This window comes from Conger conger, chromosome 2 (genome assembly GCF_963514075.1).
Source record: "Conger conger chromosome 2, fConCon1.1, whole genome shotgun sequence".
NCBI lineage: Eukaryota > Metazoa > Chordata > Actinopteri > Anguilliformes > Congridae > Conger > Conger conger.
This window is the reverse complement of record NC_083761.1, coordinates 59,020,409-59,308,766: the sequence shown is the minus strand read 5'-3', so window position 1 is coordinate 59,308,766 and position 288,358 is coordinate 59,020,409. Positions and strand designations below refer to the sequence as shown.

Below are 288,358 nucleotides of genomic sequence, written 5' to 3'. Positions count from 1 at the left end.
TCTGCATTGTTTGGATCAATTGTTCCAAGCAAATTAACTCAATTTTATTTACCCTGAGGTTATGAATGGTGTGTTAACAGTTTGTATGTTTTGTGTTTATACCTAGTGAATGGTGTGCAAATTGAGTTCTGGTCATAAAGACTTGAGCTCATTATATTGACACTTGTGCTTCCTAAATGAGCACATAATGTAACAGCAAGAACTTTGTATGTAGAGTTTTGCAAAATGGGGAATTGTGTTTATAATCTTGAGAAATTTCCTTTTGGCATCTGATGGATTGGTTTTAGTGTGTGAGACTTTAAAAAAAATCTTTTCACCATTTCACCACACTGCAAGGACAATAACTGTCTGTATTATGGCTCTACGAATGATGGTTTACGAGGGTTCCATGCACACCATCTTTCCATTAAATTAGATTTAACAAGTATTATTATTATTATTATTATTATTATTATTATTATTTCTTTATTAAATCACAGCTTCATTTTATAATAACAATAATATATCTCTTCTTTCAGAAAAGTCCCCCTCCCCCACCCACTATTTCTGTCTTGGGAATGCATTCTGCCTTCTCTATAAAGGTTAAGAGACCTCCTGAATTCTCTAACATTCTTGGCAGGTTATTTTTTTAAGGCTGAAGAATATTTATACTTGTCTCTCATTTTTACTTTGAGTAGTAGGAGTATAGTTCCACAAATTGAAAAATTTCCACACAGAATGCATTTTCACTGTGAGTGTCTTTATTCAAGCAGCTGCTGGTCCTATTTCCCAAATGTGGTCTGACTCATCGTGACTTGCTTAAATGTGATTACCACAATTATTGCTTCTCGGTTTCCATTAGAATGGTAATAGAATCTAATGTGCATTATGGGATAATTATCTGTGGTCAAAATAAACCAGTATCAATTACACCAATTCACATATAAGTGGACATTAAGTAACCAGTTAATAAACGTGAATGAATAGCTGTTAATAACAATATAACTTTGATTGATCATTCTCAATTCTTGGGCCATGTACACATGCTGTAGAGAACCAGTTTTTTGTTGCAAGAAACTTGCAATTGTAATTCGACTCATGAGCAATCTATTGTTAAATGATAATGTTAAAATAAAAAATGGTCGGTTATTAATAAAACTCTATTTTGTCTCTTTGAGCTCTTTCTGTCTGAAGCTTGCATGTTGTCTGTATGCCCATGTGGGTTTCCTCTGGGTACTCCAGTTTCCTCCTGCAATCCAAAGGCATATAGGTTAGGCTACTTGCGGGTTGTTCCAAACAATTGATTTTGATAAACTTTATGTGATATTATTTTTCAGCCTCATAATGGCTGCCGTGATTGGCACATTAGTGGTCTTCATGTTCATAAATGGCAAAAACAGACACCAAAGGCATTCAAAAGCCAAGAATCTAGACTAGATGCAGTAAGATGTATACACATGTTCTACTACTGCCAAAATATTTAAAGACTGCACTTCTGTCTCATAGTCATCTGTTGATCTTTAGTCAAATGCCTTAAGTATTGAACATATGAAGCAAATGTAATTCTACCTATAATTTTGGAGGGCACTGTACACCCTAGGAGCTGAAAGTCCAATAATATTTAACTTGATATGAAATGATGATGTTAATTACAAACAATGGTTGACTGTCTTGATGCTCTCCTTCAATCCCTGATGTGACTAGCCTGCCACTACATGAAGAATTTCACAGCCATGATTGTACAACCAGGAGTGTGGCCTTTCTATCTAGATGATAATGTGATGTCTGGTATTTCTTGGGTGATAAGAGTTGTATCCATCGTGGAACTGTCTGGGTTGTCTGATTTGTGCATGGACCAATGAAGCAGATCCATGTGCCTGCAAAAAACAGCAGTCAGTACACCCATGTTTTATGCTGGCAGCCATGCTGTGCTGCAGAGATCAACTAAATGTATCACCATCGCCTTCACATTAATGGGACTGGACCAGGCAGATATAGGCCCCTTATGAAGCCGCCTCCAACATCAATGCAGGATGTATTCCAGTAAATCAGGAAAAATACAAGACAATTACTGTTTATTGCTTTTTAGAGAGCCTGTGTGTGGGTCACAGTCAGTAAATCAGTTTTGTCCATGGAATATACAGACTTTAAAAGGCACACGCGGTGCAAATTACAATATAAGAAAATAAAATCCCTTTATCGCAATATTTCAGATGAAAAGTGCAAGAAGGATTCCTATGTGTATTCTCTTAAGGTTTAAGGTTTATTTTGTTCATATATACAACGTTAATAATTACCAAAGCAGTAGCCACAAGTTCACAATTACAACTGCACCCCAATTTGATAGTTGAAATGACATTGAAAACATTAGGATAAACCTGAATTTATTGTAAAAATGCATTTTAGAAGGATGTAAGTATTCAGGCCTCATTATACTTTCCAGTGATTTTACAATAGCCATTTCCAGTCTTTCTGGTGGGTCAGTTTAACATTGCTGTTTGAAGTGATTTAGATTTTTCAATTTGTTTTACAATTTACTGTTCTTCACATATTAATGGATGTAGGAGGTCACCTTTAGTTATTTTCCTATAATCCAAGACAAAGAATAACTCAGACATACCTCTACCCCAAATCACACAGATCCAAATCTAAACTATAACTAGGTACCATGTCACAATAATCTATCATGTTTCAATTATTTTTTTTTGAGCATACATTTAAGAAGACATGGATCAACTTAATCACACTTTTTTTTCATATGAGTGTGCCACATCAGATTCAACAAAAGCTTGTAACTTCAGAAAACTGTCCTAAATCACTGTGGAAACATTTTGAATCCCACCAGTAAATGAGTGCGCATTCATGAAAATTGAGAAATAGCATAATTGATGCCCCAAAAATGCCATATAAGGCTTATTTTAAGAAAAATAACAGATTGGTAAAAAAGAAGAAAAAAAAACTTTTTTTTTATTTTGCAGTGTCATCAGTGTTATTTAGCAGTGGAATGAAGGGACCTACAAAAGCCACTGTATGGTAAAAAATGCTATTAATGCAGTTCCACCTGATGTTCATACCGTCACTGTAATTAAGAAGAAATTATTCAATATGAAAATGTCTTCATCATCAGTTCACTGAAAATATTTTACATGGCTAAAATGAATAGTTGACAAGTCATTACCAATAAGCCACCCATCTCCATGAAGCCTCCCAATGTCACTATTTTGCAGCAAAAATTAGTTGTGCAATCTTCCAGGGCATTGAGCAACTGGAAGGTTGTATTTTGCATCGGGTATAATTTGAACATTAATGTAGTCATACTGTTGTGGTTGCGGAAGGGGAATTGGAAAGGCAAAGGCACTTTAATGTGTAAGCTACATGTGTAGGCTACAGTCTATTGCTCCTATAATGTTTGGCAATCCAGCGATGGCAGGAAAGGCACTCTTAATACTGTATGGGAATCTGATGTACCCGAGTGAGAGTCTGATAAGGGCTTTGATGACTGAGGGGAGTGACACTAATATCATTCATTAGTCAATGAAGTAGTGACATTAGTCAAAAACTTAGGTTAGGAAAACAGCAGAGTGTATATGACTTGTACAACAACCTTCGTACCTAAGAAAAAATATGAGAAAATTGGTTGAATGCACCAAGTTCTCTTAAATCACTCATACAAGCCATCTAAGAACAAATCTCTTCATACGTGTGGATCTAGCATAAGCCCCAATGTCTTTAGCACTGACACAGTTCCTCGTCTCACATTTAAAGGGGTGTTTCCAGATTCAGAATTGGAAGCGTCATGTAAATATAAAAAAAGACTTCATCATGACACAAAGGCATTCTGACCCCTAGGAACCAGACTCTAAAACATTCTCCAGCTAGCTGAAGAGAATAAATGTGATGATGAAAGAAGATCATAGTGAAGCTAGTGGTTAAGCCCCTGGGCCCAATGGACTTTGGAAAGTCGTTGGTTTCCAGAGAGCTCATTTCTAACAAAGAGCAATGAAAAAGAAGCTCCGTCATAAGCTTCAGAGATGCTACAGCACCTAGAATAATTTGTTACTTTCACAAATCCATCAGGGGAAAAGTCAAGGTTTTACAAACCATGTGTCACGGTTCCTGCTATATATAGGCCGGCGAGGCGAATGCAGTTTTGAACCACGATTACCACCCAGGGATTGACATCACAATCAGCAAATATGGGCTCCAAATTAAACCTCCAGTCCCTTACTGCAACACCTGTCTCTGTGGGGATTTGCCTGCAGCAGCAGCCTCCCCAGTCATCAGCAAAGTTGGATGCCTCTAGCAGGAACCACATCTTCCTCCACTGGAATGCTTTGATGTTAAGCCTGGAATGCAATGGCTTTTGAGCCAAATGTTTCCTAGCGTTTGAGCTTCATCTCTCGTGTTTCCACACAGAGCAGGAAAAAATTGCCTCCATTATCTCCCTGCTGCCTGGAAAAGCTCTCGCTTGGGACACTGCAACCTGGAATCAACAAGGTCCTGTTTGTTGAAGTTTGGGATGTATTTGTGGGAAAAGAGCCATTTCTCTCCATGGAAGAAGAGAGAGACCCCGATCTGTTCGTGGTTCCACCTGAGTTTTGGGACCTTGGGGAGGTATTCAGTAAGGAGAAGGAGTAACCTGGTCGATTGATTTCCTATCTGGCACCTTTCCCCAGAGGGCAAATTTTCTCTGTGTCACTCCAGCAATAGAGAATATACATAAAGGAAGCAGTGGATGCCGGTCCTATCTGGCCGTCTATCTTCCCCTGCTGGTGACAGGTTCTTTTTTGTCAAGAAGGAAGATGCGATGCTTCACCTGTGCATTGATTATGGGGGCCTAAAAAATAATTGTACAGAACCGTTATCCTTTGTCATTGATGAACTTGTCGACGTCTAAAATTATTGTTGCGTTCGTGTCAGGAGGTGAGCCTGATGAACCGCTGGCTTGGTAAGAGTACTTTTCTTTATCGGTAATTGGGAGCACGCGTGTGTATTTGGACTGGGGTAATTGGTCTCCTCAGCTCCGCCCGGTTGATGATCTTGCACAGCTGGGAATAAAAGAGCAGAGTTTATAGCAGTCTGGGTTTGGGCAGCCAGAGGAAAACAGGCTTAGATCCACGTAATCTTAATCAGGATTTTGAAGTTTAGTTTTACTTTATTTCGGATGTGTTTGACTTTTGTTTTTTTCTACTTTCGCTTTGTTTGCTTTTTGCTTTGGGATAAATCCCACAGGGGGATTTCCATTAGGAGTGTGCGACTGTGAGTGGCAGTGGGGACTGCAGACCTAGGACTGTGTGGGCAGCCAATTGAGGAGAGGGACAGTGGTTATGGCTGCGGTAATCACAAGCGGCTGCCGATTCATTAACTGTTTTTATTGGTAATTGGAAAAAAAACTCTTACCTTATTCCTGTGACCTGGTTATTCATGGTGGATGGATTCCTGTACCTGTGGTGGTGGTGGGGGGTGTGACTGAGGTGAGGTTAGGAAGGCTAACATTGTGATTTGTAATATAATCCATATCGACGTTAAGTACCTTTAATGTTAACTGATCGCATTAAGCAAAGGCTTAATTGGATTATTAATAGCATCAAAGCTATCTAGGATTCCCTGGTTGGGCAAGTTAGCTACATTGGGTTTCATGCACACTACTAATTGGAAACATTTCGGACATCACAATTGCGGCCTCAAAACCACCAATACCAAAATCAATGTATAAGTAATCTCTTTGGACATAATATAAGCATTTTAAAATCATGGCTTTGAGTGCACAGGGTCTTTAATAGAAAAATAAGCTTTTCTGATCATTCATGTGTCTGGACAAAATATATTTGGAGAGATCTGGGGACACTTCTTTTGGAAAACTAATGTGGAATTTGAATGCCTGATGATATCTTTACCAAATTCTGTACACAAGTTCACATCAAGTTTGTGCACAAATATAAAGTAGATTTGGGTTGGTTTCTGACTTGTTACTTGAGATATCCAGTGCTAAACTCTAAAAAAATTATATTTTGTAATTGTTTTGTATTTTAGTGTATATTTTGCATACACTATATTGTTCTGTCTCAAATTTGTTATTATTTTTGTGGCATAAGACTCTTCCTTAATTTTAGTCTTCAATTATGTGTGTAGAGTAAATCGTTTTTTAGATATTAACACTTTTATAGGACTAGTACAAAATAGGTGGAAATTGGCTTCTAGGGGGTCAAAGTGGAAAGGCTTAAACCTGGTGATTGTCACATTCTGTAGCTGAGCAGAAATATGATGTGAGCAATCTGGAACTTCTGGCAATGAAGTTGACATTGGAAGACTGATTACAATAACCTTGCATACTATACAAAATGTCAAAAGGCTTGGTGCTCAGCAGGCCAGATGGGCTTTGTTTTTCAGACGTTTTTAACTTTGTGATTTCTTATGGGCCTGGTTCCAAGAACGTGAAGACGTGACGGTTTGATCCTGTCACAAAGGACCAAGTGCCTGAGCCCATCATCACAGAATCCCACATTGTTGCTCATATTATGAAACTGCTCCTATATTGAAACTGTAGTCAAACAGGTGCAGCAACAGGAATCAGATCTGCGAGAGGGTTCTGTTAATGCTCTCTTTATCCCGAGTTCTGGCAGGTCCCAAGTGATCATTCTAGTGTACATAGGGCTGTGGCATTTCTAAAAATAAAGTTTTGTTAGCCATCCCTAAGAGATGCCTCTTTTGTGTCCAGTTGTGTCCTGGGTCAGCCTCCCACTGGTCTCATTGTTATTGTGGACTGTTTCCAAAGCTACAAATTTTTGGGCTGTAAGCTCCCTTTGGCTGGTGAGACTGCTCAGTCAATTATCAGCATATTTTCTGCATCCATGGTCTAGCTTTAAATGTTTCCAATAGAGGGCCTGCATTCATTTAATGATTTTGGAAAACGTTTTCAATTTCATTGAGGCTTCCGTCAATTTGTCCTCCAGTTATCATCCTCAGTCAGATGGACAGACTGAACAGATTAATAAGGAGCTTGAGACTTTTTTGTAATGTGTTGCTTCTGATAACCCTCATCTTGGTGTCAGTTATTACACTGTAGGTGGAAACCTGGCAAATTAAATATAACTAAATATAACAAAATGTAAGGTTATTACTTTTAAAGTAATATAACAGGATTACTTTATGGGTGGTACAAAATTGCTCAATTTGAAAGACTTGGGGGTAATAGTTGATCAAAGGTTCTAGTCAATGTGTGATAGCAGTAAAAAAGGCCAACAGGTTGCTAGGATACATAGCCAAGAGTATTGAGTATAAATCTAAGAAAGTTATACAATACTATTGTTAGACCACACTTAAATTACTGTGTGCAATTCTGGGCACTATAAGAAAGATATAGAAGCGCTGGAAAAGGTTCAGAGAAGGCAACCAGATTGATTCCATGTATAAAAGATAAAAGTTATGAGGATAGACTTAAGTGCTTAATCTCTTTAAGCTTAGTAAAAAGAGATTTAGGGGTATTTGATTGAGGCATTTAAATTCATTAAAAGGGATTAACAAAGTGAACTACAGGCGATTATTCAGGGTGAGTTCGGTTAGCAGAATGAGACGGCACAAATCGAAATTGGTAAAGAATAAATTCCACACAGACATTAGGAAGGATTTGTTCACACAGAGAGTGGTCAATGTGTGTAATAGCTTGCCAGGCCATGTAGTGAAGGCAGAAACACTGGGGTTGTTCAAGACCAGGCTTGATACGGTGCTCGATAATCTTTAGCTTTTAGGCAAACTAAGCGTTAGGTACAGTTAGTGGTAGGAAAAGGTGGGCATTGCTGGGCTGAATGGCATGTTCTCGCCATTATGTTATGTTATGTTATCACAGCAACCCACATTGTTGCTCCTATTAGATGGGAGCCCTTTCAATTGGGCCCTGAATGCCGGGAAGTATCCCCTGACTCTGATCCAAGTAACGTTACCTCTGGCTCAAGCCTGAATGGGATCATAATTACTGATCAGGATCAGCAATTATGTCTTCTACACACTCATCAGAATCAGAGCCATCTGAGTCATTGAATCTCTTTTGATTCATTCAGACTCAAACGTTTCAGTGCTGTCCATTTCTGTTATATTTTCAACCTGAATGTATAATAGCACAGGTGTTAGTGGGTGAACACTTGTTTGTCTGCTTTTTGTGTGTCTTTTGATGATTCCTTGAAATATTTTCAATATTAGATAAGAAGTGTATATTTTATTTTTTACTTTTGTAGGGTGTTGCTATAGTAACTTGCATTCTTTTCTTATGTTGTAGATTTGAGGATGATGTGTACATGGGCAGATTAGAAGATAGTATGAAAGGAACCAGTATCATTTTAAATAAAATAGATTGTGGAGAATGTTTCAAATTAGGACCTTGTTGGATAATCCAAAGGAGGTTAATACTATGTCTCTATGAAAAGAATCATCTCAAACAAGGTGTTTGATTTATTGTGGTACAATGAAGCATCAGCTGTTCTGATTCACATTATTATGTCATCATTCTTGAAAGAATATCGCAGACACTGTCATTGTAAGTGTGAAAGTAGAGCTTCAAATTGATAGTGTTTGCAGATTGTGATATGCCTTTTTAACACAGGCGATTAAAATTAAAAAAGAAATAAGCATTACAATTTGAACAGATGAATACCAAAAATCCTTGATCAAGTGTGTTGATAATCAGGCACAAATTGTGTGGCAGCGTAACACAATTTGATAAGTTGAATGGACCAGTAGCTTGTAACTAATGTTATGTTTGAATGGCATAACCAATGTTTAGCCGGCTACCTTGCTAATGAGGAAGCCAAGATAGGTAAATAAACATTTAAAAATTCAAGGCTTGGTTTGATTGGTTCTTTTCTCATTGGTAATTAGTGCTACTGATGGGCTAGACTGTCTTCACAACCAACTCCCAGGTGAAGGGAGGGTGGAAAACAAACAATTCTGCAAAGGCAGACAAATCCCACAACCTCTCGAGGATAGTCATGGTGACGGTGATGAAGACGAGGATGATAAAGAAGAAACAGCTGTTTAGCAGGTGACAGCTGTTTAGCAGGTAGTCCACCCCCTAAAAGCAATCCAGTATATGGGTACATATAATTCTGCATTTAAGTTAACTTTGCCAGCAGTTGTAAGTAAGTGGTATAGCACTCACCTGTGCGTGAATAATCCTGTTTGTGTGCTGCAATCTCCCCTATCACAAATTCCTGAGAATTTGCCTAAATAACTCATGCAGCACAACGTATAGCGTAAAAAGGCCACCACATACCAACATGAAAACATCATCCCGACGGTGAAGTACGGTGGCGGGTGGCTGCTTTGCTACCTCGGGGCCTGGACATATTGCCATTATCGAGGGGGAAATTAATTAGCAAGTTTATCAAGGTATTCTACAGATTAATGTCTGGCTGTCCACCAGCTGAAACTCAGAAGAAGTTGGGTGATGAAGCAGGACAATGACCCTAAGCATCAAAGTAAATATACTACAGTGGGTTCAAAAAAGAAAATGTGGCTTTTGGAATGGCCCAGTCAAAGCCCAGACCTTAACCCAATATAGATGCTGTGGTAAGACCTCCAGAGCTGTTCACGTCATACATCCTAAGAATATGGCTAAACTGAAGCAGTTCTGTAAGGAACAATGGTTCAGAATTCCTCATGAACGTTGTACAGGTCTGATCTGCAGCTACGAGAAACTCTTATTCATGTTTTTTTCTGCCAAAGGAAGTTCGACCAGTTATGAAATTCAAGGGTTCACTTACTTTTTCCACCAGCACTGTGAATCTGTAATGGGTGTGTTCAATGAAGACATGACAGATTATAATTCTCTGTGTGTTATTAGCTTCAGTACATTATGTTTGTCTATACTTGGGACTTAGATTTATGCAGAAAACCAGGAAATTCCAAAGGGTTCACATACTTTTTCTTGCCACTGTACATAACTAGCACAATAGTTAAATAGTATGATGAAATTATTAAGTGTATGTAAAAGTAGATATTGGTGTAAATAAGCGATTGATTGTTGTCAGGACTTGCTTGGCTTTGTGGATCAACTTTGTTGAATTGATGCTTCACTTCCAACAGGAGATGGGAATACTGGAGGAACCAGGAAATGTAAAATATGGCTATACATTTATTAAACAATGTATTTTTTTCTTTAATCATAGAAGGTGTATAATTATATTGAAGGTTGAAATGTCATATCTTACCCCTGTATGGAAATAAAATATGGGCTTTTAATAAGGCCCAGAGGGAATGCTGGGTCTTCAAAGGATTTAGGCTCCTATTTGTTCTCTAGATGGCAGTGATGTACTTCTATTGAAAATGCAGTGAGCGCTGCAATTCAGAAGGAGGCTTGTATTTGTATTTCAGAAGCACTTGCAGCCATTAATAAGTCTCTGTTGCATTAATTGTCAACTGAATGGCTAAACTACACTAGTAATATTTTATTACATACACATTTTAATTGTAAATGTGTACAACAAGCGGTATGCTTTCCCTTGATTCTTAGTCAGAGTGACAAAAATGAAATGCTTTATCCAACAGGGGTTCATGAGAAACAATGGTTAAGATGAAATGTTTTTCATGTAAGCAGGATACTGATAATATTCCAGGAGTTGTATGGGAATGATCAATGTGTAAACAATTCAGCTGATCTTTGATGGAATCACTGCCCATTTAATGGTTGCACCTGCCATGCAAGGTGTCCTCCTTCCATGTACGGCATGTTCACTCACACAGATTTTCAATAATATTCCAGTCTGGGGACTGTGATGGCCATTCCAAAACCTTCATCCATCTTTGTTGGAGGTACTTCATGGTTGATTTTGAGGTATACTAGGGAGCATTGTCTTGCCGGAATACCCAACCTCTCGTCAACTTCAATGGCTGGACTGACCTTTGAACATTAGCCACTAGAATTTCTTGATATTTGGTGGAATCCATTCTTCCTTCCACTCGCACAATATTTCTTGTACCCCAGCTGCCACACAACTCCAAAGCATAATGGATCCACCTCCATGCTTCACAGTTGGCAAAGTATTCTTCTCTACAAAGGCTTCACCCTTTTTTCTTCAAACATACCTTCTTTGGTGGTGGCCAAAAATATTTTGGTTTTATCAATCCAAAGCACATTGTTCCAAAAGGCTTCAGGCTTCTCAAGGTTTTCTTTTGCATATTTCAGACACTTAATTTTGTGTTGAGGTCATTCTTTCTGACAACTCTACCATGTAGGTCTTTGTTGCTTAAAGTATGTTGTATTGTTTCCTGTGAACAGCTAGACCTGTGTTTGCTACTCTTTTTTGCAGCTCTTTTGCATTGATGTGTGGGTTCTTCTGAGCATTTCTCACCAGGTCTCGGGCCATTCTATAAGAAATCTTTCTTGGTCTTCCAGACCTTGCCTTGACTTCAACTGTTTCATTTATCTTCTATGTTCTAATAATGTTTCTCACAGTGGAAATAGGTCATTTGAAATATTGAGAGTTTTTATAGCCGTCAAACGGAAATTAACAATTCTTCATTCTGAAATCCTTGGACAACTGTTTAGAAGAACCCATAGTTATTAACACCGGACAGCCACTACAATTGGAGTTACTTCATAATAGTTCAGCCTTGGAATTTTACTCAGCTGACTCATCGAAGCCCTAACCAGTAAATCACCTGGGTCTGGGCTTTAGTAATCATCTTTTTTAAAAGTAACAAGGAATAATCCAAAACGGGTTCCCAAACTGTGGAACAGGGCCCTTTTCCTTTTTTATAATTTAGAAACAGTAAAACATGAAAATAGAAAGCAATCTTGCTTCAGAATTTGCAGAACGGTCTCCTGTTTAACTCTGTACAATTTGCTTAAGGTTTGCTTTCGATCATACAGATTCATTGTAACAGACATTTAAACCAGGGGCTCCCAAATTTTTGCACCCCACTGTGCTTTTTCTGCTCCTTGCTGCTGGGGTGATGTCACTTCCTGCATGTAGCAGACTTTTCACACTACACCCACCCCCACTAAACTCCCACACATCCACAGCCAACAGATTTATATCAGTCTTCATTTTTCAATTCATGGTACTTTTGAAACAGAAGTAGGCTCACTGTGGATTTCAAACCTCTATCAAGAGATATCTCGTTGAGCTAAAAACCTTATGGACACTTACTGTGGACTATTATTAGATCACCCTGATCCCCCTTCCCTCTCCATGCAATCATACACATAATATCTATATATTTTACAGGTTTTTACACTGTACATGCTAAAAAAGCATGGACAGAAGTAATGGGCCTCATTCAAAAACATTTTCATATTCTTATCATAAATGTCTCATCTTTTTCATACAAGTGTGCCATGTTGGATTCAACAAATGCACCTAACTTCACAAAACTGTCCTAAATGAATATGTTTGTTATAGTACAGTATATACATAGGGCAAGAGTGGAACTTTAGCCACCCAGGCTAGTCCAGTAAACAGTTTACTAGCCCAGATGCATTTTCACAAGCTCAAAATATGCACTTTAATTTTAAAGCATAAAGACATTAGACATCAAATTCATGTCAATATAAATAACCAATGTTTAGTGTAATATATTTTCAGTAACCAAACTGCAGTGCAGTGTGCTCCCAACTTCTATGATTTTCCCATCAAGTTTCTCGGGAGATTGTCAAAAACGTGGGAGTAATCTTAGTCATGTTAACATCTTTAGTTTTACCAGATGACGTTATATGGCTGTGACAGTGTGAACTGTCCAAAAAGTTATTTGGTTTTACCATTATTTTAGCATGTCATGATTGGTACAAGCCACACAAAAGGTATGTTACAAACATCATAAGTGTCTACCGTGTCCATGACAATGTCTGCTGGAATCGGAATACATCATTTTTATTTGAAAACATGCAAATAATATTGCAAATAATGAAGTTTTCACCACTGGGACCGCATTAGCTAATATTGACTGATAAACGAAATAGACATAGCTTGCAGGTAGCTATAGCAAGTAGCTATATTGAAATAGTTGGATATCCAATGCAGGAGAAATTGAAGATAAAGTTAAAAAATATATAAACAGCAGTTGCTAAGCACACATTGCAAAGCCATGTGTTTACGTGGAGTATGATTAAGGTGGCTGGTATCCACTGATGTGGGGGCAGTTTGGCCTCTTTTATTATTTTATTATTATCATTATTATGGATATTGGTGTTATTATTATAGTAGTATTATGCCTATATTACTAGTATTATTAAACTATTAGTTACAATAATTATCAGGACTCATATCAAGGGCTAGGCCCACTTTAATCGTGTGAGGGCAAGTGTGATGTAACAGTTGAACAGCAGCAATTAATGAACAAGAACAAAGGACGAGGTTTCATTAGTTTTTGGCAAAACATAATAATATGATGGACTTTTGATAAACTTTTTCTTTTTTCTCTTAAACAGTTCACTAAAATACATTTCTGAAAACATTTGCTGTGAGAAATAAGCAAGGCAGTTGCTGAGTTGCTGAATCTTGATTCATATTTGATCTGACTAGTTTTAAAGTTTAATCCGAGCTCTGTATACCAGGTGAGCTGCGCTGACATGCACTCCAAGGCTCTTGTTTACATGAGTTGTATGACAAGTCAGGACCACTTGTAACTGTTGCTCTTACCTAAAGAAAAAATTCAAAATTAGAGAAAATTGATGAATGCGGCAAGTTCTCTTGAATCACCCATTTTAAGCGATTTAAGAACAAATATGTTTGTACGAGTGCTTCTTGCATGAGAACCAAATAAAAAAATGCAGGATACTCTTCTACCTAAAACATGCTCTCAAACAATATAAAACATCCCAACTAGGTCAATGCATCTGCAGCTTATAAATAGAATACAGTATAAGAGAAAGGATATTTTAAATTTTAATGTTTATTTTTTTTACCACCATACATGCAGGTACTTCTGTTTATTTTTATTCCCATCCTCACAAAAGCACTCAAGCTTGTTAAATCCACATTCTTATCTCTTTCTAGCACAAAAATAGAAGTCAACTCTAGTGAGAGCTGCAGAGCACACTTAGAACTGGCAGAAAAATACAGCAAGGTGATATTGCCATTCAGTCCAGCACACACAATACAGCACCATAAAGTAGAGACTCAGGCTGTGCAGTTAGGCATGTTCAGAAGGCCAAGATACCGCCATGTTGCAAACCAACAATTCACATTCTACTGAACCACATACCGAGCCAATGATGTTCAGCCTATTTGTTTCTTCCTAGTGGCATTTCCTAATTTAGAATGAGGGGGTGAATCATACAATGGCCACCAAATGTATGGTAATGGGAGAGTGAAATTTGTAATTTTCATGAACAATGTGCTTTTGTCTGCTTAACTGCTGCTCACTGGATGTTTTTTGTTTTTTGCACCATTCTCTGCAAACTCAAGAGACAGTGTATGGAAATCACAGGAGATCAGCAGTTACTGAGATACTCAAACATCCTGTCTGGCACCAACAATCATTTCACAGTCAAAGTCACTTAGAGCACATTCCCCCCCCCCCATTCTGACATTTGGTCTGAACAACAGCTGAACCTCTTGACCATGTCTGCATGCTTTTATGCATTTAGTTGCTGCCACATGATTGGCTGGTTCCAAATTTGCATAAACAAGCTGGTGTACAGTTCTGCCAAATGAAGTTTGTTTTCCCTCCTTATTTATTCAGCTCTGCTTTTGATCGTATGATTCCTCCAAAGCTGTGAAATGCTGACAGCGGTAGGTACAGAACAATCTATTGGTTTTAGACCACATACTGGATAGTGGTCTAAAAATATTTTAAATATACAAAGTTTTCTCTTGTCAACATTAGCTGGTGATGTCAGGCTGGAGTTCAATCGGCGACAAACAATCACAGTGGATACTGGCAATGGCATGGTTGTGGTCACAGGCGAAGGCTTTGTACACAAAATAGCAATCCAAGTTTAAGGTATAGAATCGGCGTTCAGAAATCAGAAGTTTACTCATCCCGAAACAGGTCGATGCACGGAGTAGACAGTCAGGTGAACGATTGAAAGAATGCAAAAGACACAATCTAGAAAAGTAATGGTGCGGGAATTATGCAGGTGAAATGAATGAATGGAGTGAGGGGTATGGAGCGGGAGTTCAGACAAAACATGACATGAACCCGACAACGCCAAATAGAAAGCAACACGGGGTGTGACAATGGTAATGAAACACAGGTGAGACAATTAATGAGGTGAGAACTACGGAACAGGCAGTAACATAGAAGTGCATGACCTGAAACAGAAAATGCCAAATAGGGAGAAACACGGGATGTGACAGATGATACAAAACTTTTTTTGAGAATTACAAACAGTGGTGACAAAATGTAAAGTCCTAACCTACAGCTCAGTATCCTTTAAACAAAAGTCGGTGGTTGACATTTTGCACAGTAAACTACAAACTTCAACCACAAGAAATAAATGGACAATCTGTGGGTGTGCTGGATACTTTTACATTCTTGGAACCATTATCACAAAGTTGAATGTGAACAACATTTTGGTCATTAAAAAAGCACCCCAAAGATTGTGTTTCCTATGACAGAATGACTCACTCCTACATAGCTGTCATGGAAAGTGTTTGCACCATTTTGATCATAGTGTGGCGAGGCAATACTAGGCAGCAAGAGGGGAAACTGCTTAAAAGAATGGTTCACACAGCCTCTAAAATGATCTGTCACAATTTACTGTCTGTTGCTACAATTTATTCTTGCCTTATCCACCACAAAGCTCTGAAAATATCCAACAATTACTCCCATCCAGCTAACTTTCTCTTCCCATCTAGCTTGTGGCAAAACTCACGAGTAGCAAAGCAGCATATTTCCATTACAGCATTTACCCTGAGGACAACACATCTTTTCTCACCTTACAGTATATCAATCAAATTTTTCCAGGTATGGTGTATTTATTTATTTATTTATTTATTTCTGTATTACCATGGCTAACAATAGTTGCACAGTGCAGTAGCATGGACAGTGGTACAATTTATTTTATTTTGCCGCTGTACTCCAGCACATTGGATTTGAAATGAAACAATGGACATGAACAATGACTTTATATATATAATTAAAGTGCAGACTATCACCTTAAATTTGGATGAAAATACATACCTTTTATAGATAGTCCCCTTTTTTTGCAAAAGTGCAGGTACACCAATGAGCCAAAACATTATGACCACTCGCAGATGAAGTGAATAATGCAGAGCTAGTTCGGGAAGACACCTTAAGAAGCGTCGGCCCCTCACATGATGCTTACATCTAATTGGAGGGGCTGTATAAAGCACTAACCTTACCTGTTCAGGCCCTTGCTCATTTTGTGATGAGGTATGCTGTGCTGCCTGCTAGCTGCTGCTGCATTGCTTGAATTGCCCTGCTCTGGAAATAATGCAAAAACTACCCTGCTGCCTGGCTCATCCTGCTGCACTGCTTGTTTTGGTATGCTGTCACTTATGCTGCCATTGCTAGATTCCTAAATCATGCCCTTTTGCTCTCCCACCACCATCCCTGCATCCACCTGTGAGCTCTGCTTCCCAAGAGCTCCATGAGTTATAGTCACTCCCTGCTGTTTTGGTTGGCGAAAGTTTGCAATTACATTAAACCTCAATAAATGTTGCTTAATTCATTGTTGTCTGACTGAACTTGGCAGAAGGAAGTGTGCTTTGAATACAGCAGTTTGAGAATATCTTTAATGAGTCTTTTCTCCTTAAATTCTGACCTCTGTGTGTTACCAAATTAGATTAATGGGGAAACTCTGAGGACAGCCGGCAGCAGCAGAGGTATAGCTACCTACTATTGTGTTTTGTCAGTCAATGTGGAAGCTTTGCTGCCTTTAGCTTGTTCAGATGTTCCTTGCAGTGTTTTTTGGGCTCTACTAATAGACCTCTTACTTGTAATTTTGAGAAATAAACAAAATACTCTAACCTGATTTAGCAGATTATGATATTTTTGGTAGCTTTATTTTATCCAGCTCTGCATTTTGTTTTTGTTTTATTTTTTAAGAACCGCACAGATATGAATTTTCATTTTCTCATCAGACTAGGATGCGGCCTTCTGCAACTAATGAGTACCTTGATAAGATGTTTTAAAAGTAAGTTTAATTCAAATCCAAACACATGAAGTCCCCATTATGTCATTGTACAAACATATTCTGAAACTAATGGAAAAATATCAAATATGCACTATATGGGTCATGAATAAAAAATGGTCTACGGCAATTGTTTCATTTTCATTATTTATTTGGGCAGTGAGCTTCAGTTATATATTCTTGAAGCCCTGTTACTGAGGTGCGTTTAGAATAAATACAGCAGAACTGGGACATTTAAATGAAACCCTTTCAGGTAACTGCCAAACAAATCAAGAATTACTTGTAATTATAATGACATTCTGTACATGATGTAATGTTTAGTACCCTTTCTATCACCCTCAAATGGTCAAGCCTTAATTTCTGCCCCAATGATTATAGCAAATAAGGTTTTAAGTCACATTTACCTGACTAATCATAAAATTTGCAGTTAACACTTAAGTAACACTTTTTTACATGATGTGGTAAGCACCACATATACTGTAAATTTGATAAAAATGATCGCAGCTGGTGGAAACCCTAAGTCACTCCGGAAAATGACTTCATATGTGATGTCACAGCAGGAACACACACAGCTCTGTTGTATAGCTTTAATTTGAAAATATGACAGAAATTGACAGCATTTAAATATTTTATTCTGATTCAAATAAAATTTTCAATTACTCTGATGCCTCGGATTCTAATGAGTCAAAAGAACACATAATTGTTGATCCTGATATGGCAATAAGCAACAGGGCATGTCAAGTATAGGACGAGCTAATGTCAGGATTCGCAGCAACTTCTCCCTGCAACTCCCCACCACAGGTACAGGAATCCACCCACCACAAACAATCAGGACACAGGGATGAGGTAAGCAGTCTTTATTACAATTTTGGATAAAAACTGTCCATGGACAGGCAGCCGCCCTGCTCTGACCTCCCCTCCTGTCTATATTACTCCCCTGCTCGTGTGGTGGCCCCACCCAATTGACCCCAGGACGCGTGAGCCAAGCCCCGGGAGAGGGACTTTGCCACACTGCACCTCAATCCACTACACCACACACTGGTAAGTTACTCTGAAGACTGTTGTGCGTGAAATCAGCAGTTTCTGAGATACTCAAACCACCCTGTCCGGCACCATCTTAGGCCTTTGTAATCACTTCACACGCGCTTTATTTCTTACTTTTCTGTGAGTGATTTTGATCTTTATGTGTGTGTATATGTGTGTATATGTGTGTATGTATAAGCTACTGGATGCCTAAAATTTCCCTCGGGATGAATAAAGTATTTATCTATCTATCTATTCCACGGTCAAAGTCACTTAGATCACATTTCTTCCCTATTCTGACATTTGGTCTGAAAAACAGCTCAACCTCTTGACCATGTCTGCATTATTTCATGCATTAACACGCTGGTGTACAGTTCTACCTAATAAAGTGATCACTGACTGCAGATGCACTTCTGAGTACATGTCAGTGGGGGAGGAATCAGCCAGCCAGCTCCGGTGTATAACTGGAGTTGGCCTAACAGACCATGGCAAAGAATTCACTTGGACTTTCTCATAGCTATTCTCATTGGCCTGAAGTTGGCTTGCGTCCAGAACCACGACTGAGAAGACCATAGAGGTGTTCAGGGGATACTTTGCTACAGTATTTGGGGCTTCCACATAAGGTAGTGTCTGGTAATGGACATCAATTCATTTCTAGTGAATTTCAGACATTCTCGAAAAGCGAAAAACATTAGGAGTTCTGCTAGGAGTATCTTCCAGCTTCTAATGGAACTGCAGAACACTTACTGTTCGAGAAGCACACCACAGTCCACCACAAGGAAAGCTCCAGTAGAGTTATTCATAAAACGTGAATTCAGAACCAGATTGTCGTCAAACCTAGCTTTACTGAGGTCATGCGGCAGAAGCAGGAAGCCCAGCAGGCAAAACATGCCGACAGCATGTTAGACACTTCCAGCCAAAACAAGCGTTGGTTCAGAACAACAGGGGAGGGGAAGGTGTTAATTGGCGACCAGGTATTATTGTGAAAGTACTGGGTCATGTTACATACTTAGTGAAAGGGTAAGGACGTTTTTACAAGAAACATGTAAATCAACTCATCAGTACTGAAATGTCCACCAATGTGTTAAATGACATTTTTTCTCATTGTGATGTAACTGATATGGAGGTGTTTTCAAGTCACGATCACTTGCCAGTGTGTCAGGATATGAAAATTGTGATGAACTTTACCGTACTGTGAATGAACAACAGCCAGAGTTAAATGCTCCAATTCTCACAGCAAGCCAGGAGTCTGTTGAGAGACCCCAGCCGTAGCTTAAGCCACCTGATAGGTTAAATCTGTTGAAAGCTAGTTTCTTCTCTTACAGTACGGTACAAAAACAAAACTAAAGAGTTACTGTGAGAAACTGGTTTCAGATTTCAGGGAGAACTGGCATGTTTGTAACACAATGTGAACGTGTTTAATACATTTTGAGTTTTGTATTATTTAGCGCTTTTTTGAAGGGCTTCAGCCCCTGTTTTTTTTAGCCCCCCCCTAAAAATATCCACGGTTTTTGTGTGATCTGTCCTGGAGGTTGACTCACTCACAACGGCTGTTTTTCAATTGGTTGTTTATTATCTCTATGGCTGCACGGCAAAACTGACAAAATATTTGGGCTCCAGACTGTGACTAAAAGGTTGCATTTTACGATACATTTTCTTGGGGTTGCAAATTTATTTTTTTAAAGGTCACACTGGCGAGAGCTAATGTAAAAGAGTTCATGTAAACCCGTCATTGCTTTTACCTTTATCGAGTAGATACAGTACATGACACATTCCAAGAAACCTACTCTTTAAAGGGTTAATTGTGAACCTCATAAAAGCAAGACATTTTACTAACATATGGAGAGGAAGCAAAGTAAACATTCAAAAAAGTGACCAAGTGCAACAATATCTGCCTGGTACACTACATAAAAATGAATTCAATATATTCTGCATCCATACACACAAAACAACAATGGATCAATAGGTTTTTTTAAATCCATTATGGTCTTTTTTATGGAGACCAACAACAAAGCTCTCTTGTTCCCTCTGTCAGCAGGGCACAAAAGAGCTTTGAGTGGTGGATCAATGCCATACACAATTTTACCAAAGCATTTTTGAGTGTAAACATTCCATTGATAACCCCAGATTATTTGCCATTCTCTTTGAAAAAGTCATGCAATTAATTGCTAAGGCAAAACTATGTGACACAGGCTGTTAATGCACAAAAAGGAAATATATAAAGGAACTGGACAAGTCAGACAGTAGACAGCATGTCTGTGCTCACAGATGAGTCAACAGATGGCACAGACAAGCCACTTCCCCAAAGTTGACAAAGTCATGGGAGCTGTTAAAAGGGGTTTTAAGCATTATGCAACCATAACGTACATCGCACTACGCTCTGCTAAGGAATGAAATAACAGAGCAAGGTTCAAACCTAGGATAAAATTCACACATCAGCCATGCAAAACGAGATGGGACAATTGGTATCATTTCCAGTACCTCTATTTATTTTCCAGACCTGTTCACCTGAAGAAGGACATCCTACAAAATACTGCTGAGCTGGTACAGCTCAGGGATGTGCTGTGTGATAAGGGTTTAGGGGCACAGCTCACATTATTAATTATTATCATACATTAAATATACTTGCATTTTTAGATCTTCATATGATTTAGCATCTAAAAAATGAACACTAATCACAGGCTCAGCAGACACAGTGTAGTCAAAACATAATGGGAAGCTGTGAGAAACATTATTTACAACCATAATCCACTACAAAAGAAACCATGTTTTGCTCAACAAGTGTGCACATTCCTTGAGGCTGTTAGGATTTTCAACTAATGCACACTTGACTTGACAAACTCCCACTGGAATCGATTCCTGGATTTGACGAGGACTGTTCTTCCAAACTTGTAAATTACAAATTATTTGCATAGGAAAACAGCACTACAAAGCCACTGGAGTTTTGGGGCAGAGGCAATGATATTTTTCCAAATGCTGTACAGAAAGCAAAATTATACTTTGCTTTCTTTTGGGGGGGCATATAACACAGCATAGTAAAATATGCTACTGCCACATGTCTGTGGTTCTAATAACCACACTGAATACAGCATGCAAAAGTGTGGGAACATTGCTGTCAATCATCATTAAGTGGCAATTGACCCATTAATGTGGATGACTGGGGAGATGTAATGTGATAATTGTCTATCAAAGAAGGCTCTTCTGACCTCATGCTGAGGGATGAATGAAAATCAGGTGAGAAAACTGCTTTCGAAAAGCTGACCCTTATCATACAGTGCACAAAATCATTAGATATTAAAATAAACAGCTGTACAAATTAGAAAACATAAAAGTACAAACAAGTTGCTGCTAATTGAACATATTTGAATGTGTGTGGCTACCTTTCATCTGCACCTGGCTTTCATCTTGTGTTGTTAAGCTTTGCAGCAGACACATTTTAATAATTTAAATCACAAAAGGAACCAGGGCATCTTAAGACTAAAGTGCAGTTACGAAGAGAATTGCAAGTGCTTTTTAAACTTGCATTTCCCCATCGGTTTTACCGGATTGTTATAAACCATTTCTGACTTATAAGCCACTTCTGACTAGATATTGTCAGGTTCTGTGTTTTTCATTGTCAGTTTTGTCTGAGTGGTTGGCATTTCCGTGTATTCATTCCCTCTGTACTTATCGTAGTCTGTTTCCTGGTTGTTCCTTTCATTCATTTCATCTGTGTCTCGTTTTATGTCTCCGCCTTTCCATTCCTTATATGTACTTCCTTCCTGTCAACTGTCATTGTTCCCATCTGTCTTATTTTAATTGTAGTTAGTTACATGTATTTAAACCCCTTTGTTTCTGTCTTTTGTTTCCAGATTGTTATGTGTCCCGACCATAGTCTCCAGCTTTATTTTATTTATTTCTGCTACAACTGCTTTTTGTCCTAGACTTCCGCTTCTTGATTTATCCTTCTGTTGTTTTGACCTGTAGTTTCTCGACCCGGTTTGGCTTATCAACTTTTGTTTCTGGATTCTGTTTTTGTTTGGACTGCCCAATTTGTTATTGACCCTTTGCCTGTGATTTTGACTTTGTTTTGGATTGTCCCTGATCTGTCTGTTTGCTGGTGCACTGACCCTCTGCTCAGACTCTCATTTATGAACTGCCTGATCTCAGTTCATTCTGTTTGCTGGCTATCGACCTTCGCCTGTATACTCTGCTCCAAGATAATAAAGACTTTGAACTTACTCCTGTGGTATTGCTACTGGGTCTATTGTTCTGGGATCCTGACAAGATCTCATAATACATAAGTATGCAGTGCCATTTTCAAAAAACATTTCTAATTTCTTCAGGAAAATATTGCATGCAGGCTACTTTGAATACTCAAATGTGTTAATAAGTAACTCTCCCAAACATTGTGGCCTGACTTGCCTTTTAATGAAACCCTATTTCAATTAGTTTTAGAAATGTTTATTAAAGTGGGAATCTATGATTTTTTCATATGAACAAATACCATATTGATACACAGTTCCACTGGCATTTCACTAACAAGACCCTTTGTGTTCTTTAATTTCACGTCTATACACTCAGTGATCACTTTATTACATGGACCAGTACACCAGATTGTTAATGAAAATATTGAATCTGCCAATAATGCAAACATGATCAAGAAGTTCAGTTGTTTTTCAGACCAAATGTTAGACTGCAGTGGGTAGCACTGCCGTCTCACAGCAAGAAGGTCCTGGGTTAGAATCCCGGTCGGCTGGGGCTTCTCTGTGTGGAGTTTGCATGTTCTCCCCGTGTTTGCGTGGGTTTCCTCCGGGTACTCCGGTTTCCTCCCACAGTTCAAAGACATGCAGGTTAGGCTGATTGGAGAGTCTAAATTACTCATAGGTATGAGTGTGTGAGTGAATGGTGTGTGTGCCCTGCGATGGACTGGCGACCTGTCCAGGGTATATTCCTGCCTTTCGCCCAATCTATGCTGGGATAGGCTCCAGCCCCCACGGTGACCCTGTTCAGGATTAGTGGGTTAGGATAATGATTGAATGAATGAATGTTGTAATGGGAAGGAAATGTGATCCAAGTGACTTTGACCACGGAATGATTGTTGGTGCCAGAAAGGGTGATTTAAGTATCTCAGAAACTGCTGATCTCCTGGGATTTTCAGAGTCTCTAGAGTTTGTAGAAAATGGTGCGAAAAACAAAAAACATCCAGTGAGCAGCAGTTCTGCTGGCAGAAACGCATTGTTTTGTTATTGAAATATCTTGGTACGTGTTCATGATCATGCCATCAATCTTAACAGGTACTCCAGGCCCTGTAGAATATTTCATATTTAAAAACAATAAAGACCATATTTCAAAATGCATGGGATCTAATCTATCATAAGTAACTACAGTAAAAGCCAAAGTCGGGCTTTACAGTAGCTTTTAATGCCAGCGTCTATACATACAAGCTAAAATACATACAGTTCATACTTGTATGACACTGGAATACCAATCATTATCCACGCAACTACTACATACTGTAATGTAACCTAACAAGACATTCAAAATGAATGACATTCACGGGTGTTCACGGGTGTTACAGCACTTGAGTTGTCCCAATTAAAACTTGTTATTTCTAAGACTAAACACAGTGTGAAATGCTCTTTAAAATGCTGGTATGTATGTCCCCAAGCCTCCACAGGGTTTTTCCCCTTTGAGTTATCGTACGGCTAAAGGCCCCAAGGCATTTTGGACCTGTTAAAGGAAACTTGGGAGGAGAGTCCAAGCCAAAGTAAAAATGAAATTCAATACGTGATGGACCTGTGAGGAAAGCTACACTCACTCAGTCAAATTGCACGTGAACATTTGCTCCAGGCTCAACATCAGAAACATCAGGACCTTTTGAGGTTACACGGCATATAGGGGCAGTAGACTACTTGTTTATTTGGATATAGGAGGACCCTGTCAGAGCTATCTCAATTTATTAAAATTGTGCAGAGAGGTACACCCTGCCTTGTTAGCCACGCCGGAGGTCGTGTCAGATGAGCTGGGACCGGATTGGTTGGGCACAACAATTTTTTTGACACTGGATTTAACCAAGGGCTACTGGCAGATCCTCCATAGTCCCTTGGCTCCCAAAATATTTTTTTTCCAATTCGGATTACACCAATTCGTCACGCTTCCATTCAGTCTCAATGGAGCTCCAGTGACCTTCCAGTGTCTGATGGAACTGCATGCTGCATACGCCACTGCCTATCTGGATGACAGTATCATCCAGTAATTTGCAGCATTTGCGAGCCCCCTCCCAAAGACACTGCGAAGGGCAGAGCTCACTGCAAACCCAGGGAACTGTGCAATTGGACAGAGGGAAGTGAGGTAATTCCTGGGGCTAGTGAATTACTATCGACTTCTCTAAACCTTTCATATACATCAGCCACAAGCTCAGACCATGTCCCGGTCCAGTGGCTCCAGCGGATGAAGGACACCAATGCCAGGATTAGGCAGTGTTATCTTGCCCTCCGGTCATTCCACTTCCGGGTAAGCCATCGGCCAAGGTCTGCAAACGCCTGTACCAATTCCCGGGAAGCTGAGGGGGTTTTGTCAAGCTGAATGTACCCCGGCTGGTTTCTGATGGGGGAGGTGTGTGGCAAGGGCATGGTTTGCTGGAAGGAAGCTGGGCAATCCAAGGACCATGCCTACTGGTTAAGTAGGCACACACCTGGACTACGTTTCAAATTAGTCGAGGCTGTTAAATGTGTGCTCTTTTCTGCAGTAGGTGTCTGAAACTGGGGAACCACAGAGGAGAGAGCTGTTGTTTGGAGTTGAAAAGCAACAGAATGAAAGCCTCAGAGTGAAAGTTTGCTCCTGCTCTCGCTCCCTTCCGTGCTCCTGTGAAACTGAATGAAACGCTGGTGAAATCCAGACTTTTAGTATCACCCTGTTCCAAGCTCGTCTATCTTCTCAGGGGTGTCATGACATTTATGTTTTTATGTTTCTTTTTTTAAGGGCATGTTATGAACAGCATCTGTATGTATTTAGAATGTGTACTTTGAGTCTTGCATTAATAACTTTAACTAGTGCTTTAGTGATGTTGCATCTTTACCTACTGGTCTGGGAATGTCGTTATCTAGGGTAGGCATTACTTATTTTAATCAAGCGAGCCCAAGTATGTCTCTCCTATATTTTAACTTCCCTGGAGTTACTGCTAAATTAATGTAATGTCACTTCAGTGTCTAACTATTTATATTGGCTGGTATGAACTTATATAATTGCCATCTTGAACTACAATTTTATAATTTGCAGGCCTTAGACATAGGCCTTGATACATTTTTACTTGTTAAAATCACTGTGTGGCAGAATGTGAAATATTTATTGGACACAGTTCAATAATTACATTTCAGAATTTAAAGGCTTGGAAACTTTAAACTTTAGGCTTTACATACAGCTTAGTTGCCAGTGAAGAACTGTATTCTAGATTTATGGAAAGACTGTAACAATACACTTTAAGAAATGTGCATGAGTTATTATAATAGATGTCTCGGCTGGGCCGTGAGGCTGAACAATGTTAATAACTGGCTCTGAGAACTGGGAACCTGTGGCTTTACTACAATGAATGGTCAAGGTTTCTGTAATATTGTACCCTGCAATTATTTTGGTTTGACCAACATTAAGGTTTTCATCTGCAGTGTGTATTATCAATATTCATATTCCTAAATTCATGCACTGGCCCATCCTCAACAGAAAGCAATAGAAGAAGGTTCTGAAAGCTGTTTTCAGCTTCTCTAATGGATGGAGCAAGTTGAGGCTGAAATGATTAAGAGTAAAATTTAAGGAGGTTTATTGAAAACATATGATGTGGTCGAATGAGTGTGAAGCGATTTCTTTGTGGCAAGGAGCCAGGTCACTGCAGAGAGGAAAATAAAGGACACAATAGAACCCTTCCCAGAAGCACTTACTGAAGTACTTAAAGTTAAAATAAGCGGTTAATTTAAGAGTCATTTATAACAAAAGACTGCCACTGCATTCTAAGATAATTCCGCTTTATGTCAGGTCATACTGAAACTATCACCATCCTGTGATATGAACTGCTAGGTCTAGAATTGATAAAAATGATATTAATAGTTTTAGTATAGTTGAGAGATACATAAATGCTTACTGACAGAGCACAGTCATTCCTTTTGTATTCATTTAACAGATTTGAAACATTAAAGACCGACCATTCCTTCAGTATTTTTCATTAGATTTTTCTTTTCCTTCTTTTAAGGAAATTATATTAAATATCACGTGTAAGTTTATTTATAATATAGGTACATTTTCCAGAAGTATGTCTGTTAAATTGTCTTGTTTGTGGGAAAATCTGGAGTATCATGCTATAACTGTCAAATGTTTTTATTTTGTCAGCAATAGAGAGGATGGTCACCACTTGTAGCACCTGAATGTTTCCTGTGACCTGAGGGTTGACCTGTTTTCTGACATGCACTGAGCACCTGTTTTCTCCCTGCACAAGAATATGCACTCTGGATTATATTGATAAGCAGTTGTATTTGTGTTTAATAAATAAAAAAAATCATTTTATTTAGTGGCTGAGATGTTGATTGGTGGAAAGCATTAGGAAAGTTCAAATGTTGGCTTGTCACATTCCCTTCCAGCAAATATAAATGTTGACACCAATGATACCTCTTCAGTCCACACAACAGTAATTTTTGTAATGTTAGTATGTTGTTTTGCTTCATATGCATGTTCTTCCATTACAGCAGATTACAGCAGATCAGCAGATTGCTCCCAAATTACCTTGATTCCTGATTTCTCTTTAATAGCTGAGGAGCTCAACGGAAATGCCTAAATCTACTTATCTCCGTTCTAACAAATTGGTACCATGGCCTTTTTCGGGTACTGACCACCCTGAATTCGGATGGCAGTATTTCCACATTAAAGTTAATGGTTTAAAACCAACAGATTAACATTTGACTACTAAAATATTGTTAAAATATCTCTAGTAATACTGTAATATTTTATACAGCAGGATTTCACACCCAGAAATGATACCATACATTGGCAACAATCTTATTAAAACATACTAGCCTTATTAACCCCAAAGTTGAAAGCAGATTTATTTTCACTGGCTACAAATGAGCTGGAGGTTTCCTTCTGGGATTGGGATTCAATCTCTCTCTACACATCACCAGAGGTGATTTTGACTCGACTTGTCACAATTCTCCTTTGTTCTTTCCAACATTCTGCATGCCCAATGTGTAGAATACAAATAAATAATATATTAATATTATATATTATATATTATATTATATATTATATAATATTAAAATAATTATGCACAAAATAATTGCTATTGCATGAAGTATAAGCAGCTGGCACCATATAGTAAACATGGTTACCTATTTCTGAGAACAAAATGGCAAAATACTATTAGCATATGTGTACTGATTTTTACTGAAGACAAAACTAAAAAGAATGAGACTGCTGAGGACAGTGGTCTCACCGGATAAATCGTTAGCACTCCTACAAGTGACCATACCTTCAACTGTTTTGTTAGGGAGTTGATAGACTACTGTTTGGATAATAGAGAACAATCTGCCAAATTGCATTGTGGAGACAATAGTTCTAAACAGGACATGTAAGTTTTTATAGGTTGAATATTAGTGGAACAGCAACCATCCAACATTTAAGATGAGACTCCTTCTCCTCTGCATATCAATCACTGTCAATCGGCCAGATCAGGACCTGGAGGTGGAATAGATTATAGAACAATCTATTTGATTAATGACTGATGATTGTCTGGTATGTGGCAAGTTCAATCCTGAAATTGATGATGAGGTGCAGTTTTTTTATTTCCTGTGCCTTGTGAACAGCAAGCTTATTTTCCAGGGGAAAGGTCCCCTTTTTAAGGCTACAGCCCTGCACATCATAACAAACTGAAATGAGAGGCAGTATAGTGAGGAAGAGCATGGCTTTCACTGAAGGAGCAGGAGAGCAGTAAATGAAAGTAAACAGAAGAATATGGGTGGCTGTGGAAATCTGACTTGACCAGCTGGTGCGGGGAGGGCAGGTCTGGCAAGCTGTTGAGACAAATTTGCACCACTGTGAAGGAGCATATAGATCGTAAAACCCTTTTTGCTTATGTAATATCACTTATGTAATTATTACTGCAACATAATCAGGCTGCAACGTGTCAGTAGAGACTCACTTTTTACCCTGTTCAAAGAAATGTGTAAAGGAGACTGTCCGAGAAACAAAAATAAGTTTGAATAAATAAACATACAAAAATATGCTTACATGTTGAGCATTTTCCTGTGTTAAGGATGGTATCGGCAGTTGATGTTGCAATTTTTTGCTCTGCCCCCCTAAAGTCATGACCTGCACTCTGCCCCAAATGACAGAAATATTAGAGGTTCCATATCGTGTATTTATTTTATTTTAGGTCTAGATATCCAGTTTTGGAGGTTTTAAGTTCCATTAAATTTCCATTCTCCAACGCCTCGAGCTTACCAAAAACAGAGGTAGTGACTGTCTTTAAGGCTCATTGACATCAATGAACCTCTGTTCTAATAAGCTGGCTAGCTCCAACTAACTGAAGGCTGCCTGTGCCAAGCGCCTGGATTTGTTCTGTTCTGAAGCAAACAAGCGTATCATTGCGATGTCACTACTTAACGGAATTTCAAACAGGTTGTTTAAATTCACATTTTCTTCATACAAATTGTGTGGATTTATATTGGGACTGTCATACTTTCAACAGCGATTTTATAACACATTAAACTCCTTTATAATCCACATAACAAGAATATGGGACCTTTAAAGTGAAACTGAATTCAGTTTTACTTCCAAAACAATGCATGTTCTACAAGCCATTATATACTATCAATATGACAAACCTTTCAGCTTCATGGGTACATCTACTACTAGAAAAAATAAAATAAAAACTATAGCCTCTGAGATAGCAATAGCTACAATAGAATGTAGCCTATAGCATACACTATTAATTAAAATATTTGTGGCAAGCTACTTCTTTGAAATCAGTATTGTCCTCTTTTCTGATATGCAAAGATTGCTGGGAAATATTCCTGTGAATGTTTTTTTGTCCAATGTCAAGTCTCTATTTTTAATAATGTGATGATGCGTAATGTAATTAACTCATTTTGGTGGTGAACATCAGCTTGTTAGGAAGGAAGAGGAGTAAGCCACAACAAAGCAAATTTGAAACACAAAAGCGAAACCCTGGAGAAAATGGACCAGCAGAAAAGGTAGCAAAGTTATCAAATGCGGATAATATGATTTTAATGGAGAACCTGACTCAACCGTGACAAAAGTGACTGTGGTCACTAACTAATATTACAGCAGGCTACAGTAACCTTACCTTTAGAGCTGGGGTCACCAACCCTGGAGATAAACTGCCCTGTTGGTTTTCACTCCAACCTCAGCAAAGCATACCTCATTCAACAGCTAAAGATCCTGTTGAGCTGCTAGTCAGTAGAATCAGGTCTGCCAAATAGTAGATCTCCAGAAACAGGTTTGGTGACCACTGCTTTATCTCGCTAGCTAACATCTACCTTCGCTGATGAGGTGTTATTCCACTGCTAACTGGATGATGGCTGTCACAATTGTACTGTTACATCGAGAGCCAAAACCAAAGAGTGAGTAAAACTATGTGCTTTTTAAATTGCGAATGATGGGGCATCATGTTGGTATAATTTTAGGCTTGAGCATATTAACCATGCATTGCCCCCTGTAGCTTTTGACTGTTTTAGGACAGTGATGTCAAGGCTGTGGATTTTATTGTGAGATTAATGTTATATTAGTGCAAGCTAAATTAGTAAGGATAACTTGTTTTGGTTCAGCAGTTTTTATCTGCCTACAGCACAGCAATACGCTACTTGCTAGCTATATCCTTAGGTACGCCCCTACAGTTTACACTGTAATCTCACGTTCATCATTTTATTTCAAATCCAATGTGCTGGAATACAACCACACTGTGCCCCCTAAAATCTGTGACTGCCCCCCCCTCAATCAGAGCAGCCTAGAACCATAGCTGGTGCAGCGATGTTGTGTCTGAGGAAAAGTATTGTGTTTGATTTGCACTTTGTTGTACGTCGCTCTGGATAAGAGCGTCTGCTAAATGCCACGTAATGTAATGTAATGTATTTTCAAAAGATCATCAGACCCTACAAACAGCACTATTGTAAGTGGGCACCACAAATTATTTGCTTGCTTCAGACCCATATGGAGACCAGTGCATTATTCTTTCAGGAGCCCTGGCTGGGGTTCCTGGCTACTCCCCTGCCTACAAACCAGCCAAACATGCCCGTTCTGTAACCTGTACCTGGCCACAGTCAGCAATGCATTAGAATTGCATTCCAGGCACTGTGAATTGTTGTCTTAGCTGGATATGCCTCCTGAAAGCCTGATCCAGATCTCAATTTTAAAAACATTTCGTAATATTTCAGCAAGTTGCTTAGATCTGAATGTTCTCGTAAAATCCAGCTGTACAAGTGGCAGTGTTTGGAGCAATGAAATGACAAAATTGCAGTGTATGTACAGTATACACATGCACACACATGCATACATTTATTGATTTAGATCCTATAAAAAATACATCAGGTAGATGTAATTCAATGGGGATTGTCAGGAAAAACAATGACTTCATGGTATTTACAGCAAACCAACTTACAAAAAAGGGTAGACTCATGATACAGGTAAAGACTTTGGCTATAGACCAAATCAAACCTGCCCACAATGACACGATTATTCTAGATTATAGACCAAGAGGGTATAAATAGCTGGGAGAAACAATGATCATTCGAAAAATAGTTTTATATTTTTTTACAGCTCATCATTTTGAGATTTTCCCCTCTTATGTTTCCCCCCTCTTTTAACTCTAGTGAGATTAGTTTATGAAGTTCTCATTTTCATGAGAAATAAAAAGCAGCAATTTAAATCATTAGAATCCTCCATTAGATGTATTTCAATGCTCCTTCATGAACCCCAAAGCTTTACCTGGGGCTGTGACTAAAGATGTAATCTTCTGTCCAAGGTGCAGGATGCCTCATTTCTGGGATGAAGCTTCAGAAGACAGCTTTTACAACCCACACTTAGCCAATCCTCCCAAACTGCTCAGTGGTTGCACCATCTCTGCCTCCTACACACTGTGCCTTCTCACCTTCTCCCGTTACAGGATTTAATCAGCAAGTGTACAACACATACATTATACTCTGTCTATTCTGACAGAAAGAAATAGTTTCTCCTTCATATTGTATCTGTGAAACCACAGTGTTCTGAGGACAACATACTGTATTTCACACACACACACACACACACACACACACACACACACACACACACACACACAGACACGCACACAATGTTCTGCGGAGTGTTACAGATTAAACCCTCACTGCTTTTATTGCATTATTTTAATAGATTCACTATCTATCAATTACCTTCAAGTGTTCCTTTTTTTTGTTTTATGGCCAAGCGCTGTTGTTTCTCTCCATAGCCAAGTAGGATTCTAAATTATATTGTTGAGTATTTCTGGGCTCTAGCATCCATGGACATCCTCCCACAGCTAAGCAGCCATTAGCTGTATGCAAGTGTGGGAGCGGGTTAATAATGCAGAATCTCTTTTATGATTTCTATTTCGGGAAATGTAACATCATACCATGAAATACCAATAGGCAGAAAATTTACATGAAATCTCAGTAACAGTCTTTCCACATGATAGCAGAACAGTTGCCAGGCAGAAAGCAGAGACAAGGTGATTCATAAAAAATGCTTAAAATGATGTCAATGCATAAGGAATAATTTTTATTTTAATCCTTTCTTGTTTTCAGCCATGGTTTTGGTAAATTTAGAGTCTTGTCATACACAGGGATGCATGCAAAATAAACAGAACTTGCAATGAGAATTATATAAAAAGACCTCCAAAACCTCAAAATATAGCTTTTCCCAATGTATTGGACCCGCTACATTTATTAAAGTGGTATAATGTGTCAAATTATGAATTATGGAACCTGCTAACGACATTGAATTGTCGATCAGATAATTAGCTTTTTATGTTAAACTGAAAGTGATAGCAGTTGTACCTGCCTTGTTTTAACATTTTTGCAGGAAATTTCACTCCACTCCTCCTTGCTGTTGCATAAGAAGCCCTGTGCAACAGCAAGGACTAGCGAGTACAATGAACCACTTTGAAATTCTAGTACAGAGGCAATCAGGCCTGTCTTCTGTCACTTACACAGCCATGCAGCTTAACCTCACCTGAAGGAATAATGTATTGTCCCTTACTTGCCAGTGAACAAAAATGAACAGTTTCCACCAAGCTTGGAAAACAATTTCTAAACATTCACAGTTAGTTGTTACCTGACTTTGACAAGATATAAACGTTATTTTTCAACATGACATGTTTAGCGGAGCGTGCTTTATTAATGATTCAATAGAATCAACCAAAGTCTTACATTTTTCAGATAAAAAGGAAATATTTCTCCAAAATGCAACCACCCTCGGCAAAAAATGGCAGCCATTTTCCTATAATTGGTGTTAAGGTTAGAGAACACATTTGGAGGGACGCCTTACTATTCCCCTGCAGAACTTTTCTATATCATTGATATCTTTGGGTTTGCGCTGATGGCCTGCCCTCTTCAGGTCAGAGTACAGGCTTTTGATGGCATTTCATTCGGCAGACTGAAATGACCATTGCAGAACATGGATGTTGTTTTCACTTAACCATTTCTGTGTGAATTTTGATGTATGTTTGAAGTCATTGTACTGATTGAAAATTCACCTATGACCAAGTCTCAGCTTCCTAGTGACCAGAATTTACCAAGGGCTCTCTTCATGCCACTCCTCCAAAGAGTTAGTTGGGGTTTTTTTTTCTCTTTTATTGTTCTTTTTCAGACTGTGTGACTATGTGACTTGAAGATGCAACAAATCTAAGACATTTTTAAACTGGCTCTTCCATTGAAAATAAGCAAAACTTGAACCTTAATACCTCACTCGTTTCAAAAACCAATCTCAATGCCATTTTGCAGGTCTACTGCAATGGCAACAGGCTTGGTTTTGGTTGTGCTATTTCTGTGTTATGGACACCCCTAAAAATGAGCACTTATGGATAACCAACGGATCCTGACACAAGACCACTCATTCTGTTTGAAATTCAGAAATATACATGGTTTTTCTCATTTTATAATTGAACATTTTATTACATTTGAATTCAACCTCACATTTCTACATTTCGACAATGAATGGTCCACAGACTTAACATGGGGAGACACAATGCTATCATGCTAATCTAAAGTTCTAAATGAATATGAGACTGTCATGTTCAGCGACATTATCACGTGCAGTTGGTAGCCATATGACATTACATAGCACACAGACAGTAGGCTAGCAGCAGCAGTCTCACTTTCCAAGGTGGCAAGCAAGCACTCAATTTGTGAAAATATCTTGGATACAGTAAAGCAAAGGTGGCAAAAAATAGACCAGCTAGGTCAGCATACATAAACAGGAAACATACAGCTAAATCGGCAGCTATGTTAATTTATTAGGTTAGCCATAAACACCAACAAAGTGAGTTCACCAGGCTAGCCAGCTAGCTGTAGTTGCACAGAACAAATGCAGTGACAGTGTTAATGCCAGCTAGTTAACTAGGTAGCCAATAGTTTGACTTTTAAAAGTAGTTTGGAATCTACTCCTCACTAGCTAGCTGACATGGGGTATTTCTCATTACACATGAGAGAACATGCAATCTCCCTAGCAAGATAATAGTATGCAAAGACCATATTTCCACCTACTTTGTACTAGTCCTATATCATATTGCCTGTCAATATCTCAAAACCTATTTACTGCACAAACATGGTTGAAGACTTAAATTAAAGAACAAATGTACATCAGAGCATTTACATGCAGTGTACGCAACATATATGTTCATGAGTTTGCATTATGAACCCCCTGAAATGGCCCAAAATTGCTGCTAGAACTACTGTAGCTTGTCGATTGCTCATTTAGAATGCAAGCCATAGTAATACACCTGGTGGTGAACGTGCATTCATCATTTCAGCTTCATAAAAAAATCAGTTATACGTTCATAATTTTTTGTAAACGTTTACAACTCAGTTCTGGTTAACCGGTTAACCATTTAAACGTTAAGTCACAAAAAATAATTTGTGTATCCGTTGTTACATTCTGATTGGTAGAACAGGATAGGTCATCCCCACCTCAATAATAATCTACGATCACTGCAATAATACATCATGCAAAATTTACAGAATTTAAATTTCTGAATGAAATTTAGTTTTTACATCCATAACAGCTGGTCGTATTGGCTGCCCCATGCCACAAAAATGGTCACATTTTATAGACACAAACTGGGATGGCACATTCACAAGATAAACAGAAGGTATGTAAGTTGGCCAAATGGTCTCAAGCTATCACCTTATTTTTTAATGAGCAAAAATAATTCAAATTCAACATGGGAACTATTTTTCATGGATCCCGGGACACCTGTATTAAAGAATTCTGCCCAATTTTATCAGACTGACAACACATATGGATGTCCGGAGTATGCTTTATTCTGTGTGACTAAATCTAGCAGAAAGCCTTTCAGGGGCATGCAGACTGATGACTGGAGCCCTGACAGCATGAAAGGCTGTTGCAGCTAATCCATCAGTGTTAGCCCTGTATATGGAACAGGTGTAGACTGTCCATGAAGGGCACTGTCCCACTCCACACTGCCAAAACGGAGTCCCATCTAATATCCCTCTACAAATGCACACATTTTTGTAAATTCTACAAAATGTACATGGAGGGTTTTGGCATTATTTTGTTCAGTTGTTTTTCTCAGATAAAATATGCATTATGTACAACTGTACCATCAAGAGCTGAAACATGATATCAACAGTGAGAGCTCAGGCACGTTTAGGAAATAATAATGCCAGTGAGGAAGTAGCATTTAAAGCATGCCACTGCACATTTTAGTATTCTGTATTCAAATTACGTTAATGTAGCTGTCTCCTCAAGCATTTGGAATGACATTCAGTGCAGAACATCAAGCTATTGTGCATATTAATTGATATTTGATTTCTTCATATATTCTTCAGATCTTTTAGAATCACCATTTATGTAATTTCCACGGATCATTGATACAATCAAACAAGCAAGACCATAATCACAGAATCCCAAATATCAATGATAATGTTAATGTCAATTTCACATTTATAAGATAGCCATAGGTTTAATGTAGAGAAAGAACAGATGCTGCCACAGGAAACATGTTGTGTATAATGACAAAACAGGGCACCCAAGGCATCCTAGAATAAAAATGGAAAACAAGCCAGTTTTGATCTGTATTTTCAGATACCAATGACAGAAAGGAAGGCCATTTCTTTTATAATGACTGTAATCTTTTTGCTGAACACTAGATGAGGCTGCTTCTGCTATTTTCAGTCTGAATGCAAGTGAAACAATAAGCTGCATGGTGTGTTCTGGATGGTGTAAGGATAAAGCCATTACTTGTTTCATACAAGGACAATAAAGGCAGCTCTCAAGCTCAATGGCTCCCCATGACTTTAAACGGAAAAAATACATTATTAGGCACCAAAGACAATTAGCCCATGGCAGAAAAGCTCTCAGCCTGTTTTGCTCACACTCACCAAATGATTATGATGAAATTACATAAGATTCTTCACATGATATCCAAAACCATCCATGTCTGAGAAATAGGGATGTTTGTTTATTTATTTATAAACAGAGTTGCATAGTATATCTAATCTTATAACTTTAAAATATGAAAAGAAATAGTAATGGTGAAATGATACTAACCAAAATATATTGAATTGCCATTCCCATAATGTCTGTAGGTGACTATGCAATGCCATGTTTCTGCCATCATGCAATTTTAGATGTCATATAATTGAAATGTCATATATAAACATTTACTATTATTTAGTCCATACTTCGGATGGACAATACATTTGCTGTCCCTTATGAAAAAATCTGCAAAAAACCATGTGTTCAACAATTCAAAACAGGCAGTGGTATACATTAATTTTATCACAGCTAAGGGGGTTATGACCAGGGGCATTGTAGTATATATATATTGGCTATATATATTGGTTGAGAGACTGAATCAAAAACTACAAACAAAACAAAAATACAAAAAAAACTGGAGGCTCTCAAACTGAAACCCCTCTCCTCCCCTTACCAAGTTGCAAATGGTTTAATCTGCCCTGCATGCAGTATTTGTCTGGAATGTGGGTAATGACAGCTGATGCTGGAGCCATGTGTTAGTGTACGCAATGATGCTTTTCCCCAAGAAGGCAAAATCGGGGAGCTAAAAAAAGAAAGGGAGATTAGGAAAATTCTTATTTCAGGAGAAAGTTGAGCCGATACAGTATGGAACACATTTGTTGGCTAAATGGTTTTAAGTCATCAAGGGTCCAAGGTATCAAATGAGCCTAAAACCATCATGCTGCTGCAGTAGATACTAATTGTTTCTCCTGACAAATTTTCCTGTTAAAGTGAATCGAAAAAATATTCAGGAGAAACAATTCTTGTCGTATGTACTGCATATCTGACAGCAGCGCAGTGTTTAAAGGTACAATAAGTAAGGTTTTTGAGTTAAAACATTGTTACAAGACCATTGTAAATCCCTTTCTATCATTGGAAAAAGCCTGTGTTTATAGTCCTTAAATTCGGGTTTCAAAGTGTACATTTGTCGGGCCGTCACTCTGTATTAAAACATTGTACAGCTGTACAACAATTCAAGCTCATTGGTTGAAAATGGGTTCTACCTGCCACAGCCAATTGTGTTTGGGCTTTTTCTTGTGTAGCTGCCAAAATTGCACTCCAGACAAGCGATCACTGATGCTCTGTATACTATTGCTTAGTATCCAAGTGAAGACTACATATCTATTTCTAAAACTATACCAGTTTGTTATCGGTCGCAACAAGCAAATGAGTTATAGTTTGCTTGCCGAATTTACAAATATCCACTTACGATAAAATATAGGCGATACGAACATAGTCACGATTGCACAAGCATTGTGCTTCAGGTGGATATTTGTAAATTCGGGAAGCTAACTAGTAATAGCTAATAGCTGGTATTGTTTTTTAACTAGATAAGCAATAGTATACAGAGTTTCAGTGATCGCTTGTCTAGAGTGCAATTTTGGCTGCTACACGTTCCTTTTATCTCTTTACGTGTTCAATTATCCGTGTTCAGCTAAACCTCTATTTCTCTCAAACTGTAAGTTACAGTTGCATCATTTATGGTGGACTATCATATCTGAGTTATATAGCCAGCTAGTTACATAGTTGCTTGTTCAGGCAAAATTCACCTGTTCAAAGTCACCTGTTCGGCGAACATTTTCTTACGAGAACACTATGAAAAGACTGTTTCCAAAACAGTGCACAAAAGCACTGAACTGTATAATAACGGTTTATATTGCACATTATGTACATAGACTGTGGGAAGCTTAAATAGTGTTGTGGTTGTTTGTTGTTGTCCGAAATTGTACCTTTAAGGCTCATTAGATACCTCGGACTCTTGATGACTTAAAACCATTTAGCCAACAAATGTGTTCCATACTGTATCAGCTTTGACCATGCATGAATTGTTTTATTTCAAACAGAGAAAATAAAATATTAAATCAGAAAAATGAATTGTAGTGTAGCTTTTAAATGTAAGTTAGGGAGGACAAGAACTAAGTGCTAGTGTGCTGTTAGCCTTTACCGAACCCTATATGAGGTTACTACATTACATTACATTATTACATTATTGGCATTTGGCAGACGCTCTTATCCAGAGCGACGTACAACAAAGTGCATACCCATAACCAGGGATAAGTTCGCTGAAAGACCCTAGAGGGAAGTACAATTTCAACTGCTACCTGTACAACAAAGATAAGGACGAGGGCCCTTTTTTTTTTTGTGAGAACAAAGAAACAAACAGCAAAAGTGACCAAAGTTAACTATCCAAACACTGCTTACCTAGCCAACTAAAAATTCCGATACACAAAGCAAGTCACAGAGACAACAATTAAGGTTCACAGGGAGGTAGGGAGGGATGGGGAGAGGTGCTGCTTGAAGAGGTGTGTCTTCAGCTTGCGCTTGAAGGTGGGGAGAGTTTCTACAGTTCTGACCTCAACGGGGAGTTCGTTCCACCACCGTGGAGCCAGAACAGACAGTAGTCGTGAGCGTGATGTGGAGGTTCGGAGAGGGGGAGGTGCCAAGCGGCCTGTGGAGGCTGAGCGAAGAGGTCTGGCAGGGGTGTAGGGTCTGATGATTTTTTGTAGAAAAGCTGGGGAAGACCCCTTAACTGCTTGGAAGGCTAGCACCAATGTTTTGAATTTGATGCGAGCCATGACTGGCAGCCAGTGGAGGGAAGTAAGCAGGGGGGTGACGTGTGAGTATTTGGGAAGGTTGAAGACCAGACAAGCTGCTGCATTCTGGATGAGTTGGAGGGGTCTGATGGCAGACGCTGGGAGGCCAGCCAAGAGGGAATTGCAGTAGTCCAGGCGGGACAGAACCATCGCTTGGACCAGGAGCTGGGTCGAGTAGGGGGTGAGAAAAGGGCGGATTCTCCGTATGTTGTATAGGAAGAACCTGCATGACCGGGTCACCGCCACAATGTTCTCGGAGAGGGACAGTCTGCTGTCCATCACCACGCCGAGGTTCCTTGCACTGGGTGACGGCGTGAGTGTGGTATCCCCTAGGGAAATGGAGAGATCCAGATGGGGAGAGGTTTTAGCAGGGATGAATGTCATTTCAGTCTTGCCTGGGTTGAGCTTTAGATGGTGGTTGTCCATCCATGTCCCTCAGGCAAGCAGAGATACGGGCTGAAACCTGCGTATCAGACGGCGGGAACGAGACGAAGAGTTGGGTATCGTCCGTGTAGCAGTGGTAGGATAGCCCATGTGCAGTGATCACAGGGCCAAGGGAGCGAGTGTAAAGAGAAAAAAGAAGCGGGCCTAGGACTGAGCCCTGGGGAACTCCTGTGACGAGGGGCCGAGGTGTCGATACCGAACCAGCCCAGGCAACCTGGAAGGAGCGACCAGAGAGGTAGGACTCAATCCAGTCCAGGGCTGTGCCACAGATGCCTGTTGCTGACAGGGCAGACAGGAGGATGGAGTGATCCACAGTGTCGAAGGCAGCAGAGAGATCTAGAAGAATGAGGACAGAGGAGAGGGAGGCTGCTCGTGCGGCATGGAGTGACTCACTGACGGAGAGGAGCGCAGTCTCTGTCGAGTGGCCCGATCTGAAGCCAGACTGATGGGGGTCTAGCAGGTTGTTGTTAGAAAAGAAAGAAGAAAGTTGAGTAGAAGCAGCTCGTTCTATAGTTTTAGAAAGGAAAGGAAGAAGAGATACCGGGCGGTAGTTCTGGATGATGGAGGGATCCAGAGTAGGCTTTTTTAGCAGCGGAGTGATGTGGGCCCTCTTGGAGGATGCCGGAAAACAGCCGGAAGACAGGGAGGAGTTGACAAGGGAGGTGACAAATGGGAGAATGTCAGGTGTGATAGTTTGGAGAAGAGAAGAGGGGATAGGGTCAAGGGCACAGGTTGTAGGGCGGTGGCAGAGCAGGAGTTGAGAAACATCAGAGTCTGTAAGGGGGGAGAAAGTGGAAAAGGAAGGGATAGGCCTAGAGGGGGGGAAGGGCACAGTGAGGGGGGCGGTGGTTGTAAAGGATCTGCGGATGACTGTGACCTTCTCATTGAAAAAATCAGCAAAGTCATCAGCAGCGAAGGAGGACTGAGGAGGAGGAGGCGGTGCATTGAGGAGAGAGGAGAAAATAGAGAAAAGTTTCCGGGGGTTAGAACCGGAGTTCTGAATTTGTGTTTGAAAGTATATTGCTTTGGCGGCAGTGACAGCGGAAGAGAATGCCGCCAGGAGAGACTGGTAAGTCGTGAGGTCTGAAGCGTCTCTGGATTTCCCCCACTTCCTCTCCGCTGCACGGAGGCTGGCCCTGGAGGTACTGGGAGGGGATGTGCGAGGTGGCTTTGAGACAGGCGGACAGAGAGAGTCAAAGGCGGAGGAGAGAGATGAAAGGAGGGTGGCAGATGCAGAGTTAGTGGGGAGTTTGAAGAAGGATTCAAGAGGGGGGAGTGAGGCGATGACGGTGCTGGCGAAGGAAGAGGGTGAGAGGGAGTGGAGGTTACGGCGGGCTGAGGAAGTGTGGGTGGGAGGAGGGGGAGGAGGATGGGGAGGAAGAGGGAGTGAGAATGAGATGAAGTGGTGATCAGATGTGTGCAGAGGGGTAACCGTGAAATCGGAGCATGAGCAGTTCCTCACAAAGACAAGGTTTAGGACATTGCCCGCCTTGTGGGTTGGAGGAGAGTGTTGCAGGGAGAGGCCGAAGGAGTGGATTAGCGGTAGGAAGGCAGCAGCCTGGGAGGCTTCTAGGTGGATGTTGAAGTCTCCAAGGAGAATCAGTGGGGTGCCATCGTCAGGGAAGGAGCTGAGAAGGGTGATGTAGCTAGCATAAACCAATAATGCCAACCCATACAATTTTAAGGGCAATTGGTCAGTTGAACAATATAAATGGAAGCATTCGATTACGGTCAACGGCACCAAAGATTTCCATCACACCATCCATAAATTACAAAAGTCAGTAGTTAGCTGGAACTTTGAAGTTTTAAGGGTAAGATATAATTAGTATCCAGCTAAAATACTGACTTGGCTGGACTTTGGAAACTAGCTAGCATCTCTTCAGCAGCTTTTGCGGATACAAAAGTTTTATATGTAAAGCTAGCACGAGTTTCACATCATTTGGAGGCTAGCCAGCTTGTCAGTAGTTACATGTAGACTAGCTAATGACTACAATCTTTTGTGGCTGCTATGAATAAATTTTATAAATCATCGCACTTATGATTTATAACCCAGCTAGATTAAAATAATTATCGGCGGGTTCCTGTGAAGAGGAAACGACAATAATTTCAAATAGTAATTTAATTATTGGATCAAGTTCAGTAGCTCAAGTCTCCAGCTCGTCCTGGAGGTTACATGACTAAATTTTGTTGCAGTTAGCTAACATTAGCTGTTTTTCTCAAAAACATGTAAAGGGGACATAACTGGCTTGATATTTATAAAGATAAATATCATTAGAACACATACAATCTCCTGTATATAAATCTCCTCTATAAAAAAAAGTGTTTTGGATCAAAAAGATCAAGGGAGCTATTGTGCGGCTGAGAAAAAAAATTAAATCAGCTGAGCATAGGTATACCGAAACAAACAATTTGGAAGAAGGAGTGAGAGTATTTTCCCTGCTTAATTTGAATAAATCATTAAAATGTAATATTAATTATATATATATATATATATATATGTGTGTGTGTATGTGTGTGTGTGTGTTTATGGTAATTTTTCTAATTTTATTGTCTTCAAGAGTACTAAACCTTTATCGAAGGTTGTGTTGATCGTAGAGTTGAAGGACATTTGTGTTTAATGTTTTTGGGGAATGACCCTCAGACAACCCAGTTGATTTGTTCCTACCACTCGCCAAAGTAAACCTATAGACAATTGGGGCCCACAGCAGTTTTCTTTCCAGGGGCCTGGAATTCCTAGCTACACCCTGGTTGACGTCAGGTCAATTAACGGCCCTTAGCTGTGATAAGATGACAATGTGCCACTGCCTTTCATGAGTTATTGCTTAAGTATACAGTTCATCCGTAAGGTTGAATGTTGGCTAAATACATAGCTAACCGGAGTACCCAGACTAGAAAATTGAGTCAGTTTACAATTTGTCTACTTGGCTTTCCAAAATATTTGACTAATTAGCATGTTAAAAAAGCGTACATACTTCAGAAACCGAATGCTCTGTGATAAAAAAAAATGCATTTGTAGTTACTCCTGTTCTCATGAACTTGTTAACTCAATTACATATAAATTAGGCCTACATGTAAATGCTAATGGTTCATAATAGCATCGTAGTATTAGTAGTAGTAGTGTTAGTTTTGTTCATGACAGATTTTGTTGATCATAAGCAATTATTCCTCCCCCAATTCACTTTCCAGTTTACCAGCTCTCCCAAACCAAAATGAATGAGAACAATGTTGTATTTGTATCTGTTTTCATTCATAGTATGTAATGTTCGAGTATTTCAACAATATTTCAGTTAAGGTCTCAGAAGCACAATACTAAAGAATCTTTTGTGAAAGATGCAATCTGAGTAGGTTGCTACATTATTGCTCTTACAGTACTGCAGCCAGAGGACATTTGTCAGAGTCAGCCAATGAACATGAGTCAGTGACACTACATAAATATGCCCCAAGCACCCCTTTACTAATTTAGAGATAAAATGAGAAAAAATGAAAATTATATGAAAGACATGAGTACAATATCGATGGATCTTAGTTTCTTAGTTTTATTTCTTTTGAGTCTTCGCTTGTGCTCATCCCTCTTACTACTCAGAACAAGAGCTTTTCTTTGTCTCAAGGTCACCTTCATTCATATGGCCATTTGGGAGAAAAACATCCCAGATACACCTGACTTAAGCCATCTGGTCATGTCAGAGACCTTAAGTAATCACAACTGGACATTGTAAAATACAGTCTCAACACAGAATTGCATCAAAAAGAGCACTGAAATAACAACTGAACAAATTATGTTTTTAATGAAGAAGCCAATGTAATTTTGCTATGCTGCCATCCCCCCAACCAAGAAAAAGTTTGAACTTCTTTATCATTTCAATTTCATTGAGGTAGACATCACACATATCACTCAAAATACTGATTTTACGAGCAAGTAGAGGCACTCAGCCACAGGTTGTAAAACTTTGTCAAGCAAGCAAAAATGAATTCCACACAACTTGAGAACAGAAAGGTGCTCCACACTATAATGTCCATACATGTCCCTCCCATATCATTTTAACATACCATTTCAGCGACTTCACAGTGGTTTTTTGGGTTGTTTTTAATCAAGAAAAGTTAATATTTCAAGCACTGTATATGGGAACACTAAACTGAAACACCATCAAATGTGCAATTAGCTTAATAATGTGTGACATGCTTTTAATCAAGAGCAATTATATCAAATTATGTACTAATTCTAATTTGTTCGGCGTGGATGAATCACAATGTATTACAGACATATTGAATATTTATTACAATAATTTACAGATAGTTTAGTTTTTGTGATTTTGAACCACTGGGGTAATTTGTCCTTTGCATTTGACCCATAAGGAACAGACCAAATACAGTCTTGAGTCCAGTGGCTCGGTCAAGGGCAATGGCAGGAGTAAACCTAACCTGATATTCAGCATACCTGGAAACATTTAGGTTTTAAAATATGGACACTTAAGTGCCATAGAATAGGAAATTAGTTAAATGGGCAAGATTAAAATGATCAGTGATTCAATTAAACCTCTTAAAACCTTTTAAAACCAATAGTCTTAAAAAGGAAGACCATAAATAGGCAATCTACTTGACCAGTATTGACCATTTATTGAAAATGTCAGCTAATCAGAAAATTGTGAATTACACCAGTGATGTGATGGTTCTGGCAAATCAACCCTGATTGCAAAGTCATTTAAAGCACCATGACAAAGATATAAAAATAATGTAAATAAAACATGACATGCCAAAGAAGACGTATTGCTAGATTCCACAATCTGATATCACAAACCGTATATATAATTTGGCGAAAAATCTTTTAGTTTGTACATTTTTAATTCTATTAATAAGTTCCCACCAGTGGTGATAAATGCAATATTTTAAAGTAACTTTGCAGTGTTTTATTCATAAAGAATACTACTTCCTCTCATAATGCAGTCAAGCAGTCGCTGCATGGAGTGAATAATTGATCTTAGAGCCGTCAATGGGCCTAGTAACGTTGCACGTAGAAGCTGTCCCTTAAGCAACCACCTGAGGGATAGTTCGGGAAACACGCCTAGAAAAGTAACTTTAGTAAGGTATACCTTTCGAGTCTTCATAAAACGCTAGGAGACGCCGTTATCGGGAAACGCGGCCCTGATGGATACAAGTCTTAGTTCTCATTAATGAAATACTTCCCCAAACAAGCTATGTCGGTAGTTATGTTATAGTGAGCAAGAATACACCCTCAGTAGAAAGCTTTGTTATGGTGTAAATGGTGTTGTTTGCTTAAATGTCTGGTGTTGTTAGAAAGCTTAACCTCTCTTTAATGGTCTGTAAAAGTCAAAATGTGCCTTTGGGTCAAAGTTGCTTGTCTTACTCATATGATGTCAAGTGTGCACAATTCTCTGCTCTCAACATCTCCGTAAACTTGACAATGCAATGAATTAAGAATCATTCTGCTATTGCAACCCTGGCGATGTGCATATTGCATTAAGTTTGCATCGCAATAACAATAAAAAATGAATACACTGTGCAGCCCTTAATGAAATTGAGTCATTCATACCTAGAAACAGACCAGGCCTTGCATCCCATCTGTTCACCAGGGAATTTATCACAAAGGTCAATGTTAGCCATGTGTAATGGTGCCTGTCCCTTTGTCTATTTGAGGGAATTGTGTACCGTCAGTCCTCATGGCTAACCTAGGCTACAGCATCTAGTGACAAGGGCTAAAGGCCCTTGGACAAGGGCACCATGGACTATGTACCAAAAGCAAATCCATTTAAGCAGCATAGTATGGTAACACTGATTGTGACTGGGTATCCTGTCTATACTGTCCATCTCTCCTAAAGCTTAAAAAGTATTTTTTGCACGTTTGCAGCAAAAATGCAATTTAGGTGGGAAAACCTATTTAATTTAAATCAGCTATGTAGATGAGAAATATTTTTTTATTTTTGCTCCCTGGCATCAATTAATTATTTTAATTTATGCCTTGAAACACAACATTTCATCACTGACTTTCTAATAGGGTCAGCCTTCATCCCACCATTCAGCTTTTAATAGCCCTGGCAGGCCGCAATTCAGATTGAACTGGGTAGTGTCAGAAATGAGGTGCTACATAAAACTGACCCATAGCAGAGAGTTGGAGTGATTTGCAGGTCTGCTGGTCTGGGCCATCCGTCCACACTGCAGCAGGTGCCTGCAGCCAAAGTGCCAGATGACGGGCAGGCTGCTACATCCATCAGTCTTGAAAGCAGACCAACCTACATGTCCATCTTTGCACAAATTAACCCCTGTTTTATTGGCAAATTGGCAGTGTCCTCACCTCACCCACAACTTTAGGAGGGGTGCGCAAACAGCTGGCAGGTACATATCCCTACAGCCAAAAGAGTTATTTGCCTTTCCTGTTCCTTCATCAGCAGACAAAATATTTGCAGTAAAACATATTGAAGATGGATGATGGCAGATGTCCAGTTTCCTTCCGTCTCAGTAAGCAGATATTTCTGAAAGAAAAAAAAAAAATTGACTACACATTTTACATTTACATTTTAGTAATTTAGCAGACGCTTTTAATCCAAAGCGACTTACAAGTGCATAGGTTCTTCAACAAGTTATAATATAAATTTTGGCGACTCTAAATCGTGAAAGGCTACAGATAAATGATCTACAGACCCAGTTTTTATTTTGTGTGTATCAGTCTGAAAGGGCATATTAAGCAAACAGACCGTCCAATTTTTGTTTTATATTGTACAGACCTCACTGAATGTACCTCCTATCTATAATACAATCCTATTTTAAAATAACTGGTGAAATAATAGGATAACTTTTCAGAATCTGCATTTTTAATATTTGCTTTCACTATACAAATATACAGTAGTCAATGTAGGAGAGTAAGGAGAGAATGCACTCTTGTGTGCTCAGAGACCTATTATTTGCATAAATTAGTTTATTCATTAGTTCAGAACCTTATGTATATACATGAGGTCTTAAAACAGTATGACTGATCTGGCGCAAGATTAATGAATGAGGTCAAGTGTAGTCGATGTATGAAGAAGGAAGAAGATGGGGAGGATTGTGAGCATTATTTTAATCTTTTTGTATTTATTGTTTTGGTTCATTACCTCTAGCAACAGTGTCTTTAATGACCTTGGCCTCCACATTGAAAATTTATAGAGGGGATAGGAAAAGCATGAATCTGTCTATGGTATTATTATGCAAATAAATGATATTTGATATAATTATGATGGCTTAATTATATTTCCCTTCATACAGAAAATAACACAGAAACATGCACTAAATATAGCAGTTCTCAGTCCTAACAAGGAAAATGGAGATTACCAGTGTATACACAAAATGTAATTAGTACTTTAGTCAGTTTTACAGGAGTAATACACAAAAATATGCAAGTAGACAACACATGTTAAATAGATAAATCATATCATGCATAAAATTAGGACCTGACATTGTTTTTTGTTTAAAAAAAGGTTAGCCAGATTACATAAATAGCTACTACTCCAAGTAGCCTTTTCTTAATATAGTGAACAGAGAGGAGACTGTTTATGACCACAGTGCTGCTGCAGCTTTTGATTTGGACCAATTCCTCCTGATAACTCTCGTCGGACTGTGGCTTCAGCAATGCAGCGGGGCGCATCGGGCAGGACTAGCTGGCTGAAGGAAAGACGGACCTGAGGAGATAAACTGTAGATTTCTGTGAGACCAGCCATGGCTTTAGTGTATATCAGTTTGGAAAGCTGTGCACCTCAGTGGAAAGCAACCAGGAGAAATGGAGCATGGTGCCTTAAGGGCTAGACAGCTGTTTGCAAGTCATTAGTCATCTCTGAAAATTATACTGTAGGTGTTTTGCCTTAACCCTTTCTCTCCGACTTCTACTTTGAGGCTTTATAACTCCGGAGGTGAGCAACAGAGAGACTTGAAAAATGGCTTAAATGAAGCAAGACACTTGCACCATTTAAAATACTAATACTAATTTAGTTTAGTTATACACCTAAATTATGAAAATAAAGTGCTGCAAATACAAACCAATGGGGAAAAGGAAAAAAAAAGTTGTTTATTTTGCAATGAAATACTGAGAGTTCCAAATGTAAAACAGGTGAACATATACATTTCCTGAATCATAAACTCCTTGAACACAAGGGTGCACATTCTGAGGGTGATATGTGGAATTTCTTAAGGTCTATGGAGCAAAATGTCAAGCAATCTTTTCTCAGTTACAGGGGTTATTTTCTCTCCCGATACCATTGTGTTTCAATTAATACATTTATTTCTAAAACTTTAAATAAATTGTACATAGCTACATTACATTTACATTTACATTTTAGTCATTTGGCAGACGCTTTTAATCCAAAGCGACTTACAAGCGCATAGGTTCTACCATAAGTCAGAGCATCACATCCAGAAACTAGCAAAATACACAGGAAATGCTGTTCTAAACATAGCTGTCATCAGAAGTGCATTTTTTTTTTTTTTTTTTGGGGGGGGGTTAGACAAGGATAGGGATATCAGAAAGGAGGGGCAGGGGAAATCAGGAGGGAGGACTAAGGTAGAGTTTGAAAAGGTGGGTTTTGAGTCTGCGTCGAAAATAGGGGGAGGGATTCTGCTGTTCTGACAGTGGCAGGCAAGTCATTCCACCACTGAGGAACCAGAACGGAAAACAGGCGTGAACGTGCAGCTCGACCGCCAGGTGCACGTAGAGAGGGAACCGTAAGGCGACCAGAGCTGGCAGACCGGAGTGGTCTAGCTGGGGAGTAGGGAGTGATCAGGGATTGTATGTAAGGTGGGGCAGTCCCCTTAGCAGCCTGAAATGCCAACACTAGGGCCTTGAAACGGATGCGTGCGGCAATAGGAAGCCAGTGGAGGCCAATGAGAAGCGGCCTATGGCAAGTTAACCATGCTCTAATTGTGATAATGACAAAGAACATAATCCAAATACCGGAAATGGCCGAAATCCAGGCAGACAGGTAAATCCACGGAAATCCAAAACAGAACCAAAGCAGAACCAATACCACACGTGAAGGAAAGGAAAGCAGAATCTATAACCAGGGACAGGAATGTACAGGGTACAGGTACAGGATAAGACGAACTAGCAACAAGAACTGAAAAGGGCAGGCTTACAAAACTAACGAGCACACAATGAGTAACAGGTGAAAAGAATGAACAGGCAGAACAGAATGGACTATGGAAAGACAACAGGGACCAAATGCATAGGAAACAGAAAAATGTTAGGAAGGGGAGTGAATACACAGAAAACACAACGGCAAAAGGGCACGGATGTGACAACCTTCATCTTACACCACATAACCGCACGGCTTTGCAGTGTGTGGTGAGCAGCTGCTGTTTATATATATTTTTTGTTTATATGCCATTTCCTGCATTTGGATATCCGACAATTCAATAAAGTTCAATATAGCTAAATATACAACGAATACAACAACAATAGATGGCTCTGTGTGTAGCAGAGCCAGATAATTGTCTGAATTGTTAGCAGCAAGCTAGCTACATGTCTATTTCCTTTATCAGGCAATGTCAGCTAATACATTTTCCATTTTATCCAAAGTGCCGTACAATTGATGCTTCTCATTCACCCATTCATGCACACACTCACACACCAATGGCGATTGGCTACCATGCAAGGCACCAACCAGCTCGTCAGGGGCACTTGGGCGTCAGGTGTCTTGCTCAGGGACACTTCGACCCACCCAGGGCAGGATCAAACTGTATTACGAAAGATGTATTCCGACCTAGCAGACATTGTAATGGACATCCATGATATTTGTAAGATACCTTTAGTGAGGCTTTCACTGATAACAATATGCTAAAATAAAGGTAAAACCACAGAATTGTTCTTGTACACTTCACACAGTTGCAGCCATATAACATCATCTTGTCAAACCAAAGAGTAGAGGAGATTCGAGTACTCATTTTATTCTTCAGAGTACGAGCAGTTGGATCAATATCCATGATGATCGAAGATCGTTTTATGCATTTATTTTTTCATTGGGTGCATTACGTTGGTAAATGGGGTTATGCAACTTTAAGAGTGGGAATCATGGGTGTTGTATTTTTTTTTTTTTTGTGTTCTGATTGGTTCATGGTATGTGTTTGGCTGCTGGGAATGGTTACTCCAGAGTTTGTTGTCACTTTAAAAACATGGTCTCAGAGAAAAGCGGATAGCAGAACAGGGCCTTGAGTATTTACTCTTGACTAAATTCAGACTTGATTCACATACAGCAAGCCATGCAATCTGTGTAAGCAGTGTGTTGTGCATTTTATCCTGTTCTCATATCATGATAGGTGGGAGAAATTTATTTAATGTACAAAATCAAATATTTGTTCTGATCAATGTTTGTTCTCAATTATTATCAGTGGACTAATAATTCACATCATGAAGGAATGACATAATTTAACAGGGCAGAATGGCATTTCAATAAAATAGTTCTAATTAAGTTTAATCTAAATGCGATATTTCAAGAGCCATTGTCCTCATTACTTTGCCTTCCAGTATTTGATTACATGGTCTATAATGAATCTATTTCAATTAAATTAACATAAACATGAAATAATATCCTACCTCTATTGTTCTGTGACCCATGCAAAATTTGAGGTATTCAGAATATGGTCAGCACTCTCCCTCATTATAATTATAGTATAATAATGTACAGTAATACGTTTTTGTGTTAATCTGCTAAAGCATTTACCAAAATAACACAAAGCAGGTGTAATTGAACTCCATTTGGCTTTTCTTATTCATTGCCACAGTCTTGACTCTGAATAGTCTTTGAGATGATGCATTCCTAAGTGATCTGTAAGGTGATGAACAATTTGTCACTTAAGACTAACCACACCAAGTAAATGTATTGATTATGTACATTTTGTATGTTGTATTATGTTGTATTATGGAATATTTGTATGCATTATATTGTAAGTAGGGATGGGAGATATACAGTGCAGTCAATTTCTGTTCTTTGGCACTGTACTCCAGCACATTGGATTTAAAATGAAACAATGAATATGCGGGTTAAAGTGCAGACTGTAACCTTTTATTTGAAGGTGTTAGCATCCATATTCGTATACATCAATTTGTATACATAGTCCCCCCTTTTTATAGGATCAAAAGTAATCAGACAGTTGGCTTCTCTGCTGTTTCTTATTAGTCAGGTGTATTCAATCACTTCCTTACCAATATAAGAAAGCTTTCAGTATCTACATTGATTCCAAGCTTGCTTAATTGCCTTTGGAGTCTGTTATTGGTGTTTGTCAACATGAGAACCAGAGTTGTGCCAGAGACAGTCAAGGATGCCATTATCAGGCAGAGAAAAAAGAATGAAAGACAGAAACCAAACAATACCAAAAATAAACTGATTGGTACATAATTAAGAAGAGAGCACCCATCAATGAGAAATTATTACTGTGGGTTTTCTTTTCCACTAATGTTATCTGGCATTGACTTCCTATACTATATATTACCTCTAAACCTGGGTTCTGAAAAGGCTTTTTGTACTCATTTGTCTCAAAGATTGGAAACTGTTTCCAAATAATGATTTGGATCATTATGCAAAGTGGCAGTGTAACTACTAGAGCACACATTTCATGTCATGCTGAAAATATTTTCAAGAGCGGAAATGGTCACTAGTCCTCAGACTTAGAGAAAATAAATAAAAATTCCTAAAAGCAAACAGTATAAATGCATATTAAAAACCTTTGGTAACTACTGCAGTTTCTTGCAATGACCTCTACCCAGTTATATTAGCATTATCTAGCTAAAATAAAAAGTTTCATATATAAAGATTAAAAATAGTAAACACTGAATGAACTAGGCGGCACGGATGGTGCAGTGGGTAGCACTGCCGCCTCACAGCAAGGATGTCCTGGGTTCGAATCCCCGTCGGCCGGGGCCTCTCTGTGGGGAGTTTGTATGTTCTCCCCGTGTTTGCGTGGGTTCCCTCCGGGTACTCCGGTTTCTTCCCACAGTCCAAAGACATGCAGGTTAGGCTGATTGGAGAGTCTAAATTGCCCGTAGGTAGTGTGTGTGTGTGTGTGTGTGTGTGTGAGTGTGTGAGTGTATGGTGTGTGCCCTGCGATGGACTGGCGACCTGTCCAGGGTGTATTTCTGCCTTTCGCCCAATGTATGCTGGGATAGGCTCCAGCGACCCTGTTCAGGATAAGCGGGTTCAGATAATGGATGGATGGATGAATGAACTAGAAGTGGACTTGTTAGCTAGAAAATACATTTTGATATGGCATGCAACGTTAAAACGTGTAATAATGTGTGTATTCAGAGATCATACTAATCTAAGCTTTTTTAGTAGAAATAAAAATATATTATTTTTTAACGCACATGCCCACATGCATGCACGCAAACGCACACAAGTGAATTAAGTTATCTATGTATGTCATAGGTTATCATACAGTATTTTAACCGAACTGAGCATTTCTGGGATATTCTGGAACAATGGCTTAGACCTGGAACAATGTTTTCCAATTCCTTAACAAAGTTTGAGTTGGCCAACTTTCTCATGGAAAAGGCGTGACATATTTCTCCTGCAGAATTAAAAATGCTGCACGAGAACTCTGTTACCACACATCCAAGCCACACATAAATGCCCAACACCCAAGTGACCTTACATCTTAGAACTACACTATAGATGATTTGTGCCCTGAAACCTCCTTTAATGATGTGGATGATTTTTATACACCTGCTGTCTGGGAACATTTCCAGTGTCTCATGCGGTCTACCGTAGCTGGTACCCCTTTTGTATCAGATTGGAAGATTTATGAACAGAACCAGCTACAATATTTTATCTGTGCTCATTCTAAGCATAGACCTGCAGCCATTTGCTAAACAAATGGATGGCCTTTAAAATGACTTCTGTTGAAAGAAAGAATTTATAGAGTGCAGATGGTTGTGAGTTGAGGCCTGCAGCCAGTTATAGCATCAGATGGATTTCAATTTTAATGAAGACCCTGGTGGGGATGAGTGCTGACAGACTACTCCGTTAAGACTCTTTCCTCTGTTTTAACCATACGGTGCTATGAGCCCAAACAGTTTCTCAGTTGCTTACAGTATCACTTTTCAGGTGATATTATGCAATACAGTAAATAACGGCAGCATTGTGAGACAGATTTGCTAAAGATTAAGCTCAAATCCCTTCAATTAGATCTAATGCAGTTCATAACAAAACATTTAGATGTTTTTACATGAAAGGCATGCTATGGCTAGGAGTTGATATTGTATATTTTATGTAAGGCATTTAAAACGTGTGTGGGGAGTATATGACAATATGTAAAAATGCACAGCAATTTCTTTGAGCAGAAAATAAAATGAGAAAAAGGCAAGTATGAACAGGACAATTCAAACAGGATGGGAGAGTGAGGCCATCCTCACGCCTACCCAGTGAGTAGAGCATCGACAGTGCAAACCAAACTGGTTTCAGATGGAAAAGACGGAAACATATTCTCTCCCACTGAAAATAAAACAAAAATAATAATTAAAAAAAAACATAAAAATGAACAATTTTACTGTATGTCATTGCATTTCAGATTACCTTGTCATTTCCACCCTGATAAAGTGCATACAAGTACACATGCCTTCATGTTTGCTAAGTGTGAATGAGAGCATAATAAAGCAGCCACTGAGCTTTCCATTCTCACAACCCAATGTCACAGCAGGAAGATTGTTATCTGAGGGGTCAGACTCAAATAATTCAACAATGACATCCAGGTCAGGGCACATAAGATAACAGTCCTGTCTTCTCCTACATTTCTCCCTCAGAATATGACATGTTCTTTATATTCTTCAGAATTTGCTGTGACTCTTGATGTCATCTTAATGTTTACTACCTGTAAACAAAAAAAAGCTGTTCTCCCAGCTTATGCCATCAAGCCCCTGCAGCTGGCCCAGAATGCTGCAGCCAGCCTGCTCACCAGTCGGCTCATGTCACCCCACTCCTCATTGGCCTCCACTGGCTTCCTATTGCCACACGCATCCGCTTCAAGGTACTAGTGTTGCCATTCCAGGCTGCTAAGGGGACTGCCCCCACTTTACATCCAATCTTAAATTTCTCCCTACTCCCCTGCAAGACCACTCCAGTCTGCCAGCTCTGGTCGCCTTGTGGTTCCCTCACTATGAGCACCAGGCGGTGGAATAACTTGCCTACCACTGTCAGCAGAATCCCTCCCTATATTTTGACATAGACTAAAAACACCTTTTCAGACTATACCTTAGTCCTCCCCCCTGAGAGATATTGCACCTACGATGGCTATTGTTTTTTTGTTTAGAACAGCTCTTCATGTGTGTTTTGCTAGTTATGGATTTGATGCTTTTAACTTGTGGGAGAACCTATGCTCTTGTAAATCGCTTTGGATTAAAAGCGTCTGCCAAATGACAAAAATGTAAATGTACTACCTAGCTAAATCCTTTTATCCATGTATTTGGCTAAAACATGACTCAGCTATATAACTAAAGACATTATGCATGTAAACAGGATGTGTATTGTGTCCTTTATTCATTTTATATGTTGATGAAGATCTGTTTGAAGTATTTAGTTGTACTGAAGGCTCCTTCACTCAACATATATCTGACCCACTCTATCATAATCAGTGGGAGGTCGTGATAGCCAGTTTCACAAAAATCTGTTTCATTTTTGCCTATTTTGGGCTTTCATCTTAATTTTGTAGAACAATACATTGCCTTTCATAATCTGCATGTCTTAATGCCAAATTCAGAGTAAAATTATTGTTTTTAAGCTTTTAAACGGCAGAGGTCAAAGTGAATGTAGCACCAAAGTTGTGCATTGTTTGGAGGTTAGCCAGCTTCACAATCACATCAGCTGCTTTCGCAGCTACCAGCTAATGTATTCAGTTACATTCTGATTTTGCTCAAGAAATGTCTTCGCTTTCATGATCTGTATGTTTTAATGTCAAATTCAAACTAAAATTATAGTTGTGATATTGTAAATGTAAGATGGCTATCACTGGCTTTCTTTTCAACTACTGAGAGTTTTGGGTATCTCAGAAACTGCTGATCTTCTGGGATTTTCACGCACACTAGTCTTTAGAGTTTGAAAAATAAAATCCAGTGAGCAGCAGTTTTGCAGACTGGTCAAAGCTGACAGGATGGTGACAGTAACACAAATAACCACACAACAGCGGTATGCAGAAGAGCATCTCTGAACACACAACACATCATAACTCTTAAGTGGATAGGCTACAGCAGTAGAAGCAGTAGAAGCAGTATAAATACCTAATAAAGTGCTCGGTGAGTGTAGATTCTAGTTACATGCAGACCATTCACCTAAAATAATCTGAGTAAGTTGGGAGGATAATGTATTCATAATGAGGTAGCTAGCATAAACTCTTCTTCTGTTACTGGCTCAGTTCTGCTTCTGCCACTCACCCATTTATCTTCATTTGGTCTCTTTTCCCATGTAAATGTAAATGTGGATGTAAATAGATCAATGAAACAATGTGAAGTTGAAAATACCACTCTGTTATATCTGTTTCAACGGGAGCAGTGCATGTCTCTTGACTGCCTATATCTATTTCATAGTAAATGAAAGGTAATAAAGGGAGATGCACCTCTGCACAGATCCAGCAGTTACTTGGCATGCTACCAGCATCCCCCGTACTGCTGAATGGCAGCTTTGATCGACACTTCATTATTAAAACCATGTTACCAAGCTGGCAAAGGACAGGTTGTCCTTTATGTAGAAATTATCTTCTGCAAACCTGGTTTCACAACAAATTTAGAAATTGGGATCTGAAAACTGCATCAGCATTTGGTTTTAGGGTGATAAATAGAAAGACCCTTCTTAGACTTCAGAGAGATGTGGAGTGAGGAAAAAGTAGATACAAAATTACTCCACTCAGAAATTTCTCATGCAATATAAATCACAATCACAAAATGCTGCTATGCAGGTTAAGATTAATTTAAATGGGGTTGATGTCTTCCTGTTATGGTGTGCTGGTGTTTTGAGAACACATAGTTAAGGAGAACATGTGACTAGTGTAGGTTGCGTGAAAAATAAGTACAGTGCATACCTTCTTACATGTTGCTTTTTCATTAGCATAAACCATATTTTGATGCCTGACCTCCAACAAATTATATTTTATCTTCCAGTAGATATGGAGTGGGCAGAAATGCAAAGAGTAATATAAAATGTTGGAAATGTAATATAAAGCACCTGAGAAGTTCATGAAATCATATTCGAAGTGGCATCAAAAATGGTCCTGATAATAGATATATAGATAATTATCCTGATAATAGATATATAGTAGGAAACATAACTATGGAAGTATTGTGTAAAAAAGGAAAGAGTAAACACTGCAAAAAAAATATTTTGTTGGAAATAAGGAATCCATGTAATTTCTACCCTTTAAAAGTATTTTACAACAGATTATGCAGTGAATTTATTTCAACAGCAAACAGGCTTGAGTTAATACTTTAAGCAGTTTATTGGTGGCAGAAACCTTGAATATTTCTCAAAATTTGTACAAGACAGTATAAGACAGAGAGAAAAAGGCCCTCATGTCTGCAGCATGACTATGTAACAAACACTCATTACATTACTTTTCAGCCTTTTTCCAATATGTGAATGAATCATAACTACTGCACAGTGGCTTCATTTGATGTTTTGACTTTGCGGCAAGAATGCTTATGGCCGGGAAATAATATTTCCAAGATCTCGACAGTTGGGGGCTTGGGGGCAGCTGCATTGCATTTTGGCCTGTAACAGGTGGAGCAGTCATTTTAGTATTGTAGCAAGATTACCCATAATCCATCGTGGTGTAGGGTTTGTTTTCACACAACCACCGCCAGGTGACAAAATTTGAGCACGCTACGGTTGTCATGAGCCCACCCCTGCTGGCATGATGTAACAGAGACTTTTGTTGTGCATGTTATTCATCCCGCTCTGATAGGCCTACTGCCTTGTAGGCTAAGTGCTCTTTGTTTTTTGTTTTTTAATTGCCTACCATTAAAACACTTTTCTTGAAAGATCTGGGTTTCAGTGAAATTATCGTCATTTTATGCATGGTAGCTCAGTAGCTAACCTACAATGTGACTAGAGTGTTAACCATGTGTTTTACACACAGATTCGTAAAACAAATTACACAGCAGAGCTACGTTCTATTCTGGTCTGAATTTCCCGGTTGTGTCTAACAGGTAACCCTCGTGTTGAATCTCTCTTAAGATTTGCAGACAAAGACCAAAATACATGTTACTTATGTAATTTTCAAATGCTGATAAATTAAGCACTGATAAGGTGAAACAGCAATTAGCCAAGGGAATCAAGCACACATGGAGAGCCATAGCATTAACCATTTTTATTTTATTACTGTTATGTTTGCTAGCTAACAGTTTTCTTAATAATTAAATAAGATTAACATTCACCTGTGTTTATTTTGTTTTTGTAACTTCAGCAAATGTGCCAACTAGTTTTTATCACAGATGTTCAAAAACCCAAAAAGATGGACATCTTTCCATTTGTTGTAATAAAATCTCAGTATGCTACATAACCTTCCCTTAGGGTAGAGATTTAAACCTTAGTCTTTCAACCTTAGCTACTACCTTTCCCAAAAGTGTGATCGCTACTTTTATCACAATGAGGTTTGTTTTGTTTGCTCTTGGCAATCTCTTAGAAAATCATTTAAATTTGTCAAACAACATGACAGCAGCTCAGTAACATCCCGCCAATGTTTGACAGCAGCTAAAACACATTGAAGATCTGACAAGGCTTGGTAGCAGCAAACATGCAGGCGTGAACTCACAAGAAGGTTTAGGCACAACCAAATTTCCCAGTTGAAAATCCCAACTTCTGGCCTCCAAGAATTCCAGGTGCATAACAGAAAAAGTAAAGAATGTGGCAAGTGTATACCCACTTAAACTGTCTACATTCTGAACTGACACAAGGACAGAAATATACCAGTAACTGGAATTACTTGTTAACTGGAATTAGTGTGTCCATATTTAAAGCCTGTCACTATGGTGTATTTTCCTTCAGTGAGACACAATTCCTTTTGAGGGAGAGAAACCTAACCAGCATTGTCAGATGGAAAATGTATAATAATCGTAGGTGTATATGTGGTTGTTAAAATGATGGTTTTTAAAGAAAATGATTGTACATAGTCAAATGAAGAGACCATGTGTAAATATGTGCTAAATGTCAAAGCAATCATTTTGTAATGTTTTTACAATATTTACCTTGGTGCAAAATGCTATTTGTGCACCAATCACAACTAGCAGGCAAGGTACTAATTGTTCATTGTCTGTATACAGTGCAATAGCGATCGCTGATTTAGACTAAAAATATAAACAAAAAATGTCAGCCTGCCTTCTGTTCTTTATTTTAATGACGATAGACCTGCTTGATGAGTGCACGATCTGGCATTCTAGGGTTTGGATCCATCCATCCATTATCTGAACCCGCTTATCCTGAACAGGGTCGCAGGGAGCCTACCCAGCATACATTGGGCGAAAGGCAGGAATACACCCTGGACAGGTCGCCAGTCCATCACAGGGCACACACACCATTCACTCACACATTCATACCTACGGCCAATTTAGACTCTCCAATCAGCCTAACATGCATGTCTTTGGACTGTGGGAGGAAACCGGAGTACCCGGAGGAAACCCACGCAGACACGGGGAGAACATGCAAACTCCGCACAGAGAGGCCCCGGCCGACGGGGATTCGAACCCAGGACCTCCTTGCTGTGAGGTGGCAGTGCTACCCACTGCACCATCCGTGCCGCCAGTAATTAAATTAATTTTTAAAAATTACTTTGTGTGCACCTTGATACACAGCTCCGTACATGCAGATTTTCCAACCCCCTATTCTAACTTTAATCATTAGGTTAGGCTCAGGCAGTAAGAGCAGTCGTCTGGCAGTCGGAGGGTTGCTGGTTCGATCCCCCGCCCGGGCTGTGTCGAAGTGTCCCTGAGCACGACACCTAACCCCCAAATGCTCCTGACGGGCTGGTTGGCGCCTTGCATGGCAGCCAATCGCCGTTGGTGTGTGAGTGTGTGTGTGTGTGTATGAATGGGAGAGTGAGAAGCATCAATTGTACAGCACTTTGGATAAAGGTGCTATATAAACTGATCCTGAACATCATTAGTTGTGAAATGTCAGTTATCGCACAGAATATTTATAAATATTTCTAGTTTACTGTATCTAGATAGATAGTAGGCTACCTTTGGACGGGTTCATAGACCGGTCTTGAAACTTATTTGCCTATATTACAAATACAACACTCTGCTGCCCCCCTGCTGTCGGACATTAAGTATTTCAGATGGCGGAAGATTGCTCACATTTGCCACCTGGTGGTGGTTGTGTGAACAAGTAGTTTCTGTGGAAAAACAAAAAAAATATATGCCAATTTGCCGGTACCTGGCAAATCTCCTGAGGCAAAACGCAAATGAAACCCATTGAACAGCTACAAAAAAATTTTTTTCCATACAATGTTGTATTAATGTTGGGAACACCAATTTTGAAACAAATGTTGCATTGTTAATTTAGCTTAATTTATCATTTGAATTAAATTTAGCATTACAGCAGTGAACACATCTTTTATGACAGCAAAAATTTGGTGACAACTTGTGTTTTCCACAGTACTTCAGCTTTGCCAGTTAAGTCACCTTTTAATTGAACATGTGAAGTTAATTCATACAAACCAGCAATTAGAGCATTAGCATAACTAGTTTTGCAACCCTGTCAGATCCCATCAATGGCACTAGGAACATACAAGTGAAGAGCAAACAGGTCAGCTCTCCTCTCCAGTCATCATCCCCTTCAAAATCAATAGTCAATCCTCTCTCATCACTGTTGCAAGCCTGTCTATGTCACAGTCACTGGGCACACATTTCACAGTGCGGCTATCCCAGGAAACTCCTGTGATACATTCACATCTAACCCTCAACACATGCTCAGAATTTCTCATTCTATCACCTTAAACTCCACTTGGATCCTGCCTTTTGTGACAGTGAAATGTACTGTACCCAATTGCCAGGTTTTTATGCTTGAATGGATTGGTAACCTGTTGGTATATACGGACACACCAGTGTGCCCACTGTTTCATCAAATACTTGATAAAAATAGATTTGATATACACATTAGTCACTGTTCAAAAAAGTTACTGTATTTGCAGTTTCCTTGAAGACATTTTTGACCACAGAGTTGCCATAGTAACCTGAAAATAACTACAAACATGATGCCACATATTCAGATAGATACAAGTACTATTGATCTATGCAAGTACATGCTACAATTTTAGGAAGGTACCTTGCACATAATTATATGTAGACATTTACATGTATTTGTTTGTTATCAGGCGGCACGGATGGTGCAGTAGGTAGCGCTGCTGCCTCACAGCAAGGAGGTCCTGGGTTTGAATCCCGGTCGACTGGGGCCTCTCTGTGTGGAGTTTGCATGTTCTCCCCATGTTTGCGTGGGTTTCCTCTGGGTACTCCGGTTTCCTCCCACAGTCCAAAGACATGCAGGTTAGGCTGATTGGAGAGTCAATAGGTATGAGTGTGTGAGTGAATGGTGTGCCCTGCGATGGACTGGCGACCTGTCGAGGGTGTATTCCTGCCTTTCGCCCAATGTATGCTGGGATAGGCTCCAGCCCCCCTGTGACCCTGTTCAGGATAAGCGGGTTAGGATAATGAATGAATGAATGAATTAATGTTTGTTATCATTGAAATTAATTAAATTGCAGTTTTCAGCATCTGAGACTAATTCCAGGGCAAAGAAAAATGAGTCCCAAGTGAGATTAAAAAATTGGTCTTGAGTCTAGTGTCAAGTACTATTAGTGGAGCTCATGGTGGTCAGGTACAAGTGGCTTCAAAGACGGTACAGTGGTGTTTAAGACGGTAAAACCTAGTGGTATTCCATCAAGCACTGATATGTGCTAATAAGAATATGGGTGTAACTGAATTCATTATTTTATGTACAGTTTGTCATTTGAATGCCTTACTTGCATTTAAAGCTTTTACAAGGACCAGGACACTCAATAGGGCTAGTACAGCCTTCAATAGAGCGAACAAGGTCATCCACTCCCCAGAATATATAAACCCTTGAGGCTTCTGTGGCACAAGGTCTGCACAGCAATTTTAAAATCATGAGAACCCTTGTTCTCAAATTAAAAGGTAGAAATTCCCACTTTGAATGACCTTCACATTTTATTCTGAAAATGTGTGGCAACAACCGCATCTAGCAATCAAGCAATCACTACTAAGAGGTAGGAAATGTGTAACAATATTTCAAGGCAAATAGTATTAGTTCTGCTGTTTTAGTTACAACTAATAAAATGGTCACACTTTACAATAAGGTTCATGAATTGGCATGAACTAATTTAGTTGTTAACATGAATGAATAATGGACAAATACATTAATTAACCCCTTTAAGTATCACCCCTTAGCAGAAATTAAAATGATTTGCAAATATAAATGAAATTACTTATGAATTAAATAATTAGGAATTTTTTTATAGCACAAATTACCTTTATTTGCAAATATTCAGTCAGCAAATTTATGAATGGTATTATCTGTCATCAGACATATCCAAGCTTCTAAGCGAGGGTTCATATTCACCATCTAACCCTGAACTAAACATTTGGGGTGTAATTTGTTGAAAAAAATTATAAACAACGAATGAATGGTGCGAATCAAAAGAAATGCCGCTGAGAGCATGGACTACTGTAGGAAAACTACGAAACAGGCGCCCCTTGAAATGCTTGAGCGATAGCTAACACCTCTGCCAGACGGGTGAGTAGACTCGTTTCATGCTTAGAAAGGCTCAACAACGCCCAGAATCGACAGATAAACTTGTCTATAGCTGGTGTTTACTCGTCCGTGACTGAAAAAAACACATTCGGTAAAAACGTATATACTCGTCTCCGCCGGGGAAGGAGTTAAACTTGCAAACTATGCTTCCAACTGTATCTCTAGGAACATTCAATACTTTTGCTATTTTTGTATCCTTTTCCTTGTTTGTGCAAGGCAATGATCTCTTCTCTGAACTTTTTAGACAATTCTTTTGACTTTTGAATCAAACCTCACTCTCAACAAACCCCTAGCCAGTCCAGGTATTTATGTGTTTTATCTCAAGCACACCTGAACTAATTAGTTGCACCAGGTGTGCTTGAAACAGGGGGTTGGGTAATTTTGATTAGTTGCATCAGGTGTGCTTGAGACAGGGGGTAGCATAATTTTGAGACAGGGGGTTGAATAATTCTGAGACTGCAGTAGTGATTAAAAGTAGCATTTTGTGTTGAATGTGGATAAAAACCCTTGTAATATTTTGTAATATTATGTTTCATTGAACTACTTAAACAGTTCTTGTGTAATTTGTTTATTGCAAACAGCTGAGAAATTGTATCTTTTGCCAATAAACCTAATGTGCAATGGGGGTTGAATAATTTTGATTGCAACTGTACAGATTATTGTGGCTGGTGCACTTCGAAACACAATGCAGCCACAGCCAAAACACTGGACAAATCCCCTTTCAAATTTCATGACAATATCACCAGAAATGAGCGTACTGCATTATGTTTTTCTAAGCCATGTCTCTGCGGTTTTCCAAAAAGGTCATTTGTAGACTCCAAAAGAACACTTGGAAACTAAATGATATTATGGGTCTGATGACGTGTAAAATTTTGCTTACTAAAGTATGCAATACAATACATTAACAGAGCTGTACAAATTAAGTTCTCAGTAGTAGTTCATTAACAGCTACATTAGTTCATGCCAATTCATGGAACCTTATTGTAAAGTCTTACCAATAAAATGAATGGCCCTAATTGCAATAAGGATTTTTTTTTAATATACTTCACTTTTTAATTTCTTCTGAATTATTTTGTTCCATTTTGTTTTCACAATATTGGCAATACCTTCATACAAGAAAGCTTGGTATAGTGAACAAAGAAACAAATGTTATCTGATGGAACAATACTTTCACCAGAGCAAGGCAGTATCAGCGTAGATGCACTGCTGTAACTGAGCTTGCTGACTCATATAATACATTGATGACAGATGCACAAACAGATGCACAATGACAGATGCACAAACTCACAAGTGGGACACTCAGAAACACAAGCTTATTGATTAAATTATTGTGGGCAAGAGAGGTCATTGGTTCAATACAGCAATGATTGCTAGACCCAATTCTAATGTTGAACTTGACTTGTGATTCAAATAACATCATTAACCACTTTCACTGGGGTTCACTGAGTTTTCTGTTACCAATGATGTATTTACATTAGACAGAGGTGTGTTCTACACATGCTGTACAGTACCGTGAAATGTGTTTTCCCCCTTCCTGATTTCCTCTATTTTTTGCATATTTGACACACTGAACACTCTCAGAAAAAAGGGTACAGCAGAGTACATTTTTGTCCTTTAAGGAACAGACCTGAAAGGTACAATACTGTTATTTTTGGTAGAAATAAGTACATTTTACAAAAAAAAAGGAACAAATTAATGGCAAGGGGTACAATCTTATGTACCTTTTTGTATCTTTTTTTCAGAGAGTTTATCAGCTCTTTAGACTAAATGTAATATTAGGCAAAGGGAGCCTGAGTAAACACAGAACACTTTTCTTGAAATCATCATTTCATTTATTAAACCACCAACCTTCCAGGTCCCAGTCGTATACCTTAGCCACTACACTACAGCCATGTATGGCATTAACAATATCTATTCTTATACAGCAGTGCTCCTTTGTTAGTCTTAATGCACTTAACTTCCTCTTTAACTTTCCATTTCCTATGACAGTATCGAAAGAAACACTTGGGATTACATTTTGCACTTGTGCAATTTGCCTTTCAAATAGCCTTTTGGCTAACCTTAGATATTTTTTTACCTTAAAGCATATTGCAATATTCAGCTTTATTGCTCTCAGTACTGTCCTTTTTATACATCTTATACAGTTTATAATTTTTTTTGCAAATGCTTTATTCATCCGCTTTGGAGACTGTTTTGACATTTTTGTTAAAAGTCTCAAGAGCACCTGTAAAACACCCTGTAAAATACCACCCTATTTGATATCCAAAAGCATTAAGCTTTAGGGGGGTAGGTACACCCAATGAAATGTGATAACATGAGGCTGTGATGCTGTGCTTGACCTGCTAGTGGCTGTTATACTGTAAGCATCACAGGCAATAACACAATCTGCATTTGGAAAAGCTACAATCTGTCATTTGGTTTTTTTATCTGATTCTAATCTAATGCACTTCTGGGATCACATCTCCCAGGAACAATCTGACATGTTGACTCTTCAAATATATGAACCCAGAGGGTGTAGTGTTACTGTGGGCACACAGTATTGTGGGTTTATCGTATTGGCAGTGCATAGTATGTGGGTTTCTGTCAGTTGACCACATAGTAGTACTTCTGACAGTACAGCTGTATTTTAGAAAAAAAATCATTATTTTGCAATAAGGGTTGATTCAAATGGAAGTAACCTGTTTAATCCAGGAGGCAGAATGATATATTCTAACAATTTAAAATTCATAAAGCATTTATAAGAATCACAATAGCATTCCATTCCAATTACATACAGTCATGATGCTGTTATACCAAGGACCACTGAGTATATTCACTAATGCATCTAGAGCTCTTCAAAACACAATCATTACAACCATACCGAACAATACATACGCATGAACTTTAACAGTACCTGGGAAAGAACTGACATGAGAATCACAGAGCTAAGAACAGTGCATACATTTTTTTCAATTGAAAACCAATTTGTTTTTACATTATACATACATAAATATTTGACGGAAGCATTACTGTGTAACCAGTGAGATTGTTTTGCTGGGTTGTCATGTTTACCCGTCAGGTTAGCAATCATTAATATCACTGTCTCCTTCTATCTGCATTGTGGGTACTGGCAGGCCGGTGCTCCTCGCCAACTTCAGATTATTGTAGCTGTATGCTGTGCTTCCCTTTTAGTGATCATTGCAATAACCAAAGTAGATTAACTCAAGTTTCTGTCAACATTGGCATATTCCCCTGTTACTGCTTGTAGTCGCTCTTTAATTGTCTTTAGCTGGCCTGAACTCAAGGTTTCCTTTTTGTTTTGGTGCCTACCACCTGCCCAATGTGTGTTTAAGTTAAAAAGAATTACACCTTTTCTTTGATTTTATAATTGATCTTTCTTTATACCAAGATAACTATTTAAACAAAGGTATTGAGCAGGGGAAAAAACGATTTCCCTGGGCATATATCCCAAGGTGGGATCATTTTCCTAGTTCTGGATGTGATGCTTTGACTTATGGTAGAACCTATGCACTTGTAAATCGCTTTGGATTAAAAGCGTCTGCCAAATGACAAAAATGTAAATGTAAAATGTATTTAGTAATTAGGTTCCTTCTCTATATGCTTTATGTGTTACACTTGGTTTTCGGTGTTCGCTGCGTTATTTTCTTGTAAGTTGATATACTAACTCAGAAACTTACAAACCTACAACCATCCTGTCCTGTACACTAACCACAATCACTTAATAAAATATGGTTCCTCTAAGAGTATTAGTGTCACATGGTTATGTATTGTTAAATTCTGTCTCCTTCCTAATTTGCTGTTCGGTTCTGTCTGACCCAATACAGAGAGGGGAACATCTCTTCACTCTTGCTTTCATCAAATTTCAAAATATACAAGCACTGTTCCGAAAACCTATGGGAAATAACAGAAGGTCTTATCCAGGAAATTGAAAAGATGTTTTAGCCCTCATTCCTTTGTTATCTTCTGTGAACAATATACCTTTCCTTCAGATAATTCAATCAGAAGGAAATAAAAAAGGTAGCGTATTGTATCACCACCTGATATTGTTTGTCGCATTTTCTGGTGGCCAATAAAACTATTTGGCAGGACACTGTTTTAAAATGCTAGCAAACTGTATCATATAATTTCATATGAACTTGACATCCCTGAAGTCTGGGTCTTTTGTCAGAAAGAAGACTTCAAGCCTTTGATTCCAGCAATTTCAGGAAAGAGAGTCTGAAGTCGGAACAAGCCACTGCACGACTTATTCGCTAGGAACTGGAGTAGTCGGAACTAATCATTGCATAACTCTTGTTCTTGTTCGCGGGGGTCAGAACAAGGATACAGCCTTGTGAAAAAATGTGCTCCAACACATCCAGGTTTCTGAAGACTGATTAAGAGTCAGCCCATTTTTATATATTTCCAGAAAAGGTATAATTTTACAAAACAATATAACAGTACAGGCTGTATTACACAGAATTTCACACACTGTAATGTAAGCATTATACATTATATTTCTATTCCCCACGTATAGAACATTTAGTCGTATTGAATTTAATTTCCACCCACTTCTGGATTCTGTTTACGTCTTCTTGGATTACTTTAGTAGATTCAAAACTGTTAGCCAAATTTAACTAAAGTACTTTCAATGCCCACTTCCCACAATACCCTGCTCCGATAAGGTCCCTCCTACTACTACTCTTTTTTGTTCTATCCCGTAGCTAGTTCTGAAATTGCTCCTATAATTCCTACATCCTCATTTTGATAATGAGTTTTTCCATGCGGTACCTTATCAAATGCTTTTTTGGTATATTTTCAATAACCTAAGCCCTGCTATCAACAAAACACTTAGTAGCTTCCTGAAAGAATGCCAAAATGCAAAATTCAAGAAATATTTCCAGTTTGTCCCTAATGATAGATTCCAGTATTTTACATGTGATGCAAGAAAATACTTGCCAGTGGTTTAAAAATTTCACTTAACTCTTTGTTTGTAACCAATACTGATCAGAGACACTCTTACTTGGGCTCATTGAGTTCAAAAGAGCCTTTACAAAACGTAGATAATAGCGTTTCTATGTACCAGTAATGTTGTAGTATAGTATACAACAGTGAAACAGACAACACTGATAATTCCTCCAGAAAAATAGTAAGCAATAGACATTCGGTCAACGCTTCTCTGAGTTCACATTTTTAAAACCACAAATATGCAAAATGGTGAAAGGTAATGCGAAAAGGTAACAATCGCTGAAGCAAAATGTAAGCAGTGTACCCTGGTGACCATTAGTGTATAATCATATAGTTTTTAATTAGTATGTCAGTTTCAGAGGGTATGACCCTTTTCTCAGCATGGTGTCTATCTAAACCCGGCCCCTGGCCCAGTCCCTCCCACATACACTCCCACAGGCTTGGAGGGAGGTCAGCATACTGCAGCACACTCCGCAGCTAGCAAAAAGCTAAACTTTTAGCTCTATTCACAGGAAAGTGGTATGTGTTACTTTATTCCTCAGATGTATTTACCTCCTCAGAATTCTCCAAATGTCTCACTGAGATGTTTTTCTGGCTCAAATCTGCTTGGTGAATGTACACTCAGTGACCACTTTATTAAATAGACCTGTACACCAGCTCATTAATGCAAGTATCTGTGACGAGGAGGTGCGGAGAGCCAAGCGCGACTACGGGTGATCCTAAGTAAGCGAACACACGGAAGTGTCCGCCACCAAGACCCCGGGGGAATAGCCGAGACCGTGGTACAATAGGAGGCAGCTCCGAACAAATAAGAGCCCCAAATAACGGCTCAAAAAATAAAGCTACCCATCAAAACCAGGGCGAAGAAATAACAACAAAAAACAGAGTGCATAAACGTGAGCACTCAACCCCGAACCAGGCACCGAAAATAAAACACCAGGAGTCGCAACTCTGGAAAACTTAGAAATAAAAGTACATAACCGGGACACAGTCCCTTACAGCACGGCTCAGAAAGAACCGATACCCAGCACAATACCCGACTCAACTACCAGAGTCTACCGTGTGCTATACCAGCTTGGGTGACAGAGCGTAAGTGTACACCGAAGCAAAGACCAATGGAAAATGAGGGCTTTAAATACTCTCCAGAGGTAGGTACCTGGCTGGCACTAATGACTACCAGGTGAAGGTAATAAAGCACCCCCCCTGGTGGCCACAGCTGGTACTCCCTCCCAACCCTGACAGTATCTAATCAGCCAGTCATGTGTCAATGCATAAAACCATCCATACATGGTCAAGAGGCTCAGTTGATTATCTCAGAAACTGCTGATCTTCTGGGATTTTCATGCAAATGTAGCCTAGTCACTTTTAATACAAGACTTTCACAAAAAATATGAACAATGTGCTAGAAAAGTAAACGTTAAATATCCAAGCAGTGACCTGGGGGGCTATGTCTATTTTACACCATCAATTCGACAAACGTATCGCTTCATGGTTGATTACTTTTTACCTAAGCAATTACAGTAGATTCTGAACATGTCAAACGTGCTGAAAATGTAGGCTAGTTTGCCTTTTACAAACATTATTAATGAAGTCATCTTCGGTGTCCTATTTTATTTGTCTTCTTTTCTGATAATATGCTAAGATTGCTGGGATACCTGCTTGTTTATGTTGTCTGTTTTTTTGTGAAGGTTTTAGCTTGTTCAAACTAAAAGAAGAAGAAGAAGGAAATAGATGGCACCAACGATGGTACTGCAAAGCGAAAATGCATGAAAAGAAGATCGATCTCTAGAGAAAACTGATCTGTTGAAAAGGTAGCTTAGTTGTCAAAGAGATACAGCAATCAAAACCATGGCAAAACTTATACAGAACTAAAGTAGTAACATGCTTAACAGAAGGCACTTGGGGTGAGCGAGTAGTGCATTACTCATATCCGTTAAACCAATTAAATTACTTGTATCCGTGTCCGTTACTCATACTCAGAAGTGGGTGTGACATAACCCAAAAGTAGACATGACGTAACCTGGAAGTCCCCCATACTACATTGCGATTTGCAGTACATTAAAACCAAGACTTTCACCTGAAGCTGAACTACTACAGTTTTGCACTCTGTTATGCAGGTAAATCTGTGATAAATCTTTATCTGGTTAATCTTTTATTTTTAGTCATTATTATTGTGACAGTTAGTGTTCTTGTTGGCAATTTCCTTAAATTGTTCGGAAAGTTGCTTTCAATTTCTTTGCTGGGTGACGGTCACATTGGGTAAGCTGGGAACCCTTATCAAGGAACCACAAGCTGTGTGTATCTGCCAATATGATAAAACTGCTTGCTGTTGCTGGCGTTAATAGACAATGTGTTCTATTCTAAATCTGAAATCTGAAATCAGATTAGTCTCGTTAACAAGGCGCTTCTGCCTGCACAACTGCTGCTCAATGAATGTTTTTTTGTTTTTTGCACCATTCTCTGCAAACTCTAGAAACTATTGTGTGTGAAAATCACATTTCTCCCCAATTTCTTCCAAATTCTGACATTTGGTCTGGAAAATAGCTGGACCTTTTAAACGAGCTGGTGAGCAGGTCTACCTAATAAAGTGATCACTGAGTGTATAACTTGTCTTACTAAACTGAACTGAGCAATTTCCTTTAGAGGGGAGAAATGTCTAAACATTGCATGTGACTTTCTCCTTGGTTATTTGCATGTCCCACATATTGAACTTCATTTTTAGGCTAATGACGCAGCCAGCCTAAATACTAATACAGTACATCTTTCATATTGAGCACAACCAAATTATGTTAAATTATCTAGGGAGGAGATAGCTAATGTACTTAATGCATGTAACATGCAGAAACTGGCACAAATTGGAGGCACTAAGATAGATGCTCAATTATGTTGGTATGAACCAATACATAATCCATTTGACTGTTTAAATATGATCATGTCAATTGATTGGTATAGTGATATCTTGTGGCAAATTGGCATTTTTGGGGGGCACTCTCTCTCAATCTGTCAAATTACTTTTATAAGTGTCAATTAGTTAGGCCAGAACACAGTAATGTGGGAGAACCATCATCCGGAAATGTGGCCAATTCAAGATGGTAACAAGCCATGCTGTACTCAAATACTCAAATAATAGTATCTGTTTGAAATCTCAGAACAGTGATTTTCATGAGTTTCTGAACATATTGTACATGAATATGTGGAGCTCTATACCACCACCATGCATTTTGATTGGGCGAATGTTTTAGATAATGGCTATACATCTTAGTTATGCTCTCTAAGATTTGATTAAAGGTTGCAAGGGGCTACTTCAAGCCACCCAACTACCATTATACTTTCATCAAATCTTATAATCTTATACATTCACAAATTACTTAAATTACACACAGTGCCACAACTATAATTAGACTGGGTTGTGTATTTACTTGTTGTGTTCTGTATGACCCTTGAAAAGCATCAGGGATAAATGGCAATTTAATATAATAATCATCTCAAGCACCTTCTTTGAAAGCTGAAAATTTCTAGGGAAAACATGTGAAAAAGGAAAAATGCAAAAAGGACTTATTTAGGAGGGAGAAACAAACATAAACTGGGGTTTCCCTGGTTTAAACTGTATAACACATTATAATATGCAAAGATGTGTGAGGCAAAACAGCGACTTATAATGACAATGGAGCACATTTCAAAGTCACTGGATTACAACATACAGAATCCTGATGGAATGAGAAATTCCATAATTCCATAAATATTGTGATACGTTCCTTACATCCTTTACTGTACCTCAAGCTTGTCAAAAATGTCAATATTTTTGGCCAACCAACCAACCAACAATGAAACGTGGTTGACCACTTTACTGTTCTGTTTATTTCCTGTTCTGTTTTATAGCCTCACATCTCTAACAAAATCATGTCTGGTAAGGGCCTGCAGAAACATCTCAGCACAAGATCTTTGTCCTAAATTACAGTACACCATGCATTTACCTCAGTCCCATGTGAATTACTGTTGCCTGTTTGGTCATTGATAAGTAATTCAAGGCAATAAATAAAATCTATCACTAGTATTTCCTAGTCCTATTCAACCCCATGTCACCTTTGCATGCATTAACCTTTCTTCCATTGTGTTGTGGAACAATGTCATGAGAGGCAGAGAGAAGGAATTCCAAGTGGCACAAATCCTCCTCCACAATAATGCAGGCACATGATCTGGTGTTTGTTCCCAAAGCTGCTGGCCTAGAATGTTTAATGTATTCCATCTCAGCAGTGGAATGATCTCATTGTGTCAAAGTACGGGCTTTGAGTAATCACTCTGAAACAAAGGTGCATGAGCTCTGTGCAAAATGTGGCTCTGTACTATTTTTGTCCCACAATTTCCTTCTTATGGTCCTCAAACTTTTATGTCCTTAAACTCATTGCATACATGTTGTTGCTAGCTTTGGTCCTGAACAGAACTAGTGCAGTATATTTTTTGACAGATCAGACATTAGGAAATGCATATGAATTTTGTTTGAAAGAACATCTGAAATTGTCCAGGGGCTCACAAATGTTAATCGTAATAAGTGATTATTGAATGGGTGCAGTAAATGAATAGAGCTTTACCATAATGCAATGATTCTTAACCCCACCAGCAATACGGGATCATGTTCAGGCAGAGGGAAAGAGTTTTGTTGAATTATCACAGATCATTACAGAATCACTGTAATTTACTGCGATGCGTACCCCTGTGCAGTCATATAATTGCTGTGCTTGTTTAGTAAAGGCCAAGATATATTTAAAATGGTAAATGGTTGGCATTTATATAGCCTTCATCCAATGTGCTGTACAATTGATGCTTCTCATTCACCCATTCATGCACATACTCACACATCAATGGCGATTGGCTGCCATGCAAGGCACCAACCAGCTCGTCAACCAGCATTTGGGGGTTAGGTGTCTTGCTCAGGGACACCTGAGCCAATGTCGCCCCCAATGATTAATGCCCTTGAAAATATGAGTGTTGCTTCTCTTATGACTTTTTTCACATTTATTAATTCATGTAAATGTGTTGCAAAGTACATAGATGTTTTAAAATCTGATATGAACAGCACTGGGATGGCCAGTGTCCCGGGACATACCAACACATTCGCGCCCATGGGTTTTTTCCCCCAATTGTGCTTGACATCGGTTGCAGGTTGCCATCAATAAGCCACTGATTACACAAATGTATCATATTTGGAATCAAGTTTATAAGTTAGAATCATGCCACTTCAGTCAGATTTCTTAAATTGAGTCGGGACGATAAATGAATACAGACACACTGTTGGTGGCATTAGGATGGTCCAATTGTGGAAATTTTGTCACTGTAACAGGGAAAGCATTATAGAGTTTTAGCCTAGAAATGCAGAACCTGACTTTTTACGAACTGAAATCCCATCGTATTTAGTGTTTAGCTATGTATTTAAACCATGAAAAACATATTATGAATCCAGATTCAATGCTACATAGTTTGCTTATATTTAGCTTTCGTTGCTCTATTTTTTAGGGAGCAGTACACCGGAAGTATTATTCCCGATACATCAGCTTTACCTCCCTATAGCCATTACAGAATGGTAATATGCTGTGTATATCCATTAGCATGGACAGTTAAGAGATAATCAGTTATTGAATAAAACATACACTCCACTTGTAGAATGTTCATCAATAGCCTGTGGCAATAATTAGCGTCTCTTCTTCTGATTGTTTACTTTGCATTTTATAGAAGATTTTTAATACTGTAAGTAAAAAAACGGAATTACAAAAAATTATTGTTAATGGTAGTGCTTCAGTTCATTAAGGGAAATGGTGAATTTACTGTGACAAATACATTAATTAATGACAGAAAGAAATTAAAACTAAACCAAATCAATTATGGCACTTAAATTGGCAATAACCTCAAGGGCCTGAAAACATTTTTTTAATTATCTTACCTTTTTTAATTCTCCTGCTGTGTGAATCAGACTGTGTGATGTTCTGAGTTATTATGTAATTACAACTTTGTGAGGCAAATTGAGCTGGTTTTGCGTTGCACTACTGTAGAATTCATGTATATCTGGAGGCCACAGCTAGAATAAATCATAGGCCACAAGAGCAGCCAGTTTCTTAAAATAACTCTTCACACTCACTTGGGTATCACTCCATGCAGTGGCAACACCAAACTCCCCAATTTGAAGCTGTGCCGGGCAAAAGGCAAGGAGACAGAAGAGGGCTGCTTACTGTAGGGACTCTGGGAGGCGAAGGACAAGCTCTTCAGGCCATAGACTGTAAATCTTGTTATGTTTTCACAGGCTTCAGGCTCAGCTGAAAAGATTTTGCCAATAGTTTTAGTACCACAACATCTTTCCATGCAGATCAGCAAAATCGCAATGAATGAAAAGCCAGCTTAGACAATTATAGCTCACAAAAAGGCAGAAATGTATCACGATGATATGTTTATACTCTGCATACATTATTGCCTACCTCACATACCTTACATACCTCATTGCAATCTGACAGTATACGAAAACAAAATTGATGAGCCAACCTGAATGAAATACATTTGGCAAAGAAATGCTAATTCAGTAGAGATAATTATAACCAGTAAAATATTTTAATGAATGATTTATAATTTTATGTACGGTACTCCTTTGCGGTACAAAAGCATCTGCTAAATGTCTAAATATACAGCATAATTTAAATCTATCCAAATAGGATAATGTAGTTAAATACACTAAATGCATCAGTGGGCAACAAGAGCAAAAACCGGACTCATTTTGCTTGTGGCAGGGTGGGTTTGAGATGGCCAGGGTTCCTTGGGTTATAGCCATATTAGCTCCTGGCAGTAATGACAAGCACCCACTGACTACTCTCTTCATTGTTATTTTACATGCCGAAAAATACATACAATGGGTAAGGTTTCAGCTGGAACTTGCACATAATGTACTTTTGATGTTGCTTGATTATGTGCCATACAGTACAAACATTTGAAAATTATCAGGAGAGGGAGATTAACTTTGCTATCGATAACATGTGCTGCAGTCCTGAGTCAAATAAAATATGTTTTTGCATATTTAAATACATATTTTGAGTATTTTCAAATACATTTACACATTAAAGGAGCACTGTCACGCTTTTTTCAGTTGAGCTTATTTGGATTAAATGCTTAAATTATGTGTGTAGGCATTTTTAAAATCACCGTCAGTGTAGCGGTTTCCTAAATATGGGGCAAAACTAGATGTGTTTGGCTTGGACGTGTTTCTCAGAAGGTAACGGGCGCTCAAACTCTACCCTTGAATGCAGAGAACTGGTTTATGGATGGCCACCCATCCAGGCAACACTCCCAGAAAATACGGTAATATTATCATACAAATATCACGGAACTTACCTTGGCTAGCCTGAGCGATATGAGTGCTCTGTGACTGTATATAATTTTTAAATCTTGCTTTAATGCATAACAATTTTACACTTTGTCGAGGACCCGGCCCTAGGCCCCTCTGATGAGAGATTGACAGGGATGGGTTAGGAAGGAATGCATTGTTAACCCCTCGCACACACCATTGAGGTGGTAGCAAGAACGCCCATAAGAGGAAAAATATGTGGTTCAGAGATAATGAGCAGCCATACTTGTCAGTAGAGGAGTCTGAAGTCGGGGGACTTAGATTTAGGGTTTTAAGGAGCAAGGTTAAAGTTCTGACTGAGGCCATGCATAGAATGAGTTCCAGCAACTTGGTGATGCTAAATGAAGTTGAGTGTGTACCTTTTTTTTTTTTTTTTTTTACAAATGGCACCCCATAATAAGCAGGAAAAAATTGCATTCTATATTTTTTCTTAGTATTTAAAAAATGTTTTTAGCTGGGATATTCATTGAGCTCTGGGCATTCTTAGTTGTTTAATCCTACTACTACTGCAAATTTGCTCAATTCTAATATTTCTAGCATGATCATATAGATACAAATTGAACCCTTAAAGACTACATCAACTTACCAAGTAGCATACCACAGTTGGTAGCTAGAATACCCCGAGTACTACAATAATAGTCGCATCCGTATGTTAAGGGAGATGTAGATTGCATCTGCCCATGAGGGGTTAACAGGTTGGCTAGATAGGTCGGCTAATATTACCGTTTTCGTATTCATGTTAATCCAGCTGTTATATGAGCAAACAGTCTATGTGAATGTAGGGTAGGGGCAGGGTGGAGGGCCAGTAGCGACTGAGGTTCGACCCTTGAAGGCGAACTCACAATACAGAAAGTGGTATACAACAATAAGACCTTCTCCCGGGACACAGAGAGGAACAGAAACTAACCCGTAGGCGGTAATTGGAAAGAACAGAAATTAAGCCCAAAAAACGGCTGTAGATAATAAAAACAACCCTCAGAAAACTGGGCGAATACACAAACCAAATATAGTGCTGGGAAGTGAGTACTGTGAGTAATAATAGTGAATCTCCCAAATAAAAGTACAACTTAGCAAAAACCACTAGGCACAAAACAAAAACCCATGAGGCGCAGCTCAGGAGGAAAAACACAAACTAAAATACAATACCGGGGACAACGTCCCTCTACCATTGGCTCACACGAGCTCCAAACAAAAAGGAAGAAATGAAAACCTTTCAGGAAGGCGTCGGTGAACCAACACCACAACCGAGCGCCTTCCTTACCTATGTTTTGGTAGTCTCAGAGAGTTCTGATAAGTAAACCAACACCGTACCTGACTCTACCAGTACAGCGTCTACCTGGTGTCTTACTGGCTTTGTGCAAGTGCGAACGTTGAACACAAAAGCACTGAAGGGAGTCAGCACTGGCTTTAAATACTCTTGGGGAAGGTAATTCCCCAGGAGTTAATGAGGAACAGGTGGAACTAATGATCCTCGGCCCTCTGGTGGACCCACCGGGTACTACCTCCCACCATGACAGTGAAACCAATTGAGAGGTTAGTCGGTACAATATTTACAAATATTAATGCAAAACAAGCTATAATGCTTAGGTTATTTAATGGCAAGCAAGCTTTGGTACAAAAATGAATGAATGATAAGGCTGTAGCATACGTTATTGATGAGCAATCTTTAGTAGAGAATGGACGGCTGTAAAATTAGAAAACATTGGTACAAATATGAATGAATAATAAGGCTAAGTTGCCTCTTTTTTTGTAGATGAGGCTTTGTATTTTGGCCTCCGTAGGAAGAATCGAGTCACTGGTCACTTGGTTGTGTCCTCCCGATGAAAAAATGAAACCTCCACCCATGCCCAGGCCAATGCGTAATTAGCTGTAGCATCAGCCAAGGTTCACTCAGCCAGGTTCCAAGTCTCATCACTCTCTAAAGGGCCCTGCTGGTTGATCTGACTCCTGCGGTCTGCTTGCTAAGACTGCATGTGAAGTGTCTTTCCCCAGCTTATGACAGTGCAGGCTTGGCTTACAGGCTCTTACTAGGACTATTTCAATTTGGGTTGGATGTTACATGCAAGTTATTAAGCTAACAATATTGATGGAATATTAACCCCTTAGTGGCCATGGTACCCGTGCCCTGAGATTGCTCAACTCATTCAGTCAGTGTGTAATGTTTCTGTATTTGTCCTGTATGTATTCATGTTTATTCTTGTTGATTATTCATTTTTCATAGATCATTGGTTAGTGTTTTCCAATACAGTTCTCATTTGTCTTCCCCTGTTATGTCTGCATCTGAATGTTTACCAGCCAAGTCACTCCCCTGTCTGCGTGTCCCACTATGTTTACGGTATTTTCAGGTTTTCAAGAAATTCCTTCCCAACTTGCGATTCTTACTTCCTGCTTTTTCTTGGTAGTTAAATGTTGTAAAGCACGATTCTTACTAACTACTACTAATCTGGGTTTGGTACAGTACTAATCCGATTAATACACTTGTCTAACTAACTAACTAACTAACAATCACTTTTATTGGGTAGTTTAGAAATATTCACGTAACTAACTCACTAACGCAATCTCTTAGTATTTCTGCACTGTTCTGTAACTCCGCCTCCCTATGCTATCCCTGATTACTCGTTTAGTTTCAGCGAAGTGTTCGCACCTGTCTCTAACTTTCACTACGTCTTCAAGCTATGCAAATGTCTACTCCCTAACCCAGAGCCGTATGTTTTACATGTTGGTTACGTGCATCCAGTCCGCGTTTTCGTCTCCCCTCTATGATTAGGTTACTACCCCATTATGTTTCCCCACCTGTTGTCTATTTGTTTAGCCCACCTTTTCCCCAGCCCTGCCTAGATTGTTACCTTCCCTCATGTATTTAAACCTCAGTCTCTGCATTGTTCCTTGTCAGAACGTTGATCAGTCTTAGTGCCGAATACGTCGTAAGCCTAATTCTTGAGATTCTTGATAGACACCCCTTTGCCTTTTGATTTCCGAGCCTGCCTTGCCCTTTTGTTTTGTTTGCCTTTCTGCTTTTCTGGTTTTTGACATTCTGCTTTGTTTTCCGGTTTCGATTTTTGCCTTCGCCCTTCTGTACTTCAGCCTTTTGATTTTCTCCCCCCTCGCCTGTTTTCGACTATTCTTTTGCCTTTCGTTTTTGTCATTGTATTGGATCTCCTGGCTACGATTTCGGACTAATAAACAACGATTTTGGATTATCCTGTGGTCTGCATTTGGGTTCTCAGAGCCGTACATAACACAGTACTCCTGCAACAAAATGATGTGTTCTAGCTTTATTAGGAGCTGATACAGGACAGCTATGCCAAGCACCCCCTTCCCACTTTCATCTGCAACTAGTGTGACACATTGGACCTTAGCATCTATCTGAGAGCTCATAAAAATATTCTCCCTGCACCAAAAACTCGTGTTCCATCATAGGAATATGATACATGTGTATTCCGTGATAGCAACAAAATAAGTAAATAAATAAATGCCTTCTTACATGTCATGAGGAGAAGTATTATGTGCAAATTGTTGACCAGTACAATGTACACTATGCTGCAATACTTTCCTTTATAAAGCTTTTTTACCGCTCATAGATTTGTGCAGTAATTTAAGATCAATAAAATTCAGTGGACCTTCTGTGGTTCATCACTCTCTCAACAAAATGAATTAATCTTTCAGGTTACCATGTCCCTATGTCAGGAATAATGAAAAGCACCACTGCTACAGTAAAGACATCAAATGAAACAGAAAAAACATGGTGAGTGCAATGAAGTGGAGGAAACTGCTTGTCTGCCTTGAGGAGAATGTTTTCTTTTTATTTAATACTGTATGCCTTCTTTTTTAAAAGACAGAATCACCACTTTGCCTGCAGGGAAATGGCAGATGGCAGATGTTTTATCTCTGATAAATAGAATGAATTAGATGCATTATATCTATACTGTAGGATGAAAAAAGTGCTAGAAATTATGACAGTGCTTTCTTATGGCTGATCTTATTAGATATTAATGTAGGCTTTCCACTATGTGCAAAGAATTTGTATACTACAACAATGCAATTCAGTACATTAGATGAGAGATATTTCAAATTCTCTGCGAACAGTGGAAATCCCATTGAACCCAATGGGGTACTGTTTAATGTATGTTGCTTTAACAGTCCATGATAATTTAGTGTATATTGTGCAAATGTTGTCATTAATGAACTTCAGGCTTCACAAATGTGAATTATCATCTTGTATAACTGTGCATACCTACTCTGCTATGAAGGAAAGACGAATTGCATACCAAAAACAGGATCATACCCCTTATATAACAGGAAGTGTTTCAGTACAGCACTGTCCTTTGCAGAATCACGTAACAGATGACAACTGATGAAAGTATGGATCCCCCAAAGTTAAAAAAAATGTCTTGTGTGCGCGACAGATAAATTAAATATTTAAAATTTCAGGGGCTCTGTACAAAGTAATATTTCTCAAACTCTCCTAAGGTAACCGATGTTGTTTTTAGTAGCAAATCAAACATAGCCAGAGTGGCCAAAATGAGAGGAAGCCTGGCAGATATTTGAAGATAAATTCATAAGAAGACTATGATTTACTTGCTGTCTTACTGCAACCTCACTGATACATTAAATTAGATTATTTGTCATGACATCCCAGTGCATGCGACAGTGGCCACGAATGGAGCTGTCAGCAAGTCAAAGTCAAATCTAAAAATATATAGCCTCTTTATTACAATTCTGCATTCAACTATGTGAATTAGAAGTAAGTGGTAAACCTCTCAGGACATTTTATGAACACTATGGAAATATTTGATAGTGAATTACAGTGCAGTCTGTGTTTGGACAGTGGTACAATTTTTTCTTTTCTTTTGGCTCTGTATTTCCTATTTCAGCAGGGTAGCTTGTGTGCTTTAATTAGAATGGCAAAACATTATTTGTAGCTTATACCCTGGCATGGAAAAATAACCAACCACCGAGGGCAAATACAGAATTCTAATTTGCTGAGAAGTGTCACTTGGGTGTGCATTAATTTCGTATAACCTTGCTAACAAGAACAGATTGAACAGGTGTGTAGAATCTTTTCACAGCTAAATTATCCAACAAATATTAATGCATCCAACATACTATGCAATGCATTTCTACTTCATGCAAGTGGTCCAGTTATCATAGCCCACCTGATGACAAAAATATGTTACTATAGGCTACGTATTGTTACATTTCACATTGTCGGAACGATAACCATGGGAGATGTTTCAAACGTAATGTAACCAAGTGTTTTAACTTGGGGAGTAATAATAAAATAACGTACAACACATGAGTGGGTGAGGAGGTTACTTGAGCTTATTTGGATTAAATGCTTAAATTATGTGTATAGGCATTTTTTAAATCAACATCAGCATAGCCTTTTTCTAGATATGGGGTAAAACTTCTCAAAACAAACACGTCCAGTGAGGTCACTGGACGTGTTTGGCTTGAATCTCCAGCCTGTGTTACCCACAAGGTAATGGGGGTTCAAACACCCTTGAATGCAGAGACTGGTTTATGGACAGCCTGGGAGTGACACTCCCAGGAAAATATGGTAACGTTAGCATACAAATATCACGGAACCTAAGTTGGCTAGCCTGAGCGATAAGATAACAGAGGAAATCAGGAAGTAGGCAAATACTTTTTCAAAGCACTATACCTTTAAAGTGCATTCCTAAAATTTGATTGATGTACTTTGTTTGTTGTATGTGTGAGGTCCAATCTATGTGCATTTGCACCAAAGCTGATAGATCTTTTAATGAGAGGAGAAAAAAGCGGTTCCTCTGAGCAGTTAATAGACATATAGCTGACAGCTCAGACATTGCAATGAGATCAGCTTGCAGGCCAGATTGTTTCTTCTTCCCTCATTCCTCACTCTGCCTGCATGCATTAGCGCAGGTTACAATCAGATGACCCTCCAAGGACTGAGCTAATCACCCTGATGGCAGTAATCAGCCCTCGCTACTCCATTAGATCTGGACCCAGCACACCCAGTGGCTTGGAACACACTCTGGCCTGTCAGACCTGCGCCAGCACAACACCACTGAAAAGGGAACCGTTTCTCTAACTGCACCCAGCAATGAGGACGTATGAGGAGGAAGTGGGACACGCACAGAGACAATATACATCTAGTATATACATACATCCTACCTGTGCACTTTCACCATCCTAGAATATTTGGATTTTTGTCTTTTCTCATTCTCATTTCTCATCTCCCGATATCCCCTCTGTGTCAAACTGAAAGGCATGTACACTGTAGGTGTGGTTAATTTCTTTTTAATTCTGTCCCTTTTTCATAAACAAAATATATTCATATACAGTAGCTAGCTATATCAGGATGTTCAATTGGTATAAATTGTATATAGCGTAACACTATTTCCATAGAATGTTCCTCAGGGGGTGCCAGTAGTTTTTAAAATTTGGAATTAAAAACAAAAAGATTTGAATGAAATGTTAAAGTGTTATTTAAAACGTGGGATTATATGGGATGCCGTATATAAGCCAATGGGTGGCCACACTGCTACCTTTTTGTCACGTTTCAGGTCTGTCTTGCCATGTTTTATGTTTATTCATGTTGTCTTAGTCACGTAGTGTCTTATCATGTATTATGTTAGTCTAGGTTCGTCATGTTGTTTAGTTATGTTTTGTTACGATTTATTTTCTTGTCATGTTTAGTTATGTCTCGTTACGATTTATTTTCTTGTCATGTCTAGTTATGTTTTCGTACGATTATATTCCTGGTTATGTTTAGTGGTTATCGTCTTAGTTTCGGTTTGTGTTATGTTTTGATGCATGTTTATTGTTACGTTAACTGGTCACGGTTTATGCATACACTTGTTTTTCCGCAAACCTTGCGTTCCGCCTTTTCTCTCTCTCTCCTTCTGTCATTCACTCCCTAATTGTTTCTATTTGTCTTTTTACTAAAACTACTAACGCTAGATCAGGATTGGGTAGAAACTAACAAACGAATCATGTGTTCATGTTACCTTACGTTTCTCGTGCATGTCATTTACTAATTTACTAATGCTAGGGCAGGATAGGTTTATTACTAACGATTACTAATCTCCTTGTTAAACTTGTCATCCATCGCACCTGTTTTCCATTTCCTTGCTACGCTCTAACTAATTGTCTACACCTGTCTACACCCGCATTTATAGCCCAGTCGCGCTACTGTTCACTGCGAAATTGGCTGCCTCTAGTTTTACTACGCAACTCTTGAGCATTATTTTCTGATTGATTCACGTTAAGATCCAAGCCTGTTTTACCGACCATCGTTATTGATTTCTGTTTCGTTGACCATTGTTTGTTTTTGACCACGTCCTCGCCTACCGTCTTTGTACTTTTGCCTCGCTGATTGTTTTATGGTTTCGACTTCCGCATCGCCCTCGACTACGACTCTGCCTGCCGTCCGCCTGTACATCTGCCCTGCTGACAGCTCTCCTGCTACCGGACCTCCCTGCACGTTTACCGACTACGAGTTTGCCTCTTCCCTCGGCACCGTGCTGTTTGTTTGTTTAATATTTGTTTGGCTGGATCTACGTATGGACATTGCTTGTTTTGACTACGCTCCTGGGATTCGTCCCGAATAAAGCCCTGACGGGACTTTATCTAACCTTTGTTTCTGAGTCGTGCAACCCCCACGCACCCGTCTCAGAACAATTTCGCCAGAATGGACCCTGCTGACTCAACCGCCATGTTCTACGCACTCCAGGAACAAGGCGCCATTGTCCAGCAACACTCGCAAGGAATCTCCAAACTTCGTCTGGAGATTCGTGAGCTGTGTGCGGAGATAAGGAGACTCGCCATCGCGGTCCAGCCACACCCACTGGAGGAACCTGCCAACCCGCCTGCACCTCTACCCTCCCACCCCATGGGAACCTGGCAATTCCGGGAGCCACAACAACCCCCCCCGGAGAGGTTCGGCGGAGAACCGGAGAGATGTAAGGCATTCCTGCTCCAGTGCGACTTTGTGTTCAGGCAGCAACCTCAGACCTACAACAGCGATGACCGCCGGATCGGCTACGTGATGGGATTACTCAAGGGGAGAGCCTTGGACTGGGCGACAGCTGTGTGGTCCAGGGGTTCATTCCCTCCCCGGTACCCGGAGTTTGCCGAGGAGATCCGCAAGGTTTTCCAGCATGCATCCAGTGACCAAGAGCCATCCCAACGTCTGATCGCCCTTCGCCAAGGCAGGAAAACTGCGGCGGACCATTCTATCGAGTTCCGTACTCTCGCGGCAGCCACCAGCTGGAATGATGCAGCGTTGGCTAACCTGTTCCTGGCCAGCCTGAGTGAAACTCTCCAGGACGAGTTGGCGCGACAGGAACCTATTACTGAGTTCGACCCACTCGTCCGTGCCACCATCCGTTTGGACAACCGTTCCAGACAACGCCGGACTGAGAGACTGGCCCCACCCGGCCAGCCGTACCCCAGGCGAGTTCCAAGTTCCTGACCTGAGGAGAATCAAACCGAAGGACTCGAACCCTTGGACCTGTCCCGTGCCGGTATGAAGATCTCAACCGAGGAACGGGCACGTCGGAGAGCTACCGGTTCCTGTTTCTATTGTGGGAGGCTGGGACACACCCAGGTCCAGTGCACCTTCCGATCCAAGAGATCTGTCGAGGTAAGAGCGCTCGACAGACATGAAGGGTCTGCCAGGAACGATCATCGTCCCTCACTTTCTGCTATGTTGATTCTCCCCGACAGAACTATCCAGGTTAATGCGTTGGTGGATTCCGGAGCTGACGCTAACCTCATCGATGAAAGAATGGCCATGGAACTGGACATCCCCACCCTCCCACTACCCCATCCCGAGAATGCTCGGTCTTTGGATGGAAAGACCTTTTGCCGCATGACGCACATCACCAAACCCATCCAACTGATCATTTCTGGGAACCATCATGAGATGATTCAGTTCCGCGTCATCAGGTCCCCTAATGATCAGCTCATTTTGGGATTACCCTGGCTCCAGAGACACAACCCCACCATTGACTGGAGTTCATGCCTGATTCAAGCCTGGAGTCATGAGTGTCACCAATCCTGTCTTCGATCCGCTCCTGCACCAGCAGAGGGTGCACCCAACCCACCACAAATCCCCAAGCCCACCCTGGAGAAGGTGCCCACCCCTTACCATGACCTTGGCACGGTCTTCTCCAAGACACAGGCACAGACGTTTCCCCCTCATCGACCCTACGACTGCGCCATCGAGCTGCTACCCAGTTCCACACTCCCCTCAAGCCGGCTATACAATGTCTCCAGACCTGAAAGGGAGTCCATGGAGAAATACATCCGGGACTGCCTAGCCAATGGACTGATTCGCCCATTCTCCTCACCTGTGGGCGCCGGATTCTTCTTCGTACAAAAGAAGGATGGCTCCTTGCGTCCCTGCATTGACTACAGAGAGCTAAACAACATTACGGTAAAGAACAAATACGCTCTGCCCTTGATGGACTCCGCCTTTCATCCCCTACATGATGCCACCATTTTCACCAAGTTGGACCTACGCAATGCCTACCACCTGGTTCGTATCCGAGAGGGTGATGAGTGGAAGACCGCCTTCAATACCTCCCTTGGACACTTTGAGTACCTGGTCATGCCATTCGGCCTCACCAATGCACCTGCCGTTTTCCAGGCACTAGTGAATGATGTTCTTCGGGACTTACTGGGCCGCTACGTATTTGTTTACCTGGACGACATCCTTATCTACTCCACCAATGCCAAGAAACATGAAACACACGTCAGGCAAGTTCTCCAGAGACTGTTGGAGAACAAACTGTTCATTAAGGCGGAGAAGTGTGTCTTCCACACAGACACGGTCGAGTTCCTGGGCTTCATCCTGGAGAAGGGACAGATCAGGGCGGATCCCAAGAAGATTCAGGCGGTCACTGACTGGCCTACGCCTTCCACTAGGAAACAACTTCAACGCTTCTTGGGATTCGCCAACTTTTACCGCAGATTTATTAGATCCTACAGTCAAGTGGTCTCCCCCCTCACCAAGCTCAGGTCTACTGCCATGCCTTTCCGTTGGGGTCCCGAGGCGGAGGGGGCATTCGTCAAGATTAAGAGACTCTTCTCCTCCGCTCCTATCCTGGTGCACCCCGATCCCACTCGCCAGTTTGTGGTGGAGACTGATGCTTCCAACACTGGGGTGGGAGCCGTGCTTTCGCAAGTTTCTTCCTCTGACAATCGGCTGCACCCTTGCGCCTTCCTCTCCAAGAAGCTCTCACCAGCAGAGAGGAATTACGACGTAGGGAACCGAGAACTTTTAGCAGTCAAATTGGCTCTGGAGGAGTGGAGGCACTGGCTGGAGGGATCTGAGAAGTCTTTTATCGTCTGGACCGACCATAAGAACTTGGCATACCTCCAGACGGCCAAGAGACTGAACTCACGCCAAGCTAGATGGGCGTTGTTCTTCGGAAGGTTCAACTTCACTCTCACGTACCGCCCGGAGTCTAAGAATGTCAAACCAGATGCCCTGTCCTGACAATTCGACACCTGTCCTGAGCGTGAGGCGCCTGAGAACATCCTCCCGGGTTCCTGCATCATTGCTTCCGTAACCTGGAAGATTGAGGCGGTGATCCAGAGGGCTCTACGGGAGGAACCCGATCCCACGTCCAACCCGGGAACACGTCTCTACGTTCCCTCTGCTGCCCAGACACCGGTGCTCCAATGGGCTCACTCGTCCCTCCTGTCCTGCCATCCCGGCTTTACCCGCACCTTGGCGGTGCTTAAACGAAAGTTCTGGTGGAGCTCCATCATCCCTGACACCAGGCGCTTCATCAAGGCTTGCACCACCTGTGCCAGAAGCAAGGCCTCCCACCAAGCCCCTGCTGGTCTACTCCAACCGCTGCCCATGCCCAGCCGACCCTGGAGCCACATTGGGGTGGACTTTGTTACCGGACTTCCCCCTTCCGAAGGTAACACCACCATCCTCACCGTGGTGGATCGTTTTAACAAGGCAGCCCACTTCATCCCCCTACCTGGATTACCCACCTCCCAAGAGACCGCGGACGTACTGATAAAGGAGGTGTTCCGCATCCACGGAATCCCCTCAGACATTGTATCCGACCGGGGCCCACAATTCATTTCCCAAGTGTGGAAAGCCTTCTGCCTGGCCCTCGGTGCCACGGCCAGCCTCTCATCCGGCTATCACCCCCAGTCCAATGGGCAAACCGAGAGGGCCAACCAGGATTTGGGAGCCGCACTTCGTTGTGTCTCAAACCAGAATCCGGCTTCATGGAGCAAGATGCTCACCTGGGTGGAGTATGCGCACAACACCCTGCCCTGCGCCGCTACCGGAAAATCTCCCTTCGAGATCTCTCTTGGCTACCAACCTCCACTGTTTCCTGACCAGGAAGCCGAGATCGCCGTTCCCTCCCTCGCCACCCACATGAAGCGCTGCGCTAAGATCTGGAGGGATGCCAAGGCCGCGCTTTTATGCACGGCAGACCGTAATCGGCGCTTCGCGGATCGACACCGCACACCAGCTCCAGCCTACAAACCAGGTGACTCCGTTTGGCTGTCCACTAAGGACATTCCCCTCCAAGCCACCTCTCACAAACTGCAACCCCACTTCATTGGTCCCTTTAAGATCCACAGCATTATTAACCCATCCTCTGTTAAACTGTCACTCCCTGCTTCACTTAAAATTCACCCCACATTCCACGTTTCATGTATTAAGCCTGTATCCTCTCACCCCATTTGTCCCCCCGATCCCCCACCCCCTCCCCCCCGCATCATTGATAACCACCCTGCATTCACTGGGAAAAAGCTTTTGAACATTCGTAAGAGGGGCCGTGGTGTGCAATATCTGGTTGACTGGGAGGGCTATGGCCCTGAGGAGCGTTCCTGGGTAGCTCCCAGTCTCATCCTAGATAAGACATTGATCAGAGACTTCCATCGTGACCACCCTGATAAATTCCAAGGACCGCCAGGAGTCGGTTGTTAAGGGGGGGGTCCTGTCACGTTTCAGGTCTGTCTTGCCATGTTTTATGTTTATTCATGTTGTCTTAGTCACGTAGTGTCTTATCATGTATTATGTTAGTCTAGGTTCGTCATGTTGTTTAGTTATGTTTTGTTACGATTTATTTTCTTGTCATGTTTAGTTATGTCTCGTTACGATTTATTTTCTTGTCATGTCTAGTTATGTTTTCGTACGATTATATTCCTGGTTATGTTTAGTGGTTATCATCTTAGTTTCGGTTTGTGTTATGTTTTGATGCATGTTTATTGTTACGTTAACTGGTCACGGTTTATGCATACACTTTTACATGTTTTTCCGCAAACCTTGCGTTCCGCCTTTTCTCTCTCTCTCCTTCTGTCATTCACTCCCTAATTGTTTCTATTTGTCTATTTACTAAAACTACTAACGCTAGATCAGGATTGGGTAGAAACTAACAAACTAATCATGTGTTCATGTTACCTTACGTTTCTCGTGCATGTCATTTACTAATTTACTAATGCTAGGGCAGGATAGGTTTATTACTAACGATTACTAATCTCCTTGTTAAACTTGTCATCCATCGCACCTGTTTTCCATTTCCTTGCTACGCTCTAACTAATTGTCTACACCTGTCTACACCCGCATTTATAGCCCAGTCGCGCTACTGTTCACTGCGAAATTGGCTGCCTCTAGTTTTACTACGCAACTCTTGAGCATTATTTTCTGATTGATTCACGTTAAGATCCAAGCCTGTTTTACCGACCATCGTTATTGATTTCTGTTCCGTTGACCATTGTTTGTTTTTGACCACATCCTCGCCTACCGTCTTTGTACTTTTGCCTCGCTGATTGTTTTATGGTTTCGACTTCCGCATCGCCCTTGACTACGACTCTGCCTGCCGTCCGCCTGTACATCTGCCCCGCTGACAGCTCTCCTGCTACCGGACCTCCCTGCACGTTTACCGACTACGAGTTTGCCTCTTCCCTCGGCACCGTGCTGTTTGTTTGTTTAATATTTGTTTGGCTGGATCTACGTGTATGGACATTGCTTGTTTTGACTACGCTCCTCGGATTCGTCCCGAATAAAGCCCTGACGGGACTTTATCTAACCTTTGTTTCTGAGTCGTGCATTTTGGGTCCAACCCCCACGCACCCGTCTCACTTTTTGGCGAACAAATTTTGGGCCTCTCTTCATGCCTGTTGAATCAATGAGCAGCTAGCCAATAAATCTCTTGCAACATATGGATAGTTATTTGATACCACACCATTACTTGGGTGTATCACAATGTCTTGCACATAAACAGTGTCAGTGCTTTAGGAAGGGTTATTTGGCTTCTCTCCATAGGGAAACCTGTTTTATTTATTGATGGAATCCTCCATGGCAGCTGTGAAATGTTCTGAGATTGAACAATTTTGCTGTACAAAGATCCCTTGAATTAGAGAGGGTTCCTCTGTGGTGGGATACAAGAGCCTTTTGGAATCCTTTCTGTGGAGACACAGCATGCCATTGAACAATTTTGCACTTTGGATGATATTGAAATTTCGGGGGTCCATTAATATCATATAGCATGGTATATACAAATATTGACTGTTATTTCAATGGTTTTTTCAACTGGGTGTAGGTATTCTCAAGTTTGCAGAGTCACTGAATGCACTGTGTCGGAGATTCTGAACTCTTAAGGTTTTTAATTAGTGTGTCAGTCCTTGGGGTTGTAGTATCATACAGCTCTCAAGTGCCCTTTTTCTCAAACAGTGGTACTCAAAATGACTAATTGTGCTGATGCAATAAGAGAGGGTGGTTGAGGCCACTTCTAATTTTAGAAGGCGCATACAATTAATTATTCAAGACTGTGTGGGGAAAACACAATTTGTAACTGCAATGCATATCGCTGTGTGAGAACTGCTAATATTGTTGTTATTAGACTGTTAAAACCTCAAACCAAGCAGAGCCAGCATAGCTCAAATAACACCATTTATTTCTCTCAGAAATGCACTTGCTGAATTAGAGAGGTGTTCTGTTTTTTTCCCATTTTTTGTTTTGGGGCTGGTTTTAAATCATCCAGATTATCAGCATTATCTGTCCCCTCTTTGCAAAATCACACATGTATGGACCAGGGGCTTGTTTCATGAAAGCGATTTGCGAGGATATTCACTTGCTTATCAAAACACAAATCAACCTGCAGTGACTACATAGCTCTCGATTTCCTCTGATAGTGCCGATAGGCTTCAGAAACGAATACAGTGTATTCTATACTTTCATTATTTTTAAACCATTTACTTCTGGAAAGTGCAAAGAAGATGCATTTAAAATACTCTCTAATCTCTGGGATTTTGTTCTGAAAAAGTCGCCGACTTTAGGTATATTTTTCTAAACATATTTATTGTTAGGGTTGACAGCTCCGAGCAACCATCATGGAAACAGATGGAAAAAGATTTTTAAAGTAAATGATGACATGACAGGGACCTAAGTCACAGAAAGCCACAATGGGCAGCTGGCCCAGAGACCCCAGATCTCTGGCTGGCCCAGATCTTTTAATTACGTAATCTTGGTGCACCCTTTTCAGAACATTCAGAAAACAGTAGTTGATGGAAACACACACTGATTTGCTAAATCTTTTGCTGAATTTTCAGAAATTTGCTCAACCTTGGCTCAACAATTGGATGGAAATTACTGTCACTGTGTCCTTGTACATGTGTTCAAAGCGGTTTAGCAAGGTTCTTGGTTGGAGTTCCCTTGGTAATGTCATAGTTTTACCACATGTTAGTTATTACAAGAACAAGCAACTTAGGAATAATCATATAAACAATAAATACATTTCAAATACATTTTCATGTCCATTTCTGATACATGTCAAATTGTCCGTTTTATATATTCAGAAATGCATTTCAAATGTATGCGAAAATGTATTTTCAATGCATTCATCAAACATGTTTCTAAACCATATTCCTTTTTTAAATGTAATGCAAATACATTTTTAATATATATTTCACAATACATGTTACAGTACAAGCATTTGCATTGCATTTTGAAATACAAATTGAATACTATTCAGAAGAATAGTTTTCTACTGCAACTGGTCTTTTTTGACAGTGTGAAGTGGTAGCCAACTCGGACTTGGCATAGATGTTTGCTTTCCGTACACGGGTAGAACCTACCTCATATGAAATGCATGAGCGTTTCAGTAAGGTTAGTCAGTCAGTAAGGGACAAAGCTGATTCTTTGCCGGCCCTGCAGGGTCCTTTTCATACACACAGAAACTCAATCCTCTACACTGAGGAGCTTCAGATCACCAAATATTTGAGAGGGGCAATTTTTAATAAAAATATGTCTCAAGAAAAAACATTTTTTAAAAGAAATCAAATATTATTATCTTGCCGAAACATGTGTATCATTCAGGCTTCTTTTCATGCAGCTGTTTGTCTTGTCCTCTGATTAATAGAATAAAATTTTTTTTTGAATGTTCATCACTCGGTATTTTTTATTTGAGAGTGATAGCTCTCCTGTTAGTGTCATGACATAATCATCTGAGATTGCACGTGCTTTTTATTTCAAATGTGTATTCTTTTTTTTAACAACACAAGTGTTACTTAGTACCCAATATAACTGGGTGGATAGTGCTTGGGCTCAATCACATTCTTGCAAATACAAGCACAAGCCTAAAAATAGAGTATGTGACAAGAGGTATTCATCTCCCCACTCTGGTACAGTCTGTGCTTGGTGTCGCAGACATTGTCTGGATGCACGGGTCAGTTCAGCAACAGTGCAGTTTCTATTTAACAAGCCCTTTGGGGGGATGGAGTCTACATTGATAAAGTGAATTCTGCTGTTGCTATGGGTCATTATTGGAGGTTCAATCAATGTATGGGGAAATTGATTTGACAGTGACCTGGATCTTCACCAAACCTCATGCTGAGGCAGCAGGCAAACTTGTTAGGTGTATGACTGTGACAACACCAAGTTGTCTGCAGGGAAAAGGCTACGTCTTGCTGAATCAACAAACAGGCAAAGTGTGATCTTCTGCATTGTCAGTTTCATGTAGCAAATTAAAGCTTTACTCTTACTGGCAGTGATCAACAGTTTGCGGTCTAGAATAACTAATCAAGGATTAGGGAACTTAAAACAAGGCTACTTATCCATGTTTGACAGACTTTTACAGTCTTCAAAATGATATCTAAAGATTTTCATCAAAAACTGTTCATCAGCCTAATTCATAGTTTATATGGGTTTACCCATGTAAGTTTAAAATGGTACTTGACCACCCTCTGTTGCCTCAGTTTCAGAAACAATAGAGCATAAACCACGTGTGCAAACCTGACTATTCCTCCATGCAGAATCATTGATATCCTTGGGTTTGGGCTTATGGATTTGTTGTGTGTTCACAAATGCTCTTCTGTATACCACTGTTCTAATGTGTGGTTATTTGCATTCCAGTCATCTTCCTGTCAGCTTTGACCAGTCTTGCCATTCTCCTCTAATGTCTCTCATTGACAAAGCATTTCTGTCTGCAGAACTGCTGCTAACTGGATTTATTTTGCACCATTCTCTGCAAAATCTAGAGACTAGTGTGCGTGAAAATCCCAGGAGATCAGCAGTTTTTGAGATATTCAAACGACCGTCTGCCACCAACAATCGTTCCACAATCAAAGTCAATTAGATCACATTTTGTGAACATTAACTGAAGCGCCTGACCTATATGTACATGCTTGTATGCATTGCACTTTTGCCACACAATTGGCTGATGAGATAAGCGCATGAATAAGCAGGTGTAATAAAGTAAAAATGTTCCTAATAAAGTGCTCGCTAAGTCTGGAGACTGGATAACCATTAAAGAAGATGGACGGTACTTTCAATGAACTGTTTCTGTGTGGATTTTGATGTATGTTGGAAGGCCTTGGGGCTAATGCAAGAACATTTTTGCATTCTTATCGTAAATTTCTTGTACATTTTCTTTCATACGGAGGGCTCGTACGAGTGTGCCACATCGGATTCAACAAACGATACAGACTTTTCAGCTTTTCATGATTAAGCAAACTCCTGATGATGAAAAAGGGCACTACTGCCCCCCTACAATAAGAACCTGCAAGTATTTCAGACCGCTGAGGAGTAGAGTGCTCACATATAGCACCTGGTGGTTGTGCAAACAACAAAAACCCAACAATGGACTACACTGGACTACCGACAATCAAGGGCTGGTTTCTGTGGATCTTTGCCTGCCAACATCTGACTGTTTATTATTGGTCCTTATAATCTGCAGCATTCTGCGCAGAGGCTGTTGTGTTAGGGTTAGTGTGGCAAGTATTATTGAATATTTTACACAAAATGTTCCATATCAAGGGAGTTTTATTAGGTGCTCATATTTCATACAGAAGCTCATCCAATATATGCCTTGAGAAGATTATTTTAATAAAGTGATTGGAACATTAGAAATTCTATGGGTTCCCACTCCTTGTTTTTATCGCCAAAAAAGGCCTTAAATACATTTGTCCCCTTACACATAAAGCTGAAGGGTTAATCCATTTACCACATTTGAATAATTTATAATAACCTGAAGTACGTATTATGTAACTGTAAAAAAGTTTTAGTGCTACTTTTTTTTCCATTGCTATACAAAAATACTCACATTGGTAAATGTTTTTCCTCCCAGTGACATGTAAAATATTGAACTAAGCTGTTGATCCAATTGAACCATGGGTGTTTTCGAAGGGAAGGTGCACAAAAGAACACAGCAGGAAATTAAGCTTGGTGCCTGTATTAATAAGCTGCAACGGAATGAAAAAATTATTTTGAGCTTCATCATTGGCATTTAATTTGGTTCATTTCCTGCATGTTGTAAAGCACCAGTTTGCATGACAGGCCCTGCAGCCCTTTTTGTTATTTTCCTGGGAGTGATTATCAAGACTGACAATAAATTATTGGGCCTGATGCTAAAATGGAACACAGGATATTGAAAGTGTGAGAAAGTATGCTTTGAATTCAGCAGTTCTTGTTGCTTTTTTCATATTACCATTCCTAAATTTCTCAGTGGCTGTGATGACAAAAAAGACCATCAGAAGTCAAATGGGAGGTAAAGAACTGAATTGTAAACAGTCTAATTTCACACCCTGAATGCTTTATATTTTTTGTATTTTTCTTACAGACGTAATCAGTTGTCTTTTCAAAAATGGGAGAAATTTGAAGCTAGCTACTTCTTGTGGGTGTCCCATTAGTTCCCCAACACTTTTTCTCTTGAAGGACTAATTACCACCCATGTAAGGTGATAAGTCCTTCACACCAACATGGCTAATGTCTTTGAAGGGAAACTTCATTGTACAAACAAATAAGGAGAGACAAAGGGAGGGGGTTTACCACACAATAACACCAACAGACATTGGCATAAACAAAGTGTATCTTTGAACTCGTCCAATCAATCTCAAGCTGAGAATGTCCACCGTGGACTACTGTCATGGAACTGCATTCCAGCTTTTGTACTGGGGTTTCCATTCTTGTAGAGGCTCACCGTGCCTCCAGTAGTGTCCATCAACAGATGTGTCTTGTTATTGTGTGAATTGAAAGGCTGTTTCCATCAGCCATGAGGAAGTTCTCTCACTTCTGTGCTGCATGTCCCATCACAATGAGTGTCCCTCTCATGAAAATGGCATGAGGACCCTGACATCATCATCAGAGGAGTATTCCGGACTTCGACTCCAACAATCACCCATCTCCTCACAACATATGCACACATAGGTCTATAAAGAGAACTTCATAGTGAGTGTACGATTCAGCACTTTGCAGAAACAGGTACAAACCAGTTCCTGGATGCTGTTCCTGTGGGTAATCTGAAGGTGTGATTGGAAGTGCTGCCTGTTTTACCTCCAAGAGAAACAGCTGACTGCTTCTTTCTGGCAGCAGAGGGAAGGCCCTTAACACATGGAAAGGGGGGCTCTTCTGTCAATCACTCCAAGTCGGCCACAGTGAAAATGGCAAGTGGGAGGTATTCCACTTCCCAAGTCCTCCTCCAGGGCTTTTCCCTCTCTAGTCCTGAAGTGTTGGGGCCCCTTGAGCCAATGCTTGTCCCAGACCTTGGGAAACACACATCCCACCATTATGGCCAGAGCTCAGACTGTGCAGGAACATGTTAAAGGATGAATTTCCTGCTAGGTGGAGTAGGAGCTAGGAGGCTGTGTCTCCCTGCCGTTTGTTGTTTCTTCACTTGATTCAGATTAAATTTCTCAACCGTTTTGATAGGTCAATTTTATTGGTTGGCTAATTACTGGGAGTTATTTATTCCCTTGCTTACCCCTTCCTCCTCTGAGGTGTATCCATTGTCTCTAGGTATGCCCCCAGAAAATATCTGTGATTATCTCACGTCTTGTGGGTAACTTCTAGAACCCAACTTGGTCGCGTTTGGTCCTCAGACCCTGCTCCCTTACAATATCTGCCATCTCACAATATTATGATACTAAGAACAGGGACTATCAAATCTGGCCGTCAAATTCATCTCCAGCCCTGGTTTTTTTTTTTCCCTTGGTAATTAACTGAACTTGTAGTACTACTGATTGGCCAGACTTGTCTTCACACTTGACTCCCGGGTAAAGGGAAAGTGAACAACCAGCAATTAGTAGCCCTTGAGGACCGTGATTTGATGACCCCTTGCTCAGAAGACTTCAGAAACAATCAAACAAAAAAACTGAAGCAATATAATTTTTACAATTATAACCATTTATATACCCCTATATGTTATAACCTGTTATAAACCCAATTTATGGTTGTCATTTCAAAAAAAATCAATAGAGCAAACAATTTAAAGTGGAAGCACTAAAAAAGTTCTAAAAGAAGCACAAAAAATCTATCTATTCAGACCCAATGTATCATTGCAATCATCCTAAGCACCCTTTGCGCGTCCAACATGCTACATCTGAATTGTCGGCTTGATTGGGATGTTATGAAGCCAAATAAATATTTTAGAAATGTGACTTTCTTGGTTAATGGTTTAATATGTTCCCCTTTTGAATATTGGTCAACAGACATGGTTTGAAATTGTATCTGGGTTGATTGAGGCATTTGCTTAAGATTTCAGTATATTGATGTAGTTTCGATATAATGCCAGTTTGCTGAGCTGAGGGAAAACCGTGAATGTTATTTCAAAGCCTTAATCTCCTCAATACTTTCTTCAAAGAAGGAGGATGCTGTCAGTGGCGGTTCCTGCCCTGGATCTGGCAGCCACATAGTTTCTGCAAACCCTTACTTCTAATCTGTCAGCCTTATCAGAGATTGTCCTTTGAAGTGCTAATATAGTAGATATGCAAGACAAACTAATGTCTCAGATCAAATGCACACCATTGTTAATTTAAAAACAGAAACAAGACAGGAACAAGTTTAGGAAGGTGATGACCCTGCTCCACTGAATTCTCAAACTTTTTGGACTGGTTTCATAGACAGGGCTTAAATGAAGAGAGGAGTATGCCTTAATGTGGATTAGTTAAGCTATGCTATTTAAGTGGCTTTTGTGAACATGGCTTTAATTTAGCTTAGCTACTCCTAGACTATAGAGTCCAAGTCTTTTTTCACAAAGCAGGGTTACTGTGTTAGAACCCTCCAAAATCTGGACATGGAAAAAGAGCTGTTCCAGGTTTTACTCTGGTGCAGTTATCCAGCTAACTCAGTAATCCTGCTTCATGAAACAGTGCCCAGGCGTAAGCTAAACAATATTAAATATGGAGCTGGTTTCTCAAGGCATCGATTCAGTGGAGATCTTCGTCGATTTTCTCTCCTGGTCAAGGATTAGAGCTTACTCCGTGTCTGGGAAACTGGCCCAGGAAGACCTGGTTACATAAATTAAACAGGTTTATGTAACAGATAACCCATCACATTGCTCTTCAAAAGACCCCATCAAGAAATGGCAGGCTTTGGCCTGAATATGATATTACATAACATGACATAAGCATGACATATTGATTATATTGAAAATAATCACAGCGTTGAGAGTTTACTTGAGTATGTCTCCAAAACCAAAAGTGTCAGTTAAGGTATAACATTTTATATAACCTCAAGAATCTGTTGCAGATAGCCCCCCTACTACTATAACTATGGAGTGTTAGCCAGCTAATAAAAATGCATGTGTGTACCATGTACAGCTACAACAATCTCAGAGATGGAACACTCAACTTTCCGAAAGAATTATCTGTGCATAAGTAGTTATAAAGCTAAGACGAAATAATGTTTGCTAATTATATTATTAACTAGGTAGCTAGCAAGCCTCAGTGTTTTTATTACACATTTTATTCTTCCAGGCCTCAGACAAGAGATTGGAGACATGGTCCCATAGACATTTTATTGTAAAAAAAGGTATTCAAGTTCAATATTTGCCAAAAACTTGGGTTTCTATACTAAAGTCAATGGGCAAAAACCTCTTTTGCGCTCAGCAGCCATACTTCATACTTGTCTATTAGTGGTGAGCGGGTACTGCATTATCAGTATCTATATCCGTTCAGTGAGCACTTTATTAGGCTGGAGTTCTATTGCCCTGTGTTGCAAATAAGAGGCTGATAAGCATCTAAACTGTTGTGCTCTCTGACAGAGAGTCTTTTTAACAATCTAGCATGACCGATTCGCGGTTTTATTACTTTGCACATTTTTTTATTCTATAAATATGAACACAACAATAATTTGGAAACACATAATTACAATATTGTTATGTGCTGCATTGTCTTCATGCCATTGCATGGATAATGTGACTAAATTAAGTAGTACCATTGTTATTACTGATGACATGTCCAACTTCGTACAACTGCATAGGCTATTTGTTCTTCATTGATTAACTTATTAAAAGTTGCAGATCCTATTCAGTGTTGCAGATCCTCCTCCATTTAGACTACTTTCATAGGTTACGTAAGTTACATTCCTCACCTAGGCTTCTATCTGAAAGTCGTAAATGTTGAAAAAGACAATATAAATAAAAAAGCAATGCAATACAGTTAGCAAGCAACACGCTAGTTAGCCAAGGGATATGTCAAAATGCCAGCTATCAAATGGTTTACGTCAGTCCCAGGAACCATGTGACAGCCAAGCATTTTTACCCTCCATTGACGCAACTCTCTCTTCATATGGCTCTGTGGAGTTGATTGCTCACATTTGGCACCTGGTGGTGGTTGTGCTAAAACCCTAAACCATGATAGATTATGTGTAATATTGCTACAGATGAAATGCAATGTGGCTGCCCCCTACTGTCGGAAGCTTGCAAGTATTATTTCTCGGCTGGCGGCTTTCTTGCCACAGAGGCAAAACGTCAAAATGAAATGCAAAACCACTATAACTGTAACAGGTCTGATAGCAAACTGCAGAATTAAAAGGAGGTAGAGGCTACACACTGAAAGGTTAACATGTTTTATTCATATTATTATTACATCTTATTTTACAGGTTATATAAAACAATGGAGGCAGCCTGTAGCCTCGTGGCTAAGGTACATGACCGGGATTGGGCAAGTTTGGTGGTTCAAGCCCTGGTGTAGCCAGAATAAGATCCACACAGCTGTTGGGCCCTTAAGCAAGGCCCTTAACCCCGCATTGCTCCAGGGGGGGTTGTCCCCTGCTTAGTCTAATCAACTGTGGCTTTGGATAAACTCGTCAGCTTAAAAACAATAAAAAAAATAAAATAAATAATGATTTATTTACAATGTATCCTCTCCTATTCAGCTCTAAAGTCTAAACGATAAGGGCTGTCTGAATAACCATGTGAGTCAGACACCAATCACAAGCCAGAATCTCCAACCCCTGTAGGCCTTAAGATTGGCTGCTCCACATTAGAGGAAAAGAAATTAACCAGGCATATGGAAAAGAAAATACATTAATACTCCACAGTAAGATAAGTATTATTTTTGCAACTGGAACAATGGCTAACAATGCTAAATTATCAGTTATTTTATAGTGGCCATGTTGTTCTATGTCTGGGATTAATTACAATGAATGGACAAGCCCGGATGGGTCAAGTTGATTGCCTCACCATTCACCCATTTTTTTATCTATCAATTTTTGCTTTGTAATTTACGTAGGGACTGGTCCAAAGATTATACTGACATGAATTGGATGTACACCGATGACAAGATATTTTTTGTGTTTTTCTGAAAATTCTAAATATTTTATCAGCCCGTTATTATTTGTTCCTTGTGAGTAGGGACATGTAACATTCTCGGTCCCATGTCACTAGGACAAAAGTCATGAATTTTTGAAAAATTCTAACTTGCTCTATAGTACCACCACTAGATTAATTGGTGTCAGGTTTTAAGAGATCGCAGTATCACACATTCCTAACATGCCTACCAAGCTTTTACCAGACCATTTGGGAGATATAAGCAAAAATAAAATACTGTTAAAAATAGTATTTTGCTGCTTGGATCGCTAATAATAATCATAATAACAATAATAGGGTTGCAGCACCTGCACTGCTTGCACCCCAAACACAGTCCTAAAAAAAAAAAACTGGATAAATGAAAATGGTCTGTTTATTTTCCCACACTACTACATTTCTGTTGAACTGTAAATATTTACTGTTTTTTTCACAGTTCAGGTGAAAATCTGGATTTCCAGGCCAAATTACAGGAATGACAGTGTTTGCAGCTGTCAGTGCCTGATAAGGCCAGAAGCGGAAAAGTTCATGCTTCTTCCTGACTGCATCTCTTAGCTCCAGAAGTCTCATCTCATTTCTCCACAGTAAAATGAAATAAAAATAGGCAAACAAGCAAAAGCACAGTGAGACTTTTCCCATTGGTTTCACTTAACTATTGCTGGAAGGCCTCCAACCTGTGTGATAGTTGGAATTGAATTAGAGGACCTTTATACAGGCTTTGTGAGAGATTCTATATGGTTATTTACTAGAGGCCTTAATGTCAGATTTAGGAAAGAACACAGCTACTTGTTGGTGGGATTATTTATATGCTGCCAACATTCATATGAATGGGTAAACCTTTGACCTTGCACAGTTTAAGAGTCAAAAATTCAGAAATTACTTATAAACTGAAAAGTAAGTGCCATTCTTTGTGACCTCAATACGCTAACTTGTACTTGTGCTTGTGTTTATGAGCTTAGAAGCCATCACCTGCTTCCCTTTTAGTTAATATATTTTATTGGGAGTCGGATAGGTAAGACACCTGCTTACATGTAGGTTGGCAATCGTGTCGAGACACGCTAGGTTAGGGGGTGACTGCCACCTGTGTATTTTTGTTAGCAGTAGAGTAGTTAGTTTGAGTTGCCTGCCGGCTTCTCCTGCATAATTAGTTAGTCGCATGTGGGTTGATACAGTGTGTCCAGATTTTGTTCTGTATTTGCAAAGGCTGACCGACCAAATTAAGAGTGTTTTTTAAATTTGCAAACCACCAGCTGAGTCACAGGAATCATATCGAAATTAAATCGCTGACTTTGTAATGTACTGACAATATTTTAGCACTATGATATTTTGTTCGTTTTAGTTCTGCACACGCCGAGCCCCCCTTAATTTCCGATGCCTCAACTGAGGGGAGAGGAGGCAAGCTTTTTCCGGAGATGGGGCTGAAATTGATGCTGTGGTTATCACATCAGTTTCTCCTGTTTACATTCTCGGTTCGAAAACTACATTTTTACAATAACTGCTGTAAATACACCAAATTATATTAATCAAAACTAATCAAGTAGGAGGGTCCGGTGGACCTTTTTTGTCATTAATCTTACGTTTTGTTGTTAAATGACCTCAGCCACCACATGACGCTAGTCTACCTAATACATAAAAATGAGTTCCGGAGAATTAAAAAAGGCTTGTAATATTACATTCCGGGAATTACTTCTTCTAGTGGACATTTCATTTTAAAACTGCAGCAAAGTCTACCTGTGAGAACTTACAGTGTAATTACCCTTTAATTTGCGTATCGTAAAATAAAGTGCAACCATAATTTGTTTTATTTGTTTGCCACAATTTCATTGTTTGTTCGGTGTTGGTTAATAATAATAATAATAATAATAATAATAATAATAATAATAATAATTAATAATAAAAAATTGTATTTTCTATATAGAGTTTTTCCAGAGCCCAAGGTCGCTTGACAAAGTTAAAAAAAACAACACGCACACGATGTACCAAAAACAAAACAGATACATTGGATATCAATACAGAAATGAGAGCTTTGTAGATGAGCAACAGAATTTGTCATTGATAGGTGGTTCTGACAGGTCAGCCAGGAACACCTGTGCTTGTAGGCTATTTCCCCAAAGATACTGCAGCACTATCTTTTGTATCAGCTTCAATTTCATTCTTCAGATTTATTGAGGGCTATCTGTGCCCTATGGGGGGCCGTTTTATTTATTTCAACTCAATTTCAAAGTTAAAAAAATAAAATTTAAGATTTAAATGAAGAAAATAGTTTCACATTTTTTAAACAATCCATAGATAGTTCAAAATATCACATTTGTTAATAAATACATTTGGCATAAAGGAGCATTTTGCAGTGCGTTTTCTTATTTTGTAGTTGGAACAAGCCATATGTTTTGTCCATTTGACTAGATGTGTTTGATCATATTTGCATGACAGTGATTTATGAAGACATATGGCAGTTTGATTCTTTTAACAGCTGGATGCTTGTTTCATAATAAATGCTTTGGGATAGTGGACAACCTCAAACAAAAACTAATGAAAATATTTTATTCAAAGTTCAAACATATTCGCATTACCTATGGGTCTCCAAAGAGGAGAAAAGTATTTAGTCTTTTAGTTTGGTGTATAATCTTTTCCTCGCTTGAAATGTAAAGGCAAATGTTGAGGCCTTTATACAAACTAAAGTCCAGGCAAAGGTTTTGTGGGTGAACTGTGTAACATACGGTGTTATAAACAGTGAACGCCTCCAGCAAAGATTAAAGCTCATCCAACCAGACACAGGCATCCGCATTTAAAAGTCTATTTTCTGTTAAGGATCTCAAGCATCACAGTGTCCCTCCTTTCACCATCCCTAATTAAACAACATTGTGTATGCCATTTTAATTGTTCAGTGTTACAGTTACTTTTTAAGTGTTACAGATATGACTATACTCACAAATGAATTTTAGAATTATTAACTTTAATAATTATGAATAATTATGGACAGTTTTCTAGGTCATACATGTTTTGAACATGGCACCATTCTATTACATTTACCAATTGTACCATAACCAAATATATGTGTGTGTGTGTATATATATATATACTCAGTATACACACAATGAGCACTTTATTAGGTAGACGTGTACACCTACTTAGTCATGCAATTATCTAATCAGCCAATTGTGTGGCACCATTGTGCAAAATAAAAATTGCTTAACCCTTTCAGTTCCAAGTACACAAGTGTAACTATATCATCATCAAACAATGAATATTACTGCAATACTATTGTTTTGAGCCCCTATTAAAACACTACTAAATTTTCTCAACTTACTCATCCAAATCCAAAATCCCCTTGATATTTGGGTGGAGACACTTCATATTGCGCTTGGGACTGAAAAGGTTAATAAAAAACATTGAAGCATGGGAATCTATCTCTTAAGTCAAAATAAAATTATATCATTTTCCTACATGTTTGAACATAACATAGATTATTAGAAGTGTTGTTTACTGAATACAGCATTCCTTAGTAATACAAAGCACTGGTTTGTATTATTGGAAGGTATTCATCATGCATTGCCCCCTTTAGCTTCAGAGATTTTGAGGAGGGAAAAAGTGTATACTACAAAGTGAGCCACTGTGCTGAAATGTGCCTCTTTTGTGTGCTTTTTGTTTTCATGTGCTGTAGTTTAGGCCTAAGCAAACTAATTGTGATGTCTGTACCTCACATTGGAGAAAAGCATGTAAAAAACATGTAAACATGTAAAAAACATGTCTGTGTCGGTGCCTGTTTGTTAATGTTGCCACCAGCCTGCAGCTGAGAACTGTCTGGGCTGAGTGCTATACATGGTTCTGATGTAACTTGACCCACTTTCCCAGTAGCCTAACTTTTACAATCCAATACATTGTCTAATGTAAAGGTCTAATGGTATGGTGTGTGCTTGTGTCTGCATGCATCTGGGGGTGAGAGGGGACCAATGGGGATATTATTTTTTTCACATTACAATATGAATTTTCACAAGGTAGTTACAGTACAGATAACAGATGGTGACATACTCTCAGTTGTCGTGAGCCACGGACCCCTTGCCGAGCTCAGACCTCACGTTCCCACGAGCCGTACCTCACCATGAGGTGTCTCGGGGACGAACTCAAGTACTCCGAATGTCCTGGAGCCCTGGTAAGTTCTACTGAACTTCCAGCCCAGTCTCGAAGTGAAGGGTGTGATGCAAATCTGGTATTCGATGTCCTGTATTCAATGTATTCCTCTAAAGAATCTTTATCACATATGATTATAGTAAGATATACTTTATTATAATCAATCAAAAGAATAGAGTTATACAGATTACAGTGTACATATCATCTTTTGCAGTTTGCTAATCACATGCAAGTTACATATACCCCTTTAGCTCTTTCTAATTTACCTTTCCACCTATGATGTTTAAAAATCAAGGTACACCCCTCAAATATCCATCCTCCTCTTTGGCCTTTACCTTATCTTATGGCTCCCCCTTCATGGAGATAAAAGCTACTGAACTTCCATTAATACAATGGGTACGAACACCCCTATAGTCTACTACTTATTTATATTGTATATAGTATCTTAATGAGAAATAAAAGACATAAAAATAAAAGGAAACTTATAATGTATTACTTCTATGTATTACTTTTCCTACTTCTACAAGTAATATAGATTATAATTACCACCCATGTCCTAAATATAGCCATCTCGTTTTCTGCGGGATTTGATCCCTCCTCCTTGCTGTTGATGAGCTCTTTGAACAGCTGCATTGGTTTGGGAATCTGGGGCAGGATCAGGACCCAGACTTTCGAAAGATGTGACTTTGCACTTCGTATTTCTCCTGCCTGTTGTATGGGATGTGCACTGGTATGTCTTCGAACACGTCGGGGGTTTTGCAGTGCAGCCGCAGCATATGCCTCTCCTCACTGACACTGAGGTTAGGGGGGGAGGCTTCAGGTTCTTGCGTGGGTCCAGCAGGAAGGTAGCGTGGAGGAACCCCGCGTCCCGTCTGTTGGCCTCCAGGTGCAGTTCACGGCTCCAAGCATGTCGTAAAAGCCCTTTAACTCTTTCACCAGCTTTTCTGTATGATGAGGGATGCGCATGAACACCTCTTCGACATCAGTCCCGCTGCCACAACTCTTGGGCTAAGTCCGCACCGCGTACATCACTCTGTTCTCCATATCCAGATCCTGGAGTGGCGCGCAGAGGGAGCGCGCCACTCCAGCTTGACTACAGCTGTCCTGCGTTGCTCTCTCTTCAACAGCTCGTAGATATCTTCTGAAGCAAAATTCTAAGATCCCATCCTAAGGTCTAAAAGCTTATTCCTTATATATCTTTTTTGCATACAAAAGTTTACCTTTTTGATAAGAAATGTCCCCAATATTTCAAGCGGGAAGACATTTATCTCTTATGTAACTTGTTTTTTAATGATCATATTAATTATTTCTGTTTTTCCAATTGTCATTTTCTCATACCTCAAAAGAAATTTCCCCAATATTTTATCTCATGTGCCCCTCCGGTTTGGGAATTTCCACCATCTACAAAGGACATCCAGCCAATAGCTGAGTGTAAATCATCCACCAACTCTTCTATAGTCAGTCCTTTGAATCTATCCGATAAATTATTTGTGCTATAATCAGGAAGGCTCTTGAAGCCTCTTAATTTTCTTTCGGTATTGACATCCCTTCCATTTTCCTTATTTTTGTTTTTCTTTAGCCAGGCATTGTGCCCCTCCCCTGTAGGGTTGGGGTATTCTCAGTCAGAACTTTAACCTTGCTCCTTAAAACCCTAAATCTAAGTCCCCCGACTTCAGACTCCTCTACTGACAAGTATGGCTGCTCATTATCTGTGAACCACATATTTTTCTTCTTACGGGCGTTCTTACTACCACCTCGATGGCGTGTGCGAGGGGTTAACAATGCATTCCTTCTGAACCCATCCCCCGTCAATCTCTCATCAGGGGGGCCTAGGGCCGGGTCCTCGACACAGTATAATTAGAGAAGGCACTTAAATGTCCAATTTTTATTTCACATTGTTTTTGTATTATGTACTAATAACTGGCAGAAAATCTGTTTTCAGGAGTAATCTCTACCATCATTCCTACCATGCTACCAGCACCTCTCCCCATCCCTCCCTGTGAACCTTAATTGTTGTCTTTGTGATTTACTTTGTGTATCTGTATTTTTAGTTGGCTAGGTAAGCAGTGTTTGGATAGTTAAGTTTGGTCACTTTTGCTCTGTTGTTTGTTTGTTTATTTGTTTGTTCAAATAGGCCCTGGTCCTTATCTTTGTTGTACAGGTAGCAGTTGAAATTGTACTTCCCTCTAGGGTCTTATCCCTGGTTATGGGTATGCACTTTGTTGTACGTCGCTCTGGATAAGAGCGTCTGCCAAATGCCATTAATGTAATGTAATGCTTCATTCAGCATTTTGGAATAAATAATCATACATAATTTATAGCAATTAAAAATAAACAAAATAATTCACTCTGACTTATGTAGCAAGAGAAAAAGAATGTAATCATCAACCATTCATGTTTCACTTTAAACTGAAGGTACTTAAAAATTATGGTACCCATTCATCCAGTCAATCACTGACGGCTTCCGTAGACTTGAAGTGTCCTGGGTACAGTAATTAGCTCTATATGACATGTCAGCAGCAGTGCCCCCCATTATCTTTAGCCAAAATAAAGTACTTTGTTAACATAACCCTTTTCACTGCACACTGAACTCTTTTCTTTCTGGTAGGGCTAAGCAAAGAAGCACACGCTGGGAACTTAAATGGGGACAGGGAAATAATTTGTACTTGAGTGAATGGTAATGCATGTTATTCTAATCCTTCCTGCAGAGAGAATTGTTATTCTGAGTGCAGTGCCTTTACCCCAAGCAGAAAGAGAGATGTAGCTGGTTTACTACAACAGTAGGGTGAAAGACGAAAGCGAGTGAATAACATGGTCAGGACCATTATCTGCTACGGAAATGTGGAATTTAATTTAGTTACAAAATAATAAAGAGTAGTTGCCTCATGCACACATGCATGATCAATGGCATGTCATAATTAAATTGGAGTATTGGGGATATGAACCAAGATACATCAATAATATTGATAATAACCAACAATGGGCTTAATTAAGAGTTCACAAAAGTCCTTGGGAGGCATTCATTTAAATACATGACCCAGCCACCCAAAAGCATCTGCTTCAATAGTGTAATTTCCAATACAATCTCCTGGGGAGATCCTAGGGACATGACCCAAATAATATTCTAATTTTCTATTGTCACCACTGAATGATTGTACTCGCATGTTCAAAGTCCTTGCATTTCCCCCAAATAATGAAGGCCTGTAGCGTAGTGGTTAAGGTACATGACTGGGACACGCAAGATTGGGGGTTTGTTCCCCAGTGTAGCCACAATAAGATCTGCACAGCCATTGGGCCCTTGAGCAAGGCCCTTAACTCTGCATTGCTCCAGGGGAGGATTGTCTCCTGCTTAGTCTAATCAACTGTACGTTGCCCTGGATAAGAGTGTCTGCCAAATGCCATTAATGTAATGTAGCAAAGGAAGAATGCAGGCCCAGTTTACCGACCCTATGTTGTCAGCTAAGGTTAGTTTGATGTTGAGTCTTACTCAGAGGTTTATGGCAGTCACTATAGCAGTGCTACGGTCCTGTGGTCCTGTGGGCCACCTGGTTTCACATATTATTTTTCCAGCTTGGTTCAGGAAGCAGTGACAGTGATCGTCATTTTTTAACATTGTGGATACATGTACTCTTCGTCCTCCACCCACGCTCAGAGAATATTCATGAGCAGATTTTCTCATTTACATGTCATCTTGAAGCACAGGTTTTGTAGCCTTTATTGAAGTGTCACACGCTGTGACACACCCCTGAGAGGATAGACAAGCTGGACACAGGGAGATGTGGAAATGCCGGATTGCACCTGCCTTTCATTATTCACAGGACCGAGGAGGAGAGAGAGAGCGAGAGAGCATGTAGCTTGTAAACAAAACACTAAGTCTTCTCCCATCACCCTCACAGGATCAGGGTAAAAATAACAAACTGAAATAATAAAGGCAACCAAAACCAAAACCTTAACGGTAGCTTTTCAGCTTCACTTGCAGCTCTCCTGAGTACAGTTCTCTCGTACAGTGTTCTCTGCTCTCCTGCGGTTTTCCGGTCTCAGCCACCTACTGTGGAAAAGAGCACATATTTTAACAGCCTCGATTAATTCAAAACGTAGCCCAGGTGTGTGCCTACTTAACCAGTAGGTGTGGTCCTCGGATTGCCCTGCTTCCTTCCCGCAAACCGAGGACAGGGTCTTTTTTGTTACGTGTACTTAAAACTGATTTTCCCAAATCTATCATTAAACCTCCCCAACATGTTGTGAAGAAAGCAGCTGTCTGTTCACTTGTCAATCTATTATTCTGATCATTTTCAGTTTAGGAACCTCCACTTTCAGGAAGTATGCAAGTATGCTCATTCGTGAAACCAGGTGGTGTAGAGCACGGCTGGAGAAAATACTGAAGACACTGCAGCCCGTAAGACATGGAGTTGAGTAGCGCTGCACTATCATGTTGTCCAGGGTGATGGAGAAGTCCTGGAGGAGATCAGGATGGATCTCCATGGTATGGAGGTAGAGCAGCTCAGTCTGGGCCAGATTAAGCGTGAGGTGTCAGTTGTTCATCCAGAATGAGACATCAAAAGGCAGGCTGACAAGCGTGAGTTGATCTGTTTGCCACAGGGGGGAAAGGAGAGAAACAGCTGAGTGTCATCACTTGGGTCCAGTGAACAGGTGTTCAGTGAGCCAGCTCTAGAGGTGAGACATCAGCAACTGTAAAGGGAGAGAATGCACACATAGAGGGTATGCTGGGGTCACAATCCATGGAGCAGAGGAGAGAAGACTGCTATGATTGAACTGCAGATGTCTGCTACTGTCATTTAATGTCAATGTAGGTTCCAAGGTCATCTGCAGCAAAAGAAGAGAGAGCTGGGAGAGGAAATGGGTTGAGGAGAATGTTCGTAACTGAACATTCTAATGCTGAAGTCACAATAAGTACTGGTAGTTAAAAGAAATGGAGACTCAGAATTTATTACATTTATAAAAACATTCCTAAAAACTTCTTCAAAGGGTTAACTGATTTAACACATGTAGTGTTTAGCACACAACCTATAGACAGTGCTATGAATGGGCAAAAATGGCTATAATCAGTACAAATTATAAATGACAGAACTGATCTTGTAGGTTGACGTTCTGTATCTGCTGTGCGCTATGCTTGAGCAATTGTTTTTGCTTAAATTAATGACAAAGCTAAACATTAATTTCACCTTGGGGTTTGTATGAGCAGTTATCTATTCCTTAATCAGAGGTTCCAAAACACTCCATCAAGATACACCTCTTCCGTTTACCATTTCCATGGATTCCTATGGGAGCTGCTCAATGGCACATGAAGCCTGTTCAGAGGTATGCATGTTTGACTGTGGGGCTTTTTTTTGGCCCTAGAGCATGTTCAATGCGCTTTTTTCTGGCTTAAACAGCGGGTAAGTAGGTTAGCTGTACTCCAAAACATTTGGGTTATCTGTCATAAGAAATGTGACGAAAAAGCTAGAGAATGATTTACCATATTATGTTAAATTGCAATTCTGAAATAAGAAAGGCTTTCTACAAATTAATGTTTGAAATATCGACGTTGGATTACCTGTATTGATTCACTGGTTCGTCAAGTCATATGACGTGCGCTCATACAAAAAAAACCGGGCTTCATTTCCTGGTCATGCTGAGAGACAGTGCTCACTAGCGCCACTGGGGTTGGCTCCAGTACTGGACATTCAGACCCGTTTTCAATGTAAAGTCAATCGTACAATTGTGCTTAAAATACAAAGTCATATGGGGAGACAAGACATTACAGCAATACTTTGATGACAAATCAGGGACAGATTACATTATCTTATGCACATAGTGGACGAGCCACACTCTGCTTCCCTACTGCATCTCTGGCTCCAAATTGTACAACATGGCGGCACCGGTAAACTTTCTCATAGTTTTGCGGTTTCAAAACCCTTTTCACAAGCCCATAGTCAATAGTCAGCGGGTGATGTAACAGGCACTTGCTCCATATTTCTTCTACAGTCTATGGTTGTGTAACCAGGTTGCAATGGTAAACAGTCCCAATTGAAATGCATCAGACGTTACAAAAAAATATATCATGTTTTGTTTTGTTTAAGATTAATCTATGTGAGAAGTATCTCTGAAGTAAATGTAAATTTATCAAATAATTAAAATCCTTGATGAAAAAAGGTTTTAGGGACTAAACTAAAATAGCTCTCTGCAAGGCATTGCTCAGTTACAAAAGATTCTGAAGATTCTTGAAGAATAAGGATTTCTAAAGTAGAACAGTGCCTAAAAATATTGCAGCCTGATCCTCTGTAATTTTAGCTCTGGTTTCTTGGGAATTGGATGGCTTTGTGAGCTGGAAATAACCTTGAATAATTATTATTTCAGCAATGAAAGAGCAATGCACATCTACAGCTTCCCCTTACATCAGATTAAGCTTTATTTGACCAATAGCTGAAAAAATTTCTTATTTTTATTCTTCACATGAGATTGATCAAATATTTGAGGTGAAATGAATGGGAATATGAATGCAATGTATTAAAAATATTGTGCTGTAGAAAAACATGAGCAATGTTAACATCATAAATTACATGATAGTAACTACATTGGTGAATTCCATAGTGAATAAATATGTTAATGTGATGGCTACAACTGCTTATATGACCACCATACTTGCCTCATCTTACCTATTAATCCAAATGACCTGGGTCAGGGATGAGTCATACCATTGATGATACTGCACAATAGCAACTATTTCACCAACAAAGTCTGGCATTATGAAAGAAAAATATTGTTAATGGGACTAGTAATTGCATGATAGGAAAGCTTTTTATTCCAGTCCCCTCCAACAGCAATGTCAATTCCTTTGTTTTTGCTAGCCACTGAAGACAATTGAGTTTCAGCTCAAAGGATGTACATCAGATGACAGATCCAAATTTCAGCTTTTATTTCCTTGTATTTTAACAAGATTTATCACCTTTTTTATCAGACCACCCAAGTTTTAGGAGAGCAAAAGTATTGGAACATGTGACTGACAGGTGTTTCTTATTGTCCAGATGTATCTTGTTAGATTGATTGATTAAACAATAAATAGTCCTGTATGTCTTTTCTTGGTTTTAGCCTTGGGTTTCGCCTGTGAATACTGTATTTGTGCTAGAAAGGAAGACCAAAGAGCTATTTTTAGGAGAAAAGCAAGCCATTTTGAAGTGTAGAAAAGATGGAAAATCGCATTGGGGATAGCTTGTACAACAACTTGGAATGTCCTGAAAAAGAAAAAACCTCTGGCGTACTGAGCAACAGACATTGAGCAGGTCGACCAAGGAAAACAACTGCAGTCGATGACAGAAACATTGTGAGAGCTGTGAATAAAACCCCCAAAACTTCAGTCAGTGATATCAAAAACAATCTTCACAGGGCGGGGGTGAAGGTATCTCAATCAACTGTTTGAAGAAGAGCAGCATAAAGAAGCTATATCACAAGATGCAAACCACTCATCAGTAGTAAGACACAGAAGGTGTACAAAGAAGTACAGAGATGAGCCACAAAGGTTCTGGAACAAGGTTTTATGGACCAAGATTAACTACCAAAGTGAGGGAAAGAAGGGATCTGCTCAAAAACATACTGCTTCTGAAGTGGGCTCACTAATCTTTATTGATGATGTAACTCATGATGGTAGCAGCAGGATGCATTCAGAAGTCTGCCAATCATGCTGCAAGACAATGGCCCAAAACACACTGCCAACAGAACAAAGGACTTAATTATGGAGAAAAGGTGGAAGGTTTTAGACTGGCCAAGTCAATCACCAGACCTTAACCCAACTGAAAGAGGCTGCAGTAAAAGCCTGCAAAAGCATCACAAAAGAAGAATGCAACAGTTAGGCGATGTCAATGGGTCGCAGGTTTGATGCAGTTATTGCAAGCAAGAGACATGCTCCCAAATATTAAGTGTTATTTACTTTAATTTACTGAAATACTCTCTGTTCCAATACTTATGCTCACCTAAAAAGTGGTGGTCTGATACCAAAGGTGCTATGTTCTATTAGCAGGAAATAAAAGTTGAAATTCTGAACTGAAATTGTTTCATGTTCATCTCAATCCTAAATGTATTCAGGGTATTACAAAACATAGGAATTGGCCTTGCTCTTCCAATACTTCTGGAGGGGACTGTATGTTAGAAAAGATGTTGCAAAAAATGCACTTCAGATAGAATGGAAAAGATAAGACTATCCCACTTAATTATTCTAGAGTATGTTCTCATGCAATTTGTCAATGGCAATCATTCCTAATGGCAGTTTGTAAGGTAAAATAGCCTAAATCTGATATATGTGAAGATATGCCTCAAAATAATGAGCTTATTTAACAGGAACCACAAGTATTTTTTCTCCAAACAATTTCATCCTTTAATTCAAGTCCTTTATAATCTATACATTTTTTACACAATACTAAATGTACAGCTCCTTCACCTTTTACAAGTGCAAGTAATCAGCAGCATTTTGCACATACTGTACATGCAAGTTTAGAGTTTTCAGCAGAGCGTCCATTATAATCCTGGCTGTAGTGGTCACAGTTGACCACCGTTACCATCCTGAGGCCCTCTGCACCATACATCCAAGTGCTTAAATGATGAGAAATGTATTGAATCAAACTAAATGATGAATGCTATAGAAACATTTACTAGCTAAGTAAATCCTTCCTTGCAGTTGACATGTGAGAAAATATGAATTAATGTGAATGTATATGCATGCCTGGTTGATTTGTTATTTATTTTATTTGTTTGGTTAGTTATTTATTTTGCTTTTCAATGAAATTACCAATATATGGACATCATGGCACAATAACTTAATGACATTACACTGTATTGTTATTCGCACATGGGGTTGTGCACAAAGAATCTGGTGTCGTTAACATCTAATATGATTAAATGCTTTCATCCATCCCTAAAGGTGCTTTAGATCCAGCCTGTACTGTTGGCATGAAACTGGCTGACTAATTCACATTCGGCTATGACTGACGATGTACCTTTGAAGTTTCTATTCTTGAGCAAACTGAATTCCAAATCAATGGAACAGCTGACTCTTGAGGACGACTGAATGCAGTCTGAAAAGGTTATAGCTGACAGCAGAAAAGTCTCAATATTTACTGTTTATCCTAGGATTCAATACCTGTCCAAGTCAATCTTACCAGTTTATAATGTAAACCAATGTAATTCTGTCTGTGCCTTATGCATCATGGAAAAAATATAGAATCATATGTTCAAGAAATAGTTGCGCAATTTTGTCTGCTATTCCACTGCCTGTCCCTAGGTGAAACAGTTTTAATCTTTAGTTAATTATTAATTTAAAAGAAAATAATAGATCGCCCTTCCTTAATTTTAGCATACCAGGAATTTTCTTTCACATTTTATAAGAATTCTATCCCAAACCCAAATTGCCTCCTCCCCCCATTCCACAGAAATAATTTATTATTTGTATTAACTTAAAATGTGTATTTCCTTTAAATAACTAAAAAATGGCTATAGGTTATATTTTTCAGGGATTTTCTCTTTTTTTTTGCATTTTATGTCTGAGTGTACTTTGAAATAAAAATGGAGTGACTTCTAGTCACTTAACTAACCAACCAAGGAAGAGAAAGTACATACTGTATGTATGGTAAAACACGCTGCTTTACTAGACAGGGGAAAAAAGTTATAGTACAGAGGCACATACTGAGTATCAAGCAATAGACTGGGCAGAAGGCCTTCACTTTGCTGTAATCCAAAACAACAGTACTTAATTCAAGTCCAGTTCTGAATGTTTCTCCTTAAATAGGCATTCTTGTACATTTATTTTCAATCAGATACAAATCATTAGTGTTCACAAAATCAAAGAAAAGAAAAGCCATTAAGTGTATTACATAAAGATTTTTGCATGCCATTATCTTTTTAAATGCATTCACAACTTTTATTTTGTTTTAAATAAGACAAGGGTACTTACACCAAAATGAATCAAAATAAACAAATCAGTGAATGACCAAGAAAAAATGATGGATTCCTCATATCAATCTTATATTGCAACTTTGTATTATACATGTGGATATTGCTCAAACATTAGCTTCCTTTGGCAGCATCTTACATTTTATATAACTGGTTGAAGAAAAAAATGCTCTGATAACCAAAAATAAATAAATAAGTTGAAAAATGGCTTGCAAAGTACATACTGTAATACTATAAGCAATGATGCACAAAATATATTTTGTCAGAAAAATGGGCAAGCTTAAAGAAGACATGGCAGTTCTCTCTGGAAAATATACTGAAAATATTTGCACACAAATATGAAAATCTTCAAAAACATTTAAAAATATCACATCCAAACATTAATATGTTATGTGTAAAAGGCTGTGTGGAGGTCTTATATATATTCACATCTCTGCAGCATCTTTAAAAGTGTGATCAGAGACAGATAATCTCAAAGATGATATCAATCTCTGTGCCACCAAGAGTTTCACTTACAACTAAGAGAGTTAAATTGATGGCCACTCTATAAAATATTGTGAGCAGGCAGGACTGGAAAATATAGTTCTGAAATGCCGGACATCAGTTGAATGCATATCCATAGTGATTACAATCATAATACAGACATAACAAAATCATTTCCATAAACCTGTCTTCCCTGGAACTCCAACAATGATAATGAATTATTAATTAAGTAATTTCAACAATGTAATATCCGGTCTGACTCATTACTGGACATTACTATGTCTCTAATTCTGCAGAATATTACGTGTCTCCTGGGCTTGAGTCTATAGTTCCAAATACGACTTGAATATAAATAAAATAAGTTGTTACAGTAATTCCTGCTTGATTAATGATTGGAGTGTGGGCCTCCTTGCGGTTTTTAATTTGTATGATAGGCCAAAGAACATTTTCTTTATAAACAAAGGTAACATTTCCATTGTTTGTAGTCACAAATGACCCAGGAAACCGATATGTCTGTTTAATGTGTGTGGTGTATTTCTCCCCATAACTTACAGTAGACTGTGAGAATGACCATTCATTTAATATTTAATTCATTTATATTATCTCACTGAATAAACAAGTGAATGTTTTAGTGTTGAAAATGAGAATTGAGTTTTTTAGCAGCTGCTCATTCTGTGTTGTCACTCTGTGTTGGCCATAAATTAACATTAATATTCTCTTTAACACTGTTGACTTAACCAGGTTGTTTCACACTTCATTTTGACTTCTGTATGGCAACACAGAGACATACACTTAATTACAGTCATTTCAATTTCTTACTCTTTTCACAAAACAAAGTAAAAATGTTATAACACAACCATCTTTAGAAGAGCAATTATGTTCTTATTAAATTCAAACCAGAATGCAAATTAAAACACTCCTGCCAACATCAGTATTGAATGGTTATACAAGATAAGTAATAAAAATGTTGTGATTTTGTGAACAACTTTGAAATCTTTATTACCCTGTTTCACATTGAGAATCCGTACAATATCCCATGTATTCCTACTATTCACCAGAACTGTTTTGCTGTTCATACAAACCACGATCATCAGTCTCAGTTTCTAATTACAGTTTCTAAGTTTTGATTGCACAGGCATCCACCTTGAATCAGCAAGACCACTTCCATCAAATGTAAATTATTATTTTGTTTTGAATACCAAAATAATACATGCAAAATAGTCTTTTCCAGACTGTAATTATATTTTTTTAAAGCAAAGATGAGATGTTAACTAATGGCTTCAGGGTGCTACTAAATAAGCTAAATGCTCAACCATTTTAAATAGGGATTAGAATGCCAAAATCCCACATCTATAATAATACAACAAAAGCAATGTTGCAAAAATGTTATAAGTGCAATAATGCATATCGTATACCCTCGCTTTCATGAGGTTCATATCTGAGTATCAGGAGTGAATACCACACTACATGAGCACTTTTTAGCCAGATTTTTTGAATGAAGACAAATGTCTCTGGCTTCCAACCATGCCTATATGCACAATCATGGTGATGATATTATAACTAGTGCCTCTGTTTTTTGTCTTTATTTTTTTGTTTTTGCATTTTACATTTTGCCCAATGCCAGTCTTGACCAGAATGGTCCAACTGCTCTGACAAGGTATCATCATTTCATCCAGCTGGAAGGAAAACCAGCACCAGAAAGTAAGATTGCTCAAACAGAAACCAACTATTCCCAATGGCACTGGCATTGACCTGTTCTTAAAATATACTTTAAGTCTAAAAAATGTTACCAAGACAAAATAAACACTGAAAATCATCAGCAAGCCCCATATGATAAACTTATTGATACACAAAAAATAACCTGGAAGTGAAGTCTTTGCTTCTTTTCTTTTATCAAGAAAGTACTTAGTTACATGATTTACATGTATGTGGATTAATATTTAAGCTGTACAAACAGAGCATTAAACATCTGACTCAATACTAGGCATTTTCTTGTATACTCGTCTATTGCTGCAAGAATTCAGAACCCGGGGAGTTGTGTATGCACTCGTCTTATTGGCTACATAAGGCATTACTTGCTCAGAAAAGTACTTGTCATTAGGTGTTCGATCATCTCTAGAGCAGTAGGAGGTGGTGGACTTCACTGAGGACCTCTGATTGTTGTCACTTGACCATGATTTGATTGGGGCCAACTGTTTGTAAATGTCAGAGGAGCTCCTGCCATGGACGAGGCGCTGATCGTCCCGTAAGGAATGGAAGAAGGGGTTGTCTGTGGGGTGGTCGGGGTAAAGTGACTTGCTTCTCTTTATCTCCTCCAGGTTGTGATTGAAGAGCATGGATTTGCTGCCGAACAGTTTGTCTTGTTTGACACTGAGAAGGTTTGCATAAGCATCGTCCAGACACCGGTCCTTTTCCTTCAGACTGATGCTGCGCGCCGGCCGCCCTGGATCTACATCCTTGGGCTTGTCGAGGAGATTGTCATAGGAATGCTGCCTGCTAAGTCGCAGTCTGTTTCTCTTATCTGCGTGTGGCCCGTCAGTCTGGCTCCAGTACTGAGTGAACATTTTGTTCGGTTGTACAGGGGGGTTGGCTGTTTCCTGCAACATTTGATCCTCGCTTATGTCGTACAAATTTCCCATGTGCAGGCAGGCTTCACAGCGGTTATAAGGGGATCTGACAGTGTAGTGCGGTGGATAATTTGGCATCTTAGACAGACAGCTCCGACAATGAGTTTGTTTGTAGTGGTCGTTTGTCTCGTGAGGAGTGACGTTCTTCTCCTTCAAGCTATAGTATTTGGTGTACTGGTTGTATTTGTTATCTGTTGAGGGGACAAGCTCGGTGTCAGTGTGATGGAGGGGACTACTGTTGAGATGGATGATTGGTTGATCGGGGGTCCTGTAGTTGTCATTGTGGTCTGAATACATTTCAGGATATTCCAAATCTTCGGACAGCACTCTGCTTTCCCTGTAATGCAGCGAATCCGAGTGCAAACTCAGCTCCCGGTCTGAGTCTATGGTGTATATTTTTTCACGGGTTTGCCCTACCTGCTTGCTCTTTAAGTAGGACAACTCTACCTCACTGCAATCCCTAGGGTATTTTGATGTCATCGATCTTTTTTTTAAGTTATCCTTGGGTTTCAGGTGCTTCTGGTTATTGTCGGGATCTTTGTAAGAGGTCCCCCTGCTGGAGCAGTCGGAGATGTCGGAGTGAGCAGCCTCTTCGGGGAGGTAGCGCTGGCTCTTCATGGTCAGCCGGGAGTCAGGGGGAAGCGGATCTGGAGCGGCACCGCCCTGGTTCTGCCGCAGCGTCTCCACCGACTTCTTCCACAGAGCTCGTGGCTTGGAGCTGGTTTGTGCAGCCTCTGCGTTGACAGTGACCTCGACCTTGTTGGGATTGGCTTCATTCAGGGTCAGGGGGTGCTGGCCCTGGAACACGTAGTTGTTGAGGTGGTCCTTGTGGCGGTTGGCCAGGAAGGCCTGGAAGTCGCTGGAGTCGCTGTAAATCATCTCCTTTGGGGCGTAGCTGCGATTGTCGGTGTAGACAAAATTCCCTTTATCTCCCATCATGTCCATTAGCATGGGTCCGGATGAATGCATGAAGTCAGTGGGGCGCTTAGGGGAGTTGATCCTTGACGAGTTGAGATTGCTCATATTAGTCATCTGTTTGGCTGACTTAATAAGCTTTAGCATGTTAGCCTGAGGACTGAAGTCTAAGTCTGGGGACTTCTTTTTCATATCAATATGGACACCATGAATGCAGCTCCATATACCCTGAAAAAGAAACAAGTGCATTAAGGCCTCATGAGTGAAAGTGGCCTGACAAGTTGCAATGTAAATAATTGAAATGGTAAGCGCTTGGCAGTTTGATTCAAACAAAACTGACCACTTAAGGCTATGTAAACACTGCATTTTGGTATGCATCAGAAAACGCACATTATGCCATTGTTTTCTGAGAGAGGACTGTGTTGGCAGATGTCATAGCAAAGTTCTATTGTCCTCTGGAACTTATAATGCACTACAGGCTGACCTAATAGTGTGTAAACCAATAGCAGAAGGTGTAGTATAAGCAGGGGGTGGTCTTTCAGTAAGGTCACTCTTAAAGTAGTGTTATAGGACATATAGAGCTAAGTAGTACACTACTATAAGACATGATGGGTTAGAGAAAATGCTTCACAAAGCCTTTTCGGCTACCTAGCTAGATGGAGCACTACATGCTGTAGGATGACAGCTAAGTGAAAATGTTGCCGTTATATTGCTTCACCTTTACCTAATTAGATTCATCACTCTAGGATATGACATGCTGATAAATATGCTAATGTTAACTTACCTCTAGACATATGCAGCACTTATACTTGGATATGACAGAAATTATCACTAACATGATTTATTTAGATGTACTGCAACTATGTATGGTACTGTAAATATTTATTTAAACACATATGTCAATTATGACTGTAAAAAAATCTATGAGCATGATTTCCCTAAGAAATTGAATGCAGTACTGCGTACTGCAGTTTCCTCATCAGGAACACATCCGCATCTAGCAATGCATACCTGCAGGCCAGTTTCCTCATCAAAAACACATCCACGACAAGTAATGCATACCTGTATGCCAGTACTAATGAATATCCATTTTCAGTGTCAACACAGCCTACAAGCTTTCCATCCTTTGAGAAGCACACCTCCTCATTAATTACAAAGAACAATAATGTATTCTGGATTTGCATGCAACTATGAATGACTGAAGAGGTTAACAATGAAATTTGACTAATAAGCCAGAATATGACAACATAAATTGGGGAGTTACAGCAGGTAAGCTTTTCATTTTCCCCTGGCCTTCAGCATGTCTCCTTAATACAATAATAAGAAGGAGCCGGGACCATTTCAGGTAAACATACAAGGGACTAATAGAAGATGATCCCATAAGTTTTGGTAAGCAAATACAGGTAATATTTGACACTATTTTTGTGTCAACCTTTTTGCTCTAGTTTTGTCTGCGTAGGACACTAGGCCATTCTGCTGTGCTCTAAAGGTGAATTTACTTTGTGTTGTTTGCAAAACTGTGCTTCACCTTGGAGCTAGTTTAAATTGCCAAATTTGATTCTGCCAATTTAGACATTGCTCTTACTTTGCCTGCCTCTAAATATTTTCTGAAAATTAAGCTCCACTTTGGAAAGCATAACCAGGGATTGAAACAACAAATGGCACAAATACAGTGGGATCCAGAATTATTGGCACTCCTGACTGGCAATGCACAAAAAATACTAAACAATATAAAACAATTTCATTCTTGAAATAAACTCAAAATGCCAACATGAAAAATATTGTAATATGTTTCAATGGGACCAACCAAAATCAAACATTAATTTAATAAAAAATAGATTAGGCCATTCCAGTCCAATCAAAAACCTGTGGCCTAAACGGAAGAGGGCAGTTGACAAGCACAACCCCAAGAATGTGAATGATTTTGCAAGGATCTGCATAGAGGAATGGTGAACAATCCCTCCAAATGCATTTCTTAACCTTGTCAAGCATTACTGGAAAAGTCTCCATGCTGTTACCTTGCCAGAGGTGGATGCACCGAGTGCTAAACCAGGGGTGCCAATAATTATGAAACCTTCTATTTCTATTCTATTTTTTTATTAAATAGGTTTCTTTAATTAAATATTGGTTTAGGTTGTTTCTACTGAGATATTATTAAAGTACAGTATTTTTCACATGTTGACATTTTGTTGGCATCATCTAAACAATTATATTGTTTATTTTAGTCATTGCTAGTCAGGCGTGCCAATAATTCTGGAGCCCACTGTATGTATTATATAACACATTTACATCTGTGCCCTGTCTGATAACAGACAAGGAAAAGGTTTTTAATAATACATACAGTACCAGTCAAAAGTTTTTCCTATTAATGTTTTATTTTCTCTGTTTTCAATTCATATGTGTTCAAAGTGCTGATTCTCAGCTTTTATTAAAGGGTATTTTTGTGCATATTGGTTTCACCATGTAGTAATTATATTATGTTTTATACATAGCCCCACATTTCAATGTTTGAGACAAATTAATGTCAAATACAATAGTCATGTCTGTGACCTATCAACAGCACCAGAGTCTGAATATCATATTTTCAGGTTGTCGAACAAGTGATACAAAAATCTATTTGCATTTGAATGGTTCTCTATGGGAGGTGGGACTAAATTCAGCTGTGAATTACGGCAAAACAGTACAGAATACATTTGTTGGCTAAATGGCTTCATGTCATGAAGGGTCCAAGGTATCAGATGAGCCTCAAACCATCATGCAGCTGCCAGATACTGTATGCTGTAGATTAGTCTCCTGACTAATTTTCATGTTGAACTCAGTGGAATAATTATTTAAGAGAAACAACCCTTGAAGTATCTACAGTATGTATCTAGTAGCAGCACGGTTGTTTAAGACTGGTTTGATACCTCGGACCCTTGATGACTTAAAGCCATTTACCCAACAAATGTGTTCCATACTGTAAGATGTACAGTAAGATAAATACGATATCCAGACTCTACTGATGTTGATATGTCACAGACATCAGTTAGTCATGGTATGCAATGGACATGCAACCAAATAGAAAACATGACTATTTTATTTGACATTATGTTAATTTGTCTCAAACAATGAAATGGGGGCACATATAAAAAGTGTTTTTACTTTGTAGTGTAATTACTACAAGGTGAAACCAAAATGTATAAAAACTTAGTTTAATAAAAGCTGAGAATCTGCACATATTAATTGTCTGATTACAAACAGTGGAAATAAAACATGAATCAAAAAAACAAGAAAAGGGCAAGGTGTCCAAACTTTTGACTGGTACTGTATGTGAATACAACAGATATATTTGTATTCTTGATGTTTTTAAATAAGTGGCAAATACATGAAGGCGAGAGTAATGGCTCGCTTCACATGCATCCTGGGGGTTCACTAATTTGAACTCTATGCTGAACAAAAATGTTGAATGCTCTGCACAGCAATGTGACAGTCACATAACAGACATGATAGACACAGGGGAGGGGGCACCATTTAGTGCACTCGTGCCTCACACAGCAGGTTCATAAAGCCTGTATAACAGCACTGTGGCTGAGTTTGGTAAGGACAGAGGAGATTGGGACATACCCTGCTGATGGTGAACAGCAGTCCAGGCTTGCCAGTACACACGCCAGTGAAACAGTAGCGCAGCCTCCAGTAGAACAAGTGCTCCCAGATGAAGACAATCATACTGAGAGCCATGGCTGTGGCCAGCATGTAGAAGACACCTGCCATGTTGTCAACATCCAACTGACTGCTCATAACCTCGTTCTTCTCGTTGTGGCAGATGCCTGTCAGCCACTGTGCTTCCAGCTCCTCCATCTCACCTGGGGGCACATTAGAAATGTATTAGAATGCTATTATTATTAGTATTATTACATTATTATACCTATTATTAATTATAATCATTATCAGTTGTATTCTAATTATTATTATTATTATTCAAATGGAATTTGGTTTCAAATGTCACTCAAAAGAAGACAGCAAGCAGGCATGCTGTGCATAATGAACAGGATGGAATGGTGTTGTTCCAGCAGTAGCAGTATCTTAGTAACGTATGTCCTTAAAAGCATTGTTGTACAAGATACAGCTTCCATGTGAACAGCACTGTTTTTTTAAGAGAAACATAAGAGGGGCTAAACGGTTTGGCCTGAACATTCAGTCTCAAATCACAGCAACAATTGGCAACTCTGCCTGTGATTTGGTATACATGGAGTTTTGCACCACAACATTTCAAAAGGAAAAAAAAAAATTTACTCATAACAATCTATTACTGTAGTGCAGGGTTCAGAAAGAGACATCAAATAAAAATAGACTTTAAATATTCATGGAATGTACGATACATTCACTTGAACATTCAGTCCTCGGTATTTGAGGTATTAAGCTCAGATACAGTGACTATAATGTAGGAGGGTGACAGTTGTGTAATCAAATTCTGCTTTACTTTTTCTGCTCTGCATTTTATTTTGTCTCAGCACTCACTTCAAAAACAATCCTAATTATGTACGGAAAAGAACTGAGGAATAATCGCACAAGCTGTGACAGACACAACTACACTGCTTGGATACATGCTACCCATTTGACAGGCAGAGAGAAGCTCACAGAAGAACTGGAAGAATAAAGGAATAGATAAGAAGCGCACAGAATATTATTTTCTTTCCCCTTCCAACATTTAATGCAACACTGAAAAACCATGTTTATTCATTTTAACTTCATTCTAATTCCCATGAGTGAGGCCAAGTCAAGTGCATGTGGGTGGTAGCATGATGTTATTTTACTAGTTCTCTGTTGCCTGCACTGATTTGTATGTGTTTCTGCCTCTGGCTCCCACTCTACACATCCCGTTTGCAGATAATTAAGGCTGTATCCCAAACGGTTCTCCAGCTAACAAACCCTGAGGATGATATGCAGTACTGTTGTGGCCACCATCTTAAGGGCCAATCCCGACCCACATGAAATGAGAGGAGGTCTTCATTACATTAAATTAGCAGATCCAGTCTAATCCAGAGTGACACTGTTTTCTTTATTGTCTTTAATTCTGTATATGTATATGTGTATAGTTCCCACAGTTATTTGCAAGGCTGTCTAGTAACCGCTTTCCAAATAATCTGTTCAATAATTTAATAGCGAGATGGATATCTTCATATGATTTACAGGGATTTTCATTTAGATAATCCAATAATCATGAACAATCCATATACTATAGCACGTGCATTAGCCAGTTTCACTAGTTTAGCAGGGTACTGTAATGTACAGTGTATTTGTGCCTTTTTTAAATTATGGCAAGCTAATCACTTTATTCAATGTTAGTTAGGTGGATTCTGCTTCACTGTCTGTTTCATTTGTCACCTCTCATCCCTTGCTGCTCATTACGCATATTGGCAGTTCTGAGACATAAGGAAATAGCACTACATGTGTCCACTTGTTTGCGAGGAATAGACGGAAAGAAGCACGTTGGCTGATATGTGACCTATGATTTCCCCAGCTACCCTCCTCCAAACAGATAGAGTGCATACCATCTCCGATGATGGCCAGGATTGCTAAATCAACCTGACGTTTCCAATATGAGCCTTTCTGTAGCGCAATCCCATAGCCCGTGGTGGCAAAGATGTAACCGCTCCCGATGGTCACCAGCTTACACCCCTCATCTCTCCCAGCCATGTAGTTTAGCACAGCTGCATCGTATATGAAGGCATCCAGTTTCCTGTCAGGAAAGAAAAGAAAAAAGTGAACACTAAAATGACTCCCAGCATAATGGAAGCAAGCAGGCTGAACAGATTTGATGCCATCAATCAATCTCTCCAGAATTTCCAGAAACATTTGGCTTTACTTTGCTTTGCTAACTGACAAGTCTTCACACATTAAAAATACTGGTACCAGTGTTGGAGTCACAGTTCCCCACACCTAACTCTATATCTTATAACAGTAGTGTATGCATTCCCCCAAAACAACACATAATTTCCACTCCGTGCCATTTAGATTGAAATGTATGGTATGCAGCCATCAATCAAGCTTTTTATGAGAGGCCTTTCTGACATTCTCAATGCTTTGGCCTGCTTTATTATTTTTTTTACATTGGCAGCTGTACATCAGTGACGAATGCGTAATATTTAGTTAACACTGTTTCGTGATAGGCCAGTTCCTTCCTGCTTCCTTTCCTTAAGATTAGTAAAAATTACTGCCTGCTGCTATTTTTCTCACTTCTCTCTTGTGCATGTCAAGAGATTGTTATGTGAACTTGTTCCGATCGTAGATTAAGGATATAAGATACTATAAGATATAAGATATAAGAACTTGACTAGTATCTTGTCATAGTGTGACCAGAGGTGCGTTGAAGATCGCAAACATTAGCGAACATATTCAAACTTGTTTCTGTTCCCCAAAAATGTTAGCTAACAATTTGAAAAAGTAGTGTGCTGTGAAATAGCTGCAGAATCAAATACCAATCAGCTAGCTGGCATTGTTAGATCTAAGTCATATCCATTTGTATTCAAAATGCATTGGTGGCGAACTAAATGGAATCATTAACTGTTCATTAATCATTATCAGTAACTGTTTGCTTCAAAAATAGTTTGCACCTCTGGTAGGAAATATAGTCACTGGGTGTTCCTGACCAAACCTTATCAGGTGTATGTTCCGGGTTGCTACAGACACATGTATTATATAGACACACCCCAAACATTTCAAAGCATGTATGGAGTGTGCTTTCTACCTGGATTAGACTTACTGCATTCTCCGTCGGGGTTGGAAATCAATTGTACTTGTAATTCAATGATCAATGGTCAATTAATACATTTTTGAAATGGTGAAGTAGCTGAATTGAAATAAGCATGTTTATTGTAACCTTAGGTGGTGGTTGGTAGCCTAGCCGGCTACTTTAGACTGACTGTACTGTAGTGTGGGTGATGGATAGCCATGACCTGATAGCAAGGTATTGCTTATTTTTGTTCCAACGTAAATTATTTTCAAACGTACCGATAATCCATGTGAGCCCAGTGTATTGAATGAGGTGTATTGCCTCTGTCACAGATTGCCATGAGAGTTAACGATCTGGGGATCTGAACTGGAGTGTTTCTGCATGTGTTTCAGATTTTTATCTGCATGATTTTATTTACGTAACAAACGGATGATGGATGTGTTGCTTAAGAGTATTGTGCTTTAGGACAACATGGGTGTGTCTTTAAAGGGTGAGTGTGGCAACGCGGATAGTGGTGCTGATATGTAAGGGCAGGCGGCTCAGCCAAAAGTATTCCTTGTAAAATTTCACGCGCACGCATCGTGTTTCTATAGTTTCGGCTTTTAATTTAAGTTAAGATTCACCAGATAAAGATTGAATAGAAATTGATCTGCATAACAGTGCAAAACTGTAGTAGTTGTGCTTCAGGTGAAAGTCTTGATTTCAATGTACTCCAAATCGCGATGTTGTAGGGGGAATGACACCACTTTCGGGTTACGGCACGTCAACTTCCGAGTACGAGTAGCCCGGACACGGACAATTGGTTGAACGGATACGGATACAGATACGAGTAATGCAGTACTTGCTCACCCCTAGTGCTTAATTTCAAAGCAATAATAAAGTTATTAATATTTCTAGTTTACTGTGGAAGTGTTTGTGGACAGTTATTGAAACATAGGCCTATATTAGAAATAAGACATTCTGCTGCCCGCTACTGTCGGAACATTGCAAATATTTCAGAGTGCTCACATTTCGCACCTGGTGGTGGTTGTGCGAACAACAAGTAGCACGGTTATGGTAGAAAAAACTAAAAATATATGCTAATTTTCAGCCGCTCAGCAGATCTCCCGAGGCAGAAGCGCCAAATGAAACACGAAACCACTGTAATAATAAATAGTAAACATCATCATTAGTGTGTCACATGACGTATCATGCATTAAAAAAAGGCTGGTCTTGAGGCTGTAAAAATATAATTTTCAAAAAAGTATTTCTGAGCTTCAGGAGTAAAAAAGATGAACATATAGCGACACAATTTTAATGTGCTATTATAACATCAAGGTGACACCAAGTGACATTAGCAGTAGTCTAGTGTCTAGGCCTCTGGAAGGTGCAAGTAGCTAATTGTGCTATTATTAATTGTTGGCTCACATTCAATAAAATACACCTAATAGGCCCTGGTGGGTACTGGGCTGAAGGGTATCTCAATTACGTGGACTTGCTATGCATTCACACATAGACAGTTTTAAAGATGGGAACATTGATGGATAATGTAGAGATATTTATGGGGGTAAATACAACCTAGATATCCGCCACAATATATGCTAGAAATGGCATTTAATTATTACCCCGTTCAATAGAAAAAGTGTTGGAAAATTAGAAGACCTACCCAGTTTTGAGGCTGACCAGTGCATCTTGCACCCCAGTCTGATGGTATTTGACCATGTACTGATGCATGTCAGGATAATTCTTCCTGATATTCCTTTCTGTACTTCCATTGGGAACTGTCCCAAAACGAAATGGAGGTGAATATGAATGTGGACTCTGGAACTATGGAGAGAAAAAACAAACATTTAGAAAATGTTCTGCTCCTCCTGCCTCACGCTCCCCTTCCAGCTTCTGTAAAATAAACATCCACAAAATGTTAATATTTAAACCAAAGCAATAACAGGGCAGGATTTGTACGGTATAGCTCAAAGCAGTGATATGAAAATGGTGCCCTTGCATTAGTTTTGATCTTCCCCATAAAAGGTATTAACTTTTATTTAATGATTGCAACTAGAGCAAAACCGAAACAGCCTTGCCAGTGTATTTCAATCAAGCTTTTTTCGATATGCAGTACATTGTTTTACTGTATCATTTTTCATTTCACTGATGTCCACAAGACCTGATGATGTCTGCTTGGCTTGAGGTGGAAGTAACTGTGTCACTAGAAAAGCCCCCATAGACCTTTAGTCAACAGCACTGCCAAATGCAACATATTATTCACAGCATAGCTCTCCTTATTGCTCCCTTCAAGTCTGAGAGCCTCAACAGTATTGTGTGTTCACAACCCCTGTCCCAGTCCTCATTATTTCAAATTATAGAAAAAGTCTTATGGCTGTCATCTTTTCCAGGGGTGTTTGCACAAAGTATTAAACCAGGGGTGCCAATAATTGTGAAACCTGTTTTTTGGGAAATATTTTTTGGTATTTGGAAAATGTAATGTTTTGTTGCTTTGTTCCAAATCATGGACTGATACGTTACAATGTTACACTTTCCTGTTTTGTGTTCATATGGCATTATATAACAGCAGACCATAACTTGTATTAATAACCTCACGACATGTATTATTATTAAGATATGTTTTAATCACCATATCACATCACCAAGCAATTGTTTTTCTATGTTTAAATCTCCAGCTCTGCATCATTGGATTGGCTACAGCTAGTATTATAGAACTGCTTGTTTGGTTCTCCCAACTCTTTGCAATAATGTTTTTTATAAGTTTATTATTTTAGTTTGATTAATTGTGTCATGCCTTAAAATTATGCATGGCAGCATCTATGCATGAATTCTAATTATTTAGGGGTAAGGGCATGAAGTGAGAAAATGAGAGAGGAAAGAAATAAAATGCTAAATTAACTCATTGAATCTCCCCAATGACGTCTCTCAAACACACTTAGTTTCTCACATTTTTTTCTACATGCACGTATTCTCACTTTAAAATTCTGAATCTATGTGTCTGTCACAGTTTCACACTTTCACTACAGATATTCTGCCTTTTAGGACAGTTGTTACATAACTAACCGCAGGGTACACAGTTCAAACATAAAAGCCTCTCCTCTGAGATATTTAAAACTTCAAAAGGCACTATGGCATACTAAAACACATATAATATAAGCAAATTGATTTATGGGTAAAATGCCACTGTGTATGTTTTAATATGTACACTTGTACATTGCCAGTTGTGCTAAAATGTGTGCAGTAGATTCATATGTATATACAATGGGCCTCATTTAACATACATATTTGACTGTAAATAAATTGAAAATGCATTTACACAAATAATGTGAGATTTATCAAAGATTTCAGATGTCAGTTTTTTATTCGGATCTGAACGGACTTCACGAGTGACCTCAGCTGTTTGTATTCTGTGCAGGAATGAACACACAAGGTTGTAATAAGTCATAGCTTAGGCTCCCTTGCTATGGCTGACCTATCTTTCCATTAAATTTACATTTATTGCTCTAAGATTTGGCACATCGCTTTGGAGAGAGTGCATTGTCAAAGACTGAACGATGTGTTTGGTGACGCTTGCAAGTCCATCTGCCCAGACACTGCCTTCTGAGTCTGTGCAACACACTCCCGTGCAACTCCAGAACATGTTCAGGTGTTTTCCGTCACCACTGTGTTCATCCAGTGTCGAAAACTGGGAAACAACATCCTCTGTAGCAGGGGTTTCGAACACATTTTACTTTAAAACCCCTGGAAGGTAGTGTCGAGGACCCGGCCCTAGGCCCGCCTGATGAGAGATTGACAGAAGATGGGTTAGGAAGGAATGCATTGTTAACCCCTCGCACACGCCATCGAGGTGGTAGCAAGAACGCCCGTAAGAGGAAAAATATGTGGTTCAAGATAAATGTACAACCGTTTATGGGCACTGAGGAGTCTGAAGTCAGAGGACTTAGATTTAGGGTTTTAGAGAGCAAGGCTAAAGGTCTGACTGAGGCCATGCGTAGAATGTGTTCTAGCATGACCGTGGAAGATGCTGAACATGCTGAACGGGAAATTGGTGACCCAGGGAGTTTGGCGTTCAAGGAAACCGTAGATGTGATAACATACTTAGTTGACACGTGTGGGCTTGCTCCTACAGGGGAGGAGCACAAGGCCTGGTTAAAGCAACAGGATGAGGAAAACAATGAAGATAATTGGGAGATCAAAGAGTATGAGGAGATGGAAAAATGTAGGAGAGATAAGGAAAACGGAAGGGATGTCAATACCGAAAGAAAATTAAGAGGCTTCAAGGGCCTTCCTGATTATAGCACAAATAATTTATCGGATAGATTCAAAGGACTAACAGTGGAGGAGTTAAATGATGAATTACACTCAGCTATTAGCTGGATTTCTTTTGTAGATCCCTTAAGGCGCCACAAAAAGGGGCACCTGAAGAGTGTATTGAGATGGTGGCAGGCACTAACTTCTGGCTTGCATGAGGTCAAGGTGTGGAGGAAGTCAAGGAGAGACTATGAAATTGAAACAGATACCAGTGATGAATAGATTCCTTAAAAAAATACAAAAAAGTTAGTGTTTTTCCACTCGTATATTGAGATGGTGGAAATTCCCAACCGGAGGGGCACATGAGATAAAGTATTGGGGAAATTTCTTTTGAGGTATGAGAAAATGACAGTGGGACAAACAGAAGTGATGAATATGGTCATTAAAAAGTTGCATAAGAGATAAATGTCTTCCCACTCGATATATTGGGGACATTTCTTATCAAAAAAGGTACACTCTTATATGCAAAAAGGATATATAAGGAATAAGCTTTTAGACCTTAGGATAGCAGTAGGATCTGAAACATTTCAAAAACCCTTAACAGGTTTTACCCAGGACTGGTTTTCAAAACATTCCCGTAGGATCATTCTCCTTGCATCATAAATAAATGACGTAGAGTTCCGTTGGCGATACTCACCAGTTTATTTGTTTTACAATAAAAATCTTTATACTAAAAATATTTAATCTCTATATTAAGGCTGCCGATCACACTTAAATGCAGATGGAGGAGACAAGTCGCAAATACTTGGCAAGCGACAAATTGCTACATGGAACTCAAATCTGCTGTCAATGAAACGTTTTGAAAAACATAGAACGCATTCGAGTATGGACAGGTCAAGGTAGCAGAAACTAAAACTAAAAATGCAGGTGTGAACGTAGCCAAAAATTAAATATGTTTGTTTTTAACTAGCCTGACATTCCACTGCTTTCACTACTGTAAAAACATATCACCCTCTGGGATAATTCCAGACAGCAACATCTCCTATAATTTCATGACCTTGCCTCAAATTTAATGTCAAATCACTTTTGTTTTACCTGTTTCAGAGTACAGTACGTGGAACTCAAGGCAAAGTTTACAGCAACAGCAATATCTTCCCAGGCTTTAGTCTTCCCCGACCCTGACATTCCACTGCTTATCCCCATTTAACACGGCATGCAGCATGGCTCCTGTGTGTATACGGCATGGAGGACGCCGCACCATATTTTACACTGCCTCCAATCGTTTTTTTTTTCAGTCCCATGTGGTGTAGTATATGTATTCTATCTAGCCTATATTAACAAAAGTAGGCAACAACCTATGTGTATATGTTCGTTTGGCACATTGAAATCGGCTACTTATTGGAAGCTATGATGGGGCTCCAAATACCATATTTTTCAATGTTGTCTTTATAAAGCCATTTCTGTGGCTCTTTATATTTCTCCACCAGGACATTCAGCTTTTCCTCATCCATTTTGTAACAATAAATAATAACAGAACAGAATAACCAACAATAAAACATTTTTTTAAAATCAGATCATGTGTAGGCTACACAATATTTTTTTATCTTTTCTAGGCAATATCTTTAAATTGCCTGGAATTGAATTCCGTGGTCCATACAAGGTATTTTAGGGGTGTAAATGTATGCTAATCGTAAGTTCTGTGCACACACTTTGGAATATCTTTCAAGAGACTCCATTGCACAACAGCCTGTAAAAATGCTACACAACAGTATTTGGAATTAGTCATACATTTTTCATACGTTTCTCCTTGTACGTTAGTCAGCCAGTCCTGTGCAGGCGTTGACTTCTGGTCTGTGATCTAATTGCTTAGCCAAGCTTTACAAACTTCAGACAAGAAGTACAGAAACCCTGAATAACCCGACACTGTTCCATTTGAAGACAAGGGTAAAAGGTATTTCCAATGCCCTTTTAATCATAGTCTTTTATTATTTAAATCTTTGTAGGCACTTGTCATTTTGGTTGAGTCCTGTAACAGCTCTGCCACAGTATCATTTACTCTACATGACTGGACTTCCTGTTCACAGCACAAATGTACTCACACAAAACCAACTAAGATTTTACTGAATATAATTCATACTCCCAACAAAATGCAATACATCTGATAAAAAGTATTTTCAGTTGAACAAATGCATTAACATAATAAATAAACAGACATAAAAACACAAAAGAACTGACCTTTTTGTCACTAAGTCCAGTGACCTGGTCAACAAACTCTTCCTGGATCATGAAGGCAGCCAGGTTGGCAGTGTAGCTGGCCAAGAAGATTACAGCAAAGAAGGCCCACACAGACACAATGAATTTACTGGTGGTCCCTCTGGGGTTCTGAACAGGCACAGAATTATTGAAAACCAGGCCCCACAGTAACCATATTGCTTTTCCAATTGTGAAGGAGGGTCCATGGGGGTCTGTAGAGATAGTTTAAACAGAAAAATAGATGAAAATGAAAATAATGGAAAAAGTCTTCATAAAAGGTCTAGAGGTTTGGTTGAAAATGTTTGTTAATTTCCTAATCCCAATACACTGTGGGTCAGACAGTGCAGTCAGACAATTGATCAGACAATTGATCACCTTATATTAAATCTATTTTCACCAATGGTGTATTATTCAGAAAGTGAAAGAACATTTTGTACAGTATTCAGATGCATTCCTTATTTTTCAGTTATAATCATGTATCTGCTCTAAATTAATTTAGTAGAAAGTGCCCAAGTGTCAAGTGTCTACTTGTTCAGACGGTACCATGAAGACAATAATACGTATAATACAATACATGTGTTCAGAATGTATTTGTAACCACGAGGTGTCATGTTATGGATTTTTGTACAAGAATAAATAAAATGTGAATGTGACTATGACTTTCATTCAGCTTTCAAATGAAAAAATCCATAAAATCTAAATAATTTAATTTAATCCTGTGTAAAACAAATGTAATGTGCTTTTATTGTTTATTCTATTATATTGTATTTGTTTTCTTCTGCCTGCTTGGATCTGTATGGCTGTACTTCTGTATTACAGTACAAATGAAAATATGTCCATGGTGGCCCTGGGTATACCACAGTAATTTTTAGCATCAAATTTGCATATTGTGATGGTGTTCAGTGATGGTGCTGTGTGCTTCAAGCGGTGTCTCTGTTTTGGAATGATGATGTCACAAAAGTCAGAAATGTTATGATGAGTCAGAGCAGTGCAACTTTATGAATAATATTGGACAGAAAAAAAATCAACCATGTTCAGTAGGGGTAGGTGTTCACATCTCAGCTATGCAGATAATTTGTGAGCCCTGACATTTTGTTAAAGACCTACTAAAATGTCTCACTCTGAATATTTTATCACCTTAAATTAATCTACTGATGGGGTAATGCTTCATAACCATGTCTCCCCAAGAGACACTGTAGTTTCAAAACAGATGCACACAATGCACAACCAGCTGCAGGGTTCTTATGGCATCTGACACATCCCAAAGTCTTTGAGTATAAAGCCACAAGTGTACGTCGGTTAAGGCTGTCACAAGTTCTGGCTCACCTCTGCCTTGTGCAAGGTTTCTGTTGAATCCCAGAGGGCTGACATACTCAAAGAGGAAGACAGCTATAGCAGTCACAATAAGCAGCATCACAAACATCATCACCCACACAGAAGCGCTGAAGGGCTCTGCAGAGAGGAGGAAGAATGGGACAAAGTCAGCAACTAATATCCCTGCGCACTGCTCCTGCCAACGCATCTGATTACAGACAATCTGAGGGGGATTAGAGCACTTTTATGCTGGGAAGTAAATGTGGATCTGGCATAGGGCCATTACTGGGGTTTCACTGATCAAGCCATGTAATTATCAACCTTATGTTAATTACATTGTTTGTTGATGCAAAACTATCAAATATCGTGGAACAGACTATTGATATAATGCTAATGAGTAGGCTACAAACACGTTTAACGTCACAGAGTGCTGTGCTCTGTACAAAGCTTTTGTATTCCTTGGAGCAATCGTGTCATCAAGCAAAATTAAAGCTTTGTGCTTCTCCAATTGTGCTGAACGTTTTTTCTCTCAAATAAATTTCCCCCTCGATATTTACCTAGAAAAGCAGACGGAGAGACGGTGCCATTGCTTCTTGAAACCATAACACTAATGCCTGTTTCCACGAAGGGAACAGAGAAATCGATGGCCTCAGAACGTTCCTCATTAATTGTCAGTGATCCCACAGCCATGATTGCTTTCTTGTACACCACCTGTGGAAAGAGTTCGGAGCACCATGAGCACTTAAGGTACAGGCCTAATATATGAAGGGAACCGTAGGTTACTCAGTTGGCCTCACCTCTCCCACCAAGCCATTCCAAACATTGTTGATCTTCTTTCCATGCTTGCCATTGGTTACCAGGTAGAGGTCATAGGTAAACTTCACATTCCTGGCGATCTTCTTCAGGATATCAATGCAAAAGCCTTTGCAACATTTTTTGATGTACGTTCCCTCTGCAGTGGTGTTGCTGTCAAATACAAAGTATGAATTTCAGGCTAGTAAATGAGGTAAGCCTTTTAATTAGGTGAACAATGCTGTCATCTAAAACTAGTCGCTGAGTAACATTACAGTCATTTGGCGGACACTGTTATCCAGAGAGACGTACAATAAAGTGCAAAAGTTGACACTGACTAAGCCATTACAAACTGTTAAACAAATCCTATATTTGCATATACAGTTAAAAGCAAAAATATTGGGACATTGACATGATCTATGTTGTTCTGGCTCTGCTAATACAAGGTTAAAGGGTAGACTGTCAGCTTTATTGTGGGGGTATTTATATCCATATTGGGTGATCCATATATGAATTTTCGTGGAGCAAAAGGTATAGAATTGACGATGAATTCTGAAGTATACAGAAATATTTGCACAGATACAAGCAAATGGCTCAAAACACTTTGGACTCTGCTTCACATTGCAGCTTGGTAATGGACCCCAACATAACTTGTTGAAGACTGAAGGGAAAACACACTACAAACAAACAGGTACTGAAGGCAGCTACAGTACAGCCCTGGCTGAGCAATAACAGCAGATACTGAGAAGAATTTTACCATGTAGTGTGCTTGGTATACCATGCCAGACATCCCACCCTTTGGAAATAACCAAAAATGTATTCCAAGAGACAGACCGGAGGGGGGTCCCCCGGCAAATTATGAGACTAGAGGGATTCTCTTACACTTTATGGTTCCTCAATTTGCCATGGGATAATGTGCATTTCAAAGACAGACATAAACACATACAGAGTCCTCCATAATGCTTGGGACAAATACCCATTATGTCTTTATTTGCTTCTGATTTGCCACAATTTCAGATTTGGGATTACACAATTAACAGTGCACATTCTCATCTTTAATTAAAGGATAGCTTTATACATTTTGGTTTCACCATGTAGAAATTACAGCGATGTTTATACATAGTCCCCCCCATTTCAGGGCACCATAATGTTGGGACACATGGGTTCACAGATGTTTATATCTCATCTGTCCACAAGACAGATGAGATAACTTATTAAAAATTAATTTATATCAGAATTGGGGCAAGCGCAAAGTATGGTGGAAGGAACTGCCCAAGAAACAAAGCATACCACCTCATCTGTGAAACATGGTTGTTGGGATGTTATGGCCTGGGCATGTATAGCTGCCAAAAGTACTGGCCCACAGTAACAATGAATAATCCAAAATGGTTCCAAACTTTTGCACAGGGCCCTCATAATCTTGCTTCAAAATTTGCAGAAAGGGCTCATGTTTAACTCTGTACCGTTTAGAGCTCAGGTTTGCTTTCGATCACATACAGATTCATTGTAACAGACATTTAAACCAGGGGTGCCCACATTTTTTTACCCCACTGTACACTATTGCCAATGGGAAAACACTGTAAAAGACAAATTGGCTTTTGGCATTCTGAAAGAACTGTCATAGAAACAGTTTATTATTGAATTCCATGTTGCATCTGTGAGAAAAGGTTTGTAGATTGTGGATCGAAAATGTTTAGCATCCGAGAAGGGCATTAAGGGCCTTATCACATTATGAAGTTCATGTGAAAAATTCATTTATGTTTTTGTTTATTATTGTGTTATTTTTCTGCACATTTATCAAGGGTGCCTATAAAAGTGTCTAATGTGAATGCTATCTAAATTACTGTAGCTATTTTAAGGACAAAATAGTGCTTAAATTACTTCGAGAGTGCATAAGTTTAAACTGCACTGCTGTAATCCCAAATGCTATAAGATTTGGTTCCAAAATTCATTAAATAATCAAAGCATACACACTTCAATGATATATTTAACTCCTTTCACTAAAAATGATCATGTTCCATTTATAAGCTTCCTTGAAATGTTCTGTTTGAGGGAGGAAATAACTGCTTTGAACAATTTCTTAATTACAATGAAAAAATGGCTTGCCTCCAGTCTCTCTGTTTCTCTGTCTGAAGCCAACTAATGTCAAAAAATTGCTGTTGGCTTGAGATTTCAAACACCTCATAAAGACAGCAGCCAATCTGCAACGCCTTAATTGCACATGTTCTTATGTCTCCCCAAGTGAGGAAGCACATCACTCTATTTACAGGGCAATAAAGTTTCTTATTTTATTAAAGGCTGCCAAAATCCTAGCATGTGCCTGCAGCCTAGTTTATGCAGTATACAATGCATCATCGCCATGGTAAACAAAATGAAGGCACATAAAATGTGCCTCATGACAGCAGCACCTCACTCCTATGTTAGAACTTCTCATATAGCTTCATAAATTCTTTAATCAAACTTATCCCAGAGTTTTATCTGGTCTCAATTAGGGATGGGACAGTATACAAATTTCGTGCCATGATTATCCTGGCCAAAATCATCCCCATTTATGGTATTATCTTGGCATAATGCTGAATATCTGAAAAAAAAAAAAAAAACATACTGCAATCACTTCACCACATATCAGAATACTAGACCATTCTGGATTTCCCATTTGTAAACCAAGCCAACGCTGAAAAGCAGGTTCTTGGGAAACATCTTAGCATGCATCTTTACAACTTATCAGCTGCCAATATTCACAGAAATATGTATACCGTTGGGTCAAGAAAGCCATTTATAAAGTAATTTAATACAAATTTACAATTTGTCCAAGCAGTGTGTAAATCACTCAAGTTGATATAATCGGAATTGTAAATACCATGCATCAGGAGGTATCAGAATTTCTTGACACCTCCTGATACATTTACAGAATTTAGAATTCTGACCATATCAACCAGCCAGTAGACTACTTTTCAACATGAATGCACAGTCATTCCTCGTAGGCTTAAAATATTTATGTAATGTTTTACATGGCACTTTGTGTGACTATTTGTAAACATTGACTTCTGCTCATTTTATCGTAATATCACATATATCAAAAGTAATTTTTATGTGTTGTTGTGTATGCTGGGGTCCATGACAAACTAGCAACGGTAGTTGGGTAACCCTCCCATCACAAGTCTCAATCCATGGAGCAATCTGAAGAACACAACTGCAAAGCATTTTCCCAAATCTGCTTTTCACCCCCATTAAATAATTGTAAAAGAGGCCAATTCAAAGTTATTATCAATATGTAACTGATTACGAATTCATAGGCTAAATTTCCATTGGCACAGAAAATTGAAAATGTGCTTCTGTGAAATGTACTGATACACTTTCAGGCTTGAGATAAAGCTTTATTTTAAACATTTATTGTTAGAATGCTCATCTCTCTCCTACACCATTTACACAATGAACTGTGAAAGAAGCAATTTTCTATTGAAAAAGTGTCCCCTTTCAGTGTTTTTGTATTTCAAAGAAAACAGACTGTACAGTAAAACAAACAGTTGACAAACTATATGTGAATTGCAGGTCTATATTTAAGAGTTTATATAAGAATCAATTTGTGGGATACCAAGGTTTCTAAATCTATCAGACTGCAGTAACTGCAAGACCAAATATCAATTTACCGGGCAGAGACTTTTCCTGTGTTGGAAACGCTGCAGTTGGTGAAAGGCTACATTGCAATTTATAACAGTCATTTAAAATTGTGTAGAATCCCTTGTGTAGAATCAATTGAATTATGCCATTATGTTTTGTACTGAGAGTATTTGCAATACATCCACAAAATCAAATACTTAATAATTGTACATACATTCTTTCAAATATTTGCTTCTCAGTGGCTTTCAAATAAGTGTATTTCCAAATACATCAAATAATCAAATACTTTTATTTGTAAATACAATTTTTCCCCCAAATAACTAAAATAAAAATATTTGTATGAATTCCATGTATATTAAATATTTCAAATATGTATTTGACCTACGTCTGATGTTCAGTTGTGTCTTTGCATGTGTAACAGACAGTAGGGTGAAAGCACATTACACATTAGCCTATGTAGGTACATTTCAAGAATTATGCCATTATAAAAGCAATGAAATTTAAGACCAAGTTTTAGTTGGTCAAAACTCTAATGCTTTTAGCTGCATGAAAACAGGAATACGCTGATAATTACTATGGTCCCACCTCATTTAAAGACCAAACAAGTCATTTGATATTTTAAAACAGAAGGCACTGGTTAGAAAAAGGACAATTGTGTCTCTGAAACTAGCAATAACACTGGCATTTTGGGTTACAAAAAAAACGTTACATTTGAGTACAAGATAGAGCCCTATGTGTTTGATTACTACATATCACTGAATCTAATGAGAACTATAGAGATGAATTCAAACTGTACAGGTGCATTTATGTTATTGACAGCAATGAGAGAACACTGTTCAGTTCCTGGAAAGTTCAGGCTAATTAGAGAGCTACTGCTCCATGTGACTACTCAGGCGAATGGCAAGATGTCCAGTCATGAAGTTCTCAAATGTTCTTTCTGAATACTACCCAGTCCCAGTAGGACAAAGCAAAACTTTGTCCTGCAATTCCCTGTGTCATACACTAACATGATTATCCTCAGGCCAAGGGACTAGCTATATGTATTCTTACCTAATCACATCATCTGCATTCTGCATGGCAGAATCCTATATAGAGCACAGATATTTCTACTGCATAGAATCCAATATCATCAAAAGCATTATTAACAAATGTGCTAACCTCTTCAACAATTAATGCTTTAGCCCTTGCTATTATATACTGTCCAGGGATTGTATGCCTACTAAAGTACTATAATGAAAACATGTGATATAATTTCGGTTGACATGCCTTTTGAGACCAGATACTTATTGGGAACAACTTTACATGATACAGATATTGAATTGAAAATATACAGTATCTTGCTTCTCAAACACTTTGAAAGTTGGGTAAATAGTCTCCAGACAACATTCTTCTTCCAAGTGGCAGATAAATCATTTAAGTCCTCCAATGTGAAATGTGTTTTTTATGGAGGTTTCAGCCGTGGTCCACTTTTGTCACTATCACTATCTGAGTAGGCACAATGGATGCTCCAGTAGGAATTTTGATGTTGGAGTAATGGAATGGGAAGTACTGGCCCATGTGTAAGTGGACAAGTGTGCCAACGTGTCTCAGTGCCGCTAATCTCATAAATATCCCACAGGTCTCTAGCTATCTTATATTATCACACTGTAAAATCATGTAAGAACTGCTTGTCAAAAATAGATTGTAGACCCCATTGCCTGAAGTAGGTGACCTGTGAGTTATTAGAAGGGATGAATTTTAGATCAAATGTTGTTCTTTCAGGTAAGTTGTTTCATGTTTTGGAAATTTGCAGCACAGAAAACTTCCTAAGGCTAACTTGGGAATGCGAAGCACAAAACTGCTGAATGCAGCACCAAAATAGTCAAGAGGGAGCAATGCATCCCTATAAGGGTGTTTAAGAGAGTGCAGTGGGGGAGGGAGGACTCACTCTTTGATGTGTTTGCGGCAGGGCACAGAGTTCCTCATGCAAGTGCCTGTTAGGCGCTCCACGTTCTCCACAATGACGAAGGGCTTCTCCTCCAGAGTCACGATGCTCAGGTGGTTGTCGTCTGTCTCCGCGTCACCGAAGGAGTTGAAGCGGGGCCAGACCGGATACTTCAAGGTCAAGGACTTGTTCTCCCATTTGCCCATCTACAAAAAAACACAACAGCACTCAGTAAGTCTGCTCGTTCAGCATGGCATTTGGAGCAGATCAGGACCAGAGGGGGATAAAGCCAGTTTGTGTATCTAAACTAAGGACACCCCCCTCCCCCCCCCCCCCCCAGGCTCCAGGTATGGCACCCTGGTATGCAGTATAATGCAAGTATCCTTCAATGCAAGACATTTTTGTATGCCCAGATGGTAAATGGCAAATGGACTGCATTTGTCCAAAGCACTTTACAATTAATGCCTCTCATTCACACACACAGACACACACACACACACACACACAGACACACACACACACTGCTATGCAAGGCACCAATCAGCTCATTGGCAGCAATTGGGGGTTAGGGGTCTTACTCAACCACAAACAACAACCGCTCTTACCTCCTTAGCTATACTTAGCTATGCCCTGATGTAAGAATGAGAAGAGTGTAATTTGCTAGATATTAAATGCACAGTATAGATTGTCTTCTGTGCTTGTAGCTCAAAGAGAGCGTACTGTTTTCTTGTAGAACATTTTCAAATCCCTTCTTTATATCCATAGGAGAACCATCAAAATGACCCAGTTTGTGTCATTAAGTGATCAAACAGAATCCTGCAGAAGGTATTTGTGTTGCAAGGCAAATCAATGTTTTAAATTGGTGAAGTGAAGTGTTTCAATGTAGAGGGAGAACAATAAGCAATTTCACAAATCTATCATACTACCACATTCTGTGAGAAGAAGGCAAACAGACAAATGAACATTCAGCATGCTGGGTCAGTGCACCAGAGAATGTAAAATGCTGCAGCTCAAGTGATACTAACCTGTGTCAAATGCAATGGAGGTTAATGTCATTTATACCACCAACCTCCCATGGGACTGAAAAGATTCATGTTCAATGCAAATATTTTACACTGATGGGTATATGTCCCTTCGAAATAGTGTATGGGAACACAATAGCAACCTGAACCACCGCACCGCTATCCAGGGTGACCTGCTCTCAAAACTATAAATAGTGCTTTGCCTTCTGCTATGAGGCCACCATCTCAAACACTGCAGGAGCATGTGATTCCTGTCTAAAGCTGGAAATACACAACCCAAATTAATGCTCTGCCACTTTCAACCTAGTTTTTACCATTACAAATGTCCTTGTACGCAAATGTTTATGTAGCAATGCCTTCCAGCCCATGGCAAGGCAGCACTATAGGCCTAGGTAAAATACTGTATATTTTCCAATTAATATCTGTGTACATATTGCGTTTTCTATACATAGACAGTCAGTAGCTGCAAATGGCTTCAAGAGGGGACATACAACAAATGTCAATACCAAATGTATTACTTCACTGCATTATATAGACTGTGAAAAGGTCTGCATTCTCTATCAACCAGGCTTTTATAAATTTGTAAGGAAGATTGACAGTTGGCATAATGACATTTAAAACTTCCCATCACTGCTTAATAGGCCCTCTACATGTTGAACAAAAGTGTGTGGGTGAAGTGATGGGCAAAAAAAAAAAAAAAACTAGCTTGCAACGCAACCTTAGATTGCAGAGTAAAAGACGTTATTCAACTTTGTTGTGCTGCTATCTTAACAAAATAATTTATTCAATAAAGTGGTGGTCAAATATTTCAGCCCCTGAATGCAATATATTTTAGTGATCTTCCTCAGGTAGGTTTGATTTTAACATTCGTAGCGACACAATTGCTTTAAAGGCTACCAATAACCCTGTCACCCCAACATGAGCAAGTATATGGTACAGTTAAATATCTTGAACATTATGAATTGTATATTAATATGTGGATGTTCATGTGTGAATTACGGGTAAGTGGGGGAAGCACAGTAGGTCCTACTGTATATAAAGGGCAATGTTCCTCTTTAGTATGCTGAAAAGGGGGGAAATTCACAGTGTTTTCTATCTGGTACAATGCTGGTTGTACAGTGACCTGGAAATAATTTGTGTTGGTTGTGAGAATAATGGCTTCATCACCTCCCATAGATGACACCACAGAGAAACCTACAACCAGCAGTCAAGCAGCCTAGGGGGAAATGTGAACCGTGGTCAATAAATACTTAATGTAACTCATACTTCTGATAACACCTCCCACTGCCCCATTTTTCTACCACTTTTGCTTCCTCTTGCATGTGCATGCGATTATTTCCTGTGAAGGATGCATAAGCTGACTTTACACAAAGTGATGCCTCTGAAACTCGTCTTAGATTTCCCCTTGAAAACCTCAACTTACTCTCAAGATATTTCAGATGGATGTGTGAAATCATTCACTGAAGGATTGTTAACCTCCTTCTGAAGGCACCTCTCAAGGATGGGTTATATACAGTGGTTATATATAGAATATTCTGAGTAAAAATAATATTCATTTTAAAAATATCCAGATCAGAATGTAAAAAGAGATTTAATTAAGATCAATAACTAAATAAGATCAAGGATTAAATAAAACAGAATCCAAAAGTAGTGTTTTTGCATGTAGTGCCACAAAGTGTAAATTCTAAAACATGTTTAGCATTTGCAAGTAATTCAGAGTGATCATATGCTAGAATTAATTTTCGGATCCTGTAGTTGCATTTGAAATTTGTAGCCTTATAATGCCCAGCTGGGAGTGATGTACACTGTAATTGGACTTTCATAAACTTTGCATTCAAAAACTAGTAATTCCATATGTGAGCAAACATATGGAATAAAGGCATGTGTCAAAATGTAATTTTTTATCTTCAGTGCTACAAAATGTGGTATACCCTGCTGTTCCATGTTCCTGCTGTTTCATTTGCTGAATTGTTCATTTCCTCTATTATATATCTGTCAGACTGAATGGTTTCAGATATTTATACAATGGTTTTATTTAATCAAAAAAATGAATAAACTACCAAATCACCCTATTGAGATGCTGTGGTAGGATGTGAAGTGAGCCCAAAAAGTTTGGTTACAATTACAATTGCTGCTAAAAGTGGTGCAACCTATTATTAAAGGCATACTATGCAGGCTTTTCACCTTGAAAATATTATAAAAACAACAAGCATGCTCAGTTAGATGACCCACTGGCAACCTGTCTCTTTTCACATCTGCCCAATACCTTGCTTGTCTACTTGTATTTGTTATTCTAAAAACTGGTTGGGACGTTTCTGGCCTCTGGCGTGGCCCTTTTTTTCTTTCTGTGCCGTATCTAAAAAGCATTTGTCCAATAGGCTGAACTCATAAGCTCTGTGGACCAATAATATAAAGAGGAGGAGGAAAAATGTATATGTTTGAGAAGGGATGGACTGGTGTAAAATCTAGAAAATGCTGAATACCTGAATCCTGATAATTCTGGGTAAAATAAAATATATTATAGTTGCTGGACACCTTTGACAATGATCATTTACATTAGAATAGGTTGTTTTAAAAAGATGTGATTTAAAAGAATCCAGTGACTCACACAAAGCAATGAATGAAAAGTTATATAGAATGCAGAGCTTAAATCCTAAGTCTAATGCAGGAAAGGACTTTCAAACTGAGAGGTCGATAAAGCATGAGGGGATTTATCACGGCCAGGACTTGTATATTCACAATAAATAAAAGTGCATAAAAAGTCAAATGATCATAATGTGAAATAAAAAAATAAAAAAAACATTTACTACTTGTTTGCAAATCCTTTGTATTTCAAGTCTGTGACCCATTGAGAAGATGCTGGGTATCTTCCAGACATAACCAAGGAGCTTAACAAGAAGAAAGGTGGAAGTGTTTGACGTGGCACAGTCAGTCACCAGATTTAAACCCCATTGAACATGCTTGTCACATTGTCAAAGGGAAACTGAAGTCCGAAACTCCAGCATGTGTATACCAATTAAAAGAGGCAGGGGTAAAAGCCTGGCAGCGCAGCTCAAAGGCTCACATCATGAACCTAGTGATGTCCAGTGTAGGGGTATGCAGTTATCAAATGTAGGGGTATGCAATTAAAATTACTGTGTCCCAATATTTGTGCTTACTTGGAATGGGGGGGGGATGTGTCTTATCGCATGGCATTGTGAATGCCATTGTTAACTTGAAAATACTAATTTAATTAGTACAGTGGAAACTGGTTTTACATAACTGTCCCAATACTTTTGCATTAAAGTGTATATATAATAATATATTAATAATATACAAACATAATTTAAAAGTGATTCCTTATGGATGTCTTTAGTTCTTCTAAATATGGGCTGTTGTTTTATTTTTAAGTAAAAAATAAAAAGCATCTCATTCTCATTTAATTACACAATTATACAGTATATTAGTTCTGTAGATTTATCATTGGAATAAATTTAAAAAACACTAAAATAAGAAACACTTCAGGGAAAGCTGGACATGATAAAATGCAACTGAAGTACGATCTGAACCTCTTCAGACTGGATTTTGGTTCCGCTCCTATCCCACCTTTTGTACAAATTAAGGTTAATGTGTCCTTATGGTTTTAGGCTATATTTTAAGGACATGAAAAAGTACTTGCCCTTTTTCCAACTTCCTATATTATTGCATATATGTCATGCTGAATGGATTCAGTTATTTAGACTAAATAACCGTTTTAAACAGCTCTAAAATGATTATTTCATCCATTTAATCACAACGTTATCAAGAACCCATATAATTAGTCCATAAAAGGGTCAAGTAATTTCTAAGGCTCTGGGACTGAACATAGTGAGAGCTATTATCTCCAAATGGAGAACACTTAGAACCACATTTTTTTCGAGGATGCAGCGACAACTCATCTAGGAAGTCACAAAAGATCTCAAACATCCAAAGAACTGCAGGTGGAAAACACAGCTTACCAAGAGAAATATCAATGCTCATCTCACATTCGCAAAAAAGCAACTGGATGATCCTGATAATGTGATAATTCTCTATAGACCAATGAGTTGAAAATTGAACTTTATGGATGACAAATTTCCCATTATGTCTTGTGTAAAGGAAATACAGCATTTCCCAGACAGGGTTCGTACAATTTAAAATTTTGTCAAAAGATTTTAAACCATTCAGTGTGACAAGTATGCTATAATAGAGGGTATAGGCTATTCTATTATTTCATGGCACTATAAATACTTATATGTACTTTGAATTTGTATTTTGATTCTTGGTATAGTTAACTTGCACTGTTGCTTTAGTGATGTTGTATCTATAGTAACTGGTCCGGGACTAGTTTCTAGCTAGTTTCAGAAAGTTGTAAGCAGGACTGGGCGTGTGCGCAATTGCGTGCTTGTCAGAGCAGGACTGCACACAGTAACGATGACATCCAGATTATTGATGAGAAATTGGATAATTTCATGCACTTGCTCGCAGCGGTGGTGAAAATCTTGTAGCGACGGTCCGCCGCTACTGAATGAATGTTGCGAAAACACTGCTATTAATATTATTTATTTTTGATTGTCTCCTGTATTGTGAACAGTGAATGTTTTGCTACAGCTTTGGACTATATCAGATTTTGTTTTTACATTTTTCACAGGTATACTATATATATATATATATATATATATATATATATATATATATATATATATATATATATAAATATATATATATTTGCTTTAAAAATATTATTTTAATTTTTCTTCCTCATAGCATCAGTACCATTTCCAACTGACTGTGTTCCAGCATGGTGGATGTTTTTTGGACTAGTCTTACAGTATGACGTATTGAGAGCTGCCTTTGCCCTTTGTGTTGTGATGAATATATATCTGCATCGCTCCTTCTTCTTGGCACAAATAGCTGAAACTGAGGCGGTGTGTCAGGACCTGCTGCTATTCCCTGACACATCACTGAGCATTTTCCCCACACAGCTCACTTGTTTTTACCTCACTGACTAAATGTCTTCCCCTCTGGCAGAAAAATGGCCTAGCCCTTCAACAGGCTGTCCAAACGCAATATGTTGTATCCTGCTGCATCGAATTCTCTGCTGCCGTTTTAATGGGTAATGTTCACCCAAAAAATCTCTGATTGGAGTTGAGGAGACTTTGCCTGCTGGAGATGTTATGGTGCTTCTGTGGTCCACCACAGGTCCCTTCCTCCTTTCCTCTGAGTCACCACACGATGCCTCCCCCCCCATGCCCACGGATGATGTTGCCAGTGACATTCCAGAAGACAGAGCTTCATTTCCTTCTCCTTCAGTGGGTGACATCATGCCTCACATCTCAGTGCTCCCTCGCCAATCTTGGCATTCTATTCTGACTCCTACACAGGTCTGTGAGGCAGGCCCTCTTATCAGTCATAGCACTGCTTGCTACATTCATCCCACATGCTGCCGGGCTGCAGCTTTAGGCTAGCTTTCTATTTCATGGCTCCATCTCTATCATGCCTGTCTCATGTTGGGCACATATTCTGTCGACACAAGGTCCACAATGAAGGGAAGCCACACAGCATCTGAAAAAACATTTATGTATTTTTGTGCTAAATGCAATGACATGGCTCAGGCTACATGATGTTTTTGCACTGGGTCATAGGCAGAGGGTGTTACACTGTGTTACACAGGCAGAGCTAGTTGCTTACCATCACATAAAGGCCTGAATCTATTGGTTAACACTCATGTAGACAGGAGAGTACATTGTAGTCCTTCAAGTATTTGGAGAGTGACACAATTTTAGTTGTTTTGGCACAGCATTTTATGAGGCCAAAGGTAATTTAACATATTAACATAATTGTAAATTAAGTTATAATATTTTGTATAGGTTGCAAATCCTTTGCAATCGATTACTGGACATTTTAAACTATGTCTCAATTTAAAATAATTTTTCCACCTCATGATGGCCTAACATGTATAAAAAGGGCTGAAAATTGTTTAATTTCAAATCCACTGTGCTAGAGTACAGAGCCAAAACAACCAGAATTGTATCATTGTCCAAATATTTGTGGACTGTGCTGTATGATGTCCCATGTTACTCTACATAATGTATTCACATGGGAAACAGACTGGCTCTTGACCTCCCAGCTCTGCTCAGCAAGCCAGCATGTCCGTGGGTGTAGCAAGCACATACTAATCACACCTCCAGCTCCAGCAGCATAGACACCAAGTCTGATAGTGGTGACAAATAAATTGAATGAATGTCTTGAGGCTTGATAAAGACATGGTGAATTGTATGGCACAGTTTAATTACTTATTAATCTGTCAGACAAAACCAAAAATCAACAATTATACACCACACCCCCAAAAAGAGAGTGATTGTTCTTCATGGAGATACTGTACATACAGTACTGTGATAAAATTTTGGCACCCCTGGTCAAAAAGCATTTTACCATTAATATCTAAGTGAACAGAAGCAAACATGACACATTTCTTCTAATTTTAAAACAAGATTCTTTTATTTACATTTTTTAGTTTCAAAATAATAAAAAATGGAAAGGGCCCTTTGCCAAAGTTTGGGAACCCTGTCAGTTAGTACTTTGTAACTCCTCCTCGGGCAACTTGTAAACAATTCCTGTAGCCAGCTACAGTCTTTCAATTCTCGCTGTTGGAATTTTTCCCCATTCTTCCTGGCAGAGCACATCTAGCTCAGAAATATTATTTGGCCTCCTTTCATGTATGCCATGTTTGAGATCGTTCCTAAAATTTTCAATAACATTCAAGCCTGGGGACTGTTGTGGCCATTCCAAAACCTTCATCTGTCTTTCCTGGAGGTACTTCATGGTTGATTTCGAGGTATGCTTTGGATCATTATCTTGCTGGAATACCCAAGCACTCTTAAACTTCAATGTCTGGACTGACCTTTGAACATTAGCCTCTAGAATTTCTTATTTGGTGGAATCCATTTTAACTTCCACTCGCACAACATTTCATGTGCCAGCAGCTGCCACACACCCCCAAAGCATAATGGATCCCCCTCCATGCTTCACAGTTGGCAAGGTGTTCTTCTCTACAAAGGCTTCACCATTTTTTCTCTCCACATACTTTCTTTGGTGGTGGCCAAAAAGTTCAATTTTGGTTTTGTCAGTCCAAAGCACATTGTTCCAAAAGGCTTCAGGCTTCTAAATGTTTTCTTTTGCATACTTCAGATGCTTAATTTTGTGTTGAGTCACCTCTGCCATGTAGGTCTTTGTTGCTTAAAGTATGTTGTATTGTTGTCCTGTGAACAGCTAGACCTATGTTTGCTACTCTTTTTTGCAGCTCTTTGGCAGTGATGTGTGGGCTCTTCTGAGCATTTCTCACAAAGGCCTCAGGCCATTCTATCTGAAATCTTTCTTGGTCTTCCAGACTTTGCCTTGACTTCAACTGTTCCATTTATCCTCAGATGTTCTAATAATGTTTCTGACAGTGGAAATAGGTAGTATGAAACATTGAAATAGTTTTTGTATCCTTCTCCTTTTTGGTGGAAATGAACCATCTTCATTCTGAAATCCTTGGCAACTGTTTAGAGGAACCCATGATTGTTAATGCCAGACAGAACAGCCACTGCAGTTGGATACTTTAGAAGGCATGGATTTACTACAGAATAAAACGTTCAGCCCTGAAATTATACTCACCTGACTCATTGAAGCCATAACGAGTAAATCAACTGGGTCTGGGCCTTAGCAATCATCTTTTTAAAAAGTAACAAAGAATAATCCAAAAGGGTGCCCAAACCTTTGCACTGGACCTTTTTTTTTTTTTTTTTTTTTGTAAACAGTAAAAAAATAAAATAAAATTTTATGCTTTAAAATTTGTAGAAAGGTCTCATTTTACCATTCAGAGTTGTATTCGATCACATGCAGATTCATTGCAACAGACATTTAAACCAGGGATGCCCAAATTTTTACACCCCACTATACAACTGGAATCTGTCATTGGATTCAGAGTATGGTTTTTCAGCATCTCTTCTATCCAGATGCTGTGAAGAATAACAGCTGGTAAATGCACACAGACAGCTCAAACATTTGGGAGCTGGAACCAAGTGTACAATATTCATCACATAATGGGATGCTTCTAGTCTGTGTTAGATAGTCCTCAGCTGAACTGAATGTCATTTTGACATAATGAAAGTTGTTAATTTATTCCGCTTGTCTAAATGGAACTAATTGGTTTCAACTCTACATATTTCACCTGCACCAAAAAGAAAATTGAACAAAATGGCAGTTTTTATGTCACCACAGGCACAGAGATGAGCAGTTTAATTGTTGGCTCTGTCAGCCCCGTTGCTGTCCAGAGCCAATTTAATGGCTCAGATTTCCTGATCACACTTCACACTTGCAACCTGCTCCTCTCTCCTTCTACTGTACATCTCACTTCAGTGATGATTACACGCATCTATATTTCTACCTATACCACTCTCACCTGCAGGCCACAAACATTAAATCAGAAGCACTTAGGCAAACTGTTCCTTCTTCTGTTCGAGAAGATATGGGAGGAAAATGGAGAGAAAATGCTTGCGCGAAAGCCAAGAGTGGAGAGCAAAAGCTAGATCACTCATATCACAAACCCATTAAGTGATATACCCAAAACATGACTAATTTCATAAGAAGGATTATTCATGGCTTCTGTGATGAGGGCTGTAGAGGAGGAGGCTGCTTGTACTAACAGACTGTAGAGGCACTTGCCCAGGGCTCTTGCCTCCTTACAAGGCTCGCCTACTCCAGTCAACTTTGTTGTAGCAGAAAGGCTTTACAGAGGAGAAGGTCACCTGCCTTAGCTTGCATCATTCTGTAACTTTTAAAGAAATGTATTGTATATCAATGAATCTCACCAAACCGGAACAAGAAAAATGCAAGATACCATGAGCTCCATAAGTTGTGGGACATATAAAAAGAAAAATATAACACACCAACACCAGTATTGCTTTCATCCCCTTGGGGAACTGTTACCACAGAGGAAAAGCAATTTAAAGGTTAACTCATGCTCTGTCAGCTTGTCTTTTCGCTTTGCTGTATTTGCTCCCACACTGCAGCAGCTAGTTAACAACAAACACTCCAATGAAATCTGATCCCAAACCACAGACTCTGTAGGCACAACCACCAATCCCCTCACTGAAAAAAGTCCCCCATCCATAGACATCCCAAACACATTTCAGAACATTTTAAATACAGGTAAAGGAGCATGAATTTGACAAAAGTGTGCAAAGACAGATTTCCATCATAGATATGGCTTAGCATTGTTATTTCAAACAAAATATGCCTTTAACAGGACTGAAATATAGATCCAACAGTATTTGTTTTTTTTTGTTTGGGACAGATTTAAGTATAGTCGATATTTGACTATAGTAAGCCAAATGACTTAATCAATGTAAGGATTAATACAAAGGTAACAACTGATTTCTAAATGTTTTTGATTGAAAATGTTGACCTATTCCTTAATCCCTTGAAGGTACAATAGGTAATTTTGGACTTCTAATGGTCAAGGGAGGAATAGCAGCAACAAACACCACAACACTGTTTATCCCTCCCCCTTCTCTGTAAACGTGCTGATGTTGAAATGCCATTGGCTGTGGCAATTAGAACCAATTTTAAATGCAATGTTTTGGTAAAGTATCGGGCCATCAACTGCATATTTTGAAACCTGAATTTAAGAACTATAAACACAGACAGCGGGTGAGTCAACATGTCAGTGAGGCTTTTTCAATGACAGGAAGGGATTTACAATGTTTTACCACAAAAATCTTACCTATTCTACCTTTAAGTATCACCCCTTTTCTTAACATAAGCTCGAAAATGGCATCCCAAAAATAAAATGCCTACTATTCTTGAACCCTTTTGACTACTGGCATAATCCTGATGTCTTCAAAGGTAGCCCTTTGGGGTTTTGTTTTCCAAGAATGGCTCTGAAGTATGACTAAATCAAAGTTACAGAAGCACACAGTCTCACTGAAAACATTTTCTGCTTTTGAGTGGATATAGTGACGGTCCCTGGTGCACTTAGAAAAACGATGCAGCCAAAGCAAAAATACTGGACAAATCTCCTTTCAAATGGACAATATCACCAAAAATGAGCATTCTGTTTTTTTAAGCTATGTCTAGACAGTTTTCTAAAAAAAGACATTTGGAGAGTCCAAAAGGACCCATGGAAACTAAATTATGTTATGGATCTTATGACATGTAAAATACTGCATTTTGCTTCCTGAAAAAAAAGTGTCCGGACTTCCCCCTACCTCTCCCTCTCCTTGCAGCTATTCTCAGACAGCAACAGCTCGAGAAGATCATAAAAAATAAGTACAGTAATCACAATAATATATTGTTTACTAATATATTAATTGAGGTCCATTGATTGATGTTTTTGTCAAATACCCAACCCCTATCAACTACCGTTTCATTACACACGCAAAGAAATTGCGTTGTTTCATGAAAGCCTAACAAACCATACACATTGGAAATGTAATGTCATTAACTACAATGCTTCTCATAAAATGCGTTGTTCATTATCATACCACTAGCTGGTTACAGGTCCAAGTTATATTGCATTTTTTGCTCACAGATAGGGATCACACATTTACTGTTCAACAGGATTACTGATGCTGGTCAGAGAAGTTTGTACATGGGCTCTTCTTGTTCCAGAGAGCCTATACAAAACGTAGGTAAGAGCATTCATATGTACAAGTAGTTTTGTAGAAGTATGCAATGGCAAAATGGACAACAATAATAATTCCTCAATGGATATACGTTTCTCCAAGTTAGCACTGACTGACGTTTTTAGAATTGCACATTATTATGCATTTGGTTTGCTGGACCCTTGCAGTGAAAAGGGCAATGACATTACCCTATTTAGTGCATATGGATATCCAAAATGCAGAGAAGACAAGGTCCCCCACACTCGTTTTGTTAGAAAATAAAGAACTTTTGTCGCCAAAACAATGGCATCTTAAGATAGGTTATACAGATAGAACCGTGAGTCTTAACGCTTTCAAATGGTATATCCTGTTACCATAGTGAATGAAAATTGCACCATTAAAAATGGAATGAATGCAACAACAAAAAAACACACCGGCCCAGTCCTGGCCTAGTATTCCACAAACTAACATTTTCCTGTCACCAGAAGTTGTAGAAGTTGTTAAACCTATTCACTATCCTGTGAGGAAATTAATTCACATTTAAAAAATAAAATAAAAGCAGGCATCGCAAGATTGATTAAAGGCCCTTGGATCCAGTCATCCCTCTTTAATCACAAAAGTACTTTCTGTGATTGTTTCTTGGAAGTAGCCAACCTGTTCTTTAAATTTTTAATGGTCTAAGTTTGCCTTAGGTAAAAATTCAAGTCTTTCACATGGCTATTTATAGCACTGTGGGAGGCCAGTGTCTTCCATTACTGTGTTGGCGAAGAATTGTGCTCTCTCAGAGAGTGAAATGTTTGGCCACATTTGATTGGAGGGTTAGAGGGTTAGGATGTGGCCTGTCACAGCCCCTGTGTCACAGTGCATCAATATTGTCATTATCGAAAATTATTTGCAGGTAGGCCTTCCTTTTATATAGCAGTATCAGAGAGTCAGATCAACTTTGGCCACAAAGCCACCCTAGTACCTTACCATCAGGCTGTTTTATCTTTCTGGAAAGAAACCTTGTTTTATTATGTTATCTGAATCCATTTCCTGGTATTTCTACCAGGGGAAACATTAAATGTGTCACATTGTATAAGTGGTAGAGCCAACAGCACTCAGCGAAGGGGAAATAAAACAGAAGCTTTGTTAGTTTAGGGCAAATTACCGAACCTTGCTCCCAAAGCTGTTCCAGTTATTAATTTATAAATAAAATGACATTGCCAAAGTGAAATATGTTTTGACATGTGAAACTCACAAGTAAAATATGTGATTAGCTTTTTTCCCCACACATGTGAAAACAACATGTCACATGAAGTAACCTGAAATTCAACAATATAAAACTTTTTCAAATGTGATCTACGAGTTTCACGTGGCTTGAAACAGAATAGGTTACCTGCTATTGTATTGTACTAACATGTTGGGTGTTCACATGTGGTTTGTGGACATGTGGTTTTTGAAACGTGGGTTTGAAAAGTCGGATTCTTCATTAGAAACATATTGAGACACTTGTTTATACAGCTTGAGGTGGTTAAGGTATAATCCTGACTTGCTTTTTAATAAAAAAGGAGTGGGGGAGAAATATCAGCTATGATGCAACTCACTACCATGCAGGCAAAGTTCATGGCTTCATCGCCAAGACAATTTACTGCAGGTCTCAAAGAGGTCAGAAAGATACAGTGATTAGTTTGACTGAGCTGACATGCCAGTACATTCCCCGGCAATAGCATCCAAATCATCAGTGAGGCTAGGATTTTATGTGCAATGTTAAGAGCCTCCTCTCAGAGCTGACAAGTAGACCATTACTGACCCCCACAAGAGGCTTCTTGAAGGAAGCACTGGCCCCAAACTCATTTGCACAACAAAACAACAGGCCACCACTGCACCTAACACTTTTTGTTGGCCTACAGAGAGGGTGATTAAATTATATAGGCAAACAATATTATAAGGAAAAGCAATCAGACCGTCTCTTTCACTTGAAAGCAATTTGGAGTTATTCTGTGCAATCTGAGTAATTTCTGAATTCTGATCACGCAATCTTTCTCACGAGATGTGGAAACCTAGGCTAACCACATTCACAAAGCCATTTCTGCAGACAATCTTTATCCCAGCTTATCTTTTTTTGAACTCTTAATAAGCAGTTAAATGCTGTAATGAATCCTGGAGGTGATCTTTCTGGGGTGTATTCCCAGAACATTATTGATGAGCTGAACATTTAAGTTGTAGACACATCTACACTTGTTTTTCCATTTTCCAAGGGTATCTATTTGCATTGTCTGCTTTACTCCAAATGCACAGCTCCCATCAACATGTCCTCCTTTGGAAATAAAATGGCAGTGCCTGCTACCTTCCTTTTCTTAAGTGACTCAAACTTTGTGTCCTGACAGTCTTGATGTGCTGTATATCAGTGCTTTGTGAACTATTTACTTCTTAACTAACAGACCTGGATTACTCTAGTAGGGCAATGATTAGAGTCCTTGGTTCTGACAAGCAGAGCAGGATCTAGTTTCTTAGACCCAGTTGACCTAGACCAGATTCATACACAAAACAGGACGGGGAAGGACTTTCTGCCCCCTTTCTCAAGGACAACACACTGAAAAAGCTTGGACTGTCATACCTTTCTTCATCCAATCTCTCAAATGAACACTAAACTTCAGAAGGCAATCTTCATTTAATAGTTTGCTCTCTTCCACCTGCTGCAGTGTCTCAATAGAGAGAACAGCAGGTGAGTTGTTACATTAAAGCCTGTCTGCACTCCTTGGTGAAACATAAATTTACTGCTGTGAGTTCCAACATATTGTGTTACCCTCCTCCTATTTTTCTTCCATCAAGAATACCTAGAGGGAGGTTATAGATGGCGAATTTTGTGCAGATGGTCAAAGAGCTTCAATTTTGAAAACCTCTTTTGAGCTGGATTACAAACCTGTGAATTACAGCAAATGTCAGTCATAAATATTGAAGAATAATGGTTCTTTCAATATTATTCTTCAATTATATATTATTTCCTTTCAAAAATATTTTTAACTTGAACAGATTTTTTAAATTTATTATAAATATTTAGTATAAGTCTTCATGTATGTATGTATTTCCAGAAATGGGAATTTTATTATTTATAAGGTTTTTTTTCCCCAAGTTAATGGTGAGGTACCACACTCTCAGGTGCCTCCCATCATGAAGACCAGGATCAGATGGGAAAGCACAAAACTGTTAATGGACCCAAAGGCACAGGGGACTTGAGTGTGAACATTGGTGCTTAATAGAAGGCCAATGGTCTGTTCAGAAATGGGCAGCTGCATAGGCAGAGCTTCATGGAGGGATGACAGGATGTTTCTCCGAACACAGTGGGTAAACCAGACATGAGCGTAAATGAAAACCTAAAGAAATCAGCTACACAGTAAAAATGTGTTAACTAAAGTCTAACAGAATACTGAAAAATATTGAACATTTATTTATCCCGTGTAGTTAAAAGCAATGTCTCATACAGGTCCAATAGGGAGCATATGTGCTTGATTTTACACTGAACATTTTTCTGTATAGAGCGAATGACAGTACAGAGTGACAGAGTGACTACAGGAAATGTGTCTTATTTTTTTATTTAGATGGAAGAGCAGGATGCAGTGCCTTCAGAAAGTATTCACCCACTTGACATTTTTCTAAAAATCAACAGAAAAGAATCAACAATAAAAAAGTAAAAAGAAAAGTGGTCACAATTAAAGTCCAATGAAATGTCTCCACTGTAGTGCATTACTTTCAGATAAAAGAGTACTTTAGTCTCATCAGACCACAATATTTTCTCCCAGAAGATCTCAGGGTCTGTCACATGGCTTCTGGCAAATTTTCTCAGAAAGCTATCCAGGGAGGTTAAAAGCTTCTTAAGGCATAGGGGCGTATGTTCTGTGAATGTGCTTTTCATTGATTACGATTGATTGGTATTTATCAACATACACACGTGGGTATGAGGAAAAAAAGCTGTGCTTACACGTGTTTGATAAATCCAGCATAATTTGCTAGTTTGGTTCCAATTACACATAAATTTACACACGGATTTAAGAAAGTATTGATAATTGAGGCCCATTTTATGTCTTACAAGAATGCAAGTATCCAGATGTTGCCATCATGCTCTGTTCATAATAACTCAAACATATTCATTGTCAAAGCTTGGTTTTGTCATTCAGATGGATTTTTATCACAACTCACAGCCTGTCCTTGAGTCTAGGAGCAGCTGTTCATCTACCTGTCAATCCCCTATCACAGCGGGAACAGGTGGGACAAGATTTATTTCACATCCGGTGCTCAGACGCTCAGGTTAATATTCTCCAGCTCTTGGACCTTAATTACATTCTAAAGGAAAAATTTGAGTGGAAGATAGTTTTTCTGATCTGAAATACAAGCCTGAGATGAAGTTCAAGTTCAGCAATCGCTGTGGTTTTGATATTTTGGGGTAATCCGAATTGTACAATTACTAAATAACCGTAATACATTTCAAAGTGCATTCTGTACAGCACTTATTATATTTCATACCTGATTCTATATTTCATCAAAGGCTAAATATCCCTTTTAAACATGCAGGTCAATACGCAAACCTAAAAAAACTGAATTAGTGTCACTGCAACCATACCAAGTTCATGCATGCTTGGAATAATGGATGTCACCAAAAACAAAAAACATGATGTTTAGCTTTGATGCTTCGTTCAGCTGTGATGTGTATGTCATCATCTTGAAAATTCGGTTTACTCCAGAGATTCCCAAGATTCCGTTTCAGAATGACGACATATTTTACAGCCATTCAATTTGACATTTCCTAATTGGAAGTCAGAAACTGCAGACTTCCATGATGCCATGTCTCCATACAGAATGGCATCAGCTGGCCATGATTCCCCTCTCGGTCACACTGCCACCTCCTACCTGCTACATCAGTAGTAACTGCCCAATGACACACCTGTTCTCTCCCCAACATCATCGGCTTCATTTAGCAGTTTTTGCCTCCCTTTACAGCTTCATATTTGGCTTCTGCTCACTGACTCCTTCCCTCATTCACAAGTGATTCTCAGTGCTCTGGCCAGCTCACTCATAACCAGTCTGAGAAATTTAATCTACCTGTACATGTAGCTTCTGAATGCTGATCCAATTTAAGTAGTGCAGTCCAGCAGCTGGAGTATAAGCCTCAGAAGAGGAGCTGCTTGTGTATTGTTCAATTTGGTAGTTCCAAAACAGCAACGGAAAATGCTGGCAGACAACTTGGAGAAGGGTCAATTTTATATTTTAGTAGTCTGTCATAAATCTTGGACTGGCTTGGCAGACACTTCATTTCAGTTCACTCGTGGCTGTATGACATCAGTGAATGGGCATTTGTTCGGCTTCAAAGTAGATTAGACACTGAGAGAGCTCTTCCATTTGATTTATATGGCTGAGCACGCCCTGCTTCTATATGAATGCTGCTTTATTTATGCATTTCCTCTTTCTCAAACAGTCAGGGATGGTGCCTCAGTGGCTTAAATATTTGACAACACCACATCTTTCATCTTCCAGTTAAATTCTTCCAGGGTTACACAGACTACAAAAATCGGGACTTTGCTACCTTAGCTAATTTTGCATTTAATGGTGAAATTATTACTTGTCTGAAATATACACCCATTTCTATCCTTAACTATATCTGGCCATTCAGGTAGTTTAGTTAGATCATGGATCATGGCTCCAGTTAGAACTCACAATATTGACTCAGAGTAACTGTAAGCACAGCTCAATGCATGTAGAGAGAACGGCCAAGCGAAAAAGGATGCATCTACAGTCATGGGAACAACATGGGTGGTATGAGATGTCAAAGAGCAATGCATTTCACTGTGCTCATTTTCCCCATGTTTAAAACACATTATTCAAATATATTTTACCTTTTTGTTTCACATTTAATGAAAAGCTAAAGCCATTAAATGGTTTTCATTATTTAGCTAAATGTATAACCATTTAGCTAAATATTTAACAAAATATATAGAACATTTAGCTGAATGTATACATTTATGAAGGTTATCTACACATATTTTCTAATCACTTTTTGGGAATAGTCATAAAAAAATGTTTGGCCTGGTCATTAAGCCATGGACAAAATCCTTAGAATCAAATCTCTCATACCCTAAAGATACAGTACAGTATACTTCACATGCCCTAAATTTGATTCCTAGTTTCAAAATTCAGTCAGTCCAACAGACAATCCATCTCCAGAATAACAAATTGTTTTAAGCCAAGTAATCTTTAAATGAGAGTTTGGGTTTTTTTCTTTCATCCCATAGGTCGTAAGATGCCAACATCAATAGAATATTTGATTTGCCGTTTCATGCAGTACAAATCCACATCGAGTGTGTGTAGGTCACACTGGACTGCAACTAAAATGTGTGAGGGTTATTCAGTGTACTTCTTTGCAGTAAGTCATATCCAGTTCTCTGAATGTAGCTTTTTTTACATGTATATGTTTTAACACCAGAAACGGTGACATATCCAACATACAGAATAGTGTCTGAGGATCTTACAGGAAGAAATATATTTGGTTTCATATTAAAAAATAAAAACTTTTTTTTTTTTTTTGATGAATACCTCTAATAAATGCCTAATGAAGTGCTCACTGTGTGTATGTTGATTCAAAGCTGTCATTAAAATTAAAACTAGCCATTCAATATCAAGCTACTCCATTCACAAGGTCTGGGAAATTCCACTTACAAAACCTGAAAGTAGAATCTGGAATTAGAATTACCTATTCCTGCTTTACAGCTACAGCATGTCCTAAATCATGCAGAGAACAGGAGGATTCATTTGATATTCTTCTAGGATTTGCTTCCTACACATTGATAAATATAGCACTGATGTCTGAGCTATTAATGGATAGATTTTCTGTTGTCTGTTTCCCCAGCAGATTATGGTGAGGAGAAATAACAAAACCCACATAGAATGATACACCCAACCCAGAGTTTTTTAAAGAAAATAATCATCAACATCATCAGGCATAATTTTGACATTAAATTAATTGATATAATCACTTTCTCATGGATTAGAGTCTGTATGACAACAGTTTGAGCTTAGCAGCTGTCACCTTTACCGATCGTAGCTTCAGTACTAGTAGTTGTTAGTGGCTCCCAGGCAGGAGTGATGGCATGAGATGATGGATGGATGTGCAGATTCACACAGGGAGGATCTCTGAATGTCTTTTCATGCAAATAAACAAGTGCTCTGAAATGAGGAAACAAAAATAATAAAAAATAAACATGGAGTTGCATGAACATAAACATCAACATGGAGTCTAAAAGATTTTTTGCCACTCTTGTCACATTTCATGCTTGTCACGTCATGTTTCATGTTTAGTTATTGTCTTAGTTATTTTATCGTCATGTCACGTATTATGTTAGTCTAGTCTCACCACATTTTTGTTTTATTTCTTGTTATATTTCATTTTCATGTCATGTTATGTTTCATGTTTAGTCATGTTATGTTTCACGTTATATAACTTATTCATGTCAGTTCGCAAACTTGTTATGTCACGATTTATGTTCTTTCATGTTATGTTGTCCCGTTCATTGATTAGCGTACACTTTTTGGTGTCTTTCCGCAAACCTTGCATTCATGCTTTCTCTCTCTCCCTTTCTGTCACTCACGCTTCCCTAATAGTTTCAATTTCCCTTGTCTTCTTACTAATCTACTAACTTTAAATCAGGATGTCATTTAAAAGTTGCGGCAACAAGCTATATAAAATGATAGTTTGTATGGAATTCCTTTCAAATATGGCTGCCCCAACTAGTGTGGTGTGCAAAAATGCGGGTGCCCCTGGTCAAAAAGTCTTTTACAATTAATATCTAAGTGAACGGAAGCAAAGCTGACCTCTAAATAGTACAAAGTTAGACATGACACATTTCTTAAATTTTAAAGCAAGATTACTTTTATTTACATTTTTTTACGGTTTCAAAATAATAAAAAAATGGAAAAAGGCCCTGTACAAATGTTTGGGAACCCTGTCAGTTAGTACTTTGTAACTCCTCCACGGGAAACTTGTAAACGCTTCCTGTAGCCAGCTGAGAGTCTCAAAATTTTTCACATTCTTCTTGGCAGAACACCTCTAGCTCAGAAATATTCTTTGGCCTCCTTGCATGTACGGCATGTTTGAGACCTCTCCACATTTCAATAATATTAAAGTCTGGGGACCGTGGTGTCCAAAACCTTTTTGTCTTTCATAGAGATACTTAATTTTGAGGTATGTTTTGGATCATTATCTTGCTGGAATACCCAACCTCTCTTCATCTTCAATATCTGGACTGACCTTCAAACATTAGCTTCTATAATTTCTTGATATTCGGTGGAATCCATTCTTCCTTCCTGCCCATGGTCACTTGAATAGGCTGTGATTGCTCTCTTTTGCTCGAGAATCCTCAGGAGCATATGTAGTGTTCCACCTGGTTGACACAGCCTGGAGTATGGGATGCTGAGGGACACCAACCTCCTCCTAAATGACAGAGAGTGCTTGGCTATTCTTTTTAGTTTGGAGCTGAAGCCATCATGAATGATCAGTTGAAGTGTATGGTTACTGCAGCTCAGGTCAGGCATCTCCGCAAGCCTCATGCCTTTTACCATGTTTGCACCACTGTCCCTTAGCAGCAGGAGGACACACTGTGTGTCAATGTTCCATTCCTCAAGCATGGTCAGGAAGATCTGACCGATGTATTCCCATGTGCGGGACCTTCACAAGGCTTTCACATTCAACACATATTGGACCCCATTGCCCAAAGGCAATGCTGTTTCCTGCATTTTCCACAGAGAGAAGTTGCTGTATTTTTGTTAAAACTTGGGAGTAAATTTGACCAATCTGGCTCTGCCTTTGCCAGTAATCTCGTAACATATCAGCACCCTCCACAGTTGCATAAGGCAGGATATCAGTGCCGATCATTTCCATGATCAACTTTTCCAGCTCCTTTGATCTCTGATTTGTTGGGCTCCGCTTTGTGGTCTTATCAAACACTTGTTTGAGTGTGGGCTGTGATGGAGCTCTGTCTTCTTTAGGTTGTGCTGCTTTAGCATGTGCCTCATGATAGGCTTCTTCATGTTTCACTTGAAGATGTGCCCACAAGTTGGTTGTATTTGTCTGTTTCAGGCTGCTTGATCCCTGACTGACAGAGCCAGTAGATATTACAGATGAATGTACCAGATGGGTCCTTGGTGAAGTAGTCCCACACCTTACTTCTTCCACCCTCAGCCATCTGTAAAAATATATATAAATAAAAACAAGTGTGAGACATTAACAGAATCATATATTTGAGCTGGAACCAAACTAGTTTACATTGCATGTTCTATTCTATATTCTATTCTAAATGGTTAAATCTTCACAAATAAAAATATCTTTATATTTAGGTATATTAAAAATAACTTAACGTAATGAGTGAGTGGCCCAATTTAGAGTGTTATATCTATCATATACAAATTATTGAATTATTGCTTCATTGACATGTACATGTGAGTTCATGAAAGTACAAGTACCTCTAAATTGTACTAAAGTACTGAACTCCAATCAGAAATGCTTTTTTCTTTCTTATCAACACATGTAATCTTCGCTGTTTATGTATACCATTAATGGTCACAAAAAAACTTGTGGTTTGCTGCTGCTGAGTCAAGAGATGAACAGTGGCAGTGCCTCTGCTATAAATGGTTTGGTGTGGATACAGTGACGTTACTGTTAGTTACACTCCTATTAATGTTATAATGTTGTGTTATAGACAGAATAGGCTAAGATTCTCACACATTAGTTTCCAATCAGCTGACAAGGTATGAAAGTAGCTATGTGGTTAGCTAGCTAGCCAGTATGATAAACGAGTATGATTTTGTCACGGAGAGTAAAAGATAGGGACGTTGTTAATTTACTTCCCTGCATTCCATCTCACTAGGCAATAATGTAGTGTGAAATTCACAAACTAGTTATCAACTTACCACGAAGACAGCACTTGACTCTGAGTCGTGAAGACGCTGCTTGACACCAAGTCCGCACCACCGTCTGCTCAGCTGTGATGTGTACTCTGCAACATGTGCTGCAGACAGTACTGAGAGTATTGTAAACAATGGAGTTGGAGCAAGCTCTGCTAAACAATCTTTCTGATGACACCATTTATAAATCACCCCAAGCATTATTTTCTGCATTATATGTTCCATAAAAAAACTTTTCATATTGTTGCATATTGGACAACATATACACCAACATATCTGCCATAGGCCCATATCGGTCGGGCTCTAGCTATTTTACAAGTTTACAATTTAATCTATTGTGGGTTTGATGAACATTAAATGGGGCAGTGGCTACGGGCAACTAGGCTACAGCTATCTGCACTACAGGCAGAAGTGAAGTTGCATTGCACATTAGAAATGTGCATTATCTTTCCACGAATTAGTGGACAAACGTGAATTAAGTAACAGAAAAGCGCAATTCTCTTATTGGTTTATGATGACTCAAAATAAACTTACACTAATTTTGATAAATTAATTATTTATTTCAACATCAGAGTTCCTGTAATTTTCTATTGATAAGGATTGACAAATGTTCATTTTGCAGCATAAGCTGGCAGGGTAGTTGCCTAGCAACACAATTTATCTTAGGGCTGTAAATATAAGGGCCAAGAGTATATCTACAGTGGGCTGCATCTGGATCCGACAATTGAATATTTATGTAAATGGGTTATACTGCAATACATTGTGATTTTGTAGACGTCTTAGAAATACAATGTATTTCAAAGCTTTTCCTTCTTTGCCTCAATCTGACACTCAAGTATCACTATGCACGTCAGCTTGCCAGAAGGACATATCGAGTTGGATGGTTCACCAACGCTTGAAGCTCAACTACAACCAAGATGCTTTATACAATGAGCTCCATATTGTTTGGGACAGACATATTTTTTCTTGATTTGGCTCTGCACTCCACAATTTAGGTATGCAATCAAACAATGCCCAATTGCCCATCCCATTTCAAGGCACCATGTTTGGGACAAATGGCTTTGCAGGTGTTTCAGATTAATCAGGTGTGTTAAATTGCTTCCTTAGTGTAGGTATAATTTTTGTCTATGCTTTGTTTTTGTCAACATAAGGACCAGATTTGTGCAAATGAAAGTCAAGACCATTATGATGCTGAGACAGAAGAAAAAATAGATTTTGGGTTTTACCAAAATCAACAGTTAGAAACATGGTTAGAATAAAGAGAGCACTGCTGAGCTCAGTAATCACCTGGGGTAGGCCAAAGAAGACCTAGATTTGATGACTGAAGAATTCTTGCCATCATGAAGAATAACCCACAAACACCTGTCTGAGAGATTAAAAAACTCTTCAGGAGGCAGGCGTAAATGTGTCCATCACTACTGTCCACAGAAGACATCACCGACAGAACTATACTGCATGATGCGAACCACTAGTTTGTATCAGTGATGGCAAGGGCAAAGTGTGAAGACCAAAAGAAACCATCCAAGATCCAATGTACCCTATTACACATTCATAAAGCATTCCCTAGCTACAATACAAGCTAACTCTACTGCAGCATATTGTTCCATCTTCATTGTTGTCTTCAAAAAAATTGAAATATAGGCTGAATTACCTTATTTAAATATTTAACTGACATATTCCAGATGCCTTTTGTCAACTAAAATACTTTATTATAATTACAATTATTTTGCCATTAGTAAATGTGATGAATAGAATTACCATAAAATGCCTACTCAGCAGGACAAACTGCAGTACAGTGTATCTAAGAGAACTGATGCAGTTTTAAAGATGCGTGTTCATTAATTTCATTAACTGCTCACTGCTCTTTATAGTACATTTTTAGATATGTAGAAACTTTCAGTACCAAAACATTGTGCAAGCTGTAAAATAATTCAAGCTCATTGGTTGAAAATGGGTTCTAATTGCCCCAGCCAATGGGGTTTCAACGTCAACACGTTCACAGAGAAGGGGTGAGATAAACAGTGTTATGGTATAAGCGTATTTGTTGCTGCAGTTCCTTTCTTAACCGTTACAAGTCCAAAATGACCCATTGTATGTTTAACATTATTGGAGTGGCCTTGGACAAAATACATTGAACTATATTTTGGACTGTCAGAAATGAAGGGGAACACAATCTTTGCTTGTTCCAACTACTTTAGATGATGTTGATGTTGGCCCACATTTCACTATCATGCATTCATTTTTATTCTTACAGTAGGAGTCATTGGAAATGAGTGCTGTTTTTCCATGGAATTCTGTGGAAACTGGTTGAACAGTTTCACTGCATACACTGTAGATTGCACTAGTCTACCAAAATCAATGAATAGGCCATGGTCAGTGATGCTTGGAAGGCAGCAGCTTTTAGAACTAGAAAAAAATGAACTAGAGAACTAACAGCATAGATTAGCAAACCAGCAAACTCAGTAACCTAGCTAGCTACAGATAGATATGATAAAAATGCTTTAAAGAAAAACTGCCTGCAGAGAATTATGCACACATAATCTGTGAATCTGTGAACCTGCTGGCTGACTTGCTATTTGCAGTCTTGGGCTCATTGAATACAGAGTATTCTGAGTACCATGGGCTCACTGAATACCGAAGTGCACAATTTCCCAAATTTTTTCCATCCCAGTTTTGGATGGTAAACTGTCAACATTAAACACAGCCTGCAGTGGGATTTGTCTCACCTACTGTATGCCCACTAATTTGTGAGCATTTTAAGGATAACCTATTGCCAAATGTTGGGAGAAATAACGTGCAATTAAATCCACAAGCTTCTATCAATACATTTGAGCTTACTCTTAAATATTTGTTCCAAACATAAGCAGAGTTTGACCAGGGGTCATGCTTTTGGGAGAGTAGAATGTAAAAATATCTCAACATGGAAATCAGTATACTCGGTTTTGCAATGGCTAGCTATATTTTTTAGGTGCGTACGGTTTTGTCATAGGAGCTAGCCAGCAAGCAATTAAACAGCTAACATAATTTGTATGTAGCCAGTTAAAGTAATCAAAAATGTTACTTCCTGAATTTGGCAGATGGAAACACCACACAATCAAAACATTATTTTTAAGTTGCGTTGTCTATTATTTGATTTAGCTCAACACCGAAGTTTTAGAATTGTAATCAGACAATCCACATGGCCTTAAAGCTTTGATGTATTAAATCGTATTTTTTTAAACACATTTTGGTTTGCAAAACCAAGGCTAAGATTTTTCACCTCCCTCTGCATTACGATTCTGAAGCCTATTTATTGAGTTTGGTAACCCTACTTATAGAAATACTCATGGCACTTTGCTTGTTTTTTTTTGGTTTTTTTTTTCAATTGGTAGATATCCATTTTCAATGTGTATCTACTGGCAAAATGGCAGTGTTTGCATGATAACAAAATAAAGAAAAACAAAATGAGTATGGCTTGAAGTTTGTAGTTATGTGTTGCTTGCTGTAGTACCACGTGCATTCATTTTTAGCAGTAATCAGTCAGTTATCTCTTAGTGGCCTGGAGATTTACATTTGTGGTGCTTAGTAGGGGCGAGCAAGTAGTGCATTACTCGCATCCGTTTTGTATACGAGTAAACCAATTAAATTATCTGTTACTCATACTCGGAAGTGGTGACATTTAAACAGTCCTCCGCGTACTGCATAGCGATTTGCAGTACATTGAAATCAAGACTTTCACCTGAAGCACAACTACTACAGTTTTGCACTCTGTTATATCTGTGGCTAAATCTGTGATACATTTTTATCTGGTTAATGTTAACATTAATTAAGAATCAAAACCATCTATAAAATGGTGCGTGAACAATTTTGTAGGAACACTTTTGGCAGCTATCTGCATTGCCATCACACTCGCCTCTTTAAACACACACCCACGTTTTCCTAAGGTACTGTGCTCTCAAGCAACACATCCATCACACTTTGTTACATGAATAAAATAATGCAGATAAAAATCACTCAAAAACATAGCGTAAATTACAAACACTTTTGTGACCAGTGACCACATACAGAGGCAATGGAGAATTTAACGTTATAGTAGACCAACTGTTTGATTAACTAACATTAAGAACCAGAAATGGAGGCGTTGAGTAGTTGAATGTAGGTGATGGATGGCTAGACATTAAGATCACAGGTAATCTGATCTGAAAAATCACTCACTGGCTAGCTAGCCACAGTAACATTGCTGCAATCTAGAAAATCCACCGTAAGCAACTTCACCAAACAAATCTAGCAGATGGCCATCGCCTAAATTTGGCACAGTGCCTAGCTAGCTGGCTAGTAAACGCGTCTAAAAGTGAATAACTAAACAAGAATCGCAACCAAAAAAAAAAAAACATGATGTCCACTGTTAATCCTGGATTGTTTATGTCTCAAGTTAGCTCTGTACTGTAGCTTGTTTAAAGCACATGGCTGCATGTTTACAAGGGGTCACATCTTCCCTGTCAGCAGCCATTTCTGTTAGCAGTGCACTACCTTTTAAAATTGTAACAGAAAAAAGTTTTAATATCTTCTCTCATGTTTGCAAACTTGAACGCACCCCTGATCACACAATGACAAGATACTAGTTAGGTAGTTATAAATATATGATCTGAACAAGTTAACAGAACAGTCTCTTGACATTTTACTGATTTAAGGGGGAACCAGGGAGGAACTGGTCTATCACGAAACAGTGTTAACTGTATGGTATGTATTCATCACTGATGTACAGCTACTGCAGCCAATGCAGAGAAAAAAAAAAAGAATAAAGCAGGCCAATTCTCCGATCACAGATAATTCATCCAATTACTCGTACAACGTTCGTATTCAGAAAAAAGTCAATACCTGTTACAAGTACTCATCTGAAACGAATGCTTGACTCACCCCTAGTGTTTAATGCATGACTTTAAAACATTTTTGCTGGAACTACCTGCTCAAAGCCTATGCAGCGGTGGTTGCCATCTATACTATTACGAGCATTTAACACACACCTTCTAGCCATTCCGAATAGAGTATTCACACAGACCACAGCATAATGTTATAGTTTTATTTGTGCAGGTGTTCAAGGATTATTGTGGAAACATATTTCAGCTGCTTAAAATCTGCACAGTTTTAAATGTAAAAACGTAAGATGACTAGCATTCATAATTCCATAGCCCACTTCGAAGATCAAGACTTGGCTGCAGCGACTTGTGAAAAAGCCGGAGAATCATTTAGCAGACACGACTGTATTTAATCATCAGTCTTGTGTGAAGCTGTGAAGCAGGTTAACTAAACTGAATTCACATATGCATTCAATAGCCCACTTAACTCTTTAAGGTGTGAGATGCATTCCATAGCCCACTTAACCCTAAAATCACACATAAGATTATTATGTTCTTAACCAAGCTTTCTAATGTTGATGTAAGAACCTCTTCTAACAGTTTTCGTATTTGTTTAACTTTGTATAACTTTGTTATCCGCCATCAAGCTTTCAGGACTTTGACAGCTGCTCCATTGTAGACAGATTTGTATTTTATGTGACCACACATAGAGTTGGATAATTTTCCCACAATGCATTTTAATGTCCAGTATATTAACGTATAATATACGTACAGTTTTGCTACAGTAGGCAAAATCAGTTATTTAGCTATCAGTTATATAGCCTACAGGTATTACAAACGTGTTTGTTACAGTGTATGTTATAAGATTTGCCTGGGTGCCTTGTAAAAGCGACATCGGATACACAAACAGGGCAGCGTAAATAGTGTTTTGAAACCCAGTTCTGCCTGTTTTTAGTGCTTATCGGGCAACCCCAGTTTACTAAAGCAATTTGTTCTGTCAAAGGCAAAAAGCTTTGCCTGGGCTACTCTTTCCCCAGTGTGTGCAAGTTAAAAGTGAATAAGTTGTACAGACGTCAACTTCTGGTGGAAGCGGCCGCTTCCCCTTGTTCTGTTCGAGACACAGTGAGTCACTGTTTTACTGTATGTGCATGTCTGTCTGCATTGTCAGCAAACTTCGGAGTAATAGCCAACTTCAATCAATAGTATTCTGCTGCAGAAGGCGAGAGTCTTTGTTGTGATGCATTCCATTTTTCATTGCTCAAAACTAAAATAAAAATGCAGCTCTGTCCTACTACCTGTTTTTCGATGTTTTTAAAAAGTCAAGTAAGTACCCTTGTACGCAAAATTTAACTATGTTATCAGCAGATATTGATTGTGTTACAGGCCACTATAGAATCTCATAGAGATGGTTCAATCAAGGCTTCTGGTCTAAAAACAAACATGGAGTAATTTACTTTCATCCTCCAACTTCATCACACATGGACTGTCAGAGCAGCTTCAGAAACAAGACATTGCATCAACAAAGGTACAACTCTTATCGCTAGCACTAAAGGTATGAGGGTATGCACAGTGTTGAAACTACTGGCTGGGTTTTTGACAGAGTCCAGCAGTGGCCAAAGACAGGATGGTGACCATGGCCCTATTTCATACATGCCGCTAACTTGGTTCTCTTTATTAACCATCTTTATGAGTTCATCGATTTTAGTCCCGAGTGAATAATTTACCTCCAGCAATTCATAGAAGTGGACATTGCAAAATGAAGCAAGCCCTGCCCATATTTCACTCTCTGGAACATTTTTAAATGCTGTCAGTTCCTCTCTCATTTTCACCACTCAGGTTACGTTATGAGAGTTCAAAATAAAAATCAAGTGTGCTACAATGTACAGAATGTAATAAGTAACATAATCACACACCCTTTAATGAGGAGTGGAAAGTAAAATGTCATAAAAAGTAATTGTCTATATGACATTTAACTTCAAAGCTAGCAAGATCAAGCAGTCGTATCTCCAGAAATATTTACATAATCCTGTCAAATGTACCTCATTTTGTAGCCATTGTTGAAGTCAAGGGCGCCATTTTCTGTTCAACATTGGGGGGAACGCAGACCAGAACAGAGCACTCTGATATCTGAGCTGTTTTTTTTTTGGGGTTTTTTTGGTCAATAAAGTCAGTGTGCATACCATGTAGCCAAGATGATGGATGATGCATTTTACATTGAACGCTTCTTTGAGATAAACATGACAATAACTTCATTTTATGGGAAAAGTCACTTACTAGGCCGATACAATGTATAGCATATGTTATAAATGACAAAGTAAATAAATAATGAAATTCACCAGTTTTGTGTTCTCAAAACAGTCAAAAACTACAAGGGCCAATAAATATCACCCAATTTAAGTTACGATACAAACGTGGTGAAAAATTAATAATCTCCATTGCTAGCGTTATAATTTAGGCTAGTGTTTTCCATTTGTAATGTGGATGTAATGTACTGTTAGCTACATACCAATGTGTGTAAATCCCCTTGAAAAACATGTTTTTTTACTTACATCTGAAGGGTATCAGTTCTAAAACATGTCTGGAATGACTGCATATGAACAAAGAATTGTATTTCTGACAGCAGTAGCTGTACAAGGTAGGGCGTGGTCACACCAAAGTTTTGCCATGGTTGCAATTGCTTTTAAAAAAAGCGTTTTCTAGGCTACAAGTCAGGTTTTCTCTGGAGATCAATCTTTTTGTGTTTCTCCGGCATACACCACCAAAACTTGGTAACTTAACAGTGAACTTCATCATTCTGCACAATCACAGAAAAAGACAATATTTGCATATTACCAGAAAAGAAAACAAGCCTACTGCTTTCAAAGTAATTAGGTTACCAAAGATAACTTCATTAGGGTTTTCAATATTTAGCATACATTCCCTGCACATGTTTTACATGTTCAGAAGCTATTGTACATTTGTAAAAATTAAAGTGAGCAACAATGAAGCCGATATGTTTGTCAAATTGACGGTATATAATAAACATACACGACAGGACATGGCTTGAGTATTAAATTCCTAGTTTTCAGGTGCATTGTTTGTGTTTTGCTGTAAAAGTTGATAAGTGCCTACATTTTATCTTTAATATTTCAGAGATTTTGAGGGAGAAGATGCAGGGCGCCACATATCTTGCCCAGTTTCAATGTAAGGGCCTAACATTCCATGGGACAGATCTCATACCCCTTTTTCACACAGAATCAACAGCCTGGGAATTTTCAACCCAGGATATCTGTCCCGGGACTGCGACCCTGCTTACGACCTGGGAATTACCCGGTATGGACACAGATTGGTTTTGGTATGAAAGGGGGAATTACTCGACTCATTGGTTATGACTAGAGATGCGCTAGTATGTCAGCAACGGTGCTTCTAAAAGTTTTTTAATCATGCTTTCATTTTAAATCAGTTGTATGACTTTATTTAGTTCAAGAAAATAATTTTTCAACATATGGTTTCACTACTTCTCTAGTATTAGGCAGTTCCTATTTTTAATATAGGCTTACGTTTCAAGAACAGTCTATTAACTCCTCCAAAACTGCCACCTAAAAAAATACTGTAGAATATCATACAATTATAAAAGTAAAAAAGTTATATGTTTGAACATGCATCCAAAAAATAAGTTTCATCAAAAATAAGAAGGGAGATGATTTCTTCTACTCTGTGGTGGTGGTCTTGAGATTGAGGGCAGGATATTTTCTGTAGTACAAATGAGACAATGGGTCGGTTGACGCTGAGGTAAAAAACGACGCACATAAATGTGCTGTAGAGAAATGCTCCATGATACAGTGGAGCTACGATCAAGGCTCAAGCCTTAGGATGTTGTAAAATGGACAGTGTGGGATGGCCGGCTTACTCCTAATGGCATATAAAAGTTGACATTTAAAAACAGATAGATAAAAATAGATTGCTTGTGGCACATGCAATTCTGGTTATTTTTCAGAACCTGTGTTACGTCTTACCTTTTCCCACTCCCTCTCCTTGTTGAGAACTATCACTACCAGCTTGGGATTTGCCTGATACCCATCTTCTGTGAAGGACAAATCTCTGCCTTCCCAGGTTACATTCATCATGTACCTGAAAGACAGAAAAATGAATGAGCTTCATACTTATTGGGTCATCTAAACCTGCCCAATACATTAACCAACATGAAGCATAAGGACAAATGATAAGTCATGTTGTGCAATATGATTTTTTTTGATGGGGGTGGGGAGCAGTCGTTTAGTGTCACAAATACTGCTTATGAACACAGTGGGCCCAGGATGTGAAACTGTGAGGCAGAATCACATGGGATTTAATGGCCGTCTCTTGCTCGGATGAAACGGTTTGTGGAAACATGAATCATGACATTTCACAAAGTCTCCCTGTTCCTGTCATATTGGTTTATGTGTGAGAGAGAACACACTGCACACTGTTACCACCTCTCACACTGAATGCACCAAGGAGAGCCACAAGAGAGCCCAACACTCCCAACACATTTTTGCTCCTAATGGAAATTCAGGTCTCCACCATGCTGCCACTCCCACCCACAACTGCTTGCAAACACCTTAAAGCCGTTGTGGTGGGAAAACCATGTAGTTCAATCATTGCAATCTTTTCAGTGGAGCCAATTGATGAGTGATATCAGTTATAAAAGGTGAGCCGGTTGAGAAATTTACACAGCTGTTCTTGGACTGCTAGCTGCTAGTTTTATGGCTTGTTGAACTGATTATTCCCAGTCAAAATGTAGTTTAACCTTATTCAGATTCATGGGCTCCTCAGTACTGTATGTAGGGACAAGGATTAAGAAGTTAATATTGCCATCACTGCCACAGCATAGGGTGACCCCATTATTCTGCTACTGCATTCTTTCCACTGAGATGTCTCTATCAGACCTTTTGTTGAAGTGCCAAGGAGGGGATGGTCACACATCAATCACCTTGGCACGCTGGCCTGCAGACAATTGTCCCACGGATTTAGAGGAGCGCAATCAGCAGCGAACCATTACGAGGACTACGCTCTGTTTAGCCTCATCTGTCCAGGCAGCAGCAGAGGGGGAACAGTGGTGCTGCCAGCAGCCTCACTGCCAGTGCTCAACTGGCTGGGCCCAACCTGCTGGAGCCGGCTCAGTTCCATTATCACATTCACCAGCCCTGTTGCGTCATCACGAAACACTCATCCATCGCAGCATCAGAGGAGCCCAGATGCCCCTGGAGACCCACTGCCTGGAACCAGTCAGCAACTTGCAGCACTCATTGTGGATTGAGTTTATAGGCGAGGATTCTTTCTCCTTCCGATCTTTCATAAAGGCCTGATATTGCAGCTGGTGTGTGCGTGTGTGTCTGTGTGTGCGTGAGAGAGACAAATTAATCACAGCTGGGAAACACTCTGACACCCCAGCCCCATGGGCCTGAACTGCGCCAGACCTGAAGAAGTGAAATAGATTTCATACACAGACAAATGACCTCACTTTCAGAATAGATGTGATTACACCAAGATACTTTCTAGTGCTGTGCTGTTCCCAAAACCACAAATATCGGTGAGTTATCTGGAATCACTTCAATTCCAGTATACTAAAGAATATCTGAGATATAAAAACATCATCATGTATTATTCTTCCAATGAGCTAAATGGAGCAAATTAAATTTATAGAGATTTGGGAAAATCTTTGCAAATTTGTTTTATTTCTCTGAAAGGGAAAATGCAGTATATTTGGCTGATGGGCCCCCAGTAATAAAATCTGAACACATTTGAACACAGTCAGTTTTCGCTGGAATTTTCTGCAAAATCATGGTTTGAAGATGTAGGTAAGGATAAAAGTAAAACCAAAAAGTTAGGAATTAATTATGAGTAAACTAAGGCTGCATGTTAACTGAGATGAGAACACAGTTTTTAATTGAATCAAGCAAACGTTTGTGACAATCTACAGTAGGAATTACACACTCACTGAGCACTTTATTAGTACATCTACTTATTCATGCGATCATCTAATCAGCCAATTGTGTGGCAGCAGTGCAATGCATAAAATCATGCAGATATACTGTATGTAAGGAACTTCAGTTCATGTTCACATCAACCATCAGAATGGGTATGATACGATCTAAGTGACTTTGACCAGTCTTGCCATTCTCCACTGATCCCTCTCATTAACAATGTGTTTCTGCCCGCAAAACTGCTGCTCACTGGATGTTTTTTGTTTTTCACACCAATCTCTGTAAACTGCAGACATGAAAATCCCAGGAGATCAGCGGTTTCTGACTTTTGGTCTGAAAAACTTCTCAAGCTCTTGACCATGTCTGCATGCTTGCATGCATTTAGTTGCTGCCACATGATTAGCTGATTAAGTATTTGTATTAACAAGCTGGTGTACAGGTCTACCTAATAAAGTTCTCATTGAGTGTATGTACTGACATTAGTCATACAGGAAGAGGACATGATCTTAAATGTAAAAATGTAATTGCTGCAGGGATTAATCTAAAGAAGTAGGGTATTGCATGTCGGATGCTTTCATTATTGTGTACATGCAGGCGAGATTTTTTTTAATTCTATGAGCCTTAAATTCACTCGGTCTACTTAGCACCTCAATATCAGAAAAAGGAAGAGCAGAGCAGCATGCAGTATGTAGTAGAATTTGTTTATTCACTAAAGTCTGTGTTAAATTGAATGTACAGAGACTTATGGTGTGATATATGTTCATCGGCTGGGCTACTTATCGCACACAGTATAAATATCCAGTGTTAATTCAACTAAAGCAGTTCATACAGTATGAGTCCAATGGGGACTGGTGTAAGTACTGTGTAAGAGTTGACTTAACACAGAACATTCTACTGTGTGGTCCATTTTATGTGTACAGCATCCTTCCGATGTCTATTTGCTCCCACTGTACCACTGTAATTGCCTGAAAAATCTGACAGTTTACCACGGGAAATTTGTACTCCACAAGTTTTTTGTAAAAAGCCTGCAAACGGCAAGTCAATTGTAAGTCTGATGCTGTTTCCTGGTGCAGTGAAAAGAATTTACCCTGAGGTTTCAAATTCTAAGGTTTCATATTCTGTATAGCTTCCAAAAGGCTCAGATAGAGAGCTGGAGAGCTGGTACAGTAGCAATAGCATGTGCCCCACTGCTGCAGATATAAGCTTGTGTGCTTCAAAGTAGGGCAGAGGAACCTTTGGCAACAGTGAGCGCTCCAGAAGTACAGCAGTGGAATGTAGGATCCGAGGGACGATGTGCGTGGGCGTGATGCGGGAAAAAATAGCTTTGGCGGTGCTGAAGGCACATTTAGGTAAATGAAATGCTTCTCATTGGCATACTGTATCCGTCATTTCCTGAATTAAAACAATGCACCTCTAGATTCTGTGAAGTTTAGATATTTAAATTAAGTATAGTACTTTAGGTTGTAGAGTCGTGATGATGGAATGCCACTGAGCAAGAGAAAACAATTTGCTGTGTGCAGACTGCATTTCAGTGATTAAAGCAAAAAAATTGAAATTGCCATTATTTCTATGAACATCAATCAGTTCTACTTGCGATCAATATTTCATGCCTTACAGAGGAGGAGAGTGTTTACAGTGGGCAGCAGCTCCAGAAAGAGTGCAGCTTGCATTGATTTCTTCAGAATCAAACCCTGCCAGCAACAGATAATAGTGAAGGTTCAAAGAGTGATTGAGCAGTGGAATTATTTCCTGCAGCACTTCACTCGTGAAGTTCAGTTACAAAACCTCCCACTAGGGGAACACGAGCATGAAAATAAGCCCATGAAAACACAATCATTATTGGACAGGGTTTAAGGCACCTAAATGACTGTCAATGCAGGGCGAAGATAACATCAACAATGAACTGGATGCAATTAAGTAAACGTGCAGTGATTCCCAGTCTAAGTGCTTACTGACCTTTGACCAGGTATTTGTCTCTTAACAACACTGACTATGGGGGTTGTATAGATAATATTTATTTAGTATTACTCTGGATTGTATTGAGTGCCCCCTTGTCAGGGCACAGATGTTTGTTTTGATGCTTGATATTAAATATGGCAAAGTGTGCACACTTAGGCGAATTGGACAATATGACCTAAGTCCAATGTTTCCATAGTCATTCACCCTTTGTGTAGATTCTTCTTTGTCTGAGTAATCAATTCTTTCTGACAGAGTAATCATCTTTTAAGTGCTGTTATCAATAAATAACACAATGACTCACTGAGCTTGATTTTTAACCTTGCTTAGCAAATTGTGTACCCAGTCAAGTGTCTGCCTTCAGAATATGTCCATGATATTATCACAAAGCTACATCAGCACTTATGGAATTGATGTTAAAATTGCTTTCTTGGAAAGTGTGCTATTTTCACGATAGCCCCTTCTCATCCATGTCTCCATTGAAAATTTTAACTGCCTGATTATTTCTACAACACGATGAATCAACATGAGGAGTACTAGGTTTAAAAAAAGAAAAAGATTTCTATAGATGATATTCCATAGAAATTCTCTGCAGAACACTGCCTTCATACCTGCTGTGCAAATTATAGTAATTTAACTCTGACACAAATACGCAGGGATTTACCATTAGAAACAGCAGCAGGATATTTATAAGTATTTTCCTGCTTGCAAAGTATCACTAATGAACTAACAGAATTTGAGAATATACTGTAACAATGCGTTGAATCCACGGGATGCTAAAATGCTTGTGATTGTTTTTTTCACCCACAGAATTAAAAAGGGCAGTCAAAAAATCCACTTCATTCAACCCACTTTGAATGAACAATTATCCTCCAGTTAATAAATACATTTAAAAATGAATTTTCATCAGCTTGCTTCAACATCACTATAACAGAAAAACAATGAATTCCATTGAGATGTTTTATGCCATTATGCCTTACATTTTGAACCATCATTCTTCATAAAATATCAATCACTCAAATCTCCTGCTAAACAATTCCACCCTGTAAAACCAGAGGGGAAAAAAATGACAGCAGTGGTGTGCATTATATAACAAGTGACTCATCTGTGTACTATTAGATAATGGAATAAAGAATAATGAAAATAAAGTCTATCATTGCTTCACCCTGGCACTTTCGCAATTTGCAGTAGACAGAGTTAGCCACCACTAATTTATGAGCTAAAACCTCCTTCAGCTCATCACTAACAGGCAGTGGCGAGCAGCATACTGTACTCTGCAGAAGGCTACTGTGACATTTTGTCAAAATGTATCTGCATTTCTTGCACCTGGCCATTTCATTGACTGCTTTTCTGCTTTTTTGCTTATCACCAAAAACCCATGGCTGTTTTTGAGGCTAGCAGAGATTTTCAATATTATTTGCAATTAGGAAAACTTGGATTGAACTTTGACCTTTTTTTGTGTGCATCTTTTTCATTAATCCAGAGGATTCTGTTATGAGATTCATTCTATTCATTCATAGGAGCTACATTTTGTACAGGTCTGTTTTTCAGTGCACCAAGCTGGGACACACACATCTGCCCAAAAGCAGCATACTGCTTGCACTGAAAATCTATAACACCCTATATAGCCTTGAATATGAAAAAGGGCATTGACTTGACTTTCTTTTCCATGAAAACTACTTGCATGGTGACAATTTTTTCAGGAAGAATGTAGATGCCTAATCCAAGGTGAGATAATCTTGTTTTTAAACCAAATCTTGGAATGAAAAAGGTGGTAATTACTGCATGGTCTTTTTTCTATATAATATTTATATAGAATCTGTTACTGAATGACCAAGCAGACCCATACCCAGACACAGGACTAGTGAAACGCATGACTGAAGAAAAATACTTGGGAAATTAATTTAAAACACAAGAGAGACAAAACTAAAGGGTATGTCCAATCAAGAGCTCTTTAAATTTTGAGAACTCTCCTAAGCTCTTTCAAGACACTCCCTGGTACTCTCACAAGACACTGCTGAGCTGAACTCATTAGTTTTCTGATGGAGCTGCACTGTCCTTGGGGGACGGCTGAGCAAAGTCAGACTCATGCCTACATGACTTGCTTGCGCAGCTTTGCTGCAATCGAGTGCAGCTCAACACACAACTCAACATTCCCAGCTTTGTTATGTATTCTGACACCAAATCACCTTCAGTCATATCACCAACTGTCATACAGTACAGAGGACTCAACAGTGCAATAGGCCACAGGCTATGTGAAATGTATTGTGTTGGCATGGACAGCGACAAGACAGACACAAAGAGACAGATATAGGACAGCCAGGTAGACATAATGGCAAACACTGATACTGAGAGACCAACTTGTGCAATGCACTGGGAGGCAGCTTGGTTTTCTCCAGCTGTCCATAGCAGCTGGTTTTAGCTTCTGGGATGTCCCCGAATTCCTCCAGCATGGCCACAGCGGCACTGGTAATAATTCCAAACCCATCTCGCACCCGGGCCTCCAGGGGGTAGTCCCAGTCATCGTAGGACACCGAGACCATCCCGGAGGGAAACTCGTCAGGTGTGATCTCCGGGTTGCCGGTCGTCAGGCTCGGGACAATCCAGATGAAACCAAAGCCTGTCAGGCCCAGGGAGCGCGCCTCTTCCAGAATGTAGGCTGCCTCGTCCTTGGAGCAGAAGAGCAGGATGACCGAGGACTGTATCTTCTTCAGCTGGATCTGAGTCTTCGCATCCCCCTCTAACGCGTCCAGGGTGATGATGTTCTGCAAATCCCAGCCCACAAAACTGTTGTCCACCGTAAATTTCAGGACGCTGATAAAATCCTGGTACCCTGGGTATTTACTTGTAACAATGGAGAAGATATGCCAGTCATATTCCTCCATAATGTTCAGCATCAGAAGGGCCTCTTGCTGGATAGAGGCCCCAAACTGGAAGAAAGTGGACTTCACATCCTACCAGAAAGAATAAGAGAAAGCAATTTATTGAAAAATGTTAACCTCAAGTGTATGCAGAATAGAAACAGAGAGAATATAAATAATACATAACTGAAGGAATACAAAGATTTTAGGCCTATTGTGTTGAAGGAGAACAAATTTCTCAGACATTCCTGCTTTTATGAAATATATTTTATGATTGCATTGCATCTGCTTTTAAAAATTGATCGATGGTTATTTTCATAGTTAATATAAGAGAAAATAGACACATGAACACTTCTTGATAAAAACACTGGTGCTTTTCATAAGTCTGTAATTGCATTATAGTTACTGTGCAAAGGTTTGTGAGAATAATCATGCGCAATAATTATATCATGAGATAAAAATTATGCAGAAGATTCTTTAATTTCATACAGAATAGATATGCACTCCAATAGTATAATTTAATCCCAAGTCATCCTATGGTTGTATTGTTACAATCCTCTCATTGTGACACTAATAATAAACCAGAGAAAGGAGGGAACAAAAGTAAGCCTGAACTGCTTTACAGTGGTAAGGTTAAGAAATGAGAAAATGTTGCAGCACGAGCATGTTTAAAAGATAAATGTATCAGTTTCTGTCAAAGAATGCCATATTTCTCAAGGAGGACAATGTAACAGTAAAGGAATGAAAGAATTAGCAGCCGAATCTCGTTCTCCTTATAAAAAATTACCTTTCAGAATATGGGTGACTTCAGACTGAAAAAGAAACTGATTAAAAACTCATTTCTGACTGTATGTTAAACACACCTGAAGATATCGATTCAACCTACTATGTGAATTAATCTGGGGATGTAAAATGCCATTCCTTTCTATTCCTAGAAATACCTTATTTGAAGCTGCCAGTAGAAAGGCCACCAAAAATAACTATGACAGGCAGGAGCCTGGCCTACTCATTGAGTGGGCACACACACCTGGGTTGCATTGGTTAATCAGCCCAGAGTTTAAAGGTGTGCTCACTTTCCATCGAAGAGAGCTGAGACTTGGAACCCACACACCGAAAGAGAGCGTCAGAGAACAAAGTACAAGAGAACCAAGTTGAAAAGCAGGGGGGCAACAGTAAAAAAAAAAGTGGAAAGTCTGTTTGGTTTTTATTTTTTATGTTTGTTTACTATTTTTATAAAGATTTTCATTTATGCAGTTATGTTTAATGAACTAGCTTACTATCAGCAAATAAAGCCCCAGTGAACATGTCTCCCTGTGCTCAGTAATTCTCTTTCTCCCAGGGGTATCACCCAGCATGTGATAACAGCAAATGGTGAAAAATAAGAATAATGGGGGTAAGATGCTGCAAAAGGCAATATTTACCCGATGACACTGTTCATCCTTGCGTGTTAATGCATACAGGATCTGGCCTGTTTCAGTATGTAGGCCAAAAACAAGAAAGGTAAGGCTCATACAAGCTCAACAACCCAATTCTGCTTGATGATTTAAAAGCTTAAAAACTGTTAAAACAAACCATCATAATCAAATCATAATGAACAATTCTAAATTGTAACCATTGAACCCTCTTGCTCTCTAAACAAAACACGTATTTCTTCCTAATCTCTTGGACACTCTTGTGTTCAGAAGATTTGTTAAAAACCCATCACTAAGCTAAATTAGAGTTCTTTGCAGAGCCAAACTTTAAACATTCATTAAAAGCATGCATTTGTTCGTCTATTTTCGTCGAAGATGTTTAATAAAATATTGAAGCTGAAGCTTCAGCTGCGATTGATCGTTCCTTTCAACAGATGGTGATTGGCTGAATGGATTCAGATATACTACTGAGAACGTAGGCTGCTGACTTTCTCCTTTATAAATCCTGATACCTGTGAAGGTCCAGTTAAAACTGATTGCAACATAGCAGGTTCTGAAAGACAAGTAATAATGAGCAAATAATAAAAGTGAGAATAATTCTGGCAATACAACAAGAGTTAGTGTAACGGATGTGTGCTGCAGAAGATTTTTTAAAATGGTTTAAACAATCATTGGCCTTGCTTTGTCACTGTATAGGTGTGACAAGCAGAGAAAAAATGAGGTTTTTGAGTGGTCTGGCAGTATAATTTTCTGAAAGGCAGCAAGGTCAGTTAATGGAGTAAACAAACAATCAGTTTGTAATGACCAAACTTCTCTTACATTTAGGCATTTTCATACACTTTGAGAAATCTTGAAATCTCAAAAGCTTGAATTCTTACTATTAACGCTGTCAGGATATCACATTTTCATAAAATGATTGTCCTGGCACAAATATCACGATAACAATATCATCTTGATGTCTATGGCAATATATTGCAATCATTAAAAATGTGAAAATGCAAATGTATCCACTAATTATTATAATAGTTATCATAATAATATCCATTATTACTAATATATATTTTATACATTTATCTGTGCACCTGTGTGTGGTAGAGTTTACGTTATTGGCATTTGGCAGATGCTCTTATCCAGAGCGACGTACAGTTGATTAGACTAAGCAGGGGACAATCCTCCCCTGTTGCAATGCAGGGTTAAGGGCCTTGCTCAAGGCCCCAACGGCTGTGCGGATCTTACTGTGGCTACACCGGGATTAGAATGAAATTAGTTTTTCAATGCTTTCCTTAAGGACACATCAACAACTAAATTTTCGCAAGCTGCTTGACTTTTTTGTGTGTAATAAAACTGTATTTTTTGGGTTATGTGGGTCTGAGAAATCAATTTGCAGTGTTACCAGTTGTACTGCCAGTTAAAAATGAAATGTTTTCAATTTAGGGTGTTTAGCCACTTCATGTGTCATACTGTCTATAATGTTTGGGTCAATTACTTCAATTTGTACTGACATTCATTCAAACATGGACTTAAATGCTTTCAAGTAAACAGTTTGTCTAATCTCTGTGTTGTTCTTTTTAAAACACATGCTTCTGAGACTTGAGTAGCCATCACACCAAAGCCTATAAATACCCCAACATTTATTCTAGCCATGGGGTAGGTTATGTACAAATGGAGATTTCATTTCTGAAATTATGTACCGTGCTGCCCTTTAAAGAACCAAATTCCCCCCCCCCCCCCCGTTCTCTGCCACATCCTTAGTTTCTTCCTTTGCAATCACTCCATTATGCAGATAAAATTGAATTGAATTGTCTTACATTCATTTAGTGTCTCCTATAAATTCAAACATGCAATCTTTTTGAGTGTCATTCATGATCGCTTTGAAATATAACTGTGCTTTGTAAATTTTTTTTACAATTTTAATTTTAATTAATTTTGTATTATTCGTTTAAACAGGAAGAAACAGCCTGAGCTGCTCACAAGGTAGAACTATAAATATAGCAGCGACAAAGTCAACAGCAGTAGCAAAACATAACTAGATATTTGGATTAAAATGTGGAATCGGACACACTGATGTGTGCTAGCTAGCAATAAAGGTAACAATAGAAGGGGAGGGCAGGGCATATTGTCACACTTTTCACTCTCTTATGTTTATGGGTGCAATATATCACAGTGGAATAAATGTCATACCAAATGAACAAATGCAGTCTCAAGCACATATTTGCATTCATTACATGTTCGTATATGTATCTTATTGCAGTACATAGAGTTATAGACAGTCAAGTAGAGGGTGTGCACTTGTGACAACTTGCCCCAAGTAAGTTGTCACACTATGCGGATTAAGTTGTCACATTGGATTTTTCAACACATAAGACAACAACTCAATGTGGGTTCTTCATTTAAAATTAAAAACCAAATATAACCAAAGGGATGGATCTGTACATATACTTATTATTTAGCTTTGACCCACAAAACACAATCCCTAGTAGCCTTTAAACGTACATGAAAGCTTAATTGTGGTCATCCCTCTTGTTATGAACCTCTTTCTACGAACTGAAATGATGCCAAATTCTAAAAACATTTTTGCGTTGCATACTGAATGTAATTGCTTAAATTATGTCAAAATACGAAATAAAATATAATTCCAGTGGGATTTTCATCTCTGCCTTTCATAAAAGCATAGATTAAGAACCACTTAACCTCTCAGCAAAGTCTGAGATAATGTCTTGCACATGTTAAATAACATGCCTTGTTATAATTGAAATTGGATTTAACTTAATTATCATTCATTAAAAATGAGTTCAGCTGGAGCAGGCTTGAGGTAATTAAGTCTTACTTTCATAATGCATTTCCTAACTTGATGATGAAAATTTGTGGCCATGCAGCACAGAGTGGAGTAATGTAGTAAGCTTGGATTCAACTGTTCACAGTTTAGTGTATTTTTCTTCTCACATACTGTATGCAGTGTTCAGCATTCTTCAAGATTTTCCCATGAAATTTAGTTAAAAAGCATAAAATCTCATATTTTGACTAATTTAAATTGAATAGATTTTCAAAATAAACACTGTACTGACACATGCAGATCCTGTTCAAATATCATAAGGAAGACTTACAGAGCTCTGCAGACTGGTATTCAATAGCACTGACAAACAACGTAGGTAAACGCGGCATTGCTGCTTCTTGCAAATAAGTAAGTAAATGAGTTTCAAACGCAGGACTGCGAAACCGTGGGAGGAAAGACCGTAAAATATGCATCTGAGCCATTAGATGAGACTGCCTGAGGAAACAATACAGTACCACTCTTGAAATATGAATGCATGGGGAATGTAAATTATTCGGAAAGTGGTAGCAGGTATCTCATTAGAACGTGCATTTTCCGACCAACCTTTGGGGCATACCGATCTTCTTTTTGGTGCTTATCATCAACACCACTAACACTGTGCCACGGTTGGCTTTCCCTCCCTGTCCACTCAGAGTTTGTCTCATAAGCTAAGACAAAATGTGCTCAATGATCACAAAACTCTTTGTGTCCACTTAAAAGGACAAAATATCAAAAAGCATGTTTCCGTATTCCACAAGTATTTTGTTTTTGCACCATGAACAGATTTCTTTTCACTGTTAACCCAGCAGGAGAAGCCTAATGATTTATTATAAATCATTCAATCTTAGAATGAGGTTAAAATTTATGAGACTGAAAATCAAAAGCAATCACATTTCACTGTCATTGTAGGTCTCCATAGTAACCACATAGCTATCTACAAATGAACTATCAGTTCCTCAAGCGCAGTGCCGCCCGGTGCCATCAGACCAGGCCTGTAAATCAGATCAATCTCATAAATGTGAAAATTGACTATTAAATAATGAAAGATGGCAACCTATTTCTTAGCATTGAACCCTGTGTCTCATGATTTGAATTCTGAGAGGAAGCGTAAAACCTTTCCCACATGGAGAACACACAATGCTGCTGCAGGAGTCATGCTTATTCAAACCCAAAAAACACAGGCATCTAAATGTTGAGTTAAGTATAAAATATTGTCTAATGTAGTTTGTATGTGTCCAAAAGAGATACATTTTTTCAATCAAAGTTAAATTAACACTTTCCATATTGCTATTTATGTTCTTCTAATCTATGGTTTACAATACACTGTCTGAAAACATTTGTACTGTATTTGTTCAGTCCCATTATTTCATAATACAGACATAACATAGATAAGATACATATCAAAACATACACTCAGTAAGCACTTATTAGGTTGACCTGTATACCAGCTTGTTAATGCACATATTTAATCAGCCAATCATGTGGCAGCAACTAAATGCATAAAAGCATGCAGACATGGTCAAGAGGTTCAACTATGTTTCAGATCAAACATCAGAATGGGGAAGAAATGTGATCTAAGTGATGTGACTTTGACTGTGGAATGATTATTGGTGCCAGGCTAGGCTACCGCAGCAAAAGACAAAATAAGTCTAATAAATACCTAATAAGAGTGTAGATACTTCATACACAAGAAATTAACACAATAAAAAAAGGCACAGCAAACTTAAAGGTACTCTCTTTAAAACCTTCTCGCAAAGGTACATTTTCCCAAGATGCCATACTTTTTATTACAATATTAATGAACCAAATTAATCCACCGCTGCATTTTTGCACAAGGTAAGTGTTTGGGCTTTAGCTGGTGATTGGAGTTCTGATTGCTCTGAATCAGCTCTACCAAACCTGACCTTTGCTGAGTACCAATTATGCTCATCTACTCAGGGGAAGCCCAAGCTGGACAGTCATTTTCTTAGCACATGTCAGTGTGCACCTTCTTTTAGCCTGTATACACAGTACAGTATGCATATTTCTCTACTGATTTCAGTTGTCCAATGAAGATGGGCAAAAACCCAGAAGAAATACATATTGTAATTAGCAAACAGTGCCTTGTTACTATGTCACCATGTATTGGTTAACTGCATCTGTGCTCATATCTGTAGTATAAAACAATTCCACCAGCTCGCTGTGTGGCAATAAAAGAAACTTGACTTGACGCATCCTACTACAAGAAATTTATCTTATTGTAGATTTTGGAATTTACCTTTAACATTTACTTTGCTCACATAGAATTTCTGTTTGAACATTCACCTTTATGATTTATATTTTTAATCATATATGATTTCATGATAAAATCTTTGATTGAATCAACAGGTTATTTGTTTTTGAATTATGCATCTTTATTTTACGTACTGTTGTATCCAGTCCAATAATTTAAAAGACAACGTTGGGCATGGCCAACATTTTCGTCATCGGTTTTCATAATTGTCCTTAGTTTACAAATCACAATTACAATACACTCATACACTCACATTATTTACTCTTTGCTATTCTCCTGGGGAACACCATTAAATGTCAGGGGATTGCCAGCACTACAGAACAAATATAGAAGATAATGATAGGACTGAAGTACCACTGCATTTACAGTGTCTCGCTGTGTCAGGCTATTCAAGTATTATGAAAGGGAGTTTCACCAATTGTATCACAGCATCATTTAAAAAAAGTAAAGCTCTGCTCATTTTTCATTTGAATTCTCCTGTTCCATTGTAATAGGGGTGATGTTCAGCTGCCTCTATTTAAAATGTAACTCTACAGGTTTCTTGCAACATTACATGGCAGCATTTATTATGTTAATGTAATGTGGCTGCACCTTAAATAGGCAACAGATGGGCACATTTTCGTCTGTCGTCTTTGAGAACGGGCTGTATCTCTCAACCACATTCTGCCAAGCGTCAAATGCTTTTGATATTTGCCAGAATATGGTGTCCATTAAAAGGCATCATCATCTTTTTTGCACCATTCCTTCGACCAGTTGTGTTAACACCAAAAAATATCCCATACTGATGGTTTAATGCAGAGATTATGTAAACTTTGCCATAAATTTCCCTCTGCCAACAGTTACAGCTTATGACTGAAGTGATCTATTTTCCCTTTCTGGATGGTATAGATGTACATCCTGGAAGAAAATAGCTGATTATGTTTAATCACTTATAGGTTCATCGCTCAGCTTGTCATGATTGAGAAAATTGGGACATTTATGATAATTTTTTGGACAGTTGGCTCAATATTTAATGAACTTCCCTTTCCCCATGGGAGAGACAGAAATGGAAAGAAAAGAAGGAGGGGAGAAGGAGGGTAAGTCAGAGAGAGTAAAGCCAATCTGAATAATGAAGCAGAGTATGAATGCAAACCCAATGCGTTGTGGTGCTTATTGAGCTGTTGAGCTGCTCTTACATCAGGTGCGATCACGTGAAGTATCTCACTCTCTGAAAACCTGTCCTTGTTTGAGATTAAACATCTGCAGCCAACCTAACCCAGAGCGTTTCTCTTTTTCTGCTGAAACGGGAAAGATGAGAAATAGTACTTTCTTTACCCCTCATTTACCAAATTATGAAGTGGATAGCTAGCTGATTAGGTAAGAGAGCACTTCAGAACAGAGCTTGCCTGGGTTCAGATGCATCTTCATTTATTAAATGACAGAAGCTGATGGTGTGTTGCAAGTTGTAACACTGTTTGATGATGGTGGGCCTGTATGATTGAGGTTACCAATTACCTGCTGAGTGGACTATTGCACACACTATTGCAGCATTTCCCAACCTTTTTCCTTCCATGGCACCCTTTCCAGGTTTACAGAATCTCACAGCACACCACTCTCAAAGCGAGTGACATACACTCACTCACCACTTTATTAGGTAGACCTGTACACCAGCTTGTTAATGCAAGTATTTAATCAGCCGATCATGTGGCAGCAACTAAATCCAAAAAAGCATGCAGACGTGGTCAAGCTGTTCAGCTGTTTTTCTGACCAAATGTCAGAATCAGGAAAAAATATGATCTAAGTGACTTTGACAGTGGAATGATTGTTGGTGCCAGACAGGGTGGTTTGAGTATCTCAGAAACTGCTGATCTCCTGAGATTTTCATGCGCAACGTCTCTAGACTTTGCTGAGAATTGTGCAATCCAGTGATCAGTAGGTCTGCTGGCAGAAACGTGTTGTTAATGAGAGAGGTCAGCGCAGAAGGGCCAGATTGGTCGAAGCTGACAGGAAGGTGACAGTAATGCAAATAACCACACATTACTTCAATGGTATGCAGAGCCACTCAACGCTGAACAAACAATGTGGAGAGTTAATAAGTCTAAAATAATAAGTCTAATAAACACTTAATAAAATGCATTTTAAATCATATGCATTTTAATCATATTTATTTTGGCCTTTGTGAATGGGAGTTCTATTTTATTTTTATTTCACTAATTTGAACTTTGACATTTTCGTAAAACGAAAACAGCACACCTGACCTCATTGGGAAATACTCGTATAGTGCATGCCCAGTCAAATCACTAACATTTTTCGATATGTAAAATATGGTGCATTTTTTGGTGCCTTGGATGTGTGATAAAATGCATAGCATTTTAAACAAGTCACAAATCAAAAGGGAAGAAACCTTTCAAATAGACTGGATGTATAAAATAAGCATAAATAAATCATCATATCAAAACGGTTATGGGCCTTTTGATGCAAACATTATGGTGCTCTGCAGACCAGTGATCTTAATGGACACTTAACTTATATGAACATGCTAATAAAGATTACTTAATTAATTAAAGCATCATTGACACTAATAACAGAGACAATAAAAGCATTTGGCCAAAACTGCCCCCTCCCAAATGAAAGCCTATCAGGAGGAATTTCAGAAAATATGGAAAACCAGGAATAATCTGGTACATCTCGCACTGCTCCATTCTCTTATTTGTAACTGGAGTCCATGTGATGCTCATTCCTGTGTGAGAAGCAGGATATCTGCATGTAAACAACATGACAATGAATCACTTTGAGCACGACAAAAACTTTACCACCTAGCTATATAAACAGGTCATCCTGAAACAGCATTCTTTGATGTATTCTAAGCTATTTGGTTAAACGTGTGAATGCTCATTCTAACATCTATAATAATTGTACCATGCCTTCTGCAAAGAAAGGAATGAAGCAACAATATATTTTACTCAAAAGCAATACAAATGTAATCCCCAGTTGAAATATGAATTCAATGAGTCACTAATCTGTTGGTTGTGCTTTTTTTACAGCCATGCTTCATGGTGGTGTTTTTTTCTCACTCAAGATTGACTGAGCTACAGTACAATTACCAAAGTACAATATTTATTTACAATGGATTGTACAGGGGCCCTCCACTCTAGATGAGAAATCACTGCCAGCCAAGTAATTTATTCCACAGCAAACAGCTTAATCTGAGCTAAATGAGCACTGTTCAGTTTTAACTAATGCAATCAGGGTATGTGGTGGGAAAATGTTTATCTCGACAGGAAACATGAATTCATTAACTATGCAACCCATGTGGTCAACCCCATTAACACTGATGCACGTTGATTGTCTTGGCTGATGGACTGTCCAGAATGAAAAGAAGCAGCAGGGCACAAGTTCACTGCTCACTGCTGTTCAGTTGTAGTTACTTGTTAATGTTGATTTAAAAGATGTGTAAAATGAGTTTGAAAACTAAAACTAGAGAATGTTAGAATGTGGAATAAAAAGTGAAAACTGGCCTTTTAAAATGTAGCAGCCCTTCATTTTATGAGACACCTGTATAAAAGTGTTTGTGTTAACAGGTATTGTTCAGCTGTGTTTGTGAGACAGCAAATTCACATTTCTCCTTGCTGAGGACGGAGCCTTATCCTTAGAATGAAAAGCTGAACTTTAAAAGGCATGCTCAGTTGATAGGTGTCCGCCCTGAAATTTCAGGTGCTCTTCACAAGTCTGCTTCCTCTTCCATTGTGGCTTGCTGATCTAAAATCGTTTCTTCCTGCAAGCATTTGTCCCTCAGCCTATACGACGTCTCATAATTCGAAGCATACTGATCCAATATAGACTCCTCAGCAGTATCACCTAAGATTTTGCTTTCTCGGACGTTGGTCCAAAATAACCTTATTCTAATCTTCATCCAAATCTACTTCATGGTTTGAACTGTAAACTAATTTGCACAATATTTATTTTTGTTGAATGTTGACCTGTAAGGTATATTGTATGGGGACCTCTGGTGAAATATTTCCACCCAATAATTCTTATATATAGATATCTATGAGGGAAGCCTGTAGCATAGTGGCTAAGGTACATGACTTAGACCCAGACAGTTGGTGGCTCAAGCCCCGATGTAGCCACGGTAAGATCTCCAGAGCTTATCTGCTAACCTTAACCCCACATTGCTGCTGTTGTTGCTGTATCTCTTCCTCGACTCCAATGATGGCTCAGAAACAACAGGTATAGGAACAGCTGGCTCAGTAACAGTTGCTGTCCAAATATTTTTCTATTTTCATTGGGTGGTAGAGATCAACCGTGATGTTAATGTTTCCATTTTGTTAAAGTTAAAATGTAGCTAGCTAGCAAAGAAGGTAACTTTTTTCCAAATTCGGGAATCAACCAAAGGTAAACAATGGGGATTGATCCCGGCTGGTGATGAGTTCGGAGTGCAGTTGTACTCTATATCACAAATGTGTGGTCGGAACAAACTGATTTTTAACTTGTGAGTAGAGTTGCTATTGGCCTTTTTGGGCTGAATAGTTATACTTCAGATCAGTACCATTATAGATTTCAATAGAGCCATTGACATCTCTTGCTGTATCCACATGGGAAATCAGATCTTTGTATTGTTTTGTTTGTGTAGTCTGACCAGGAATATCTCACAGTTGCAAGGGGAATGATGTACCAGATAAAGGTACAACAAGAGTCAAGCAGTTCTCATCATTCAATGGTTTTGCCAGCGCAAACCGTGGCACTATAAAAACATACAGCACATCCCAAGCATCAGTACAGTATGTCTTTGCTAGTCATCCAGAAGTAACTTTGAAAATGACGTATTTGTATTTAGTTGTACTTATACTATAAACTGCAGTGTTCATGGTGTGGAGTGTCAGATAAATTATGTAAAAGCAAATGCTTGCTGCAGCACTGCAATATTCTGATTTATTTTAATCAAATTGGTTCCACAAGAATTCACACTATTAATATTGCAAAGTCTGAGTACAGTCATATAATTAATCAACCTGTTATCAAGTTTAATGGGCTCCATTATTGGGACCCTTAATAAAAATAAACAAAAACGGCTGCATATAATAAACAACATGGATACTGATCTATGTTATGTTCAAACATATGCAGGTGAAGTTGGCAGTACCATTTTACTTAATGTAGTTAATCTCAGTCTCATTCCATCACTTATTGTTTCACTGGAGTATAAAAACAAGCATGCATAATCTCTTTGTCAACCACTAGCATGGGAAAAGCCAAACTGTCAATTCAGAAGACACAGATGATTGACAGATGATGATCACAGTTTAAGAATTGCAGAGATTGGTTGCATCTTGGGGTTAAGTCAAAAAGAACCATAAAATGGCACCTTTATACCAACAAACTCTTGGAAGGGTTGTACAAAGGCAGAGCACAATAAACAAAACCAACTATCCAGAATTTGCCAAACCTCATTGGAATTATAACTGGAAGAGAGTGCTATGGTCAGCTAACACTAAAATTGAACGCTTTGTCCATGCTTAGGCCCATTGACCTGTTTGGCGGCAAAATCGAATGCATACAAGGAGAAGCTCCTCATACCTACTGTCAAATATGGCGGTCAGTCATTGATGTTCTCTGCTAGTGGTCCAGGGGCACTATTTAACATCAATGGCACAATGAATTCAACAAAGTACTGGGAAATCTTGGCAGAATATCTGCCTGCCTCTGCTAGGATGCTGAGACTTAGTCATAGATTTTCCAGCAGGACAATAACTCCAAACAAAACAATATTCTGCAATAGCCATCTCAGTCTCCAGACTTACATCCCATCAACAATCTGTGAGGGTTGAAGAGGGGGGATATCCCAAGGATATGAATGATTCTGAAAAGTTCTGCTTGCAGGAATGGTCAAAAATCCCCCAAAATGTGTTCTCTAAACACATCACAATTCATAGGAAAAGTCTCATGGCTGTCATCGTTCCCAGGAGTGTGCACAAACCAGGGTGCCAATAATTGTGGAACTTTGGTTGATTCCTATGAATAATATTTATAGCACACTACTTTACACATGTTGGAAAATAAAGCTTATATCAATAACTGTATTCTTGTTGAGTTTACAGCACTTTTTGTGCATATTTTGTTAAGGGTGCCAATAATTCTGGAGCCCACTGTATAAAGGTAGTGTTCAGTTCTCTTCAGGGATTCTATTTTTTCCTCCTGATGGGTATTCCTGTTTAATCGCCTATGTGCTGCCAGGAAACAGTACAGGGTAATTTGCGCTTGCAATAGTTCACCAGACAAACGCCACCCCTGGGAGGTTTCCATCAAGCACTTTGTGTCAGTGACAACTCTGTTCATTTGAGCAAGACCTGAGGCTGGGTGACATAAATACCCCACAGTGGGCTAGAGGTCTGGAGGTTGTGGTGATGCAATAAGGTTCTGTCCTGTGTGGTAGGAGTTACTGTGGTTGGTGGTTACTGTGCCCTGAACCCTCAATAAATGGTAAATGGCTGGCATTTATATAGCACCTTTATCCAAATGGCTGTACAATTTATGCTTCTCATTCACCCATTCATACACACACTCACACTTGCAAACCAACGGCGATTGGCTGCCATGCAAGGCACCAACCAGCTCGTCAGGAGCATTTGGGGGTTAGGTGTCTTGCTCAGGGGCACTTTGACACACCCAGCGCGGAATTGAACTGGCAACCCTCCAACTGCCATTAATGACTGCCAGACTGCTCTTACCACCTGAGCCAATGTTGCCACATGTCATGCCACAATTAACTCAAGAGGCCAAACTTTGAATGTTACTGAACAACAGGGCACAATCTGTAAATATCATGTAGATAGTTTCTGAGTGAAAAAATAAGCAATGTTGTTTTCTTGTGCTCTTGTGTGAATTCATGTGCAATAACCTTTCTTGTCTATGGTGTTACAATGCAAATGCCAAGGTAATGATTTATGAGAAATGCTTTTGTTCCCCTTCATCCTCTTCCTTTTGGTCATTGATTTTATTGAAGTTGACAACGCCATACGTCAGTTTGTTTGGCCTTGTTTATAAAGCCTGTCGTACCTGAAAGCTGCTGTTCAAAATGCATGTTTTGTTTATAAGACCTGCCATGGAGATGAAACAGTGACATTAAATGTTTTCTAGAAAGAACGGTTCCATTAATGATGTAATGTTCTGAATAGCAGGACATTATGCCACAATATGAGCACCACCTCTGAATCAATTTCATTAAAACTAAATGTTTTAAAAATTGCTTCATGCAAGGATAATGATTTTGTTCTCCTGAAGAAATGTATGCCAATGAAGAGTGAAAATGAAATCTATAACAGGTTTCGGGAGAGCAGGCAATTGTGTGATTTGGCAAAGGTATTGCAGACTTGGAAGCACTGTGCAAGTGGTCAAGGTGGTGGTGAAGAGCTTTTGCTGAGTGCAAGTGCCCCAGCTCATTATCAATTATATGTCAGCTCATAATTCATGGCTTTAATGCAGTGAGAGCACATAGTGATGCTAAAAAAAGTATGGAAAATCATCAGTGATCTATCAAGGGCAAACTGTCGCATAAGGTTGGGCTGTGCCTGGATGATATGCCAGCGACGGGTGGTGGAGGTGGCGGGGGCCGAAAACAGGACACACTGCCACACTATGAGGATCTAGAACATTCCTTGAGATGTCAGTTCACAATCTGCTGACAGTGGTGTGAAAGCAAGAACAGTTTTACTCTTCCACCTCCAGTATGAGTAATGCCCTGAAAGAAACAGAAAATACTCAGTGATATTTGTAATTTTGACTGTTTACCTTTAGTGGTAGCCTAGTACTAAACTTATTGTGAGAACAAAATCCCTCCAATATCCCTCTTAATTTTGTGAGTTTAATTTGACACAGCAAAATATACTGCATTTAATTGATATTAGACTACTTATAAACAACAATTAAGGCAGCCAACAATTAATGAATGACTGTTCAAAGGAAAGCCGACAGGTACTTACCAAAATAAATACAATTCAATGCAAACACTTGAATAAATAAGGGATACAAAGTATTGAAATATTGAAAGCAGGTGCTTCTACAAAGATATGGTTCCTGAATTAAGCAATTTACTTCCTAACATGCTCACATACCCATTTATCCATTATTTTGGTTATCATGGCTGGAAGATTTGAAAGAGTGGTGGTTGTTGGGATACGTTCAGAAGGAGTTTCAGTGAAAAAGACTGCTGAACTTGCTGATGTTTCATGAGGAACTGTGGCTAAGGTGATGTTGGCATGGAAGTCTGAGGGAATGACAGAGGGATTGTGTGTTTGAAAGCATATACTCCCTGTGATGTCTGCGTATTAGTTTCAGATGCAAGGCAAACATACAAGCTATTCAAATGACTACGAATATCAATCCAGGGCATGGGCTAGCAGTTTCATGAAGAACAGCTCATTAAGAACTTCACAGAAAGGGATATACTGTGGTTGGTGATAGCCTTGTAGCTAAGGTGCTTGACTCGTACCTGGAAGGTTGGTGGTTCAAGCCCCTGTATAACCACAATAAGATCAATGTAGCTGTTGGGACCTTGAGCAAGGCCCTTAACCCCACATTGTTCCAGGGGGGATTGGCCCCTGCTTAGTCAAATCAATTGTAAGTTGCTTTGGATAACAGTCTCAGCTAAATAACTGTAATGTAATGGAATGTCATGCTGAATGATTTATAAAATTATACAAAGGGAACCTGACTAAACACAAACATTAGTAATTGCAACCAACATTTATAGCTGCAAATAGCTGCAAGCAGCAATTAACAGGGCATAGCAGCAGTCGGCAAGCAGAGACTTTGATGGAGCAGTAGTACACATGGACCACATTTTGTGATGTCATGGACAGATGGTTTGCAGCAAAAACAACTTTTATTGGGGTTACTCTGAACATACTCTGTCAAATTTGGTGGAGGTTAAATGTAATATAAACATTTTAGTGGCGGAAAATTTTGGCAGACACAAATGAAATCAAGAATATTGAGATTCAAGCAAGGAGTCTTGACCAAGAGTCAATTATTCTTGACCAAACAGTGCAGGAGTAAAATGTAAAATGTAAATGGGTGCATTACAGCGCCACCATTGGGCCGATAGGCTTCGTTGTGATACTCTGAGTAATGGCGGAGTAACTGAAACTACCTGCCAAATTTCATAGCTCCATACCCACTCAGTTTCAATAGGGTTTCCGTACACGTGTTTGTACCCTGAATTAGGAAGGGGGAAAATTTGCCCCTAGGGCAAAACAGAAGACAAAACTGTAATTTAACACTCGTCCAGAGGAAATGCTGGTCCTATAAAACATATTGGGAATAGTAATTTGTAATAAAAAAACTGTCCTTATTCACCATTTGCATTGTACAATATAAATATTATAGAATACGAAACACAGAACCTAGGTTATTGTGGTAAGATTCCCACACATAACATGAAAATAAAGTAATTAAGAAAATCTGATAAAATCACAAGTATCTGCATGGGTGTGATAAGTGATATCTCCCATAATGCTACATGAAATATCAGGAAATCTTGAGTTTCACACTCAACAAATATAAACAAGTTCAAAACTTCAGCATCCCCATCCATTTATCACTGCCTTCCTGATTTCAAGCTCTCTATCCTTGACCTACTGTATCTCAGAATTTTATTGCAGATACAAGACAGTGATAACCTCTTGATGTTTCTTTGAGTCTGTTTCTTAGAACGAGCAGCAATTCAATTGCATTATCTACACAAACTACAGTCTGGTGACAAAGTTAGCACTTAGAGGCAATGACTGAAGAGAACATTTCAAAATATTGTTAAATCATTACATATGTTGCATTGACTGATTAAATTCATTCATAGTTTTTTACAGTGGCAGTTCTGGAGGCCAGTTGAGGAGTAGTGAGGTATGTGTATATTTAGATGTATGCTCATTTCTGCTCTTTTAAGCTATGAAAGGATAATATCAGCTTCTGTTTGGATTAGTTGCATTAAAACTGACAAATGAATGTCAGTTTTAATGCAACTAATATTACATATTGTATGAGCCTAAACAGTTATTCTATTGAAAATTAATAACATATCTCATGCAATACCAGCTTATATTGAACGTAAAAAAAAAGCACATCAGCTTCCTGTACGAGTAATTATTTCACCACACACTCAAGTAAGACATTCCTTTATTCCTTTTTTTTAGCAACATCAAAAGGTTGAACTGAATACAGCTGAAAACTTGAAGAGCTGCTGACCTACTTGAATATGTTTAAATTTGAAAAAATCTCTCTTCTGAAAGGCCTTTAAAATAGAAAGACTGGAAGCCCAAGTCCGAGCCATTCCCTGTGATATCTGTACTGAGCGAGTGTGGAGCTGCCTACGGAGTGCCATGCTGTGGATTTAACACCAGGCCTCCTCTGTGTCTCTGAGTGCCAGCACAGAGACGCATTCATCTGTGGCGAGATTCAAATTGTTCATCTTCATATTGGGGTGAAGTTTGGGATCATTACGGCAAGTAACCAAGGAAAAGAACAAAATCACTAGAAAGCTGATGTGCAAAAGCTCTGCAATATGTTCAGGATATTCAGTGAAATATTTACATTCCTTTGAAACACTAAATAATACTGCCACTGAATGTGCCTCACAGACAGAGCAGACTGCAATCTACAGCCCAGCTTTTCTTGAGTATACCTGGAGTAATTTAACCACGCATATCACACAGGCTTCCCTGTAATCACAATACCTGTTTGTGATTATGCCAGTGTCCCGCAACTGCACTGGATACATTTGATCTTAATATTATTATTAATAATAAGTATAATAATAATAATAATAAGAAGAAGAAGAAGAAGAAGAAGAAGAAGAAGAGAACCTTATTTGTACAGCACTTTTCAAGCATACAACACAATGTGTTCTAAAGCAGTAAAGCAGCAATGCTTTATGCCACTGATTTCTAAGCAGTTTTTTATTTATACGAATGCGCAGTTGACTTTAATGTGCTGCAATGCTGTCAGTCCACTGTTTTTCATAGTGTGTCACAGTTTATACGACCGTGTTTTTCTTTAAGTTACGGATAAATCTTAGACGACGCTACTTCAGAGGGATGAAGCCATTCATTTTCCTTATTACACCCACGTGTAAAGTGAATGACACAGCTACAATCACGACTTCCGTTTCTCTACGGAAAGTTTGCGTAGAAAAAATGCAGAAAAAAATGGAGACTGGAAAAAACCCTTCTAATTTGCAAATCAAAGAAATGCGAGTCAGATATTTATAGCAAAACAGCCTTGGGGAAAATATCCCACTTTCTTGTGTTATGTTCTTTCTTTTAGTCCCCTGACATCTACATTTTGGGAATCTTGCTGTCAGTATAAAAGGATATCGTCATAACAGAGAGGTAGCCACGTTAACCTTTACTGGGGACAACCTTTTAACTCTCATAAGGAAGTCTGCCATTAAAGGCTGGAGAATTGTTCAAGCAAAGGGAGCGTTTATACTGATGTGTCAGTGGGTGGCACAATGGAGATTTCCGTAGGAAAAAAAAGAAAAACCCTGGCAGTATGAGCTCATGATGAAAACAAATCCTTGACGAATACTAACATAATGTGAGCATGCGAACGTATCCCACTGGCCTCACAATTATTTGTGTTTTAATCTGCAAGGCTGTTGCTAGGAGTGATGGATTCTGGAGGTGAAATATTTTTATGGGATCAAAATCCTCTGCTGTGACAGAAAAGAAATATTACAAGAGAGGAATTCATTAATTATGCATTAGCGTTAGTCAGACCCATTTAATTACTATTTTAGTATTGCACATTCTTTATTCTGTCACTTATGGTGATGAATACAAGCTGGACATTGACTCTGTTAATGTAGTGTTCTGCAGTTTTACTTAACATACTAAGCTATATTTAGGAGTCTATTTAAAGGAAAGAGTAAAGATTTAACACTGAAAAAGACATCGTATAAAACCACTGCAGAGCTACTTTTTCAGTGAAGTTACGGTGACTTCAAGTTTATTTTTGTACATGTATGAGTTTCCCCCCTGGCTTATGTTTTCATAACTCAGCCAGCCCAATCCTCCCCTGTCCAACTTCTTGTAATTCACCATCACTTTCATCATAGCTTCACAGGCCTGACCGTCCACTGACACCCCATCTAATTGGGTTCCACACCAGCACCCCCACATTTCAGTGGGAAGAGGACACATATTTCTTGGAAGGTCACCACCACACTTGCTGAGCTTTGGAAGACTTCTTGTTTCTTAAATGCCTTATAGAGGGCATTTTACAGTCATCCCCCAACAAATGTGGAACAGACACCTAGACATCAAAAGGTGATGCCAGAGCTGGAAGAATCCTAATCACGGAGATGCCTCTGCCTTGTGGTGATCTTTATTAAACATTTTCTTTCCAAGGGTAAACATATCCTCCTTGGGCCTCTTAAATTGAGATACTTGAGGCAGTTATTTTGAGAAACTACTGTAAGTCTTGAAAAAATGGAGGCACTGATGTGTTTAGGACAGCCTGACTAGCTAATTTGGCCCAACAAGAAGGGTAAGAACATATCTATAAAATAAAACAATTTCACATTCTAAGAATATCCAAAGGAATGAAACATAAATCTTTTCCCCCCAATTTTAGATAAAGCCACCATGCAAAACAACTTAAACATGATTAAGGGTAGCTTTTGTAAATAATTCTGCAATATGATGCATGCAATTGACTCAGTTCTGCATCTGGATTTTTGTATGCTTTGCAACCTTGTGTTTATTTCATAATTTATGTAAGCTTCTGCTTTGTTTAGATACTGTGTACCTTGATCTCTGCTCCACTAGATCACTGCTTCACTGAATGAAGTGTCAGCCCTGCTTCGGTGTGCTCTATGTACTTAAATCAGAGAGACAGTCGTACCTCAGTGCATGAGGTCAAGGAGAAGCTCATCAGCTTTTAGGGGATACGACAAAGGCTTAGAAAAATTCATTTGCTTTGACAGAAACCACTTTTAAGACCCTGGTGCTTGGTATTCCACAACCTTTGCAGTCAAAGACATGTTGTAAACATATAAAAATATCACATTCTATAAACATGTAAACCAAGCAATTGTGCCGTTAACACTGGGGCACATTTACAACATTATAATCTTGGATTTCAAGGGCAAGGGAATTTATCATCCTAACAGAATTGTAGCAAAACCCATACACTGCTGTTGAAAACCTGAGACGATGTCCTGCATTTTCAAACAAAATAACGAAAGTATATGTTTCCCCATTTAAACATTAAATGATCCATGCAGTCTTCTTCAGTGAAAAAACATCAACAAGGCACATAATCGAAGTTAGCAAGAAATATCTCACTAGCAAAAAATAAAAGAACATGCAGTTTCAACCAAGAATGGCAAATGCCACATGCCTGGGTGAGGGCGGCCCCAGGCCAAGCTCAGAGAGCTTGTTTTCAGTCGTGCATGCAGGAGAATCGGCCACGGCTGGAAGCATCAAGTACATGTCTCACCAGAAAGTGGCATTGCAAAATCAAACCTCCAGGGGCCTGTATCACATAGCAAGAATTTTACTTTTTTTTTGTTATCCAGCTCTATGGATGCATTTTTGCTTAACCCCAGAGATAATAGTCAGACAGTCAAAGTCACCGTAGCTGAGATAGCCAGCGTGTATCATGCTATGCACAACACCCCTTCATACAGGTCAGCCAACTGTGGTAGCCAGCTCCTGTTGTTTTGCCAGACTCCGAGAAAGTAGGCAATCATGTGGTCATACAAAAACGGTTTTGTATTTTATGTTTAAATACTCGTAACCACCAAATTCCTGTCCAGGTGAGTAGATATTTGATTTTGATTTAGAATTTTTTTCCTTTTATGCCTAATTATAATGTCAGCTCAGGATTCGGAATTCGCTATCCTGTTAATTCCAACAGTTTTTGCTGACTGTTCATTATTTTTTATTGCACATTGGGTTTAAATCATGTATCAATAAAGACCACACTTACCATTGGTCATGCCTATAACTTTAGCAATTTATTGTGTAATTTTTTCGCTAGTTATTCAAGCATACTGTGTACAGAGACTGACATGTTTTCATCCAATATGTGTCTTTACAGCTTAAAACCTCATAATTTCCTCATGGGTATATCAATAACTTTTCCCCCCAGATTCCCTGGCTCCAGATTAACCAAAATTATTTTCCGCCATTTTGAATTTTGTGAAGAACCAAAAATAATATTGCAAATCTATCTCTTCCGAGACAGTTTGAGCAATTTGCAATTTTGTGTAAATATGCACTGCATTTAATTCATTTCACATTATTATTATGGTGCCCTGAAAGGGGGGACTATGAATAAAAAGTGCTGTACACGGATCACCCGATATGGATGTAAATACCCTCAAAAGTAAGAAAAAAGTGCCCTAATGGTGACAGCACTTTAAATGGTTATTAATTTAAAATCCAATGTGCTGGAGGCAAACAGAAATTGTACCACTGTCCAAATACTTACAGAATGCCCTGTACAATGTTAGGCGACATCAGAACATTCATAAAAGTTATGTGATTTAAATCAATTAAGGGATGGTAACTCAGAACAGTCAAAACAGCTCATTTCAATTATTCATTAGAGTTGAAAAATTAATATTTAAACTACAGAATATAACAGTGTATTTGCAGAACCACAGAAGATGTCAGTACACTCTTGAGAGTTTCAATAATAGAGAGAGCTTCAATCATTGCACTCAACCACACACAGATGAACACATGTGAACCTCCTAATTAGGAAGCATTTGAATAAGTGCTACATGATACTGCCATCAAGATACTCGATAGGACAATGAAGGACATTCAGCAGTCATGAACAATTTTCATTTGGATGCTCATCACTTAACCCAGTTTGCCTTATACTATACTGCAATATTAAATAGCCCACGCAATACTAGGACACCTGGAGTGAGGTGCAGTAGTGTAGGCATACCTTCGATTCAAAATACTACAAAATAAAGGCATATGAGGCATTGAAATGGGGCAACAAAAAAGACACAGGCACTATTTCAATGAAGTATTAGTGTACAAAAGTATCAGTGCAGAATAATTACTCAGACATACAAAACATTCCAATTAAACCAAGATTATGAAAAATAGGTGAACAACTAAGATAGGAATGCAGTTGCCATAATAAGGATATAAACTGTAGACAAAAAAATAGTGTGTTTTATACGAATATTTGGTCCATCTGAATTTCCTCAATATTATTAATATTCGGAAGTCTATCCAGCTCCAATCATGGAAAAATATTCTATGGTCAACGGAAAAGAACTTATAACTAACTTAAAAATAACTTCATTCATTCATTCATTCATTCATCATTCATTCACTTATTTATTTCACTCGTGAAAAACAATATTAACAAAAGTGAACAAAAATATCAAGACAATAATGCAATGACCAAAACGGTATAGGCCAGGGGTGCACAACTCCGGTCCTGGAGGGATGATCTGCGAGCTGGTTTTTGTTCCAACCAATTACCTTCATTTATTTTTCTGACAGCTCTATAAATGATGTTGGTTCACTCCTGTATTTGAGCAAAGTAAAATCTTTAGGATACACCTGCAGTCTGCAGCTGTAGCTGGTGCATATACAGATGTCTGATCAAGACATTATTTTGCTAATTAAATAATTAAGAGCATAAGTTGGCACAAAATCCTGAAGCGGTTTTCCTGAATTTATACTTTAATTGCTTTACATTGGCTATTCTCATTATTTTATCAATATAAAGGAGAACAACTTCCTCTTTTCATTTTCACTTAAATTATGAAATTAAGGGCGGCACGGATGGTGCAGTGGGTAGCACTGCCGCCTCACAGCAAGGAGGTCCTGGGTTCGAATCCCCGTCGGCTGGGGCCTCTCTGTGTGGAGTTTGCATGTTCTCCCCGTGTCTGCGTGGGTTTCCTCCAGGTACTCCGGTTTCCTCCCACAGTCCAAAGACATGCATGTTAGGCTGATTGGAGAGTCTAAATTGCCCATAGGTATGAGTGTGTGAGTGAATGGTGTGTGTGCCCTTCGATGGACTGGCGACCTGTCCAGGGTGTATTCCTGCCTTTCGCCCAATGTATGCTGGGATAGGCTCCAGCTCCCCTGCAACCCTGTTCAGGATAAGCAGGTTAAGATAATGGATGAATGGATGGATTATGAAATTAAACTAAACTAAGTTAATATTGTTAATGTGCTGCTGCATTTAAGCCATTTGTCACATGTCTGTGGTGCTCACATGGAGAGTTATAAATCCTTAAATAGAACACTACATAAATAGGCGGGGATTGGCCAGATTTGGCATCCGTACAAAGAGATGAAGAGAATATTCAAAAGTACAGAAGTTTTACTTCAATATTAAGAACATATTAACACTAAGCATTTCCTTGGTGGTTTCACAAAATTAATTTCTCAAATTTTTAACACAGCTGCACCTATCACGTACATTGCTGGAATGTATTATTGGTCAGATGGGAACATTTAGATAATTAGCTTTCCTTCAGATACAACTATTGTGTGGGGAAGGTGAGAAAGAATATCAATTCTGGCAGAGACTCACAGAACACAATTCTGTGAAGGACTTGTGCCTGTGATTCTTATTTGTGGGCAAATCTATTTGGAGTGTGAAAACTACCTTTGTCTGAATCATTTCATCATGTAAATGCATTTATTTAGTTTCAGTGCCTACATTGAGTTATAAAACTATTAAAGAAAGATCTTTATCCAATTCCCCAAAAAACGGAGTGCTGTACTCTCATTCACGGCAATAGACTGCCATGGAAGGTACCAATCAGTCCGTTGGGAGCAATTTGGGTGTCTTGCTCAAGGACACTTCAGCACCCCCACGGCGGGGAATCGAACCACCAACCTTTCCAACTTACAATCGCTCGTACCTCCTGAGCTAATCTCACCCTAGGGGTTCTGTTGTATTTCCAGGGGGTGATCTGAGTGCCTTCAGAATCAACACCATTAAAATATCTTATTTCAGCATTATCTGACTGTATGAAAACAGGTTTCAATCTGTATATAAACTAGTGGCCATGGATCGTCCTTAATAGACGTCACAAATGTCACGTCAACTTGACTCATCTGCTATGTTCGAGGACAACCTGTCCATACTACTGCACGTATTTTTCCACTAAAAAATATTGTTTTTAAATCTCAGGTCAGCTACAATACATATAAATACCACAATAATGCAGATCCATTATGGTTAATTTATGTGCAGTTCATGGTTCTCAAATCAAGCTGATAGGGAGAGAGACAAGTGATTCTTTCTTATTACTAGCATCAGGGTGACGAAACACAAAGGTTGTCATCAGAAAGAAGAGCAAGGTAGATTTGCAATGTAAGCAGACATCTGACGCCAGAACATTTTTTTATATATACAAGTTTGTTCAGATCACTATGTCACTGCTACATTTACATTTAATACATTCTACCATATACCTTCCTCATATTCAAGCGAGCATGAGCTAGTGAGCTGTGAAATCCCAAGAACCAGTTTTACCAAGTTTAAAGTCCAAACTAGAGGCTTAGTAACTAGCTGCATGATACTTTACAACAAAATCAGCTAGTAAATATTGTGTCACCAATGATTACTTGTCCTAACTGGTTATATCCTAACTGGTTTTGACGTGAGGTCATTAGGCTACTAAGATAAGTGGTTAATCAACGATCAAAACATTATCTCCTTGCTGTTTCCGACTTCACTTGGAAATTGGAATCTTAGATCACTAGATCGCTACTGAAATATCATATCCACAAATGAAACCTCTACTTGATTACCAAGTTGCAAAATGGTATGGTGTTACAGAAAAATGATGCTGTGTGCAGGAAAGATATGGTTTCCAGTTAGTGAGTACACCTTCTGAGTCTTGTTTAGGTGTAGGCTAGTTAAGCATGAATCATAGTATTAGAATTTAAGCTATAGCTAGTCTACGTTTGAACTGAAGTAACCTACAGCACGTGCAATCCAGTCCTATGCAGAAGGTTGCTGCAGCAGTGAAGCCCCCCGCCCCCCCTTAGATCTTTGTTTACTTCTGTTACATGTCAACCATCCAACCTTCATAGAAAAACTGATATTGAATGGACTCCATCTTAATAATTTTTAATAGATGCCATCTAATCTAAACATGGTTTGACCCCTGTCCTTGACCGCTAAAACGAACAGGTTCCTCCCGGTTCCTACAGCCGCTTGTCCTCCAACACAGCCGAGAATGTTTTCATCAAGGAAATTGTCACGTGATTAAGGATGATCCATACAGACAACCATGAGATCTAAGTGTGATGAAAGGAGAGTGATAATAAAATCCCTCATATGAAAGCAGGCGTAGGGACATGCTTTACCACATTCATATATATCATTAAAATATAGTAAATGCATACTTGTTCTACAACTAATAAGCACAAAAAAGTGTATCATTAACACAAGTAATAATATTGCAAATTGTCGAATTAGGATTCACCCGCCAATTCAATACTAATAAAAAGGCTATGTACTGTAGTTGCTGCAGCTAGTCAGACAGAGAGTAAAACTGTTCATGTTCAAAACATGTTTTAAAACATGTTTTGCACAATAAAACCTCTGTGATGTGAACCTAAGCATTGTGTACTGACTGGAGAACTGAATCAGAAGTAGCATGCAGCTACACCCTATTATTTAAAGTGGCTTATTATAGATCTTATTTATTTATTTTATTTATTTTTTCAGGGACAGCGCACAATTAAAACGTAATTGCAACAGAGTTATCTAGCAGCTAATTTACATCTGTTGTCCCCAGGCAGGTAGACAGATAAGCAAATACATCACATACAACAGCACAATCCATAAAGGTCCATCACAGTAGGGCCTTCCTCTTCTTTGTTATTAGCACAGATTGGAAAAAGTAAGCATTTATCAAAAATGCATCACACTTTCCATTGATTAAAAAAATTGAAATACACCTCCCAATTTTGGTATCTGTGTCTATGAGTCCAGGTAAAAGCAGGACATTCTCAAAGGGAAGAATGTATCGAGGGAGCTGCATATTTTAAACAAGAACAATGGTATCGACTTGATGCAATGTTTGACTCATTGATTGATTGATCTATTCATTAACTGCATCAAGGCAGCTGAAGTCGAGCATGGGAGTAAGACAACACCTACTCATCAGCAGACCGCTGCTTTGATTTTAAATGTCCCTTCACTGATTCAATGTCTCTAATGACAGAATTGTCTCAGTTTTAAAATGCAGGGCCCTATGTTTGCAAGGTGCAATTTCACACTCTAGTGCTAAATTGCTGGTGAATTGTGACATGATAAAATGCATATTGTGTTTTTCTGTTACATTTCACTATTGCACTCATGATACTCCACAGCCCACAGATCCATCCCAGTCAATACGACGTGTAAGAACCCCAAAGGAGCATACACAATTACGCCTTATCGCTGCCCAGCTCTGATGGAAAAAGGTGAGCATTGAAGCAAAATATATCAATTTCCATGAGTAAGCAACATATACAAAGGGTGGTTTGAATGGAAACACAAGATACTATAAGCTCCAAAAACCCATATATGCAAAATGAATATCTGTATTACTACAAAAGCATTGCATTGTTAGTGCAGTCTATTAGTAGTACCCACCTAGCTCAGTTACACCATAGACAATTCAAAATATAAATAGATAATTACCCCATTACTTATACACACAATACACAGCAAATGCATTTAAATCATTCGGTCTGTTTAATTTAATTTATTTAGCACTTTGAATACAGACACTCTGAGGTGTCAGACACACAAAGAAGCTTTAGAGAACAATCTGAAATTGAAATCTTGAGAAAGACCAATGCTGAACTGCAAAAAATAAGCAAGTGAGGTTACCAGCAACTCTCCTGAGGGAAGAAAAAACATAGCAACAGTGGCAAGAACTCCCTGGTGGGAAGAGATCTTGGGAGGAAATCATACATGTAGAGGGGAACCCCTACCCTCCACTAGCCAGCCTGGTGTCAATAGTTAACTGTAGGCTAAACGGTAATAAGGAGGCAATATGGATTCTGTTAAAGCAAATAATCATATTTACTGGGCAGATTACGGCCATATATACAAAATTAGCTGGTAAAATTGACATTCTTAACAAAAAAGTGAAGTTTAATGCATTGCTAGGTCATTTCAATACTGAACTAATGTAAAACATGGCACACTTCTTGTAGTGGGTTTCCTACCCATTCCAACTGGCAACGGATATTTTAGGAATGTTGCTGCATTCGCATAGCAGAATCAATATTCAGATGTGCATAAAACATAAATTGAGTGTTTTCATTGGACTTGCTAAATAAACATGTAATTCCACTGGCTAACGCGGCTCTGGTTAACCACATTTTGAAATAAAGTTCCATTTTAAATGTGATACAACTTCTGATACCCCTATCCCTGTCTAACCCCCCCAAAAAAAAAAAAAAAAAAAAAAAAAAAAATTGCACTTACGATGACGACTATATGTTTAGAACAGCAGTCCAGGTGTATTTTTCTAGTTCTGGATGTGATGCTTTGACTTGTGGTAGAACCTATGCACTTGTAAGTCGCTTTGGATTAAAGCGTCTGCCAAATGACTAAAATGTAAATGTAAATGTTATGGTGAGTAATCCTTCTTGGAGAGCTCCGACACCTTAAGTAAGTAAGCTTTTCTGATCATTCATGTGTCTGATATGCCGATGTTTTGTATTTGGAGAGATTTGGGCACACTTGTGGACATCTGGGTGTAGTTTTGGGAAAACTAGTGGAATTTGAATGCCTGTGGATATCTTGTTTGTGCACAAATATAAAGTAATTCTGGGTTCATTCTTGACCATGAAATTAGGATATTCAGTGTTAAACTATAAAAACATAAGGCGTTTTGTAATTCTTTTGTATTGTTATGTATCGTTTGTGTACATTGTATCTACATGGTCTGACATACATTCAATCTCAAATATATGAATGGCTTAAGACTCTTCTTTAATTTAAGTCTTCAACCATGTGCGTGCAGTAAATAGTTTGAGATATTGACACTTTTACAGGATTAGTACAAAATAGGCTGAAATTTGCTTCTTGAGGGACAAAGTGGAAAGGGTTAACATGCAAATAATTTATATTGACACATAGAAAGACATCAAATCATTCACTCTTGATTTTATTTTTTGATTAGTTTCTTTAAAATGTATGGATGACCTTAATCCTTCTTTTTGAGTGCACATGACCACAGATCGGGTGGATGACCAAATCGGATTTCATGGTTGTTAACTGCAACAGGCTAATTGAAATGAAGCCTGGGCCACTATGGGTAGAGGTTGGGGCTGTGCTCATTACAGTGCATTTATAGAAACTGAGGGCAAATGTCTTTGATCTGATGCAATCTGACTGTGCTTCAAAGAAGGCTGTATGAATGAAGGGTTTTGAGATTTTAAAATGCCCATTCACACAACACTGCAGCCTGGGTGACAACTCGCTGTCACGGTGCTGAAAAACGTATTCCCAATAATCAGGCTCAGCCGGAAAGTCAAGGCATGGATGTTCACTTTATGATGCTGTACAAGACTGCCTATATATTTTCAAAGAAATAGACTGTATTAACCAATTATGGACTAAGGCGCCCCATAGGAAACCCTTAGAAAGGCCTGGGAATCACAATGCATTTCAACGGCCATGTGTCTTGAAAAACGGTCAAATGATCAAATACAACACTGGCATTGCATCCGTCTGTTCAGGGGTTAAACAAAGACAATGACAGCATTAAACATAGACAAAGAAGAACCTATCAATTTGGCACTGCCCTTTTCAATCAGGTACCTCAATTGAACAGGACAAGAACATTTTAGTCTCTGAGAAAATGTGAGAAGTGAGACCCTTGACACCAAAGCAAATTATGTAATAAGCTTTAATGAATGCGCCGTTACAAGCCTTCTGTCCATGTGCATCTGCATCGTTGCTGCAATATTATACTTTGGCAGTCATTTCTAATTATGCAAAGTAAGTAAAGTATGATAAACTGATGGTGACCAATTCAGCTGCTAATGACAGAATGAATTGTGCCATCAATAATCAAAATGGCTTTTGGCTGCACCTTATGTTATCTGCATACCTTGCCACTTGTTTTCACAGCATGTACCATCAAGACCACAGTGTCACAAAAGATTATGATGACAGAAAAGAAACCAGGCTTTTGTTTTTTGAGTGTATTTTATAAGTTCACCAGACAAGCTCAGTAAAGCATAGAAAAGTATTTGAATCCAAAACAATTACATATTTGACCCAGGTTTGAGTGTGTATGCTATAAATATAGTTCAACTTAAAAGGGGCGCATATTTCTGTATCTATTTAATATTTTTCTAGTGTATTCAGCTGATGTTCAAACAAACCTTATCTAAAGGAAATGTGCAGATAGGATAAAACATCCCCTATAGCTCTGATATCAGACTGTTCTTTCTTGTTCCACGCTGTGGCATGTCCACAGAAAATACTATTTTCCCTTGTACATAGACAAGCATATCATAGGCCTTTATTCTTATTACAAATCATTTTTCATCGCAAAGAACAAAAAACACATATCAGCCGGAAGGGAAGAATAGAAAATGTTTTACAATACTTTGAAATCTGCAAACATGGGCCCTACCCTTTGTGATATGCCTGCTCTCTGCTTGTTCAACAGTAAATAAACACACAATATTTATGAATATTTATGAATATTGAAAGGTGAACTCCCTCAGACTCAACCAGTTACATATTTCATATTACATCATATGATCTTGTTTTGCTGAAGTAAAATTAATCGTCAATACTTCTAGGTGTACATCTGCCAGGAGCCAAGGGCTATGGCTGTCATTACACAAATGAATGTTATATGACTTTCATTATTGCGAGCCACGACAAGTATCTCCCACTTTCCAAGCAATTACAGCAGAGGGTCAGTCATTAGCCGTTAACATCTGCCTTGGACAGCACCAAAAAACCCTGGCCGTCAAGCATCTCTCAGCACACGACGTCAGCCAAACACGCACAGAGGAGCTACCGCATCGTGCTTTTTCAAAAACAAAAAAAGAAACAGGGCAGGGCTGATCCGCCTTCTTCTGCCTCACAGTCAGATGAGCAGAAGAGAGAAGAGGGAAGGGAAAAAAAAACTGAATGATAAAAGAGGAAAGCGGCAGGGATGTGTGGGGAGTTTGGGATTTAACAAGGTTACTTAGATAAGTGGGCTGTTGCTGCAGCGTGACACATTGAGCATTCAGCCTGCGTTTATAGGCCGTTTCCCCCAGCGCCACCGCACAGCACCGGGGTGCAGAGCAGTGCTGGATGTGTGCAGCCCTCTACTGGTCAGGCCCCTGCAGCTTCACACTGAAGCATTAATGCCAGAGACCTGTTTTTCTTTTCCTTGCTCCTTGCATTTTCTTTTCTTTTTTTTAAAGATATTTTTTAGGCCTTTTTCAGCTTTATTGGACAGTATAGTATAGAGAGACAGGAAGAATGGGAGCGAGAGAGAGGGGAAGACATGCAACAAATGTCAGACGGTCGGATTCGAACCGCCGATGTCGCGGCTCGCAATCAGCATGCGGTCAGTGCTCTACAGGCTGCGCCACCGAGACACCCCCCTTGCATTTTCTACTCCTAGCTCCACCCATCAGGAGAGGCTCAAAAAAGAGGCTTGAAAAAGAAGTGAAGATGGGGAAATCGAGAAAACATGAACTAGGCGAATGGACTGCCACGTCAGTTACAGACATGGTAGATGCGTGGCAGATGGGGAGAGGTGAACCCACAGGTCGATCATTATAACGCTTTGAAAAAATACTTCCCCCAAAGGAATGCGCTGAGGTTTCCTCCCGGTTAAACTTCTACTTCTAGCTCCTAGAAGGAACACTTAAAAGGTTTGAATGTCCTTAAAGATGGTGGCCGTCAGGAGCAAGGGAAAGAAAAAGAGGTGAAAAGTGATTGTCCATACTGACCCTCTGCACAGCACATCCAAACACTTCCCCTAATACATTTACAGTATTATGCACTCTGTTCACTGTGAGGCTGTGCTCAGTACCATGTGTTCATACCTTTCATTATGCCTTTACTGCCTATCCATAATTAAATACACCACTGAGTGTCATAAGGAGAAAGAAGAAAAACGACATAAAAGCAAAGCAACTAAGCTTCAGCCGCAAATACATCTCTGCGTATTCCATCTTGTTATTGCACCTACCTTTAAAATTGATGTGTGTAGTACAGCTGTTTCAACAGTGTACTGCAGTTCTTCCATGTCAAAAATACCACGGGTGATAATAATAATAATAATTATAATAATAATAATAATAGTCATCATCAAATGATATCTGACCAACCGAGTTCAGCTGAGCTCTCACACTTCAGAAAAATATATAGGGCAAAACGATTTCAGTCAACATACTGTAAATGGCAGGATTCCTGAATAAATGGCCCTGTGCTTGAAATGAACATATACTGTATCCTTTGTGCTCACGGAGAACATTGTGAATGCCATGGCTTTTAAGAAGCATAGATTCATTTAAAGGCTAGATCTGCGCCTTTGTTGTCACTGCATATTCGCCTGCATATGTATACGATCGCTGCGGCTTCCTTGGGCTCGCTCTGGTTACATCATTATCAGGCCTGCTGCAGGTTTTGAGCGTTAAGCTTGATGTTATGAAACAGCGAGGGAAGCCATTGGATTTTAACATTGTGTGAGTAATTATGTCCATGGCAATGCTGTGTAGTTACCATGGCACCAATAGATACGTAGGTTGCAGATATCTTTCCAAAAGAATCATTTGTCCTTAACTTTGACTTAGAAATAAAAATAGATGTTTTTTTTTCATTCTTTTTGGTGAGCTAAGGAAGAATATTTCTTGAAATTATGCTGAATGTGATGGATCAGTAGAAATATCAATTATTTCCATATCTGTTTGGATGTAATGGAAACATATTAATAGTATATAAAATAAATGCATGGCATCTCTTTAGATTTATTTCTACAATGAGTGTTCATTCTCTGCCTGCAAATAATTCAGATAGGGCAGGAATTATGTCTAAACAGAACATAGCTGAGTAACCCAAAAGACCATGCTGTTTTCAAATAATATCAAATCTCCAGGATGAAATGCATACAGTGGTAAACCAGGGGTGCCCATATTTTTGCACCCCACTGTCTGTTACAGTGAATTTATTATGATCTAAAGCAAACCTGAACTCTAAGTGGTACAGAGTTAAACATGAGACCTTTCTGCAAGATTGCTTTTTATTTTTATTTTTTATAAATAATTTTTTTTTAAAGGAAAAGGGACTTGTGCAAAAGTTTGGGAACCCTTTTGATTTATTCTTTTTGATTGATTACTAACTAGACCCAGGTGATTTACTTATTAGGGCTTCAATGAGTCAGGTGAGTATAATTCCAGGGCTGAACGTTTTATTCTGTAGTAACTTCATGCCTTCTAAAGTATCCAACTGCAGTGGCTGTTCTGTCTGGTGTTAACAACCAAGGGTTTGTCTAAACAGTTTCACCAAGAACCATAAGGCTACAAAAACTATGTTTCAAACTACCACATTCCACTGTCAGAAACATTATTAGAACATTGAAGATTAATGGAACAGTCAAGGCAAGATCTGGAAGAGGTGAAAAATATTTCAGATAGAATGGCCAGAGATCTGGTGAGAAAACCCACATATCACTGCAAAAAAGTTGCAAAAAATAGCTGTAAACACAGGTCTAGCTGTTCACAGGGCAACAATACAACATACTTTACACAACAAAGACCTCCATGGCAGAGTTTCCAGAAAGAACAACATCAACACAAAATTAAGTGTCTGAAGTATGCAAAAGAAAACATTGAAAAGCCTGAAGCCTTTTGGAATAATATGAAGTCTTTGTAGAGAAGAACATCTTGCCAACTGTTAAGCATGGAGGTGGATTATGCTTTGGGGTTGTGTGGCAGCTGAGGGCACAGGAAATATTGTGCTAGTGGAAGAAAGCATGCATATCAAGAAATTATCAAGAAGGCTAATGTTCAAAGGTCAGACATTGACACAAGAGAGGCTGAGTATTCCAGCAAGAAAATAATCCAAAGCATACCTCGAAATCAACCAAGTACCTCCAGGATAGGTGAATGAAGATATTGGAATGGCTACCACAGTCCCCAGATTGAATATTATTGAAAATCTTTGGAGACAACTCAAACATGCCATGTATGCAAGGAGACCAAATAATATTTCTGAGCTAGAGGTGTTCTGCCAGAAAGAATGGGGAATAATTCCAAAAGCGAGAATTCAAAGACTGTTAGCTGGCTACAGGAAGCGTTTACAAGCTGTTACAGTTGCCCGAGGAGGAGTTACAAAGTAATAACTGACAGGGTTCCCAAACTTTTGCACAAGGCCTTTTTCTTTCTTTCTTTCTTTTTTTTGAAACTGTAAAAATAAATACAATAAAACTGTAAATAAAAAGCTTGCTTTAAAATTTGAAGAAATGTGTCATGTTTTATGTTGTACCATTTGGAGGTCAGATTTGCTTCTGTTCACTTAGATTCTAATTGTAAAAGACTTTTTGGCAAAGGGTGCCCAAATTTTTGCATACTACTGTAGGTATCTTAGAGAACTCCAGGGAGCAGCACCTTATTATTCGAGTTTTCTCTGTGGTCCACTAATATATGTACAGTTGATACTGGTAAACACCCATACATATATTTCTATAAAAAAACAGCTGCATTTTAATTGTTCTTTTTATTCGGGAATGTCAATTTGCATAAATCTTAACAATGAAATTACGGAGCATCTATCTTAATAATTTTGCCACTGCATTTTAGTCGTGATCAGTTCTTTGACACAGCTCTCATCAAACAGTCTTTTGACCCTTTCACCCCTTTTATATAATTGAACTTGCTATTCTAAAATCAGACAACGGTTCTAAAATTCCCGAAAGAAGACTTGCTTCTTTTTAGTCTGTAGCTTCACACTTGTGGAAAGTTACCTTTGACCTACAGGGAGATCATTATCACAGGATAAAACCCATTGCTCTTTTCAGTCCACTAACCACTCTGAAAGCAGGACACGGAGAACACCAAAGACCACATGCCTCTTTGTTATGAGTACAAATACAAACCTAGTATTTACAATTTGTGCTGCTGTCAAAATACTGTGTGGAATCATGAAGGTGGGAGGACAAACAAGAGAGCTCATGGGGTTTTGGCTTTAATTACAGCATTCTGTGAGTTCAAACTTAAATTACCATTATAGTGCATCAAAATAATCCCCACATATAATATCCATATCTGAACGGAAAGAGAAAGTAATCAGGCAAGTTTCCCTGATGCCTAGTCAAAAAGTTATGGAATAGAAATTAAAAAAGAAATGTAGTGTTATTATGACAGCACAAGGAATGTTTATAATGCCTCATCTACAGTGGTTTGATTCCATTTTAATTCATTCACTTCAGAAAGTGAATGGAAATTCAATTTTAAAATGTCAGATTTTTCAATAAATGAATTGTATTCCCTGAGCAGACAGACATGAAATGGAATTGACACTAAATTTGTTAATCAATTCTTTGTGTATTGCTTAGTAGCTAGTTTAGATGTCTGTCCTAGTTTTAAATGTCATAAGCCTATTCCTTCTAGATCATATATCTAAAGAGTCTTCCCTCTGGAAAAAAACATGCACCGACTCCAAATACTATACACTGCATTGAGTAAGCAAAAAATAATTTATAAACTGATAGAAAGGAGTCTTCTGAAAATAGCTTTCCAGTTGATACTGTTTCAGGGCTCAATCTTTTTTGAGGTTTAAACAGGGACAAAAGGGCCAGCAGACTGGAGGACATTAAGTGGTATGCACAATGAAAATGCAATGCACACAGCTCTAAAAGGGAATGAAAGGAGGTCATTTGATTGGCTATGAATGAATTCAATTTCAAAACACCCAATGATTCAGTATGTACGTATGTATAATATATTCAGCATAATCCAGCCTATTTTCTATCTGCGGCAGATGATTTGAGATGTGCGCTTTTTGTGAAAATATCAACACTCAGTTGCCATGTGGAGCGTGATGTTGATTCTGGAAAACAGGGGCGCAAGATTCACTTTTATTAGAGTGAAGGTAAGAGCAAAGTATGGTGGCCAAAAGGAACTGCCCAAGGTCCAAAGCACCCCCATCTGTGAAACATGGTGGTGCGGGTGTTATGGTTTGGGCATGTATGGCTGCCCTCAGGTATTGACTCACTTGTTATCATTGATTTATGGGACTGCTGATAGGATGCATCTGTACACTTCAGAATTCCTACTCAAGCAAATGCCTCCTGGCTCATTGGTTGGCACGTCCTCCTACAGCAAGACAACGAGTCCAAACATACTGCTAAAACAACAAAGGGGTTTTTCAAAGCTGAAAACTGGAAAATTCTGAACTGGCCAAGTCAGTCACCCAATCTGAATGCAATAAAAGTTGAGTGTAATTTCACCACGTCAGTTGTTTTATCACAGATCTATAATTGTGGAGTACAGAGCCAAATCAAAAATATATGTAGGGCTCTTCTGTCCAGGTGATGTAATAATAATAATAATAATAATAATAATGTGTGTAAATATTAGTTCACACACTGGCCTCCTCTTCAGGTTTTTACACAAGTTGTGTAGAATAGTGGAAGCAACAATGAATCAGTGTTGTCATGTTTCTGCAATTTGCAGTGCCCCACCAGTGACAACGTGTATTTCCTGCTCATAGGTTTAGAATCACACAGCCCTTTACTCTCTGCATGTTAACCCCTCCTAAAAGCACTCCTGCAATAATGACGGATAAATCCCTTCACCTGGAGGTACATTATTCACTTGACCACATGGTGCTCAATGAGAGATTCATTAAACTGCCATCACCTGGTTCATCTGTTTCTTTCTCACCTCCCTGTCACTCTCCACAGGACATCTCCTTGTTTTACTCCTGAGAGAAATAGAACAATTCACAGCTCTCTCTGCTTGTGTTGTGCTCCTGTGTCCTGTCTTCACACCCCTAATGTTCACAATAGCTCCTCAGTGTTCCCATCCAGGCTCACTCACAAGTTGTTATTTCTCTACGTAATTGTAATGTATCTAATTAGAAGCAAAACATTGACACATGCACAGTATCCCTTAAAGCTAGTTGTATCAGTCAGCTTCAGTGCAATATTTCAAATAATCATATGCATCTGCAAACCTGCTCCTGAGTAACTTTGAATCAAATACGCTGTATGTAAAAGTAGAGTTAAATGCAACAGTATTGGGACAGCTGTGTGAAATTGGTTGTTTTTCCTCTGTAATAATCAAATTTGTTTCATTTTTAAAAATGAATATAAGCCAAAATTCATAATATCTGCACTTTTTATAATTTTTTTTTTTTTTATATGTGCTTTTTTAAACAGACACAAAACTATGTTACAACAATGTCATATATTACAGTAAGTCCCCCATATTCCAAGTCAGCATAAGTTCAGTATTGGGACAGATGACCATCAGCTGTTTAAAATTTAACCATAGTATTTTAATTATTTATAAATGTCTTATGGACAGATGAGACAAAGATATTTACTGGAGTGATGGAAAGGCAAACTTGTGGAGAAGGAGAGCTGGACTGCTCTCGGCCCGTTTATTATGCAGTAAGCCAACAATTCCAAACATTCTGCTTTAACCAAAGAGTGTATCAAGAAGAAAAGCTGGAAGTGTTTGTCGTGGCTCAGTCACCACATTTAAACTTCATTGAACACGCTTTTTCACTTGGTCAAAAGGAAACTGAAGACATTACCCCAGCATGTGCATAACAACCAAAAGAGGTAGCTGTACATTACATTACATTACATTATATTACATTACAAAGCATTTAGCAGACGCTCTTATCCAGAGCGACATACAACGAAGTAAAGTTCAATCACAGGAACAAGTGTGAAGAACAGTACAGGCTTGGCAGAGAATCTAACAGGATCACATCATGAACATCACATCAATTAATCAACTCACTCTGTCCCAAGACTTATGCTAATTTGAAATTGGGGGGGGATTTGGTGTCACCATCACACTCGGTAACCTCTGTGCTTTAATTGAGTTAAGGTCTTATTCCTGTCATAACCTGTTCACTGTGCTTGGAAACTTGCAGGACTAAGTAGGAGTCTCTCTGCCTTTAAATTCTCTCTCTCTCTCTCTCTCTCTCTCTCTCTCTCTCTCTCTCTCTCTCTCGCTCTCTCTGTTTTCAGGAAAATAAGACATCTGGTGTTGAGTGCCAACTAATTACAAATTTTCAGTCTGCTACCTTTGTCTCAAGAGCTGCCATATGATACACCTAACAAAGAAAACGTTCAGTTATGAAACACTGCAGTTTTTTTGTGTGAATATCACCATTACATTTTAGTGCACAATTAAAGTCAATAATTACACAAATGTGATTTCTTTTTTTTTTTTTTACCTGTGCTATTTTCTCACCACGCAAACTACTTCCTTTCGTATTATCAGTGATCACTGTAGAAACCAAGTATTCTTCTTGTTTTGACTATACAATTTGCCAAACTGTCCTCTTTTCTTGTCTGTGTGGCCCTTGAGCCTGCCTTTTATTTCATCATAAACAGTTCAGTATCCTGAAAAATAATGAGCCAAAATATATTCAGGAATGTGTAAGGACATATAACCTCTCTAAATGTCAGAGCAAGGGGCTGGCATTTCTCAGCCTGGAATATTGGCCTATTGGGAGCCACACTGCATCAAGATAATGGTCATCTCTTGTAACTTGGAGAAATATCCTCTCTGCAACGGTCTGATTATATCTGGTATTTGCTGCCAGCTAGTCGGAACATTAACGTTCGCATTCATAGCAGTCATCCATCCATTAGGCTCCTTGAAGCTTCCCTGAGTTGTACAGTACCAGTGAATGGCATTGCACTCAGATAAGTCCAAGCAGCTTTTGTGTTGGGACCTTTTATGATTGTATCTACTGCCTGAAGGTCTTTCTCCGATACGGATTTCTCTATACTTTCCAAGATAGGCTACTGTACTTATCGGGGAAATGTATCTCCCTGTTTGCAACATATGCGGTCAAATTTTTGGCTTGCACGGTGAGGTCAAATGCTCCCCTGCAGATGAGGGGATTAAGTCATTGGATGTATCATTTATTTACATTTGTTTCTTTTGCATCTTAATCTTGTAATGTTGTATTTGTATTTTACTTTTACAGTGGCTCAGCCAAGATACCTAACGCAATATTACAATTTTTTAATATTGCATTAGGTGCATCAGTGTTGACAGTCTCAATTGCTTGCTCAACACAAAGTGAAGTAACGTATATAATGCAGCTATTTTACCAGGAATAAGAGACTTTCAATATGGTCACTGATTTCATCCCCTCATCATCTGTATCATCTGTATGTAATGTATTGTCAGAATTCATACATAAAAATAAACTCACAATTTATTATTAACATCACTGTATCCCTATGCTAATGCTGTTTTCTGTGATATGGCATTTCTCTCAGTTTTTCATCCCAATAAATCACACAGAGAAAGAGTGAGTGAAAGAAAGCTGTTAATTGAAAGTCAGAAAAATCTGTTTTGAAATCAATTGGACATTGCAATGACAGGAAAGATGTGTTATATGAGTATTGTCTGTTAGTTAATATTGTATTTTTTTTCATGTCTGGCTTTCTGTTTCCATTCATATTCATTGCACTCGTCTTCCCCTGTGATGTCTGTGTCTTTATGTAGTTCTGAGCCCTATTCACTTCTCTGTCTGCGTGATTCACTATTCGGATGGTTTCGGAATTTTCCGGTTTCCCACGATTCCTTCTTAGTCTCGTTTTCTCTTACTTCCTGCTTTTCCTCCATTCATGTTTGTTGATAGCATTAATCTACTAATAACAACTAACATAGATACAGTACTAATTCAATGAACACAATAATTGTCTGTTTAAGTAACTAACAGTTACTAGTTTTGGGTAATAATAATTTAATCACCTAACTAACAGACTAACTCTATCTCTATTCCATACTGCTCTATAACTCCGCCTCTCAGTTCTATCTCTAAATTGCCTGCCTTAATTCAGCGAAGTCTTCGCACCTGCTCTCCCCTATCACCTCCTTAACTCTGAGCAATTGTCTACTCCCTAGTCCGGAGCCGTTTCTCACCTGATGTTTATTTGTTAGATCAACCTCACTCCCATGCCCCGCCTAGTTTGTCTTATCCCTCAGTGTATTTAAACCCCAGTCTCAGTAGATACCTTTGTCAGAACGTTAATCTATATTCCAGAGCCGATTATTTGTAAGCCTGTAATACTAGAGATTCCTGAGACGCCCTTTTGCCGGATTTTGAGGTTGCCTTACCCCTTCTGTTTTGTCTGCCTTCTGATTTTTGTTTTTTTTTATGGTCTTGATATTCTTTTGACTACGCTTGAACTATTCTTTGGCATCTGGATTTTGGCATTGTTTATCCCGGATTACTGGCTTTTGATATCGGACTGTTAATAAAAAAGCAATATTAAATATCCCCTGGTCTGCACTTGGGTCTCCTGAATGGTACATTACAATATGACCCCGTCACAATTAAGGGCAGGCACCACAGGGGAAATGGTGACTTTGGCTGGCCAGGTCAATTTTGACATTATGATACAGTATTTAAGTGCTGAAGTTACATACAATATATTAAATAATGATCCAAAACAAGGTTAAGTAGTTCAATTACATATTTTTATCTGCACCAAGCATATCAAGCACCAAAAAATTGTCATTTTATCTAAATTGCATATTTCCTGTATAGAACCTTTTTCTTCCTTAACTATGGATATACACTCACTGAGCACTTTATTAGGAAAACCTGTACACCTGCTTATTCATGCAATTATCGAATCGCTGTGGCAGCAGTGCAATGCATACATCATGCAGACACGGGTCAGGAGCTTCAGCTAATGTTGACATCAATCTTCATAATGGGGAAAGAAATTTGATCTCAGTGACTTTGACCATGGAATGATTGTTGGTGCCAGAGAGGGTGGTTAAAGTATCTCAGAAACTGCTGATCTGCTGGGATTTTCACGCAAAACAGTCTCTAGAGTTTGTAGAGAATGGTGCGAGAAACAAAAAACATCCAGTGAGCAGCACTTCTGCGGACAGAACCGCCTTGTTAAAGAGAGAGGTCAGTGGAGAATGGCCAGACTGGTCAAAGCTGACAGGATGTGATAGTAACACAAATAACCACACATTATAACAGTGGTATGCAGAAGAGCATCTCTGAACACAAAATGCATCAAACCTGTAAGTGCATAGGCTACAGCAGCAGGTATTTAAATAAGTCTAATAAATACCTAATAAACTGCTCACTGAGTGTAAATCTAACATATGTAATATTGTGTTTCTTAACTAAAATAGCTGTTAATTTAATTTTTTGTCTTTTTAGCATATATAGGGGTTTTAAAATAATTCACCCCCTGGAAATGATCATCTATTGAGTCATTCATCACATTGAAGCAGAAGGGACTCATCCAGTGAGAAAAAGGTGTTTAAACTATGAATCCCTATTCACCTGTGGTACTTCCCTTGAAAACAACAATTAAAGCCCAAGCTTTAATTGAAGCTAACTGATAAAACTTCTTTTAGAATACATATTGTACATGCTTCAGAGACTTTTCAACTTCAACTCCTGGTTTCTAAAGGCTATGGGCCTTTAATTCAAGTGCAGAGGTATCCATTAGTTACGCAGCCTCAAGATACAATAAGATGAACTTTTTAATTATGAAATGATACAATTTTTGTAAACTTGTAATTACTTTTAAAGGGCAAAAAAGAAAATCATATTTAAAAAAATCTTTGCAACATGGGATCTCTGCCTTGGAAAAATCATTGGGGAATGTGGCCCAGTTCTTTCTTATTTAATCATTCTTGTAGCTGAGAAACCTCAATTTACATTACTGAAAACAATACTTAAGTGCCCAGTGAATCCATGGCAATGTGTGGGGTTTTCTGTCATTATGTTGCCATTAATCCAGAAAATAGGAGATACAAGTAACCTCAATATTAGCAACCATTGTTTCAAGAGGTGCATAAACAATGGGAAGATTTTGGTTTTAATTCACACCAAAAGTCCACATGAGATTAGACCATTCATAGGCCAATTCCTCACTCACACTGCTACATTTAAGAACTGCAGTGTCCTCTTTGCAGCCAAGATAGTCACAGAAAGCTAATGTGAAAACACTCCCAGAAGATTAAACGCTAGTTCCAATTACTGCGGTACTGTGCACTGCAACATCCTGTGGATTACTATTAATTATGAAAATGACTAATTTATTGAGCATTCAGATTATCTATAACTTGCCTCTTTTTCCCCTCACTGATTGCATGTTTATTTTCTAAGTGGATTACCATGTAAAGATATAAAGAGTTATTCTTATTTTCATAATTAAAGTAGTGAGACATAGTGCAAATACACACATAATTTATTCTCTGGGGAATACAGGCCTAGGGAAGAATAAAAATCAGTCTTCAGAGATTTGGAAGATTTTTTATTTATATATTTCTTTTCTTTTCTTTATGTATTTATTTATGTATTTTTTATGTATGCCAGAGTGGCACAGGAATGCAAGGCCTCTTAGTAGACCCTGGTCACACTTTTCTCATGAGGTCAGCCTAGAAATTCAATGAGACAGCTAAAAAAATGAACAAATTCACTTGGTTTTCCACATCCTGGCAGCTCTGATTGCCCCTTTGTGAGGCGATGAAAATGAAATTGCTGTGCATCTTCCATATACTGTACAGTTTATTCTGTATTGTAGATGCCCACAGACATCCACCCTAGGTGCCTATAAACCATATTCCTGGAATATTAAAATAAGGAAAGTTGTCTGCTGAAAAGTGGAGTTTAAGGTGGAAGCTCATATGTACCATTGCCATCTGACAGATAGATGCTGTGGATGCAATCTCAGGAGATCAGCAGTTTCTGAGATACTCAAACCACCCTGTCTGGCACTAACAATCATCCCATGGTCAAAGTCACTTAGATCACATGTCTTCCCCATTCTGACATTTCGTCTTAAAAACAGCTGAACCTCTTGACCACATCTGCCTGCTTTTATCCATTTAATTGCTGCCACATGATTGGCTGATTAAATATTTGCATTAACAACTGGTGTACAGGTCTACCTAATAAAGTGGTCACTGAGTGTACACTAAATGCACAGTACTTCAACAGAAGAATTGATATTGTTTGGAAAAAAGGAACTACACTACAACAAGCAATTATGAGGCTGAGACATGGGCCAAATAATAGTCTTACCAAAAAAAGAAAAAGTTTGGAACATCCTTAGGAAGAAAGAGAGCATTGGTGAGCTCAGCAATCACAACTGGAAGACCTCTACATTTGATGACCGAAGAATACTAGTCATAATAAAGAAAAAAAAGTTAAAAAAGACACTTCTGGAGGCATGCGTGATGTGTTAATGACTACTCTCTGCAAAAGACTTATAAACATATCTACAGAAGCTATACTGCAAGATGAAAAACACTGTCTAGATGCATAAAAAGAATGGCCAGGTTACAGTTTGCTAAGTAGTACCAAAAAAGGCCTGCAGAGTTCTGGAAATGGGTATTGTTGACAGATGAGGACCCCCCTCCACCCATCTGTGAAGCATTACGGTAGGGGTGTAATGTAATATAACTGTTGATAACAGCATCAGAATTTCTTCTGAAGTGTACAGAAGCATCTTATATGCTCAAGTTCACTCAAATGCTTCCAAAACCATTGGACAGTGCTTCATCCTGCAACAAGGCAATGATCCCAAACATACACCAATGCTTTCTTTCTTTCTTTCTAATAATGTTCCAAACTGTTTGGCCTATGTCTCTTTTTTTCTCTTGTTTCTCAGTCTCATAATGGCTTCCTTGACCTCAAAGGCGTTCAAAAAGCCTCGAATCATAACAAGATACTAAAAGCTTTCTTATACACGCACCAACAAAGTGATTGAATTTACCTAACTAAACAGAAATAGCTGAGAAGTCAACTGTCCAATTACTTTTGGTCCCCTAAAAAAAGGGGGGGTGACAGTATGCACTTTAACCATATTACTCATTGTTTCATTTAAAATCCAGGTGCTAGAGTACAGAGCCACACAAACAGAAATTGTACCACTATCCAAATACGTATGCACTGCACTGTACATGCATTGGGTTTGGATGGCGGGTTGTTTGGGAGTGGCTTAGTGGCTGTGTGGGAGAACAGGCTCTGGTCATGACACTGTGATGACAAAAGAGCAGCAGCTGTCAGTTGTGAGCTCATACTAGAGTACCCTCTGTGGCCCCAAGACAGAGGCCCTGCTGCCAGGTCAACCCCGATCAAGCAGACCTGCCATTAACCTCCAATGGGCTGCGCTCGACAGTGCATGCAGTTGTGCTCAGGGATGGAGCAGACATAAGTGCAGGGCAAGAGGCTTTGTACGTAATACCTGGCAGACAGTAATGAGTACGCTGAGGACTTTGATTTCATGGCTTTATCCAGAAGTGAGTTACTCAGCCTGCGTATCTGAGTCCATATGTATCAGCCTGCTCTTTCCATGCATGAGAGGTTTTGTTTGTTTCCTGTGTCACAGCTGGTACTGTGAAAGTGATTTTATCCAAATGGAGAAACTGTCTCATTAATTCTGATCCCAGTCAATTATAACTGAATTTTATATTTATAAAATGGCACAGAACAATTTAAATGTATTGATATTTTTGATAAGCTTTTTTTCTTCTTCAGAAGAAAATATTCTTCATCCAACTCTTGGCTGTCAAATCCTCGGTACAAAAAAATGATGTCTTTTTAACCAGGATCTTTCTTAAGAGTCAAGAGTGTACAGTTATTTTGCCAGACAAGAGTTTGTTGTGTGTGCACACAGCTGTAAAAAGACTGACCAGTTGCAAAACGTCATTTTTATCATTGCCCTTTCCTTGAGACAGCCGCAGACACAGCCGACACGGTTCCTGCGTCCTCTAATGGCATTTTGCCCCAAGATAAAACAGTTGCATTATGGGGGTGGGGAGGCAAGGAGAATAATAATGACATGAGGAAAAACTCTTCAGTGAAATAAATGGTGCCTGTGCTATTGTCAGCAGAGCTAAAGAAAGGCCTTCCATTATCCTACCAGTATGCTTGAGACCATGGTTTTCAATGACGAGTCACAGAACTCTTTGTGATCCCAGTTCACCCTCAGAAGAACAGGCTTTATAAAGCACAAGTTGAGAAAGAAAATCTGTATCTAAAAGCTACAATATAAATAGTTTACGAAGTGCATCCAGCCTCTTGGAAACATCTGCTTGATGTAGTGAGCACAATGTTGTAATGTCTGTGCTGTGATGGAAAGCCGGCTGCCTCTGAGCATATTAATATTGATTTAGGTGTTTTTATTAAACAATAATTGTGTTTTTCACTTACAACAAAAATTGGCATGGTTCTTAATTTCCCCAAAGTCATCTACCTGCCCTTCAAAGTCAGTATTATCAATAAATAATGGTTGACCCTGGAAAGGGCAAAACTCTGCTATTAGAATTTGACATTGAACATATAGCAACAAGGAATTCAGATGGCTGTAACCCTAAAGAATTGTGTAAGGTTTAATTATATTTATTAACAGTGAACTGTGCCACACAGAAAACAATTGCAACCTGCCTGCAGTTTGTTTATCATTTAAAGGATGAACCATTGATCCAAGGTTCAATATGTGGCTTATGGGAGAAGCGCAGGAGAAATCCAGGGAGGCTGTGCTCCAGAGGTTATTAATCTTCACAGCAAACAGATGCACATAATTGGTGTACTGAAATGTATGGGAGAAAAAGAGCAAAGCCATTTGGGTAAACAGTGAACAAATCTACACTGTAATCGATGTACATTTCCAAGGCTGGCTTGTTGTTGTTCCTAGGAGAGTCAAAGAGCAAAAGAGCAGTAGTAACTCAAACACAAAAATGACCGAAGACAGACATAAAACTCAAAACCCCAACTAACATAATTGCTGTAAGATTCCTGAAAAGGTCATTGTGGTCATCCAACGTCTTTTATAGCATGCTTGATCAACTGAAAATCCGCTTAACTTGTTTCTCTCTCCTCCCACATCACAATACATAAATACCAAACCGCAACAACAGGAACTTCAATTTTGTGAACATTGAGATCAATCAGGCAATGTAACTTTATCGACAAGCCGCTTACTCTTTTGGTGATGAGAATATACACTCACTGAGCACTTTATTTGGTAGACCTGTACATCAGCTTGTTAATGCAAATATTTAATCAGCCAATCATGTGGCAGCAACTAAATGCAAAAAAACATGCAGACGTGGTCAAGAGGTTCAGCTGTTATTCAGACCAAATATCAGAATGGGGAAGAAATGTGATCACAGCGATTTTGACTGTGGAATAATTGTTAGTGTCAGACAGGGTAGTTAGAGTATCTCAGAAACTGCTGATCTCCTGGAATTTTCACATACAACAGTGTCTAGAGTTTGCAGAGAATGGTGTGAAAACCAAAACACATCCAGTGAGCAGCAGTTCTGCAAACAAAAACATCTTGTTAATGACATGGCCGGGGGAGAAGGGCCAGACTGGTTGAAGCTGACAGGAAGGTGGCAGTAACGCAAGTAACCACACATTACAACAGTGTTATGCACAAGAGTATCTCTGAATACATGATGTATCAAACCTCTTGAGTGGATAGGCTACAGCAGCAGAACACCAATAAATCAAAAAAATAAGTAATAAATACCTAATGAATTGCTGACTGGATCGGTGCACATAATAGTACATACCAATCACATTTATTTGTCTGGAAAATAACATTCAAATGTTCATGACAGACTCTTTGACATAAAGGGATCATGCCAGATGATGCAGCCTCCAGAATTAGTAATGCAGAGAAGTTAGAAAGTGATGTTTTGCCCGCTGAAGATGCAAAGGGTTAACATAGATAGAGTGGATGTGGTGAGTCACTGGATGACTTTTGCTCCGATATTGCACCTCTTATCCCACTCAGTGCTCTCTCAGTGTCAACTCTGCAATGCCATACTGCTATTATTGCTCACCATCTGCTTTATTTATACATCAGTCTGCCCACACAGCATTGGGAGTATGGTGAGTGACTCGCAGCTAAGAGGGCACATCTCAGAGAAACTTAACATGTTACTATTTTATTTAAAATGCATATCTCCCCATAGGGTTCACATTGCTCTTGGTGGTACAATGAATGCCTGCAATGAATCAACTGCCTCCAACATATTGCTTTTTATACTGTTTCATTTGACTGTGTTAAAATGTTTGTAACAGGAAAGGGAATTTGCTGAAAATATGTTGTTGCTCCTCTGAGCTCAGAAATAATGCTACTTCATCTGGAAAAAAGATTTGAAAGATTCTGGAACATTAAAAATGTAAAACATACAAACACATATTATCATACTGACTCTGTTGGAGGATTATGTAGAATTATGCAAAATAGTGGTATTGCTTTTTTAAATACATCCACTTAAATTAGACCCTGCACTTCACTGTTCTAATTAGAGAACACAATTGAAAAAAATGCTAGAGATTTAGCAGACTGACAATTGCCTCTAAGATTTTTCAGCTGACAGACTCAGCAGAATTAATTATATGAATTATTAATGCCTTCACAAGGATACAATTTTCACATAAAAATAATCTGCTGGGAAGAAAATGCAGTAAAGATCAGAACTTCAGAGTTACATTTTGACTAGAACTGAGCAGAATTTAACAGCGTATTAGTACTTAGGTTCCTTATAGGTTTGTTATAACCACTGATGCAACAAGGTGAATCAGAATGAGTCTCATCCCATTGATAAAAAAAACTGGTAATCCACCTCCCCCTCGATCACTGTGTGTCAGGCTACAGCTATGCGGTGGCCCTGAAATGACATTTCGGGAAAACTTCCTAAAATTTCTGTAATTCTATGGAAAACCTTTAGCTCGGGGAAAATGTCAGCCATGGAAAATCTCCTTCAGTTTAAGGAAAACATTCATTAATAAATTCAGAAACCTATGTCAGTCAAAGGAAAACACCCATCAGTGTATGGAAAACATCCTTCAGTCTCTGTTGTGCTTTGTTAGCATGTGTAGCTGTCACTGCCCATTTTTACATGGCCTGCCTCAATCAATTTCTGATTCTGGTGCAGTCTAGGACGAATATATGAGCTTATTCAGTAAACAGAGTCATGTTGTTCTTTTTAAAATACATGCTTGCTTGAGCAGATAATAGCCAAATGTGTTAACACTTTACTTGAACCCCTTGCCATAAGGCTGACATAACACTGTCATACACAAGACATAACAGTTGTCACAAGATGACATAACAGATGATGTCAGTTGATGTCAAATTATATAAAACTATCATACTTTTATCAGTAAATATTATGGCAGATTTCATAACATTTACCAATGAACATATGACAGTCTTATGTAATTTGACACAATCTGACATCATCTATTATGCCATCTTGCAACAGCAGTTATGCCATGTGTATGATATAACAATGTGTTACCAAACAACAACCCATTTCATTCATTTCTGAAAGCAAGTACTGTCTTTTACAACGTCTCTTATGTAGGCTCATTATCAAATGTAATTAAATGTAGGTTACATGAATTCAGGCAGGTAAGAGATGTACAGTTAAGATAATGCTATCATATCTTCTTTCATTTAACTACATACTACATTCTTTACTCAACTACATTCCTTAGACTGAAGAAAGGTTTTCTATAGACTGATGAACGTTTTCCTTGCAACTGCTGATGTATGCCCTCTCTAAGTTACTCCTTTTCTGGACAAATTGAAATAAACTTTTGTGAGTGTGTGTTTGCTCATTATTTGTTTTCTCATTATTTCTGCATGTTTTCAAACAGTCTTGCTTCCATCTTAGTTACTATTGAAAACTATGAGACGCCCACTCTCCTACCAACCACTGTGTCTCTTATTTTGCTGTTTTTTGAGTAACTAGGATTCCAACACGAAAAATAAGCAAATCATCAGCCATTATTTTTTAAATGACAAGCAGCAGACTAGGCCTGATCTTGTGTGGCCCCTGGAGCATTCAGGGATTGAGGGAAATGAAACAGTAGGCCAAATAGCAAAAATGGCACTTCAGAAAGAAAGTATAGACATTAAGGTTTTATTAGTTACTTCTGAATGGTAGAGTGAGATCAAGGAGAGGCTTGATAAGGAGTGGCAAGTGGAACGGAACAAAGAGAAAAGAGGGAGGCTTTGCCATTCTATCCGACAGTCAGTAGAAAGGGAAAGCACATTTAGAGGAGGTGACAGAAGGGATGCGGTCAAACTGAACCATCTGCAGTTTGGCTGCTGTGGGCTTGGCAGTTGCCTAGAAACAGTTGGAAAGCACCCCGATGGATTGTGTGAATGTGGCAGGCCGAAGACAGTCCAGCATGTTATGCTTACTTGTTGGAAGTACAAAGAAAAGAGGAAACAGTCATTCGAAGAATTCCTTCAAATCTCTGTTTAGTCGAGGCGAGCACCGGCCATTTAGAGATGGCAATTCCAGGATAATTATTAAGTTTGTCGGGGGTAATGAATGGGAATTAATGAATTACTACTGCTAGATGCTGGAAGAATGGAAACGGCAGAACACCGGTCTTTCCCTAGATGCGCCCATGATAACTACCCTAATTACATGCCAATTCAGTATCACACGTTGGGTCCAAACATTCCCATTTCAGCTGTCAGCTTGCTTATATATTAGTTCTTATTCAAATGCACTGCAATGAATAGATTGAAAAAATTATTACGCTTTTTCGCAGTCTCATGTTACCTCGTTATTTGATCAAAACAGAACATCATAAAGAAGATAAAGAGAAGCATCGTATAGTACTTACAGTGTGCAAATGAAAAAAATGCTATGTAATTTTAACCGAGACACTGATATTTTACAGCAATCTCCATTTTGATGACTTCATAGTATGATCACTAAGGTCCAATATTCTGTATCATCAGTCAAAATTTCCAAATTAAAGTCCGGATGTGAGAATAGAATGGCTTTAGTCCCTGTTAGAAAGTTAGTTGGGGTCCCCAAGGAAGTTATTAATTTGCTTGAAGGGAAGTACAAAGGCAGCAGACTTCAGCAAAGAATAGCTATGGACAACTCAGAGTTAACACAGCTCAGGTATAGATGGATGGAAGCTCATGGCCAACTGAACAACCAGATCCACCTTTATGTCATAGTATTATGCAAACCATTTCTGCTCCAGCATTTTATTATTAGAATTATTGAGATAAAGACATTGTCAACATGTTTTGTATTTTCCTCTAAAATACGATTATGCAGATGGGGGACTGCTGCATATATTGGTGGGTTTTTAAATGACTTACAATCAACAAACTCAGCAGAAGCAATACAACGTCAAAGATTAATGGAAATTACAACAATGTAGCTCAGTTAATCCCACTCACCGCATTACCTCAAAAATGCAGTTGATTACAGAAATGTATGAGGGGGTGACCCTCTGTTTAACATTGTCAATTATATGATTTAATATATTCTCACTTCAGTTCTCATAGATTTTATTTACTCAGATCATGCAATGCAGCAATTCTGCCCTGCAAACAACCCTCCCCAACCCCCCACCATTTCTCCACAAAGTGATTCCACCTTCCATAATGTCCCCAAGCCTCAACAGCAGCATCAGGCTAAATGAACTACACTGGCCTCATGAGGTCTACCGAGGAGCCCTTATTACCCGGACATCAATGTCCTCAGTTTTGTTCCATTTGATTTTACACCAAGGAGTGAATGTCAATTTGTAAAACAGGTGTCTAAGAAACACCAAAACAGGCACAGAATAAAAACTGATAAATAATCTACTCAGCAAAATATGTGACGCTTGGAATTGTTCACGATTTATGGAATGCAGGACTTTGTTCCGTGGCTTTTTACTTTGGAAATAGTTTTTTGGGTCTCAGTAACTTTTTTTCCCCATCTGTGTGAAATGTCCCTATTTTAGACTGGTATGTTCAGTTTTAGAGAGGACAGCAACAACAATAACTTTCCTTTAGCCCCTTGAGAGCACTGACCTAACTGTGAAGCCCGCCCCAGCTTCCTAGCTCCACTCCCTCGTTTGTCAAAGCTGACCCTGAAAATAGCAGATGTTTTCTCATTTATCTTCCCTACCTTTAGACCTATTTTTACAAAGTGTCCGTAGATTAAAAAAGATCCTCATAAAAGAACTAGAACAAGAACTAGTTTACACTTTAGATGAGTGACTATAAGAAAGGGGACACAGACACCACAGAAGACAAGCAAAATAAAGGCTGCCACAGCAGCAGCTTTCATGTAGAAATTATAGCTGAAATGAAAATGGATCCAAAAACCATAGAATGAGAGATCTTCTTTGTTCATTATTGGCATAGTTACCATTCATGGTTCATCAATAGCACGATTTCCTACATACTTCATTACAGTTTTTTTAGACAATACAAGTGATACCTTGAGTAATACTTTGAGTCATACTGTACCTTGCATAATGTTCCTGAATACTGTATAAATAGACATAAATATGACTCAATATGAATATGAAACTCAAAATGCAAATCAACAAACATTAAAATCATATGGATCTATTAGGAAATTATGATCTTACACTGGTAAAGTGAATCCACACAATAATATTTTGAATTCAATAAAAATTCTATTCAATGACTGAATAACTATTGAAACCAATCATGCCAAGGCCTAAGCCTTCAATACTCTAATACTAGACATAAAAAAATATCAGTGGCTGTATCAGTATCAAAGTGAGACATGTGGTTTGTGGTACTGGGACTGAGTTTGTGTATTCTTCCTTTGGAAAGAATACAATTTGTTTACCAAAATGTAAAGTCTATTTTGAGGGTCACTGCTATAGAATTCAAGGAGTAAAAACTGTCTTGTAACACGGACGACTTCTAACATGCCGGTCATTTAACTTCAAAAATATGGTGGTTTCCTCTCTGCCAAACCTGCTACTTGTCACTGGAGCTCTTCACTCTCACAGTGACATGGCTCACCCCTGACACACCTCCTCCCCAGCTGCTCTTGCTTTTGCGCATGCCCTGAGTCATGAAACGTAGCTCATGAGGCTGAAATGGCACAGGTCAGCTGCTCTTTCCCTCTTGGGTATTCTCAGACCTAAAGTAATGCTACTGAATGTGCTCTCTGTTCTCAAAACATTTTTTTTACTGTCCTTGGAAAATTGTAATCTCAGTTTCAATTATTTCCAATATTGTCAGCCTCTATGACTTTCTTTACAGTTTCAAATCTCTGATTTGTCAATGACATGCATTGTCTACCTACATGACTCTAGTAGGGCAGTTAGAAAACTGAAAACTGAATGCAGATTAAATTCCTTTGCTGGGGACCTTTCTGAGTGTGACTGTGTACCGTATCTGAAAAGCACATGGTCAATAGAAGGAGGAGATGTGCAAGAGGAAACTTGGATGGATTTGCTGTACAGCTGCGGCTGAGATAGTGAAAGTAAGGGTTGTCTTGGTGGCTAACTCAGTATTGTTTGGTAATGTTAGCTGGCTGGCCATTGTGGCCTGAGATTTTGCTTTGTGTCTCATATTTTAATAACAATATAAGACTGGAGGAAAGATCCCAATCCACTTCTCACTGCTCATGTGAGCTAGCTATGCTTAGCTAGCGAGGTAATAGGAGTCTTAATGTTCTACTATTCCATATACGTCATGTATTTTGCCGATTACGAATGCAGTTTGACTACTACAGACCAATATCCATGGTAGTCACTTTTTCACTAAATTCATATATTTGGTAAATGTGTGAGGTTTTGTTTATGCTACTTTTGTTGCCATGGGGGTTAGCTGCCTGGAGGTTGTCTAGGCTACTACTGTGAGCTACTGAATGGGAAAGGTGGCCACCAATGTAGCCAGCTACGTTAGCTATGTGGTGGTACAGGCATTTGTTGCAATAGACACAAAGCCAGACTATGTAAAGTTGCAAAAAAAGGACAATGATTTCATGTGTTTGTGAGTAAGCCTGCTTATGTTACTAAATTGTGCCATGCAGCAGGCTAGAGCAGACAGAAACACATGGGTGCTGTGCTAACAGTGGCTAATGTAGGTCTGTTCCATCCCCACAAACCTAAAGCTAGCGACCCCGTAGCTGCACATGACAGCGAAGTGGTCGTTTTTGCAATCGTAATGTCAGTTGACGTTTTTGGCATACTTGCAACTGCTTGACTGGTATGAATTCGCTGTATTTTTTTGTGTTTTTTACAGAGATGTGATTGCAGTATTCTCCAATAATGTGTTACAGAGCTAACAACATCTTTTGGGTGTAGGCAGGATTGAGAATGGGGCTGGTGAGGGTTTTTTTATTGTAAATACAGGATTGAAGCAAGGAAGAAATCCTTCATAGTTTGCCTTTAAGCACCACAATTTCACCCCGATACAGTGTATATATAAACTAGGGGTGATCCAAGTCATCGGATGCGTACCCATTACGATTATTGACTTCAGTGTTCAGGCGTTTTTTTTTTTTTTACACTATGCAGGCTGACACTGGTCTGGCGAGGGTGTTAGAAAGAACAAGGTTTAATTGTTACGTCATTCATAAATATACATTCTAATCTTGTGTTCTAATCCCTCTGTTGAGACCTGTAGACTTCTGGGACCAATCTAGTGCTGTAACACTAGTGTGACCATATGCTTCAGAGACCACTCTACTGCTAGTGACAAAGTCCCCAATTGGATGACAGAAGTGACAGATGATTCTATGTAAAGGTGGAAGTCCTGGTTATACAATCTACTTCACTGCAAATTGCAATGTAGTACGGTTCTGAAGTTCTCTCACAAAATGTTTGGACTGTTTAAATGGGTTACAGATACATGGGTATGGGTACAGATACAGATAATTTAGTTGGTTGAACAGATCCAGATACAGATAATGCCGTACTCTCTCACCCCTAATATAAACTATATTAAACAAGCTAGTATAATAAAATGCTAGTTTGATCTGTAATTGCTTTGATACTGAATATAACATAACACCATCAAGGTGCATCATTCTGACCAGGTGTTTAGTGTCGCTGCGGACTTTCCTCTAGACGCGGTAACGTTGATTTTTAAATTGCTCATTTGAACAGCAAGGGTTAGGGCTTGAGCCAGTTTGTTTGTCTATTACCTGTTAATCACTTCTACTGGTTGCATACCTGTAGAGTGATTGAACATTTGTCTTAAATAGCTTAAATAGCTGTGGAATTTATCAGTAGATTAGCTTTGATTTGATATTGCTTGTGAGCAATTGTAGGCCATTTAAATAGGCGTTTATCCCTCCATCATCCAGAACTACCGCCCGGTATCTCTTCTTCGTTTCCTTTCTAAAACTATAGAACGAGCCGCTTCTACTCAACTTTCTTCTTTCTTTTCTAACAACAACCTGCTAGACCCCCATCAGTCTGGCTTCAGATCGGGCCACTCGACAAAGACTGCGCTCCTCTCTGTCAGTGAGTCACTCCATGCCGCACAAGCAGTCTCCCTCTCCTCTGTCCTCATTCTTCTAGATCTCTCTGCTGCCTTCGACACTGTGTATCACTCCATCCTCCTGTCTGCCCTGTCAGCAACGGGCATCTGTGGCACAGCCCTGGACTGGATTGAGTCCTACCTCTCTGGTCGCTCCTTCCAGGTTGCCTGGGCTGGTTCGGTATCGACACCTTGGCCCCTCGCCACAGGAGTTCCCCAGGGCTCAGTCCTAGGCCCGCTTCTTTTTTCTCTTTACACTCGCTCCCTTGGCCCTGTGATCACTGCACATGGGCTATCCTACCACTGCTACGCGGACGATACCCAACTCTTCGTCTTGTTCCCGCCGTCTGATACGCAGGTTTCAGCCCGTATCTCTGCTTGCCTGAGGGACATCCAGAGCTGGATGGACAACCACCATCTAAAGCTCAACCCAGGCAAGACTGAAATGATATTCATCCCTGCTAAAACCTCTCCCCATCTGGATCTCTCCATTTCCCTCGGGGATACCACACTCACGCCGTCACCCAGTGCAAGGAACCTCGGCGTGGTGATGGACAGCAGACTGTCCCGGCGGTGACCCGGTCTTGCAGGTTCTTCCTATACAACATACGGAGAATCCGCCCCTTTCTCACCCCCTACTCGACCCAGCTCCTGGTCCAAGCTATGGTTCTGTCCCACCTGGACTACTGCAATTCCCTCTTGGCTAGCCTCCCAGCGTCCGCCATCAGGCCCCTCCAACTCATCCAGAATGCAGCAGCTTGTCTGGTCTTCAACCTTCCCAAATACTAACACGTCACCCCCCTGCTTACTTCCCTCCACTGGCTGCCTGTCATGGCTCGCATCAAATTCAAAACATTGGTGCTAGCCTTCCAAGCAGTTAAAGGGTCTTCCCCAGCTTATCTACAAAAAATCATCAGACCCTACACCCCTGCCAGACCTCTTCGTTCAGCCTCCACAGGCCGCTTGGCACCTCCCCCTCTCCGAACCTCCACCTCACGCTCACGACTACTGTCTGTTCTGGCTCCACGGTGGTGGAACGAACTCCTCGTTGAGGTCAGAACTGTAGAATCTTTCCCCACCTTCAAGCGCAAACTGAAGACACACCTCTTCAAGCAGCACCTCTCCCCATCCCTCCCTACCTCCCTGTGAACCTTAATTGTTGTCTCTGTGACTTGCTTTGTGTATCGGTATTTTTAGTTGGCTAGGTAAGCAGTGTTTGGATAGTTAACTTTGGTCACTTTTGCTCTGTTTCTTTGTTTCTTTGTTCTCAAAAAAAAAAAAAAAAAAAAAGGCCCTCGTCCTTATCTTTGTTGTACAGGTAGCAGTTGAAATTGTACTTCCCTCTAGGGTCTTTCAGCGAACTTATCCCTGGTTATGGGTATGCACTTTGTTGTACGTCGCTCTGGATAAGAGCATCTGCCAAATGCCAATAATAATAATAATGTAAAAGGTATAATTAGTTTGTATTTAACACTATATCAAGCCTGGTCTTGTTTCTTCTTCTACTCCACGACCTGACAAGCTACTCCGCATAGTGACCACTCTCTGAGTGAAAAAATACTTCCTAATGTTTGTGCTGAATTTATCCTTTGATCATTTCCATTTACAGAATGCCTCCTTCTTCTGCTAACAGAACTCAAGTAAGCTACTCTCATGTAGCTCACTTATGACTATAACCTGAAAGGTTTTGATGAGCTAATTCTAAATTAAGCACATTCTAATTTTGTACAAGCCGTAAAGTAATCCTGCCATGTGTTTTTATTTCCCACATTTAGTTGTCTTGAACTTTATTTGCCAGATTTCTGCCGACTTCTGGATTCTGTTTAAAACTTCTTGGATTACTTAAGTAGATTCCAAACTGTTAGTTTAACCTCACGGTTTTGTATGACCTGCGAATGTATCTAATGTACTTTCAATGTCTCTGTAAAGGTAATTTATGTAAATGAGGAAGAGCAACGGTCGCAACATGATCCCTGGGGGACTTCACCATGCTCAGGTAAGTTCCCTCCTAGCACTCTTTGTGTTCTATCCCGTTACCGGTTCCAAACCTACTCTGAAATATCTTGTGTAATTCTGACCGTCTTCATTTTGATAACAAGTTTCAAAGTTTGATAACAAGAAGCTTTTTGGAAATCTAACATTGTAAGCCCTGCAACAATTAAAACACTCGGTAGCTTCCTCAAAGAATGGCAAAAGGTTTGTCAGGCATGACCTTCCATGCTGGCCATTCATTAGGATGTTGTTATTTTTAAAAAATTCTAACTTGTCTCTGACAATGATAGATTCCAGTATTTTACATGTGATGCAAGTTAAACTGATATGATTGTAGTTTCCTGGATCGTTTTTAATATATTGGTATTATATTATCTTGTCATTAGGCATTTCTCCAGTTTCTAACAATCTAAAAATACTCGTCAATGGTCTTGGTATATGGATATATGGGTATATGCCTTATTTGTCTTTAGTTTATATAATTTATTTAGTATTTGCCTATGTACTATGTTAATATCTGCTCAGACACTCTGAGTACAGACCATGCCTTCTGGCCAATTAGTAACCTCCTCTCTGGTAAAACTCTCATCAATGCTACTAATTAAGGCATCAGCAATACCCTTATTCTTATAAAGCAATGCTCCATCTTTATTCTTAATGCACATAACCTCCTTTTTAACATTTCCTACTGCAGTATTGAATAAAAAATTTAGGAGTACTTTTAGCATCTTGGGCAATTTGCCTTTCTTTTAGCTACCATTATTACTTTTTTAACCTTAGCAGGCATATTACAATATTCAGCCTTATTACTCTCAGTACTGTCATTTTTACATACACTCCCATCTAGTTTTCTTCATCCACTGAGGAGACTGCTTTTTTAATGTACTTTTCCATACCTTTGGAATAAATGTACATTTGGCGTCAAGAACAACCCTTTTGAACCTGTCCCACTTTTCATTCACAGTCTTGCAAGCAATACGTTGCACCAAGTCTCTATGACTTAAATCTGTTATCATCTTGTTAAAGTTTCCGTGCCTAAAATGAAACATTCTGCATTAGAGGAGGTCCTCAATTTGCCAAAATAAATCATGTTGAATGATTACTTGTCCAAAGTGGCTCCATTACCTCTATGCTGCAAATTTTGTCAGGATCATTACATTACCAGATCCATCAACCTGCTTGTAGGCTGACTGGCATACTGTGGCAAAAAAATTGTCATTTATTACACAAAATTCTCCACTTTTTCCTTGTCATGTTACATTAATGGCATTTGGCAGACGCTCTTATCTAGAGCGACCTACAGTTGATTAGACTAAGGAGACAATCCTCCCCTGGAGCAATGCAGGGTTAAGGGCCCAACGGCTGTGCGGATCTTATCGTGGCTACACCGGGATTTGAACCACCGACCTTACGGGTCCCAGTCATGTACCTTAACCACTATGCTATAGGCCACCCAATGTCACTGATTCCCAATTAATAGCAGGGTAATTGAAGTCACCCATATTAGTAATCTTATATTTCCAAAGAGCATTGTATTAACACGACAGTCTGAAGCTGGCGTTCAGTAACAAACAGCCTCCTATGTTAAGGCTCTTCTTGTGTTTCCCTATAGCTTAATCCAAATATCCTTTCTAGGCATCAGTTGGTCAATTTCTGGAGCTTCCTGCACATTAAGATTTTTTTTACATAGAGAGCTACACCCCTGCATCTCTTACTTACTAATGACTGGATCTATCCTTCCTAATTAATTTGTACCCCCCTATATTATATTCATCCCAATGCTCTTTTAGAAGCCATGTCTCTGTAATTCCAAGTCATAGCCCCCACTATTCATAACAGCCTCAAGTTCCGAAAATGTATTTCACCAGACATTTCAGACTATTACTTCTACACATCCTCTCCTGTTCCCTCAACACCCACTGCCCCAGGCCACCCTTACTATAATTTTTCTTAAAAAATATTTTATTAGTTTTCTCACTATTATAGGTAGCCTTGACAGCTTCTATCTGGGCAGTGAGCGCCTCCCTACCCATTTTACTCTCAACACTAAGCATGCTGTATGCTGGCCCAGTGGAGAAGTACCACTCAAGTTCATTCTTCTCAAAGACCCTGCTCGTGCAATCAGAGTTAATTCACCACTTACAGGGATGAAAGCAGTTAGGAAAGAGCTGAACAGAACAATGGAAATAAAGCTTTTTTCTTCTTTTTGTAACATCATTTTGTGGTGGACAAATATGGAATGTTTATATTTAACAGCCAATTCTTGATATTCTCTGAACGTATTCTTTCACAAAAACATTTGAACTTTATCGACATTGATTTAAGTGACAGTTATCATGTGATCTGATGTTCAGTGTAATCATTTTAGCTCACATGTAAAGAATTTTGTTGAGCACTGCACCATCTTCAAAACTAAATGTTGTCTTGAGTACCACCCAGAGACATGGCATGGATTTCTTTTCTAATTACATCCTGCTTTTGTGAGCAATTAACTTTTTCATGATCCACAAGGTCTTTATACTGTACATAATATAACTGAGAGAATACTGTAATAAGCTACAGAGCATGTTAGACGTGTGGAATGGAATGGAATAGACATGTAATTCATGTCAGCCTTTTCCACTTGAGACAAGTGGTTCTCAACAGAAAACTGGGAAAAAAGGAATTTCAATAACAGTATTCTACATTTTTCATTTTTACAGTGGCAAGTGGGAAGATAAATATTTCCCCTTTTCTGTGGATTGTTACAAATAATACTCTTTATCAGCAGAATTTCTTGCAGTGTGTCATCATTCCAATCATTCAAAGAAAATATGAAATAGCTACGAAAATGCACTGAGACAGATTCATCAACAAAAACTGAAATATGGTCAGGTTCTTTTAAAAGGAACTAAATAAATAAATCTCTGCAGGCCTACCCTGCACTGAATTATAATTGACTAAAAGTTTTTTTAAGAGCCTGTCAATGAGATTTAAAGCTAAAGCCAATTAGTCTCTTCCTACTGAAAATGAGGCTCACAGGGTCTCCTGCTCGTATGACACTTACCGAGCATGCATGGACTGGAGAGACAATGAGGCACTAAAATAAAAAACATACCGATTTCACAGGTGCTACAGAGAGTTGCAAGTACATTTATTGTAATGAATATGCAGGAATTGAAATGACATGATGCAGCTCACACAGTGTGTGACCGTTACTTTACTGTTCCGTGGTAAGAATGGTATGTAATGGTATGTAATGTGACAGAAGTATTAATGAATAGAGCCCTGAAGTGTAATGTTTTTGTTGTAGTCCCACTGAGTACACCATATACACCATGTAAGTTTATATACTGTACAGTAGCTATAGTGGATGGCCAGTTAATGAACTACTGCTGGTAAAGTGCATTGTAGGCTTTTCTTTGCTGTTCAGGTGATGCTGCTTTCCTCTTCCAAATGACATGCATATAATTGCTGTAAATTTGTGTACCCACTTCCAATGCCATTAAAATATAACAAAATACATGGACTATTTGGCAATTCATATTAAGCTGAGGGATGAGTTACCACTGCTGGTCTTACAATTTTTCTATTAAATCAAAACAAAAAACTAAATCTTAGCCACTTTCATCTCACAGGTATTGAGGCATGCACATTGATGGTGGCACATACAGTAAACTGTAATTTGTAATTGTAATTTTGCCTAGGGGCAGCACGGATGGTGCAGTGGGGCCTCTCTGTGTGGAGTTTGCATGTTCGCGTGGGTTTCCTCCGGGTCCTCCAGTTTCCTCCCACAGTCCAAAGACATGCAGGTTAGGCTGATGAGTCTAAATTGCCCGTGGGGATGAGTGTACGAGTGAATGGTGTGTGTGCCCTGTGATGGACCTGCGACCTGTGCAGGGTGTATTCCTGCCTTTTTCCCAATGTATGCTGGGATAGGCTCCAGCCCCCCTGCGACCCTGTTCAGGATACCCGGGTAAAGATAATGGATGGAATTAAGATAATGGATGGCCTATCTCTAGCTATAGTAGTGTTTGCTTACTATTTTAAATTCACTTTCATAAGTGTCTTTAGCTGACAGCATCTGCTAAACGACTAAATTGAAAAAATATAATTTCAGAAAATACAGTAAATGTGCTCTCAAAGACACTGTTCTTGATTTCAAGTCGAGTGCTAGACGTTATCAATTATCAGCATAATTGATTCATCTTCAGATCAACTACAGATTATATGCAAATTTTTCTGGGCATCTTTAAAGGAATATCTTGTTTCACTTGGATGAAATATGTGATAAAATTTTATGCTCATATTCTACGACTGAACCTGATTTACCTGTGCCAGAGAGCTATCAAAAACACTGGATTCTTTCCGACTTATAAATGAAACCATCCGCCGAATCACTGCCTTTCATTCTTGGTTTCTTGCATCACATTATGCTCATTATTGCTTTGGAAACTAATCAAGGTCGTTAAAAAGTCCATTTAAACCCGAACAATGCAAGAGATAAAGGCAAATAACATCATGTTAAATCAAGCAATGCTGTCTGCCTTATTTGTCCTGAGGGGATGGAAAAAGATCTGTAGTGCTGTTCCAATTTGAATCATCCGTTTGTTCATATTTTAAAGTCCCCATGTAGTCATTTTTATTTTGTTTTGGGACATTGAGAGTATGAACCGGAAGAAATGATCTGTATATTCTCTGCTGCTAAATCCATAAAACAAACACAAAGCAAAAATAAATCAGCATTATGACCTGACACACTGACAGGTGGATAGGAGTTATCACACTCATGCCATTCTTTGAATATTAGCCTGGTGGTGTAGGTTCATGCTTCCAATGTATTCTTATTCATAAAGAAACGTTATCAAATGTTTGACGTGATCAAAAGCTGTTGTGAACTACACTATAACCCCCAGCAATTAACTTACTGTATTGATAATATCAGTATTTTAAGTGAATGACTGCATTGCTTGTATACTGTACTGTACGGTCTGTAATAACCAGACAAAGTTACAGAGGCATGCAGTGGCAACAGTTTTTTGATGCTCACAGTCGGAGCCAAATGAGATGGTAAACAAAATGGAGGAATACGGGAGTGTAGCAGGGACATATGACAGTGTGGCTCAGGAAAACAAATCCATTAATGACACTGTCCCTTTAAACTAGGTTTATATCCATGTTAGCATCTGTGGACAAAGAACAATCAAATCAAAAAGGCTGAAATTAAGATTCATCCATGCACTTCATAAAATTGACACATTACATGCACTAGAAATCAACTGCCATCAGCAATTATATAGGTACGGGTTCTTTAGAAATTGAGGGTCCTATTTTTACTACAGAATTTAAATAGCCAACCGAGCGTCACTTTTCTACAACAAAAGATCCATCGTGGGAGGACATCTGTCAGTGTAAAGCTCATTTAAAATCATCATCATAATAACTCTGGGCAAAGATTTTTAGGGAGAAGGTAAGATTTTCTGATAAGTTAATTAAACTGCAAATTGAGAAGTTCTCAAGATCAATAATGTTGATAAATGCAAGGCAATATACAGTATGGGTAAGCTATATCCTACCTGAATGGCTTGAAGACTAAAATATACTCAGCACTCCTTGTCAAGATGAGAAATAAATCAGGTAATGTTGAGGGAAAGCAGACAGATAATATTTGAAGTGAGGCAAGTGTGGGCTTAGTTGTAGCAAAGCATTAGGACTAATGTATATATTGTCTCCCCACCCCCATCTTCAAAACAGTTTTCACCAAATGTTAGTTTAATCTTTTCAAACAAATAGAATGTGTTGTGCTAAAGCACAAGATGTCATATTTGTCAAAGCTAATCTGAAATGTTGATATATCTTTCTCTCTCTTTTTTTTATTTTCCTTGCCCCTGACCTGGAAATTGATTGAGGTCTACCATCTTTAAGGATATTCCAACCTGTTAAATGTTCCATCTAGGAGCTAGAAGTGTTAGTTAGGAACTCATAATCTTGCCTTTGAGAGACATGAGAGCATCTTTTGCGGAAGTATTATTTCTGTAACTGACGTGGCTTTGAACTGATGTTTGAAGGAGCAAGGACATTCCATTTGCCTAATTCACATTTTCTCGATTTCCCCGTCTTCACTTCTTTCCCTAGGCCCTTTTTCTAGCCTCTCCTAATGGGTGGAGCTAGAAGTGGAAAAAGGAGCAAGGATAAGAAAAAATGGGATAAAAATAAGGTCACCCTCTGAAGTCTAATATAGAATGTTCCAGCTCTGCTTTGAGGTTTCTTGTTGTTTGATAACGTTTCTGCTCACAAGTCTCCAGCAGAGGACCTTATCTGTAGTGTGACTGTGTCACTTCACAAGGCAGGGAGACACTCATTTAACAGCTAATAGCTGATTTAGATGGATACATAGATTGTGTTTTTATATCACACAGTGACTAAAAATAATAGAAGCAGGTAGGTTCATTGATTAACTATAGATTAATATAATAAGATATGACCCACGGAACAAACTTTTGTTGTATAGGGGGTACCTTAACTCTTATAGGAGGTCCCCACTCCTATAACTTGCAAATTATAGAAAGAATGCATTTGTATATTGACCAAGCATTTTTATATATTTAAGTTTGCAGATCACCTATTGACATAGTGAGATAGAAATTGTCTCCCATCACCACCGAGATGTTTGTGTGTACCAGATCTGTATCTTTTGATGCAGATACCAACATTTTACAAATGTTCATCCGCAACCGCTTTTTTGTGGTTTTTATGACTTTTGAGTTTAATCATAAAAAATAAATCGACTACAGCATTGGTAAGGAGCCTACTGACAGCACGACCTTGATTATAAATTGTGGTAGCAACAAGTCTCTTCAGTTTGTGCCATATATACAGTACATCAACATTTGGACAGCTCAAATAATCTCTTAATACTTAATATTTTCAACTGCTCTTAAACGTGGCAAAGGGATATTACAACAGACCCTGCAGGATCATATTAACCCCTACATTTTTCTCTCTGTTAGAAGGGCTGTCAGGAAAAGGAATTAGATTTGCTTGTTTGCATACTTGAATTTGTTTGCTGTGAACCTACCTACGAGTAGTTTGTTGACAAGCGGATTTGACAGGGCGATGAAGATTACAGTAGAAACCAAGTCATAAACAAAGAAAGTTGGCAAATTAAATGAGAGAGAACATAATCTGGTTGAGTATACATGCGCAGGATTTGCAGTTTCCAAAGTCAGCAGCTGAAGGAGGGGGGGAAATGCAGTCTATTGCCAAAGCCTACTGTGCCACAAACAGGCCTGATTAAAAGATGGCTTGTAAGGTTCCGGTTAATAGCTGAATTAGAATTGAGTTGCGGTGCTGTTCCTTGTTCCCACTCATCACTGACAAAGAATCTGCATAACAGTATACTTAAATCTGCGGATGTGCAGAGCTATTTTGGAGAATAGGGAATTCTGACATTCAATGTCTGCACAATAGTGCTTGATGTCAGCATTTGCATTGCTCCTTTCTGTCATTAAAGTAAGCCACTGTGCGCCAGAAATAAGTCCATTAGAGACATGTTCAAATAGAATATCCAAAAACAGACTGTGAAATAAGGACTTGTTTTACCATTAAATAATTTCACATATTTCATAATTGTTGTATTATTTATGATAACACATCTGTAACAATGTACTCAGTATACATTGCTGTACTATTTGCCATTTAAAGCATTTTTCACAGTTTTTTCATTTGTTTGTATTGTGTTAAACTGTTTAATAGGGGCATGTTCTCTCAAAAGGAAACATATTAAGCAATTAAGCACATACTCAGTGTGTTCTTATGAGGGCATTCAACATCAAAAGTTCCTCCAAAATAACACCAAAAAAAACTATTTTAAGAGAAAGTATGAGAGAAGTATGAGAAAGCACCCCAGCAAAAAAGGAGAGAAGTCAAATTACACTACCCACAGTTGCTCAGAACCAGGTTTGTTTTGTCATTCTGATGTGTTTCCTTGAAATGAAAAGGATACACGTTCATCATAAATATAATGCATGCCATTTAACTCAGCCTCATGCACACTTAAAGCATTCTGGGTACTACCATTCTGACCTAAAAAGAAACAAGTTCAAACTGTCCTTGCTGAAAGATAGTAAAGCTTAAGTTTTACCTTGAAAAGCTATAAATAAGCATCATGGAAAAGGGGGCTGGTCAGACACTTTTGTTGCCTAGGCAACTATTATAATTCCTGCATGTTATGTAATCGACAAAGCTAATGTTTCAGTTGTGTAACACAATGAAATAAAAATATCAATAAGGAACACAAACTACTGGCCATGACAAAAGGTTCAGTAATGTAAATCCAAAATGTAGGCAACATTAGTACCTTAGGTTGACAGTATATGATTCATTTTAAGGATGAATGGAAACATTCTTGCTTCAATCTTTCATGAAAAGAAAATGAAACAAACGGCATATGAGAAGCAACTGCTTCTTGGCTCAAGGAACTTTATTTTCAACATAGTTGAGAAGGAACCACCTGATTCTGGATAATTACGAAGTGCTGTAGTGAACAAAGTGGCCTTTCAGTTGCAATTCACACAATCAGGACTCAAACATACACTGTGGCTTTACCAAAGAGAAAAGGCAATTATTGTACAGTTATTTGGTGTTTTTTTCTTAAATGGGGTTTCTCTGCAATAAAAACCGAGCCAGTTTAAATATCTGTCATCATTAAATACCTGTCGCTTTTGGTTTCAAAGGCTTTCAAAAGACAACTGTATAGAGTCAGAGTGTGATGCCATTGCTCTGCCTTCAACCTATTTAATACCTACCTTCACCTGAGAAAAGTCACGGTTTATCTTTGTGTAGAGTGCCGCGTGCTCACCTTATCTGCCATGATCATGGAAGACCCTCCATGGATACCCAAGATGGGTATGAATGTCTGGGATGAAATAAAATCCAAAATCTGGGCAATGGCTTCCTGGTCAGTGCCATCCCCAAACACCACTCCGTGGATCCTAGTCCCAGACATGAGATCGCACACATGGGTGATGATGCTCTTGGGGTCAGTCTCATTCACCAGCAGCGTCACCATGTTCACGTCGATGGGGTCATCCTTGCTCCACAGAGCTCGTATGTCTCTCTCCGAGATGTAGCGCGTTCTCCCCAGGATCACAGCAATGTTCAGGATGGGGACCTTCTCTGCTCCGAAGGCCAAGTCGAGATGTGAAATAAGAACTGGGAGTGTCAGGAGTGCCAGCACTAGATTCCCCATAGTGGTCAACTTCATCCCCTGCGGACAGAGTGGGAGAAACAGAGGGGAGTTTCAGTGACACGACACCACATCTGGATCACTTTTTTAATCTAATGCTATTTATACAGACTTTGTAATCTTATATATCATTAATAAAATAAATAATAAATGAAGCAAATGTGTTATCTGTTCCTTGTGTACTACCAAAACACATATTAATATATACAACTTCACAATTCACAAAGCAAATGCACTTTGTTGAGCTTTATATAAGCTTTGATTTCCCACAGTCAAAATGCATAATTGTAAATCAAATCTGCACATCACTGATTAATCCTCTAATTTGATTATGATGCCTCCACATGCAGGGTCTAGTGTTAAATCATGCTGGCAAAAAAACCTCACTAATTTAAGCCAGCTGTTTTAACATCAATCTCTCCCTGGCTTCTTCTTTTTCCAAGCTATGAGCTAAGAAAAACATACATCAAAAATAAACACTTCACTTCAAAAACAAGTTTTCAACTGTGGTGTGTAGTTTCCTTTGAGACATGTCTTTGAATAAATAACTACAGAGCAGTCTTTGGCCTGCTATGCCCATAATTTTAAATCAGGAATATCATGGGATTGTCAAACATGCGCTGGGCAAATCAAAAAGTGTCAACATTTGAAAATAGACAAGCATACTGAATAAGAGGTCTTGTAGGCATGGCTGTACATTGAGCAAGTACATACAGTATCTGAGCTACCATGTTCTACTATGAATTATGCTACACTACATGGTCAAATGTATCTGGACATCCCTTGGCCTGGGGCTGTTTTTGATTGTTTGGGCTAGGCCCCTTCCAGTGAAGGTAATCTTAAATGCTACAGCATATAATGGCATTCTAGATCATTCTTTGTGGCAACCATTTGGGGAAGGCCCTTTACTGTGCCCATGCACAAAGCGAGGTCCGTACAGAAATGGTAAACGACAATTCCCATCAAACAGCTTTTGGATCAACTGGATTACTGACTCCATATTAATGCACATAATTTGGGAATGGGATGCTGGATGAGCAGGTGTCCTGATACTTTCCTAAACTGGCCTTTTGCATGGCCTTTAAATGCAATAACATCATGACTATGTCTAACTGGCATCACAAAATGTTTGCTGTCTTCTTTGGAAATGCCTTTCCACGCCTTTATTGCAGCTGTTTTCAGTTGGTCAGTTTTTTGTCTCCTCTTCAGCAAGAGAAATGCATGCTCGATTGAATTTAAATTAGGTGACTGTCTTGGGCAGTTCAAAACGTTCCACTTTCTCCCATTGATGAGTACTTTGGATGCAAAGGCAACCTATTTGGGTTTTGCTTTCTGTGGCTTTGGTAAAGGTTTTGGTCTCATAAGCCCATGAAACTATTCCAGAACTCTTCTGGCTTGTCTCTGTTTTTTGCAATTGTTGCTGCTGATTATTGCACTGCATCTTGCAGTGTAGCCTCGATAATTCTACTCTCAAAGTCATATGGTGGAATATTTTGCGGGTTTTCGTCACAGCTCTTAGGGTTTGTCAACATCAACATCGAGTCCACCAGCGGTTTCTTTCTTTTTCACGACTTTCCATATTGCTGTACTTGATATACCCAGTTTCTGTGCCATCCATCTGAATTAATTATCCTCTTCTCTCAGCTTACATAGTCATACATAGTCATAGTCATCATACAGTTATAGTTCTCTTGTGCATGAAAGTGTATGCTACTGGCTCCAAATGCAATCTTCACAGATTAAAACAAAAGCTAAACCCAAGACTATACAGTCCCTGTGCTATTGTGTTTGAACAATCCATGCAAAAGCAAATACACAAGAAACCATTAACACTTGCCAGTCATACATTCATTTTGCACAAATGAAAATTGGGGGGGGGGGGGGGGGGGGGACGACGACGACGACAAAAACAGCTGTTTCTGTAAAATTATAAAACATATATGCATATAAATACCATGAAATAAATGATTGTATGTACTTCTGTACTTTTCTTTTTTTACAAACTCTCACTTTTGAAATCCAAATGCCTTCAGTATATTGCAAAAATAACAAATGTCACATACTTTTGGAGGGCACTGCATATAACTAGTTCTGGCTTCAAATAATTTATCAGATCATGTTAATTAATATGTTATTGATGATTTTAAAATCAAAACTAGTGCTAACGTGTTATATCTGCTTATGCATTAACAGTACATCCTCTTCATTTAAATTGTTTTATTTTTATTATCTTATTTTTTAAACTGAATTCCTGTCACATTCGAGTGCACAGTTATTTTATTGGCAAAATATTTTTATATTTTTTTTTTTTAATATGATTAAACATTGATTCTTGTGTCCTAATGATTGTTGTTCTGATAACAAACGTTACATTTTATGCATTACACTCAATGCAGATGATGCTTCTCGACTCGACGTCCTTTGTGTAAATCCGAAACTATCGAAGTTATATTTGGTCAATGTCGAATATGTAAAATATGCATTATAGCCTAAAGGTTTCAATAACTGAAATGCATTTGCAAAGCTATACCCAATCGTTTAGAAAATTTGACATGCATGGATTTTTAGATCGAGCACAAATTGGTTACGTATTTTTGTTCGCACTGTCGGAAGCAATCCATTTGGGTAGCCTACGTGTTGAAGCCTACATGCACGATGTTGGACCACTGCAATCACATGCTTGATGCTAACAATGAAATGTAGCCCATTGATTGCTACATTTTTTGTTGCTTTGATATTCACAACCAGACCATGGGTCAGAATCCTCACAGACCAGATCGCTCTGCAGAAATGTTTTCCCTGAGGGGTCACAGCCGTTACAACGTCGGCATAGCTGTTCTAGTTGACCCGCTGCGAGTCACACTTCATCGCTCCATTCCAGCGCACTGTGGGTACGGGAGTCGCGATATGCAAACGATATTATCTCTTGATATGTATCACATTCATTCATTAATCTATTCATTCATTCATATGAAATTACATTTACGCACACTACTCAAAAAAGTACGTTTAAACATGACTCATGACTCAAACGCACCGCCCGCAATACTCTGATAGGGATTTATCAGACAATTACAGTACTGCTGTGAACACTTTTTATAATCTTAAGTAATTATCGACATCGTAATAAGTGATGATTGGAATTTAGAGGGTATGACTAAATCAATTATTGGATTATATGGACAGCACCCTTACACCAGTGTACTGCCATCTGCTTCTAAATATTCCACTTTGACATTACAAGTTGACAAAATTCCTAGCCTAGTGTGTGTGTTTTGTATGTGTGTGTGTGTGTGTGTGTGTGCGTGTGTGCGCGCGCGCGCTTAGGCTGTCCTCGCCTGCATTTTAAGCTTCGAATTCCATCGTGTTACGTGTGCAAGCTTTTATATATGTATGCATGTACGTATTTATATATGTATGTTTTTGTTGTTGTTTTAAATGTAATTTGATATACGACAATGAATGTTAAATCTGAAAGCACATTATACACCTACGCACAGTTATGCCTTGTTGTTAAATATGTCTCCAATACCAAATAATACTTTCCGAAATACAGTAATATTCCGACTATGAATGAATCAGATCGCCTTAAAAGAACATATATGCAATCATACATACTGTTGTGTGCGTGCGTTCACATGTATGCTTAATATCTCCGAAAAAGAGGCTGCATTTTTTACTGCGAGTCTCTGACTTACTGCGAGTCATCCGATACATATGAATAAGAGGCTCTATAATCAGACCAGAGAATAAATCATTTTAATGTACACCTACGTTTCTATAACGTGACTACATTCTGAGCATGATAAAGAGTAAAATTTGGATATGAATTCTTGTTGAGTCTTTAATACTTTCATGTGATAATTTTTATACAACAGCGCCCCCATGCGCAGGGTTTCCCTCTTATCTTCTTTTGGTGTTCGTAGTTCGTACCAATGGTATTATCAGAACATACCTTCAATGTCAAAAAACGTAGCTGCAGGTGGTGTGTTTAAAGATTTGGCATGTCATGACTCGTGGCATTGAAGAGTAATGTTTTCTTCCATATAATTACCCAGATAGAAAAGCTCATGTCCAACGAACATCGATCAGATCCCTCCACGTAAGCAACTAACCAAGATGGAAAGTAAGCAAAGTTGCTCTTCTACAAATAAATACAAAACCGTGTATTTGATTAAAATCCATGATTAAGTGGGAAACTAATAGTCAGAATTACAGTATGTAGCTATCATCTTTAGCCCATATCCGATCGCCTTCTATGTTTTCTGATGATCTTATTCAGTAAACCCGTAGAGAGAAGCAGCATCGGAGGCAGAGTGGCTTCAAAGATCTGCTATTCACATGATCACGACACGAGTTGTAGGTTAAAGAATCATCGATGTTTTGGGAGAAATAGTAATCCGATGTTAATTAGGGCAAATAATGTTTAAACCCAAAAATAGTTATCCTTGACAAAATGAACATCCTGCAAATAAAATGATAAAATAAATTGAACATCACACCAAAATATGACTAAATACACCATCTCTTCTAGTGGAAGAGTATAAAACGAATAACAAGATGGGGAATTCTGCCATAATGTAAATTTCACGTCATGGCACAAAAAATAAAAAATAGCACTTGCTGGTAGATACATTTTTAGCATACGGTACTTCGGTGAGTAGCCTGAGGAGTGAAATTGAAAAAATATGACAGTTTTTGTGCAAAACAAGTACTGTTACACTAACAATAAATGCAGGCATTTACTTACAGCATCGCTGTTCCACATTGCTCCAAGACTGTAATGTGAGATGGCATTTCAACCGAGTGTTCCATTAGGCAATATTGTGATAGATATGAATAATAATTAGCCCAAAATAATCCTCCAAGTTCTTGTCCAAAACACAGAATTACATAAATCCAAGAGTCTTCATTTTACTGGGTTTCCACGAGCATGTCAGAGTCCTGCATCACCGAGTTTCCCACACTGACAACGGTTGTAACAGAATGATAATGAATCCGCTAATATATTTGGAATATGTAATTCTGCAGTAGGACTGCTGGACAGCTTCGAGTATATATCTGCATTCCTTGCAGCTTATTGGGAACTGAGCGTTTCTTTCAAGTAACACATCCTTAAGGTGAACAGGGGAATTGCACCCTGTTTCAGTAAACCTCTTGAAAAGATAATAATGCAAGCACTGCAGTTAACTTCTTATCAAATAAACATAACAGCTGCCCCGATTAGCCTGTGTTGGCCATCACAAGTATATAAATATCACAATACAACTCACTCTGGCGCTCTCGAGTCTTGAGCTCCAAAATGAGATGGTGGTGGGCGTACGGGGGTCATTTCAATAAATAATGCAGGTATCATTTTCACCAAACCATTTTCTTACAGGTAGACGAAACCAGACTTACAATATCTATACTCAAATTGCCGTCTGGTTGCTTTGGAATATTTAAGTCCTTATAGTATTGTGTTTAAGTGGAATGTTTTCGGAGGGAGTTTTAGGGTATCGATGACGTGCTTATCTTATTTTAAATGTCCCATGCCCCAGCAAAAGCAATAGCGGCTGGTCCAACTTTACTGTTCGTTTTCAATTAAAATGTTTAGGGTAAGCGAAAATCTCAGGGAAATGCATAGCCTTCCTACTGATATATTGGGTCTGAATTTGAATGGCAGTATATATTACAACGATCCATTGAAATGAATAAAATCTTGTCTGAAAAAATCGGCTTCACTGTTCTTTCAATTACTACTAGAAAATATGACTCGTTGAAGAATCTGGTGCCAGTTGGATTTCATCGATCTGGACACGTTTAAGATATTTGGTTAGTCAATATTCCATTCATTATAAAAATTTTGGAAAGGGCTTAATAAGATTTGATTGGCATATGATGTGAGATCCATGGACCATTACATAGACATACATGTCTTTTTATGTTTGTGTCTTTTTCCAATAAGAATTACATATACACCAGTATAGCGAATCCCTTAAAGGCACAGGAATCACTTGTGTGTAAACCGTTATTCTGTATACCCGTTACGTCCTCTGAAGTAGAAACGTATCTTCCTATGATATTTGGTGTTTATTGCTTTCTAATGCACTTCTGTAGTATTCACTGAATACTATATTGCACTGTTAATTGCGATGCAATATCATAGAGTGCATCAAACGTTAGCTCAAAAGTTATGTAACGTGTAAAAAATGTTTGTTGTAGGTTTCAATAGATGTTCACGTGGCATACTTAATTTGGCAGACTGCAAGAAATAAAATGCCTTTGTGCTTCAAATAAAGAAATGACAAAGGTGACATTTCGTTTACATTAACATGAATCTATCAGATTAACAGTAAAGATCTCAATATTTTGCCAAATTTGAAAGTATTGCCGCTGAGCTGATCGTGAGGTCGCTGTCATTTCAGCACCACGCTCGTGTAAGAACTCTAAACAGGATCAGGTACCTCTATTTCGTCCAAAACGCGGCGTGGCGATTAAATTAACATGTTATCCCCATGACACCTATCTGTTAATTCTGCGTTTTCTGCCATACCGTTTTACTGATTGAATCGCCATATTGTGTTTTGAAGCGGATATTACTCTATTCATTCTCGGTAGTTGTAGTACAATCGAACGTCATTTTTCCACGGGTTGGAACTGTAAGTAGGCTAATGTATGTGTGTTTTAAAAGAAGAGTAGATCAATAGACTACTATCGTGGCGCATTGCTGTAAATATCACCAACAGCACTAAGCCTATGATACCGACGAAAGCCATGTTTTGATTCAATATATTATAAAGGGTAAGCTGGAGAAGACTCAAGACAAATGTCGATTTACCGACGAATTATAACAGATGTGGATATCAGTTTAGTATTACATAATGTTCATCCTTAGCCCAACAGGGGGACATTTCTATTTCACAAAAATAAAATGATCTAATGGGGCTTCTTGCCCCACTGTTGGGCTAAGATGCCCCCTACCTGGCCAAGAAGCCACCCAGTGGGATGGCTTTATAACTTGTATTTATTTAGTTTTTTAATCCAAGGTTTGCATCTGTGAAAGATTGTATTATTTACACTATCCTGTTTTCACTTACAATTGAATGGCTCGGTTGCAGCCAAAGAATGAATGCAGGTATATACACCAGGATCATCCAATCATACAGGATCCAAAAAGGTGCATATTTTCGTGCCTAATTCAACAAAGGAGACCATGGCTAATCATGGTCTCCATTCAAGACCTCAATAAGTCTTAATTCAGGGCTAAAACAACAAACCTTCACGCACAACAACCCTATTCAGATATGATTTGATTGCCTCTGATAGGGTCAAAGCAATATAAAAGATAAAATATTTGAAATATAATTAGCAATTTGTAACAGTTTTTGTCATACGTTTTATTTCCGGATGTTTAGCACAAGCAGGCGACCTAGTATCTGGCTAATGCTAGCTAGTTAGAGATTGATGCTAATTCTACACTACAATGAACAAAAAATACCAATTCTATTTCACAATACAATTTACTTCCATACATTTGTACTTGTATTGCTCCACTAGAAAATCCAACTACTGTAAATACATTTCATTTTTTGACCAAGATGCTCCCAGGGCGTCTTGCCTGAAATGGTGAAATTTGAAAATTTTCCAAAAACAGTGTGAGATGGACTGAACCGACTGCAGATGAAGCCACTATACCCCAGGCCTGGGTCTTTCACTAGAGAGCATATCTGCTGTAAGGTAGCATATCAGGCAAATACACAACTTTTAGAGAAAGCAGGGAGAGTTGTGAAGCCCAGTCCTCCCTGTCTGTCCACATAAGATGCAGCCACTTCTTCACAGGGGTGATGTGGGAGTTTGATAACTTATTTCTTGAAATAAATGAAATAGTCATTTGTTTTGTGTTTACCCCGGTTCCCTTTGTCTAACGATCTGAAACCATTCAGTGTGACCTATGTTGGTATGCAAAAGTAATAGAGTTACATCATTGATAGGTCTGAGGACCTGCCAGGAAAGGGAAAGGTGCCTGGATGAAGGAGCGCAGGGGTGCTGCATTGATCACTACTGGTTGAGAAGTAGTTCAAGACAGTCGAACTAAGTCCAGTGGCAGGTTCCAATGTTCATGGGATATCAGTACCCCTGTCACAGAGGAGGCAGGACCTAGCCCTGAATTACAGGTTGGTGGTGACCAGGGGGTTAGTGGAAAGCAGGTTGTTGTCAAGCAGCTGAGAAAAAGTCAAAGGGGCACATACCAAAGGTTAGCCTGCCCAGGGCTGAAACTAAGAAATGGAATAGTATTAACATTGACTAAAATTCAGAGTCATTTAAAGGGGACAACCAAGAATCAGCTAGATATACACTGCCCTCCATAATGTTTAGGTCAAAGATCCATTACTTATTTATTTGTCTCCGTACTCCACGATTTGAGATTTATAATGCATGTGCACATTTTCAGATTTTAATAAAGAGCATTTTTATACATTTACGTTTCACCATGTAGACATGTTTAGGCAGTGTTTATACATAGTCCCCCCAATTTATGTTTGGGACAAATGTTATATAAATGAAAGTAGTCATGTTTAGTATTTTGTTGCATATCTTTGCATGCCATGACTTCCTGATGTATGTGACCTATCAACATCATCAGAGTTTGGATATCTTATTTTCAGGTTGTCCTATAAGTGATACTAAAAGTCTTTGCATTTGAATGAATCTCTGTGGGAATTGGTGGGTGACTAGATTCAGCTGTAAATTATGCTGATACATTATAGAACACATTTGTTGGCTAAATGGTTTTAAGTCATCAAGGGTCCAAGGTATTAAATGAGCCTCAAACCACCATGCTGCTGTCAGATATGCAGTAGATACAAAATCAGTTATTCAAAAACACAACATCCTGAAATCAAAATTGGTTTAAAATTTGTTGAGTTGCAACCAAAGGAGCGTGTGTTGGCACACAGTAGTGGCACACATTCAGTTTGTGTATGCATAATGCAAAGCTGATATCGTTCTCATCTAAACTTCCAACTGAGTGCTCAATCAGTTAGACCTTTGAATTACAATCAGGATCATCCATCTCACCTCATGTGTTATCTTCTGTTAAAGCTTGCCATTTCAGAAAGTGTGAAACTTGTGAAAGAAGTTGACTACAATAGACAGACGTACCTTTCAGACCATCACTGAACCTGATCAGTTAATTCAATCACTCATTCATTCACAAACCATCTTCTTGCACTTCGTTACCATGACTTCATCACCAAAATGCAGAGTCAACATTATATGCTGCTCAGGGATGAGCTCTTGTAAGTCCTGGTGGTTTGAAATGTTAGTATATTCAGAGAATTGTAATTTTGCCATCCAGAATGAAGCAGTCTCATCATTCACAAGCCACCATTCATCCTTTTGTCTGTTATTGGAGGAAAAGCATGTTTGATATGGTTCAATTTCGGAATGCCTGACTCACGGCACTACAGTGGCCCATGCCTTTCAAAGACATCATACAGTTCCTTAAAAATAAGATAGGAAAACTCCCAGGGAAGGTGTTCTACTTCTCAGCTGCTTTTGCAGCGTGGTACAAAAACCTTTCAGCACCTATGCCTCCACTTGGAAGATTTTGGTGTGGAAGCAGACTTTGCAACTGCTCATGGCCAAGGACCATGTAATAACATTGAGGAAATGATGAAACTGGCAACTGGACCAAATACAGATTCCACATAAATTAGCTTAGTTTCAGTCAGGCAAAAACTTTACCAAACAATAGGAATCTTCACTACTTTCAACCCATTTCCAGGATAAAGGTCATGACATGGCAGTTTTTCCATGCAACAACTCAAGGGAAGAAGCACTCGCAGTTGATGATGATGTCCTGACATTTGAAGAAATGTTATGTAAATGAAATTCGTCATGTTGAGTATCTTGTACACTCACAGGCTATGTGAGACTGTATGCCAGGGACTGGTGGCTGCATCAGGTAGAAAGGAAGTTCCTGCACCCAAAGGGATCTTCCAGATCATTTTCTTTCCATTTTTTTTCAACCGGTTCCATAGAGTCCTATGGGAACTGCTCAATAGGACTAGAAACCAATTCATGGAGCCTGCCATATTTGACTATGGGACTTTTTGGCAATAGAACATGCACACTGGGGCTGTTTTTGGCACCAGTGCATGAATGAATAGGAATTAATTTTTTAATATATTTTCTTCTCTATGGCTCAGAAAATAATAGGAGATTAGTTCAGGGTGACTACATTTTAGAACTTAAAAGACTGTCCAAAATGGTATAAATTTGCATGTGTTAGCAAAGCTAGAGTGTCTTGAAAAGTACCCAGTTCACATGCCACCAGTGGTGTCGTAGTACCATACACAAACATTCAGTGCCATACACTACGTAATGCAATTTAATTTTCTACACCAAAATGTTCTGTGATAAATCAATAAATCCCCCCTTTCTCTCACTGAAGTACAAGGTCATATTTGTGGATAAAATCTGCTGTTCAATAAAAAATTCTGAAAACAAATAATTGCGGTTAACTAATATTGCCATTCATCAAATTGAACATATTTGAAATGTATTCTGCATCTCCCTGCTGTGAGACATGGCATCAGAGGCGTAGCTAATTTTGGATGTGACGGGCAGGAAGTCATCATGGAGAGCTGTTAAAAAGATAAAGCTGTTACAGCCATGGAAATCGTCTCGTTTTCTCTCATGCATTTCTTCATTTCGGATGCTGGGGTGGGAATGGCATTTTCTATGAGCAAATGACACAAAGTTAGCGGGTTTTATTGAATGAGAAATAAAGAGCACATCTTAACTGCAAAATCACCTCATTTTCTTCTGTGTACTTCCTTTAGTCTACAAAATGATTGCATAAAAACCACAGCCACAGGTGTCTACGTAATGTCATTATCCCCTTATGAAAGTTCTTAATAGAAAATTGCACACAATAGAATTAGTTAATGATTCAAAAATGTATTTAGTATTGCCCTGCTTTTATTCCAATACATACTGGCAAATTATATTGTGTGTGATATTTAGAGTGGCTCATTCATGATACAAGAAGAGCATTAAGAAACACATATGATACATTTCCCATATTGCAGCAAATTAGATTTGATCCCAGTCATGAAGTTGACAGTTCAAAGTTTTAAGATGTTCAATTTGTCCGTTATGGTGCATATGGCCTTGTTTTTCATGTGACTCCATTGGAGGAGTAGAGATTACATACAGCAGGAGAAAAAATTTATGAACTGTCAGTTTATTTGTAACGTGTAGTATTGTGACTGTAAACAGTGGTCTTTCATTATTAGTCCTCATCTTCTAGCAGAAACCCAACGATAAGCAAGCCCACATCTAGCCAGCTTCTGCAGTTTTATATGAGAAGGCTATAGAGTGCTATGGTTACTGACCATTTTCTCCATTCCTATGTTAGCGAGCTAGCTTATTTAAGAAGCTAATTATTCAGATTTTGCCTGAGTCACAACAATTCTGATCTACAGCCTCATGACTGTCATTTACTTGAATCATCTAAAAGGCAGCATTATTTCCCTATAATACATGAAACAAATTGTCAAACTTAAAAAAAAACATTCAATTACAGATTCCACATTTTCCATGATAGTTGCCATGGTATTCTGTCCCTGAAAAGTCTTGTTAACCAGTTTCTATGTAATGCACCAGTTACTCACAATGTTGCATGCACAACTAAAATACATTCAAGGCAGCCTATTTTCAAATTGAGTCCGATCACTGCTAACCTGCATGAAATGACTGTGTGCACTGAATAATTAGGCAGAAGGGTTAGCAATGTAGCCCACTCTGTGGAAGCACTTGCATCGCTTGAGTGAGCGCCCCAGTCTCGGATCGAATCCAGTTTGGCGCCGGTGCTGACTGTGGCCAGCAGCCCCATAGGAGCAGTGCATAAGGGATATGGGAGGCATAGACTTGGTCAGGATAATAGTGTTCATTGCTGAAGCGCCTCCTACTGGCCGTCTTGGGCCCCGTGGATAGCTCCATGAGCTCTTGAATGGGTTTCCTTCACCCTCTGTCTGTGTGTGAGGATCGCGATGGCAGTGTGATTAGAAGCAGCGGTGGACCGAAGACTCTCGTCTCTCTCCCCAGACTAAAATGACAGTCTGCTAAATTTGAAAGTAAACAGCCTGCCTGGACAGGGAAGCTGTAAGAATGCATTTGTTGCAGCATTATCACAGTTTGACAATGAATAACCAATCCCTACGTTGATGGTCCATTAATAGGTCACCGTTCAGAGGACCACAGCTACTGAAGAAGAAGGAAGCCAACAGAATTTCAGGCGCGGTGAAGAAACACCGGCGTACATATTTTCAAAGCTTGGTTGAACACACGCCTACTTCCTATCCTCTTCATGAACCCACGCCTTGAATCTGAAATGGAACACCCCCAGTAGTGCTGCCTCCGTGTTCTGTTGATGTAACATTGTGCTGAACATCTGAAACCACCTCCAGGTGGCTGAATGCCAAATCCAGCTCAGGGAAGATTGCCAGTCGTGAATAAACCTGACTATCCCCTTGCCACCCTCCACGGACACTCTCAGAGGTACCAGTCGGATCACAGGATCGATGTGATATGAAGCATAATCCGGCTAATTAGCTGCGGTGTGGGTGTAAAACACTCTACAGGTATGGACAGACTTGACCTTCACATCACTACGTGAGGCAAACCACTTGGCGCATTTGCAAGTAGCTCACGCTGAACAATATTTCGATTTTAAGTCAAATGTGTTTCATGTGTCAAAATAATAAGCGCATTAGCTGTGATTTATTTGATCCATTTAGTCATTCCTGGCCTCTCCCTGCTCTCTCAAGTTATATCACTTAGATATTCAACCGTGAAAAAGATTTGGAAATATGTTAAAAGAGTGACTGTCAAGGAAATGCGCTCCCCAGGATATTTCACAGCAGAAATCGAAATTATCTGGAGAGATTGTATCGTCATATCATTTGTCATGCTGCTGCTGGACTTAAGCTTAATATTACATTGTTAAAGATATATGTTGCTTGGTAAGCTTCCACTAGTCTCTCTGAAACAAAAATAAAACTAATCCAAAGTCATATGAGGACAAACATCAATTATGAAGTTGAACGTATCTGGGAGAACTGTATATTGATACTGAACATGATTCTGAATTTTGAAGCTGACAATTCTAAACAGGATATCTCCAAACAATACCTTGCAGTCATCAAGAAATATTAAACAATCACAGCAGAAAAATACCAACCATGGGAACCAGCTGCTAAATGGCTGGTCCAATTTATTTGTATAGATAAAAAATACATTTGGACAAGCAATAGGAATGGAAATGTTCCCAGATCTGCCAATTCGTATTGATTAATTAATTGCTAAAACAATAACATGATCATTAGAGATTGTTCATGTGCTAATTCAACTGGCAGCATATACTAATGGACATGCTGTATCCAAATAAATATTCTAAAAATAACCATGAAAATATAATTCTATTTTGTATGTAATACACGTGGCTATTGTGGTGAATAATAGGAAAAAAAAAACAGCATTGTTTACAGTACACTATATAATTGGAAACTTAGTGTCACGTTTCAGGTCTGTCTTGCCATGTTTTATGTTTATTCATGTTGTCTTAGTCACGTAGTGTCTTATCATGTATTATGTTAGTCTAGGTTCGTCATGTTGTTTAGTTATGTTTTGTTACAATTTATTTTCTTGTCATGTTTAGTTATATCTCGTTACGATTTATTTTCTTGTCATGTCTAGTTATATTTTCGTACGATTATATTCCTGGTTATGTTTAGTGGTTATCGTCTTAGTTTCGGTTTGTGTTATGTTTTGATGCATGTTTATTGTTACGTTAACTGGTCACGGTTTATGCATACACTTTTACATGTTTTTCCGCAAACCTTGCGTTCCGCCTTTTCTCTCTCTCTCCTTCTGTCATTCACTCCCTAATTGTTTCTATTTGTCTATTTACTAAAACTACTAACGCTAGATCAGGATTGGGTAGAAACTAACAAACTAATCATGTGTTCATGTTACCTTACGTTTCTCGTGCATGTAATTTACTAATTTACTAATGCTAGGGCAGGATAGGTTTATTACTAACGATTACTAATCTCCTTGTTAAACTTGTCATCCATGGGGGGAGTGGCAAGCTGGACCAGATAGAATGAACTCATGCCTCTAGAACAGAATAGCCAAATTAGAGTTGTGTGGAGGAATTGAACAGAACCGAAGGTTCCTATATCCTTGGCTAAACTCAAAACCCCCTTCTCCAGCAAGTTTGCTAAAAAACGACATACAAAACTGTAGTGTTCCGGAACAAACTCTTATGGGCCGATGAGTTCAGTATTAACTTGTACCGAAGTGACAGAAATAGAATACAGTGGAGAAAGAAAGGAACTGCTAATGATCCAAAGCCCCCCCAAGTCAATCGCCCAAACCCAATCCAAACATGCGTTTCACTTGCTAAAGACAAGACTGAAGGCAAAATCTCCCTGAAAACAAACATAAACTAAAGATGACTGTATTACAGGTTTGGCAGAGCTTTACCAGAGATGATGCACAGTGCCTGGTGATGTCGATAGGTTCCAAGACTTCAGGCAATCATTAAATGCAAAGGATTCACTAAATACTGTATGTTGACATTATTTAAAATGATATCAATTTGTCCAACTACTGTAATGGGGGACAATGTATCAATTTAGCCATTTTAAATAGATTTAGAGACACTAGGGCACAGTGCTTACATTTCTGCATATCATCCTCAGATTTTGCCCAGTTGTGGTCCAGGAGAGTATGCTTCATTTTCCTATGACATGTCTGTGTCAGTATTTCATTGCATTGCAAAATAAAGGAACAGCTTCATTTTTGTATATATTGTGTTAGTATTCTAAATGGTGCAAGGGTCTTCCTTCATTTAAGCCATCTTCCAAGTCCCTGAGAAACTCACCTCTTGGGTTATAAAACCTGGACGCAAAACACTAAAAAATTGGGCAAGGGCTGCCGGATTTGGCATTCGTGCAAAGGGGTACATTTTGTGGCAAAGGTAACTGGACTCTCTAATTACTTACCTGGTGTCCCAGGTCTATCTCAGTCTCTGATTAAACGGGGCCAATAAAAGCCAGGAATACTGCTGGTCTTGTCTAGCCTGATATGAATATCCTTGGCTGCTGTACATAGGCAGATGAACATGCAAAGAGCAGTGTAAAAACCTTGTGATATACACCTATTTTGGTGGATCTAAATTACCTCACTTCACCTTCAGAAAATAAATTGGTTATAACACAAATAGATGTACTACATGTTAAGCAAGTGGGTTGTAAGTAGGTTGAAAACGTGGAGGAGTGTAGCTTGGTTCTACTGCTGAGATTCTAAATAATAGATTGTAGGGCAGACTGAATAATTCCGAGATAATGAGCAATACAGTAATACTGTATATTTGATCATTTGAGAGAAGCTGAGAAGATGGAACTTACAACCGACAATAAGGATCAAATTCCATTTTATTACCGGTTCAAATGAAGGGGCCAGCTTTCGAGCTAGTAGTTTTGCCAATTGATACAAGGTCACCCGCTAGTGATACCTATATTTTAGCTCAAAAAGCCTATTTTCCCATTGGACTCCATTCATGCTTGACAGCAAATTAATTATTTCTTGTTTGGCAACTGTCCAACCGTTTTTCATTGTTTCATCTGCCGAGTGACATAATTTACCCTGCGTTTTCTTCATTGTGCATGTTGAGCATGTGCGGATGAGTGAAACAGTAGCCCTGTCGGGTGGAATTTCCCCATTGGTTTCTATAGGCATTGCTGTCTGTATATTGTACACTCTAAGGCAGTGGTCTCCAACCGTGGTCCTGGAGATCTACTGGGTCTGCTGGTTTTTGTCATCAGCGCCCTGTTGAGACCCAGGTAACCAGGTGAGAACTGCTTAATCAACTGATGTAATTGATTAATTAAGTGCAGAGTAACATCAAAAGCAGCAGACCCTGTATTATGTACTAAACATATCTGTAGCTCAGAAAATGTAAGGCATATAGTAGGGCTGGGCAATGTGGCCTAAATATAATGATTTAATTTTATTGATAGCATGACAGATTTAAAGGTATTTTGTTTTCCAATAGAATATTACATGAGAAGCAAACTATTTCAGGAATATGAGCACTGTAAATATTGAATAACATTCAAAAATGGTATTGTAGGCATTAACATAAAACCACATTACAACCTGCAGGAACCCGAGAAAGTAGGTGTGTGTTCAACCAAGCTTTGAAAATATGTATGCCGGTGTTTCTTCACCGCGCCTGAAATTCTGTTGGCTTCCTTCTTCTCCAGTAGCTGTGGTCCTCTGAACGGTGACCTATTAATGGACCATCATTGTAGGGATTGATTATTCATTGTCAAATAATCAAGGAAAATAAAAATAAAATACAAATGTGTAGATGATAAAACAGATCGACAGTCTTCACAATTTTGTAGCCTATGTAGCTTTCCTATGTGGCATATTGGGTTGCCTTCTTCTTAAACTTCATGGAAAATTTGGCAAACATGAAGACATGAACCCATATAAAATGCATCTGGTATTAAAAAACTGCCACTACTCTATTGGGTGTTGATGCCATCCACTCGGCAAAAACATCACATTAGCATAGAAAGAAATTATAGTTCTTATTAGACTCAAACATTCAATAATCGTTAATATGGTTCACGCTGATTCCTTAAAGAGAAGTTTCACCACTGGTGTCACTCTGACAACTTGTTGCAAAACATCGCGTGACATTTATGAAATGGTATTTCATTCAAAACACCTTAAGTTTATACTGCAAATCGTACTGTTGCAATGTGCAATTTCTAATATTCATTGGATGAAAAACAATAAAATACCGTTGATGACAGTAGCCTTTTGCAAAACAGCATTCAATCGCCTGAATTAATTGGCCAACTGGTATACCATAGATCTACCAAATCTGGTTGTCAGTTTGACAGCTGGCAAATATCACCCTCTACTCAGTCATCAAAACCCATGCAGATTGACTACAAGTAACAAGGTGTTTTACTTTTCGAATCTCACAAACTGTATGGCCTAGAAACATTTTTGGCAGATTCATTGAGTCATGCAGAATCCAAGACATGCACTCTTCCCACCAGATCGAATGTTTTTTTGGGCAATTTTTGAAAAACTTATTTTACAGGCAGTCATCAGCTTTTAGGGCAGCTTGCCAGGGGTGTTTGCACAATTAAACTAGGGGTGGCAATAATTGTGGAACCTGTCTTTTGGGGAAAAATATTTCATTTGAAAATAGTAAGACTTGATTCCATTGAATCACTAATAAAACTCAGCGCTTTACACATGTTGGTAAACAAAACTGAAGTCAATAAATGTATTATTTTTTAATTTACAGAATTCTTTGTGCATATTTATCACTAGTGCCAATAATAAGCCGGCTGTATATTTTGTGTTTTATGTAGCCTTCAAAATGGACATTACATACAACATACAAAAAAAGGTGGAATACCGGTAAAGAAAACCAACATCCATAAAGTAGGAAATATCCTCGGCAAGGTAAACCACAAAAAGCTCCTTAGGCTTTGTATGGCATTGTGATCGCATTGTGAAAAGGTAGCTGCCTCGAAAATCATCAAAGCACACCCAGATTATGGAGAAGCCTTCCAAGAACTTGGAATGGCATGGTCCCAATCTGAAGAACTGTTCCATCTGCATGCATTCACATGTCATTTGTACAGTGTGTTGGTTTCGACTACTGATGTGAACAAGGTCTCCAGTGCCAAGGAGAAATTAAAGCTTGGCAGTTTGTTTCACAAGAAAGGATCTGGAAACACTGCTTAGAAAGCTGTCCTGCTATTCCAACTCCTGATAACAAGGACCTGTACAAGCATGACGAGAAATCCATTGCGTATCTTGTGATAGACTTGGCTGGCATCCTGTAATCCTTGTCATACGCACATGCAAATTGATCACTTTGATCACAGTAGCAGGAAAGAATAATCTAGCAAGAATACTGAGTATTTGCAATGGAGAGCCACAGTGAAGGTGAGAAAAAAAGGATAACATTAATAAATTCCAGAGGTCCTATGAGCAGGGGCGCCGCTAGGGATTCTGGGCCCCGTGAAAAGATTTTACTTTGGGCTCCACCTACGCAGACCTCCACATCCCTGCACAATTACAGTACAATCTTCTGGAGGCTTCTGTCAGTCAGAGCCCTTTCCCTCCATACAGCACCACTGCCTATGAGCATGCAGCAGAGCTTCACATCCTGCTTGTTAGAGGAAGTTGTTAAAACTTGTTCCTCCATTATATCTGCTGTGTTATAGATCAGATTTACAGTATACATCAATCTTTGCCCTGAAATATGATGCATTATGACCGGCTCTCCTTCTATGGAACTGTTAGGCTAAGTGTTGAGTTTGTAAAGCAAAATGAATTGTATGTTCATATTGAACACATTGATCTTACGTGACATAGTTTCACTTCACATCTGTTTGCGATTGTTTATTTGACTATCTCTGCAAGCTTGTGCTGAATGCCCCTATTTTGTCTCAATGGTCAATACACAACTTCATTGATTGGACTGCATGATTGATCTCAGAGAGGTAGGGAATTAATTAGCTGATGATTATTTTAGAATAAATCTTTTCATGTGATTAATATGCTTTATTTTTAATTATATATTCATCAATACACAATTTATCTACAAACATTTTACAGGCAATCATCAGCTTTTACACCAAGGGCAGCTGCTCAGAGGAGCGCCATCCTGATCTCCCCACACATAATCCTTGCCTGAGCATTTGCAAAATGTAGTCAACACTTGCTGTAATCTGATTGATGGGAGCCAATCTTTGCTATTAATTAGCTTGACTGGTGTGAGCTGTCATTTCAAGTACAGCAACTATGTGAAAATTGTGGTGGTGCTACAGAATATGCAATGGTCTATTCATAGTTAACGTTTGCTAAATAGTTCCCATTTAACCTTCAACATGTAGGAGCCTAATTAACTTTCCAAATCAGTGTTACCACATTCATATTATGAGCAACAACTAGCCTATATATAGCCTAGCAAGATTAGCAAGACTGCTACAACTACCTACTGTAGAATACTTCACACTGATTCCAAATGTAGCTAGGACTGCTAATATTACATTTTGTAACATGTAGCTCGACATACCTAACTGTCATGACATGATTAAGTGATGGTGATTATCAATACCATTTAACCTAGCTTGCTAGCTGTGAATGCGAGATGCAGTGAAATAACCTGTAGAGCTGATGTAAAATAGCTATTGTTAGCTAGCTTCGCAACTACATGTAGTATCAGCTCTAAAGGGATTCACCAAGACATCTGCCCAACTCAAGTTTTTGTATTCAAATTAATGCCTGCGAACATAAACATTTTCATTGATAAATTGATAAATAACCATTCATACACTATGGAACTAAATACGAACTAATTCAAACAATGACAGAAATCACTGAAGCTTGCATGCGCTTGATTTATTTCCTAATATCAATCTATTTTGATGCAATAGATATTGTTACATTTCTGCAGTCTAAAAGCTGTGTCAACTGTTGTGTTATTTCTACTGTAGAGGAAAGCTTGTCTGCCTCCAATTGCTGAGGACAGATTCACAATATTTTCTCCATATACTGAAAACTATAAAGTTCAGAATCAAAAAGATCAATACAGCATGGTTATATCTCCTATTTTATTCTACACTGTATTCTACAGTTTTGTGTTACGATTAACAAGTTTATATTAACACCTCTGACAGAGTGTATCGTTGTAACATTTTCCAGACGTCAGTGCCATCTAGTGACATTGAGAAGAAAGTGTTCTATGAATTTGCAAGCTTCATCTTCTCAGACAGCAGTGTACACTGAATAAAAGTGGCATAGGACTGACATAGGCACTCTGTGGGAGGAAGTTGCAATGTAGCATGGAGGTTGCCCATTAATAAGATGTAGTGGTTATGTCACTTAGTGCTACTCTGCTATAGAATCAGTTTTGTCAAACAAAACATAATTTTCACAGGCATAGAAAAATTACTTGCATTATTTGATCTTATGCAGGGCTGTTTCTGACCACTTTGGTAACCCCCCCCCCCCCCCCCCCCACACACACACACACACACACACACCAAAAAAACATGCACAATTGACATCATTATTCAATAACAATGTTATGCCAAACATACAGTATACCCACCTTTGCTGCTATTATCTTACAGATAAAACGAGAGTGACATTCCACAATACCGTCAGAGGTGAACTTTTCCGTCTTGCGCATGCACAGGTCATGACCTTATAAGAACAAAGTCACTTGTGACTCGGATGACGTAAGGCAACCTCCCATAAATACTCACGCTATCCGCCCATCTGTTCCTACGGAATCGTCGGCACAGCTCAGTTCTAGCATTACAACCCCTACTTCAAACTGAGCTTGGGGAGTGAAGGCCCTCACTCAATGCTTTGATGTTATGTGAAAAGACAGACCTTTAGAAAGAAGGATGTGTTTGGCCACAGCGTGATCCCTGAGCCATCAAGGTTCCAACACATGCATCTTGGGCTAGCTGACAGAACGTGAAGCTCCCCGATGCATTCCGCTGATGCAACGGACAAGAGTGCAGTCTTAACCACTTCAACTGGACCTAACCCATGGGCTCAAGAGGGGGGGAGGCTGGCCATGGGCCTCCAACCTAAGGACAACAGTGTCATTTGAGGCAGATTCTGCTGTAGGGGCCCCTTCTGGAAGCAAGAGACCAGCAGGGCAGGATTAAGCCCTATATGGCCCCACCTCTACTACCACCTCACATACACAAGTCACTTCTCTTAAAAAGAGCATCCAATGAAGCTGGAAAAGAAGGTGGTTTTTATTATCTCATTGAATAGCAAATAATTACAGTATTTGTTCACAGATGGTGAATATACAATCCATTCTCTAGGTATAGTTTCCTCATTATGAAGCCAGCTTTCAAGCAAGTCATTGGTGAGCAATCATGTTTTGTCATATGTGTTTTGCATTCTACTAGATGCTGGATATTTTTAAGCCAAGTTCTGGATCTTCGTGCTATAATCAAGTTTTGTCATTGTTTGGTCATGGCTTCCCATAATTGCATGGTCTCTGGGTTGAATTATGGTGGTTGGCGTTATAGCCTGCTTATCCATGAGATTATTATCCATTGTACTGTCCTTGTCATGTGTTATATTGTTGTGAATGTTAGTGTTGTTAGTATTAATGCTAGAGATGCTATCATTACTGCAACTGCCATCTTTATCACGGCTAAAGTTAATGACCGCAGCTGACAATAAGTCATTGAAGATTCATCACTGAACTGAGCTTTGTTGGAAATATAATGATTAAAATATGATGTACTGTAATACATACATTTCTCCAAGTTCTAGCATAGCCTGGAATTGAACATGCATTTCACATGCTGAAGAAGAGACTAAAGGCAAAAAGTCCCAGAAACAAGCAGGAACTGAAGATGGCTGCAGTACAGGCCTGGCAGAGTATCACCAGGGAAGATACCCAGCTTCTGGTTATGTCTATCTGTTGACTTCAAGCAGCCATTGCAAAGGATCAAAGGATATACAACCAAATATAAAAAATGACTTTAGTCTACATAATGTTAAACTGTTCAATATGTTTTGATGCTATGTAAAAAAGGTTATATAATTTCTAAAGGGTTCATCCAATATGGATGAAAATACCCTGAAATTTAAGCTGACAGTCTGCACTTCAACCTTATTGTGTATCCTTTCAAACTCAAAGTCTCTAGAGCACAGAGCCAAAATAGTTTTTTAAAAAGTGTCACTGTCCAATGAATTATGATGCTCACTATACATCCATAACAAGCCCAAGGAAGATAAACGTAAAACCATAAACAATGTAGCATGAAGTTATGTGGCAAAGGTGTGGTTTGCGGGAAGGAAGCAGGGCAATCCGAGGACCATGACTACTGGTTATGATTCAAATTACTCCAAGATGTTAAATGTGTGCTCTTTTCTGAAGGAGGTGTCTGAGACTGAGTAACCACCATGCCAGAGAGAGCCACATTTGAGAGAGCAATGTTCCTGTGAGCTGCAAGCAAAGCTGAAAAGCTACCATTAAGGCTTTGGTTTTCTTTGCCTTAATTATTTTAGTTTATTATTTTTATCCCGATACTATGAGGATGAAGGGAGAAGACGCTATGTTTGTTTACAAGCTACGTGCTCTCTCGAAAATATTATAAAACATTGTGCAATCCGGACTTTCAATATCTCCCAGTGTCCAGTTTGTCTATTCTCCCCGGGGTGTATCACGGCTTGTGGCGTGTGACAAGTTATCTTACCAAGGGGGTAAGAGGTGGGAATGGGAAGAGAACCATTATGTAGTCTGAAGAGGTGGGTTTTCAGTGTGCATTGGAGTATAGCCAATTATTTCACTGTCCTGAGCACAGTAGGATGCCAGTACAAACACGCATAGGAATAGATTGAAGCATCCACACAGCGAAAGGAGAGCCAGATTTTGGATGCTGTGGATCAGATATGGCTGGGTCTGAAGTTTAATTGGAGGTGTGGTGGAGGTGTTCCATTCACTGCCCTTTAGGCTTGTACCAATGTATTAAACCTAAACTTAACAGGTAGGCAGTGAAGTAACATAAAAAAGGTTGTAACCTGAGAATGATTTTAGACAGGTCTTGTATTGGCTGCAGGGGTTTGTCTTGTATTAGCTATTGTGGGAGGCCGAGTGAAGCAAGCAGGGAGACTGGCAAGAGGGGTATTGCAGTAGTGTGGCAGTACAAGGGCATGGTCTCATTTTCTATGTCAATGAACCACTGAGCTATAGAACACAGCTAACAATCTTTGATGGGAACAGATTTAGTGTAGGTTCGATAAAGTACAAAGTGTTTTAATGTTATATAAAATAATGTCTGTGGTGCATCTACACTCAGTGAGTACTTTATTGGGTATTTATTAGACTTATTTTGTAGACTTATTGGTCTTCTGCTGCTGCACCCAATCCACTTAAAGGTTTGACGTGTTGTGTGTTCAGAGATGCTCTTCTGCATACCACTGTGGTAATGTGTGGTTATTTGCGTTACTGTCATCTTCCTGTCTGGCTCTTTTCGTCTGATCTCTCTCATTAACGTTTTTCTAAAAAACTCTCATAATGTTTTTGCCCGCAGAACTGCCGCTCACTGGATGTTTTTTGTTTTTTGCACAATTCTCACAACTCTAGAGACTGTTGTGCATGAAAATTGCAAAAGAGTAGCAGTTTCTGAGATACTCAGACCACCCTGTCTGGCACATACAATCATTCCACAGTCAAAGTCATTTAGATAACATTCCTTCCCCATGCTGACATTTGGTCTGAACAACAGCTGAACCTCTTGACCATGTCTTGATCATGCGCGCATGATTGGCTGATTAAATAGTTGCATTAACAAGCTGGTGTACAGGTCTACCTAATAAATTGCTCACAGAGTGTATGTTTATTGTATTTTGCCTGGATTCTAATTTGAAATTTCTTGAAAATGTATGCAAATGTAGGGTATCATGCATTGCAATGGGTGGCAGTAGTTGAAAACAACTGTGAACTGTCCCAAACAAAACCTCTTACTATAACAAAATGTATTCTTCTGTGGTTAACTGAAGATGAAGGAGAATGAATTAAATCTAACAAGCAACTGAAGTTGTTATCAATTAGATTGTAGTTTTCTACAGCTATTTTGTTCATTCATAATAGTGGCAAAGATACAAATCCACAGCATTAAGTCAGTTCTTCAGAACTTAAATAAAATAAGCATCTGCAGGTTTTCTTTCTCCACTAAAGGTCCTATATCTTTCTATAGATGCCATTTTAGGTTGCTAATCTCACATCTAAAACTGGATTTATTTTCACATAATGAACTAATCAACCACAATTTCATCCCATACACTGAGATTGTATTACTTATGGAAGCTTGTCTGTATGGGATGTTTTTCATGCTTATAAGAATACATTTTAAAATGACAAGAAGAGCAGAATTTTTGTCCATCCCTGGATCTTTCCTCAGTGGTGAACTGAGCTGGGTAACATCAGGTAATATGGTGTCTGGAAACCTGGTAATGTTGGTCTGCATGCCCAGTAGTCAATACTCCCTACTGTCACAGTTGTAGGGCCCTGACGTAAATGGCCTCCATTTTAGGCTGATGGGTTCACCCCACTAAGATCCACCTGATCGCCTGGGGACTCAATGTAGATGTTTGGATTATATCACCAAGCTGGGTCTCTGGGCTCTCCAAAAGCACTTGTGCTGAGTGAATGTCTAAACCCAAGAGCCTAATGACTGCCTAAGTACCCAGAGGAAATGCACATGGAAATGGGGAGGACACAGAAAGCGATTCAAACCCAGGAACCTCTTGCTGTGATGCGACAATGCACAATATTGTTGTCTATAAATGTGAAAGCCAAGGCAACTCAAGAAAGGAGAATGTTCATATTTGTCATAAAAATCACTTTAATTTGATTCACAAAAATGCAAAAACTTTAGTTTCTGTCCCTGTCACAGTTATAACCATGCAATGGTACACATCTAGACCAATTTTGAGATGTAATCATTGAAAATATTTTTTCATTAATGAACACTGTTCAAAGTTAACAAATAACAGACTTGTAGGCATGTAGCAATGCTTAAAAGGTTCAAGCTTATTGAAATAATACTTCATTACAAAAATATCAGCAGCAAAATATTGCTTCAGTCTATAAAATAAATATATTTATGGGCTTTTGGCCTTAAATCCACTGTGTATCCTTGTTTAAATCTACACATATTTGAATAAATGAATGACTCCAAATGACTCCAAATTATTCAAACTTCAAATTGTAAATTGTAAATTTGCAAAGGGGTCTTTCTGTTAATTGCATGATTGCCAAGAGAACTGAGAAACAAACACGTATTAAATTGAATTGAACTTAATGTGTAAGCAAATAAAGAAAAGAGGTAATGGTTGATTCCTGCAAATGGTTTCACATAGTAACAGTGCCATTCCCCCTCTCTTACACAAGTTCTGTACTCACTTGTCTTTTAATAGCTTGGGGTACAAGGATGCCAAACATAATCTAAATAGTTATTTTAAACCAATAATGAACCTGCTTCATGTATCTTCACAACCTATGTTAAACAAAAAAAAAAAAAAAAAAATTGAAATATATACAACTTTTTCACCATTGCTGCTACATTAACTTGGTCAAGAACAATTTGACATTATTCACATAACATGATTTATGGAATGGAACAAATTTTTATAATTGTTGTACATAATATGCAAAACACTTCAGCACTTAGCATCATTTTCAAGAAAGAGCTAGTGATCTGCAAATGTGGCTGCATATTTCATATTTATGCATATTTCTTTTTTGGAATGAATTCATTATTGCCATATATTTGTCTGGGAATATAATCATAAAACATGCCCTTGCTACACAATCTGACAAATTGGCATAGGTTCAACTTCAGTTCAATCAACTAAGCAACAAAATGTCAGTTCCTTTAACGTTACAGTACATCTGTGGATTTAAACAAATAGTTTCCACATTTTCCATCATAACATTTTTGTTTACACATCTTCATACTATTCCACAGCTTCTAAGTCTTTGCATCATAACATAACATGTCTTCACAGAATGGGGGTAAAATGATATATTTAGGGGTTAATATTCTACATAATACCATTCCTACCATTGAATATATTTCCAGTATTCTACTGTTTTACAAATTTTGTAGTATCTATTTTGTTTTTGACACTAATTTCATTATACATTGAAAGTATATACAAGATTTGCTTAAATGCAGTTTATTACTCCCAGCGAGGTGTTTGGTTGAGGTGAACTATTTGCGTTTTCTTAGGACTAGATACATCAGGCCACTGAACAGAGTGACAGGGAAGGAAACCCAGGCTAAGATAAAGGCGTAGCTGAAGGTCCCGTCTTTGAAATCTTCCGTTTGGAAGCTTTCGTGCTGAGCAGCATAAATTGAGCCTGCTATCATGACACAAAAACCTTGAAAAATAAAAAATAAGAGAAGAGAAAGACATTAGACAAAAGAGAAGGCTAAATTGAAAGCTAAAACTAATCATTTTGCTTGCCACTCTCAAAAAAATGTGTTAATATCAAAAACACTTTTTGTTACTACTACGTTTCTTTCAACACTAATATGCAATATACAATGCTGCCAGTTTTGTTACAAAGGGATAGTTTTTAACAATATGCTTTCTGCCCAGGAAACATGCGTTGTATGTATGAAACTGGTGCACAGGGCTGGAAAAGCACACAGTCGCAAATAAAGGGGCAGAGATATTATAAGTGTGGCTGATTATTCTATCAAATTAACTAAAGTTCACGCACTTACCGAAGCAAAAATTAAGGCTGGGTGTTTGTCACAGAGAATATTTAGAAAATAATTTATTAAATTAAACAAAATCTCATGCGAAGCAGTGGGAAATGACTGAAATAACATGCTCAACCATAATGATAGGAACATCCCGGAAAGACATGCTTTTTGCTTTTAACAGAACATTGTTAGAGAGAGCGCATGCTCAACTGGCATTGTTAAAATAATAAAAACAGGGTTGTGTGTGTTTTGATTAGTTATACTCTCAAACAACCACGGAAAAACTTCTGTGACAAATGACCAGCCATGCAAATAATTGCACTTCTGAGAGAAATTATGAAACGACAATGATGTTATGCGTTGTTATGTGTTGTTTTAACACATCTGTGTGATATTTGAAATATTGAATTGCCATTCAATTAACTTACAAGACATCAGCTGAATAACAGCAGTAAAGACAAATCTCTCTCCGTTCTTCAGACGGAAAAGTTGGAGGATGAACACAAAGAAGCCAACACAGCATAGGATGGTGGCCAGTATCATTGTCGCCTGGACAGCCTGGAGGTAGCCTGTATTGTAAAAAAGAATTTTTAATGGTATTACATTACATTACATTACATTACATTACATTAACGGCAGCAGACACTCTTATCCAGAGCGACGTACAACAAAGTACATACCCATAATCAGGGATAAGTGCGCTGAAAGACCCTAGAGGGAAGTACAATTTCAACTGCTACCTGTACAACAAAGATAAGGACCAGGGCCTATTTGATTTTTTTTTTTTTTAAACAAACAAACAAACAAACAAACAAACAAACAACAAAGCAAAAGTGACCAAACTTAACTATCCAAACACTGCTTACCTAGCCAACTAAAAATACCGATACACGAAGTAAATCACAGAAGGGCAACAATGGTGTGATATGCTACAATGTACTGTAATACATTCCCTATGACAACACAAACAATGGAAATTACATCAGCAGACTTTGGTTTGGTGGAATTGGTTTCATGAAACAATGACGTCATATTTCAGGTACTATAGGTTTGAGGCTGGTTACCTGCTGCACTGGAGTGGCTATTCTCAACGGGATTGCACAAAGTGGCATTGCAGGAGTACCACAGATCTGTGTAGGTGTTTCCTAATACCCACCAGGCCTAGAAATTTAATCGGGAAACAAAAGGTTGTCATAAACAGAAATGGAACCTACTTAGGCAGTTTGTGCCTTCTTTCACCGCAAAAAAAGGTTCAAATTCTGCATTATTGTAAAGCAATTGGGTGACTAACATTATTACACACATCATATCCAGCCAATATTCTACCATTAACTCTCAGTTTTCAAACCAAAATGATATTATATGAATTATAACAATTCTATGGAATGATGATGAAGTGGGTAATATTTTCAGGCTAGATACACAAAGTAGGCTTTTAAGTCCATTAAAAACATTGCTTGTGAAATATATGTATGTACTGTATTATTATATTTGCCAAAACAGCACATATTTACAATATATTTAATTTATGGAAGGATAGACAATATATTTGTCACTTTGATCACATTGGAGAATTACCTTGTTGTTCACTTACATTATTTATTGTTGCGATGAAGAGCAGGATGGCTGAGAGTACATGAAAGAGGATGATGAAGGCAAGTATTATCAGCATGGCTCAGTGATGGTCCGTGGCTCAGAGCCTAAAAAGAGAGCAGAAACAGTCACATTTGATGTGTAAATGTCGATTCTCTTTAATCTTAGACTTCATGTAAGATTGAGGCTTCTCATTGCCCATATAATTCTCACAGTATCATAAAAAGATTTTACATGTATCCTTTAACACGTCGACACTGACAGAAATGTATAATATATTAATTCAATACAGTGACTGTAATATACAATAAAGTGACTGTAAAGGTAAAAGGTAAATCCAGACGGTGTTGTATGGGTTTTTTATGCATCAGCAACAGTATGAGAAAGCAAAAGCATTGCAGTATCAACTTCTATCAGTCTAAACATTTCCATCTATTCCTATGTGGGGATTAAATGAGTTCAATTTATCTCTGAACTCTGAGTGACTGCATCCAGGCCCTTCATGATGTCAGGAAGGACTTGCTGTACAGGCCAATACATGTTTTAGTTTCACTACATACCTCCTACCATCATGGTTGCAGTATTTACGCCAAATTGGGGTACATTCTAGACTTGGTTGTGGGTACAAAATGACTTCTTTGGGGCTATTGGCTTATTTAGCCTATTAAGTCTGTGGTTGTGGAACAGTTGAGCTCTCTTGGACTGTCAGCCAGGCAGCACAATTAAGAGGAGTTTTATATAGACCTAGCAGCCCTGTAGTTTGAGGCAAATAGAAGTATTCTGCCCAGCTCAAAGCTAATCTCTTAAATCACTATACTTTCCCCAAACCCTTTTGATTGAATAAGCTTTTGTTTTCTTCTTAAAACTGGCTGGCAGTTCTACTGAACTCTCCTCCCCTTAACAAATTAATAATAATTCATTAATAATTGTTAACAGCATGTGTCTGCAGGAAGAACTGTCAAATTCATATCAAAAAGTCAAAATTTCAGCCAGAAAAGTAGAGCTCTCCAGTCCAGCACAGTAGCCCACCAAGGGCTCACAGCTCTTGGCCTGTACAGTACATAGCCACCGGTTCAGTGGGGAGTGAGCACTTTCCACAAAGCCTTTTTTTCTTTTACATATAAGCATTGCATAACCATGAATGCATAGGAAAACAAATGTAGGATTGCACTTTCATAAAACCAAACCAAGAATGGACACTAATCAATGTACCACAAATACAGAGATAATGAGAAAAACAACTGAAGGCAATGTTACAGAAAGAGATCTGACCATTGCATACCAATTTGCTTAGCATTTTTTTTATCTCACTTGTTTTTAGGCTATTTTGCATCCCTATTCCCAAAATATAATGACACATTACACCCAAAGAACAAAATTCAATTGCTATCATTTTGTCCCACTGGATGTTTTTCGCTGCTTCAAAAGAAACCATTTATCAGTTCTGTTTATTAGTCCACAATAAAATAACAATATTCCCATATTCGAAAAAAAGAAAGAAGGCAGCGTTTTTGTTTGTGTGGTTAGTATGGTATTAAAACACAAATAGTTAACCATTTGTTGCATGGAGTTTGTAGCTGTCAGCTTTAGATTAATTTCCATTTCACTACGCTTTCACACCACCAGCAATTCTGAAGAAACCAAGTTATATGTCATAAGCCAGCGCAACAATTTAATTTCACCCTGCTTCTTGCTTTTTAATTAAGAGATCTATATAGTACACGAATGTACTACTTCTAATGATAATAGTGACAACTTAATTCAGCACTTTTATTACATGTGTACCATAGTGAAACAATTATATGCTTATTATAATATTCACGGACATATCAGCAGGAATAGCAACAAGGACTGATGATAATAATTATAATAAAGCGCACAATAAATAATAGCTGATATGGGATTAAAATGAAGTTCATGAGTATATATATTCCAAAAGGGTCTTAAAAGGTGGCACAGATGGTGCAGTGGGTAGCACTACCGCCTCACAGCAAGGAGGTCCTGGGTTTGAATCCCCGTCGTCGGTATGAGTGTGTGAGTGAATGGTGTGTGTGCCCTGCGATGGACTGGCGACCTGTCCAGAGTGTATTCCTGCCTTTCGCCCAATGTATGCTGGGATAGGCTCCAGCCCCCTGCGACCCTGTTCAGGATAAGCGAGTTAGGATAATGAATGAATGAATGAAAAGGGTCTTAAAATAAAACACCAACTTTGCTGCTCTAATCTCTTCAGGAATATTGTTTTCTGGGACACAAAGACCCAATGTCATTTTGGAAGTCATCAGAAGGCCTTCATTATTAGACCAATAATTTGTTCTGTAGGGGGTTAAAAGCTCTGCAGTATAATTGCGGGCTAACCCATACCTTGCCTTAAAGTAACTCATGATATGAGGCCAATACAGGGATGTAAGATTTGGGGCGATGTCAGTTCGCTGGTTGCTGCTGAATTTTGTACCTGCTGCAGCCTTGAGGGGGGGCTTGGTGGTTTACACAGGTACTGAGTGAAATGCAATAGTCAAGCCCAGAATAAATGAAAGACTGAATAACCGTGTATCACTATGACCAAAGTGAAAACCCCAGTCCCCTCTCCCCTGCCCCATTTTCCGTTTCTCCCTCCATGTTCACTCTGCTCAGCACCGGCAGACCAAGGGCCTTTTTCACAAAGCACGATTACTGAGTTAGCACAGAGTTTTAGAATAAAATTGCCAACAAAACGTCATAAAAGTTAGTTCCCTATGTTAACTAGCAAACTTTACAACTTAACTGAAGGACTATCAACAAGCTAAGCTGTCACTAACCAGCCCTTATCCCACAACTTTGGCATTGTTATTGCCAACATCAGCGAAAAGATGTTTCATTGTCTTACATTCATTAGTTGCGTCCTACCCAAAGCACGCTTTCTTGAAAATATACGAGCGCCATTAATGCTTCAAAGCATAGCTACATGCCATCCAGTCATAGTTTTTCTGATTTTCTTAATTTTTTAAACAGAAAGAAACAGCCAGAGGTCCTGCTGCTCACTAAGCAGGACTAGAAATCCAGAAATTATGAAAGGAGGGGGGAAATGTAATACCTGCACTCGTGTCTATATCATTTTTTTCATGAAAAGATTTATTTTGCCTGATTGTACTAATGTGATTGCAAGTAGTTTCAGAATAGTGGGATAATTGGTGATCTCAGTACACAAATGAAATGATTTTCAATTACTGCATGGCTGGAGAGAGTAAGGGGAGATAGGAAGGGAAACACAATGGTGGTACAGCTGAAAAGTACAAGAAAAACCCAGAACAAACACATAGGAATTAAATTATTTCTCAACACACAAAGAACCACTAATTTATAAGGAACACATATCGGGCACGGGAAAATGACCATAATGAATTCTGGGAACATAGTTTTTGCTTATTCTCTACACCTATTCATGGGCTGATACTAAGAAGCTGCAAATAATATGGTTACAGTAATATCAGAACCAGTGTGGGGAAGAAGGAGTATCTACACAGGTTCAAAATGTTACTGAATTCACAACACAACCAAACATAACATAATGATGAAAACAGGGCATTCAGTAAAGCACTATTCCTTTTTCCACCACTAAAGCATATCAAATGCGTACTTAGTTTACCTAAAACCTAGATAGTATCTAGAACATTATCAAGCCTGGTCTTGAAAACCCTAAGAGTTTCCGCCTTAGAAATGAATCATTTTGAAGAAAGTGGTCTGTGTCATGTTTAAAAAATGGGTTACTATCGAAATTAACTACAGTAGGTCCTATTAAGGAATTTATTCTCTCCAATTCTATGGTAGATTGTAATATAATAACATAAGTACTTAGTATTGGTGATTGAAAATAAATTTTCTATATGAAGAAAAGATAATGTCAGCTTTTTCAAACAGAAATATACATTGTTGTGCTGCTTGAAAAAAAGACAGATTGTAGAGCCAGACAAAACTGAAACCCTCGGTATCTCACTCACTCCAGGCACAGAAAAACGCAAGCAAATAAATGCCTGAGCACCCATAGAAATTTCTAGGTTTTGGCAACTGTTTGAGATAATCTATCCTCACCTCTAGGTTTGTGTGGGAAAAGATATCCATTGTAGGAGTTACACTGTGACTATTTAAGAGCATGAAATGAAACCCAGTAGGGTCAGCCCACACTAGAAGCTACAGTATCACCATCAAACAAGGAGGAATATGTCATTGCGTATAACATATTCTGTGAACTCAGTGGGTGCCTCCAACATCAGTAATAAAAATGCAAACAGTGGACCCTGTAGAACAGTTCATCATAAAACCTATTGCTGGTCAACCCTGCCATAGCAGCAGGATACTGAGACTAGTAAAGCTCCATCACGCTCATAATGAGAGCTGTAAATCATGAGATAACGATCCATCATTTACTTGTAGCCATACCGGAGGGTGCTTTTCCCATTCAACTCATGTTACTTAATTCAATTATTCACCCTCTCTCACAGCTCCTTCATCAGTTTAAATGCAATTGATTGATTTATCAATCTTTGCCTCAGAAACACAGGACAAAAAAGTGACTTTGAAAGTCAATTAAAATGGTCAAGGATAGTTGGGACTAGTAAACTGGAGATTTAGACCTCTTGCAATAATACTTAAAAATTTTGGATGTTCATTTTTCTATTAGACATTAGGGCATGAGAAACTCATTTGAATTTCATATTATGTAATACTTGATCATTTGCATTGAAAAAATACAGGATGAATTAATTCCATAGCAACTGATCCATCTAAACTAATATTTTAAAAAATCATATAAAAAATAATTCAAAATGGAGTAATATTTCAAATGAGTAGCCCGATTGGTGGAAAATGGAAAATGCTGACTTGGAATTTGGTTTTCATGTTATTTTTAAACAACAAAAGCCACAGTCTCAACTGTACTTCAGAAACATGTTCAAACCAGCCACCCAGCCAGTGAATGTGTGGAACAAATTATCAAGCTACAATTGTCCAAAGTTGCCCATTAGAATTTCAGAAATACAGTAAATGAAAAGTAGAATAGTCTATCTAGTTCTGTCTATTCTTGCTGAATTAACTTAAGCTTCCATAACACTACCAATGCTTTTTAAATTGTGATGCTCTAAAACATACATGAAATAGTACCTGTTTTCCTACAATTAATCAAAAGTTAATTTTATTTGTAACTGTATTAAAGTATGAAACACAACACAGTATTGCAATCAAAACCGAAAGAACACTCAGAAGTAACTTCTTCATGAATTAAACAGCATCTGTGTCTGTAGATAGAAGATAAACATTTGTGCTTTGCCGAAAAGACTCTGAAGCAGAGTTCAATTCCCAGTTCAGACTCTCTGTTTCTCCTCTGTTTCTCAGGGGAAGCATATGGAAAATATATTGGGGTGGATTTTCAAAGGAAACAAATTATGCATTGAATGTGATGCTTATAAATAAGCCCTGTGTGCACTTTTCATTTTTCCTTCAGTGATATGAAATATGATTTCTGAGATACATTACGAGCTGTTCTGAGACAGTTAAAATGCATTGCTTTTACATGCGCTGAACGAGGAACATATTCAAGATAAAACACATCTACTATGGTTATGGTATGACTGCAAATAAAAATACCTTTGAGAGGATATACAGTAGGTAGAGGATATATCTAAATGTCTAGTTACCAAATACCATATATGTTTTTATCATTGTCAATATGTTGCATGTAAACAAAATACTTGACCAATATGCAAAAAACTTTTGCATATTGATTTTAAAGGAATTATATTGGAGCATAACATTATTATAAATATGTAATGAAGAAAATATTTAACTGGATGGAGTGCACATGAACACCACAAATTCAGGGAAAAAATTTGAAACTTGTCCAAGATAAAAGGATGCAGTGAAACTGCCAAACAAAAAGTCAAAGCAGTTAAAACCCTCCAGCCATGATTGTTTTTATCAGCATTCCACTTCCTGTGTTAACAAAGCTTTTGATGCACTTCTGAGTCACCCGCAGGATATAGCGTCCATTCATTGACAAGACTGAACCTTGAACAAGACAGCCTAAAGAAACTCCAGAATATTTACAGAATTATATTGAGTGCCATCAAAATACATTTTTATGCTTTTGTCCAGATGTATACTCTGTACTGGTCTTGTGTTGTGCAGTTTGGCATTAACATACGGTATCTATTGCAATACAATAGACCAGCCCAGCTCTTTCCTTCTCTATCTGTATGCAACAGAGCAGATTCAGAGCTTATCTTTGGAGAAAATGACAAAATCCAAGTTGTTCTCTGGCAGCCTTCCTGATATAGGTTTAAACATGTGGGTGTTGGATTCACGCCACACAAGAGACAAGCTAACACTCAAATGAGCGCTTGGAAAGGTCAAGCAAAGAGAAACATGGCTGCTGTCAGGGTAAATAGGGAAAATATCCTTACTAACCAAAGCAGTTCAGAACCAAAATGGATACTTGTCTCCTTATCCAATTAAAGTCACAGCAATACCATGCACTGTACCTAGCCTAAGTGTATGTATCCATTTCTGTGTTACCCTACTCATAGTTTACTCTTTGTCTATGACATGTTGTGAAATGCTTAAGAGGAATTATAATATTAGGAAACCAGTTTGGCCTAGCACAACAGAACTGAAAAATGATAAGTATAAAGCTGATGAAAATGAATGAAGCTATATTTACAGTAGTGCATATTAAGCATAAGTAACAAAATATGTCAATCTTAGATGTAGATCAGTCTACATCTAATGTCCTTCTGTGCATAATTATTATTATTTTTTAAACACTATGTCTTTCGTGTGCTTTAATTTAAGATGTCTTCTGTTGAAAAGTAAACTGTCTAAATGCCTGCTACAAAACTGGCTTTGAGTGTGTTCTCCACAAATTCCACAGTGAAGTTCTAAGTGGGTGAAAAATCACATCTTTATCTGTGTAGTATGACATTATGAGACCACTTCACTACAAGGAATGTTTCCTACCATTCATTTTAATTTACATTTTCCCTGAAGACATTTAATTTCTGTTTCATTTTATTTTGTAATGTGTGAAACTAGATCTGTTGCTCAAGAGTTCAGGATCTGAATTATCACATAACAAGGACAAGCATACTGATTAGATATGTTTCTAATTCAGTGAAATATCATAAATCAGCCTTGTGTCCTGTGTGGTTTGTAGAACAGCTAAAAGGCTTAAACCCTCACACATCTGGAAGCTATACTGTGCTGAAAATAAATTGTAACAGAACCCTGACCATGATGCAATGCATCAAGACAATTTTCTGCTGGTCTCGTAGACTTGTTTTTCCCTCCTCATTCTCACTGACTTTATGCCTGGGATTGGTTTGTTCTGGCTCCCCATAAAAATACCAGATTTCACAAAGTTTACTATCTCTGTGTGCCAACTGCTTCTGTTCACAGTGCTCCTAATGTCAAAGCCATACGTGCTATGTGTGTGCGCGTTTGTGCGTGCGTGCGTGCGTGCGCGTGTGTTTTTGTGTGTGTGCGCGCATGCGTATCACTGTCTATGCCTATCACTGTCACCCTTTCCGCCACTGTGTGATCCCTGCAGTAAAGCTGCACATATAAACACCACAGTCCTCCTGCTCAATGTAGTTGCCAGAGCCAAGTCCATTGCAGGCTAGGTTTCACTTGAAGAATTTCACCTTCCTGCAGCCTCACTCTGGTAAACTCACCCCAGACATCTGCAATTTATTGTCTCACTCCCAGAACAGAAATAGCCTGCTAGAAATTTTAGTTGCCGATTAAAATGCTGCAGACTACCAAGGTTTCAAACATAAACACAAGCCCTGTGAACTCTGCTCTCGTGCATTCAAATACAGATGTTTTTGATTAGCCTACATTCTTCATTTAAATGGCAAAAACAACAAAAAAGGGATTGGCTGGGTGGGTAAGCTGAGAAAGGAAGTCCCTTTTCCCCCCCATGTGCCTCTGTGTCACTCACACTTCCACCTCTGGATTTCCAAAGAGCAGCAAAAAAAGAAAGTGCACTCTGGCACTTTCACTGCTGAACTTACAGCATGACTGAGCTAAAACCTAAAGATAACAGCAGTGAGTCAGAGAGCTGTGGTTTTTCATCAGGTTTTAAAATCACAAAGACCTGTCAGCTCTCCCACAGCCAAAGAGAGATGCCTGATCTGGACTGTGACAACATCAGTTCTATCGAAAGCTCCCAGGGACACAATTCCTCTCAGTCTAATGTGAGAACAGTGCCGCAAACAGTGCTTATCCCAAATGAGGCAAAATGTCACCAGCCATTTTATTCTTTCCAGCCAAGACAATAACTTTTTTCATTTTTTGTCTGATGTACTGTACAAGACATACCATGCTCATTTGTGCTCATCATGGAAAGCGTGGGAAAACACCAAGATGAGTTCAGTTAGCCCAAACTTCCACAAAGAACTGTCACCCAGGAGAAACATTTTCAACTTTGTTTTACCAATTAATTAATTAATCTTCATATATCTGATTTTGAAAACCCTCCTTCGCTTATAACCTCAAATACAATAATAGAATATTTATCACTTATTTATCTTTCTTTTGCTTGTTGGTGGACACTACACAATGATTCAAATGCTTTGTAAACCTTGTACCTGTTAATTTAATTTTAACATGATCTGAGTGAGTTGTCCAATAACTGTACAAAGGTACACAATAAGTTTTGCAAAGAAAATACTCATAATATCATTAAAGTACAGCACATTTGTAAATGTAGCATTCAAATATTTTCATGATATTTGAATAACATAAACAAGTTACAGTATCTGTAATATTTTAAATAAAATAGTTTCTTGGCAGCCCAATATCTATCTTGTATAATATCATCAGGTAAGCTACTGAGCTACTGTCATGTTTTTCTATGGAAATCTAGATTCCTTTCTAGATTAAAGAAAGGCCTTCTGGAAATTCTGCAAATGTCTTGCCTAAATAGAGAAAGGAAATACACTGATAAATACTTTAACAGATAACATACGTAGCTATATTTTTCACAAAAACAATGTAATTAATGTCATAAATTTGATTATACAAAGATGCTGATACCCTTTGTTGAAAATCACCTAAATAAAATCTTTCCATGATTCTGTACAAACCATCTATTCATAGAAATCATTTTATTCACATTATTCATGTTGGCCATGTATTAGACTATGTACAACTGCTGTTCCACCACCTGCCATATCTCATGAACGATCATCTCTTTCAGAGAAAGTGTAAAATATAGTAAAAAAATCATTAGTAATTGGTATCATTTGAGATTATTGAGGAATGCTGCTATTGATTTCCATGTTCCTATACCAAATCCCTATTAACTCAACACATTAAATATCTACAACCAAAATCCAGCCAGAATTCCAACGACTCTATTATGTAAATCAGTTTACAACTGCAGACATGGAGATAAAGTTGCTTCGCAACTAATTCCAAGCAAACTCTTCTAGTTCTTGTTTCTTGTAAACATTCAAACAGAAACCCTGCTGTGCAGCTTGCTGCATCATTTCCACTGGAATTAAACACTATCAATCCCTCCAAGAACACCAGGAGGCGTCCTGTGTTCTTTAAAAAACTTATACAAAAGGATTTCTTCCACAAGTACCCTACCACAGACCCGCCCCCGAAAAAAATAACTACACTTCGAAGAAAGGTACTTGTCGTTGCAACATTTGACACTGTAGCCTAATTTACTGTAGCCTAATTTAATACTTGATAATAAATAACTTAATATCATCACCAATATTCATCCGCAAAACAACAGTAGCTGGCATGGAACTCTAAACCATTGGCTATAAGTCACATCCGCAACATCAGTGTAGGTACAGTAACGTAAACCTAGCCTCGGGTATTTACTTTTCTACATGAGAACGAGCATAGACAACGCCGCTTTAAATTAAGTTAGAAACCAAGTATGTTGCTAACCAATAGGCCTACTGCACTGCGGGACCTCACTTAATTCATGAACAATTTTACGGTAATAATAAAATATCATATTGCAACAAGTTGTACTATTTCTTGTTAAACGCTTTCAATTGCAAACGTTTTAGTCGATACTGTAAAATACAATATCCCTACTCACTGCTACAAAACGTAATCTTGAAGTTCTGTTTAAGCCAGATTGTGGATCCCGGGCGACGAATAGCAGAAAGCGTGACTAGAGCAAAGTATAATAGTTGTAAGCAACTATAACCCCAGTATTCGCGTTCCTCCTCCCACCTCAGTGACGTCCCAGAAATGAATTTGGGTGTGGTTTGGAATTTAATGGCCGTTATGCTTATGAAGGAGTTAAGGCAAATGCAACGATGGCCATTGCAAGGAAATTTTTAAAAAGCAAAAAAGAAAAGTAGACAATGTTTACCATAATGAGAGGGCTGTAGAAAAAGACGCTAAGACAAATAATCAGAAACAAGTGCCATCAAATGGGAAACAGAGAATAGTGTAATAGCTTCTGTCTTGCTGAAATATTTATTTAAAACTTGGAAGTGTTGATAATGATGGTCAAAGTGCTAAATGCAAAGCCTCCAAAAGTGGGAAATACTCATGTTAAAATGTCAACAGCAGAGCAAAATTTCTCTCTACTAACCCACTGGTCATGGTTAATTCTAATATGTCCTGTGGTATGCTTTATTGTTTGGCTGGGAGGAAAAGAGACTTGAATTGATATGATAACATTCCTTGGGGTAATCAGTGAGCAGTTCCGTATTCAACATGGTGAAGTGTACCATCCTCATATGGTTTATCACATTGAAATGAAAGAGCGTGTTCACAAGCTTAGACTGCAATAGAGGAGGAGCCTGAACTGTGAAGAAGACTAAGTCTTATCCTGTTTCCAAGCTACTCTGAGAGAGGCAAGCAACAGGAAGAGAACTGCAGGGGATTTGCTCTCAAAGGAAACTGTTAATCTCACCAGAGTGTCCCACACCGTCTGCTTTAAAAGGCTTTCCTCCATGGTATGAATGGATTCTCCTGATGTCACAATGAACAGAGTTGCCTATTGCCCAAGTTAATTTATCATCATATGCTTGCCTGTGTTTCCTTTCAGAACCTAGATTCCAAAAGGCTTTCAAAACACTTTTGGCTTTACTTTTTTACTACATAGCCTAACATAACATAACTATGTTTGCCATTTTTGAGTATTGACTTCCATTTGTTCTCAATTTATACTGTGCCCCTCCCTCTCAACCACTTCCTGTGCAAGTTCATCTGTACTGTTTGCTTTTGTTTACTGTGTGCGCTCTGCTCTGTGATTAAAGCTGAGGTGCTTGTTGGAACAGTGGACTTTCCCCATTATTAGGATGTCTTGAGACACATTTGTCATCATGATGGTCAATATTTTTATAATTTATTTTCATTGCTCCATACCCCCTGTACATACAGTATGACAATGAACTCACACACTCTCTATAGCTGCAAGATTAACATATTGTACGTTTAATAGTTTAAACAATATAGTGGATGTTTAAAGTTATTGTATATGTTTCCAGGTGCTTTGTCAAGTTTACTTTATATTTCTATTAGTGGTGATGTTATAACAACGATAAAACATTCCAGTACCAGTAATATGGTGAGAACATTTTGCGTTAGCTGGGACTGAAAACAGTACAGATTCATGCAACACCTTATGGACTGAAGAAGGTAGCACAGGCCACTAAGCATGGTCAAAAATGTAATATCGATGATGGCAAGACCCTCAAACTATGCCACAATAAATCTGCATTGTTTTTAGCTCAGCAGTGTGCTTACAAGTAAATTGTACAGTTATTATCCAACAGCAAATTTTAAGTGCACATTGTTTTTGTCATATATATCTAGTCATTTTCTAGTAAATTTATTTTTTATATTTATTATCTTAAAATGTATTTAATACTATTTTCCTGTTTATTTATTTTATTTCCTTATCAGTGCTGTGGCATGTAGTCCTCGATGAAAGCACAGAGTTCACAGTACTGTCATTGATCAGGACACTGATAAACAGCCAAGAATCTGAGGAATTGTGTGGCTATGTAAAGGGTGCGAGACCATAAGAAACAGATTTCCATGCCAATCAGACAAGCATTCCATGTTAGTGCATTAAAAGCAGTCTATGCATTGCAAGACATACATCCCACATCACATGTGTATTTCATTTTTTACAGTCAGAGCTTGGGAAAGCAAAAATACTTTCCATAAATTAGGAATTCATATGAAATACTGACTTATCCCGGCATTCTGGCCAATGGATACTAATCAAGAAGTACACCTTGCTAAAATACTTGAGAGTTAATTGTCTCTCTAAGCTTTTGGCTTTACCCGCCAGTACCAGACCTGGGTAAAATATGTAAGTGTTTTGGATTCAAATACGTTTCTGTGCTCGATTGAATGTCCCTAGTGCAATTGAGCTAATTCCAAGAGGACCAGAAGGGTTTTGCTAAAACTGTTGGTATTTTCTGGGCAAGAGGCAAGAAGGTCCAAGCGAGAGGCAAATAGGTTAGATTATGCTAAATATGATATCAGTGGGAATGTTGAAGCTGGTTTCATTCATAGCCATGACATTACAGTACTTCTTACATCCCCTTTAAAGAGCCGTGTGTGCAGCACAGGATGTTCTGCCGATTTTTGTATATGTTTCTCCCAAGATGCTTATTTATCGAAAAAAAATAATGTTTTTGTCATTAAATCTACATTTAATGCTTCAGTGTTCTTGGATAGCCACCTAACACATCAACCATACTCAATGATCAAGGGGGGTTAGAAACAAAGCCCAGCACCATCAGAGAGGAAGCCAGGCTGCTAAATGGGTCTGAAACAGAAGTTTACTAATATGCTTTGGTGACAATGACCAATTGGCTTCATTCCACATCACATACATAGGTAACAATGCCTGTTCGTCTGCCTGTCATCCAGTCAGGGGCCAGAACCTGCACTGTGGGGTATAAAGCTTGTACCCACACAAAACTTATTTGTAATTGCCCTGCCTTGCTTTTACCTGATATGTTTCATACTGTAATCAAGACTATTTTGCTGTTTTAATAAATTGTTATTGACCTGAATTTTGGACTATAAATTTTACTTCACAAAGGACCAAATTACAATATCAGAAACAAACTGAGCAGCATACGATCCAAGAAAAATATTATTTGGCTTTTGAATAGGCTGATCATGAGCATGTGTAAACCCTGAAATTAGAAATGAGCAATTATACATAGACTGTATAATAGATTACTCCATAGATAGCGACTTGTGCCTGGGTAGAGCAGGTGGCTGGAAAAAGGACAAATGGTAGACCTGTCTGACGGGTGGAAAGTTGCAATAAGCTACACCAAAATAGCAATGCACTGCTCAATATTGACTGACCCACCCCGAGCAGCAGCAATCCTCCCTTGTTTGCTCAGGGCAAGTCCTGAAATTACCAGAGGGTCAAGATCGTCTTGAAAATATGAAATCAACAGCATGCCAGATCACAATAAGCCAGACTCCAACTGGAAAATAGGGCCCTTGATGTTACATTTTCACACAAGAGCATATTAAATCTGACACACTGCTATCTTGTCTGTCTGTGTGATGTGAGGACTGCAGTGGACCCTGAATCTTACATTATTTTGTTTCTGTACTGCTTGGCAATTATGTGGCTTCTATACCAGCTAACTATAAGTAATCTTTTTTTATCATATTTTATGTACATCGAAGCTTAGTTGTATATAGACAAGAGTGCATCCTTGAATAATTTTATTGCAAGACATCATCACTTTTATGAATTTGTAGCTGGATATTAACTAGAATTTTGCTCATTTGTTACAGTCACAAGACATTAAATCCAATAGTCTGTAGTACAGTCACATGGTTAACACTGATTCCTGTGTCAAATTATAATTTTCTGTAAATGTCTTATTTTTATGGGGCCATTTTAGCAACTGAACTTCAAAGTACTGACCCATATAGCAGCCCTTAAGGGCCAGAGAAGAATATACTAACTTTGCTGGGACTTTGATTTAATTCACTGCACTTTTGTCTTTGAACCTACAATGCAATGCAATGCAATGCAAATTATATACAGTTTGTAAAATAAATATTCATTCTGCATAGTTTGCCTCTGGGCTTAAATTTCAGATTCAGTCACCCACTCTTTTCGGAAAAGACACTACCGTCATTGCTGTTGTTGTGACTTGTTAACTACTATAATCATAGCCATACCTTGTCATTTGTGTTTTACCAATTGCTTTTTGCAGTAGAGTTAGAGGCCATTTGTTATTCCATTAAATGCTTAATCTCTGCTTGCACAGAACTGCATATATGTAGCCTTCAAAACTTAATTACACCCCTCATAAGGATGAGCAAGGGCCAAATAAAATAAAACATTTATGTAATTAGCTACATTATATGTGTATAAACAGGACGTTTTATACTAATACAACAATACAAAATATTTTTAACAAGTAATATTACCTAGACTCCTAATTACAAAATCAAACAATAAAATGGCCGCATTAGTAATTTTGTGGGAGGGACATCCTTAAAAGGGTAAAAACTATATGCCAGATTTACATGTCCAGAATCGGCTAAAGGGCACCAAGAAATGGATATGGCGCAACCAAGCCCAAGTAGCAAGAGGACAACAAGATAAAAACACTTACTGTATACTATTTACAGACCAGGGAATAAAGGTAATAATCAACAAGATACAGCATTACAATTCCATATCACAATATAGACATACAACAGCAATAGAGAGGAGATACATTCACAAACATCACTGCAGCATTAATCCTTTAGACATCTAAAGATCTAAAGATAGTATGGCCTGATGTACTCAACACAAAAACAAAAGCTTTCCTATAAAGATACAGGCTGTGACCGATTAAATGATATTAAAACTGATAGAACAAGTTGAAGAATTCTTGCAAATGCAAACTTGGGTGGAAAGAATAGGCTCAACTTGTGAGGGGAGAAGGCCGCACAGCATCTAAAGGTTACATTTCACTTGATACCCTGCTTATGCTCAACAAAACATTTGTTCAAATTCAGAACAGCATTTTATACTAATGGCAAGATTACTGATCTTTCAATAAACCAAATATAATTTTCATATTATTTCATTACTATAGAAAATAATTGAGCAGTGATGTAAGAAGAAATATGTAAATTGCTGGGACAAAGCATCCATTTGGGGCAGCAAAGTACAAAATGTAGATTGTGAATTTCCTGCAACTGCTAGCTACTTTGAAAAGATATGGATGGAGGAAAAGGTTAAATTAATAGAAACTTTAGAAACCATAACAGGGAATTTGATCTGTCGTTGTGTGCCGAAGTTTCCCTTTCATGTCCTTCTGCCACGTGACTACTGTGTGGCTCAACCTAGCTTTATTACTTCACTAATTTCTGTTTATTTAACCAAAAGAGAGTCATTTTTGGAAATTATCCTTATTAACATTCACTTTATATAGGCTAGGTATACAGCTGAGTTTTTGCAGAAGCAATCAGGAGTCAATCAGACTGAAACAGCAGCAATAGCTCACCTGGGGTTTGGATCTTTAACCCTCTGGCTCTGTGCCCAGAATTCAGTCCCAAGAAGTAATTGCTTCTCCTGTTGTGAAGAATGTGACAAAAGCATTTAATCACCATATTGGCCAGATTAGCACATAAAAGAGAAAGAACAAGGCACCAAGAAATAGCATATTTTATTTCATGTAATAAGACAAAAACTGCTGTGCAATAGAGCTATGATTTTGAGGGAAAGCAAAAAACACTTGATGGCATACTGAAAAACATATTCAATGCTTTAGTAGGCTTTTTGTTACTTCATTTTTGTTTGCAAACTGATCTGATATCACAGTTATGTTATTTGTAGCCTTCATATTTTTATGCATGTTTGTTTGTGTCCCTGTGTGTGGAAGGTGTATGCAGATTGCACGTAGCTATGTAGGTATTACTAATTGAATACTGTGCCCTTAAAATAGCAATGAAACAGCGACATAGCTACATTTGGCTGGTCAAAATGCAAATGCCATATAAAATGTATTTTCTGTGCATGAGCGTGCAAAATCCTTCCACGGACTTCAGACAGTTTATATTGAAGATGTGTGCCAAAGATAATGTGTCTCAAACTGATGTAACTGCAAGGGGCGATGAAAGGTCTTATGTATTTATTTATAGTTGGTTTATTATACTGTAGAATGTGGTCTCAGTAAAATCCTGGCTTCTGTCAAGCTGTCCCAGACAGGAGCCCCAGGCTGAAGCAGATGTTAGCGAAGGAGGAAGTCTTTCAAAACTGAATTGATTTCATTGTCACGTCTAAGTGAGGCAGTCTGCAGATTAGAAGGAAATGTTTCACTGTCAGCCTGTAAATATAGACAGTTACAGTACAGAGACATTTGCAAAGCCACAATAATGAAAATTTCAATGAACCCCAAGGTCAATGTTAAGTGGGTTCCTCAGGGGAAAAATATGTTCTTGCCACTGAAGCTGGCACTGCAGATCTTGAAGATCCAAATGACCACCTTGCCTCAGAGGAAGCACTATTGATCTGTCAGTAGCGCAAATAGCTGTTTTTCCAGTATTACTGTGTGCTTTCACTATGTGCATGTTCAATGTTTGTTGCATGTTTAAACATCTCATGAATCCAAGGAAATCCATGCAAACATGTCAACATTAATCATTCAAGTGACAGATGAAAGAGTTTTGAATTTGTTGTGCAATCCTCACTAGTATTCACTTCTTAATATACAGAAATTAGGAAAATGTTTGAAGATGCAATTGTCTCAGATAGAAGAAACCCCTTCTGGAAATATTTATGATCTGCATTAGCTCGGCATCCAACCTGTCTTGAAAGGTCTGGGAGTCCCCTGGAATTAGTCAGATAATCCCTGATACCTGCGAGTGGTCAGAAAATCAGATCTGTATCACGGGTGGAAGTGAAGCTCAGAACTTTACATTATCCTGTCGTGACTTGACAAACTAACAACGTGTGGCAGAATCACCCAAGGATGAATATAATGAATATCATATTCAACACCCTCCACAACTCTGATTTGTCTTGAAAATAATGCATGCATTTTTCTGACCATTGCTGCATATTCATTTAGCTTTGCACAAAGCACATTTTATGGGAGAAGTGACCTTTGAGAGCAAAACAACTGATGTCATCATAGAAGGTCTATGCTCATTTGTAAAGAACTTAACTCTTTAATTATCTCAGCACAGTGAGCTAAGCAAATGGAGCCCTGGGGGGGAGATGGCCGTTTTACTGTGCTTTTGAGGAGGGCTATCGCTGCTCTGGGCTCACTCTCTCCAGCAGTCACACTGAGGCTGTGGGGAATAATATAACCCTTGAGGAACACATGTCCTGCCGCATTCTCAGCTGTTTGCTGTTTGATTTACATGCTGAAAATTCCAACGCTTCCATTTCAGTTTCTTCCTCTGCCACGGTTTATTTTTTCATTCTCCGTTTGGAACTTTCAAACTGCATCATAATCTTCATAACCATGTTTGATGTGACCAAAAGTGCAAAAATAAATAAACACTACCGATAAGATCTATTTATGTTGGCTAAGCTCTTCTCTTCCTCTAGCAAAACAGGGTTTAGCAAATAATGTAAGTCACAGGTGTAATGTTATTTGAAGTTTGCATTACAAGTTTACATTTGCTTGTTTTGTATGCGTGTGTGTGTGTGTGTGAGAGAGAGAGAGAGAGAGAGAGAGAGAGAGAGAGAGAGTGCAAGCCTACATAGGTTCAGAACGCCCATTAGATGGCACGTTCAACACCCTCAAACTATACTGGTGCTCCCAGCTCCAGAAGCTAGTTATCATAGGCCAAAGTGCAAGATTTATTTATGGGGCCCCTCTCACCCTCAGACACATGCAGAAATGTGGACACTTATTTGGCCTAGATATTTTTACAACCCCTAAGTGCTAGCTATTCCACACATTGACCACTCGCTGTGTTAAAAAAAAATTCCTAATATCTGCATGGAATTTCTCCTTTGCCCATTTCCATTTGTGCCCTCTCGTTCTGCTAACCGAACTCACCCTGAAGAATCCCCTATAATTCACTTTGTTAATCCCTTTGAATGAATTTAAAAGCCTCAATCAAATCCCCCCTTAGCCTCCTTTTACTAAGCTTAAAGAGATTAAGCATCCTAAATCTATCCTTGTAATTCTGATATTTTATACATGGAATCAATCTGGTTGCCCTTCTCTGAACCTTTTCTAGTGCCTCTATATCTTTCTTATAGTGCGGTCCCCAGAACGGCACACAGTACTCCAAGTGTGGTCTACCAAGAGTATTGTTTAAGGTGAGTATAACTTCCTTGGACTTATATTCAATACTCCTGGCTATGTATCCTGGCATCCTTTTGGCTTCTTTTACTGCTATGGCACATTGACTAGAACCCAAAAGGCGTTGGTCAACTATGACCCCCCAAGTCTTTTTCAACTTGGGCACTATGCAATTTTGTACCCCGTCCTACCTTATATTTTTATATCCCACATGTAGAACTTAGATGATGTGTTGGGTTGTACAAGTTAAGGTATTGGGAAAATAGATCAAGGTAGACATCAGAGCCATGAACAGCATGCAACCATTTCTTATCCATAGTAAGCAAATTCCAAAATCAAAATGATTATTTTTTTACAACACCGTCAGCCACTCTATTTACAGTGTTGGATCTTGAAAACTTTAAGTGCATTGACTTTAAGAAATGCATTTGGATTACGGTTATGCCTATCCAAAATCTTATGATGAAGGTTTACTGTGTAGCACTGCCGCTGACGCATTTGCTGCTTACAGATCAGACAACACCATCAGAAACCCAACACCAACCCCCCTGAAAAGTATTTTATCTAGGCCACCCATTTAAAGGGCTTCGGGCTTCATCTGATGAGCTTTATATTTACAAAATCATCAAAAATCCGCTTCTCCTGAGCTTTGATGTTCTTAACAGATAGTATAGCCAGTCTATGAGAAAATAAGAACAGATCACTAGGTGCTCAGATAAAAGACAGAGGGAAACTAGCAGAAAAAACAAAGGGTGCCACAGCCTCTTGATAGTAGAACTGGGCTTACTTCAGTGAGGTTCAAGGCAATCTTGTACAGGAAGGAGTTAAGTTAAAATATCTTTATTGACAGGATATATCCAGAAGGATTAAGTTAAAAACATCTGAGGCCAATGTGTTTGGCCACAAAACATGAATTAGCCTGCCATGTGAGGTCCTGCTAATATGATCTCATTGACAATTAACTAATTGACAAGAACCACAATTTCCACCAACCAGAACACACACACTGCAACATAAACATTCAACATTGGTTGCCCATATCTACACCACCAACCTTTTCACTTTCTATTCATATCCAGGCAGCTTCAAACTTTTTCAGCTCCTTATCTGTATATTCAATAGTTCAGTGGTCCTCACTACTGATCCAGGAGAACAGCAGGGTGTGCTGGTTTTTGTGTTCACCCAACCTATTCAGATGCAAGACACAAGGTGATGCGAGTTAACAGTGTAAACTGCTTTCATTGAACAATTAAGTTCTGAGTAACAACAAAAGCCAGCAGACCCTGCGGCTCTCCAAGACCAGTTGTATGGACCACTGGAATAGACCATAACTATAGCTCTGGTACATACTGCCTTTATTGAATACATTTCTTTCTTCATATTATTAGAGCATGAGTCACTAAGAAATACTCCCACTAACTCTTTGTGAAGTCCCTTCAGGCTATAATAAATCAGTAGGGGGTCAATATTTCCCTAAATGAAAATTATAGTAATTGAATTTAAAAAGAGGGCAAGTTCCTAGGAATATTATTACTTCAATATACAAGCTGCAGAGGTAATCTCTCACACATATAGCATGATCCTCTACTTTCTTGTACTGTAGATCATTTTTTCATATTGTGAAATTCATATTGTTTTTTTTGCATTCTCATTTTTAAATTCAATGAGAAGCAGGCATACACCCTGGACAGGTCGCCAGTCCATCGCAGGGCACACACAACATACACTCACACACTCACACCCATGGGCAATTTAGACTCACCAATCAGCCTAACCTGCATGTCCTTGGACTGTGGGAGGAAACCAGAGTACCCAGAGGAAACTCACACGAACACGGGGAGAACATGCAAACTCCGCACAGAGAGTCCCCGGCCAAATGGGATTTGAACCCAGGACCTCCTTGCTGTGAGGCGGCAGTGCTACCCACTGCACCATCCATGCCCCCCCGCCCCTGCCCCCACTCATATATGTGGCCATGAAATGCTGTAAAACAAGGAACATGTCAGGGTCATATAAGAAACCCTGAATTGTCACACCTTTTTTTTTTATTGAAGCATATAGGGCCAAGGACAGTGAATCATCAGTAATGAAGGGTGTATTAAATGCTAACTGTTTTCAATGTCTTAAGATAAGAACAGGAGTCTTGCTTACCAACTAATATTCTATTTTCATTCCTACACACTAGTATCATAGACACATATAAATGTATAATCCCAAATACATGCATTCAGATGTGCTCCAAATGCAAGTATGTGCACACAAAGACACACAGACAAACACACACACACACACACACACACACACACACATACAAAGACATCCTGCCAGTAGATTAGGCTGCAAAATTGCACAGCCACTGTAGGTGATACAGTAACTGTACTGTAAAAAGTAAGCTAGAGACTTCAGTCAGTCAAAAAGAATGCCAAATGTGGGCTTATCCTGTATCATCCTCAAAAGGAACTACAAGGTCCAGCACTGCGGGTAACCATCCATTTTGTGATTAATTTACTGAATTACTCATCTTCAAATGACTCTTTACAGTAAAGAGTTAACCCAACTATGCTATGTTTATTTTAGGGAGAGGTAATAATGTATGCAGAGATCTTTCTAATGACTCACTCTGGAGGCTGCAGGATTGAGGAGAGTTAGCTGATCTCTTTAATATGGACATGCAGACATCAGAGTGAAATGAAATGTAACAGTGGAAACTGCAGACACTTGTCTTTTTTCCTTTTTTAGGCATCCTACACTGAAGGAGGTGGGAATTGACAATCATCCTTTGGCATGCTTGCATTGTAGATACAGTGATACAAAGTTCATTTGAAGAAAATAAAGAAGAGAAAACAAACTGCAAATGACAACTGCAAATAAGCGAATAGCACATATTATGATATACAATTCAAACAAAGCTCTGATAATATTCTGTTATGAGCAGTTGGTGCCCTACATGGTTGAGGAAGCTGGGATTAATAATTAGACTTATTTTTTTGACTTCCACTGCTGTAGCCTATCCACTTAGAGTTATGATGTGTTGTGTGTTCAGAGATGCTCTTCTGCATGCCACTGTTGTAATGTGTGGTTATTTGCGTTACTGTCACCTTCCTGTCAGCTTTGACCAGTCTGGCCATTCTCCTCTGGCCTCTCTCATTAACAAGGCGTTTCTGTCTGCAGAACTGCTGCTCACCTGGTTTTTGGTTTTTGCACCATTCTTTGCAAACTTTGTGTGTGAAAATCTCAGGAGATCAGCAGTTTCTGAGATACTCAAACCACCCTGTCTGCCACCAACAATCATTCCACAATCACGATCACATTTTTTTCCCCATTCTGATGGTTGATGTGAACATTAAGTGAAGCTCCTGCCCCTTATCTAACTGATTGTATGCATTTCACTGCTACCACACAATTGGCTGATTAGATAATCGCATGAATAAGTAGGTGTTAAAATGTTCCTAACAAAGTGCTCAGAGAGTGTATATAACCAATACAAGAAAAATGTGCTTGGAGCAAAACACCTTTCCACAATGCTGTGATACTGAAACACATGACACCAAAGGACAAGGAGGATAACTATATATAACAAACATTCCAGCCCACTTAACGACTGTACAGGCATTGCTGCATAAACTAACTGGGCAAGCAGGGATTTCACCGGTTACATCTGACTGAATCCTTCAGATCTCCCTCTCCCTCCATTTCCAAAGTAAGAAAATAACCCTATGATTGTCAAGGTCAGAAGCACGGATGACAAATGCATGAGCACTAAGCCAATCACCTTGCCTTTCATTCTGTTGCGTGACATCTGAGAAAAAAGAGAAGGAAAAGACATCCGGAACAGAGAAGGGAAATTCAGCCACAATACACCGCCCTTCAGTGTGACGGAGCCCCGGGGAGGGAGCGGAGTTAAACACATTTCAGAGCTGAGTCTCCTGAATGAGCAATAGAACATTAACCATTTCATGGCCGTATGGCTCCCAGGGGTTTGCATTTCCATTTTCGCAGTAAGCTCCCTCACTTTGTATGCCCAACCACACTTTGTAGGCCCCAATGAATTTCCAATATCCATCAACCTAATATGTATGTCCGAATCCATGTAGAAGCAGAGCACTGTTGAAATTTTATGGCACTATGAGTCAAGTTGATGGGCATATTATGATGACCTTTTGAAATGTTCACTAGGACTATCAGCTCGGTGTGCAAAACAAAATCAATGGACAGATTACATGTACATCTATTTGCATATATTTCTATGGAAATAAATATATTGACAATATATATAATTGAATTGATACTCTTTATGAAAGGTAATTTCTGCAATATGTCTAGTTTCAGTTTTCGTATTCCATTATTATATTTTATTATAAATTTTATCTTTCCCCGAGCGCAGTCTAAATAACAGCTTCAGGGTGGAAGTGTTTATTATAAAAAAGGGTCTAAACCTAAACAGTGGCAAGGTGCAGATATGTTTAAGTCATCTAATAGAAATAATAAGAATTTAAACCCTTTTATAGGAATGCCTCTGGCTCTTAGAGTACTTACTCAAGTTACTTTTTTGCTTTGTCCCTGACTCCCTTAAAACTTTTCTTGACAAGATGTAATTACAGCTACCTCCAATTGAGAAAATATGGGAGAAAAGCAAAACAAAATAATGAGAAACCTGTTTATGGCCAATTATACTTGGTCTGACGGCTTAACTATAATACAGTGCTGTAGTATACAAGAAATAATAGAATAATGAGACAAACTATTTGATTGATTTGCACAAAATACTTGGTGTGACACTATGCTTATAAACCCCATTATGACAATAATTTAAGCCCTAATACTTCATGATGCGTTGACTCTTAACATAAGAAATTTGGCATGACATGAAGCCAAACTAAAATGTACTTGTGTCATGACATATTTAGGCATCTCATGATAAGTTAATTGATAATGTCAGCTTTCATCATAAAACCCATTACAATTTGGGCCTTGGGTTTTTTCTTTATGTTTTCATTCTGTCCTCTAACATTTATAGACTTTATGAACTTTCTGAGACCACTTGTAACACACTTTCTAAGCAGTCAGACTGAGGTACCTGATCATCTCAGTGGTGTCCAGTCTTATCCAAGAGGTGCCAGTGTGAGTACCATCTTTTTTGTAGTTCAGCATGAACAGCTGTTTGAACTAATTAACTAATCATGTTCATATCCAATCTTAATTGAAGACATACAGCTCGGTAAAAGTACCATTTACTACATTTACATTATTTATCTAAATGCAAAAGTGCTTTGAACTTCAGTAAAACTATTCTCTGCAGCAACTGCTATGGTTTTAAGGTTATGTCACTGTGTGCCAGCTTGCCAAATAGTGATACTTGCATGCAAAACCACGTTTTCATACGTTTACATTATTTTATATGTAGGTTGAGTTCATCTTATGTACTACTATTTTGTTTCTGCAAAACATACCTTAACCTCTGGACCTCACAAATACAACAGAGGTTTTTTGTGGATGGTTACAGAATTTCTCTTAATGGGTATTGACAAATAACTTAACCCTTGTGTTGTCTTAATGGTAAAAAGTGACAGCAGAGAAAACCCCCTAAATGATAATTTTTCAACTTTAAATTTGATGACAAAGTTTGTGGTGAGTGAGAGGTTGTTTCTTCAAGAAAATAGATTTGGGGTTTAAAATTCAATTAAGCTGCTTTATTTCAGGGATTTAGTGAAGGCATTTATTACCCTTAGGACATGGGGAGTATACAGAATGTTAAGACTACACAAGGGTTAAGT

General features: G+C 38.7%; 2 protein-coding genes across 2 annotated transcripts; both read right to left on the bottom strand.

Annotated features, from left to right (window-relative positions):
* Positions 1-109,772: 109,772 nt before the first annotated feature.
* LOC133119730 (glutamate receptor ionotropic, NMDA 2A-like) lies at positions 109,773-236,386 on the bottom strand. The gene is made up of 12 exons (XM_061230097.1): positions 235,982-236,386; positions 171,669-172,261; positions 165,402-165,516; positions 134,977-135,179; positions 129,434-129,602; positions 129,194-129,347; positions 128,649-128,774; positions 127,305-127,534; positions 122,482-122,642; positions 119,656-119,843; positions 117,728-117,966; positions 109,773-114,352 (listed from the first exon to the last, which is right to left on the bottom strand). The coding sequence occupies exons 1-12, from the start codon at positions 236,384-236,386 to the stop codon at positions 112,544-112,546; spliced, it is 4,392 nt and encodes a 1,463-aa protein (XP_061086081.1). The 3' UTR covers positions 109,773-112,543.
* A 24,452-nt stretch (positions 236,387-260,838) lies between these two features.
* On the bottom strand, positions 260,839-274,548 carry LOC133122331 (epithelial membrane protein 2-like). Its single transcript, XM_061232268.1, has 5 exons — positions 274,415-274,548; positions 264,323-264,428; positions 263,793-263,889; positions 263,157-263,297; positions 260,839-262,397 (listed from the first exon to the last, which is right to left on the bottom strand). Exons 2-5 carry the CDS (start codon positions 264,398-264,400, stop codon positions 262,228-262,230), a joined length of 486 nt encoding a protein of 161 aa, XP_061088252.1. The 5' UTR covers positions 264,401-264,428; positions 274,415-274,548; the 3' UTR covers positions 260,839-262,227.
* Positions 274,549-288,358: the final 13,810 nt, after the last annotated feature.

Bases quoted from the DNA above. Each gene is read 5' to 3' on its own strand.
- LOC133119730 (XM_061230097.1), bottom strand. From the start codon at position 236,386: ATGAAGTTGACCACTATGGGGAATCTAGTGCTGGCACTCCTGACACTC. The intron at 129,348-129,433 runs GTGAGGCCAACT...CTCTTTCCACAG, and splicing joins GGAATGGCTTGGTGGGAGAG to GTGGTGTACAAGAAAGCAAT. The intron at 122,643-127,304 runs GTCAGTTCTTTT...TTCTCTCCATAG, and splicing joins CTGGACTTAGTGACAAAAAG to TTCCAGAGTCCACATTCATA.
- LOC133122331 (XM_061232268.1), bottom strand. From the start codon at position 264,400: ATGCTGATAATACTTGCCTTCATCATCCTCTTTCATGTACTCTCAGCC. The intron at 263,890-264,322 runs GTAAGTGAACAA...TTAAATTTCTAG, and splicing joins TCATCGCAACAATAAATAAT to GCCTGGTGGGTATTAGGAAA. The intron at 263,298-263,792 runs GTAACCAGCCTC...TTTACAATACAG, and splicing joins TAGCCACTCCAGTGCAGCAG to GCTACCTCCAGGCTGTCCAG.